Source organism: Battus philenor, unplaced genomic scaffold (genome assembly GCF_028537555.1).
Source record: "Battus philenor isolate CCGP_79_NKW_IND1 unplaced genomic scaffold, ilBatPhil1.0.hap1 SCAF_20, whole genome shotgun sequence".
Lineage (NCBI taxonomy): Eukaryota > Metazoa > Arthropoda > Insecta > Lepidoptera > Papilionidae > Battus > Battus philenor.
In genome coordinates, this window is record NW_027181683.1 from 4,953,149 (window position 1) to 5,228,310 (window position 275,162).

Sequence of the window (275,162 nt, forward strand, 5' to 3'; positions counted from 1 at the left end):
ATATATTATCTGTAATATTTTTGGCGCCGATTATTCAGTATTTAAATTTAAATTATGTAATATTATTCACTACGAATCTATGAATTTCTCTAAACAAGTCTTTGCATACGGTATTACATTTTCCAAATGGCAAGAAAGAAACATCGCAACGGCTGTTCTGTGCCAAACAGTAGCCAAACGTTATGGACATTCACTTAGTGTGACGAGTGTCATAGGTAGTAAAACGCACTTATGGGAGATTTAGTAATTATTATATTAAAAGCATAATAAGGAGAGACTCATTTTCTTACACAAGTTCACTAAACTGTAAACTAAATAACTTATTATTGTCAAAAGTTATTGGTCTGTGGCAGTCGGGTAGAAGATAATAAAGAATATCACTTTTTATATAATTGATGTCTTAATAATAACGATTAAATAAAAACAATAAGGTTTCCCTTCAATACAGTGCACGATTTTAGTAATTATGTGTTTATATTTTCATTGTTATATATGTACACGATTTTTTGATTTGGTTACATACTATCACGCCGTTTCCTAGTGTTTTAATCTGCCATTCGCTATATAAGGGATAATTAAATGGTTGGTTTTACTATTTATATACACTCAATATTTTAAAAGATTACCGAATTTTTCATTTTTACTTATATAGGTAAAATTTAGGCTACATTTTTGATGATCATTAATGTTTACATAATAAGAAAAAACGTTTTGAGTAAACAGAAAACTGGTAACTTCTTTGGAAAGGGCGGAGCTTTTTCATTCTTCATGTAGATTTTACCATTGACACTGGTCATAACCAGTAAAGGAAAATATCTAGGAAACCAGCATATCTATAGACCAAATACCCTGGAGTTATGTGACAATCACAAATGCAAATTTCGTCCCCCTGATTAATTACGCTCCAAACACTCGTGGACATTGTTTTTACATTGACAATTAAAAGTCTGTTTAGTAGTTAAATGGTGCAGAGTTATAATTTTATAAATGGTAGACCTTTATTCACCATCATCTCAGCCCTTTTTTTTTTTTTTTTTTTTGTTTCGGTGGGGGAAATCTTCCGGTGTTCAAGATGCCCTGCCTCTGGGGGAAGTGGTCGCCCTCTGCGCTAAACGGGGGACCGCGGTATCTCCCGGTCAGGGATCGCCACGCGGTCTTCCCTTGCGCCTTGCTATTTTTCGATAGCCCGTCCCGGGGTATGCGTGGATACGCTACCCCCGAAACCCTCGTGGTACTATCACGATGGTTCGGGACCACGTCGAACCATCGTCCGCCTCAGAGTCGCCGAAGCTAATGGGAGTTTAGGGCCCCCACCCTAAACTCCCCCGACTCCGAAGGCCCCGTTCATGGTAGGGGAGCACCATTCCTCGGAGGGCCGTCGCGAGGCACGTCTCTGCGCTGACGGCGTCGTCTCCGAGCGGGATCTGTCCTCTGCCGATCCCGTTCGGCTGCCTCCTTCTGGACCATGACGGTCTCACAAAAAGAGGCCACGGCCCTCCACGCCGATGACCCACTCAGCATCGCCGACACGATTGCTGGCAAGGAAAGGTCCTGTCCGATCTCGTCCGCCAGAATCCGCCGCTCCGACTGCCACGCCGGGCAGACCGCAAACGTGTGCGAGGCGGAATCCTGGGCGGCTCCTCCGCAATGGAAGCAGTTCGCCGTCGCTTCGCGACCAATCCTACACAGGTAATCACCAAAGCATCCATGCCCGGTGATCATCTGCGTAAGCCTGTAGGTGAGCCTTCCGTCTCGTCGCTGCATCCAGGCCTCGAAGACGGGCAGGATCGCTCCAACGACGCGTCTGCGCGCATAGCGCTCTTCCGAGAGCTTAGCGCGCCACGTCGCAAGCGCCCTGCGCCGTTCCTGCCGTCTGACCGCCTCGAGCACACGGTTCGGCTCGCCACCGCCGTCTCGGCGGAGGGTGCGGACTTGGTCGTAGACCCTCGCATCCGACTCCGCTAGAATGTCCAGGGGCGGAAAGCGCGCCAGGACTGTCGCCGCCTCGAACGATATCGTGCGATATCCGCGTACGATCCGTATGGCCATCCTCCGCTGGACGCTGTAGATCTTAGTTCTACAGCGTCGAATCGCCAGCCTTTTTGCCCACACGGGCGCCCCGTACAAGGCTACGGACCGTACGACCCCTGCATAGAGGCGGCGGACTTCCTCCGTGGGTCCCCCGAGATTAGGCAGCAGTCTATGCATGGCACCCGCTATCCTCTCAATCCGGGGGACGAGGCGATCGAAGTGCTCTTCGAAGCCCCAGCGGCTGTCCAAAGTGAGGCCGAGGTACTTCATGTACCGCCCCACCGTGACATCGTGCCCACCGACGCGAACGCGCGAGTCGGGAGGTTCCCTCGTTCGAGGCAACCGGTAGAACCATAGCGCCTCGGTCTTGTTTGGCGCTATTTCCAACCCCAGCCCGCGTATTTTAGCGACGATGACTTCCGTCCCAAGCTCGGCGAGCTCCCTGGTCCTCTCGAAGTTGTCTCCGCTGGCGACTACCAGCGTGTCGTCGGCGTAACAAACGACGCTCACGCCGGCGGGGAGACTGACTTGCAGAACCGCATCGTACGCGAGGTTCCACAAGAGTGGTCCTAGGACCGACCCCTGCGGCACCCCGCGCTTGATCTCCCTCCGGTTACTCCTTCCGTTTTGGTCCATGTACACGATGTACCTGTCTCGCAAGTAATCGCCGATGACGCCTCGCAGGCAGGGAGGGACCTCATGCTGGATCAGTCCCTCCCTTATCGCATCCCAGGGCAGTGAGTTGAAAGCGTTGACGATGTCGAGGCTTATCGCCAACGCTACACCACCCCGCGACACGGCCTGCTCCGACAAGGACCGAACGCGCATGATCGCGTCCACGGTCGAACGCCCTCGACGGAAGCCAAACTGGCTGTCGGCAAGATCGGGGCCGACGCGAGACAGATGCTCGCCGATACGAGCGGCAATTATCCTTTCGAACAGCTTGCCGCACTCGTCCAGCAGGCATATGGGACGGTACGCAGAGGGAGATTCTACGGCCCTGCCTTCTTTCCTCAAGAGGACCAATCGTGCCTCCTTCCAAGGCGTGGGGAACGTTGCTCGGCGGAGACAGCTCGTGAAAAGCTCCGCCAGCTTACCCCCCAAAGACGCCAGACTAAGTACCCAGATCCGACCCGGTATTCCGTCGGGCCCCGGCGCGGTGTTTCGCGCTCTGAGACGGCTCACGGCTCGATCCAGCTCCTGCGCCGTTACCCTCGTCTCATCCGTCCACTCCCACGGCTGTGCCGGGGGGTGCGCGGAGGGACTTGACCGATCTTCCGGAAAAAGAGTATCTACTACCCTCCTCAGAAAGACCGGTTCTAAGGTTTCCGTCGTCGGGGGCATCCATGGCCGGAGTTTTCCCAGCACTATTCGGTATGGACGCCCCCACGGATCCCTGTCGAGTCCCTGCAGGAGCTCGACCCAACACCGAGCCTTGGCGCCAGCTACCGCCTTTTGCAACGCCTTTGTAGCCGCCCGGTACTCCCTGTACAGTCTGGCCATCTCCTCCTCCGGAGCTTGCCTTCGCCTCCTTCGGGCTCGGGTGTACCGGCGGCGGCTCAGCAAGCAGACCTTGCGGAGTTCCGCAATTTCCGCCGACCACCAGTGCACCCCCCTGCGCTTGGGACGACCGGCCCGGGGCATCGACGCGTCGCAAATTTGCGTCAATATCTCCCGGAACCAGTTCGCTCCCCTCTCCGGTTCGGACAGAACCTCTTCGGCGTTCGGCCAATCGGCGACGCAGGCGGCGGCCTCTAGCCGGTCTTTGTCTAGCCGCTTCAAACACCAGCGTCGCGTAGTGCTGCCGTCACGGCCGCCAGAGTCAGCGACGGGCCTGCGGATCGCAACATCGAAAACGATGTGGCGATGGTCAGAAAGAGTGACCACCTCCTCTGCAACCCGCCAGCCCGAAAGCATACGCATTGCAGCGGGAGTCGCCCATGTTAAGTCCACGACCGACTCCCCCTGCCAGCGCACGCATGTGCTGACGGATCCCCTGTTGACAAGTCGGAGATCCAGTCCGGCCGCCCACTCCAAGACGGTGTCTCCCTTCGGATCGTCCCTGGTATTCCCCCACGCCCTGTTGTGGGCGTTAAAGTCTCCAAGGACGATCAACGGACAGGGGAGGCAGGCCGCAGCGCAGTCCGCCACCCTATCCAGGTACTCCTCGTAGTCGGCGCGAGACCTGCTGGGAGACACGTAGCAGCCTATCATGGCCAAGGGACCCCATTTAACGGCGACATAGCCCTGTCCCTTGGATAATAAGGTGCAGGGTGGGGTACCCTCTCCGCCCCTCCAGTAGAAAGCTACGGACCCTGAGTCGTCGCCGAACCAACGAGGATGGTCAGGCACGTTATAGGGCTCCGCTACTACTGACAAGGCAACCCGAAACTCGTCGACGGTCTGCATCAGCAAGTCCTGAGCATTCCGGCAATGGTTCAGGTTACCTTGGAGGACTCTGAAGGGCGGGAATAGAGGTCTAAGCGACCTCCATGTCCGAGCTTACGCCCGGCGCTGCGGTCGGTGCCGCTGCGGCCGCCGTGCTGGTGGTCGCAGGCGGAGTCTTTTTACTCCTCCTGCCTTTACCCGGCGTTGGGCCGCACCTCTTACCCAGCCGGTGGTTGGAGGGCAACCCAAGGTCTGAGCACAGAGGGCATTTGAGTGCGGATGACACGCACTCTCTTGCCTTGTGCCCAGACTCGCCACATGCGAAACACCGCATGCTCCGGTTTACAGAGTTGGGACACCTGGCGCCGACGTGTCCCTTCTCCAGGCACCGGAAGCAGTGCATGGGTCTGGGTTCCAGGGGTGCCACCCTCACCGAACCCCAACCCACACGCACGCGCCCCGCAGTCACCAGAGCATGGGCCACCTTGACCGGGCACCGCAACCAGCAGGTGCCCATGCTCGTGTTTGTTCGGTGGACGTCCCCGACCTTGACGTCGTCCACCGAACAGCCGCCCGCCTCTGCCACTGCTTCCGCGACCTCGCCCGGACTGACGGCGTCGTCGAGGTCCCTCAAGCGGATTTCGCTCGTCTTGACGGGGCGGCTGATCTTAACCGCCACATCGCGAAGGACCTCACGCATCCTCGCCGCGAGGTCGTCTGCCTTTCGGCCACAGTCTTCTCCACTGATCTCCAAGAGGAGCGCTCCAGTCAAGGCACGTTTTTGGCGCAGAGCCTCGATGCCGAGGTCCGCCAGCCGTATTCTTGCCTTCGCCGCCTTTACTACCTCTGCATAGGTGGAGGTGGAGCCTTCCGGCAGCGTAACCGTCACGGCCGCCGTAGTGGGAGCTCGCTTCGCCTTCTTGGTCCCGCGGCTCCTGGGTGCGGCAGGCGGTTTAGCACTCGGACGAGGCACGGGCCGTGGCGCCGACCTGGGTTTTCGGGCAACCTCAGCCCAGGTGTTCCGGGTCGTGATCGCCGACGCTGCCGGAGGCGGTGCTGTCACTGGAGGCAGTTCCGGCACAGGAGGAGGCGCAGTCTTCCTCCTGGGGCGCCTAGACCGCCGCGGTCGCGGCGGCTGCGATGCCGGCGGTGCTTGTGGAGGCTGCGGCGGTGCGATCGGCTCGGAAGGGGCGGTCGACTGAGTCGGACGCGGTCCAGTCCTACTGGCGGCCAACGGCGGCCTTATTGCCCTGTCGGGGAACAGTTTGGCCTCGAAGGCAGCCAGTTTCGATTCGATGAGGGCTCCAATGCGATGCATGAGCCCCTCTTCGGTAGACGCGGACGTCCTTGGCACTGGTGCTGGCCGGGCCCGCGGAGGCGCGGGGGCAGCTGCCTTGGCCTGCTCCGTTGTAGCACTACGGATGCGACGAAGCTCCATCGTGAGGCTTTCCACTTTCGCAGAAAGGCTGGAAAGCTGAGAACGCAATTCTGCGTTTTCTTGCTCTAACTTCTCGACGGTGGAGTCGCCCGCCGTCCTGCGCGACATCTCCTCCAATGCTGCCTTGACGTTCCGCGCAGCGAGCCTCAGGCTACGCACGTACGTGCCCTTGAGGTTGCTGGACCGGTCCGTCACCTTCTCGATAGCCAGGAGGTTGGTCTCTGCATATTGCCGGGGATCAGCACATGCTCGCAATTCGCGAGCCAACTGCTCCTGACTCGGGAGCCCTTTCTTCGACCTAGTGCGCAATGGCTGCACAGAGGGGTCGAAAAGTCCCTCCTCGTCACTGTCGGTTCCGCCGACCGTCTCCGTGCCCTCGGTCTCCTGGGCAGAATAAGCCGCATATTTTGCGGCCACAGCACCAGGGCTCGGAGGCTTGGCCTTTCTCTTACCGGCCCTCGAGAACGCGCCAGGGCCGACCGATGCGCGAGAGGCGTCTGATCCGCCGTCGCTTTCTCCGACCGTACTAATCGCCAAACCGGCGGAGCGCATAGATCGCCCGCGCTTATCACGTACCGAGCCTGATGGACGGCCCGGCACCTCCGGCTCTTTAAAATTTTGGGCCCCGGATGTTAAGGGCCCAGCGGCAGACGCTGAAGCGTTGCCGCGACGCAAGTTTTTGCCCCCCCCAGATACGGCGGGGCTGCCTGGGCAAGGCCCAGGGGTGGATTCTCCAGCATCGCTGGTACCACCCTGGGGAAAATTTGTTTTTTTAACTGCGTCCATTATTTTTTTTTTCCTTTTAAGGGTGAGGTCCCTTCGCGCTTGTGACTGAACTCCCTTCCAGCCATTCATCCCGTCGGCACGGTCCAACCTTGGGATTAGGGTTATTTTTGAAGAGGTTTTCTTCCTCGCAGCTCCGTACAGGTACGGAGCCCCCGGTCCCTACTGGGATTACGGGTTGTCCGGTGTCGGCAGAAGCCGAGTGCACCTGGCACATCACCGCACTGGTCACATCCTCTGTCCCATCTCTTAAAGATGGGTACGGGATGCTACCTCAAGCCTGAGCGGCTCGTCTCTCGGACTGTTCAGTCCTTGGCCGTTTCTCGGTTCTGGGAAGAACCGATGGTACGCCCCTAACCCTGCCAGTTTTGGTCCACGCCGGAACATGCCCAATACCACCCACATCTGGGTGGCGCTCCCCCATCCGCCACCCGGGGGACGCGCCCGATGGAAGGTCTGGCAACTCCACACGGGATCATCTCAGCCCTACCTTAACTGAGTAAATGTAATGCTGTTTAATCCAAGAATATGTTCGTGTACATGTGTTTGTAGAATAAGCATTATTCTCTTGAGTGGAAGATTAGAAAGAAAACATTCTCATTAATATGGCGTATCTTTTATCAACCACCCACTCTGTCTCTTAGTCCGCTTACCTGTTCATGAATGAAAAACATTCTCCACCTTAATCGAAGGACCGTAGTCTATATAAAAGTTAGTAATCCCTCGTTAACAGTAAAAAACCCACACACTTTCCATAACAAGCCGTACAAAATTGCTAAAGAATCCCCTTAGCAAACGTGATTCTTATTCACACATATTTTTTGTAACATTTCCGAACGAAATATCACGGCTGTGAATGCGATTCACTCGCTCCAATGTCAAATATTTTAAAATCGTACAAACTCACGAGGGGCACAAGCAGTAATAATCCTTAAATGATGACTTTAAAAAACTGGATCCATTTAAATAAGTTGGCAATCCCTGACGTAATTTCCTCGTCTTTTGTGGCACACAAAATAACGGAAATGGAATATCGACCTTCACATTAAGTTAATTTGACACATTCGATATGGGTGTGGTCGGGGCGTAACAATAAACCCTCCCAGGTTCATACGATCGCGTATTCATTCCGCTAAATAGACTTCCCTGAGGGCATTGTACGAAACTGCAAACAAAAAACTATAAGAAAGAAAAAACACATCTCGTTTTTAACCTTTGACTTTGACACTTGATAACGACGCCTACTTTTCCCATACATCACGTAATAAATATGATGTGATTACTTAAATCAAGTCGACGTTTGTGAAATTTCAACAATTTGACCTGCGTAAAACCCAGTTCGAGCATAACCCTTTGTTGGGCCGCGTCACCGGTGACGAAACTTTTTTTCGAATGAGGAATGCCTTTTTTTCTATTCGACATTTGACAATAGAGTTTGAATTCGGTTAGTTAAGGCCAGTCACACGCGTTCTTTTTTAATCTTTCTTTTTTTTTGACAATAAGCATTGGTGTACGATGACAGTGATTTTCAAACTTATTTTAAACAAACGAAAGAAAATATTCTAGACATAGCATTCTCGCATTACTCTTGTAAACCTTTAAATGTCTGTTCACAAGGTATAGTACTAGCTGAAAAAACATTATACAGCATATCAGCAGATAGGTGCCCACTGCAAGGCATAAATAGGCCTCCCTCATAGATCATCACGATTGACCGGCCTTGCTGCCTGCATTCAGCGACTTCCCGCAAATTAACTTAATATTATTTTAAGTATACTTAAATATAATTAATATTAAATTACAAAGACAAATCTTTGCTCTGAGATGCGATTTTATTTCGACTTTGATTACCCTGATAACTTTGACAATGATGATGTTCAATGATCACCACGATCACTGGTCTTGCGCTACCGATATCGAGGAACTTCCTGCGATCTATAGGATATGAAAACCTGTAAATCAAATTTATTCCACATATATATTTATTACATATTATGTGTATATATGACGAAAAGTAGGTTCATTAGTGTTCATAAAAAGTGTGCGATGCCATATTTGTCGACATCACTAATATAATTTTGTGATTACGATACAATTCCTCCAGAACACAGTTTCAAAAAATTTTTTTGTGTTGGTTTTATATATTAATGTTGATCAGTTTTGGCTCAATGTAAGTAATTAACTAATTAATTTTATTACGTTATTAAAAGATATTCTAATGAGGATAATGTTTTGCACAAATTTTAAACGTATTCAACTATATAATTTATGCTGAGTTTGGGAAGCAGTGTATGTAGTTATTTTGATCGCTTTGGTACTTCGAAAGAGGGTTGCTTCTTTATAATAAGCATTATTTTTCAATTACACTTAAAAACCTAAAGCCTTAAGTTTTAAAGTTCAATTTACATTAATCGATTTCGCAAGAGTACGGGTTGAAAAGGGTATTGAATTTTTTTCTAAAATATTTATCCAAAGAATTATACAAGACTCGGGTCGATTTAAAGTGTTGTCAAAATCATAACCTCGATTAGTTTAAGTGTAAATAACTTCGAATATTTTGTTCAATGAATGAATTGACTTGATTAAATGAATCCTTCGACACCTTTTTTTGATTTTATTGGCATTTTGAGTGACGAAGGTAGTAATTTTGAAATAATATCAATTTATTATTATAACTTTCAATACTTTAAAAAGTATATAAGGTATTTTCAATAAAACTTTATTTATATTTATATAAGTATATAATATTTATATTTATTTTCTATATTTAATTTAGTTTTTATGATAGGCAAGAATGCACATATGTTCTTCTCTTAACCATGTACTTTATATTTATTCTTCTATATACAACATGAGAATGTTTAAATACATGAATTATAAATAATACACATATTAAAAGAAATATCTGCGTATAAGTATTAGTCTTTTTTTAATCGGAATATAAAAGCATAATAAAATATTTAAATAAATTGATTAATTAAAAAAATTCAAAGAAATTAAATTTGAAACGAAAGGCATAATAAAAAGAATACATAATGTTTCAAAGGCTTTTTTTATTATTTACCTAATATACGTCACTAAATTAACTAACATGAAATGTTTATTTTGACAGCTGAATAAACGGAGAAAATTTATGAATTATTCTCAAGTAGGCAACAAAGGGGAGGCAATTAAATTCCTTACAAAATCAAGTCGCGATTGATACGTCTCGAAATTGTTGTGTTGTTATAACGCCAACCACCTGCCTATTTGAACAATGGTCAAAATCTTTTAATAATAATTTAATAGCAACAAAAGATTGTTATTCTTTAACATTACAAATAAATAAAATGTCCTTTTAGCGATATGAGAGTAAAAAATCTTTACTCTTTCCATCACGTATAAAGACGCTACGGATTGACTTACTGTCCAGAGCAGGGTGAATAGCTCAAGATCAGCCCATGCTCAGCTTTTCATTTGTCGGATAAGATGAGGAGAGTCGCGGAATTAAACCGGAATCTATGAGTGCGAATTGCAATACTATAACAGGAACAAAAAAAAAAGATGTTACACGATGATATAACATATATAAATATTAAATCGTGAACAAAATTTATAGAAATAGTGTAGGTTCACAAAATTTATTATACATTTGCACAAAGCAGTAACTCTTTAATTCTTTTTTCAATGTAAATTGAAATAGAAACTTGAATATCGAACACACTCTTAGATTCAACCTATAGGCGCCCACTGCAAGGCATAGGCCTCTCCAAAAATATCTATGGGAAAATACGACAATCACCACGCTTGGCTTGTTTGGGCAAAGTTTTGGAAACTTGTTTGTAAGCAGTGGCAATCCTATATAATTAATACACAAAGTGTCAATTACATATAAGACTATATCTCTGGAATCGAACCGGCGACCTATGATCGCAAGTTACAGTCCTTACAGCTTGGCTACCACTGCTCAAGTAGTAATAAAGGTGAACACTGATTATCAAGTAGCGATAAATAGTTACCAAATAGATATTTTTTCCGATTTCAAATATTTAATATGTTTTGTAATTGTTATGGTTTGAATTTTTACCAGTTTCATTTTTTTGTGATAAAAATTAATACTTTTTGTTCAATAAATACTAATTTAATATTGGTCTCATGATTAGTTTTTTTCGCGGTTCATGAGAAATTATTTAGACTGCATCTTCACACAATTATTTTAATTATTGAACTTGTCTTTATATTTCCCACTAGTTGTTTCCCACCTGTTTTTTTACACGATTTTTTTCCCTTTTCTAAGAAACGTATCTACTGTCTAAAAATAAAAGGTGTATTTAATGAAGGTTTTAAAAAGTAAACACGGACAATATCTTCAACGAGGAATAGCACAAGTAAGCTTTGTTCCAAGTTACGCTGCAATGGCCCCAGAGGCGCACACGACGACCCGAGAGCGCACCACGCCTACATTCTCATCAGGGTAGATTCGCGTGCATTGGAAACCACGCAAGACTTACCATTCCCAGAAGATAAACGTCACCTTCGAAACGTCTGATTTCTTGCAATCATGTTAAGTCTTGTAATTTTTTTTAAACTAACAATGACATTGTAATTTTTTATAATACGTATCAAGTACGCTGATTGGTGAAATTCTTTAAAAAAATTATACAAACTATTCAATAAAAATAACTAATGATGTTGACCAACTGCAACGCTATTCCAACATATTACAATTATTATTGCTCATCCTTTATTTAGCACGAAGAATTATTAACAGTCTCACAATATTTACGGATGCCATAAACTAGTTATAACGAGATATATACGCTCTAACATGCATGAATAGGGCCGTAACAAACTGTAGCGAAAGGATACATACCCGTATAAAATGTGAGTACGTTTTTATTACTTTCATATTTTTAGATATAAATCATGGAACACATTGTTCGATATCACTTAAACTACAAAGTTCAGCTCGTGTATTTTAATATATAATAATCTATTGACTTTGCGATAGTGTATGTCACCTTTACCGCAAACTTTTGTTTTACCTCTTGTGGTATGAAACGTAAAACGATGTTATACACTACTACTACTGTTACACACCGACCGAACTATGTAGTCCGTCTTCTTGAGTATAAGTCGTTACGCAAATTTTTTATTTGCCGGTCTCGAAACCTAAGGCCCCAGTAAGCAGGCGGTCTGCTCTGTATCATTGCCACTTCCACTAAATATCCGCTGAACTATGTGGGTTTCTTTCGTTCGTCTACGGATCTCCGCATTCCTTAGTCCAAATTGTAGAAAAATCCCTTATCCTCTGCGTGTTTTATATTTAAATGATTTTTTTAAATAAACGGGTTTAATTTTGGTTCTGTAACAGTACGATGAGCGACGTTGAGCTTTCCATTAAGGCCGAATTGAGAGTCATCGCTGGCCTTAAGGGCTATTAGTAGAGAAGATGTCTCGTGCTTAAACTTATTTACTATTAATATGGAACTTTTATACTTAAAATTCGACCAGCAACTTCCTACGTTTAATAATTTATTATATGTTCTTTTATGCTATGTAGTGCCGGAAATCATAATCGTAATGGATAATTAATAATTATTATTATGTATGTAGAAAATAAAATAACTGTCGCACCGATTCGTGGCTTATCTTTATAATTACTATACCCTGATTTCCTTAAAATATATCAATAGTATTTTAATAAAACTAGACGCTATCGACCTTTAAAGTTAACGCAAAAAGAACGCGTCCAATTTATGCACGCCTTTTCATAAATAACTAGAAATAATCTGTATTACCTTGGAAAATATTTCCTATCAGTTAATGACAATTATTTCTTCGTAATTAAAATAATGAAGCACGAAGTATACAAATGCGATCTCATTTTAATGATCCGCGACCAGTTCCGACGCGTGAATTTCTGTTTTAACCGTTGGTACTTACCGTAATTACGGATGACAAAAAGTATTGATAATTAAACACTAAAGAGGGCTTCTTTTCTCGCGGCTGATTTAATTTTTATTGTGCTTGTGCATTATAAATAGTAAGGTTACATGTGAAATTACATGTTTATTAAACGGTGCAATTTTTTTGGGAGTATTTGTGGATCTTTCAGGCTTACTTAACAAGTCATAACTTTATTAACAGTACACCAATTAAAACTTTTTTAATTAACAGAGGAGTTAAGTTAAATTTTAATGCAAATTATGACATGATAGTTTAAAATTAAATGAATTTAGAATTACAGGCAGTATCTTTTAGCTAACTAAAAATTAGCGTCAACCCTTTCGGGAGTGGTAATAATACTCAATAGTAATCGATCAAATCGGCGTTCAGCCCTCTGTGGCAACTTAGAGCTGAAAATACTAATCGTGTAGTGGTAGTCCAAGCCCAGGTACTGGTTAGAACGGCCCTTGCACCTGGTCACTCCTTAGCGTCCACCGCAAGACCTAAAAGCTCGGTGGCCTGTAATGAGGTAATAATATCCACCCAAATTGAGTCGTGTAAGGTAGCCTGCACCTTTATAGCTTAAAACGAGGTTTAGGCTAAGCGTCTTCTGCGTGCAGTGCTCTCATACCATCATAATCTGTAAATGCCAAATAAGTTAGTAACTATTCGTCAAAAAAATCTGATGTTTAACACTGGAATGAGGTGAGCCTTTAGGTGAGGCTTTAGGTGATTTTTACATGAATAAACATATTTTTTTCATCTTCTATTTCTCCCACTAGTAGTTATAATTCTAAATCAAATATACTTTTTTGGACTTTTTGATATAAATGGCATTAAGTTCGACAAATCAAAAGATGCACATTCATTATTATTCGAAATATATATGACATATGTATCACAATGTCACATTTCCGTTCTACTTACTTTCTAAAAAATCACAATACGTTAAGCACAATTGCAAACCATAAATCTTGCGAATCGATATTTCACCAAAATTCAATTACGCTGAGCAAAAAATCGTTCAATGAAAACGTGTCCCCTCGGTATTAGGTTACGGTTATAAATGAAAAACCATTCCACGCCGCACCTTTTACTTCAATAGCTCAAATAAATGCTCTCTATGGATTAACGCAGACAATGCCGATCTATGCGCGACGGAATTCAATTGAAATAACGTAAGTGACGAATGTTCATTCTGTCAGAAAAAGTTTTTTTTCCTTCTTTTTATGTATGGGTTTTGTAATGTTATTACAAAATTTTATCTAAGGTAAGTTTTATAAATGTACATGTAATTTGGATGGAATATTATAATATTATTGAAATTTTCAACGCTGTTAACATCAGGTTCAATAATTGACATTTAATAAATCGAAAGTTTAATTTCCATGCTGGTATTATAAGACTATAATATGAATAGGGCGTTTACACACTAACGTAGAATATTGAACCTAAGAATGCAATAGTTTAAAGTCTATTAGGCTTAATAATTTATTCCATGCCTAAAAATAAGTTTTACAATATATAATTCTTCAGAGTTTTTTGTTTTTTCATGATACTGTTGTATTTGTTGATCTGGTTGTACTTTAGCAAAAACTTCAAAGATCATTATTATTCAACCTTACATAAATAAACCGTTTTATTTCATTTCATTGTAACATCGGACTTAATATATCTTGTGATTACCTTTCTAGTATGTAAGAACCCTAATCTGCCTTCCTCAAACAATGGATGGAATCTTCGAAATCCGAAGTAAGTTCTTAACAAAATGTACCCATTGTCACAGAGCAACATGTTTGATATTTCGAAATTTGAAAGCAAAAGGTGCGTCGTTGATCGGATTTGTTCTGAAGTTGAAATCTTTAGAATCTGGTTTATTGTTATCGTTAATATTTGCTATACCAATGCTACTTATGTAGTATAGCGTAATTTTCAAACATACAAATAATTTTTCGAGTCTCATAATAGTTATATTTTGAATTGTTGTCATGTGTTGTGTTTACTTATTTAAACATTTATTGAAAAAGCTACTGCTGACATATATTTATTATATATATGTATGAGATATCTACCTATATAAAGACTTATCACGTTACCTCTTGAATCATAGAATGGAACTGTATAAATATTCCTTTCGCTTAATAAAGATCAGCCGAGAACTAATTTTACGATATTCCTCCCGCAAGTCGGATTCATGAAGTGTTAATTAAAAAAAAAAACGCAAAGTTCTAAACTTCTTTCTTCCTCTTTCTTTTTCAGCCGATGGAGGCCCACTACAAGGCATAGGCCAATCAGCGACTTCCGGCAACCGTACCTATGTCGTCAGCCCACCTAGTGACTCACCACTTGACACTTATTGTAAATAATAAATATAAATATCTATATTAATTAAAAAAGCTTATTTACAAATAAAAAAAAACTAACATAGTTATTTGCGAGAATAATATTACGTTGGTACATATACGTACTTATTGCCGTGTTACATTATGTTTAGTAATTTGCATGTAACTTGTTAAAATATTGGTGTAAGTTAAATAAATAAATAATTTCTAAATTATGTGTTTCCTATATTTATAAACGTGTAATATATTCATTATTTAGATAAATATCCGAACACTTAAAATTTAATCATTAGGAGATTTACAAAATCATTATTTATTATGGAATGCGAAACACAAAAGCTTTTGTCGTCTTTAAAGGTGAGGCCAGTCTTTCGAAGTGATACATTGAAGCCGCACCTTGTTTTCGGTGTTATGATAGTACTAAAAAATCTACAGCGTTAAATATACGATATATAAACAGTTGACACCAGTTTGAAACAGGTAAAGTGTCAGTCTAGACCGGATGGTATTTGCGGTCTGTATTCCTATGGCTTCGGCATTTTATGCAGTCTTTTTATTTTAAAAATATTCACTTACAATTAACAATCTTCTTATTACATTTTTATCACTACTTATACAATAACCGTAAGTTTGCTGGGAAATATTAAATTTATACTAAATATTAAATATTGAATTTATACAAAGTAAATTCTTTCACAATCGAAATACGTCTGTTTAGTCACGATTGTCATCTCTTAAAAAACATATCGGCATACATTATTCAGTTTATTTACATTAAATTATCTAATAGGTATTAATGTTTATGAAGGATATATGTGTTAATTCTCTTTTATTTAAAACAAAAGAACTACGCTCACAAACCTATTTACGTTCGCTGTTGTTGCCCATCGTCAGTGTATATTTTCCTCTTATCCGGCTTCTACCGCAATCATAGAAGTAGAGAATGGTTAATATTCTATACGGCAGTACCGCCATTTCTTTGGAGTATATGCTTTCGGGTGCAGGCGGTCCTTTTGGAAATCTATGTTAAAGACTGATGTCTAGTAGTCCGTTATATGACTTAATCCTTAAATGCATGGTGATGAAGGTGAAGCCTATGCCTCATTACGTTTTGTCCTGAGTTGTATTTATTTCACTTTTTAAATAAATTTGATATTTACACGTTGATTTATGAACGCAAAAACCAAATATTGACAGGAAGTTTATAAAAAAATTCCCGCGGCTATTACAATCAGTGTTTTTTGCAAAATAGTGTCGGAAGATACAACGAAAAATTTTTTTTAAAAAAGATAAAAGGTAAGTGTAACGTTTTCATGTTATAATTTTTATAATAATTGTGTATTTTGCAAATTACTTGGTGTGTTTAATGTAGATATGCATCAACAATATTTTTTGAAATAAAATATTGTTTATATTTTTATGATTTTTTTCTTTATTTTTCCCATAATCTTTATAAATTTTCCAATTCAATTTAATTTATTTGGAAGTAATAAAAAATTCATGCATTTAAGGGTTAAATTATGAAATACGTGCATCACCTAATTTCAAACTCATACATAAGATATTTATAATCGATTTAATACAAAAATGTCCGGGTTCCGCGTTTTTAAAGACTAAAATTCCTTTAAAAACATGGTACTTAAACTCTTTCAATAATAATTAAGTATGTCTGTTGTAAGTAAACAAGGGTCTTTTATGATGTTTTATCTTGCTTAGAATTAAGTTCGTGTAATAATAACTTGTTCTGTTATTTAGAGAGTGGGTTTGATATTTTTTGTACACTTATGTCTCATAACCTAATTTTTACCAGGACTGTGTACGCTTCGCCTACAATAGACAAACATATTTAATTTTATGTAATATTATATAAAACCTTTGAAAATATATATTATGTTAAACCGTTGTCGTTCTTATATAAAATTATGAACAAAGGTCCTGTATGAATTTTTTTTTTTGTTTTTTTTTTTTGGCGGAGGCAGTGGACGTCCAGCGGCTGAATTCATGATGATAATGATACGTAATGTTTTGATGAGCATATCAATGTAATATTGTATTATTACATATGGTCCGAATTCTAATCCTTTTTGTATTAGATTCAGTGTAAATAAAGTGAATTAGATAAAATTTTACAACAAACAATAAACGAAGTAGTTATAAAAGCTGAATCAACTAAACATAGTTGAGGCAAATTAATAAACGAGAGAATTGATTTAATAAAATGATATATGTAATTTGTTAATGTAAGAAAGGAGTAAGGAGACATCGCTTAGTTATGTCATTTAGGTGCAGTGACCGCATAAATATCAAACCGTGTTTTGTTTTTAATAAAAATTAGAGGCCGTGTGATTTCGTGGACATGTACACTGACTGTTTGCTGACGAATGTCGCACGTCGCGCTGCCCCAGTGTAAACACGTCCTAACGCTATGTACAGGATGATGCACTCCTACCGTAGTTTTGTAAGGTCCTTATTGTTTTTAAAAATGTGCAATAAACTCATTGTCATCATTTTAGGACGTCTAATGTTGAATGTAGGCCACCTTAAAGCTAAAAACGACTTGCATACAGCATCTTCTTAGGACCACAACAGCGTCTTGAAACTAGTAATTATTATTAGATAGTCATTATAAACACATGCATTTTATATAATTATGTATTTCCTTAAAAATAAAAGACCTAAATATATAGTTTCGAAATAAAAACTGTATTGTTTCAAGTAAATTTGTATTTGGATACCAAAATGCCAGATTTATTGATGCCATCATGAATAAAATGCAATCTCAAATGTATGGACCTGATATAACATTTAAACTACATACAGGGTCCACTGAAACGATCTTTCAAGTTCAGCGATCTTCCAATCTGGTAAAATAGTAGTACGTAACCACCCGAGCAGGGGCTCCCCCGGAAGCACTCGAGTCTACTTTAAAAGAGATCTTATGCTAGACGCCCTCCGCACCCTGCTACTTCAAAATCTGTCGGCGGAATCTGCAAATGACATTTAAAAAGCAGGGAGGGTTAGGCTTAAAAAAACATATGCATAGTGTATAAATGTTTCTGAAAAAGCTAAAACATTGTACTGCAATGGTTTTTTAAATCTTTATTACTTTTAAAAAAGGTAACAAATGGAATTTAGCTACGCAACCTTTAGTGGATTATTAAAAATGTTAATGTAAAAGGACTGAATTAATAATTCGACTTTAATCCAAGAGGTTAGCATGACTTCAAAATTTTGAAAACACGTTTAAATTATATTTAACTTAGAAAACTACATCTCCTGTATCACTCGCCACATATCTCGGGTGGTCCGTTTTTTTTTTGTTTTATTGCGACCGTAATCTCATTTGTTACCTTTTTAAATTCACCTTTATAACTATAGACAAGAAAAAAATGCTAACACTTCTTAGTAATTATATAAGAAAAACGCCTTGTCAAATATTCATTGTCTCTGTTTGAAGAGGCCAAAGTTTGTGCAGGCAATTCGAAATGAATAAATGCATCTTATTAAAACGCAGTGACTTGAATATAAAAAATTAAGATTTTTTAGCTAAAATGATTAACAGGTATTAAATGGACTTTATCACTTCTCATTTTCTAAAGAAGTTCATATCGATTTGCAATAAAGATACAAATTATGTATTTTACATGGGTGTAGAAACATTTTTTTTCTTTTTTCACTTGCAAGTTATAATTTTCTGTTGTGTTATAGAGTATTAGTGTAAATATTTCATTTTAAAATCTATTTTATATAAATTCACATCATACATACACCACTTAAATACTATTAAAACTAAAAACAAATGAGTTTTAGCAGTTATGAAGTAAATTTCCAAGTACGAAAGATTTGATCAAGCATACAAAAAAGTTAAAAAAGGTTTTAGTTTTCTATTGCACTCATACCGATGCCCTAAAATCAACAATGTGATCAAAAGCAAGATCATTAATGAAATAAATGTCAAAGATAATTATAGACAGTTAATTTAGTCACTTTTGTTTTCTGTTAATTATACTCTAATTCTCAAAAGTTGTAAGATTTTTCTAAACCCACGATACTGTTTTGTAGATAAAATCGAAGTAAATAATTTATTGCCTTATAAAATTTAAAAATATTTAACAGAATCTTTCAAAATAAAGAGTGAACTATTACAGAAAAATACATATTTTTTTTTTATAATTTTATCATTTTTTTTAAATGACGTAAGTTAATTTTACAACACATCCGAAATTCATTAGGACCACACGTGCCAGAAAAAACCTTGATTATAAATATTATAAACATTTATTGTCAAACTAAGCGTAGATTCGTATAACAGCATAGGTTAGTATAGATGAGGTTAAGCTTCGTGTTCACACAATACGACAGGATGCGGAGGTCGCCACTTCGGGTGTAATAGACAAAGCTTCGCGTCGTTTGCTAAATACCCAACATAAGCATGCTTTTACAATAACATTTTCTTTGCAGTGTTCAAATTTAAATACAAATTATTTTCATCAAAGTAGACATTTAGACGCATTTTTAAATCGCCTATTAATTTTAACATGATAAAAAAGTTAATGTAGTCCTTGAGTAAGCTACCATCAGTTCGGTCATAGCCGCCCAGAAACTCAAAATTTGGTTCAAAGCGCAATATATGATTATACAGTACAATCAAAGTATAAATACATATATATTTGGTAAACTTTTCATAAATTAAACGATATAGTTTGCACAATTCATTAGAATTTTTACTGAGTTTTAAATGAACGACTTATTTGATTTAAAATTCTCATGCAAATGGATTGGTCCATAAAGCGCTACGTAAAATAATATATGCAGATATGTAATTATTAAAAAAATCTATAAAGATGTCTTGGTGTTTTAAATATATTTTAAATAAATGCGCTCATATGAACAGTAACCAATGCCCGAGGGAATGAAGACAAATAGACTTTTTATCATAATCCCGTTAAGTTATGAGGAAGTCACTCTGATAGGTTAATGTTAAGCAATCTCTTAGAAAGCCGTAAGGCGACTTCGGAAGAAACACCCGGGGGCATTATTAATGAAATAGGCAAAATATTTCCCTGTAATTATTAATTGAGATATCAATTTGTTTGGAATGACATTCAAAGTTATTATCACATCATTAGCTTTGGTTTTATTATTTTATTTTTCCTAATCTATATATTAAGTCGAACTCAAAGTCAGAAGTTGCTGGACGCAGGCAATGCAAGACTGATCGTCGGAAATCTTTGGGAGGGACCTGTGCGTTGCAGAGGGCGTCCATAGGCCTATACGTTGATGATAATTATGAATCTATATAAACAAAAGTTTTTAGCAAACTATGTTATGTTTTGCCCAAACTCAGAAATGACTGAATTTTTTGGGCTATTTTAATTAAATTTTCGTTAATATTGGATGAGGGTTCTTATGTATATATACGTAACAAAATGTCCTACGCTCGCTACACCTGACTTTTATGGGTGCTGTTTCAAAAATTAAAACTCGTAGTATTTAAAATGCCAAAAAAATATTGCGGTCATCTTAAATATCTATAAAAGTGATGGTTTGAAAACATGTACTCTTAACGAACATCTTAATTTCGCGTGTAATTTCATAAAATTCTTTCTTAGCTGGCCTTAAATTAAAAAAAAATGAATATTGTTAACAAATTTTTAGTCTCTAAGCCATACGACTCAAGAAACATTGTAATGGACTAGTATATAGTTGATAATTATTATATATATTTGTTAAACCAAAGAATTGCTACATGTTGATGTTATGTTGCGATCATTTTAATTAATTACATATTACTTACTATCTCCTAACACATATAAAAACGTGATAGCTATCATCATTATCATAGTCATAGGAGGTCCACCGCTGGCCATAGACCTCCGCCAAAGATTTCCAAAAACACCGTCTGGAAGCGGTCTCACCCAGCATCTTTCGATAAGTTAATCTGTTCTCCACGTAAATGGACATTCTACGCTACTGAAGCCAGTAGTAGACTACTGTTTACAACATCACAGAATATTATGACCCAAGCGATCATCTGTTCCGTGCGCTACATGAACTGCCCACTGCCATTTCATCTTGCCAATCTGTTCGGTTCGATGAGAGATTATTAGCTGGCCAAGGAGTCCCAAAAGTGAGACCACGTTTTGGTGCTTTAATTCAGCATTGGTAGCACAAATTGGTGCGTTCAAATTTACATAATTTAACTATTTTGAAAAACGAAAAAACTTTTTTGTTCATATCCAATAACACCACCGCCTTATAATGTTGACTTACTCATACGTGACATTGGACTCCTTTATATCTGTAACGAACATCTTTAAGGCCGCTGCGTCAACTTTCATAATTGCCCGCTAGATTTCTCACCTGGTACTTAGTTTTAATAAAACAAATTGTAAATTACTATCGCGTGCTTGAATAAATTAACAATAAATTCTATTTGATATTAGCTAGATAAACATTGACATGATATTAGTTTTATTTGTAACAATTAAATCAATGTATACAATGTATTATAATATATATAGTTTTAATATAACTTTGGAGTATAGTTCACAAACCCTTCCGCTCCGTGAAGTCATATCGGACGAAGCTGTAACAAAGCCTTAGGGATAACAGCAAAAACATCTTCGAAACAGTACAGTACCCGGCGATAAATATTGCACATCGACCTTTGGAAAGAGACAGTCGGCTAATTTCGGCTACGTAAAGCGTTATCTCTGTCGCATGGAATACTACGACTGACAAAAAGTCACATAGGTTGGACAGAGATAGCCCTCAACGAAGCCGAAATTAGCTGACTGTCTCTTTTCAAAGTTTGATGTGTAATATATAAATATTCATTAAATAATAAAATATATTTATTAATAAATTAAATTTTAACTATTGGCGATAACACTGGGTAATGTACAGAACATAACTTTGGATAAAACCTTAAAAAGTGCCTGGCAGAAAAATGGTCTCAAAAATAAATACATTTGCCTTCACGAAATAAAATTTATATATCAAATTCTAATTAAAATTTATAAATAAAAAAAAATTATATATCAATTTAAAAATAATATTATAATTCAGGATACATACACTTAGCTACTAACAAATGCTGTTGCATAGTTCACCAAGAACCGTTTCTATTTATAACTTGATTACGGCATTTAAAGATTAAATTGACTGTTTATAAAATTTTATACTCATAATTGTTCTTTAATAGTCCTCGTAAGGGCAGCCAACAGAAATGGAACCTCTTTATCCGAGTATTTCTATCACACACAATTACTCTAACAATTAAAATGCCAAATATGATGAGCAAAGTCACCGGTGGAACAGATATATGTATTATTATTATTAACCCACATACCAGAGCATTCAGTCGGCGAAGCACAGATGCGGACGAAGTCGGGCTCGCGGGCTATGTCCGCTTGTGTCATGTCAAAGACTAAACATTCAGAGTTTGAATTCAGACTGATCACTATATTTTTATAAATATCTTTGAAATTTTTAAAATAACATTGTTAAATTCAATTTAAAAGAATGTTTAGTAGTTAAGTAGTGAAAATCGTTCATGACTCGAACTATTTATGTAATTATATCTATAAGTTAGCTCACAGTTCTCCTGTACTGTTGTATATTGGGTAATATAATAGCCGCATTTATACTTACGTCGACATATACAAGAAGCACACCAATCCTCGTGTATGAACGGCGTAACTTCCAAAATCACTGCGAATGAGACATAAAATCTTCTCATGTAAGTCGTCTTAGTCACTTCCACATGACTTAGAGTCGTCAGTAAACATCTCTCTGCTTTCATTTTTATCCAGGAATTTCTATTTCGTGAAAGTTGTAAGGAGCCGTTCACAGTGCAAGCTTTTATTACTGCGTCAGCTCAGCGACTAAGTAACCGTCCTCTAACCCTTTTACTCTCTATATTACCGATATGTATAAGTAGGTTTCTGGGTACAATTTTTCGTAATAAAGCAACACATTATTATAAGATGTTATGAGTTATGTGACTTACCAGCATGAAATTTATTGTATGAATCATGTAGGCACTATAAAATTACCTAAGACTTTTATGTATTATGTTAACTAGAATATTACTGCTGTTTGACATGTATATTTTCTATACCATTTCTGTCTATTTTTAATCTATATCAACACAAACACATACACAGACGTAATTAACATTACAGAGTACGCGTGTGTGCTTAATCATGCAATGCGACACATGTTAAACACGCCTTAATACAACTCAAAAGCATTTTATGCATTCGTCCGCGTCTTTCTTTTAATTTTCACTTTTTGCTTTTAATTTTTTTAATTGCGGGCCGCTGTGACATTTTGTAGATGCCAAATCTCATCCTAAATTCGAACACGAACCTTGCCTCTTGCAACCCAAGGTACAAATTGAAATGTATTTATAAAACTGTATTTTAACTACAATATTACAGCGATATGGAGAGACGTTTTTTTGAACGGCCATTTTGGGAAAATTACTGCGTCTTTTCGTTTTCCCGCGTAATTATTATATTCTTAGTATTGATTTTGATTTGCTTTTAATTGTCACTCTGTAACCTTGTGTCTTTCCTTTTAAATAAATTCTTTCGTGATTATATACAAATGTCACTTATTGTTATTTTAATATATAAGATCGTATAAAGAAAACTAAACATAAATGAAGCAATAATTCATAAAAAATCAAGATGACGTTTATTAGCCGCGAAAAGACCTCTCTTAGGGTTGAATTTATTTATATAATCGGTTTAATTTAGTTCATATACGAGGTGCTCATGTGTCATTTAATTGTCTGCAACCAGCAATGGGGACCAGGCCTTAATCACGGTAGTAAATACTAATTAATTGTGTTATTCTGTGCATATCTAGGACTGTCATCAAACAGCTCATTAATTTTAAGTGTCAGCTAAATTATAGCTTACTTTTCCTTCCAGTAACTCATAATTTTCTTCACCCATATACCTTCATCTAATTTTTTGATAATTACAGAACGTCACACAGAAACGACCTTATTAAGATTATTGGAACACGGTAGTATCAGGCCCCTTTAAACCGGTATTTTTGAAATCTATAGGGAACGGCCTATGGCGGATGTAATAATCATGTATTTTGATTACTAAACTTAACTAATTAACTAAAACTATACTGTATTAGGGCATCTGGTTTTCACAATAAAACGTAGCTACAACATCAATACATTTGTACTTAATAATTGTCTTAGCTATATAGGTATTAGATAATAGAAATTGAGCAATGGTAATTCGGCGGTGGAAGGTTGAGATTTGCAATAGTAAGTCGCGGGTTCGATACCCGGAATACAGTTTTATATAATTCACGCTTTGTGCATTAATTGTATGGGATTCCTATGTCCAGCTGTGGGTCCCAGTAAACTGAAACGACGACGATAGGTACCAAAGTTCATTATCGTTTTGGTAGCCTGAATTAAAAATGTGAAGCTAGCTCTATTAGTGTTTGATTTGAAGACCTATTTCCATGAATGTTTACAGGATATTTAAAATCGTAAATCATAAATGATCATTAATACGCGTCATCTTCACCTGCATTTATTGAGGTCTTTATACCAAAAAACTTATATGGTCGAGTAAGGTAAACGAGTCGAAGTGGGAAGCATTCTATGCTCGCCCGCATGACAGCCTACCGGTGGGGTAACAATATCATAATTATGAGGGGACGCAGTCCTAAGCAAATATGCTTGTTTGAACTTCGACACAAGAGTAAAACGGACATATATCGACCAGAAAAAAAAAACATAACGTGTCATTGCATGCGAATTAAAAAAAACGTGTCAACTAATTTAAAACCTAATTTATTTTTTTAACTGTTTTCTTTTAATGTTAAGATTCTGAACAGCTAGTTAAGAAGTTACATTTGATATGTTGATACCAAAAATAAAAAACAACTACAATTTCGACATTTACCACATGTATTGATTTATTCATCTATGTTACTGTTGTGGATTAACTTCACAATTATAATCCGTTTTATTTGATTTAATAATATCAGCGATATTAATTTCTATAGTTCAGTAATATTAATAAATTTAAATAAAATATTTATAGTACTTAAATAAAAACGTAAAAAATAAATTAATTAAAAATGATATCTTTGTCCGTTTCGTTCGTAAGTGACGTGACCGAAGACCAAGTTCCCGCGCAACAATACACCGCAAATGAGGCAGCCATCTTGAAAAACGAATTAAAAAACAAAGCAAAGCAGCGGCTTCAATTAGTCGTACTGTTCTTTACATTACAATTTTGTTGGTCTCATAATGATTAAATTAAAACCTAATTTAATATGTAATAAAAATTAAAAAAATATTTGTTTAATTTACACATCGTAATTATTTTTAAGGTGATTTGCGTAAGATTAGCACAAGGAATAAAGACAGGCTTATTACATCTTTCTCTAGGCGTTGTAAAAAGAATAACTCTTTAGGTCCCTCCTAAAGAGTTACTCTTTGTATGGTGTTACAATGCACATCCATGTAGTCTTTTTAAATGTACATTTAAAGTATCTTGTAATAAATTTAAGAAGTTTTCAAATAAAGATTTGGCCAAAATTCCTTTCAATGTGTAAAGGATTTTGTAAGTTACAAAAAAGCTTGGGAATAGATTGATCTATGTACTATTTGTATAAGATTGGGATTGACTTTAGTGGACTGTATTTGATTAGAAGGCCTTGGTCCAGAGAATGAATTAATTTATTAAGAATTAATTTTACAAGGAAGGGAAAACACGTGTGCTCGGTAGGGCTAGGGAGCAGAGAGAGCACAGATAAAAACATATTTTACCGATTTGCCAAACCATAGATAAAATCTAAACTAAAACATTTTTTGTTGGTACTATTGCCAACACTATTACTCCTGAAAGCGACTCTAAAAAAACACGTCACAGTTTGTTGCGGGCTCTTATCGTTATAGAATGACAACATAGAGCTCAATGATTCTAACTTCTATCAAATTGAACTCTACTTTCATTACTTTCAAGACGTACACAAGTGGTCACTGTTAATTCTAAGTTGACTATAATATACATAAATAAATATTTGCTTATTTTTAAAAACATCGTATCGTTGACCATATATTAGAATGCGTTTACAAACCAAAACCTTAATATACATCGCCTGATTTTTTATTCTTAATGTATACTTTGCAGTGTATTTATATTACTTTTCGAGTCTCTACGTATAAAATAACATTTGCAACTTTTGTATCCTATTGATAAACATAGTTACAAAAGAGTTTTTTGGCGTTCCAGCGATGCCTTTTCATTAGAGCTTATGTGCATAAAAATGTTTAAATAGATATTTTAACATCCGGGTTAATAACCTATGTAATAAATCATTTAATATTATCATCATGTCAGCTGCAGAACGTCGACAGTTCTATAGAAGCCTTACCTTTAGATTTCTAAGGAGATCTGTTTGAAGTGACCTGCATCCAATGTCTTCCGATCACCTAGGTCGTCTATCCACCTTGTGAGTGGATATTCTACACTAAGATTATTGAGCCACGCTCTCCGCTGCAGAATCTTAAGACCACAGTAGCTATCTATTACGCATTATGTAATTTGCCTACTACCACTACAACTTGCTAATCCGCTAGGCCAGGTCATCGTTCATCTATGAATCTCCTCATTCCTAATTCAAACTCGTAGATAAATACCGAGCATAGCCCCTCGCTCGTTGAGCGATGTGAGTTTGCTAGTTAGGCCAAAATGAGCGACCACATTTCACTGTCATCACTGATGATTACGTATGTAACGTAATAACACATTGCCCACATTTAGTTAAGGTTATCGTTCTACAAATTAACTAGAGCTCTGATAATATACAAATACAACTAGGGTATTTAAAATTACTAGTAGGATTACATACCCAGGTCCAAAACTGTCTGTCAGATCTGCATGCTCCTGTAGCTGATAATAAATATTGAAACATTATTGCATGTTTATATTTAAAAGCTTTAACAAATTTACTTTTAACCATTAGCAAGTATACCATATTAAAAATCCAAGACGGTAAACAAGATATTGCTGTTGCAGTAATCGTAAAGCGTAATATATTATTAAGGAGATATTTAAGTTCTCATATGTATCTTCTATGTTTCTTACTTATTTTTTTATAAAGTATTCATTATATTCAGTTATATTTTAAACGTCTTTTTTATCTATGATTACTAAAGTGAACCCAGTCATATAGAAAACTAGATTACCGCGGCAAATATGTTTAACTATTGGTTCTGCGAATGCTGGTTTTTAAAACTTTAACAAAATGTTCTTATTATGAATTTGGATATTGTATGTACTTTAGAAACACTGATATCATAGAATGAAAAATATAAAACTTAATGAAATATATTTATTAACCTAATATGGGATGTATTTACTAACAAATAATGCGTACTATTCTTCCATGGAAGATGTAGGTACTTCAAGGTACAGTAATAGTAAGGATTCGACAATAATCTCAACGCCAATACATCACTCACCTACTTTTCACCAAAGGCAAAATTATCTGTAAATACAAAATAATGTACTGATTTTTAATATATTCTATATACAGTGGATATGCTGCAGCTGAAATCATTATGATGATGATGACGATCATGATTCTTTTTAATTTTTTATTCGGAAGCGTAGTGTCAAAACTATTTTGAAGACACATTAATAGACTGAGGTTAAGGCTTGGCTCCACAAATGCGGTAATACTTTTATGAAAAAATGTTGAAATCTAACTTTATTTGCAATTGTAATGGTAAGCAGTGACGAAGTTAAGTAAAAAATATATTGTTATTCCGCGTTCGTCTATTTGTGAATGCGCGAACTCTTTCATTTGAAGGATAATAGAGAGCGGAACTTTTTCACATAATGGTCACATCGTGTAATGCGCGTACCTGTGATGAATAAGCGCAATTCGGCGAGGTCCTTGCTTTTTTGTGTGTTCATTGATCAAAAAGTCAATGGATTTTGTGTCATTCCGCCGTCCCATTTCACGTCGGAACAGTAGGCCGATGCCCCTTTTAGCTGGCAGATAAATGAAAGAATTCAGCACGGTAAGATTCCACAGATAAATAAATTGTATAATAAATCAACGTCATATGGTTGTAAAGGATACCTTTTGGTTTTTTTTCTTTGATACCTTTTATGCGGCTATATCTATTGTAGCTGATTCATAATCTTCTATATGTAACTGCTACGTACTGTTATGTACTTATTGCCCTGGTAATGCTTTCGGTAAGAGTTTATTAATTTATCTATTTTGGTACTAACTTAAGTCGTAAAGGCCTCATATAATAAATTTAAAAAGTTCAACATAGACTTGCAAAAAATCTGTGTACAAGCTCAAGGTTTTTTGTCAGTAATATCAAGTTTAGACGCGTCATGGATAGGATCCTTACTAAGTGGATCGCTTGATGCGGACAGCGCAAGAATGGTAAATTTGGCGACCGTTGGAGTAGGCCCATGACTTGTAGAGTATGAAAAGAACAAGAAGAACACAGCTTAGAAATAAATATCTCTTATTACAGTATAAAGGACTTTTGCTAATTTGATCTCGAAAACAAATTTGACTAAGTTTATATCTTCTTAGTTAAGTACGCCTTGAAGCTATTGTAACATTATTTAACCAGTACGTCATCACAATGAAGCTAGATTTTGTAATGGAATAAATTAATATATTTATAAATGAGTAGTGATCAATGGTACGCCGGCGGTGGAGAACATAGACTTGCGATCGGAAGTCATGGATTCGATTCTTGAGATACAATCTTATATAATTCAACATGTTAAATTTTAATATTAATAAATATATACTTCAGACTTTTTGCATTAAATATACAGGATTGCCACTGCTCACAAATAGGTTTCCAGAGGATGGGCAGGAACAGTCTCTGCCTGCCATTATACCACAATACGACCGCCAGCCCGCCAGCCATGCGTGGCGATTATGATATTTTCCCCTATAGATATCTTTTTGGGTGACCTATTCTTAGCAGTAATTATGTAAACACTGTTGCATAATATAATAATAAAAAATTGATCATAAATCTACTTTAATTTTTACTACTTGGGTGAGCTGTATCATGATACCAAGTATCAAAGCTTAGAAGCGTGTTTACCTATAGTGTGCCAGATCAAGCTGTGTCATTTCATGGAGCGCCAACCTAAGCGACCTAAGAGCTCAGCGCCTTCCCGATACCGTGAAAAGGCAAAAAATGAGGTAAAATGAGGCCCGAATCGAAGCTCTGCAGGTAACCCACATACACATACATACACTACCTTAAAAGAGATTTTGGAACCTTTTGCGTCCAATGCCCTTATACCCATAGCAAATTGCAAATGTCGCTTGGGAAGCAGTGTGATCCAGTACTAACCTAACTGTAATCAGTGCTTTTATACAGTACACTCGTATTTCATACCAGAGTAATTAATGTTCAATTGATATTTTATTAAAATATTCTAAGTGAGATAGGTGTGACAAATAGACGTTACGCAAATTGGTGCCTATATATAAGAGTAATGCGCAAGCATTACCATTTTCCATAAAGCTATGTAAGGTTATATATAAAATAATGAAGTATTCCACAATGTAACTTTCTATTCTTCATCCGTGTTAATCTTCTACATAAATAAAAATTAATCGCCAGTACATAACGACAGCATTTTCATATTTGTTTAGGCACAAAGGAGATTTTTAAAGAAATTAAAATGGGAATAGCTCAAATTATATATTTCTTTTCTCAGAAAAATCACAGAAAATTTAGTGTTAGTATGTAATAAAACCAAAAATAATAAAATATAAATAATTAATTAAAATATCACAGTGAATATAATATTATCACCTAAATTTTGTCAGTTTAGTAAACAGAAAGAAGATTTTTGTAGGTCAACGTGGTTTTTATCACGCTAAAGAATGTTCATAATTCGAAAGGGAACATGTAAACATCTTTATAAAAAAATTACTTTCAAATGTCGAAATTAAGAAATGACCTTTTTCTACGTGTGTTTGATGAATCAAGGCGATAAGACTAAGACAAGATATATATTAGATTTACTAATTAGATTTGTTTTTTTTCTTTGTTCAAGTATGGCTTGCTTTATAATATATATCGCGTCGTTATCTGTTTGTGACAACTAATATTTTTTTAATAAAAGTATTTGTTTTCTTACGTTTGACTTTTAATTTTGCATTCATTCTCTACTAAAGAATTATAGAAGGCATTTGGTATATTTGTAACACATTTTAATATATTATCTACGTTGTTTTTAACGCTATACTTAGGATTATAAATAGCTTGTACATAGCTATGTGAATAAAGGGACGCTAATTACTACAAAAGAGAAAAAAAAACGTTGCGGTTATGGTTACATTTTTACTGTTTCAAATCAGTAAAAAATGTCTCCAGTGTTTTCACAGTAAAGGCGTAAAATGAGGTAACCTAACGATTTTTTGTATTTGCTGTAGCTGGGATTTCTAAATTAAGCGGTGCATGTTTATAAGGCTGTGAACAATGACGCTCGTATTTGTATATCCAGTTAATCTTCTACAAAACCGACCAATTAGACCTTGTAAATTGAAAGAACGGACAAGCGCAGCGTATGAACTCCACACAAACGACTAAATCAATGACTAGTAGTTAATGTCCTGCGGCTAAAATGATGATAATGATAAAATTAGAAATACCGTACTTTATGAAGGATTAAATGATTTCGGATCGTGGCTAAATGACAATGTAATATAAATTATTAATAACACAGAGCATTTCAGAGCAGATTTAAATATCTATTTTTGACTAAGAAGTGCATACTTGTGAAGTATAATTGTTCGTTATGGAATACTCATCAAATGCAATAATTAGGTAAGCCGACACTGGCTATATACACAACGCTAGCCCGTTCCATTCTTACAGCCGTTTCTTGCAGCTAAGCTTTTATTTCCATGGACACAATGGACGCAGGATCCTAAGCCGCGCGCCATTTCGTCACGGAGATTAGTGATGTGCGGTTTTACTGATTATCGTTTAGAATCTTCCGATGTCTGAATATTTTTTTATAAAAACGTTAATATTGCAACTATTAATTTTTGTACTCCTGATCTATATTTTGGAATCTATATATTATATTATTGTAAAAGACTATAAAATCGAAACTTGATAAGTATTAATTTTAAAATGACTTAACATCATTATTTCAGACGTATGATGTCTATTGGTGCTTATGGGCTTTCTTCATAATCACGATTATTGGTAGAACCGGTGAACAGCGGCCAGCATTTGTCCATGGTAATTTGTCCACCACGCGAGTGGGCGTCCTAACCTGCACTTTCCGGTCTGTGGTCTCTTTTTCAAAACCTTAAGGCCCAAGCCGCTAGCCGCCCTGTTAGACCATGACGAGCACTTTCTTTATTCCACAGATCTCCTGATTCAATATTAAAGAAAAATCTCGTGCTCTATTTCTCGTTAAGCCACTGTGAACTTGCCGGTGAGGCTCGAAGTATAAGACATCGTTTCAGAATTTTTGGTTTGCCTCAGGTACATATAGCTTTTGTTTTTATTGTATATTTTGAAGCCAATATACCATAATCTGTTTCAAAGCTTTCAATTATTTGATAAATTTAATAAAAAAAATATTCGACAAGAATTAACAAATAATACCGGTTTTAGCACATAACTAAGTTCATTTAATGTCCTTCGTTTAATTTCCTTCTCGCGACGTGTGACGAACGAGCCACGAGAAAATCGGAAACAGTCGTCGAGCACAGCCGTTTAATGAATATATTTGACTATAAACGTTAATAGCCTATTTCAAATAGTTCGCTAATAAACCAACGCATTTGTCAGACAAGTACCCAGTATATTCAGTCTCTTTTGTTCACTTGAGATTTGTTTTTGAAATATCTTTAAACATAAACACGTTAATAATGTGATATTATATTTCTTTATTATCAAATAAAAATGATTTTTACAGAGTGATATATCTGTTATTGAACAATACAAAGCATTAATATCATGAAGTACTTAAATATATAAATGATATATATAATATATAATGAATGTATCGACTAGTTTTAATAAAATAATAAAGTCGTCTCTAGAAATAGTAAGTGTTTATTGATTTAATAATTTCTTTATTTAAAGTTCACGATAAAGTTAAGAAAATATAAACTCGTACCTTGTCCTACTCTCACATCCGACTCCTTTTATTCTACCAAAGCGTCTAACTTTAGTATAACCTTCAATACAAGTCATTAAGTCGTTATTTGTTTGAATAGAAGTTTCGAGACTTTTCGGCAAAAAATTTGATGTAAATATCTTGACCCTACATGAATTATAGAACAGAGGTAGCCCAGCGATAGAAGGCTACGAATTGCGATCGTAGGTCGCGGGTTTGATTCTCGGTATACAATCCTATACAAATCACTCTCTGTGTATTCATTTTGTATACATATTGCCAATTGCTCACAAAAAAGTTCCAGAAGATGCGATCGCAAACCCACCTGCCAAGCGTGACGATTACATATCGCGCCATAGATATCTTGAGGTAGGCCTATGCTTTGCAGTTGGCTAACACACCTGAAGTAGTGTAAATATAACAAGTAGGCAAATATATAGATATCATGATACAAACACCAATATAGTACATATGAAATACTATATATTAATAATTACGTATGTATTTTCCAATTACTAATAATCACTTGATATATTTATACTACTCCAGGTTTTCTAATGCCCATAAGGTATAAAGTCCGCCATTACACAAGGTGTATGAAATATAAATAGATAAATAAAATATGAAAATACAATAAAAAATCATAAGCACTATTGGCATTTACATTGCATTCTGCGCTAACTTAAAAACAACCCTTGAATGACTTTTAAAAGTAATGTATTTTATAGCTTTTATTTTAGGGTAGGCACTATAGCTATGTTGTGAAGTTTGTGTAGCAACATTTGTGCTTGTACTATTTATTGCTTATAAATATTTAAGGAAATAAATAGACTTGATATAATTAATGAAAGTAACCGCATATCATTAATTCTTACGTCTATTCAAACGATATGTCACGTCAATCAAACAAGAAAGTGAAAGTAAATTGGAAATCCTTTTGTCTTAGCGTATCGCGGTTATGAAATTTAGGTAAGCGGATCACAGCGTCAAATTGCACAGACACCTATCGTTTAATAATAAAAATGTCGGCAGATCAGTATCTCGTAATGACACAACAGTTCCCAACCACCCGAGCGCTGAGTAAAATTGAAACATTTCAAATTAAATTTATTTAGTTTAATTCGTTTCGTAGGAAGTGCGTCGCGTGTGTCACAGCAAAAACAAACATGTCGGCCGACGGAAGCCAGCGCGGGCTAACCAATGAGAGCCGAGTGCGCGCAAAAACTACGTAATTAAAAATTCGGGAATCAAAATGGCGGATCCCGTTCGTATTACTCCCGAGTAGAAAGGTCTCCTTAATTTTTAAATTTGAGTATTTTTTTCTAATTTTTTGGGTTGTCTGAATAATAGACACCTTGCTGGCCATGATCAACCTCGTTTACGAAAATTAAATCAAAGCCTCTATCGGAAAGATCCCCTTTGGCCGTTATATCTTATGCAATAAGCGATAAGATTGAATTTTTATTAGATTTAAATTTACACACCAACATATCTATAGTATACTGCACCTATACTGCACCATCATCATCTTCACATCAGCCGATAGACGCCCACTGCAAGACATAGGCCTCTCCAAAAATCGCCATGATGACCGGACTTAAAATAAACACTACTATGCTATGTACACTGTAACATTTCGTTCACCGTTGTGGTAAGATTTCATTTCAGAAAGAAATATTTTTTTTTGCAACATACACATATAACATCAACAAAGACATAAAGCATATATAACTATGTTAATCACATAAGACTTTAACTGAAGAAAATCTAAAATATCAATGTTTTTAATTGACTTTCAAAAAGTAAAAACAAACTTTAAAATAAAACGTTATTTACTATAAATTCACAAAATCTCCAAAACGTTAAAAGTGTAATAAATCATAGTCGAGCTTTTCAACTTTGATATATTAATCCTTTGCAACTATAAATTATTTGAACTCTGTATTCAAAACTACGGAAACCTGTTTAAACACAATGGTATAAAAATATACGATTATATTGTACTATAGCATGCATAAGTCGTATCTGTAATTTAGACAGAGAGCTATAATGACTTGCTAAAGCCGTAAATAACTCGTGTTTTATGAGCAGTCTTTGGTTTTATTTGAAACATATATCCTTCTTATACTATAATTGAGTATTTGTAATTTCCGTTTTAACTACGTCAAATAAATCCTAGAAATCTCCGATTGTCAGATTTATTCATGGCGAGTATTTCTTATTTTATGTTTCAGACTAATTTAAAGTTTTCTTTATAGATTGCATGTAACTATTATTTGACCTCTGGGATCTTAAATTTTTGGAGTGGTAACCACGCAAGTCAAGCGCAGTGTATAACGCTAACCCTAAGGTGTATAGTCGCTTAGAGGTGCTGGATCCATATCACTTTCAATCGGTCGTATCGGAAATCTATGGGAGATATCATGTTCAACGGTGGACATCCTACGACTGAATTGAACTATTTATTACTTAATGTAAGTTATCCGTTGGCTAAAAATGATTAGCTTTTTATGGAGCTATAATACATAATACCATTGCATACTTCGAGTATTTGTTGTTAGAGTATATGCACATACCAGACATTTCCACACGAATGTAAAGACAAGTATTGGTAAAAATGGCTTTAATTTTTATTGCAAACATGCCTTATACTTAAGTTTTAAACTTTTTTTTAAATTGGGTTTACTTCTTTCAATTGTTTACTAAACTTATTTGATAATCGATAGTAATAAACATACGCATTTAGACTTCAATAAAAGATAAGGTTCTCTAACAAAAATTAAAAATATTTATGTCCGCTTTGCTCCCGTGGAAATGTTTCTTCTAATTATTATGTACCAACAGAGTCCAGCTCTACTCGTTTTTACCGGCAATTTGCGAGACAACTCGTACACATCTGAAATGTTAGTCGCTAAGCGGCTTTGACAGTTCAAGGATTTGTCTTTGATTTCATTTAAAGGGGACTCTGACGTCACACGATCCTGTTAAAGACTCGTCTAGAGAGAGCAAGGAATAATCCGGCGACCGGTGTAAGAAAAGGATATGTGGTTTAAAAGTGAGATTTTAAATTATTGCCGCAAAACTTAATGGGAAGAATTCGGCTGCAGCATATTGATTCGGCGTCCGACGCTTAACCAGGGTCATGGGAAAATAACTTTGCGCTGACATTTGGGTACGGATTATTGAAAACATCTTTTATTACAATATGATGTTCAAGTGATTATAACGAAGAAAATATTTTTTGGTTTCCTCATTATTATTTAACAGCGATTAACAGTTGAAAATCTTGCCACTTTTGCCAGATTTGACCTGACATGTAATAAGTCATGTTAGTGGCAAATCTGCATTCTATTTTTTGTCTTCACGGTGTACCTACTAAAGAGTTTTATTATTATTTGTTATTATTATTTTTTGGGTCAAACAGATTTGCGACCCACTAGTTGTGTGACTTTTGACGTTTGAATAACGAACGCCAATCTTAGCTGAAGCTTAGGATATTTATGAAGAAAAACAATATTTTAACTATAGATTAAATGATTAAAGACGTCCCCCATAAGGTGGGCAGGCGACCTTGTTAAGGTTGTTGGAAGACGCTAGATGCGGGCCGTTTCTAACCGGTTCTTTTGGTACTCTCTGAAGGAGGTCCATGTCCAGCTGTGGGCGTTCTACAGGTGACAGTAATGATGATATCAAGTTACATCATAATAAGTTAGCGTAATTAAAAACTACCAATATTAATTTAACCATATACGTTTATACACTATAATGTAACGTTTACGTTAGTACGTAATACGTTATTTACGTAAAAAGTATTAAGAATTTTTTTTAAAAACGTTTCCGTTTATGAAATACTATAAAACAAGTACAGTAGTCAGCTGATAGCCGCTCATGCGTTACAAAAATATTATTCGTTTCCTCAAGTATCTCTAACTTAAACTTATTTATATCTTAGTAACGACAAAGAGAAAAACGTTCATCTCTTGTGTTATGGTTGCCTCTAAATAAAACAGTATGATGGCTCTATTTTAAAACTATATGTCTTTGCATTACTTTTGAACATGATTGTATTTTTTTCGATAGTATTAAAATTTCCAACGTACTTTATACTCTGAATTTTGTTTTGTCATTGTAAAAAAAATCTTACGGCGGCGATACGTTATCAACCCGCGCTTGGTTGTTTTGAATGAAGCAACCATAAGAATTAAATTATGGGATATATTTATAAGTTATATCCATAACGGAGTAGGGAACCACTAAGTGTATTTTATCCACTTTATTTTCGCAAACTCGTTTGTTATTATAACGTTTAAATAACCCGTCGCAGTATCATCCCGATGGATCAATAAAGTTGTAACTTTACGGGCCGTTGGTGTATCGTAGGCCACCCCTACGCGTGCGACACTGTGAAATAATGTCATTGATATTTTAGATGCCTTCTATTTAGGTATCTTCACGCCTGTCGTTCGTGATATGATTAATAGAATATTTTATGTTTTTTGCATATTGTTTTATATTTTTTGTATAATGTTAAACTTTATATACATAAAAGGATTTTTTTTATATTGACAACCTATAGGGGTCCTAATAATCAAAAATACAAATTGAATCGGTTACACTTTTGAGATCAATTCAGAGTTATTAATTTAAAAGTCGATTGAGGACAAAAAAAAAACTCTTTTCCGCTTTTATAAATTTAAAAAGAGAATCTACTAACATTTTGACGAAGTGGGTCCTTAATAAATTCGTTGTTTAACGAATAACAAAAACATGAAAAGTCAAATAATATCTAAAATAATTAAATCAAAACATTAATGACTACTCGCATCGTTTTCTTCTTGCTCACGCTCACTCACGTGATTTCTTGAACACGGAGTTATATTTGATTTGATCACGCTGTTCCAATAGTTCCTATCCTTGCCATCGTGGAGCTCAGTACTTTAGTGTTAAGAGTCAAGCAGATTTGGTACGACGTAGTGGGACTACAACTTTTCGGAAGTTTGCTCTGACTTATCCAGCTACCACCAGTTGGTCGAAGTTACGTCAGCTTTAGATGAAAAGTCTGGTTTTGATTTTGAAATTGTGTAGAATGAAGGGTTCGGAATGCAGTCCACAGAATAAAGCGTTTACTTCCTATATCTCAAAAACTTTTTTACAATCTACATCGACTTCTTTAAGCTTAGCTTTTCTGCCCCATACCTGCATACATGTTCGCCTATTGTCCAAGCACAATTTGAGGAGTTCCTAAAGCTTCCTTGAGTTCCTTAACGATTTGGCAAACACAAACAAGTAGGTTTAGGTTTCAAGGCATGCAAGGGCTCTGGATATATTTCTTAACCATTAGTGAATTATATTAATGAATGTTACTTAATAATATGTATTTATAAGTATACCATAACATATATATTTATATATTTACATATGCTATACACATATAATAAAAAATAAAATCCAACTATCGTGATGATTCCATCAGATTGACAAACAACAACTTTCAAACCTTGACTTTAAATGCGCAACGATACCTGATCATTCTAATATCGAAAAGAACAGATTGTATTGCAAAGGAGAAGTGAGTTAAGTCAGTACTGTGGCGATAACATCTAAGTAGATGATTGCTCGAAAAGAGTGTTTTACTGATATACTGTTAATCATTAATATTATATTTCAGCCGTAAGATGTACACTACTGGACATATGACTTCCTATTGATTTCCATAAGAACCGGTTGGAAGCGGCAGGCATTCAGTGTCTTACGAAGCTCTTAATAAGGTCTGTTCAATTTGTGGTGGTACTACTCAGTACCTACGGGTCTGTGGTTTCCAGTCCAGAACTCTAACGATCCTGCAGCCACCTGTTCTGCCTGCTATATGGCTTACTCGTTCGTCTACAGACCTCCTCATCCTTGATTATATCTTGTAGAGAGATCTCGGGCATAGCACTAGACATGCACTTACTATGAATTAATTTATTTATAAAATATTGCGCAATATTAGAATCTCTGAGCAAAAGTTGTCTAACAGAGCTTATGTATATCAGAGAAAAAAAATCTTACTATAACGTGAACATCTTGTTACACGCATTAATGATCTAGAAGGGAACAAAATATACATGAACGTCATAAAGGTTATAACTTTATGACGTTCATGTATATTTTTCTATCAAAACATTCAAAAGAGTTTATCGTTTATATGTACAGTAACTTCGATACATTCTATAACGCTGCAAATGCCGTCTGTATTTTATTTCGTTTCAACTACAGCTCCAGTATGAAAAGATTTACGACGTGCGAAGTTGTTTACTGGACTTATTGACAGGGGATACGTTTTATAGCAATATTAGCTACATGTTTTACGTAACAACCTACAAGGAAAATGGATGACCCAGATAGCCTGGACACAGTACTCGCAATGAATGGCTTGAGACCTGTTGCGGGAACATTAAATATGTATTGCACCCCATCCTTACAAATTGCGTCAGATCCGGGAGTTATTACCATTGCTTCTGTACATAATCTAACCTACCTACCCGATAGACTCCATCAAAACTTATAGTAATCCTGTAAAAATAACTTTATGAAACAAGTAAATTTTCAAAAAAATCTATTTCTTAAACTGCAAGGCTAGTAATGTGGTTATACTTTTATTATAAGACTTTATACGACGACACTTCGTTTTTATTACCTTATGCGCCTTTTTAGGAATTGACTGACGTAAAGTTTTTGACAGGGGCCAAAGCCACAAGAATAAAAAACTTAAAAACTTTTGTGGTTTGTTATAAAAAATATAGGTGTCGTTGCTACATTTCTGCAAAATCTCTTTCTATAAAAACCTTCCTGGTACCATTAAGTAAATATGAAAAAAATACTGCATCAGTAGAGCTGTTTTTGAGTTTAACACCACATTCAGTGGTTTAATTACATCTAACAAGATTTATATTTTTTTTATGGCCCCCGCTATTGGGGGCCTCTCGTACCCCTATCTTTGGTGGGACACGGACTTTACGGGCAATTTATTTTTTCAGATAATTATTTATTATTTCCAAATTCTCCTTTCGTTTTTCACATATTCTTTCAATCTATTCTTTCATGCCAAATTTCTGCTATCTTTCCCTTTTACTCTGTGACCTTTCATTCCTCCCTCATTACATCACACATTTTATCTTTATTTTCTTTACGTTTACATTTTTATCACATTTTATATCACATTTTGAGTTACATTTTATCACATTTTTTCCTATCGTCTATTTAAAATTTTTCTTGTTTTCTTCGATTATTTATATTAGAAGATCCAAAAAAAAGAATCTTTTAATTAAACAACGATAAATAATCTGCAAAAAATAAGCTTTTGTCCAGGAGTCTTACGGCTGAAATGATCAATGATTATCAGCTTTTGTTTTATACGATACATTTTTACCCCTTGCGCACTGTATAATTTTTAGCCATTTTAAATAATTTAAAAAACATATGTATTGTAAGCAGCAGAGGAACGACTTACAGTCGCAAGTCGCGGGTTTGATTGCCAGGATACAACCTTGTATAATTCACACTTTCTTCATTAGTCCCACAAGACAATCAGTGACATCAAAAATTATCAGATGGGCAGCAGCGTTCAGTGTGTACCATACCAAACATCGATCGCTAAGAGTGGTGATTATGGTTTATCCCCATCTTTGAGGAAGGTAAGCATTGCAGGGGGCGTCATGGTCTAAAACGACGACGAAGTACGTCAATATTCTTTGTATAACAATTTATAAAAATAATTCTTAGCAGTTCGGTTAAATAAAAAGACTGATGATTTAAATATTTGTTTCATTACAAAACTAATTTCCAAGACCAAACATTATTGAGTTACTTTGTTTTACAATACATACAATTTACAAAATTTATTTTTTATTTTTATCTCATACCCGACATTATTGAGGAACAGAGGCAAACCGACAGTAATTTGAATAGAATAACCAATGAAACATGTTGATACAGCTACAACGCGGGACTTCAAAAGCAAAATGTTTCTATTTCTCGTACTGATTGATTCTTCGTAGGCTTGTGACATCCATACCGTAGATGGCGAACGAAGCCGGCTCCGTAAAACGTACCTGCGGTAGGACCGTGCTTGTTACTGACGACTCTATTTACTGGATATAGTGAGTTTTATTAACTCATAATATATATGATGCTTTTGTGAGTGGAGATGAATTACCACTCCAGCATGTATCAGTTCCATCTTGATGGCCAGGAAAATGATAGCCAAGATTGATCTAAGTTGCGTATATTACATATATATACAGCGCGCCTTTTTACATTTTCGACGCAATTACAGCGGTTACATCACTGATGGCGTCCCCCGGTCTCGAATTTGAATTGTCTAAATAATAAACTCGGTAGACTTTTATTTTGTAGTCATGTCCTAAAACATTGGTATGAGCAACTTCTGACTAAGCTGAAAAATCATTGGACAATTTTTGACACTATAGTAGGAATCTTTTTAAATTATGTGGTAATTGAATTGCATTACATAAGATATTATTGTTAAAACCTGTAATGTAGCTACTAGTTTTATAGATCCTTGAGGAAGGTGTCAGCTTGTCTTTATCTTGTTTTATTCTCCTTTGATTTTCGTTGAAATTATTATCATTCTTACGCACATACAATCTATGCTTTCATGCATGTAATGATAATTATGTGCTGTCATAACTTTTACTTCACGAAACTTTTACGTAGATTTTTTATCTAAAATAATAAAGTGTTGTGTCCGTGTTGGCTAGCAATATAGACTATGAAGACTAATATGTGTAATGTCAACATCAAGAAAAAGACCGAAGAATCCTATTTGATCTATATTTAGTGTAATTTTTCTATCTCTAAAAGTAGCCTTGCGACTCAGAAATAAAACATTGTAACGCTATTTAAGAAAGGAAACAAAACAGCTTTTTTCTGCCAATGAACTATTACAGATTTAAATATTAACACAAAACTTCTTACCTCCGACTTGTTCTCCGCTGCGGCCAAGTCTTCTTTCTGTTAGGATAAAACAAAATTAAACATCGTATTGATCTCGATAAAATGATAAGCTGCTAGGCTAGTACAGTGCTGGATTCTTTTTGTTCTATAGAACAACTTTATTGTAACTTTCAGATTTGTCCAAAATTATCAAAATTTACAATGTTTACCTCCATTAGTTCAATATCCCTCATTGCCCTGTGACAAAGGTTAGATCAACGGGTGTTACGTGATGGGTGTTACGTCGTTAAAAACTAGTTCCAAAAGACTCATGGATAGACCCCTCTGCAAGGGATTTCTCTACGAAATCGAATCAGAAATAAGGGAGACCCGTAAAGAAAAGAAGGTCATTTACATAGTTCAGCGGATTGGCAAGTTGGAGTAGTATTTAAGCCCAATAGCGTGGTGAGCTATGATGAGCGCCACGAAGTTCTGAAGATCATGGTCCAGCAAGCACAGTGTAGAAAATCTTTCCAGAAAGTGCGGGCTGCTTTTAACTAGTCCTATTGCAATGGCGGAGGACATGAAGCATTTGACATCTACTAGCTGAAATTATGATAATGATTGTGTAACGTTTCTTTAGTGCTATAATTAAAAGTTCTTGGTGTCAATGTTCTGGTTTGTGTATCCCCCCTTATACGCTTTCCATAGAACACGAGAGCGACCGAAAAATCTATGGATTTAAAAATAATAATAGTTCTTGTTCATCATTTGGCTAATGTGATCAAATTATTGATTTGGTTATTAATATAGAGTACTTACTGCAATAGAAACTTTTCTGCCCTCGCTTTTAGTACTTTCATCATCGTTTTTATCCGCCTCTTTGACGACGGGCGGTATATTCGCATGGAGCTTGTTGACCAGTGTCTTGACCTGTAAACACTCATTACTTTAACTACAACATATTATTTTTGGGAATTACGTTTTCTTATGTTGCAGTTTAAATCACTGGATTAAGGAGACTCAATTATGAACCTACATTACTTAATATACATATATATACTATAGTACATATACACATACATACCTATAACGATATTAATAACATTTTTATTTAATAAGCAGTTAAATATGATGACTAGATTTTTTATTATCGTCGCCCTATCTTAAATCAGAGGGACTCCTATTTTAAATTATTTTCTTTATATGCGTTTTTTTTAGGATGATCATTCACAAATTCTTTTGCATCATCTTCTATCATTGTTTACATTTTATGTATACTCTTTTCTTTCATTCACAATCCTTACACACATGCCCTCTTTTCGTTCGGCGGATTCTTTTAGTATCACACTTTAATTCACTGTTTTTTATAATGACTAGATTCGGATTCGGGTTACGTTGAGTAACCGTGGCGCCAATACGTACAGAAATTCCTTTCTAACATTTTGTTTTGAAGGAATCACTTGTGGGAATAACCAAAGGGTGACGAGTGGCCCAGAAAGTTGCCAAAAAAAATTTGTAACGTAATAAAAGCGGAGGCGAGGGCGCCTATAAAACTGTGTTGTTGTACATTATTACGATAGAATGCTTGTAGCGCCAATTAGAGTGTAGTAGTAGTAGTGGAATAAAGTGTCGCGTATATAACGGGACTTGGTCGATTTAAGTTTTTGTATGAAATTTTACAATGGAATGTGCTAATTAACGCTTTTACTGTCTATTTTAATACCTAAAGGGTCTTCAGCCTAAAAACACTTGTTTGACAGCATACACTCAACTCGACACTCCCCTCTAAAAAAAATTCTGTCTTCTTGTCATTGGGACCATCGTTGGTAAGAATCGTGACCGACGTTGTTTAAGATTTCCCAGTTTTATCTCTACTTCGCCGAGGTATTAAGACACCGTATATTCATTTATTCATATTATGATTAGCTATAAACTATTTACGGTGATCACTCGTGTACGTCAAGAGAAGAATGTTAGAAAAATACAAATGTCTAATTTTATATTGACGAATAAATTACGAATTCATAATGGCAACTTTTAACTTAATATACACGCGAAGGTTCCTATAATACGCTTATCTAAATAAAATTGATAATGACAAGAAATAAACATTTTTTACGACCTCTTTAACATATTCAAAGTTTGTTACAAACTGAAAAGCGTTACTAATTAAATCTGTAAATGCTATAATAATATTTGTAAATGACCACACCATGGTGTGACCATGCTCACGTTAGGGTACTGGGAGAAGCAAGCCCTGGCGCGACCGACGCATGGCGGTGCAACAGCGCGCCCATAGCGATCGCGGTCGGCCGGGTCGAACATATAGTAACCTGCATACATAAAGCAGTTTCATATACTGTGTTCACGTTAACACACGCGTCAAAGATTTAGAGTTAAGTCCCATTTGCTACAGACAATCCATATAGTCTACAATCCGTTCATTTCTAAATGTCTTACGCTGGATGCAGATCGCTCCCAGCCGGTGCTACAGGAAATCTGTGAGGGAGGCTAGTATAAGTCCAGCAGTAGAGTAGCCGCTGAAAGGATTACGATGATAATGAACTTCTCAATTACAATGTCAAGCTTCTATTGATCAGTTGAATTGTCAAATGTGTAACAGGGGAATAGCCTCAGAGCTGTATGTTTTAAAAAAGTGTCATGTCAGCTTTTCCAACATCACTAATATTAGTGTATTAAGTATTTTTATATTTTGGCTGATCAAAGAGTTTCGGATAAATCTTTTGATATTGGACTTTTCATCTGATTCGATTTTTCAATTTCGACCCACATCGATCGGCGAAACAACTATCGTCGTCGATGCGACATTATTTAGCAACAAGACGATCTTACCATAAACAATAACGAAATTACGCCACCCTCTATGAATGAATAACACAGCCAACGATGTTTCTTCTTACATGCATTATCGAAACCTAATAAGTGGATGACTTTAATCGAGAATTATCAGTCACCAATAAACGAAGAGAGACTCGTGTTTTATATTTAACTCGTGTTCGTACAACAAACTTTTTTACGCGGTTCCTTACAAAAATGTGAAAAAACCGAGTAAGAAATACTTTCGACATATGATAAATTTGAGTATATCCCGCTATATACCTAAAATCGTGTAATATTAAATAACTAAAAAAAATATTAAAAATCACAAATAACCGTACAAAAGAAGTAATAATTAAATCCATATTATATAAGTATTTAGAAAACAGAAACAATATTTTTTTAACATTAAAAAATGTAAAATCAAAATCCTATCCACAAGTACAAAACATAAAAATAGATATCAATTTTGTAATTTTTCATGGTTTATTTTATTAGCGAAATAATTACCGCGCGGCGTCCTAAATAGCGCGACAGCGAAGTCCCCGTCGCCGGCCACGAACACGCCCGATCGCTCCTCGCGGAAGAACTCCGTCACCTGCACGTTTTACATGTTATATACAAATTCAATCACATTTCCATGAAGACTTTCAATGAAACAGCAGATAACGTATATTGATTATCTTCTATTTCGTCATCATCATCATTGTTGTCGTAAATCATCCAATGTTGGACATAGACCGCACCCAAAGATTTCCCATAAGAAATTTCTGAAACGGCTGGATGCACGCCGTCTTCCGATGTAATTAAAGTCGTATTTTGTTCACCTATTAGGTGGACATCTAATGCTGCTCTGGCCGTTTCGTGGTCACGTTGTTGTAATAGGCCTACGAATTTTGACATGGGCCTAGCAATATCTGCTAAATTTTTTGCTTATCACCATTTTTAAGCTGTATCGGTGTTATAAATTCTTGGAAAGTATGTGCCTGCCAGGAATCGAGCCCGCAACTTGTCAAGTCATCATTAACTACAGGGCTATTTATTGCTAGTCTTTCTGCACATACGTAAATTGGACGGTAATAGCGATGAGACAATTACCAACGCTGGTGTGCCTCATCTATTGTACATACCAAATAATATTTTAAACCTGGTCGCACCGCATTGCTGTCGGTTTATAGAATATGGCAGTTACTAAAAGATGAATCATCGTCATATCTTCTCGTATTATAAAAATCTGATAAAGTTGAAAGAACTTTAACATTAAGAAAATATTACAAATACACTCCTAAATAATAATAACTAAAAAACACATGAATTATAAAAATTTGCATTTTTTTACCTTAAGCCAGTTCGACAGGTTAGCAATAACACACGACCCCAAATTGTATACAATTTGTGTATTGCTGTCAGAAATTTAAACGAATTTGAGGCCGCTCTCAAACTAAACCTCGCAAATACAATCTTTGTGTACTTGAAAATGTAATTAAACATCAACAACTAAGCAAGCTCGTAACATAATTTTAATTACCTGGGTCTCTAAGTCTGTATCAACGGAGCCCTGCTGACGCGCCTTGTATACCACCACGCGGCACACGCAGTTACCCGGCGTGTAGAACTTACGAAGAATCTAAATAGTTATGAGTTTTAACACCAAAGTTAATCTTTACATAACACCAAACCAAACCACAATCAAAGTTAATCTTTAAAATACTTTAAAATTTAGTTTATAAGTGATTACAAATATTTTTATGATTAATCCTTTTTTCTTAAATTAAATTAAATCAGACTTACGTTAAAATGATTGTTTTTTTTTTGAAACATCTTTTAAAAAATATTTTTCGTAATCGTGCAAATCCGAGTCCGCGACAATTATCTATATTCATAATTAAATAATGTTGTTAATATTTAAGTAATAATAACAGAAAACTTTTTGTCATCGTTTACTATGGCATTAAACCAATAAATAAAGTGATGATTCAAAAATACGTTATTTACTGTTGGACTGCGACAGGCCAATATCTTTTTACGGCACGAACGAAATCTAGCGTGGCAGCAAGAATAAAGAAATTATTACAGCTTTCATTTGAAGTACTAATTTGTTTCTTAATTACTTTATTTTCAGCACCCAATACAGTACCCCGATGCAGCCCACCGATTCACCCCAGGGAAGTACATAGATTACTCATTGTAACGTGTTAATAAATAAACGTTCATTAATAATTTGCGAACGCTTTATGCAGAGTTCAAAATTAACAAAGGAGAAACGGGTACCTGTTCGATGGTGAGGAAGCTCTGCTTGGGGTGGTAGTGCAGATAGCTGTCCTGGTAGAGCTGGTCACCGCTCTCCAATACCTGGTCGAGGGTGGAAGTGCACCAGCGACACACGTCTTCCACGCGGGACATCGCCACCGCCATCACCGAGCACGCGAGCGCCTACACAATACATTGGAAACTGTCTAACCCTATCTATCAACAGTTCGATACCCTTCACATAACTCGGGAATTTAAAATATGTTATATGACAATCTAGTAGCTCTAGGTATTAGTAGCAGTAAGTTTTAGGCCATTGCAACTACTGAAAAATACTGATGAAAAGTACAGCTAGAAAACCTCAAATGTAATATTTGTCATACACCAGTAGTAATATATCCAGCTTTAAATGTTACTCACCCTTGTGCATATTTAAGATAACAGACGTACCTGTTTGCCCCGGGAGGCAGCCGAGAACTTCCGACAGGACATGGAGTGCTGCGCTGACAAGAACTGCGTGCCGTCGTTCAGCACTAGCCATCCGTTTGAATTGCGTTGCCCTACGATGGTAACAAATACTCGCATTAGTATTATTTGTATCTTGCCGCAACCAATCAAATCAAGGTTTGGCTTCCTCGGGCAGCAGTGTACCCCGGTAAGCCCGGTTAAAAAATCTGTGTTGCTAGATGCTGTAGGTGGATAGTGGAATAACGCCTGTTAAAAATTTTAGTACATTTGTATGTAAGCATTAATGTGTTGCTATTTAAAAGTGCCCGCAACAAATGTAAATTCCGTACTAATTAGAAAAACCACCGCAAAACTCAAAATGATGACCGTCGATGAGGTGTTTTAAACGATCTTCAGTATCACTTACTTAACAGGGGGGTTTACATAGGTAAACCCAACTAGGGATCCAGGATCACATTAAAGAGTTGAAAAAAAGATAAGGACCTAAAATCGCTGAAACTTTTCTTTGCACTTAACTATTTGGAATAATATTTAATTCCATTCAAAATGGTTTTCGATACATTTTGATACCAGATTTTCGAAATATTTTCAAATAGGTTTCTCTACGAAAACAATTAAATGGACAATTGACCTTTAAGTTTGCCTTCTTCCTTGTCCCTCGTGTCGGCGGCGCGCTGTGCGTCCAGGCAGGTGACGCTGCCCGGAGGATGTTTGCGGTCCTTCTCTGATGCACGACGCGCGCTGCCATCAATACCGACCTATAAAAAATAATAATAATATATATAATGCATCAATGCCATAAAATTTATAAAAAGAGGAAATACAATTAAAAGCGTGCAAATGTAACAGCTAAGCTATACAAGTCTTTTAGATCTTATTTACCTTATGTTATAACACTTTTTTTAACTACATATTCATACGCAGTTCATATTACCATTAGGGCTTTAAGATTTAATAGGAAACAGTAGACCACGGACTAGCAAGCGCATCGTAGGACGTCTTAACAAACTTGTTAAGGTCATCGGAAGACTATGATTGCCTACCGCTCTAATCAGTCCTAAAGAAAATCTATAGGGAGGCCTATTTACAGCAAAGAGCTTCCTCCGGCTGAAGTGACGCTGAGGATGATAATGCTTGTTACATGATTTATACTTCTTCAGTCACTCCTTAAAAAATAAACATCATGACTATGTGATATTTCTTGTACATGTAGTTCCATGTTTCGCGTTCTCGTGCTCTTCGAGTGTATTTCAAAAATAATAACATAGAACTTAGGTCCGTCGACCGCTCCGATCTGCTTCATAATTTTTCCTTGTCTTTTTCCGCATGACCACCACCTCACCCCACTTCAAAAGTAATAATACTTATCTGCCTTACCTTACTAGTTGCGGGTATAAGATTCACGCCTGGCGGTGCTCTGACTAGAGGCGGATCTACGCCTCCCAATTTCTTGATCGGTTGCACAGTTACAGCCATGGCGTACAGCTGGAAATCGTGTTTCGGTCGCTCCACGGTAGGGACGTTTTGAAGGTATCTAATTATAACAAAAACGCCGATTGGATTGATATTATTTAAAGGTAATACTTACCAAATCCATGTATCTAAAGACATGTAGTTTTCCCATAAATCAACGTCACCCTAAAACTAATGACAGGTCTGGTAGTAGTTTACACGAAAAAAAATTAATGTAATATCTAGATCATTCGGAATGCACAAATTTAAATATCCCTTAAAATCGTTAGTCTTAAAAAAGTGATATATTAGGATTTATTATTTTTTTAAATAAACCAACTCTGTGGAGCATAAATATAAACATCTTTATTATAATCAAATAAAAACTAAGAACGTATTCGTCTTACGCAAACGCCATCAGCTTCGGAGATGTAAAAGTCAATACACACGCAGCTCCGTCATCCTAGAACAAAAATACTTATTCATTGCAGGTAAAACATTGTTTACCAATTCATAGAAGCTACAAGCCATTATCGTATAAAAAGATTTTATAAGGTTTATCATTAACATCAATTCAAAGATGTCAAAGTAAATTTTGTTCTAAGTCCTACAGTATAACAAAAGTCGTCAGATTGCTAGAAATGAATGCATAAGCTAATTAACAGATAGCGTAAATTTTCAAACATTTAGTTTCGAGTAAGGTTTATTAAAGATCGTATATATAAACTTCCGACATTTTATCTGAGAATAACAAGTTTTTAACTTTAGGGACATCAGATGAAGATTTAATTGGTTCTAACTTAGCTCCGGAGGAATCGCTGTTTACCTAAATAAGATAGGTATTATAATCCCCCATCCCTAAGTCACGTTTGATCCACCGCGTGTATTACATCCTTTATAATTATCACTGTTTCCAGTATTTGTTTTCACGTAGACTTTTAAGTTCTTGTCAGCACAGATAGTGATGGGAGTCGTTGCGGGGCCGATTCATCCTCTACGAAATCACTTATGTAGATACGTGTAACGATTCCATTAGTACTCTCGACCTCGGGGTATGTTTAGTCATTCCCTTTCTACAAACCTGCGCGTCCACTCTCAGGCCAGTGGCGCCGCAAGCGTGCGGCTCCATCATGTAGAACTGTGGCGCACCCGGGTATCGCCACACCGCCACCGCGTGCGGCATCGACCACAAGATGCCTGTCGTGTGATCTTCGAAGAAACGCTCTAGAGCACATCTACACAGCAATATCAACCAATACAATTTTTATACAAAAAACTCTCAAAGCCGATCCTTTAATGCATTAGTTCAAGTGATTCAGTCGCATGAATGTCTAATGCGAATATATTGTAAGAATTACATATATATACAACATAAGCGTAAAAAACTATTGGCACTAGATCTCGTTGTTATAAAATTAGATAAGGATAAAACCCGATCTAAAATTAAAAATCATTAAAAAAAATCTAACAGTTATATTGCGGATATCTGAACTCGATCCGGAAGGGTTACGGCCCACACCCTCTAGTAAAAGCGCATGTCTATGCTGTACGTACAAGTCTAATAAATCACCTTTTAATATCATAATATAACGATTACATTTAAATACAGTGTACGCTGTTAAATGTTAATAAATAGTTTAAATAGGACGCGTGAAGGATTATGTGCACATTTCCATAATCATATCAATAATTTAACACGAAGATTGTTTTTTGATGCTAAGTGTTCTTTTAGCAATATAATATTAGTAATGATATTTTTTTATTTCTACAGCATTAACATTACAATACAACTCACAGCCTAACAAAACTCTAGCACAACTTTACTTGTACAGTGAATTACGTGAAAGTTAGGCAATACTGTAATTTAGATTACCATTGGTGACAAACACAAATTAATATTTCTACAGTTTTAAAATTACCTTTAAATTTATCTAGCTGACTCGGCGAACATAGTTCCGCTTAACAGACGAATTCGATTTCGGATTTTAAAATTTAGGTAGAATTGTTTAGTTAAGGTTTTGCTCGACTGCTCTATTTTTTTTTATAGATAAATATCCTATTTTAATGTTTATCATCCTATTCCGAATGTTTTAATAAATTATTTAAAATCACAAAAAGGTAAAAATTTACATTTTTGGCAATTATTTAACAATACAAAACTTGTTAAGCTTTCAAGAAAACGAAAATATTTTTCAACATAATACAATTTTCGCATAAACGCAGTTTTTCGTAAAAGAAATAAATGCTTAATTGTCTACCATTGATTTTGGATAGGGTGGTACCATATATAAATTGACAGGAAAAGTAACTATACGTTCACCTTTTTAAAGAGCAAAAATAAAATTACCTGACTGTCATTTCCGTGGCCTCTTTCTGCTCAAGTTTACCCGAGTATACGGATAGTAAGTCGTATCGGACGTAGTTCACTCCCAGTACAAAACGCTTTAATACCTTTGGAGTAATATTGTTACACAATTAAATTTATACATATATACATTGTCTTCTAAACTAGAATAAAGTTATTTTTAAAATATACATTAATAAAAATACAATCAACGGAGAGAACCGGACATTGTACATGCCAATAATTTTAATTACATTTTCATAATTTTGATCTCCCGCAGAGAATAAGCTAACAAAACCCGATGCATTGGGGTACTGAATTTATTGTTATGGTTACTCTTTTTAACCAAATACATTTAATTTACATATATTAATAATTCAAATATAGTTTAACCAGGGAATTGACTAGAAAACAGTGCTGTAAATTTAGCGACAAATAATAAATGTTTCGATTTACGAAATAGTTTGAAGTAAAAAATAAAATAATCGTTAATTTTAACGAGCCTGAATCTTTATGCCTATCCTTTGCCGCAATTTTTTGCACCTAACTTTCACTGCTACTCAAGTACCAATAGCGAAGCTCGACAGCTTTCTGCAGTAGCAGCTACGGCTCAGAAAGATACATAACCCGTACAGTATTTCTACTCAAAGGCGACCAAAAAGCCGAACGTCGACTTTGTCGGCTGACAATGCTTGCCTAACATTAATACCACTTGGCATAACGTGAGCGCGTGGTGACGAAAAGTGACGAAGAAAACTTCGGCAACGCTTCTATCTAAAATGTCGTCATATTTTTGATTTATGAGCCTAGCAGAATTGGTAGACTGCATAGAATACTACGGAGTCTAATCTGTACTACGATAATAAGTGCACTACAGATGGAATTTGACGACTAATGCAAGAGTTGAGCCCGAGAGACCGGTACAATCGTTGTTCCAAAAGTCTGTTTTTAACATATTATACATTACATCTGTTAATGACGTCAAATTAAGTTAGCCATCGTTTCTGATCCTCAAACTTAAGAAAAGGTGTTAGCACCCCCATCCAAGAAACCACCAGGACTATTATATAAACGGACCTGTAAAGGCAGCAAGACGTCCTCGCCAGGGCGGAACTCGTAGCCGAGCGAGGAAAGTGAAGCGGAGAGTAGCTTGCTACCGATCGCCATCACCTCGTCGACAGTGCGACGCGTCCACAGCGGCGGGCGACGGATGTGCGCCATGCACGCGCCTGCGATCGCGCCGCAAGCAGACTGCAGCAATGCGTCTCGTGTGAACCTATAGGAACAAAAAAAGTAATATTGTAACTGAAACTTATGTTTTATAATATGTTACAATAAGTGTACGTATCTTCTTTTCAGCCGTTACACGCCTACTACAAGGCATTAGGTATCCACCAAAGATCGCCACATCCACTAGTGACGTGCCCTGCCCACTGCCATTTCAGACGAGCAATTCTTAGACCTACAACAGTGACCTTAGTTCTTCTACGGTATACTCGGATATACTCTTTTCGAATTTGATCTCGGAGCAAAACTAAGAGCATAGCTCTCTCCGTTTTTCTCTGGTTGATCTGGAGCATTCTTATAAGACTCGCCATAAGCAACCATATGTCAGTAAGTTGTCATAAGCAACACACAATATGTAGTGTATAAATAGTATGTATATGTACATAAGACATGTGTATTATAAGTAATCTGTAAAAAATGTAAACGTCCATTTCCTACTTTAATAGCGTGATGATCGCCCAGTTTTTGCCTTATTGGAGAAGAAAAAAAGTTCATCTAGTGGTTGTCTGAAATAAATTGCAATTTGCGGTAAGTCTGTCCTTTGTACTTAATCTTTTAGCTGTTAGATATGTTAATAACCTGCAGATATATAAAAATAGCAAAAAAGAAATTATTTCAATAAAACGACAACTATTTATAAGAAAGCAAACGCAAACTTGTGTGACTTACTTCACTAAGTCCGGCGGCCGAGTGCCTCTGAGTATAGTCCTGCCTCGTGCCGTCTCCACGTACGCCGTGAGCACTTTCCATTCATAGCCCTCGTCCGGCACGGCGCCTTGTGGACTTACGGGACCCGGCCTCTTGCAGTACTCCCAGAATACCTTCACCGACGATATGGTAAACCTATTTCGAGGATAGACTTAAGACGGGCAATTCTTCAAACTACATCGGTGATCTCTTCTGCGGATCGCATCATGTCTTATTCGATCTTACAGAAACTTCGAGCGTAACTCTCTCCATTAATCCCTGGGTAACCTAAAGCCTTTTAACAAGACCAGTAAGACGTAAGTGAGCGACAAGTAAGCGACCACTTCTCAGATCGACAAATATTTTTGTTAGATGCAATAGCTTTTCATATCGAAAAGAGTTTATTAGACTTTCACGGTTTGTCGACTGATTGTACGTAGACGGAACAAATTTTCTATCAAGTATTCATACTGAATAACTATCATATATTGGTACAGAATCTTTGATTGTTAATTTTAATATATGCAGAAGCACATAGTCGCTGTTAAACCAATATTTGCATTGTGAATTTTCTAGAGAATTAGCCCTACTAATGACGTTTATGTACAAAAAGATTGCTGTATGATTGTAACGCCTACAAATAACAGTGTTCGCTGAATGTGCCTATGTTATGTATAAATGTTAACAGCGTCAGAAATTTTGTACACTTTACAAGAGAACGTATTGATACCAGAAAGATTGCCATGGATTTACAACGATAATAATAAAACAAGACGATGGTAAATTGGTGTACTAATACAACAACAATAATAGTCTCCTCACGCATGTCATCGAATAGCTACTGATGGAGTCAAGTTCGATCATCCTATCACTTCACGTAGCGTTGACCTAAGCAACTTCCAAAATAAATGATTTTCAAATCAAATCTTACTAAGGAGCCATCACGCTTAACTTTTATAATATCTAATATATAAAATTCTCGTGTCACGGTGTTCGAACTTGAACTCCTCTGAAACGGCTTGACTGATTTTTACCAAATTTAATATGCGTATTTAGTAGGTCTGAGAATCGGCTACTATCTATTTTCTATACCACTAAGTGATAAAGGTTGTACACACTTAAATTTTATTTTTTATTTTTAACGAAATTTTTTGTTTTTATTTTTTTATGATACAGTTATACAAGAATACATACAACCATAAATTTTCACCCCTCTACGATCAACCCTTATTTTTTATTTGTAAATTAAAATATCAATTTTTTTTTTTTGCAAAACAACGTTTGCGGGTCAGCTAGTATTATATAAGTCTCTACGGCCCCAAATTCAGCGCAGCTGTACATTTTCCAATGACTAGAAAATCTGCTTAATCTTAAAAAAAAATGCGTATATTACCTGTTACTGCCCGGCCTTGTAAGATTGTCAATATTACTGCTTATTGTCTCGGCCAGTTGGTCGATAGTAGCAAAAAGAACTAATGCAGAGGCCCCCCCGGGAGAGAACCTGCCCGTCGGCCCCACGGCATGTGGCTCCCACAGGCAGTACGCATTGCCCTCAGCCGCCTTCCATACACCCACACAGTAATCCTTTGCGCAAACCACTCCGTAGTTGCTCTAAAAATTAATGACGACAAAATACTATATTAGACTGAATTCTATTTTTAATCGATTTTTTAATTTTCATACGCTATGAAATAAAGCTATTTTACTTTCACATAAATTCCCGTCGAATCTCGTAAAAAAATAATTCTCATTCTGACAATGTTTATAAAAACTTATTAGAAACTATTTCTCATACATTTGTAGTTTTATCTTACACAATTTTTTTTTTAAATTATGTTATATTTTCCCAAATTTACCACATGTCAGATGTAGTTTTACACAAACATTTTATACCTATATGAAGAAATATATATAAAGAGCCTATCTACCGTAAAATGGCTCAGTTATACAAGGAAATGTAAAAGAGTTTGAATGGAATAAATATTTAAGTTTAATTTGGTTTTTATTGCAGTCTGTTAACCAGTACTAAACCTACTTTTCATTCCTTCACCGCAAAGCCTCAAAGGCCTTCACCAAAGATCGCCAAAATGACTGTTCTTGCGCTGCCCGCATTCAGCGACAACCCCGCAACCTTGATTATGCCGTCTGTCCACCTAGTTTTTTTTAGAAGATGGTCCTGCTAATATGCTACTCTATTCATTACTTAATAGGGCCTAGTATAATAAATTACAATCTCATCTATGGAATGACAATAACCGGGTAGGATTGGCAACTTATTAAAAATGCGTCTAATTTATTGTCATATTCGGTTTATATCAACAGAATTAAATCTATCACAATCAAATAGCTTCGAAAATAAGTAAGAGGTTGCAATCTTTCTTGTGTCCGAAGCTCATTTAACAACTAGGTAGCTCATGACTGTCACAGTAGTGACGTACTCTGGGTGTGCATGGTCCGCGGTGTGTTACGGGAAATCATCGTAGTTTATCATTTTAATTTTAGCTTTAGATTGTCTACTGCTGGATATGTAAAGGCCTCTTACACGACTTTAAGGTTCTTGTAATATCTTTAAATAATTAGAGCAGGACAAGATCGGTCATCGTGGCTATCGTTCGAGGAGGCCTAATTCTTCCAGTGATCGTCTATCGACTGAAAACAAGAAGAGAAAGAATGCAATAGTCTACTACTTACAGACTCAAAAAATGTATGCAGTCCCCTCTTTAGGTTCAGGACGGCGCCGCTGTTACCGGCTTTGATATCGCCCTGCACCGCTTCACCTTGTATCTCCAATCGTACCTATTATAAAAAAAAATCCTTATTAATTAGAACAGTACCTTGACAAAAACCAACTCCAACGTTACGTGATAGTCTTGACATTGTGCTAGAAACCGATATAGCCCAAGACAACCTTAACTAGATGTTATCTAATATATATTAAAAAGAAACATGAATTAAAATGTAAACAAGTTAAAAAATAATTGTAAATAATAGTAACATGTACATAAATCTGTAAAATAAAATAAAATATTGTAAAACCTGAGGAACAAAGTGATGGGTGAAGGCATCGAAACAGAGGCAAAATAGAATGAAAAAGTAAGACAGATGAAATGTAAGAAGTAAGGAAAAGAATACGCATGAAAGAAGAGCGCGAAAATAAAATAAAATAATATATGTGAAAAATTAAATAAAATAAAAATAAAAGTCCCTTTCCCAAACTTATTACTGTGTACAAGAGGCCACCAATAGCGGAGGCCATTAACCTAGTTAAGGGCGTCGAAAATTGCTGGATGCAGGCTGTTTCAAACCGAGGCTGCTGGAAATCTAAGCACAGGACATACTAAGGCTTAAATTAAATAATGATGATGATCACATTGTGCCGCTATGCGAGATTATGAAAATAAAACATATTGCACGACTCGTAAGTTCATAAGCATAAAATAAACAAATTTAGGGGAGAATCCGTAAGGACTCTAGCCTGACCTACTTATGGCAAAGATGACTTCTGAACTTTGTGCTATTCAGTCTATTTTGCTTAAGCCTCTTCAAAGCGTAATTCTTATAGAACATTAATTTTGTGTCCACAATATGCGTAACATTTTTCCAAAAAATCAATACGCTATCATTGTCTCTCTCTTTTACCGTTCACGTTTCTGCTCTGTTAAGCATTACTGAAAAAACTAAAGACATTACAGGGCAAGTTCGTTGCTTTCATAATATCACTATCTCTCTTTACCTTATGTAATATTTCAACTCTAGTTTTAGTTATTATTATTTGCTCAGTGTAAATAATAAGTAACAGGAATTATAATGTACACTCTAATCTAGACACATTGGCCCTGTATATGTATTTGCTAAATCCGCTTACTTAGCAACCATTCTGGTCGTAGTAGCGAACTACTATATTTATGTTTACGAATAAACAGAGATTATGTTTTCATTATCATCATATAATATAAATTAAACTTGTTATTAACAAATTAAAATTGTTATTCTTATAATTTTGTATACTTTATAAAAGAACTTATATACTACTACTTATATAATACTTAGAAAAATAGCGATGGATTTAAAACGATAATACTAAAACAAGACGATGCTAAATTGGTGTACTAATAGAACATCAAGAATAAAGTCTCTAAAATTAACAGATGTTTAATTATTAAACATATTTAGCCAAATTTTTTGATAATTATGTTATACCTAAAAAACTAAAAGGCAATAAACAATCTTTACATAATGTAATCATCATTACGTATCTTTTATTGTACTTGTTCCAACTTCATGTGTTAATCTTTGTTAAACATAGCCTAAATAGTTTAATCGCAAAAGTTACGTTTCAACGACTATCGAGAAAAATTTCAATGAAATGTGTAATATTATTCTGAACAATTTCAGAACTTACGTTGAAGCTGGTGACGTGGAACTCTGATTGGACCTCCTCGGGGCGCAGCAGCGGTGGGTTAGAGGCGAGAGGAATGGAAGTGGTATACAGTCGGTCCCCATATTTGAGTATGGCGTCGATGAGGGAAGCCTTCCAATGTATAGATGGTTCTATATGTTCCACCACTATACCCATTACCGCGTTCGCAGCGTCCTGGCAAATTAAAGGATAATTATAATCATCATCTTCATCGTTACAGCCCTAAGACGCCCACTCTGGTATGTCCAGGAGTAGACGTTTTGTCACTTATAGATTTTCAATAGGATCAATTAGAAGTTGTCTGTTTCTCTTGTAGGTCTTATACTGTGCTTGCCAGTCTATACAGAGTGTGGTAATTTTTATATAGGGAAATAAATAGGCCTACGCCCAACGGACTATGATCATTGGACGTCGTACGAAATTATGATATCAAAAAAAATTTACAACAAGGGGACATTAGAAAAATTATGTGCAGATTTTTTAATAACAATGTAATAATACAAGAATGATATTATTTTTTTCTCAAAATAGCGTTAATATTCAACGAAACGGGAAGTAAATAGATAACACTAATGAGAAAACAAAATTGTGGTAAATTATTGATGATATGAAGTTCCCTGACTAATGGTTTCAGAAAAACGGTGCCACCTCATCATCACCGTCATCTCAATGTGAATGAAAACGTAATGAAAAACGAAAGATGCTTACAAGCAAGGATGATTTACAATAATTATATAAAAGTGGTACTACACATCTAACACAATGATTGTTAATGTAATTTAATAAAGAAACCTGTTTTTTAAACATTAGTTTTTATAAGGTAAAATCTAAAAAAAAATAATTGTTGGCTTTTTTGTTTTTAACTGAGATCATAAGTATTTTAGTCATAAATAAAAGCTGTTTCCGTAGGTATTAAAGGCTAGCTTTACACGGATTTGAAGTGGCAGAGAGCGCTAAGAACATTTATTAGTCCAGACTTCATAATAGTAAGGTAAAGGGGTATCTGAGAGACCTTGGCTCTGACAGTCTTCAGAAGTTCATCAGATTTGAAAGATACAGTAAAAACACACACTGTCTAGATTAAATTGGGTAGAGTATTTCGCAAAGTTATGTAACGGTTCGTAACCTGGTGGTCCCTGTTGGGCTGGTCCATAAAGTAGTTCTCGTTCTGCGCCACACGGCCACGCACCGAGGCCACCGCACGTCCGAGCCGCGTGTAGTACTTGCCTAACACCGCATCATCTAGCGGCTCGATCAGCACTTCTTCCTCTTCGACTGCAATTGGAATATTGTTAATAGCTCCTACAATCTAGCAGAGACCTTATATGCGATTATTAGAGTCAAACGCAAGACTGTTTACTATTAGGACCGTTTATTGCCGCCGCCCGAAGAATTAGCACTGAAACGTCAATGTCATATAAAGTCTTATAATTTACATGAATGTTGCAACTGTTTTTAATTTAAACTGTTTTATTATAGTGCTACCAAGACAGCTGTACTACGCCACAGATATGCGCGCGGCGAGACGAGGTATAACATTGACCGTTCGCGTTCCGTAAGTCCGCCGACGCCCTTCAAGACAGAGCGCTTACACTCTTTTCCGCTGGCCCCCACTTTGCTTTGCTTTCCTAAGGCGCGGTACAGGGATTTTTATACGGGAACCTTAGCTTCGTCTTTTACGCTAAATGCGTTCAGCTTTCCTATTTATTGCCGAGACTCCCGATTTACGACTAACTGATAGCTATTATTGGTTTATGGTGCATCATATTAACTAAAGATGATAAAGGCAAACGGTATTGTGCGGGTTGTATGTCAAGAGTATTGCAGTATTTTTTTTCATTTACCAAAAATGCAACATTATTAAAGTTTTCAAATGTATAGTTTATACCTTTATTAATATTATTTAATTAATATATATAAATATTTATAATGTCTATGATCAAGAAATTCCAAGCGAACACTCTCTGTGCAGTGTTTAGGAGCTAGACACCTGAGATGTGTCCAATAACTGGGTACTGGTCTTTTATTCTTAGGCGGAGGCGCTGAAATTCTCTGTGAGAAAGGGTTTGAACATATCAAGATCTTTATCCCCCTCCTTAGGAAAACCTGAAGAAATTCTTAGATTTTCATTCGACCGTCAGGTCCAATTCTTTACCACCAAGCTAGCGCTTCTGAGGGAAAAATAATCAGGCATAAAAACACAAATGTTTACCATCCTCATCTCCGCCTGCGCCTTCATCTTCGCCACCTCTTGCTTCTTTAGGCACCCTCTCCTTGACGACTGACGTTAGCTCATTTATTACTTTCACGGGATACAGCTTATATGGCGCCAGACATTGCTTTCTATCCAATGGACCTTGAAGAGCTGTGGAAGCCGAATTAATAATTAGCCAAAAATAGACTCATAAGTTCTTCTTTGAATCCCTAAATTACTGGTAAATATTGGGCGTGGCAATTGCTAGCGCGACCGACAGCCAAAGGCGCAGCGTGGGTGGGTGGGCGATCCCCTACCAGAGGGACTGACCACAGTCAAGATCCTGCGCAGTCGCTGCTTGTGGACAGCGCAAGACCGGTCAAGTCGATATAAGAACGAGGCCTATACCTTGCAATGAATGTTTTTCGGTTAACATGATGACGATGATTCATAATTGTAAAGATTGTCAAAAATACGCGTCAAGGTTTTATAAACCTTACATGCATCTTTCGTTAAGTCTTTAACAAATCTAAGATAATATATATAATAATAAATACAAAGTTTTACTTACTCAGTTTATCGATAAACTCGCCGGGACTTGCGAACACCATCAAAGCCGGTGTGGACTCAGGCGGAACAAATTGCGGCTCTTCGGGTTTTTCTTCGCCTTCTGCGGTTGTTCACAAAAGAAATACACAAGCTCAGCCAATTAAGAATAAACTGACCGACGAGAAAATTAATATGTTTATTAAGGATAGGCTATTTTGTTTGAAGCCTTTTTTTAATAATTCACTAACACCATCAAATCATGAACCATAAAAAATGTTTGTATACTAAATTTACAAGAAGCTAATACCATTTCGCTGTAATTAACACACTCTGTAGCCAAGAACGAAGAAATTTAATAAGATATCATTTAATAAGATATAAGTTTCCACAGGCAATTCTGAGAAGAGCCAGCAAGAAATTCAACAGTTGCTCTTTACAAATATAGTTTTCTGAAGAGTGCTTGACAATAATTAGAGTCCCGAATTTGACACCATAACAAGAATAAACTGCTAAGATCGGATGAGATTTAGCTCAAATGTCAAGCGAAACAATGTAAAAATGTATGTAAAAAATTTAATTTTACAATGTTTTATATGACTCGCTAAGTCGTATTCATTTGCAATAAGCGTCGTTCGCATATCAAATTGTAATTACAATGTACCCCCCGCACATATACAGCGCGTCATAGTAATACTATTTTGAGCAACGAAGGTTTAGCGAGCGGGAGCAGTGAACCCTCACTATCTCTAAACAGAAAAAAACGTTGAGAGATAGGAAGAAGACCTACAATCAAACATATAATTGAGAAAAAAAATGGAAGAGAAAAAAATTGAACTTTAAAGATGTTTTTCTTATTATATATCATTTAAGGTACTTTTCCAAGACATTTCAAAATTACAAAAGCTATATCACCTGAACCACATTATATTAATATCTTGTGGTATTATTTATCACATCGTTAATCAAAAGCTGAATAACCTACCCGCACCGACTTCTTCTTCCTCGTCTCCGGCTTCCTCGCCGCCTTCTCCAGCCATCTCGTCCTTTATTCTTTGTAGACGAAGTTCATCACCTATCCAGTGTATGCAAAATGTTGATTCGAATGCTTAATTTTAGAGAATTCTAACTAATATAATAAAAAATCATTTATATTCATTCATGTAGTAGGTAAAACATGGTAGACACACATCAAACCTTCTGTGCTAAAATATCAAGTGCCTAGTCAATCGTGCCCTGCTTCGCCCCTCCGCTCACATTCCTCAGGCGGTGACGACTTCCGCGCAACTTTTAATGGCTTCTAATCAGTCTGAAGAACACCGTAGCTTAGTAAAGTTGATGAATTCCCTAGACGCACCTAGACTAATTACAATTTTTTTTCAAGAACTTCTGTTTCTTTATTAAAACGCTAAACTTTTGAATCTTCTAACTCATCATCTACTCGTATAAAAATAACTGTATAACGATTGCAAATGGGATGCAACAAAGAAATCATTTGTTTGTGTTTAATTAAAGTTTTATAAGTAAACTTACCCTTTTTAATTCTCTGCGAAGTGAGCATGCCCTTAACCAATGTGGGCGCCGGATCAAAGGCCACCACCTTACCGCCGGGAGTGAGCCACACTCCCATCTGGTGATAGTCACCCACCAACAGATACACGTAGCTGGGATGCGATGGATCCTCCCACGCTTTGAACAGCGCGTCTTTTATCTCTGTCATAAGAAATTTCAAAGATTTTTTTAGAATTTACTGCAATTTTTTTAGAGATTTCCGCAAGCTTAATGGAGCTGAAGGTGTTTAGCCTAAGCCTTTTTAACGTAAATTAGCACGAAGGCTCGATAAGGTACCTCGGGTAGATACGTTACTTCAAATACACTATTACCGGATCTCAAATAAACCGAGCTCTTAAATCGCTTGGGCGAACGTAAAAGTGTTAAGATAAGTGCCTCCGAGGAGTGACACTCAATACAGGTTCATCATTTCGGCTCAAAAGCGCCCGAGTTAGTTGCTAACATCACTACCACTTTGGAAAGCATTAGCACTGTGAGAAGTAGCGGAAGAAGCTCCAGTTACGCTTCTATCTAGCATGATTGGGTTACTAGGGTTTTAAGGATAATTTTATCCTAAACTAAAAAGAGTGAAATTGAATCAATACATTCATATTCCCATAAACTCGTTTTTAATCGCTGAAATTGTTTTTTTTTTTATTAAATTAAAAAGTGTTACTGGGTGAATACATTATACACAGAGTCAATCTGTGTTTTGCACTAATCGGTGTAACATAACTCCTGAAGATGCCCCGTGAGGGGTGAAACACGTGTTGAGTGATTTAATGGTGGTAGTTGTGTAATTCGCATTGCTTGCTGCATGCGCATTTATCAGCGGGCTGGCGGGCGGTGCACTTTGTTGCACGACTACCACTGCATGTGCGGAAGTGTCTAAATATTGGTCCTTTTCTTACTAAGGATGGACTTCCGCAAGATAACGCCTGATTCCACTAAAAAACTATAGGTCAAGTGTGAGCTGTTATTCTATGTACCAGTAACAGACTATTGTTAACATGAAAATGTATTTTTTTTCGTATAAAATTAAGCACACGTTTTGATTTACTTGCCTATAATAGAAAGCAACAGGTTTTGTAATCAGCATAACTGATTAGATTTGACACAATTTCGCAATAATTATTATATATATTTAATATATATAATTAAATGCAAACAGAACTAACACAATGAGGTAATATAAGATTAAATTTATTAATCATTTTTGAGAAGGCAGTGCCACAACAGTTCATACATCACAGACATTGAGAAAAGATGCTAGAAGCAGGCAGCTTCCAACCGGTCCTATAGCAAAATATATGGGTGAGGTCTACGTCTAGATGTGGGTTGGCTGAAATGATGGTGACACTTTCATCTTCACTTTTCACTAATAAAATAAATATCAATATTTATTAACATATTTTTGAAATCGGTTTATATATATAACACAATAAGATATCATACTACGTATTCCATTACGATATCACCTCTACGATAAAGTTAAATAAAAACTAACGTTTCATTGGTTTTTCCTTCTCTTCCTCTTCTTCCAACTCTTCTCCGGTCTCGTCATTCTCGGCTTCCTCTTCCTCAGCGCCCTCCTAATATGGGTTTATGATAAAATATATACTTTCTAATCATATCCGATATTAAACCTAAACATGTCACAAGCATTGCATGATTCAACATACGGGTTCCGGGGTTCATCGCATTGTAGACCCACTTGGTACAGCCACAATTTAAGTAATTAGTAAGCCTTACGCCAAACTTCTTTACAAATCTAAACAGCCCACAAATATTTCAAATGGTCCCAAATAGGGACCTTGAGCTTTTTTAAGGTGCCAACTTTTCTAAGACATGTCGATATGTGTAGATTCGACTAGTTATCTTCTTTTAATAGTAGTCATATAAATCCAATTAAGTTAATGTAAAACATTAAAGTAACCATTTAATTTTTTCATTGTTCTTCGTTTATGCCAAATCTTATGTCACAAAAGCCATTCGATTGTGAAATGAGTTAAGATAATGGTTAAGAAATATTTACTTAGACATATGATTGTTTATCGGTAATTTTTTTTTTCTTCCTCTGTTTCTTTATTCTCTCTGAGGCTAGTGCGACCCAAATCACTTTGATCTTTCTATTTATTATTGTATTATTTTTATAATATATAATACGTATTAAAAGTATACATACTGTATACATATGTATGTATGTTTATCTTTGTATATATGTATGCTTTGTACACGTTAACTACTATTTCTGTAATATGATTGTCTATAAGAGATTGCGTCGTGTGATAAGATCGCCCATTGTACTTTTCTGTTTATAATTATTAAACTTATTTAAATGTATCCTTGCGTGTACAATAAAGAATATTACAAAACACATTCATCTTGCGTATTATAATGTCATGAAAATTACCCCTTTCGGTTCATCTGGCAGACGCAAGGGCAGTTTAATCGGTTCCCCCAACTCAATGGAGAAGGTGTTGGCTCCCATCTCAAACTTCTCCGTGAGGTCGTCCGGAGTCATTTCTTTGCGACCGGTCTTCTTCACGTGGTTAAGATAATAATCGGCGCCGGCATCTACACAATCGTACAGAGCAAAACTGACAAATCTTTGTCTAAATAAAAATCCTTATGATTTACAATTACTATGTGTGTAAATAATTGACAATCTTTTAACCTGATATTGCATGTTTAGAATTTTTTAATCAAACGATTTGTTGATGCTGTGAGAAACTGCCATTTGTATTATATAAATCTGTATCAAATATTTATTGTTAACTGTTATCGGTCTAGTACCAATTATAGTTGCTTTTGTTTCAAGTTATATTAACATAAATATTCATAATTTACTTTTCACTATTATTACTATTATATTATTACTATTATGAATAAGCATAACATTACAAAAAAGTTTTACTGAAAAGACAAATTTATAAATGAAATATTCTTGTAATTCTTCAGATTTCTGGGATTCGGGTTTTGATCTTAGTCAAGATCAAAATCCTCACCTTCTCTTAAGAACGATGAGCTCTAGATTCTAGTACAAGGGTGATCGTTATAAGTGAGTAATAAATAAAATAAATAATGAGTATTCTTCTTCATTGTTTCCTCATAACTGTAGAACGGAGACAGACGTGTCAGTCTTCACTCGCTTTTTTGTTTAAAAAAAAATTATCCACTCAACTATTTTCATTGTATATATAAATTACATATAGATACATATATACACAACAAAGCCGTAGTAATATTTATATTTTTATTAATTTTGTGTGCTATATTTGCTATTTATCACCATCGCTCAACGAACCATGAAGGGTTATGCTCGGGAATTCTTTATGAAATCTAATCAGGAATGAGGAGATAAGCACCACAAAAATCGCTGACTCCTAGCGGTTCGTAGGATGGAGTATCAACTGGCAGGTGGCAGCGCGCAGAACTGAAGGCCGCTAAGGCCTTAAGGTGTGTGGTGTGTAGACCACACATCTTGAAGCGCTGGATTTGGGCCACTTCAACTGGTCTTTGTGTATTTTATATGCGAGCTATTGGTCCAGCAGTAGTAATCCTTCGGTTAAAATGATGATGTTACACTACAAATTATTATTGTAAAAAATATTTCCTAGTTACATATTATCTTCACTTGCCTAGAAAATTGTACATATGGTCCTGATGCATATGAGGCGGCGGGACGGAGGCTGCGGCAGCAGTGAAAGCAGCAGCGGCTGGCAATGCTATGGTGCGACCGGCCATGTCCTCCTCCTAACAAGTTTAAATCAATACATGAACATAAATCAGGGATACCAGTAGTAAAACATAAATACTAATCTAAGTATCCACAAATTGGTAGAAAAACTTATATTCGATGTACAACACCAACCTGGCCATTAAACATACCTTCCACAGAGAAAACAATATTGGCATAAAATGAAACATTTTACAATAACATCGGTTTTTAAGACCATATCGGAGGTTAACACTCAAAAGACAAACTTTGTTTATACCCACCATTTTGTCCTAAAGAAAATTAAAAAGAAATAATTTTTTTTAATATATACAGTCATATAAAAAGTAAACAGCAAATAAAAACAACAAAAGAAATATCAATTAATTGTGACATTATACACAATAGTTTGTCCTATTGAAATAAAAAAGCAGTCAAATTGGCTACCACGAGCAATCTAGTGTTAAAGACTCACCCATTTAAAGTTCTTAAAGGTTTTGTTTTGTTATTAAATTTGATTTTGCCTAAAAAAGTTGGTCGTGTAAAAATATTCGCCTACCGTAACAAGCGTGACTACTTACTCCTATGCCAGCCTTTTCGGCAGCTTTTCCAATGGCTGTATTCTCTCCGCGTGGTCCCATCATAATAGCTGCAGTTCCTTTCGCAATCCATTCAAACGCTTTGCTCTGTTATAAAATAAAGTATTTAAAAAACTGATTGACAAGATTTTAAGTTCATTTTACATTTAATTTACAATAGACGTCAATTAAACCTCAAGCTTTGTTTCCGGCGCTCCGATCATCTCGTTAAGCCTCGTTGCAGTGATGGCTACAGGAGATATGTTGAAGCTGTCGTCGGAACCGGGAGGTAAGTTGCCCAAGATGACATCCGCCAGAGCGTCAGGCCCGCCTTTCACTCTCACAAGACACGCTGCAGCACGTGGCTCATCAGATGGATATCCTAAAATAAGAATATTGTCATGAGAAATGGTTCTTCGAAATACAACTTTAACGTATATTTTTAGTGATTTTTATTAATAAAAGTAACATGGCCCAGCAAATTAGCAAGTTGAGGTAGCATAAGCAGCCCACGTATCATGCAAATAACCGCTGAGCCATGATAACTTTAAAGTTTTGAAATGAGGACATTGGACCGGCAATCGCATGTATGATATGCTGTTGACTTTGACGGCTTTATTGTGTTCGCGCCGTTTCGAGTGCTTTACAATATCCGTTTTCATTGGTAAAACTAAGGTGTTGCATGTCCATATGTCTGTAATTATTCAGAGATTTCGTTGTTGTCCTAAAATTAATGGTTGAGAGTATTCAATAGAAAACCGCATCTATTCATGCTGAAGGAACATAAAATTTAATGGCTACTTTCAACGATTTGTTTGACACCGGTAGTCGCATAAAATTGAATAGGCAATTTATAGACCGGAATCAAGGAAGACCTGACATGTACGTCACGTGTTTTATACCGGCCTGTCCGTGGTAATATACAACTAGATAATTATAAGGTTGCTTTAAAATTTTATATAACCATTATCATCGCAGCCATGTGGATCAAACATATAGTAGTGGTCATCGTGTTTCCATATGGCGTGGGAGGCTCCCCGGGCCGTCACAACCGCATGCGAATGCTCTCTAAACAATTGCCGCAGCGATTGCTTCAAAGACATCACGTCCGCAGATGGTTCTGGATTTAACTCTCCTGAAAAAACATTAATGTAACAAAACCATATTTTTTTCAGTAATACTGGGTGATGTTACTAGACGTTTTATAATTCATTAATGTTTCCCTTCGTGTTTAATAAACACACGATTTAAACAGAGATTAAATAAGAAAAAAAAAATAATAAAAAGATAATAGGCCAATTAATAAACAAAATCTTTTTAAATCCACCATTTCTTTATTATCATCATTTCATTAATCATTTTTCATCTTTCATTGTTAATTGTCAATATCTTAATCACCATAATTATTTGAGCCGAAACACATAACACCTGACAATAGACTTTCCCCATAGGTTTCCAGTGACACCAGTTGAAAGCGACTTGCATCCAGAGTTACCCAATGTCAAGATTACCTATCCACTTTGTGGGTAAACGTCTTACGGTGCCCTTGCCGCTCGGTGGTCTCCTACCCCGTCTCCAGCGGTTACCCGTTCTGACTGCTAAGTGGCCTACACATTTTTACGTAACCATTATCAACCAATTCAGAATTTAATAACTTTGCACATTTTATGATTAGTTTATTAAATCGTATCTTTTTTCCGCTGATGGTCACCCACTACAAGCACAGGCTCGCCACGATGACCAGTCTTGCGCTGCTTGCAACCAGCGATTTTCCGCGACCCTAACCATGTCGTTGGTCCATCGGTGGAGAATCTGATCTACCCACACCGCGTCTTTTAGGCTCTTAGTCGCCACTCGAGAACCTTTCAACTCCAACAGCCGTCGGTTGATCGAGCGATATACCCCGCCCGTTGCCTCTTCAGATGAACAATTATTCGGTAAGTCGGTGACCTTGGTTATGGCGTGAGATAAACAGATCTTCTCATTTCTGGTTCTATAGCCTATATAGCCTTCTCTACTGCTCTCTGGGTTTCTTCGAGCTATCTTATACCATACTAATATAAAATATAGTATGTGTAATATATTACATGTAACAATATTGACAAATGACAACTTTTACCTGTATATGCACTATCCAGAATATCAGTTTCAATACAATCATAATCGGAAATCCGGAACTTGTCCAATATATCAGCTGCTGCGAGGGTTCCCCCCGGCACCTCCTCTTCCTCCTCATCATCGTCCCCTCCTTCCTCTTTCGGCGGAGGCTCTAAACTAATTCCCATTCGTTCCAGGTTTTCGATTGTGTTTTGATAAAGAACGTCACCACGAACTAGAGACTGTAATATGAAACTATATCAAAATGAAAACAGATGGAAATCTACTAGCAATAAAAATTAGCTGAGAACTCATAGCTTTCGTCAATTATTTCTCTTCTTTCGTTATTCATCATGTAAGGCACAAGGTTTACGTATTTAGGTTTACGTAATACAATAAAATTACAAAAAAAATTCAGACTTGCAACTGGGAAGATTTAAAACCAATATTAAAAGCATATTATTAAAAAAGGTATTATATTATTTTAACCGAGAATACTTATTGTCATGGACTCATTGTAAAATTATATTTGTAAATTTTGCAACTATTAAATTTCTCGCCGGCTCTCCTCAGCTGAACTGCCTTTCCAACCAGTGGTATTTTTCAGTGGGTCTATGCCGGCATTTTATGTTGATGATGATTCGAAAATGCTTGTAACAGATTATTCAATTAAAGAATATTTTGATTTGAAAATTATTGGCTGGTACTTATTGCTGCTTGCAATATAACAGTACGAAAATGACAAAGTCTCACTATATAACATTCCATACGACGCAGAAACGTTGACGAGGACAGAAACAGGTTGGATGATGCCTTGGAAACGAATATTTTGGACTTTGTTATTATTATCATCATCGTCAGTTTACCCGTAGGGCGTCCAATGAGGACATAGACCTGCCTGTCATATATTTCCAACAGGTTGGAAAGCTTCCATAACCCAGTCTGTCCACCTTATGTACGAAAGCATGCTACGATGCACTTGTGACACTATTCTCCAAGCATGACTACATAGAAGAGCATAAGCCTAAGGAGAAGCTGTTGCTGTACTGGAACACTGACCTCGTCGATTTCGTCAGCGGTCCAGTCAGCCGGGTCAACGATGTGTGCCATAGCTATGGCGGCGATCGAGGCGGGTGTAGCTTGACGTCCTCTATGCTCCTCTGGAAATCTCTCATCCGCCTCGTGGAAGTGACCACGAATTACCCAACGATTAGGTGCCACAGCTGCAAAATTCAAATGTCATCTATTAGGAAACTCATTTAACCGATAATCTAATTTCAAAGAATTACAATAATTACAGCGATATCAATATCAGAAGATTAAATAATTCGCCGTCTGTTATGAATATACTAACATATTGTGTTAGTAGTCATATTCACGCTAATGAAAGCCTCCAGACTGAGTGTACAGGTTCTAGGCTTTGTGATGAATATTTGATCATATGATTTTTCCTTCTAACTTCTCGGGATAAGAGCAATGCTATTTTGAAATACTCCCTATGAATCTGGACCTATACTACCGTATCTAATTTCAAAAGCAACATCGATAATTTTCATTACACACAAAAATGTTCAAATAAAATGCTGTAAATAATCTTGGCTCTTCTTTGATATGTTTGCTTGTGTGGTGTATATACACAAATTAATTTTGTTTACTTTGTAAGATTCTCGCTATATGAGTTTTAGTTAATTTATAGTATTTTTTTAATAATTATTAATTAATTTTACAAGTATCACCTTCGTAAACGTTGTGTACTACTTTAAGATTGTACACTAATTTGACTATTAAGTCTTTTACATATATAAACACTATATAATCTGGAGATTTTAGAATTAAGCAATGAATAAATCAGCCTATGAAATACTACCACCTTATTGTTGCTGTATGGATTTTGAAACTGTGAAACATTGATTATTTTAAATATTTGCAACGGCTTGAGTTACGACATTACATACTACACCTTTTTTTATTCATAGTCGCTATGTATCTCTACAATATAACGGTAGAGTACCACTACCGTGTACTACCTCATTTACAGGTTTTATTTCTTAATTCTTCTTTCCTATTTATTATATCAAATTACTCCAGCTTTTATCATTGTTTTACGTGAATCTTAATTTGAATGTGATAATTATGCATACGTGTTATCTATTAATCTAAAAGATGGCATCTAGCGTGATGGTACAACTTGTTTTCTTTTTTTTTTTTGTTTAACAGCTATAGATTATGTAGCTAATTTACTTTTAAATAATTTGTGCCCTATTTTATGAAAAAAAAACAAACATTAGCTTTATTTCTTATAACTATATCTTATATCTATCTTCCAAATTTCTTATCTATTTATGTTGTGCTATTTCCAACTTTTCTATTTATATTATACAAACTTAATCTGCGGCACCTGATTATCTAATAGTGGTAGTAAGACTGTACGTTAATTTTGTAGTACAAATAATTGATTAATATAGATAGCACTTGTTCGGTCATTGAATAATATAATTGTAAAATCGAGTACATGACAAAATCTATACCCACGTTTCAATTTGTTAACCGGTTCAGGCATCTCTCCAAGCTCACGTATGGTGACGTCAGATATGCTGAATGGTTTCCGTTTCAAATCCGATACGCTGTCGATGAAATGTTCGCAGAGGCGCGATATGCTGGTGAAATAGAGAAGGCACGCCTTACCGCCGTCACGGAGACCAACCTTGTGACATTAAATATTACTCGAATTTTTTTGAGAATATACTTAGAACTCTGTTTTCAGGTTTTTATTAAGCAAGAACGATAAGTTAAAAATGTGAAACTCTTTGGATACTTATAGATATTGTTAGTTTCATGAAATATATGTTCAAATACCGCAAGCAATTTGAAAGACATCTTTCAGATCAGATTAAATTGGTGATCGACGCGCTGTTGAATTTATGCTTTTTTTTTACAGAGAGCGTACAGAGAGGTCCGTGAGGACAGTGAATTATATTAAAATATAAACAATCTAAATAAAAATGTAGGTATTTATATACATTTATTAATGTATACTAATGTTGTATTTATAGCTAATATAGGTGGCCCTAATATTCTTACGAATATAATATCTGATTAGGAAAAGTATGCCTCGTATGACGTCTCTATGACGATAACGATTTTTACTTAAATATTTGGTGGTCAATACTTTATTTTTTAAACTGAAGAATGTTGTTGAAAATATCTATTTTAACATGCTTTACAATTTCAAAAAATAAGCTGTGATTTACGATTACACATTAACTTAACTGTGTATGTCGCATAACATAGATAATACTTACCCGGTATCCATATCTATCCGCAGGCCATGGATGATAGACATAATAACGACCACCCTCATTCCAAATCGCCACTTCATACTCTCCTGGAATCTGAACGATTCGGTACATGAAACTCGAATCATATGTCGTAATTTTACATAACATTATACAGGGCGTTCAGTTTCAGGTGTAAAAGCTTTAAAGGGATAAATATATAGCTTATTTACTTTCTTTATGCTTATGTATTATTCAGGGCAATTAATGTTATTGGCATTCATTATCAACTACAAAAACTATGTTTTGAGGTATAGGGGTATTTTCTAATAAATTACAGAACTGTACCTGTAGAACACCTGTATCCGATTCCTTGAAGAAACTCTCTATTCCGCGACACAAATCAAACACCTTCGGATCACTCGATAGCACCTTGCCCCATACAGCTATCCCACGTTCCTATAATAATGCAAATATTTAAGCCTACAACAGGGTTTGGACAACTACGAATCATCTTGTCCTAAAACGCTCAGTGTCTTAAGACGAAGGTTTTAATTAGTTCACGGACCCTTCTGCTCCATCAACTCAGTTCAGATGGAGCTGTAAAACCCTTAGGGCTAACAGCAACTTTTTCTACAGAGAAAATGCAACGAAGGTTTCAACGTTTAATAGGACTAATGTATGTCACCAGTTGTGACATACCGCAATGCAATGTGGTCTCACTTTAGTCCTCATTGGCCCAAGTTAATAGTTGGTCAACGAGACGTAGAGAGGACTATGACATTTCTCTTTGAGATTGAATCAGAGATTAGGAGATCCGTAGGCGAACGAATGTCACTGACATAACCAAGAGGATTAGTAAGTTGAATCAGCAGAAGACAAGCCAGATTGCACATAGAACAGATAGTTTGGGGTAGAGGCCATGGACAGACAAGTTCAGTACGCCAATAAGGTGGACAGACGAGCTTGTTGCAGTTGTCGGAAGACGCTGGATATACGCAGCTTCCAGCCGATTTGAAATGTATAAAAGAGGCCTATATCTAGAAGTGAACATGAAAAGCCCTAGGTCTAAAATGGTAATTAACGTTTATTCAAGAATTAAGAAATATAGTCATAAAAATTGAGAACCATAAAATAGATCTGTGTGACACAGAAGTCGATATCATAATAATTTTCATTACAATCTAAACTTATCAACGTATATTATTTATCCTTCTACTGTTTCAATACTATGATTGTCTAGAAAAAAATCGCCTCGCGTGATAAAACCGCCTATTGTTCTTCTTCTTTAGTATTATGCGCCTATGTATATATTTTTCAGCGTGCACAATAAAGGGTATTGCAATAAAATGATTATTTCCTATGTATACATTGAAACAATAGATTAAATTAATATACATACCTTACGCTTCAACTCCTTATCTCGTACTTTAAAAACCTCCTTCAGTTCCCCGAGTACTAAACGTCTAATAGGTCCGCCCCTCTCCAACAGTGACTCCTGTAAATAAATGTTTACTAATACATTCTCTTCACTTATTGAATAATTGTCGAATTCATGACATAGACATTATTTACCAGCCAACCTATGGTACAAAGACTACAAGCAGGTATGTAGAAGTTACAAATCAATATTTAGGTAAATGTACATTTCGTATTAAAAATTAGCAAGAGCCTTTTTAGTGCCAACTTAATATGGCAATTTTAATAACATTGATTAGTATTATTTTATGAATCCTAACGGCCAGAATATTCTTCTTGTTCTTCTTTTCAGCCAGGTATAGGCCTCCCCCATATGCCACGATGACCGTTCTTGCGCCACCCGCATCCAGTGACTTCCCGGAACCTTGACTATGTCGTTGGTCCACCTAGTCGGGAGCTCCACACATCATCTACCGACTCGTGACCGCCACCCGAGAACCCAATGGCCATCGGTACCAGTGTATCATTAGTTAAAAGAGGTACTCGGTATAAAATATCCTGACAACAGGAAAAATCACTCAGGACTATAAATTCTAAAAGTAAACAATTACTCGATAAAGATTGTAGCCCAGATCCAAGGTCTCGTCAAGGGTGTCTTCATTCCAGGCCCTCGCCCGTAGCCTTCGGAGCATCGCCAACGCCGACACACAGCACGCAATTGCGGTGTATGTTTTAAAAGTTTGGTATCTACAATAAAATTAATGTAAGTAAAGAAGTAAGATAGAACACCATCTATCAGGCATAACCCTAGGATAACACATGGGCCCCTATCTACAAGCACTTAGTTTAAGTCCTTTCACTATAACTTAGAATCTCGTCGTTGTTTAGGCCTTTAATATAATTTTGAAATATGTAGAGATGACGACGTGATGACTAACGTTTTTTGATAGTTTTTGATGTGTGATGTTGATTGATGCTTATTGAAGATATATAAATGAATATATACCAAGTGATTAACGAAAGCTTATTAATAATACAAACAAACAAATTACAATAAAACAATTTTTGACAGTACACTGCTAAAAAACAAAGATTTTCCATTAAAATCCAAAGATATATTTATGAATAAACAACTACCTGTAACTGGCCATATGCCTGGTAGCCTGCAATATCCATTTCCCAACGTCCATCTGATGGTACTGGGAGTGGAAATTTTGGTCCGCTATCTCCACTGGACTGTGCAGTATCGTCTCAGACTTCGGGAGAGGAATAATGTCATCGCTATAAAGTGTATAAGAATTATTGAATATTTTTGCTATAACAATCGATAATAAACACAATGGGTTTCATTATATTTAAATGTTATTTCTGACATGTATATCTAAATCTTACTTTTCAAACTAACCTGTAGGTACTTGTTTTTTTTACCTAGCCATAAATATTTGCAGTTATAATACGTTCACCGTTGTTTACAAATGGTTAAGAAAAATCATTATCAGTATATTATATATAATATAATCTTACACCAAATAAGATTTGACTACAAAGCAGAGAGTATTTAACGTCCACCAATCTACCCTGAGACTATGATGGCTTAGAGCTCATCACCTCTGAAAAGAGGCTAGTGTCCCAACAGTGGCCATTCAAAGCAATCCAGCAATACGAAACTAAACTTAGCAAAAACTTAGTAAAATAGACTGAAACTACATTCTTTCAGGCTTCGTCATCAGACAAAAAACGATAAAGATATAAAAAAGAAGCAAATCTGTTTTACAAGGACATTGCGATTAAATCGCTATATTAGTATATATAGTGCCAAAATAATATGTCTTTTGGTCATGAACCTACCTATAACATTAAGCCAAGTTTCTATATAGCTGGGCCACAAGGCGCTACCTTGTTAAGGTCTTTAGAAGACGCTGAATGCAGACCACTTTTCTTTTGGGAATATCAAGGGAAGGTTTACGTCCCGTAGTGGAAGTCTCATGACTAAAATCATGACGATAAAGTTACATCTTACTTGTATTAGCATCATCTGCAAAAAATCGTACCGTCCGAATGTATGCGCGTCGGCGATTGGAGTGTATAGGAAGAAGTCTTCACCGCGCATCGACATTATTTGGTCATGAGTAAGCGCAGGAGCAGGGGGCCTCTCTGGTGGGATCGGGAGTGTGGGTGAGGGCTGTATATTGAAAGATATTTTAGCAACCAAGAACCCTTAATTAGCACATTTATTTATTAATCAATTATTTTACAGACTAACATAGGTTTACATTTATATATATACATTTGCGCTATAAGTCAAGTAGACGATACATGTTAATTTACATAATCACAACAATCTCTTACAAGCTAATTTGACATCCATAGAATACACATAAAAAGCAAAAATAGTACGACAAAATGTAAATATTAACTAAGTTTAAATGTTAACCATTCTCTTGAAAAACGTTCAAAATAATTTTAAGTAATTTGCCAATACCTTCAAAGGACAATTCTACTACATCGCTAACACTGATTACACGATTTAGAAGTCTGGATATTGATGAATTAGTGCCCAGAACCGATCTTCAAAAAGAAAGACAGAGAGAAGAAATTCTATTTTAAAATCGCGAGAAAGAGCAGTAAACCTTATTTAGTCAGCTCATATAGCTTATATAGAAACTGTATAATAAGTTATGTCGACAGGATAGGCTCTGCATCCCGAACCTGTCAACAAACAGCTTTTGGATGTAAAAAGTTGCTTGCTTTTAACTTTAGAATCACTTCTGGACTCTACTCGCAGCGTCTGTGATGCGAAATGTGGACGCCAAACTATAATACTATATTCCGTGGTACTCTCGCATTAGGCTCTAGTAAAGCAAAATTAATGTGCCGCTCTTTCTGAAGAATTTATATCTTATGAAAAAAAGCATCTTATTTTATTGGCCTTAGTTTGTTTTGCTAAATGTCACTTCTAGGTCACTAAATGTTTCCATCTTTTGTATTTTATTATTTAGCACTTATCCCGAATTCAAACTATTTCCTCCATAACTTTATGCGGTAGCATTTATTCAAATTAATTTTTTTTAACTTCATTCGATTAATCCTACACCACTCAAGTTGATTATATTGAGAGGAATATTTTGCGAGTAGCGTGTATCATTTAATTCCATTTCTAAGTCGTTGGCGTACAAATTAAATATAATAAAGTAAGATAGACATTTACCACGACCACATCCGTTTGTGGGCAAACCCACATAAGTCATCTAAATTTATGAGTACTACGAATGACATGAGAACGTCAACGCGACAACATAATAAGCATCGGTCGAATTAATTGCATTCTGCGAATATTATTAATATTGATTGGAGCACTTCACATATATAATACAAACCTAACCACTTTAGAAGGTGCCAGGCAGTGCCATATGCCGTGATTTTTAATCAGTATTGCATGACATATTCTGTCAAACACTTTACTAAAATCTGTATATATATTATATGCAGATATATCCATATACATCTCCTGAATAAACCCTTGAACGGTCAAAAACGTGTTGGTTCACATTCAAACCATTTTCTGGCTAAATTTTCTTTTGGTATCTAAGTATTTCTTTATTTACATGATAATAACAGTTGACATAGTCTCAATAAATATTTTATAATACAAAATTTGTTTAGTCCTCTTACTTCTGTGCTAAGTCGACCTGTGTTAGAAAATCGTGGGTCCTCAACCGTAAACAGTACTTAAACAAATTTAATTTAGAAATATACCAATATCAGTAGTGTGTAAAAAGCCATGTACGAACTGATTGTGTTTGAATGAGTGGATGCGTGATAATCATACGTGTTGATGCAATACCTCCTTAGGCATCTTCTGATAAAATTCTCTAACTTTTCTTCTAGGCGTCGCTCTGGAAGTCGCTAAGCTCACTGCACTCAGAGAACACAGAGGGTACTGACCCTGTAAGAAATCCAATGGAAATTTACATTCCTGACAATTTATTATATTTAAGTAGAGGAATAATAAAAAAAACATTAAATACCATCATTAAATCATGTAATGCTCAAGATGACGGTTATATTTACAGACATCATATTAGATTAAGGACGCCAATTGCAAGACGCAGGTCACCCCCGCAAGGATCGACTCGATGTCCAGCCATGCCTACTGACTATATTCGAATGTTGATGGGCGCTGTTAGCCCTTTTGGCTTTTACAGCTTCATCGGACTCAGGGCTCGCGGATCCGAAATCCGCGAGCTAATAAACTAAAAAAATCTACGCTGCTCGCATCCTGACCTTGACTATGTGGTGTCACCTAGAGGTGTGGAACGCGGAATCTTTCGACACGTGTACTGTGATATATTTTCAATACCTCAGATTTGTACACGTTATTTTTTTTAAAAAAAAGTAAATTTTAAAACAGTACAATAGATATTTAGTAATGTATTTGAAATTTCCAAACATATTATTCCTGTAAAACTAAGGTTTGCCCATGAAACATCTCCCAAGCTATATCACCTCCGTTGCCTTCTTCTCTATGAGTGCATTGATATGCATGCTCTCCCATTCGCTGCGGCAATGAGTCTTCAACGCTTTCAGGTCTAGTTCATATCTAGGTTCGCGGATCAGGGGTTCAATTTGCACAACCTGCAAATTTAAGAAAAGTTAAAAATTCAACAATCTTTTATTTTTAAAATACTAACTTTTGGTTATTATATGATGCCTGTATAACTGTGTAGCCAGCTTGTAATATACCTTTTTCCTATATATTACATTAAACTGGCAAAAAAGTACATAGCGTATAAATTTTAGAAAAAAAAACCGTTGTGAATGAATTAATCGTTAATCATTTTTCTTGACATTAAAACACAATCTTAAATTGATTATATTTACATACCATTTGCTTGTATATATTTATTATTGCCGCAGTTGTAATAATTTTATCTAAATTTATTACTAATAACAGTTCAACTAAGTCGCGTGACAACATCCGAACCGAACGTCACGCTTTCGAGCGGCTCCGCGTACGAAAAATCGTAGTTGCGAAAAAAAGTGCTCCGATCCCGATGCATTATACATCAAAAGACGCGCAAAAATATTAGCAGTGCCATTGTGAACTAACTATTAAAATCAGTGCATAATTGAACCTGTTATAGTCGAAAAACTGCCTAACACGGACATTGTTTATTTAAACTGAAGTTACAAGTGTTTTGTTATATATTTCGTCGGGACTCTGCGGACGACGGCGCCCGCTTGGCGACAGTGTGGATTGTATTTGTCAAGTGGTTTGCGTCGCGACCCAAAATTTTTTATTATTATTTTTTTTTCCTTTTCTGTAATTGCCTCATCTGTTCAATATGAAAACGTAAGGTAGCTACTATAGCCGAAACCCCGGTGGATATTAAAAATTCACCAGGCCATTTATATAGTGCGACATGAGCCAGGCAAGCCCGGCCGCCGGTGCGCCAGCGGCATCGCCCGCAGAGCGCACCGCTCCGGAGACGTCAACCACTGCGTGTGCGCCTCCAACGGCGCACGTGCTGCAGGCTACAGCGGATCAAGTCTCGGACCTAGCTTCCCTGACCGCGGTAATAAACACGCTGTCTACAACTATCGTAGTAGCCGTCAGCGAGGGAAAACATGTAACCGCAGCGAACAAAAGGCTCATTGTTCGCGCCGCTGAGGAGAGTCGCCGAGCTATGGCCGCCTACGGCCGCGTGGCTGAGGCGTCCGGGAGCCGCGCCGCCTCTGCAGATATGCACTCAGGCAACGGAGGCGATAGTTTGCGCCAGGAGCTTCTCGCCTGCGTGCGGGAAGAAATGGCGAAAATAAAAAAAGACCTTACTCGCGCCGTGCACACAACCTCGACCTCAGCCGCGGTCATTGCCCCGGTTTCTACCGCGCCATCCTACGCGGCAATGGCCAGGCTTCCGGCGAATACAGGTATGACGCCCGCATCCAACAAAACCGCACCTCCACCGACACCGCGCCCAGCCATCATCGTGGCTTCGAAGACGCCAGCCAGCACCAAGCAGGCGGCAGTCGAGGCTTTCCGAAAAAGTATTTCTTTTCGACAATCGAACTATGCTCCTACTAAGGTTGTTCCACTATCGAACAACAAACTGCGTGTAGAGTTCGACACTGCCCGAGACTGCGAAGACGCCTTACAGCGTCTTACAAAATCTGGCGCGTCGCAAGTGACAGCGGAGAAGGCACAGAAACTCAGACCCATGTGCATCCTTAAAGGCATATCTATAGACACTCCAAGTGGTGAATTAACGTCCATATTGTTGCATCAAAACCCAGAAATGAAGGCTTATACGGATGCCGACATTAGTTTTAAATTTAAGCGCAACAACCGTAACTGCAAACTGTATAACGCAGTATTCGTTCTCAGTCCCGGGCTGTGGCGAATTTTTAAGGCAATGGGGAGAGTCCGAGTGGATCACCAGAGGGTCCACTGCGACAACTTCTCTCCATTTATCCAGTGCCACGCGTGCTTACAGTTCGGGCACCTTAAGGCTCAATGTACAGGTGGAGCAAAGCGCTGTGCGCATTGCTCGGACTGCTCGCATATTGAGACAGAGTGTCCGCATAAGGAAAGCGCACCCAAGTGTTACAACTGTGCCGCTCGTAAAATTAAGTTTAACACCGCGGACTGCATTGCACATAAGGCCACTTCCCCATCCTGTCCAATAGTTACTATCGTGAAGAGACGAGTGACTTCCAGGATCGATTATGGATAAACGCACCTCTATCAAAGTAATCCAATGCAACTTAGACCGCTGTAAAGGAGCGCTCCTGGAATTCACTCGCTACTTTGTGGCCGGCGAGTATTCCATTGCTTTAGTGTCCGAGCCATATGTAGGCTCAGCTAACTTTGTTAATAACATTCCAGGCATAAAAATCTTCCAATTCCCTACTCCTACAGGCAGAGTCAAAGCATGCATATTCATAAAGGACGGAACGCGGTGTCCTAATCCTTTAGGACTGACACAGTACTCGACAGGCAACTTAGCGGTCGTGAGACTCGATTGCGGACCAAACAAACTCTACGTCGCGTCAGCTTACGTCGAACCAGGCCAAGACGACTTAGGGACACTGGACCGCTTAGACTTCTTTCTCGGCAGCATCGGAGAATCTCGTTGCGTCATTGGGGGCGACTTTAATGGATGGCATCCCATATGGGGCAGCGCGAGAGCGAACGCTCGCGGACACATGATTACTGACATTGCACACGGACACGACTTCTTCTTTTGCAACGTAAACGATATCCCAACGTTTGAAAGCACCGCTCAAGGACGGCCGCGGTCCTCTATAATCGACTTAACACTGGCTTCGGCATCGACCATAGACGATATTAGTGACTGGAGAGTCAATCTAGAAGCATGCCCAATCTCACAACATAACGCTATAGACTTCTCGATTAGTACACGCCACGACATAACCTCCCAAACGGGAAACATCACGTCCACATTCAAATATAAAAGCGAAAAAGCTAACTGGGCAAGTTTCAAGACTGAACTCCACACTATCATGACGAACTCTAACTTACTAGACACAAAAATAGTCGATTTGAACGCGGGCGACTTAGACGTCTTTATAGACCAAATCACTGACACCATACACGCGGCGTGTAAAGTTTCTATGCCATCCAGGGGTGCTGGGACGCGCTCCAAACCTCCTTGGTGGACAACAGACCTGGAGCGACTTAAATCTGAAGTAGTTCACCTACACCGCCGATTACATGCCGCTAAACGACACCACGCGCCTTCAGACACGATATTCGACCGATTATGCGAAGATCTAATCTTTAAGCGCACTGAATACGCTCGAAAGCTTAGAGAGACTTCGACGGCCGATTTCCGCACATTCTGCAACCGACAAGATAAGGAGAATGTATGGTCAGTGACTAATCGCCTCCTTAAACACTCGACTCGGCGACAACCTCCTACCACTTTAAAGATAGACACAGGGCACACACATGACGCCCAACAAAGCGCTACAGCTCTCTTAAATCATTTCTATCCCGACGATTCTCCAGACTTTTCAGCCCGACACAGGCATCTTCGCCGTCACAGACAGGATACCTCTGAGGCCCCTGACGAACCTCCTTTCGCAGTGGAAGAGGTACTGGAGCTACTAAAACTTATGAATGCAAAAAAGGCACCAGGTATGGATGGCCTCACTTCAGACATATGCACACAATTTACACAGGCTTACCCACAGCTAATAACAGATTTATTAAATAGATGTTTAAAATTGCATCACTTTCCCCGACAGTGGAAGCAGGCATATGTCAAGATCATACCGAAGCCTGGTAAATCTGATTACAGTACCCTCGATTCTCACAGACCAATTGGCCTCATCCCTGTTTTCGGGAAGCTGTTAGAAAAGCTCCTGATCAAAAGGGTGACTTTTGTAGCCACGGTCGCAGGCAAGCTCAACGGTCACCAATTTGGTTTCAAGGAGCAAACCAACACAACCATGGCGATCTCCTCGGCTCTCGATGTCGTTCGCTCGGCCAAACGAGCTAGAGAGGCCGTCATCGCCGTCTCCCTTGACATCAAGGCAGCATTTAACAACGCCTGGTGGCCAGCTCTATTCGAGGGCCTCAGGCGGATCGGTTGCCCTCGAAACATTTTTTCAATTTTTGAAAACTATGTTCAAGACAGAGAAGTGGTTTTAGATTACGCCGGAGAACGAGTCACTAAGAAGCTAACTAAGGGCTGCGTTCAGGGTTCGGCATGTGGCCCAATTATGTGGAACATTATCCTAGACGAGCTTCTCGAAATAGACCTGCCTGATGGGTGCCATTTACAAGCGTTTGCCGACGACGTCTTGCTCATTACACACCACATTCGCGCTGAAGATCTCCAAGATTTAACCAACTCCGCGCTTGGTAAAATTATTGAGTGGGGTGAAAGTGTTAAACTGACCTTCGGCCCCGAAAAAACACAAGTTATTGCATTCACACCCACAGCCAAAAAATGCTCAATAAGAATGGGCCAATACTGCCTTCCGTTTATACACGAGTTCAAACTTCTGGGAGTCATCATTGACGAGAAATTACTCTTTAATAAACATGTTCAGCACACTATCAAAAAAGCCTCGCGCATATTTAATAGACTTAGTCTTTTCTGTAGACCAACATGGGGGGCACATCCCGAAAACATCCGGACAATCTACATCAGTATCGTTGAGCCAATTATGACATATGCTGCTGGTATATGGGGGCAAGCGGCTCTAAAAAAAGGGATAATAAGGCGGTTGTTAAGTATGCAACGAGGCTTTGCCATCAGGATCACACGGGCGTTCAAGACCATATCCACCACAGCCGCTCTAGCACTTGCAGAACTCACCCCACTCGACCTCAAAGTTCGGGAGGTACAGGCACTGGAACTCACAAAACTCACCGGCGCCTCTCATCTTTTACCTTCTGATACAGCTCTAGAACGCCCTACACCACCACACAAATTATTGCACCCCGCTACCAGAGTATCCATTTCTGTCCTTTCCCCCTCTAGAGGTCGTAATTACACAGCACCCTATCCCCATGCTTTGAATATTTACACTGATGGGAGCAAGCTGGAAGACTCCTCCGTAGGAGCGGCATTCGTTGCTTTCATGGAAGGCCGCCAGACTGCATCCAAAAAATACAAACTTCACTCGTTTTGCTCGGTCTTTCAAGCTGAGCTTCTCGCCATTTCGAAAGCCTGCTCGTGGGCCTGTTCAACATACCCGAACACATACACAATTATTCACACGGACTCACAATCTTCCATCGCCGCGCTGCAGAATAGAAGCAACACCCACCCCATCGTCACACAAATTCACAATCAGATACACGCACGCGCGCCAGCTACATTACACTTTACATGGGTCAAAAGCCACACAGGCGTCGTCGGTAACGAGGAAGCCGACCTGGCAGCAAAGAGTGCTGCCGCAATGCACTCTCCACCGGCTTATGTCTACTTCCCAATGAGTTTCGTGAAGAGCGCAATCCGTGCGGAACACAACCGCATTTGGCAGGCTAGATACGAGAGCTCGGCACAGGGTCGACATACCATAGGACTCCTTTCGAAACTCACCGACATAAACAAACTGCGAAAACTCATCAAGACATCCTTTCATCTGACACAACTACTAAGCGGGCACGGGTACTGCAAGCAGTACCTGCACCGTTTTAAAATAATCGATAATGAGACTTGCCCATGTGACGACTCCACAGTACAGACTTTTGATCACTTACTCAGACACTGCTCCCGATTCGCATCCAAAAGACATATCCACGTGACCTTATGTGAAAACCTTAATATATCTCCGTTCAGCTTACCGGACCTTCTCAAGAAAAAATCTACAGCAGAATCTTTTGATGAGTTGGCCCGGCACATTGTCCTAAATCTCAAGGCATTTAACGGTCTGTAGCGCTTGGGCAGCGACTTAAATAAAATAATGTAGCAACTTATATATAATTGTGTATTCCAAATTGTATTGTTAATATGTATAAATTTTAGCTGTATTTACCCATAAGTGAAAATTGTGTAAAAAAAAAAAATTGTAATAATAATATAAAACGCTGTCGTGCCTCGCAGCTGGGAGAAGAAAGATCCGTATCAAATAGCGGCAACCCTCTCCCAACTGTCTGCGTTTAGTTAAAGCGAAAGATAAATACTGTAAAAAAAAAAAAAAAAACACCAGCGATACAAATTAGAATTAATAAAAAAAAAAAAAAAAAAAATAACAGTTCAACTATCGTAGGATTGTAACTTAGAGCGAAAGGCATCAAGTCCACCCTTTGTAATATTGATGTAAACCAAAAATTATTTAAACAAATTAATGTTTCTAATCAATATTTTTATAATAATAGAAAAAAAATTAGGTTATACATCCGTACCTCGATATTTGTTAAAGTTATAGGAGGTTTAGGAGTTCCTTTCTTCGCTGCATTAAGATCTCCATAGTTCGCAAGGAAGTCCAGTACAAAGGACGTGATGCCGGCGTAACGAAGAAATGCCCCTGCCCCATATCTGAGGATATTTTTTGAGATGAGAAAGAATACATATATAGCCTATCAGGAATGAGATCCGTATTATCCCATTGAAGAGATGGGCCACCAAACGAAGGAGGTCTATGCCACAATACTGAGGATGAAGCAATTCCGACAACAACTACCAACTAATTGAAGGGCACAGTAGAGTGTTATGTAGCCTATATAATAGATAATTATAGAGATAAGGAGGATTCAAAAGATCTGTAGACAAACGGATGTATCTACCGTAGCACAGCGGATTGGCACTTTGATATGGCAGTGAGCAGGCGATAATCCGGTAGAATAGATGGCTGGTTTGGCCATAAGGTGATGAAATGGAGACCACGGATCGGTAAGTGTCGACGTCGTAGAACGTGTAACCAAAACGTGGACAGACCACCATGTTGAGGTCGTCGAAAGATGTTGCATGCAGGCCACTTTTTAGTGGTTCTATTGGAATATTTTGAAGTCTTTGTTAGTAGTAGACGTCATACAGTTAAAATTATGATGATATTACCTAATCCCTTTTGATCTAAAATCCAAAAAAGGTTTATTTAATGATGCTGAAGTTGAATAATAGTTATAATAATGTTAATTAATAGATTTATCCAGAGATTGACAATTACATTTTACACTTCGTTAAGAATCAGATTTATGAGTCGCTTATATATATATATATATAAAGGATAAAGATAAAGAAAGGATAAAGATTGATGACAATCGGTTCCGCTGACACCTGCTAATGAGATATTTTTTGTAATAAAGATTTGAGTAATATTCGTGTGCTTTTGAAAAGAGGAAGTATCGAGTTTCTTGTCGCTTCTTCTCGGCGCTTATCTGCATTCCCAACGCGATGATAGAGTACTTCAAAAAAAAATTTTGAATTTTCTAGATTACATTTTAGAGTAAAAATAAACTTACAAAGGATTCGGCTGGCCCTGGTCATTAAGCATATGCGGATCGAATATATAGCATACTGTTTTAACAGTGGTCCCCGCTTCGGGTGGCGGCGGGTGGCCCCATATGAGGAAGTGCTTTTCATCTTGTATACTCAGAATCATCATGTATGTCGATCCGGCATACTTCTCCATAATTCTGAAAATTACGTAGTGTAAAAGTATGTAATATATTATACATATATAGGTACATCTATATTCATCGAAATAATAATTAAGATCAGTCAATCTTGAGATTATGTATAATCTGTAGTGAATATGTGAATATTTCTCTAATCATGGTATCATTTAAGGTTTATCGAGTAAATTTTTTTTAAATTAAAAATTCCCAAGTAACATTAATTCTGTTATTTCCATAGAGATCCCGTAAAGATAAAATTTTGCTAACAATTTGTTAATATTAAAGATGTGAAAGAGCGGACCAAAATGGAATGTTAACACCGATCAAAAGGACTAATAAAAGATAAATCGCAATATTTATACGTTATTTACATGTATTTTCAAAAAAAAATAACATCTTTTTACTTAGTTACAATTCGTATATACACACGAAGCTTTGAAATTTAATAAATACCGTAATTTACTTAGAACACGATTCTGTACAATAAGTGTACACTTACGCCATGAGATCAGGTTCTGCTTGTATATTGTCAGGGTGCTTTGCCAAAAGCCCCTTCTGTGCTTCTGTCATCTTTACTGTATACTTATTATCGTAGAAGTAAAATGACGTGAGTAGTTGGTTCAAATGAAGTTGAGGTTTGCCTAAAATGAAATATAAAAGCTTAAGACTTGGTTCTTAAATTTTTAACTAGACAGATAAGGTATTTCGTTTATCAGAAAGTAGGAGATCCGCAGAAGAAACAAGTCAACGACGCAGCGCGAAGACTTGGTCAATTGAAGTGGTAGAGAGGGCAGCCGTTGTGGTTAAAGGTTTTTGAATGCCAATCACGAGCCAGTGGACGCAGCGTGGGTTGGCCCACCACTAAGTGGACTGACGACTATTCAATGTCGCGGTAAATCGCTGTATGTAGGCAGCGCAACACCGGCCGTTGTGGCGATTTTTGGTAGAGGCCTATAACTTGCAGTAAACGTTCATCGGTTGAAAAGAAGAAGACGTCGTTTATCTTACCTTTATAGCATTTGAGAGCCACCATGCATTGCTTATAATATCTGTCGCCGAACTCTATAGCAACATCCACATCCCTCCTCATCAGCTGTGATGGAGGCTTCTCTTCCAACAGAACTCTACATATAACTGCTATACACCCTGTTTGTGAACCTACGAAATTGATATAATTATGGCATATATCTGTCTTTTACTTTACGTGTACTATCAACATTACATATTCTAAATATAAGGTCAAGGTAGGCGACTACTCAGATCTCTATGATCTAGAATAGAGACAAGCGCATTTGATTGAAAAAAAATATATGCGTTTATATACTAAAAGGTATGAACTTTTTGACAGTTTCAATTGATACACAATTTCAATTGAAATAGTATATTAAATTTAAAATCCTTAAAGTATTCTTGAAATTTGAAGGTTTGTTTCAATCTTTAAATTAATATAGATAAGTTTTTTTATATAACAGTTTAAAAATCAATCATGTTGAAATTCACTGCAAAACCCTGTACCCCAAAGGTACAATATAAAATAATGAAAACTTTCCTGTCCATAAAAATAAAGTCCCTTTACAGAGACTTAGCAAATTACAAATTAATCTTTAGAAAGTAAGACGTTTTGTTTTGATGCGGTAAAGTAGCAAAAGAAAATGGGCAGTTATGGTCAAACATAGAATATGTATAGAAAGCCTACAGTTGAGATATCTCTTTAACAATAATTCTCTGCCATGAACTACATAGTACATCAACTCCAAATCTGAAAATCTTCCGGATAACATTCTGTGAGTAAGAAAAGGACTAATATGGGCTGACGACGGTGCACTTCATTGCACGACTGCTGCTACATAGCGGAAGTAGCTATATATTAGTCCTTTTTTTACTTAGGATGGACTTCCGCAAAGTAACGCAAACATTCTGAGTAAATGTTTGATTCTTTTGCTTTGAAGACTACATTTCTCTCAAATAGAATGTATAGTGAGTGAATACTGTACGTGTGCATTTGCTAAATACACAAACGTAATTTGCAATATAAGAAATTATACAGAATTTTTAATCATACCACAAGATGTCGCGGAATATTTCTTCGAATTACAACCAAGTGAGCCTTGAAGCATCATCTTATTTCTCTCAACTTGACAAAAATTATGCCATATCTATAAGAAACATTTACATGAAATATATGCTCTGTTGGTGAAAATCAAAAAATTTGTGAAATACTTTGTTTCATAATTAGATCAATATATATATATACATAGATCTAATTAATTAGGGACGATACAAAGAAAACTAAACGCTCATTGATAATGATTGGATGAAACAGAGTTTTTAATAAGCAAGCTTAAAAATTTGAATTGACAGTTTAACACATTCCATGCCATATAAGGCATATACAATCCCCGTTGCATTTTCAGTTTAGGCCATATGCAAATATAACAAAAGATTCTTAAAAAATGAATTGTAGAGTCGAAAATAGATAACTTCACATCACGTACGCGCGTACGTAATGCATATTAAAATTTAAAACTTTTTCCCGCTAATTATATCTTTGCACTATATGCACTATATAAAGCATACGTCTCAAACCCCTTTTGGTCCTCACGTTTAGGCAGTTGTCTCTTTCTATGTTCATAACTCAATTTGTCAGCTTCGAGGATTTGATATGGGATCTGTGGTGCAAGCCTGCAGTTACCATATAAACTTACTCTTTTCAGTTTAGCGCATTCATAGAGAGGTTGGGTAACCTCTTCCGCCGGAATGCGCAGTAACTTCGGACGATGTCGCCGACGGCGCAAAAATGGTGGAACCCATTTCTTCGTTTTGATCTCTGGTAAATCTATTATCTGCAAACGATCACGCAAGAAACCTTAATATGACAACAAAAGCTACCCATTCTTCTGTTCTACGAAGTAAAACGAAGTAAATTGATCTCTTAATATCTTACATTCGTCACTCACAGAATAAACCAACTAAAATGTAATTTACCGTGATCTTATACTTGTAAGTGGATTATAAAAAAGTGACAGAATGTTTTTTGCAAAAGACTGCGTCACCATATTTTGCGTATGAAATTGCAATGCTTATTCGGTAAATCACAGTCGAAGGGAACCAATAGTATATATTTAACTATGTGAACGTAGTTTCGGATGAGGAAATAAAACTTTTTCCTGTCAAATTGCAATAATATATCGCAAAGTTAAACAGATTTGCTTATATTAGCCGAAGGCTTCCAGTTTGTGCGGTCCTCTGTTTTTCTCTTCGTACTGCTTCCAATGGCTGTTCCGAAATCGCTAATCAACCTACGATATAGTTTCCCAACCTTTTAAGGACTACTGTTCCTTTTACAAAAGCAGTTTCCAGCGTTTCTTTCTAATATTCACTTACGCCACAATTAACAAGAAACTTTGTTGTGGGCAAGATAAAATATTTCTTCATCAAAATAGATGTAGTCCGTAAAACTCCTCATTTACCACGAAAAGCAGTTACGCACTGGGGAGAGGTAACGTTGCTGCCGAGTGCCTATACTCTAAATTATTTCAGTCTATAGAAACTAGTTCATCTATAGATATTACACCTTTAGCAAAAAAATGCAATAAAATAAATAAAGCGCAACTTACAACAGGTGGTAATCTCTCTGGTGGAGGCGGAGGTTTCCACGGCTTCGTGTGGATCGTAACCTTAGTGACCTCAGGCCAACGTCGCTTAAAGCGACTTTTCCGTAACATTGCCCTATATTCTGCTTCTCTAAAAGTTTAAAAAAATATTACAAATTTGTTGTTAGTTATTCCAGAGAGAAAAATAGTAATGTCTTTACTCTTGTGCAATCTGTGATGGGGTCTTAGGTAACTCTTCGATCACAGCCTCCGAAGGTTCCTCTTTCGCCGACTTTCTTTTCGGTTTCTCATCTTTCTTTTTCTCTGGAGGTGCATCTCCAGCAGCTGTACCTCTACCTGCAGGAATTCCACTTGCAGCTGTAGGCCTATTCGCAACTGTGACTCTAAAAAAATATTTGTAAGTATTTTCACTTTGTTAACTATTACTTTATAAATCAATACAGTTAAATGCAACCTAATTATGGCAACCAAGCCACAGAAGAACTAAATTTGCCGACGTAGGTTGAATAATAGCTCGTCTTTAGTCGCAGTAGGCGTGCAACCAAGCGCTCGTGCAACTGCTGGCCTTTTGGGCCGAAGTTTCACGAATGGTGACCATGAGCCGATTGACACAGCGTGGATAGGCGCCCCTTAGTTGAACCGACGACATGGTTCTAGTCAAACTGAGGCTCAATCTTCTCAGGAACCTTCAAAACGCTTTACGCGTATTTAATTCTCTTAATTGTGCGCGCCGGAAAATATTCATAGTTGCGTAATAGTAAAGAAAAAAGTATAGTATCTTATCACACGGGGCTATTTATTCCAAACAACCATAGCATGGAACCAGTAGAGCGATAAATAAAAACAATCACAGTAAAAACCCGGTGTTCCGGTGTCCAAAATTAATCGCCAAGTGTGTTTAGTGCAAAAAACCAAAAAAACTCATCCAAGCTTTTGTTACTTTGTTCGTAAAAACCTAGTCCACGAGGGTTCTTACGAATATAAAAAGTTCGCGCTATGCGGAGCTATTTTTTTTTTTGAATATTATAATATATACGTATATTAATAATTAAGTCTAAAACTATAAACTATACTATAACTATAATACTGAAGTAATTGAACAAAATATGACTCGTACATTTCTTCATCTAGGCTAAAAAATAAAATAATGTACCAATATCAACTTCACGATAGTGCAGCAGCTTCTTTATGGTAGATCTCTGTTAAATGAACAAAAAATCCAAGAAAGCTTCCAAACTTTACTACTAAGTAACTTCAAATGAAACCCTTGTAATAAAAAAAATGTTTTCACTCAGTCGTACCTTTTTTTGTCAGCCATACTTGGGTATGAATTTTGTACAGTTTATTATTTCACGATAACTTATCATTTACAAAATAAATGTTACTTTTTTTCTGAAACATAAAAAGGAACCATAAATAACAATATATTTAAACGTGTTAAAATCTACAGCTTGTATATTTTCGCAATTGCAACATATGCTAGGAGTAAATTAACGCAGCTATTATTTATGATAATGTTTCAGTTCAGTTGTTACAGTTTCTTCTAAGCTGAGTAAACAGAAAGGAAGGATCCGTAGAGTAACTTAGGAGTAGAGGAAGGTTCCTATTCAAAATGAAATAAAAGATTAATATGTAGTAGACCGCATGACTGTTCGATACGGAACGCCATTATGGAATGCTTGTATTTATTAAAGTTATATGGCAATATACACAATAAAATCGCGCGGTACATAAGTTATCGTTAATATATAAGTCATAATAATAAACTAATATCTAGGTATGTTGGTCAGCAGAAAGAGACATATTAACATTATATGTCCTATCAGGGCGTGTAAACAAAGGGATAAAGCAAAAATTGTCCAAGATCAATTCCATTCTCTAGCAATTCAATTTTTACTAAGCGTTTTCATTATTTCTTTAATACTAAAACGCGTTAAACGAAATCAACAGTGTGCAAATAAACATAAAACTAGTGTATTTATCAGAATTGAAATCGGTGTCCCAGTATAAAAAAATATACCAAGACAGTTATAGTAAATTAATAATTTACAAAATAGTAAATATACAGTACATGTTTAACATCTCTTCTAAAGAAAATATTCACATTACACGCTCTACTATAACTGCGCAAAATGGTTACCTAAATAATATTTTAATTAAATTATATTAACGTACAGATTTTTATGAATTATTTACTTACAATTTAATTTTTTTCACTTTTTTCTTTGATTTTAATATTTTAATTTAAAATTGCCTCTGTTCATAAACCATGTTTATAAATATTCATCATTTTTTGTTTAGAACATTTTTAATTTTTTTAAGTTTAAACGATTTGCTTTTCTTTTCTATGCAAACATCGTTCAAAATCTATGTCATTGTTATTTCATATTAACTATTGGTTTAGAAATCATTAGCTTTGCAACTTTTAACTTTAAATATGTTCAAAAATACATTATTTCTTAATAAGATTTCTGTATATATTTGCTTATTTAACTGTTCAAATAAAAAAAATAATTTTAAGCGATATCATCCAAACGAATAACGTATCATCAACTTGTATATTAAAAATTCTGGTAACACATCTAATAATTTCACAATCACATGATGTATAAATTGAATTACGTAACAAAATTTATAAATAAAGAATATTCTGAAGGATTATCTAACTTTACTAATTTATATATTTTTATCAATCTTAGTTACGTAATGCTAAAAATATTACATCTTGGTCTTTCGTGAAGATATTAATTATTAATATTTTTATCATATTATGTTCTCTTTGGTTTGTAAATGGCATCCCTACTGCAGGTGAATAGAGCTGTCAAAATTGTCATTATATTTAGTTATATATTGAAGATTGTTCTTGATTTTATTCAAATAATACTTATTGCCTTAAAATGTCCGAAAATAAAGATCTTGTTGCAAAGGACACTGATCCAGAACTTGAAGATTTATTAGACAGTAAGTTTAAATTTATGTAAATAAAATATTCTGATGTGCTATTACACAATCTTTAACCTACATTGTGAGGAAATAAATCATTTATCTTTTGCGGTATGTGTTATATTACCTATATTTAATTATTCAAATTACTTTATTCCCCTAGTCTAATAAGTAGATCTAAAAGTTTTATTACAAGAATTTCAACATTGCTCATATCAAGTCCAAGTCAGTTTTTACTTTATGTAGTAAAAAATATGAGAAAAAAGTTTCATGACAGCATTATAATAAATTTGTGATTGTCATCCTTCTTAAGTTAGAGTTTATTTTTTTTTATTTCAGGTGCACTCCAAGACATGACACAAAAACCAGAACAAAAAGAAGAAAATAAAGAAGGCGAAACTCCTAATGTATGGAGTGAAGAGTTTATTAAGGAAGCTGCCGCTCAGTTTGAGAGCAACATGGCTGCTATTCTTGGAAGTTTTAGTGGGGTTCCTGGTAAGATAATTTTACAATAGATACAAAATTAAAGTCAAAAAACATATCAGAAACACTATATATACCTCTCTTATCTTTGCAGATGAACAAATTACACAAGATCAAATAGCGCAAACCTTTTCAAAAATGGCTGGTAAGTATTTTACAGATCAAAACATTATTCAACCTATTTATGTTAATTTTATTTTAAATGATGGTATTTTGCTTTATTTTTAAGTTATCCATCACACCAGTTAAATACACTGAATTAAGAAAAACTAACAACTTACCCTAAATCTAAATTAGTATTCCATGTTTAAATTACATAAAGGTTGTTAAAAAAAATTACATACAACTTTAATTATTTCATGTTGTTTCTTGTTATTTACTTTGTAAAGATTATCAGAAACGGCTGGATGGCGGCAGCTTCCAACTGGCCACATTGAAAATCAGCCTATGACCAGCAGAAGATATCTTACAAATGAAATGATTTTTCTTAACCAAAAACTGTTTTGCTCATTTTTTTCTCATATTATTTATCCTTATTTTTATATTAATTATATTTCATTTTAAAGAAGCTAATTTTATCAAATTTCCAAAAATTAAAGTATTGATTAAAAATTAAAACTTAATTATAATAAGTGACGGGAACAGTCAATCTCTTACATATTTATATCATTTCTCTCTAAGTAAATTTGCTGTCCATCTCCCTGTGAATTTAATCAAAGATGGATATAAATTAGTATGTTCTGACCTAAAACAGAAGCCGCAGCACAAGTGCTCAAACCATCACCTGAAGCACCTGTGCCTGATGTTGCAAATGACAGTGCCACACAAGAAAAAATTAATGAGGTGAATATTTCAATAGTCTAGGTTATAGGCTTCCAGAGCAGTGCTGCAGAGGCAGTAGTACATAAAAGATTGAGAACCAATGGCCTAGTTGGGTAATTAAGAATTTTTAAAATATTTCCACTGTAATATATTTTTAAATTAATTATTGTCACATCTAGATAGACTTATACAATCATTAGAAACAATGTAAGGTAGTTTGTGTTATAATTGAATTTTGGCTAACATTTTCTCCTCATAATAAATTAAATATATGTATTTTGTTCTTTTTATTGCATTTGTAAAGTAAATTTGGCAGTTATAAAAAAACTATATAAGACAGATTTTCACCGCAGAGATAAATAGATAGATTTTTTTAAAAGATTATATAAAATGGTAAGTTTACTCAGTTATTTATTTTAACAATAACATTTTTGAGTTTTGTATAATTTATTTTATTAGCTCTATAAATTCTTTCTTTGTACAGACCTTTTAAATATTCCAGTGAAGTTATATGTTCAGAATGGCCAATTTATTACTGAATTTTGTGAAATTATACATTATACAAAATTTATTTGGCAAGAAATTTTTCCATTCCATGACTGTACATGTCCATCTTGTGTATACCACATGTCAGTGATGAAACCATGTGATGAATGCCATGTAAAACAAGGTTTTGGTTTAATAAAAAAAAAACAATTTAATTTAATATTTTAATACTCCTTCAGGTATCAGAAGCTATTACTCGTACCCTTCAGAACCTCAATACAGATAGTGAAAACCTTCAAACTCCGTTTAGTGAAAATGATCTAGCTAATATGTTCGCCAACTTTAATATGTCAGAAGGTGGCCAGGTAATTAATTTTTTTTAAAGTTCTTTCAATGTTATATAGTTTGTAGTATAAATAATGTGTTATAGCAGTATTGCGAGTTTTTGACATTTAGTTTTTTTTTTTCTTAATATTATTTCATTTATTTACTTTAATGTTTATCACATATTATTTTCTATCCTTAGTAATTACTTAAAAGAAGATACATAATTTAATTTCTGTTTAACAATAACACTTTAATTATTTTCTTATTCAGGATGGAAATATGTTTGTGCCTTTTATGCAAGGTATGATGCAATCATTACTCTCTAAGGAGGTTCTGTATCCATCATTGAAGGACCTTGTAGACAGATATCCCATATGGCTGGCTGAAAATAAAAGCAAGATTGAACAAACGGAATATGAGAGGTAATAATATATTTAAATTTATTACTCCGAAAAAATTTCAAATGTTTAACTATCCGTGATTGGTGATTGATTTTAATAACATTATAATCACAAGGATTATTATGTTGATATTCACATCTATGTTAACTGTAAGTTAGTTTTTAGCTAAATTATTATAGATACTTTAGTAATTTATTAATATAAATAGATTATAAAAGTAATGTCTGTATAACAAACTTGACATAGAAAATGAATAAATATATAAATTGTATAGTACTCATCAAATACTGGATAATCATGCAGAAAAATGTCAAGACAACAATATTATTTTACACATGTGTTAATATTAATATAAAAAGTGACAATGAGTCTCTTCCTGTGCACAAGTGTTACCTACTCATTGATAAGTATTTATCTAAAAGCCTCTACCATTATACCAGCTCATAATTGTTAAGTTATACTGCCTTCATCGTTTCAACTGAAAAATGTCTACTGCTGTACATAAGCTCCTCTAGAGATTTCGGGTTTAAGGCTGTGTGTCCATCCAGCTTATAGGCAGATGATCCACACTGTGCTTGCCAAATCGAGGTCTCCATTCCAGAACTTTAAGTTCCCAGTGGCCATTTGTTCTTTACGACATATGTTCATCTGGGCTGGGCTATGTCAGTTATTTTCTTTTGTGTATAAATCACATCATTCTTGATCTCATAGAGAAATCCAGAGCATAGACTCGTTTATGGGTTGTTGAGCAACTGAGCTTACTACTTCACAATGTGATATTTATAAGAGTTTCAGAAATTTACAGTAAGTCATGATAATATAGTAGGAAAAAGCATTTTCAGAAATCGGATCACCACACATTTTGCTTAATCATTGTTTTTGTCTGTTCCTGCAGACTGTACTGGCAGAAATTATTGGCCTCTTGCATTACAATAGTTATAGATTCTCCCCTTTAAAGACTTATAGCTATTACCAATCAATGTATAAAATATAATTTTGAAGTTTGGATTTTCACAGTATTGAAATCTTATGTTATTTGAGCATTGATTTTTATGTTTATTTTTGGAAACCGTATTTTAATGCTAAGACATAGGCATAGTTGTTACTCTAAGAGTTACAATATTCTTTTATGAACATTTATCATGAGAATATATTTATAAGAAGTTAATCTTATAAAATTTCACTAAGATGTATATTGATTTGAAATGGTGGAACATCAATATTTTCAGGTTCGAAAAGCAACAAAAGCTAATGGAACAGGTGTGTGCAGAACTGGAACCAGAGCAAGAATCTGATCCTGAGGATGTTAAGAGGAAACGTTTTGAAGTTGTATTAAATCTCATGCAGCAGGTAATATATCAGTTACAGACCTTAATACCCCATATATTAGTCTTTTATTTGAAAATCTAACAAAAACACTAGTTTCTATTAAGGAGGAAATAAATATACGAATTTAGAAACTAATAGTTTTCGTCTATCTATATCTCGTTTCTTTGTTGAACATTGAGCATACATATCTAATGGCATGGTCAAAAGGTATTTGCTGGAACTATCGCAAATTTTACGCCTATCGTATAACTATGAGACGCTTTGAAATAAAATACAGTTAATGTTTAATATTCTCTAGAAAATTCTTTATGCAAGTTCCAAGAGTATGGGAATTTGCAAAATTTTGTCCTTGTGCGATTAAACTGATGGTGTGGTCATAAACTAATGGTGCCATTTTTATTTATATATTAGTCTATTCCCCACCCTCCACTGCAAGATCACAGATCCAAAAGAAAATCTCTTTGTTAGTTTACACCTGTACAGGTACTCCTAACTCCAGCTCGGTTTTCTGGAGCGCGCTGTAGGCCAAATCAACGTTCGAGAAAAATATCCCCGTTACCGAAACCGCCACAATTTCTATATACCTCCTGTCGTCCATTCGTCGAGCGTCTCTCGTCTGAGTAGAAACTTGAAAAGCTAAAGGGGACATCTCTTATATTCATATTCATGCGGTATTACCTTATTGGCATAAGTAAATTGCTTCATTGGCAGGAAAGGGAGTGAGGGCTCTCACCGTTTCGACCTCTGCTAAGAGATGCAAGGTCATAAGTAGAGTTGGAGAAGTTGCTGTTGATCACTAACATATTTCAACATGTGTAAACTAAATAAAAGAACCAATTCTGGAACTAGTCCAGAAAAAGGAGAAAACTGGTGCTCATCTACTACTTTAACCTGTCCACCAGGTGTACCCTGTAGATCACCGAGATGTCTTCTCGAAATCGCCGGCAACTTCAAGAGTGTTGAGATTTCTCGATGAGTTGAGTTGGCATGATTAAAGTTCACACCAACTTGGTTTCAGAAATCAGCCCGCAAAGACAAAGCCAAAACCATTTTAACTTTTTTTCATTATTGTTACAGATGCAAGATCTTGGCCAACCTCCAACTGAACTTGTAGGAGATATGGGAAATCCACCTGCTGCCTTCGCCCCCCCGAACGTCCAAGATGCGAGTCAATGTGCAATCATGTAATCTGTTAGTTCATGGCAAAGTATAGAAAGGATATATGGTTAGAATGTCTAGCAGAGCGGATAGCTGGTCAATTGCTTATGTTGAAGACTGGATAAAACAGTAGAATAAGTATTGAGTCTTAATTACATTAGGTTTTGGACCGACGAATATTAAAGAATGGGAAACATTAAAATAATATTCTTTTCATTTATATATCTGAATTGTTATTGGGACACTTCAGTCCTATTTTGCGTTTATATCCTTAAAACTTTTTACTACAAATGTCGTAATAATGAAGTCTTTCAAATAGCAAGTAAAATACAGCAATAAAATGATGGATAAATTAAACAGCCCTTGAAATAGCAGTCTATAACAAATGATTAACTTATAAATACCGTTAATTTACAAAAAAAAGTACACCCATAAAGAAAAAATCACTGTTCTACATACTCTACTTAAATAACCAGATCGGAACCAGTGGCTAACTTAAAATAGATATATGATATAAAATATGTAATATTTATATATATTTAATATACAAAGCGTCCTTAAATCTAATCTTAAGATTCAGTCTAAGTATTTAAAAATATATGGTTAGGTGTCTTGTGCCCGGCCTTCACTCACCAAAACGGCTAGCTGTAAAAATTTTGGCGTAAAAAATGTTTGAACTTGTATTAAATTCATACATACAAACATATCAAACCAACCAGTAAAATTGTATTCATGTCATTAAAAACACTAAAGAGAAATGTTCGACATCTGCATTACTAAATAATTTGTGTTATTTAATTCTGAACCTAAACCATAGTATAATTCAATAAGATATACATAGTTAAAAAGCCTACTTATTCGTAAGTATAGATACTAAGATAAGTCTAGAGCTGTTAAACTATATACGTAACAATGTGTTTAATTAAAAGAAAACAATTTGAAGTTTGCTGATTACTAAAATTGGAAACATATTTTTGTAAAGCTAAATTTAAAATAACCAATTTTGAATATTGATTACTATACATTATATGATTTATTGTTTTAGTTTGTCAGACGTAATTGTCTATGGATCTCTACAATCTTATTGTCTGAGACAAAATAAAATGAGAATATTCAAATTACAATAACACTATATACATGATAATACATGATTTCTTACAAAGTATATGTATTTATATTTTTAATATTTAGAAAATTGGTTCTACTGAATAAATCCAGACTTATGCAAAACTTTTTTTTACAAAATATTGATATTTAAATGCTGTGCTTATTTTAAATATTCATTAAATAAGGATTGGCTTTTTTATATCTAACTTGTAATGAAGAGTAATAAATAATTCATATTCATAAAATAAAATTACTTTTTAAATGGTGGAGGTGAACTGCTTTTAATGCTTTCTTGGTTTATGTTATATAATTTTTGTTAAGATAAATGCAAAAAAAAGGTTTTAAATGGCAAGTGATGACCCAGCATTAAAATTATATTATATTTTAAATTTGTATGCCAAAGACAATTGTATTTATTTAGTTTCTTTTTGATTTAACTTTGTAATATGAAGTTTATATATTTACATCTGTTTCTTGGATTACATTAATTTAAGGCTCTATGATATTGCTAAGCTGAAATTAAATAGGCCGTAATACAATGAAAGATGTTATAACAATTGTTTGTTTATTCTTAATTTCTGTTATGCAAATTTAATTTATGAGGAATATTTAATGTCATTGTTACTGTTGTTTGCTGTTTTCCTATAATATACAAAACAATACATTTAACAATATGTTGATTTCTAAATACAAAATATTTCAGCAATGATAGTTCCTCGCACAAATTATTGGATATATATTGTGGTTCACTAATATATTTATAATTATTATTTAATGAGTATTGCAGTTGCAACTTCTTCATTATTTGGTTATTAATAAATTTGTTTGGTTATTTGCCGTCTTTTACTTTATTTTTCTCAACTGATCGGATACAAAACTGAAAATCCGTGATATTTTTTAAATCCATTATTAATTGGTTTAAAAATTAGGCTGTTTTTTCAATAATTACATTTAATTAGTAGATTGATATTTGTAAGACCAGATTGTTATTAATGTCCTATAATATCAGTGTAATTGTCATTTGAATGACTAAGGCTCTCTCTAACACATTTTGATTACTTTCCTCAAAATAATGACGATTCGAAAATCGACATCAAAAGTATTAAGACAAAGAAATAATGATTTCGTTTGACCAGCCAAAAAAATTATTACATCCAAATTGTATTATGATTAAAGGCTTTGTTTATTAACTAACACAGTACTTACGACGTCATATAAAACATAATTAAATTGAGAGGTCATTTGGTAATACTGATTTAAACTTAATGTAATAAAACCGGACCTAAAACTTGTTACAGAATACCACATTAATTAAAAGTACTAGTTATTACAACAGAATGCACATATTTTGCTAAGGATAAATCGAAATAAAAACCATATGATTCATGATAAAAAGTTTTTATATTCGAATCCTGACAACCATTTGCATTGTCAATTATTCGTGCTAGTTGTGGTACTACTCTATGGCCACCAAATAGTAGTCATTGTGAGTAAGACTGTAATGTTTATAAATTATATCTAGACAGAATCAGAAAATACATTTCTACATTGAAAATGCAGCTCCGAAATTTTACAAAATCTTGTCATTTCATAAAAGAACTGATTTAATGTTGCCTTTTATTATAGAAACTAAACGATGTCATCAAGAGAAAAAATTAAATAAAGCAACACATTGCCTATTTGATATGGACGGTACGCTACTAGGTATGACGCTGTGTATTTTGAAGATAAACGGGATATGAGACTTGTATAACGAAAAATTAACAATTGATAAAATTTCAGTGAAATATATATTAATTATTTGTTGCTTTGAGCGGAAAATTAAATTCTGTTCGCCTAATATTGACTAAATTACGCTAGATTTATAAAAAAAATAAGTAATATTTTGAGATCAATAATCTATAAATAAATAAATATTATATATGTGATATACAGACAAACATATTTTACATTAAAAGTCAAGATTAGCCTGCATACACGTGCCAAAAATATACTTAAATGAACTTATGGAAGAAATAAGTGTGAAAAAGTTTAAAAGTAAAGTAGAATTAGGAACTTTTGTAATCGTTTATTTACTTTTAAATATATACTTAGATTGAACCAGTCGAATCCATACAATTTTAAACTAAAAAATAATATGATATATTATTTTATATTTTCTTCATTGTGGTTTGGATTTTGGTTACAAAATAATCTTTGCGCTTGTTTTATTATGAACTTATTTAAACTTTAAAATGAACTACGAACTTAAGCATTTTTTAAAAATGCTAACGTAATAAATAATTTTAAAATTGCATAATTTACAATAACTCAACTTTTAATGGATTGTATTATGTTATAAATTATATTAATTGAATTTAGAACATATTGTGTTATGTGTAACATGTATATGTTGTATATAATTATGATACAGATTGTTGCATAAACATCTATTAAAAAGTATATATTGCACATAACGTTTTATTACTAAGGACCAAAAAATTAAATGTAGCTTTATAATTTTGGTATTTTATTTTATGTAAATAATTTCAGATTCAGAAATCATATACCACAAAACTATAAAGAAAATATGTGAACGATTTGGACGAATATATCATAAAAAACTACAAAGTCAGGTAATTTATTTGTAAACGTTACATGTGAATAGATTTTTTTATATAAACATTCTTTGTAATTATAGTTGTACGGCGTAACGGATCACCAGATGAGTGTTGCAATTGTTCGTGAACTAAATTTACCGATATCCATCTATGACTTTGAAATGCAGATGACTGACATGGTAAAGAAATATTTACCAAATGCTCCTTTAAAAGACGGTAAGAAAAAAATATTTCGATATTATAATCATAATTTAATACCTCGGCTTAAGCCTGTCTATAATTTTTTTTTGTGTTTTATTTTCTTATTGTTGCGTAAGAATTATACACATTGATTGCCAGTGACAAATTTTAGGATTTCATAATATTATAATCAATAGATGAAACAAACAATGGTTTTAATCTAAGATATAATATATCCATATCTTTGAAGAATCTATGTAAAAATTTCCGAAGAAATGAGTAACTTTGGCAGAATAGATTAATAACAATTACTGAATAGTTTTTAAATGACACAAATAGGGGCGGTAATAACATTCTGCAAATGTAGTAGCTAACAAATGTATTATATTAAGAAACGTGCATAATGGTAACAGAAAATGCAATGTCGTTTTCTTTTTGATGATTTTACTTTTTGATAGCTTGTTATTATTGGATATATAATCTACCTTGAAATGAACGCCTTTTCAATCATTGCCATAAACTTGATATAAAAGTATAACTGGAGTTATATCATTTATTCGCTTAGGGTGGTTTATTTACTTAAAGAGAAGAATAAAATTTAATTTTAGCTAGGTTCTCCACGAAGTAATGTTTCTATGAGTCGACGAGTGTGTTCTAAAAATCTATTACAACGAATATCGAGTGATTCCTAAAGATTGTTTATACACTCGTGATACTTTATTAACAATCAAGTTGCTTGTTTAGTAACACCTATTTACCGGCAGTAATTTTGAATGATTTGACTTAAAATCTGCTGTTCGAAAATCGTCATCATCACGTCATCACGTAGGCCGATACAGCTCACTGCATGGCATAAGCCTCTTCCAAATATTGCTACGATGACGGCTCTTGAGCTACCTGCATACAGTGAATCCCTGGAATTTTGACAACGATTACCTAGTGGGTAGTCTACACGGCATGGGTGTGTTTAACGAAACTAGGCCAACTTTCGGGGCCAACTGCCACTTCAGATGAACAATTTCTCTGGCTACGTCGGTGACCTTATTTCTTCTGCGGATCTCCTCATGTCTGATCCAACCGCTGAGTGAGGCGAACATTATTCTCTGGGTCACCTATAGCCTACTTATGAGGCCTATCGTAAACGACCATGTCTCAAAGCTATAACTTATCACCTGCAACACACTTTGGTCTCCAGACATAGTGGTATTTTTGGCGAGAAAATGTTTCGGAGTTTCCCAAACGCCCCATTATCCGAGTTTGCTTCGGCAAGTTATCTCTTCTCAAAAATAATTGTATCATAGTTATACTTACTGAAAAATGCTGATATTCTGGATCAAAGCTGGAAAAAGGTGGAGGGTATCGAACTTAATTGTCGTTTTTTTACTTTTACCTCGTTTTGTAACATCGATTTTTCCATAAGCTTGCCGAGTTTTTACTTCTCTGGCTGTAGTTGCACTTGAACCTGTACTCAATTGAGTCACGAAAACCCGCAATAATCCTTTCGTTGAAAGACGACGCGTTCCGACTAACGGCTAGTGCAACAGGACAACTCATGCGCTTCGTGGCTAGAAGAAACCTTGTCGCAGATGTATAAATAGCCAAGTAATTTTGACAACATAAGCAAGCCGAAATAGTATTCCGTAAGGAACACTCATACGATTTACTTCTCCCTCTCATATAATGCCATTACTAAGACACAGTTCAAACAAAAAGTGACGGAACAGAGTTCAGTAACGTTCATGTCTATAGATGAAGAAAACCAAGTTCGTGATAGTATCTTGCGTGTTTTCAAACAGACGTGGACTTTTTTTAGCTGCAATTCGTATTGGTCGGCGCCGTTGCTTCGTCTGAAAAGTCGAGAACTTGCCTCGGTATGAGAATGACACGACGTTTTCATTTCTCCGTGGTGATTATTTTGTAGGTGACGGTACCTAAAATTAACGAATTTATACTTCGTTAGAGAGATTAAATGAAAGTTATCAGAATTCGTTATTTTCTATATAACGTAAGTTAGATTAATTTGTGAATTGAACAACTGCCAATATACGAACACTTCCAATATTTTGAATTTCTTTAAGAACGAAACGAAACTTTTAAATTTGTTTAGAGTTACTTGTATTGCATCTGTCGAAGTTGGTGCTATCCCGGAGGCTCCATGCACTTTCATCGATACTTAGTTCGTGGAAACTGAAGAATACGTAAAATTATCTTTAATGTCACGACATATGGAAATAACGTGTTTGCCTAAATGCTATTTCAATGTTTATTTGATATGTAAATTGATATTATTTACAAAAAATAGATAGCTTCTTTCGCCTGCTTTTCTCAGTACTGCGGCATTAATCACCAGAACAGTCGATAGACTAAATTTACCCGAATAGAAAATTTAATCCATCGTAAGTTAAATAAAAAAAATTTAATGTATCTTTTTGCAGGAGCAGAGCGTCTCTTAAGGCATCTCAAAGTTAATAAAGTCCCTTTTGCCTTAGTCACTAATTCTACATCCCATGCTGTTCGAATGCATGCCAGTGCACGTCCTGAAATCTTCAATTTGTTCCAGCATAAGGTACAACTATAGTATTAAAAACAAACAAACAACAATAGTATTTTAGGATGTTTATTTTACATAATTTGATAGTATTTTAGTATGATTCCTTCACAAGATTAGATGACGTGTGGCACTGAAATATGGTTTCTCACTTCGGACTTCATTGGAAAGCTCACAGTCTCTCAAAGATCCGTAGAGAGGGCCATGGTTGGGATATTTTCCTCGAGATTGAATCAGAAATGAGGAGATCTAAAGACTGTAACAAGCATAACTTAGTGTATTGGCAAGTTAAGGCACAGTGGAAAAACAAGATACCGCACGGAACAGACGGCCGTTGAAGTCTTAAGGATCTGGATTTATAGCCGCGTAACAACAAACGCATAAAGTTAACCCATAAAGTGGACAGACGACCTTAATAAGATCGTTTATGCACCTTGTGGGTGGAAGGCGCTGGATGCAATAATTCAATCGAGCCTATTGGAAATCTATCAAGTAGGCTAGTGGACGTCCTTCGTCTAATATTGATAATGACTTCTTTCAACTTAAGATAAGGAAAATATGGGGGTTCCTATAACATGTAAACGAAAAAGTGTATAACAAACTAAACGGGTTTATCTAAATAATTGTTGAGGACGCCTCAATCTATATTACATAGTATTATTAGTGTAAAATAAAGTATGTTTTAAATTATGTTTTCCACTTTGAAAACGATAGTACAAACAGTTATGTAACAGGTGTGCATCACGGACTCTGATGTTCATCATGGAAAGCCTCATCCGGATATTTACTTAACAGCAGCCGCCAGATTTACACCAAAGGCGCTTCCTAGTCAGGTAACGGAATAAACAACATGTAGTTTTTTTAAACCTGTTCAGATACATTTTTTGTAGTCGTAATGTTTCATTTGACCTCTGTTTCGCCTGATGTCAAGTATTGACATGGTCTACAAAGCTACACGCTTGCCAAGAAGTAACCTATTCTCTCTTGATTTGAAGACTCTCAAGTTATAGTTATCTGGAAACAACTGTGTGTAGATGTCGTGAATCAGTGCGTCTTGTTATCCGATGAAAGTAAGCAGATGTTTCAATAGATATTAAATAACATAGACGTTCAAAATTAATACAGGTAAGGTAGGGAACCCTTACAAATTTACGATTTACGTAAGAGTTATTTATATTATTATGCTCTGGCGGTACTGTTCGCAACTGTAATTGAAGGTGAATTGTAAATAAAATACATTAAAACAGTAAATAAAAGACTAAAAAAATAAAGATGTTTGGAAACAATTTTTGCCAATTGACAGAAATTGAACAATTAGTAACATTGAAGTATTTCATACTTTATTAATAAATGATTACTTAGAAAAATTAGTTTGATATGTGATCATTTTCTGTATTTAGTAATTATGTCATTAATAAATACTGCAAGGTCCGGTGAACGCAACCGTCGTTGTTTTCTAAATGACGAAAGTTTTTTAATGCACTCAACATAGAAGCGATAGCCAACTATGAATTATAACTCCTGGTGGCTTTGTTAGGTACCAGGTACAAAGTTTGGCGAGAGATTGTAACTGTCAAAGCTGTTTGACAGCTGCAGAAATATATTTGACATGTTTTAATTTTATAACCTAAGTTAGTAGACAAACGATACCGTCACTGCCCAGCGTATTGGCAAGTTAATATGGCAGCGGGTAAGCTATATAGTGCGAAGAACATGTGGCCGCTGGGGCCTTAAGGTTCTGTAGTGGAGACTGCAGATATGCAAGCACAAACAGAGGCTGGCAGACGACCTAGTTGAGGTCGTCGTTATACGCTGGCTACAGGCCCCTTCCAACCGTACCTATTGGAAATCTAGGGGAAGGGGCATGTCCTGCAGCGGAGAATTCATTAAAGTTGAGGCGTCTCTGTCAAAGGGTTGGAACATACTTTGTACTTGTATGCTTCGAATACATTCGTTAAAAAAACGTTTAGGCTTTTATAAGATTATGAAGATCTAGCGCATACTAGCTCTTGATTATAAAGATAATCCTTTTGCGGTATCCTTTAGTTGAGTAAATAATAGATTGTTACGATTGTACTCACAATTTTCAACATTTGTTTCGAATGTATATTTAAATTTAAACGAAAGAATGGAACTAATTTCAATATAATAAAATTTAAAATTCTATTTACCCTTTTATATTTGTCACAGGGTAAGTGAAAGTTGTTTGATTGTCACAAACAAATTCTGTATTCTAATCCGCTTCTGTTCAAGATAGGCAATCTAATAGAAAACAGAGTCGGAGGTCAAGGCGTTATCGTTTATCTACATATATTAACATATACATATGTGTTTAACGTATGTTTGCTCTTTAGTGTCTTGTATTCGAAGATTCGACAGTAGGAGTCCAGGCAGCAGTTGAAGCTGGTATGCAGGTAAAGTTATGCATTACCACTAAGATACTCAAAATTCGAAACTTGCTAACATAGCATACCATAAAACATCCAAGCTTTATATTATCTTAAGCAGTCTTCCGCTACACTTCTTCCTCCTTCACAGCCGATAGACACCCACTGCAAAACAAGTCTCCCCCAAAAGATATATATTTGAGGATACACCATGATCACCACGCTGCACCAACCTGGGCTACCACTACTCGTCCACTACATTAAGTCTTGTTATTCGGGTGCAGACAAGCACTGTAATAATTAGATGTGATATTAGAATATATGTCAAAATTTTTATTGTATTAAAATTTTAAAATGAAAGGAGGAATGAACTCTCGACTCAATCTTTCACTATTATCTATTTATTCAATACCTTTATTTCAACACTTCTATTAATGATCATCACGGTCTATTTGGTTTATCGGTATCCCATCATCGTCACGAACATAGGACGTCCACTGTTGGACATAGGCCTCCCTTTCCCATAGATATCCACTAGCACCGGTTGGAAGCAACATGTATCTCGTCTTCCTTCGATCTAAACTTGTACGAAATACTACAGGAACAGGAAGATTATTTTTTCAGGTTATAATGATACCAGATCAACGGTTAAAAAGGGATTTTACACGAAATGCCACTTTAGTTTTGAAGTCTTTACTAGACTTCAAACCTGAATTATTTGGATTGCCGGCCTTCACGGATGATCCCGAAAAAATAAAAAGGCAAACAATGAAGAAAAAGTAAATATGTAAAATGAAAACTATCGTGAATTTTGTACAGAAATGTAATTTGAGTGGAGTATTTAATTAAAAATATTTATTTTAGATAAACGAAGGTGGTTTATGTAACAATAAAACACGTTCTTTTTTTCTGATTTTTATTGCGTTTACAACCAAACCCATTGATATTAATCACAATAACTTTTAATTTTTGTAATGCTACAATATTACAATAATTACTTTAATCATATACATTAATTTACAAAAAAACATAAGGGAATATACACGAGCCGTGTTTTAATTCCAAAAATAGGAATAATAAGACTATACATAAAATATAATTTTCCTGAAAAATTAATTATAATAAATGGACAGAAATCATTTTGAAATTTAATTAACCGTTGAAAAAAAAAATTAAAATTCGCAATGAATTTATAATATAGCATTATAATTTTGTTAGCATAAATATATATACGTACTATTGCATCTGTTAAACGTTTCTACACATCGTAACTAAATTTTATTTTACATAAATTTACATACCGTTATGATACACTATGTTACAAGATTAAATTTAAAATTATAGCTATTAAGTGAATAACTTAAGTTGGCGATAGTTTATAAGAAAAGTGAAGAACGAAAATTTGAGCAAGAAAACCCTAACTATTGCCAAATTAAAAAGGTCTCTTAAACAACTCTACGCGCAGAACTATTAATAACGAGCATTACCTTCAAACATGCCTCATGCAATTATCCATTAAAACACGTAATAAAATGCAAACTTGAAATTTTTATTCTAACAAAGTAATTTAAACATGTTGCATCTACATCTTTTGAAAGTAAAACCTGTCTACCAATAACCCTGTATAGACATGCCTATGGTACCTTAGTATGAACGTCTAGAATATTAATTATTTTCAGAAAAATCATGTGTGTTCAACGTACGTTTAGAGACTTTATCATTTTTTCTTTTTTTTTCTTTTTGGGCAACTTAAGTGCCACGTTGCTTATCACAGAATATATTTTAGCAAATAATTTGTAATAAGTAAAATAATTTAATCTTCAACGGATGGATATTTTGATTGTAAAAGCATCATATAGCAATAAGTAACTTTAAGTTATTGTATTTTATTGCAATCGCAATAAATTGTCCAATTTTGATGTCATACTCGATGGACAATACGAGTTTACTGATGTTCGCATCCTCTCACATTCGATTTTTTCTTGTTTTACGGCAAGAAATCTTTTTTCTGATTTTTATTGTCGCGATAATATTTAAACTATTTTGATATTAAATATTCATGGCTCTTAAGATACCATCCTTTGTTTAAAAATCACGTATTCAGTTGATTAAAGAAATAGAGAATCCTGAGACAAGGATGTATGTTTTAGAATTCTGACAATGATTTAAGCAACATATGTGAGCCGTTGCCAGACTCGCTCCATGCACTCAAATTATTATCAGTTGTTTCAAAATTTAAATAATTAATGATAAGGAAAATAAAAGTGATTGCGACAATTGTTCAAGATAAGTTCAGGTTTTTGTTGTTTCATTGCAACCACACCGAGGTAGATATTATTAAAATGTTATTTTTGATTCCAGTTACGAAAAATTGTCTTTGTTAAAATTTTTGTGTGGCTTTTTGTTATATATTCCTCCTTTCCTTTTAATGTAGTCACTCAGATCTTAGTTGTATTGTTTTATTAATACTAGTTGGAGGAAATATACGTTGGCCGATGGAACTGGCTGTATGTTGGCATTCCAGTAAGATTTGCATTTGCAATGAGGCAGACTTCCACAACCTTTGGAGCGATTTAGCACATATTCGTCCACCTCATTTAACGCTATACTTAGATGTTAAATAGATTGTGTATAGATGTTTCGTATAGTCTGTATCTGTAAAGGGGATACGTCAGGATATGTACAATGTTATTCGGCATCGATGTTTACCGAACCATTAAGATATTTTATCACACTTTCCGCCACGGTTCTTGTCATGGCTTCCTATAAGTATATCTGTCGCGTTGACAGCTCTTCAGTCTTTCTTCGCTTCCTGGCGATATTCATACGATGGTGGCAAATGTTATACTTGTTTTTATTAAACGTGGTTGTAGTTTACTTTTAAAGCGTCTCTGAGATCTATTAGTAAGATTTAGTGTGTATAGTTTAAAAACATTTATGTATTGATTACTTAGTTTAGCAATGTTTTTCCATTCGTACTCTATATAGTTATATAACATTCACCCTGCACAATAAATTTCCGAAATCATCGCGCGCTAGTAAATGAACCAGCATCCTAGCAACAAGACGACGAATTAGTATTTTTAGATTCGTATATGACATAACGAAATGTCAAGGTGAAATGTTTAACACGTTATCAAAGTATATTTTAGAGAACAGATAAAAAAAGAGTATTATTAATATTTTTTTATAAATCGTAGATTATTTTTTAAATAAACGATAAGCGAAATTGCTTGAAACACAAATAAGAAAATCTTACGTTACTTATTGCGATTCGAAATCTGATTTTTAATAAATTGTTAGATTTAATTAACACGATGATCCTTACCGCTCGCAAAGATTTCGGAAAATTCCGTTTAATACGAATGGCGAAACATCTGACGGTGTCAAGTGGAAACGTCTATGTCATTTCCGTGAAAAGCAAATTTTAAACCATTCTTTTTATCATCGTTTAGCAAAATTTTGCCTTCCACTGCACACATGTCTGTCTTTACGTTTTTCGTTTTTTTGTTTTGTTTATTTGATTCGTAAAGATTGTTTGCTTTTTTAATTTCTTGAACTTCAATGTCTACGTCAAGTTTCTTTTCGCATTTTTCTTGATCTGAATTATCATTATAAAGATTTGGCTCGGATATTAGTTTGGCGTCATTTGTATCATCTATTTTAATTTCCGCTTTTTTCTCATCTTCTTCTCTTAGTTCCTTCTCTGCTAACTCTATTCTTTTCTGAGCGTTCCACCAAGGCATGAAACGCTGGAACATAATGCGTGCTCTATGCTGGGGCTTGAGAACCCATGATACTGCCATTTCAACATCAGCAATTCTGAAATCGAAAACCTTAACAATTATACTGCTTCAAAAATTAACACTATAATTTTTTTATATTATTGGGTTATTTTCAGTAAGTAATATGTTAGCATTTTTAAGCTATTCTTTTAAATTTTTTACGTAGTAAAAATGTTATAAATATTTTAATCTTGTTTTAAATGTTTTATATTCATAAAGATATAGGATATCATGACCTAGGTGATTTCTACGTGAAACACGTGTGTAGTGCCTGGCATTTATAACATATTTGTATTTGTAGTTTTTAAAATATGAATATTTATGCAAAGTTTCGTAATATATCATAATAAATGAACCAAATGATATAAAAACCTAGCCTCACTGACTGACCTTCGTTTGAACCTTTCGCGATCGAGTGCGTGTCGCTCCCAGTGACCGGCTCTCGCCTGTCTCGCTGCGAATGCCCACACCCTCATGATGTGTACTTTTGGTGGATTTGGAGAAAAACGTACCTGTAATACAAAAAAAATACTAAATATGCAAGAATTTTATCTAAAGGTTATTTATTTTGGATCGGACTCTCCCTGCTCCCAGCTTCCCGAATGACATTTACAGATTTTGTGGTTTCAAGACGGAGGGACGCAGAAGGCGACAAGCCTAAAATATCTTTCAAGGTAGCAATGCCTAAAGCCTACGCAAGATTCCACTATTTCGCCAGATTGGGATGCCTTCGAACTCTTAGATCGCTTCGACGAACGCCTCATGAACTGCAGTCACTCAAAGGTTCCCCGCGCGGGATTGTCACTTGTCGATAGTATTCATTTAGCATTCCGACACAAGGGCACCCCACAGGGCCGAATTTCAACTTGGTATATTAGTTACTAGAGTTCTATAGACCTAAAGTTCGTCACAATGATCGGTCTTTCTCTGTCCGCAACCAACGACTTCCTGCGGCCTTAACTACATCGTCGGTCCACAGGGGGGCTATACTGTCGTACAAACAATATTGGATTTAAATTATGCTCTATCCTTTAACGTAACATTTCTTTTTTTTTAAAAAAAAAATCACTAGTTTAGTTTTGAAGAAAGAATTTGAACAAAGCACTTAAAATAACCTGATATAATTTTAAGTATATACAAATGTGATCTATACAAAGACATTTAACCTATGTGACGAACTTTAATTCAAAACACCGAGATATTTGTATGAAATAAACACATACGATAATAATATTGAACTTGGAAATATTCTTGATCACTATATATATATATATACATATATATTTATATATATACTAGTTAAATATTACTAATACATAATATATGTATATTTACGTTTACATATGTATGTATATGCATATCACATAGATTGATAATGACCTAATACCATTATCACATATTTGAACAAATATTATCTATGTATAACATAGTGCAAAATGCAACATTTATGTTCTAATACGTAGTCGTAGTCCACACAAAGTCTTTATTCGGAATTTTACGTGATAAAGGTAAACATTGATACCATAACATGACGACAAATTGATTATGACGTCGAAGTTTCTTATCTATAATGACCGCGAATTTTTTTTTGTATCGGAGCGTGTATTTTATTAATTGCATAAACTTAAATTTAAAAAATTAAACAAGTAACTTAATTTATTAAGATAATTGTTTATCTTCTTCATTATTCCAGCCGTAGGACGTTTACAGCTGGACATATATAACAAATTCAAAATATCTTAATCCAAATAGGCATTATAACTCACTTTTGAATCGATAATTATTTTAACATAAATAGTAAGCTACCATCGGCTCGAAGTGCTGATCTGCTGCGAAGAGCCGGTCAAAAACTTAACAGTTGCTCTTTTTAAATGAAATTCAAGGAAAAATATGTGCCTAATATTTTTATATCTATTTGGTTATATCTATCACGTTTACACACACACACATATATATACATGTATATATTTAATGTGTGTACAGGTATAAATATATGAAATTGCGGCATTCTTTGTTCTGCAGTATCTATTAGAAATCTTGTAAGATAATGACTAGATATATTTTGTTTACTTAGTCCTCAACGTCATCAAGGTTTTTCACAGTTTACATCAGATTGAACACTCTTGCGCATCACAGTCGAAATTGACTCACAAATGTAATACAATGCCGACTTGTTTACGTGGCAAGTGACTCATCGAGATGACGTCACCCTATAATCATAACAATCATGGTACTACTGAATACGGCAGAGCTTGACACGGAGTAACAGTGTTTATGTTCATTGACCCTTTACAAGACAAGAGCAATGTAAAGATACACTTATAAAAATTGCAATAATATGAATTACGTTTCAAATAAATTAAGGTATTATGATAAACAGAGATAATGCTTTGATATCAGGAAATTGAAAGATATGGACGTATGATTGGAATTGAAATTTGTATTACGCCTTATCATCATACGTACGCTTATATTGAAACGATGCATATAACAGTTTCCTGATGGATTACAGTTTTCGTATCATATTCAAATGAAAAATACCATGAACAGTAACTAGACGTATAGGTACAGTAAGCTGTAGTATGCTATTTCGCAAGTTTCCTTGCGATTAAGGTCAATGCGTAACAGGAAATGTTTTTCTAAACAAGTTGTAAAACAAAGTTACAACAGGCACTATCGATTCCGAAACTTTTACGAATATGGATATATTTTCAATTCGATTTGCTTTCTATACTGTGTAGAAAGAGATAGAGCGAAATCACAAGTTCGCTCTAGATAAAAGTCAGTTTCACGTTTTAGAAGGTAACTTCTAAAACTCACATTCAGATTTCGAATTTAAGAGGTTCCCGTATCTCGTTAAGATTTTCAATAGTTACACGAATATCCATCGCCGTTTCAAATAAATTTCCGTCATTTTAATTAGTTTTGTAGTCTTTCGTGATTGAAATTATTTGTTCACAATAGGTCAATTTGGACTGGCAATCGTTCTAAATCACATTGATGAATAAAAAATCGGAACAATGGACTCCCTATGAGATTAAAAATACTGGGCGTCCTACAGTTTTTAATTGAGAAATTCATGACCACGATCAAAGATTTCTATTAGGGTGTAATGTCACACTAGTCTATTATAGAGACGGGTTTGTGACATTAGCTCTCAAAACCGAATACGGCAAATATCACACATCGCTTGCTCGTAGAATCGCCGCAGTGGTACCTATAAACTGGTCTTACATACTTACAACCAATAAAACGTTTATAGCTATATTATTATATAAACTACTACACCTGTTTAGTTTATTAATTATTTATGACATTGTTATAACGATCGCGGTGCATTAGTGCGCTGTAAACATATAACGTAGCTAAAGGAGAGAAGATGAACTCCGCAGAAATTATTTCTGGTCTTATATTATTTTTACCAGAAGTTTTTAGTAAACATTTACTGTCTTTATTCATTATAATATGATTTATTTAGGACTTCACCAGAGATTTAACGCAACCTTGATTATAACACCGGTACACCCAATAAGGGGCCTAGCCAACACCGCGACTACCCGCTCGTGGTCGACAATCGAGAAGCTTTCGGACCCTTCGGTTGTCACGAACGATGTTCCCCACCCTCTAACATTTCAGACGGGCAATTCTTTGAAATGCATCGATGTTTTATTTACGTATATCTTTTAAACTCGTCATAATGTTTTGTGCTGACTAAAACACGTACGAAAAATTATAATGATAATAAATTTACCATACTAATAAATACTAACTACAACTACATTCATCAATAGATGTCGCTAATATTGGTCTGACTGTACATTGTTATTGATTTGTCTGCAGGACATTTAAAGATAAAAACAATGCTCTGCAATACAAAACAATCAATAATGATAAAAATTTACACAAAATTATTTATCGGTTGACAATAGCATGTTTGGAAATACCAAGGTTAAATAACTATTTAAATTGATGCAAACAAACAAATTTATTGTTTTATGTAAGATTCACAAAGTAATTTAGTTTAAGTATTTAATGATCATTGAACAATATGTACAACTCAAAGTCCAAATATAATTTAAAAAGTTGACCAATCAACATGTGTGTTAATATAGGATTTAGTGGCTAAACGTAAACAGAGTTCATTTATTAAAATAATATAATTGAAACGTAGCCTCCACATATATATGCGTCACTTATATTAACAGTACGGAAAACTGACTAATATATTAGGAAGAGCAACAATTTATTTGCCAAAAAGCCAATAACAGTTCTCAATTAGCGTTTATTAGAGTTATAAAATTTCTCACGAAAACGGGATTTGATTTCCATTTGATGAGCAATACTTAATATTTTGGAAAGAGTTTATCACGAGTAAACGCAATTTTCCAAAATAATTAGATATGGAATTGAGGAAAATCTGTGTAGGATGTAAATCAATATTAATTGTCATCATTTCAGCAGTAGGACGTCAAATGCTGGACACAGGTCTTCCCCGTAACATTCCAATAAGGCGACAAGGCTTCCGATTTCCAACGACCTTAAAAGGTCATCTGTCCACCTTGTGCGCGAACGTTCTACTCTGTGCTTGCCGGTCCGCAATCTCCACATTCGAATTTTAATGCCTCGGCGGCTATACTGCGCGCTATATGACCCCGGGCCACTTCAACTTGCCAGTCCGATGTAGTAGAGATTCAGAGCGTAGCCATCTCCATGACTCTTTGAGGGACATTATGATGACGATTTATTTTCAACAAGTAAACTTAATTCAAAGACACCACACTAAGGTGCAACTTTCAACATATTTACTATAAATTTCTGCATACTAAATACTACACTGCACCGTACACACTCGCACGACCCGCATATAGCGCTGGGTACTTTAGAAACCGCGCAAACGCAAGTCTAGCGTCTAATTTTGCAATGATTCGAAAGCCAGTGAGATTTTATATCGCCATGACCAACGTTTATAACTAGAAAAGTTTTCTAACAAAAAACTATGAATTTTTGGTCGCATTAATGTATTTTGCTGTCTACTTAAAAAAAAACGTAAAATGGAGACACATTTACAATCTGTACTTTGATCTATCGTATCTACCTGGGGAGGGGAAAAACTTCGCCGTCAATGCATGAGTAAGGTCAGTGTTGCCGCATAGAAAGCGGCGTTAAATATGATGAAACTTTAAAATTATACAGGTAATAATGAAGTAATGGTACAGTGACAAGTTATTTAAAAATAAACATTAATTTAAAAATCTTTCAAAGACATTAAGCGTATTTCGTTAGTGAATTACTTATATAAGTGATAAGAGTGGTCAAACTGAATGTAGTCACCCTTGGACGAAACAGTATGATGAAACAGATTGAAATGCAATAAACCAGTGTCGTTTTAAAGTAAATAGCACGCACGATGTATAATAATGAGAATATAACCTAGTAATTTTGTTTATTTTTCTATTGAAGCAATGTTTTATGTGAAGTTATTAATATCTTAATAATCTATAATTGTCAAAGAAATGGTCAATTATGACTCTATAACAAAAGTACTTGAAGAGCCTAAAAGAGTTATTTATGGTTTACCTTGATAAAACCAAAAATATTGCAGATATTTAAAATAAATTTATGATAAGTATTTAATTTGTTTACCTAAACAGTTTAATAAAGTACCTTTAAAGAATAACATTTTTTTGTTTGGAATAATATTGAACACAAGCTTTGTAAATTGTTGTATGTACATTCAAAAATATTAATCAATTAAAAAAATAATAGTAATTACAAATAAGTTTTATAAAATATAACAATAATTTGGATTATGTATTTTTAATATTTTATTTTTTGACATGTAATAGTATATATGTTTATTAAAATACCCCATGGCTTATACTTAAATTGTAATGAGTGGTAGAAAATTACAAGGAAAAAATTGTCTCTGGACAGAAAACAACATTGACTAGCCATGAGCACTATTCACAGAAAAGGACAGCATCTTTGATTTGTTACAACATTTTGTGAATACAACTACGGAGCATTAATATTTATACATTATACAAAATGTAATCCAATAAGAAATATTACAGGAAAATGTTTATTTTGAACAGTAATATTGTTTAGTTTGTTGCAAAGTAGATAAAACTCCAATAGTAATATAATTTTCCTTTTTAGTAAATTAATCAACATGTGCCAAACACAAGAGTAAGCTAATTAAACAATAGAAAAACATTTAAAATTTCCTTGTGTACAATGTAATTTAGGCTCTTTATTCATTGCTATCTTTTATATACATATTTAAACTGTTAATTCAATCTGTATGGTTTTTTTTTAAATATGAGTTAGACCAATTTTTGATTAATTTTTTAGATCCAAGAAGGCAAAAAAAGCCTGCATCTATATGTAATCTAAGTATTTAAAATATAGGATTATTGGATATTGGTGTAAAAGCTTTGTATAACATTTTCTGTCCATCAATGTATGGTACACCTTAACTAAAAATCAATCAATTCAGAAATAATACATAATATGGTAAAAAAGTATTTTCAAAATTCAGGTTGTCCCATATTTCATAGCCAAAAATATTTCAGAGTAATTATTTTATATAAAATGATTAGAGATAGATGTAAAAGCACCACTTTAAAATATATACACATATTCACCACTTTAAAGCTGTTACACCTACAAATTGATTAATCATTCTAATTTTGCTTACATCTATTTTGCTCTCTTATTTTTTCATAACCAAGTCAGCATTGATGGAATTTTTTTATAAAAATATGTAAATAGCTTTGTACAGTTATATATTTTCTATATATATATTTGTAAAAAATTTCAAAAAGCTTTGGTTTATTAAATTATTATTTATCCTAGCAGTAAGTTTTCTGATTTCATACAATAAAGTCTAGGGTATTGCCTATTTAAACATAATAATAATCTAGATTAATTAGGTGGAAATAAAGTTCTTTGTGCCTGATAAAGGGTTAATCCTAATGAAATTATTTGTGCCAATATTCAATACCTTAAATATAAATTAAATAAATTATCCTTCATAGGCCTGAGTGTATGCATATATAATAGGGTTAGCAACATATCATAGACCTAACTTTTCTTAGCATTTAAATAATGTTCAAAGCACACTTTAAGTTTTACTAGATCAAAATCTACAATATAATTTGTATATGAAAGATTGTCAATTTTCATTTCAAAAGAGCATCTGTTGAGTTTTTGGCTGTCTCTTCTCAACAGGTCAGTGCCAATGAGAGCTTACTACCTATAATCTTAAAATAATTGATTCAAGTGTGTATAATTGTCAACCTAAATAAAGATATTTTGAATTTGAATACTTACAGTTTTTCTTGGTAGACATCTCTTCTCAATTTTTCTTTTTTCATCAATAAGTAAACCTTTTTGTTTAGTTTGTGTTTCACTATTATCCTCATTTAATTCATATACATTTGAAATGCTTTCATAAGATTTCTCTTCTACAAACCTTGCAGCACAGTCCACTTCATCTTCATCAACATTATACAATGAATCATCTGTTAAGTCACCAATGGTTCTTGTAAGTGAATGAGAGAGTTTGCAAGTAAGGTTGTAAGTCTCACAACCTGAATCATTTTCACTATCTGAGTCTTCAGAGCCCTCAGAATCTGAACTTTCAATAAAGTCATAGCCTGTAACATTAAGTTCATCCCCAAAAACATCATTAGAGGAATAACAACTATCATCTGGAGAGTCATCAAAGATGATGAAAGAATCCTCCGAGTCACATTCAGATGTAAGCCTTCCTCTACATGATTTAGAGCTGTCATCAAAAACAATTTGAAAAGAATCATCACTATCAGCAGATGTGGAATAGAATCTACCAGTAACTTCATCAAAATAATTACAAGGATCAAGGTATTCTGGTGTAGAATTAGAACATTGACTTTCTGTAAGACTACTCTGATCACTGGTATCACAGTCTTCGGTGGATAAAGCACTTGGAGATATACATTTTTCTAATGAAATAATTTCTGTTATATCACCCAATGATGAATTATTTCTGTTGCTATTTGGTATTAATATTGGTTTACTTTGCTGCTCATTACTATTTAAAACATCATAAGAGGCCAATGAATTTTTATCCTTGTTAATTTTGTTTTTTTCCAAAAGAGCTTTTAGTTTACACATCTTATCTTCGCATGAAGAAACAATGTCAGCCTTACTATCAACTTTGTTATCTGTGTCAGCTTTCATAGGTGTATTTATGTCAGCTACACTGTCTTTTATGATGTCAGGAAATGGGTTAACAATTTCCATATTTTCTGTAAGAGGTATGTACTCATTTTTAATTCTAGGTGCATCAGAGACTAATGTATCTGCCTTCTGATGATTGAAAGGGCCATAGTATTCCAAATAAGATGTGTCAGGTAAACTTTCAAAATCCTCTGATGTGAATGCATCTTCAAAACAGTCATCAGTAGAGTTTTCTTCAACAAATAAGTTTTGTGAACTTTTTGTTTGCATTCTTGTTTGTTGATTAGCAAGAAATAAGCATACCTGATTAATTTTTTCCTCACAATTAGAAGCTGTTCTACACTTTTCGTTCATAGTACAGCCTATAGTTTCATTTGGTTCATTTTTACAGACTGTGATTTGATGAGCCCATCCATTCTTATTTTGATCCTCTATCTTGGCTTGCTGCCAAGCTTGGAGTGAGGGCGCCGATTCATCGAGGTTTTGGTCGAAGCATTCGTAATACTGCGTAGGAGAATTTGTTCGTTTGTGGAACATAGCTCCGGAAACAAAACTGAAGACACCTGAAATAAAATTTGTTATGATACCCAAAGATGGATATGAATCCGTCTGGTGTTCGGCTATAACGTGTTCTTTTGTTGTGGTTGCTTCAGGTTTTACTTGTTCGGTCGCCATGTTTGTTTTTGTTTTAACTTCTTCAGTTATAATAGAATCAGCTAAATTCTTTTTTAAAGGATCCGGAATGAGGTGAAGATTGTTTATGAACAAAGCGTCTCCAAACACATTCTTCATATCTATTTTCATTTTTGTTGAATCAGTCGAGTAATTGGTGACGGAATGAAAAGGAAAAATCCCAGTCCAGTTCAAGAGATTGCGTCTATTGCGCGTATCGCTCAAATTAAAATTATTCATTTTTCAGTTTATACACTACACCAACTTAGTCTTTATTTAGGGCATTTTAAACTCAAACAAAACTTTTCCCATTAAAATGAAACCACTTCACGGAATGTGGCATAGGCTTGTGGACAAGTCTACAACACTTCAGACACTTCAAAGGCCGTAGGGAGTTCCAGTAATTAAAATCGTCGTTTAATGGTGTCACGCTAATGTCAGTACTACACTCTGTATCACCACAAACAGCAATATTAGTAATATCAGGATAACTGGCAATTAACTGATCTTGATAAAATATATTGATAATTTGCTCCATTATGCTGGAATTCTCAATAAACACGTCTTTAAAGCTCGGCCATTTTGAAAAAATTGATACTGTTGCCAGTTTCTAGCTGAGACATCATGTCCGAAGATAATATAAGCACCTCAATTTGTCATAAACAAACATACTAGATACAGATTATATAGAATTTTAAAAATATTAAGAAATAAATTTATTATTGACTAAAAATACAAATAATTATCAAAGTAGCAGCTCATTTTCTAAGTTATCTAATATTAGAGTTTACGTATACATGCACTCTATTAGTATTAATGTAAAAACAGTCGCCCTATCAGAAAAATATCTTATGTGTTCAGAATATCACTCAACAAATTTTCTTATATATATTATAGAATTATAATGTTTTTATTTAAGACTTACGTGTTTTATAATTATATAAAATTTATAAATAAAATTAGATCTAGCATTGGTTAAGCCTTAAAGTATGATATAAATAAAGGGTCTCGGCAAATGAATTTCACCTCATATCGAGTTTCCGTCGGGCGCAATGCACCATACATACATCACACTTGTACTCACGACACCGGCGACCGCGTCCGCCTCGCCCGCTTAGAATCGAGGGTGGTCAGAAGAGGCCCGTGTCGCTTCCGACTGCCGAAGAGTCCTAGCTTTGTATAATTTTGCACTACACTACATTAACAATACTATATATGCACTTACACGGATATAGTCCTTCGTGCTAACGTCAACGTTGTAACTAAGATACAATCTGCCAGAGTAAATTTTTTGGTAGCAATGACAGTTTATATTTCTTTGTACTAAGTATTTTAGTCCTACAAAAGCAAGCGATCGAGCCTCATAGAACTCATCAAACGAAGTTAAAAGCTAAACGGTTTTTCAATCTGGTGAAATATATTTGTAAAAACATGTATCACGGTTTTAATGAAAGCTCTTGGAGTTATAAAATTAGAGGTTTTGTCTAAGCCCTCTACACGTTATGTCACCTTTCCATCACATCCTCTGAAACTATAAATGCCAATAAGGCGCGAGGTCTTCTTTTGTCATCATGAAAAAAACTCTTTATCACGAGCATGTGAAAATTTATTTTTTTGATAAAATTGCCTCCTTTAATCAATGTTTTCAGTGTTATTTATATTTGAATGTTGTTTGCTGCTCCGATTTTTGCAGCAACGAAAGGATGAGGCATTAAAAAAAATATAAAATCGCTGTCATCTATCCACCTTGTGAGAGTACTATCTATAGCCCGGTCTACCGGCTCCTGGTTGCCAGTCAAGAAACTTTTGGCCCGAAGCCCGTTGGTTGGATGAGTGATATGGCCCGTCTACTGTCACTTCACTTTAAATAGTATTTGTTATAAATTGTATACAAACTCTAGTACGATAAAACGATAATCGTAAAAAGTGCATAAGAAATACGGGCACTGGTAATATTTCAATAGAAAAAAGGCCAATGTTGCATGGGCTTACAAGAAATAAACGCGTTCGATGATATACGTGCAAAAGAATTCAACCGCAAGGGCTATTATTAAACCTTAAAAATGCTTGTTTAATCATCTAGAAATTGTGATAGCTAATTAATTAATAATTAACAGATGTTATCCTGTCTTAGCAATGAATAACTGTTTCAAACATTAAATAATAAAACAAGGACTGGCCTTGCGATTTATAATTATTAACTTGCGATATTGCAAATTCAAAGCGTACTTACAATAATTTTTTTTCATAACGATAAATCGTCAAGTTGTTTTTAAGTCATGGTGTGACTTAAGAAAAAAATTTTTTTTTTAAAGGAAATTGGTTTTTTTAAGAAATTTTATATTAATCTATTATATCGCAACCATGTGAAATATATACTCATTTAAACAATTTTGAGACAGCATTCTGTTCGATGTATGTCATTACAACTGCAGAGGAACATTTCATTACTATAATTCAGTTTGCTAGTGTATTTGTCATATATAACATATGACAATTATAAATTATTTTTGGCTGCAGTTAGTTTGTAGTTTTGTTACTGTTTAAGTATAGTTTTTACCTTCGATAACAATTCCTGTACACTTAGTTTAGTTACGCTCATTTATAGTAGTAAGACTAAAACTTATATTGCAATTATTTTAATGAACACGGGCTCAATGTTTACGACTTGACTCTTGCGGTCGTTACATCAAAAAACATTTGGTAAATTTAAATATACCAAAAAATATCCTGGTCAAATTTTCATCACTTATCTAAAGTGATAGTTTGAATATAGTATTTTTAATTAAGTCCTATTAATCCCCTCGCGGGTGTAATTTTATAAAATTCATCTTTAGCTGACCTCTGCTCGGCTGAAATAACATTACTACCAAATTTATTGTGTTTAAGCCTCATTGCTCCACATATATCGCGATAAGTGAGTGAATTAGTGAAAATCTCTAATAAAATATGTTTATATAGATTATTAAAAGATATTGATAATTACATTGGTAATTAACATTGTTTAATTTATTAGTTATTTCAAGAGAGTTTGTTAATTAGATTCTAAATTTTAAATTTCAGGTATCAAGTTATATCGTATCAAGTTATTTCATAGTTAGTCACTGGATATATATGTATAAGTGAATAAAATGAATTAGATGTAATTAAGTAAATAAAAGTGTTTTTATCTTTTGCATTGTAGGTTTTAGAATAATAAATAATAGCAATATTATTAAAAAAACATTTATTAAAATGAAATTCAATCTAAATATCTGGAATATTAAACATTTACCAAAACATCGTAAAATTATTATTAAACAGTTATTATAGCTCGATCGCAGCAGAGGTTGATGCTTTTCCCTCCAGCCAACTCCTAAAAGCGTCGTCAGTAGAACCAATGAAAGAAGCGATGGCAGAAAATCGCGAATACAAGAACCACAGGAAAAGGCCGACGAACAGAATCTTTGTCACAATGTCCACCACGTAGCGACTGCAAAACATATAATACACCTTTATATTTTACTTTACATAAATATACCTTTATATCATACTGTTGAGAATTGCTGAAGGTCAGTTATTAGTGTAAAATTATTTCAGGATAGCAACCCTACAATATTTATTTTTGATACTGCCGATCTTTACTTGTCCATGTACTTGTTCGTCAAACTCTCGACGGCATAGACACACGTAACGGGTAATGAACTAGCGAAATCTCTTAAGAAATGTATTTTTCCTTTTTATTGGTAGTCATAGCAAAAATATTAAAAACAAATATGTGTTAAGATACAACAAATCCAATCAGGAATAAGAAGACACGTATAAAAGTAATGGACAAAACCCAGCGCATTGGCAAATTGAAGTGGCATATACACGCCTTATAGTGCACAAAACGGATGGCTACTAGGACTTTAGAGATGGTCTTCGTAGTCAAAGTCGTCGAAAGACTTTGATCGGAGGTTGCTCACAAACTTATTTGAAATTTTTGAGAAGAGCATATGTCCAGCTCAATAGACGTTCAACAGCTTAAATAATGACGCAATAGATATGTGAAAGGTGTATTTGAATTTAGTTCATTTAGTTCATGTAATGTTTGTGACACTTTTACGTGTGTACTTACATGGTGTTCAATTTCCTTGCACGTGGTAAATTTGCCGGGTCCTCTTTGCAAACAAATTGTCTGGCGCCCAAAACGTAGTCCTTCAAATATTCCTGTCTATCCAAATTGCTCACGTCGGTGTAAAAAATTTTGTTATCTTCTTCACTTATTCTCTTTTGTAAGGAAAGGAAGTTAGTGTTTCGGAAGTGCCATTCCTTTGTCGTGTAGTATTGAAGAACGCTGAGGCCATGGCTGATTCGCTTCTGTGCGTTGATCATGCTATAATTTAGAAAAAACCTTATATTATATATTGATTATATACAAATGCTTAGTTTACAGATATCTATTGACGTTCCACTTTATTTGCATAATTTAAAAAATTATAAAAACAAATATTTTAAACCTGTGTACTAATTAAATAAAATGAGTTAAAAACTTATAAAAAAACTGTGTGTTTTACTAAGACTACGTTTTTCTGTTACACTATATCGAATAATACTGTTACAATATGTCTAATAATACATACATATTTATATTCCTCTTATTATATTTAATTAACTTTTAAATTTAATCTAATCATTTTATCTTGTTATTTATATTCATATGAGAACGAAATACGAATTTTTATAAAGGACATAAATTTGTTAACACTAAATTATTGTATTTCTTGCAACATGCTAAAACTTTTTGCTATATAACGCCTAGATGTAATACTTATAAAGCCAAATAGTTTTAATGTGATATTTTCTTTTGTATAATAAGTTACTTTTTAATAGTAATGTACCAAAAGAAATATTTACAATGTTTTCTTTCCTAGAAGAAACAGTAGGGCATCCACAAAATAGGCAGGAAGCAGATGTGTAAAGATAAGACAAATCTGATGCCACCACCAATAGGACTTTATGGTTCCTCCTGGATACCATAACGCCACTGTAAACGGATAAACGTTGATCCATTTCTTCCCTGAAATCAGGACGTTAAATTAAAATAACGTAAATGAATAATAATCATAACAATATATATTTATCGCACACAATAATACACTAATTTAACTTACGAAAATATAAAAAACAAACACAAAAAAAACGAAAATAAAAACATACTTATAATAAATAGGTACATGAAAACATTTTTTAATTGCTCCAAAACGGAATGTTATCCGTGTATATATTACGCGCTGGTCTTCCACAGGCCCGTGGAGTTAAGTGCGCGCGATAATAAATAAATATTTTTAGCAAGTAGTAATAATTAAAGCCTAGTTCGTAAGCGATGGGCGTTGGGTTGTTTGGCACTCGTTTTTGTTTCGAGTCGCCTTATTGTGCTGCTTCCTGGGCTCTCAGTAATATTCGTTAAAGCCTTGGTCTAGAGTTTTTGACGTTACAATTACGTTATAAACGTCATTATTAATAATAATACTAAATATATACCGACTAACGTAGCAGTAAAGATGCAGTCGTGTTTAATAAAACAAAATATTTAAAAAAGTTGCAAGTTTTTTTAATCATCATCATATTATTATATTATTATTTTAAGAGGATCGGATAAAAGTGCCTTTAGCAACTTCCGACCTTAACAAAGCTTAGTTCATCTTGTGGGTAAACGTCTAAAAGTTTTCTGTCAGCAGCCTCCTGTTGGAAATTTATGTAAGAGGCCTTTGTCCACCCGTGGACATTCTCTACTGAATTAATAAAAATAAACTAATGATTTCGTAATTGTACACACGTTTCCTGCTAACATCAATGTAATGTGCAATTCTACTAACCCAATTCAATGACTTCCCTCCATGTAATTGTTTGCACGCCGGACAATGTGATGTTATATATACGCATTACAGGAGATCTGTCAACAGAGTAAAATGATAAGGTAAATATGGATATTAAAATTATGTTATTAATGTAACATTAACATAGCAACATTGAGGTTTCTAAAATATATTTAGTATATATAACGACTCACAAATAGCTGCAATATTAATTTTGTCACTAAGAAGCTTTGTTAAGCCAACTTTGCAGTCTGTGTTACCTCTTAAGAGCGGTGACATAACCAATCAAGATGCATCCATTGACAACAATATCAACTGGAATTGCATCAGCTTGGTATGAAGCCTCGCAGTGCATTGTTCGGATTACACCTGGGAAAAACAATAAAAGTTAACCTTATACAACTACTGGAACCGCTATTAGCCGCGATAGGTAGTTAGTTGTACCTAACAAGTGATATAGCGGTTCTGGTCAGGCTGTAGTAGATATATTTGCACAAAAATAATCATTATTTTATTAAATAATTTATAAGTAAAGGAGGACTTATAATTTGTTTAATTAATAATTACTTGATCGTACGTTTACGGACCATGACTTTAGTTAGGTAATTAAGTAATCTAAATTCTTAGTGATAATATCAAACTGATGGTAGATAACTTGTTGCACTCGAATATTAGTCCAAGCTAAGGCGCTTTTTTGATGCTCTTGCTCTCTCTTGTCATATAATCATACGACAATTTAAGTGAGAAGTAGAAATGTACGTCGTTACTATAAAAACAATCAAGGATTTTAAGATTCAAGTAATAACTTACCTTTTCCACTACCAATGAGAATTCCAGTGGGACCGTTCATGTTATCTACCCAACCAGGTAAAGGCTCTTTCCACGCTGAAGTCACTACAAAGAAAGAAAATATTATTAGAATAGGAAAATGAAAATACATAAATATTTCATAAAATCACTTTTAAGTTAGTTTTAGATGTAATTATATATGAGATTTTATAAGACTAATGTGAATAAGGTAAAAGTAACTGAAGTAATGGTGATATTGATTTACGCTACTCACCAATAGATGGCCTACCAATAGCAATTGGAAATTTAGTTTGGTACTCTGCCACTAAATTTTCGGTAATTGCTTTCGTGTATGAATAGGTATTAGGTTCTGAAGCAATGAGTCTGTAAATTATAAAATTATGTAAACATTAAAATTGCTTAACAAACAAATGAAGAAAAAATTTTAATTGAAAATTGTGAAATATTTATTTACTTTATTATATATTTATCAAGTCTCTTATTAAAAGAAATATTAAAATAATTTTAATGAAGATTCGTTTTTACTAATAATAAAACATATTGAGCTGAAATTTTAATCTCATTGTTAATATTTCTGCGTATATTATGTGATAATATAATATATTTTAATTTGAAAATAACATCTTCCGTTTCATTTTGATGTGATTTTAGTGATTATTTTTTTAATTTATTGAAAATTTTTATATTTTCCGACGAAAAAATTGTTAAAACCTAAATGTATCAAATTATAAAAATTCACAGTTAAATTAGTTAGTTATTCTTAATTAGTAATAACTAATTATTTACCTCAAAACTTTTTGATTTTTTATAAAATATTGTTATGAATGCCTGTATACGTATTGCAAATAACATATTATTATAGCTCTATGTCAATAGCGTTTTCTTAGCAGTACATAAAGCTGACAATTAGATAATGCTTATAATATTATGTCCATCTATTTAAGTTCGTTTATGAATTAAATAAAACAAGTAAATAACAGTTTTGTCATACATGGGCTCTAAATAGTTGAGAGTTTTGTCATCCATCCATTGTACGATGTCCATTATACGTTCCGGTTTGTGCATGGCGGGGTATAACTTCTCCTCCAGTACATCCAGTTCACAACGGCAATATGCTGTTGAAAGGTGTACGAATGCCTGAAAAGCAAAGTTATTTATTTTATAAAACCAAGGAACCACCAACCAATAAACTGTTTCCCATCCAAACATAAGTAAAAATTCGTATTGAACTTCGAAACAGATTGTTTCAAAAGAATTATTCTTCACCAGTGATATCATAATTTACAACTCACAAAATAACAATTAGTTCAAATTTTTCTGCTATATTCCAATGTGATAGTTTACATTTTAAATATAGCAATTTGAATTTTAAGTGATTATTTCACTGTGAAGAAATTTAGTTAAATATTACCTCTAAATTCTCCATAGTTTCAGCCAACTTTAGCATACGAAGAGTTCCCGTTGTATTCAAATTAACGGCGTCTTTTAATCTTTGATCAAATCTGTAAAAGTATTTTTTTAAAGCACATTGTACATTTCGTGCAACCGACGTCTATGGGTGCGGAAAGGTTCACGAGGGGGCACCAGGAGATGTATCATAGGTATGCCTTCCATAAGGTGTGATGACATGATGTTGATGATGATGACGATAAACATCATCTTTAGCCTTTTTCCGTCCACCACTGGACGTGGAGAGTGCTTCTCTTATGCTTTCCATGGTGACGCATTGATAAGGTTATTCGTTCATATATTATTGAAGCCCAACAAACAACACACTTTATACATTATTATCAAGTATAGTATTATGGCATAATAGCAGTGTTTGTATACTTACAAAACACACGTGCATAACTAACATTATAAACGAGTTAGAATTCAGTTTGTATAACGCTGGTTTGTATTGAAATCAGAGTTATGTAGAGGAACCACGGAAAAATAAAATGATTGTACAAATAGTTGTTATTATTAATTATTCAATGTTAAAATTTAAAGTGAGAGCATCTTGCACATCATTTAAATACACTCTTTCAGTCGATGCATTCGCTGATTCGACAGGTCCCACCGGAGTACTGTCAATTTATTTATTTATTTTAACTAGGCACGCTTACAGTAAAGCGTAATGCAAGTCAATATAGTATATTTCGAACAATATTGTACGAGTGAATGTATTTTTATACCAGGAACGTATTACGTACGGTATCTACGTTCATTTGAATGAATACGTTCGATAGTCTGATACGTTGAGATTGTCTGTAGCTAATCTGAACAATTTGCGACTCTTCTCTCAACTTCAACATCTCGAAGGTTGAGGTTATATCAGTTGTATTTATTACGCGTTATTGATTTTGAACGTGTTAACAACTGTTAGCTGCTGGACTCGCACCGGTACGTGACACAGGGTGTTCGGAGAGAGGCCTGTCACGCGCCGGCGCGAGATACATACCGACCAACTTTTATGAGCTAGTACGGCGCCGGCATCGCGCTGCGCTTGAACGTTCTAACTTTGTTGGCGAACTGTTTTTATTTTTTTATTGCGTCTGCAATATGAGCATGAGAAAGTGCCGCTCTCGCGCCGGTGTGTGATTATTTTGATTTCTGTTTTTTTTTTTATTACCTTATTTAAGCAAATGGTACTTAATATGCATTTGAATCCATTTTAAGCAAATAAACAACAAATATGAAAGTTTGCTTCTGACTAACTTCCATGCTCAAGACACTGGCGGTAAAACGTAAAATTTTATTTCAAGATGCACAAAGTGCAGAAGAAAAAAATTATAATTAGTTTAAGTTATACTGTGGTGACTTTGAAGACTGTTTACTTGTGGTAGGAAATATTCAAAAGCGGGAATAAATCGACCAATTTATTTCACCTCGATCTTCTATTGAAAAATGTAGGATTACTTTTAGTATACATACTTAATCGACTGTTTATTGCTTTTAAAGTTAAGATATATAAAGGTTTTACATGGCAGTGGGAAGTGGGATTTTAATTAAATTTGTAAATAAACGATTAGTTACCTTACACATGCAGCGCTATGGAAAATAATATTACAGTTTTTCTGCAATTCCTGTCTGTCGTCGTCCGACAAACCGAGCTCGTCTATAAGGATGTCTCCAGAAATGAGCCTCAACTTGCTAAATACCGATGGCTGTTTCGCTTTTAGATTTTCGAAACACTATAAAGTACAAAAAAATAAAATTTTGGCGTCTGATGTAAAGATCTTGAGTATAAATTTTTTACACAGTTTCGTAATAAAAAATAGATCACTTACTTTATTATTACACAGTTCCTTTAAACGTTCTTCACTGCTAAGACCCTTCTTTTGTCTCAATAACAAATATATTTTGCTTATTCCGCTACAACTTCTTAGCAACTTTTCTACAAGAACCTAGAGAAAAAAATTCGCCGAATCATAGTCGATCTTACACAAAATTCTGTGAAAAAATTTACTAAAATATTTGATGGCTTGGATTTTTTTATGATCTAAGGTTTCTAGCATTAAACCATCAGCATGTTGGCCGACGCACACTGCAAAGCCTCAAAGGACTCTTTCAAAGATTGCCCATGACCGGTCTTGTGGGGTCCAGCGAGTCTCCACGACCTTGATTATGTCGTCGGACGTTCTGGTATAAAATAAATCTAACAAATTTTAGATTTGGGATACTGTGTAGTTGTTTTTTCTTTTTAAAACATTTATTACAGCAGAATTGCTTATTTTCAAATTAATTTTCTTTCTCTCCTACAGATTTACAATAAGGTCGGTTGAAATCGTCTTGAAGATCTGGATAAATACAGCCTTTTCCGACGACCATTATCTGTTCACCTTATAAGTGGACGTCATATGCTGTCCTCGTCGGTCTATGGGTTCGACTCCTGAACTTTGAGGCCCTAGTGAGCATTTGTTCTGCGCGTTATGTGGCTTACCCACTGCAATTTCAACTTGCCAATTAGGTGGGCTTTGTCGGTCGTGACACTGGCTTTCTATTAAATCAACCGTTTGCTGCTATTAAATATACCGATAATGTTATAACTTATAAATCTAATAGGCATATATATTAAATACTTTCTTGGAGGCTCCGAAAGAATGCCGAAATTGAGACTTTAGTAGCACAGCCAAATATCATTGGCGAATATAAAGCTCAACGAATCCGCTGGCTTGGGCACTTGGAGCGAATGGGATCGGATCGGAGCATGAAGGTAGCGTATCTGGAAAAACCGAGGGGTCGAAGACCAGTGGGTAGACCCAGGTATCGCTGGATCGATCGCATTGAGGCAGACTTGCGCGAATTGAATGTCAACCAATGGCAGACGATGGCGCAAGATAGAGGAAAGTGGAAGTCTCTCGTTTCGGAGGCCAAGGCCGACTTTGGGTCACTGAGCCAGCGGAGTAAGTAAGTATTAAATACTTTACATGAACATTAAAGTGTTATTTTTAAGGTAAACGGCATGGCTTTGCAATTGTTAATTTTTAAGTCATGTATGACTAATAGCCGGTAGACGCAGCGTGGGTAGGCCCTCCACTGGGTGGAACGACGATATAGTCAAGGTCGCGAAAAGTCGCTGGATGCGGCAGCGCAAAACCGATTATAGTGTAGATCTTCGAGAAAGATCTATGTCTAGCAGTGGACATGATGATGTCTATCGGCTGATATGATGATGATATTGGATATGTTCCTACAAAAAGAAAAAAAAATTAGCTCACTTTGCCCAAGAAACCGGTACCTCCCGTTACCAAAATTGATTTGCCAGTGTAAAACTCTGCCACAGAAGGTTCCATTTTGTCCACTTTAATAAAATACACTGTAAATAAAATAAACACTATAAATGTTTTATTGAATGAGAAAAAAAATTACCTAGAACCTAGATGACACATGTATTTAAATAACTTACCTTAACATAAAATAAATATTACAAGTATTTGTTACTTTTTAATATGCAATAAATAACCTAGTAGATATCGTTATTTAGGATATAAATTCAAAAGCACTTCGTTTAATGGACAACGGAGGAGACTGACTGCGGCTCAATGATAATTGATGACCATTGCTCTGGTTGCTTGAAATTGTTAAATGGTTTTAATAAACGAAGGGTAATTATAAATAAACAAACAGATAATAAAAATTTCATATATATACTATATTGCAGATCGACAAAACTAACGAATGTGCAAGTTTAATGAACCATAGTAATTAACTTTATAAATATGTTAAAAGTTCATAAACCTTTTCAACTTAATATATTATGTTGATATGTCTGTATATGTATATAATTGTAATTTATAAAAGTCGTAATTTAAAACGCGAAATTTTACGGGTTTTACCGATGCAATTACCTAATTTAAATATTTTAATTAATGTAAACAGAGCAAATGATTTGCATTTTAATTCCCTATTTTACACCGAAATCACCATGGATATCTTTAATTTTTGTTGAATTTTTTTGAACGAAAATGAATAAAATGCATAAATAAACAGAACATTAGCCTAAAGCACATTATGAGTCTTCATACAAACTATATCTTCAATATTTACTTTTAAATTATTTACTTGGTGGTGTAGAATGTGTTTTAATATCAAAAAGATTTAAAAAGTTTAAAAAATTTTCGTTACATTCGAAATAAAGAAGCTTAAAATAATAAAAAAAACTACAAAATTACTGAATGAAAGCAAAAAGCAAAAAAGAAAAAAAAAGCAAAGCAAAATTTCTAAGTGTTCTTGTACCGTGTATGTCACAATACATTATTTACATACCAAAATCTTTCCGAAGTACCTTAATTAAGAAATGTGTTGTTTTGTGTAGGTTAGAAGGTCGATTTCGGCCAAAATTTGACCTGCTTTCCATTTCAATTGAAGTAATTTGAATATTTGTGTAAAATGCCTCGGTTTATTTGTAAAAATCGGTCTAATACATAAATTGCATAATACACTCACTACTTACAACATATTTTGCAACATTTTTAAGAGTTTATTTATTTATTGCATATCTTTGATCATATTTCAAATATAAATAATAAGTTAGGGCTTAGCTTTTATTTATTACGTACAAACGTAAATAAATATATAATTTTTAGTAATGTCATATGCGTTTGTATATATTATACTACTAGCTGTTCCCCGACCGCTTCGCATAACCAGCATAGCCTTTTGCTAGCTGTTATTTTATGAAATATATTTTTTGATTAAAAATTATAACTTATTGTCAAAATAAACATTTCCATGTGGGTAGAATTTCATAAATTCCCAACAGACCTTTCCAACCTTAGCAGACTTACCAAAAGCAACAGAAATATTTCTTCTAAATTTCAAGTCCTTATAACTTATATTTCCAGAGATATCGTGATGAGTGCGTACTTAGATGGAAATTTCAAATATTTAATCTTGAGACAACATATTAAGTTTACTGTGAAGCACATAAGTATGTTACAGTCATATCAGAAACGCAAAATTAGAGCATTGAAAAAATATTTCCAAATCAAAAATACGACATATGTCCTCATAATATATGCCTGTTAGGACAGCTTCTTGCAATGCTTACCAACATTTGACCTGTAATTGCAGGACGCGGTGTTGTATTTATCAATTCATACAACGCAATTTTGGATGCAACAACTACGATTACCGATTGAACGGATCTGTGAAAGTTTTAAAAAAAACAATCAAAGCGATTACGGCGTGCGTTACGCACTCCCTCACGCGGAACGACCATGTGTGACCAAACAACACGATTGTAATGTTTTTCTTAATAATTAAATGATTTGATTTATTGTAAGTATATATCACAAAGAGCTGGTAGGCGCGGTTTGGGCAGACCCTTAATTGTTGAAACGACGACATAGTTCAGGTCGCGGGTAGTGCAAGACTGGTCATCATGGAATTTTCAGGGAAGTTTAAGCCTTGCAGTGGGCCTCTGTCGGTTGCTATGTAGATAATAATGATATACCTTCATGCAAGAAGGTATGGAGCGGACTTCTTGTCATTGGTATTGCAGCACCTATGAGACTCCGATGTAATCTGTTAAAATTAGTTTTATCTCAATTAACGTGATTTCCACTTCCATCTCAATACGATATCTCTGGAATCTGAGACTTAGAGTTAGAGGTCAACAAGGACCGATTATACTCACCTTTTTATAAAGTTAAAAATAATCGACGATTTAAAAGTGCGGGTAAATGCGTACTTGAATAAAGATACGTTTTGAAATTTTAGCTTAGAGAGTCCTCTCTAAGCTTACGTAATTAGTTAATTAAATTTTAACATATTAAAAGCTGCAATCAATGGCTTTTACGAAATTACATATGATGTTTTACGTATTATGGTTAAAGTTGGACTTATATCTAAATAAAGAAAATAAAGAGGTCGGCGATGAATGACTTACCACATTAATCGGGAAAGGTAAAACGAAAATATTTAAAATTTAAAGTGAACCCAGTTAAATTCAAAAAGATTGCCTTAATTTAGAAACTTTACATACATTGATGTATTAAAAAAATTAACTTTGTACAATCAAAACAACTAGAATTGAGAACCGATGACAGTTTAGCTTGCGGCTACTTCGGTTTCACTTGGGTAAGGTAATGATTTTTGACAGAATATTTTAAAGACCCTCATATTTAGCTAATTAACTTTTTTGAACTCCTCATTATAACTAATTGACAATTACGTGATTCACTCATAAAAACTTAATGTTCGTACATTATAACGTGGAAGCAAAATTTCAATCGTATCGCACTTGATCTAATTATCCATAGAGCGTATAAGGTTTATAAAGATACGTATCATCTAAATTAATTGTTTCTAACAACTGAGCACGTGGTTTGTTGCTAATTCGCTAATTTTCTTGTAACTCCCAGAAATCGGTAGAATATGAAGAAGTACGAGTTACGTCGTTACTATAACATCATCTGAATGCTTTGTTATTTTATATAAAATTTATTACTTCAGAAAAATTAATTTTGATTTTTCTTTTTAGGTGGTAGCGATGAATCATAAGGCAAGCTGTGTTTCATCGTAATTTGGGTCTAGGAAGATATACAAGGTATAGATGAGCGCTTGAAATTTGTATTTTTAGTGCGTGAAGATCATATTAATCTAAAATAGATTTATTAAATGCATTTACCTATATCCGTAGAAGTGATCACGTTTTTCATTCTTTATCATAAATATTCCTTTACAGACCGTATACTGATAAATGTTGTTAAATTATTTACATTGTATTTTCAAGGGATAGGACGTGGATTATAAAATCAGTTCGTGATGTGAAAATTTTATTATGAAGTGTAGGTCTTGGTAATCGGGGAAAGATTTATTGTCTTTAGTGTTGTAATCGGTCGATTGGAAAATAAGAACACATATTATTATGGCCCACTTCCAAAAGTGCAGGTTTTCTAATTGGGTTACAAGGGAACAAGAAGATTTGTATTGAAATTGTTTATGACTATATGTATTTATGACCTTAAATTATGTATAAAAATAAATTAATTTTATTACATTAAAGTGATATATGACTAACAACGTACTGGTCATTAGTGTTGGTTAATGTAAATCTCGTTGTAAAGTCTGAAGTGATAGAAATATAGCAAAATGTACTTTAGGTTTGCCCTCAAAAATAAACGATTCGTTGTCAAAATAAATGTAAATCTAATTATTATAAAATAACTATACGAGTACTATTAAAAAGAGAAAACAAAAAAAAAAAAAGCAGAAATGGATAAAATGAAATGTGATCTATTTACAAGAAAATAAACATTTCGAACTTTGTTGCCCAGTGGAATTGTTTAAAAGACAAAAAAATATTAAATTTTAGACAAATTCAATTAGTATATAAAGATAAATACGATAGCAACAACACATAAAAGTAGCGGAGAGTCATCAAATATAAAAATATTGATGAAATGTAACAGTTAACATTATAATTTTTGATTAAAGTTGAATCGGGATGTTTCAGAATTTTATTTTGAATGTTTTTATTTTTAATTAGGTCAAACTAGTGCTTGTCTTGTCGTTGCCTAAGCTTGAATTTCGTTAAAGGATATTGTTTTAACACAATGAAAATTAAATCAAAGGTCTCGTGAAAATCATGCAATATTTTCATTAATTTCTTTTTATCGAATTTTATGGATATTGCATATCTTCTGTGTTTTAATATACAATATATATTAACTTGTTTTCGCACTTATTTTTATTGTACATTCTATTCCTTCTTCCTTTTCTGCGATTCCAAGTTTCTGTTTCAACTTTTTGTATTTAATATGAAGTTCGATACAACTCGATAATGCTGCTACCGAAATCATAACTATTACTCACTTATTTCAATTCGATGTCAATACGTTTTGAAATTTGTTTTTTCCTGCATATCAACTTTTTCCTTGGTAATTTTACTTATTGGTTAACAAGCTTTTCTTGATGTTCCAATTATCTGAGAGCAGTTCTAAATGGAATCAGTTTCGTAGAAAAAGTATTCAAGTCGAAAAATAGGAGGTAAACAAAAAAATCGTATCGACTACATTTTTGTAAAATAAATGAGACGTAGAAATTACAAGTATACAAGGGATTTAATAAGACGTTTAACAGATAGACTAATCCGGTTGAATATACGATTAACAAAATCACAGACGAATGAAATGGTTCTAAAGAGAAAATACTTTTCTGAATAGGTAAGCATGTTATGAAATTCCCATTTCTTTTTCTATATGACGCGAGTTATTTTATCGAGGTGATACGTAAGTGCGACTCTCCTTGGTCAATTGCAAGTTGGTTTTTAAGACTTATCATGGCAAAAAAGTTTTTCAATCTGATAATTACGTGTACCATTTTTGTTATTGTTATTAAATTTTATATTACGAAGCGCTGTTCGAACCGTTTCTAATAAATATTTAACATTACTCAAAAGGAAATAAAAAACACCATATTCATGATTAGCCAATGAAATGTTACTTTACAAGTATTGCACAATTATATTGAGTATTTAAATGAGAAACTATTACGTTATATTTTTCCATTGTAATATTAAAGTGTGTAAATGTTATACATTTCCATAAACCTTTCACAATGGTTTAAATGAAAATCTTTTTAATATAAACACTTTTCTAGCGCGTAAACAGATTATTTATTTATCCATTCACATTGTTATTCATTTATTTTCATTTATAGTGATCATATGCCTACGCAATGAGAAGAGAACCAGGAGAGTCCAATTCGATGGATTTCTAACCGCCCTGATGTAACAGCCATCGTAACACATAGTAATGGTATTTGCGTAAACGATTTTATGTGGTCATTTTATCACTATCATTAATACGGTAATAGAGCAATTCATTCTGAAACTATGTTACCTTTGATACTGTAATAAGATTTTTTTACAAGTATTTCTTAAATTACTTAAATTTATAACAAAATAATTAAAATACATTAGACAAACCTAGAGAAAGATATAATAAGGATTACGCGCTTCATACAAATTGTTCCAATAAAGAAAGCGTAAATGTTTGTCATTTCAAAGGGCAAAGCATTGATAGATTTGTGTAGAGACATATGTACTATACCGAGTCATAGATTTAAATGGCATGACGCTAGAGGGAGTGACGATTGAGCATAAAAGTTATATTTGATATTTAAATGAAAGTGGGAATAAACTGTTTATTAGTTATAACTATTAATTTATTATTGCATATTCAAGAGAAATCCGGTTAAGATGTCTAAGTTTAAATAATATAGTTTTGCAAATTTGAAATATCATTGTCAGTGTAAATTTGTTCCGGTATATACTAAAATTTTATGTTACACTTTTATATTTAATAAATAGTTGCTCTTGATAATTTATTTATTACCATTGGTGTTTTTGTTAAACCTTTGGAGATTTTAAATAAATATAAAAAAACTTACCTTTTACTGGACTTTGAAAATGTACCGCGTATAATGGCCGAGCACCTACGAATGATTGCTGAAGTGTACGGAATAACGACGTAACTATATTAAATTATTCAGCGCATACTTATAAATCGACCAGGGTTGGTTTACAACTTCAAATTACTTTCACAACTAAAACTATTTTCTTTGCTGTACAAATAATTATTTCTATTCATACCAACGAATCAGTTATTTAAAACTAACGGTATTTTTTATACTATCACAAATTTTGTAAACATGGATTTATTTGCGCAGAACCTCTGGTTAACTAATGTTTTACTTGTTTGGTTACCTATGTAGTATAGAGATTATTTCTTTTTTTTAGATTAAATTTTTTAGATTTTTTTAGATTTTTTTTTATATATTTTTAACGTATTACGTAAGTTCGAAGGCGCAGTGGGTGCCTACCCCAATATCTCTTTCAAGGTAGCGAAGCACAGCAGAATAAGCAGAATCTCATTCTGAGGGAGACTTGACTCTAGCCGTTACATACTACTATTTCACAGGATTGAAGGGACGCTCCAGTGTGAGTAACTAGGTCCAAGGGCCGCCGATCGGGACCTCGGCTAGAGCCATCACTCGTCGATAATACCCGTTTAGTATTCCGATACAGGGGCACCCGAGATGTCCGAACTTCGACTGGATCGGTTGCTATTACCGGGTTAATAAAACTGCCACTTCGGAAAGCATCACCGCTGTGAGAAAAATTGCGGAAGCAACTCCAGCGCTTAAATCGAATATGACCTGGGGATTGTTTTTTTTTAAATATAAAATAATTATACGAAAAATAATAATTAGAATTAGAAAAATGTAATTATTACTTTTAATTAAATTTTGTGATTACTCTTTTTTAATACCTGTTCATCATTATTATGATATAAGCTGAAAGACAATCGTTGCTTGACATAGGCCTCTTCCAAAGATTTACAATTAGATCGTTTGGATGCGGCCTATATTTATCCGTCTTCCGACGAACCTAACATGTTCTTCCGTCTACCTTGTGGGTGGATGCTCTACTCTTCAATTGCCGGTCCGTGGTCTCCTCTCCAGAACCTTAAATCTCCAGGAGGAACCTTTGAACGATAATATTAAATAAGTTTATTTTACGTATAAATTTTAGCGAATCATTTGCAAGGATTATCGAGTTGTTTTTTTATTCAACAATAATTAATTTCTGTGACACCCCTAACTTTAATATATTGGTGGCTAAATGAACCGTCCTACACATTTCATATTGTAATGCAAAGGAATAATTTTTCGTAACCAAATCCCTATCACGTAATGAACTGGTCAAGTTCATAAAGCTATTCTTTTAATGTTGATTAATAAAGTTTAATCAATATATTGAATATATATTTATTTATTATTTAAATAAAAATAATAGTTTTTTTGAGGTTGTTAGGAAATGCACTTTTTAAATTTGTAATACAAATACACTTTAATACACTATCTAATATGCACAAAAGATCGCAAGGGGTCAAAGTGCTGGCGGGAGCATTAACCTCAGCCTACGCGATAATTAATACAATGGTACTAATGTCCCAATGAAATTTTAACTAGCCTGTTTATAAAATAAGCAATCAAGTAATTTTATTTAAATTATTTAATCTAACTTCTTAAATATCCCATTAAAGAAAGTATGGTCTGCCCGAACTGCTAGATAAATGATATTTTTTATTTTTTTATCGCCATTTGTTTGAGCTATGTTACTCTTCACACATTGCAATGTAACAGGGAATTAAACCGATATTTACAATCGTTTGTAAGTAATCAAACTTCCTAATTCAAAAATGCTTGATGTCTATGCATTTTGTTTGTAATTAAGGAAATTTAAATTGGTTCTTTTTTTGCACTAGATTTTGCGGCTTTGAGGTGGCATTGCGTAGACAGAAGAAGAGAAAAGAGAAGCCTCTGTCCGGGTCGCTATACACTGCTATTCACTGGATTGGGAGATTGCCAAGTTTTCTTACTATATGCCAGCTGCGAGTTCCTTAGGCGATCCGGCGGCCCCACCAAAAACACCCAAGCTTACCACTGAAGGGGTTTTAGTAGGTAGGAATCCTACATAACCCTGGTCTTTCCCATGAAAACAAGGTATCCTGTCTATCTTGAAGAGTACCCCCCCCGATACCAAAAAAGGGGCTCAGCTTGGACAGTCAATCTAATCGTTATTTCATAAAAATATTTAAGTATTCAGATAGAATTCTATTAGTTTTGGTTTGACTACATCGCTGATCATGTGTTTGTAATATATTCTTTGACCCAAAAATTATGTTTGAATTCTTTTCTATAAGTTTGTAAGAAATATTTCAATGTTTTATCGTTTTGGTTTTAGAAAATGTTTGTTAAAATAAAAAGCTAATTTTAGAGAACGTATTTATTTGATTTTTTTAAAAATAAAATAAGTAAAAATTAGTAAAGGACTATGGACGATTTTTATAATACACAGATAATACATAAGAGGAGTTCAACACTACACAACCATTGATAATTCATATCAGTTATGTCACAGATAAATAATCGATGTATGGCTATTGTGTTCTCATAACTTCATTTTTTAACAAATTACAAGTATATAAAATATTACAGTTTTTAATTTGCTGTACAACATAGTGCAGTTCGTCTTTAACTATTTTCAAAAACTAACCATTCTATTACAACTTTATTAAGTACAAAACATAACACAAACATAAAAATAATAAAAAGAATTAATTATACTTAAGTACGAGGATTTGCGTTGCAGTTGATGGGTAAATAAAATCCAACACAGCTATGACTAACTCTTACTAAGTGTAATTGCTATTATTTGCTATATCATAAACCTAACTAAATATCCGTATGACGTAGTAGTATATAAAGTATGCCAGTAGGGAGTAGATAATGAATTGCACGGCTTTGTCCAAATAGTAAAGCCTGAAAAAAAAAATTAAAATGTCATTATGCAAACTTTAATAATAAGTATTAAATGTTTATATAGTATAGGACATACAAAATAAATTAGTAGATAATGAGCAATTAATTGCCTATTTTCCTCGGTCAAGTCGTAACGCATGTTTTTAATGTTTAAAACATAAGGCTTAAAAGAGTAATATAAATTAATTGTATATAACAGGTTGGATTTTATAAACTAACTAACACGAATTAGTACCTACTAATTAAAGTTTAGACAAGGTGATTGTAAACGCTTTATAGGTATGAATGTACGTAAACTTGTCAGCAAAAATCTTATTAATTTACCCTCAGTTACAGTCATTAAATACATGACACCCAAACATGTATCATTAATTCTCTAGAGGAACCTCACAGCTTAATAAATTCTAAGGATAGGACAATTAACTTGCTGACAAAATAGATACACATTCACCCGTTCAGAACTTTAGCATTTATAACAAATTTTCATGAAGATTTTATCATTCTTCTTTATTGTAACCCATTTATGTGGCATATAGTTATAGGTTACGTCTGATAGTCTCTGATAAAAAAACATGTTGTAATCTGTGAATAATTAAGCCTATAAGTAATTTTTTTATTAATCTATGATTTTGTTGAAGGGGTGTAATCGTGTACTTACTGTTTCTGCAACTTTCTCGCCTGCGGGAGGGTGGACGGGTCCTCTTTGCAGCAATACTCCCGAGCGCCTTTTATGTAATTTCTAATGTATATACTCCAATTTATTAACTGAAAAATTAATGTTAATATTTTTAAAGGTACATTATCATGATTATCATTTCTGCCTTAGGAAATCTACTACTGGACATTGGTATCCCGCATAGGTTTCTAATAGGACCAGTTAGAAGCCTTTCTAATAGGACCAGTTAGAAGCTAGATCTAGCGTCTCCCGACGACCTTAAAAAGGCGAATTGTCTACCCAGTGGGTGAACGTTCTACGCTCCGTCTGCCGGCGTATATTTCTATGTTATTCCGTGGTCGACTCATTATTAATATTGACCTACACTGTAAAAATAATGATTTCAATCTAATCGATACTTTTATAAAGGATTTTTTGTAATATATAAAAATGATAAATTTATCATTTATTAATATAAACACATTTATCTCACCTTGGCGTCCGTATAAAATGTTTCATTGTCTCGTTTCGAAACTTTAGTTTGTAGAGATAAGTAATAGTCATTTTTGAAGAACCATTCCTTAGTCGTGTAATACTGCAGTACTTCAAGTCCGTAATTCACTCGTTTTTGTATTTTCACCATGCTGTAGTAGAAATAATTGCAATTCATTTCACTGCTCAGTTTTTAGCAACGTAATATTATAAGTAGTAGTATTAAAGTAAGTAATATTACAGTAAAAGTAAAATTATATTTATTCATATTAATATCTGCATAGGATTATTTACATTGAAGAATTTCAGAAAAGTCAATTTTATAGAAACTAGAATCAGATTAAGCTCCCCTGTGACAGCATCCAGCTTAAAGCTATGAGAATTCCATACGCATTTTGTACTCACTTTTATAATATATAGTATAAGCATGATGCCAAAAATTAAAAGAAATCCAAAATTTGTATGCACTCTTCGTAAAAGACAAGAAAAGACAGTGAAAATTATTTTATAGGTTGCTTTTGTCTGCCTTGTATGGTTTGTTATAGATTTAAAAGAGAATAACTCACAAAGTTTTCTTTCCCATTAGGAACATTAGTAGATCAACGAAGTAGGCGGGCAGAACGTGTGTAAAGAAAGCGGCTAGTAGATGCTGGAGGCGCGAATTCTTGGGGGAGCCTCCCGGGTACCACAAACATACGGAGAACGGGAACTCTTGCACATGAACTCGACCTGTTAAATTTATATAAATATAAGTAAATAATATGAGTATATATATATATATATATATATATATATATATATATATATATATATATAAATAAATATATATATATATATATACCTTGATTTTATGAAATTACTCTCACAAAAGGCAGTGCAGGCTACACGAAGCGGGGTGGTGACATCTAGTAGCTATTATTTTTGTATCGTTTTTAATAAATAAATAACAACAAAAATTGTAATTGTTTTACTTATCCAGAAAAAAATCCTACGACATAAATGTTTGATTTAACCGATAAAAAAGTAATTAAAATTCAGCGTACTCATTATGGGCAACTGAAATCGAAAGATGGGACATTTTTTTGGTTTTAATGATTTCTATTCATTGTCCTTTGATTATGTAAGTATAAACAAGCAACCGTTTGATTTACGTAGAAATAAATCATTAATAATTAGCGCTATAACTCGTATTTATTTATATTATTCGGAAATTATTGATCGGTATCGTAAACAATTATAATTAATTAAATTACGAAACTTACTTTACACGAAATAAATGTGATTTATTTCAAAATTATGAAATGTATTTCACGTTATTAAATATATTAATATTTACCCATGTCTAGCGCCTGTCCCCATGTGAGCGGGTTTATTCCTGATTGTGTGATATTGCAAACACGAATTTCCTTTGGTCTGAAAAATAAATTATCTATGTGAAATAAGGACATATATGCTCAATAACTTAGCTAAATATTAAGATCCTTTGTAGGAGACTCGAAAGACCAGCTTTCGGTCGTAGGTTTGTGTGATTTATAAGTTCTTTGCATATATATATATTATTGTATAGCCCAATATCAAAAACTCGTAAAGATACGACAAACAGTGAGAAAATTGTGAGTCAATTTAATAAATATTAATAATAAATAAAAGATTAATATTTTTGCTATTTTTGTGACTAATAGATCAATGTCCTAATAAGATGCTCCGCTCATATGGTTTAGTATGCATGAATGGTTGAGCATCGCATGTGTGGTCACTGTGAAGTGAAATAATATATCTACAGTTCGATTCGTAACGTAACGCGTATAATAAGAAATATGTATAAAGAGAAACCAATAGGCTATATCCAAAAATATATAGGTACAAATCGTGGCACCTGTAATTATTTATCGAGGGAAGGCGAGGTTGAGGAATAAAATGCAAGAATTTGTAACAAACAAAAGAGAAATGAAGAAATGACAATAAGATGGAAGAAAGTAGAGTATGGAAATAAGAAATTTAAGTTAATTATGATTGTAACTGTTATCCCTGTGTACTCAGGACAGAGGAAATACGTTTTAAAAAAAAGTAAGTTAACAAGAGAAATTATTCGATCATAGATGGTATTTATGGTTTCATTACAAACATTACTGGGGTTTTTACGCCACTTTATTTAGCGCTAAGGCTTTCCAAGTTGTAATAATCGTAGCCAGACAATAGTAATTGACCTGACTAAATTCCCCCCCCCCCCCCCGACTAGAGCCGAAATGCTAACCACATTTTTAGTAACAGCCACAGCTTAAGTTCTCTTTCGGGGGCCCTTGCGCAATAACCCCAGAAAGTGGCCGCTAAGCGGTAAGATAAGCTAAGAGAACGGCGGGTTGTCAATGTTGTGATAATGCTAATAATGAGTTACGGTCCTAATCGAGCCAAGGGAGGCCATGAGTATACCTATGTAAGACGAGGTTGAAGGTAAGCGACCTGTGCTGTGCCTTTTTAAATTCGCGGAATCTGTTAAAACGGTAACGAGCTATTATAATTCACTGCATTCATATAAATGCATTCTTAATGGACTGTAATTGTATTTATTGGTCTTAAAAATGGAACTTAGAAATTAATCATCTTCAACATCATTATTTTGATCACCACATTCTAATGAACATGGGTATTATTACATATATTTCTAATAGATCCACGGATAAAATAGGATTAAAAATTAACAAGTTACGCTTTGTAGGTGAACGTTCTGGACTTGCTGGTTCGTGGTCCCAAAGTCGAGCAGAACATCTGTTCTGCGTGCTTCGTGGCCTGTCTACTGCCACTTTAATCGAATTTTTGCAGTTAGCAGAAATAGGCTCCGAAATAGTGCAAGCTTAGTCAAAGTTGAAATTTATTTTACTTACTTTTCAATGGCAGTTGTGTAAGCTAATAAAATACAACCATTGACAGCCATATCTACGGGAACCACGTCGGCTTGGTAAGAATCGTTGCAATGCATTGTACGGATTACACCTGAAAGCAATAAAAACGGGGTGCACTTTTATAAGTCGTCTCCTTTAATGAAAATAGATCAAATTTATAACATTGATAGCGCAGTGAAATACAGTAAAAATTTGTTCGGAGTTTTAAAGGCAACATTATTACTCAATTCCATAGCATTGTCTTTTCTTTTTTACCTTTTATTTAATACAAATAGTTTTTTTTTTTAATACAGAACAAAACAGTTACAGGTCTGTGGTATTTTTATACCTGCATCCTAAACTAAGAAAATTTAAAGAGAACAGATTCTTCCCCTATAAATACAATATTATGTAACCAATAATAAAATCTTGTAAAAATACAGTAAAAAGTACAGAAGAAAGCAAGATATATTACTAAATGTTATATTTTTATGACATTTTTGTAAAGGAATGCATTTATTATACTTTTCACGTAATATTCACCCTTTGATACCCCTCTGTAAAATACCAAATTTTTAACATGTCACCGTAAAGTCGCCTTGTAAGAAATCGTGAAATGCGTTAAAATCTCCATTGTACTGTATTAAAGATTAAATTGTGAGCAGTAGTAGCGCTGCGGTAGACGATCGAGATTTGCTACCGCATGGTCGCATGTTGAAATCCAGGGATACAGTCTTATAATTAATTTATATTTTATTCGTTATTTATATAGAATTGCGACTGCGCACAAATAAATTTCTTTACCTTTTCCCGCACCGACTAGCAAACCCGTAGGTCCGTTCATGTTGTCCACCCATCCGGGCATCGGTTCCTTGTGCGCTGCCGCCACTGGAAAATAAGCCATTTATTCTTAATACGGTGGAAATGGATTTACTTACTTTTTTACCACATTTATATAGTAAATTGCAAATAAATCAGTTATTAGTGCGAAAATATATTAAAACAGCTTTTCTTTTATAATCATTTTAAGGACTTTGTTAACTTTCTAACTATAACAAACAATGATATTGGCGTGATATTTAAATAATAGTGCCCAGGTTCTGTTATTATAAATCCTAGTAACAATGTGTTTACATAAATTGTTATAAGAAAAAGAGATGAGAACTTATTATTAGCGCGATAAGATGGCATTGAATATTGGCAATATTTTTCATCTGTAATTCACTCACATAAGTAATCACTTAAACAATCAACAACGGTTACAACTTTTCACAGGATCATCATTCCCTATTTTAGCTAAATAGACAGATAGCAAGAGGAATATCTTTAATAATGTTGCACAACACTGTAAGAGTTACCACCCTACTTACCTATAGAGGGACGAGCAATAGCAATGGGAAATTTCCCAGCGTGTTGAGACACCAGGTCTTCTGTTAAAGATTTCGTATATGCGTAAGTGTTTGGTTGGGGTTCGATCAATCTGAAAAAATATGAGTAAATTACTAGAACTCTAAAATTAGTGATTAATTTAGAAGTTTTGTAAATAGTTATTTTTACATAATTATGATTAGATTTTCTTTTCAGCTTTTCAGCCGATAGAAGCCCATTGCAAGGTATAGGCCTCTCCAAAGATCGGCACGATTTCCGATCCTGCGCTGCTCGCATCCAGTGACTTTTACATTGTCGGTCAACCTAGTAGGAGTCTACCTACGCAGGGTCTACCGGCTTGTGGTCGCTACTCGAAGAAGTTGCGGCCCCAATGACCATCAATTGCACGAGCAATGTTCACTGCCAATTCAGACGAGCAATTCTTAGTAATTATTACTATTGATTATTCTATTTATTAATAATAAATATTGGATATCATATAACGATTTATATTTATGAAATTATTAATTTATTACAATGATATGTATATCTATACCTTCAAATAGAACAGAAAGAAAGTTCAGTAAAACATGGACTCAGAGTATCACCAATTTGTTACTTGGTATACACTTTTGATTCACGCTATGTGAAAGGAACATGATGGCAGAGACATATTTATTCACCAGGATAAAGCGACAGACTCAAGATCTCGAGAAAGCTCTCCTTTGCGATGGACAGATAAGAACAAGGTTCTCGGGGAACCTAAAACATCTTGCTGTAATATATTCGTGCGAAATGGCAGGCCTCTTGTCCAAGTCTTCTCTGCCTAAAGTACAAGACTAAGAAATACGAAGATATATTCATTTGTATGATTTGCAATAGATAGTTTACTAAGTAAACACTTATTGCTATTATACTGGCTTATTCGTTAAAGATATAAAAGCTTTAAAGGGGAAAATTTATAGCTCATTGCTATCATCAATTAATGTTTGATATTTCATATAAAAAAATCAATAATTTGAGAAACGACAAATAACTTAATACAGAAAATACAATAGGAAAATCGTTTTAAATAATTAGGATCACAACATATTAAAAATAAATTCTTGTTTACTATTTGACCCAGAACACTATGTACTACCAGAAGATGTCGACTGGTACATCCCTATATTGATTATTATTTTTTCAGGGTGATCACTATATTGGTTGATTGGAAATATGTGTAAAAACATTAAAGCTTTTTCATGACAAGTAAACTATTTATTTTTCATTTCAAAACTTTTACATTTATTTTCTAGCACGCTATATAAGTTAGTTAGTTCATAATTTCTTTTGTATTCATATAAAGATAAAACAGGTGAATTATATAAGTACAGATTTGATACAATTAGTAATGACACATACTTTGGTTCGAGATACTTGAGTAAGTCGTCGTCCATCCACTTGACACAGGACATCACGTTTTGCGGCCTATGCGGAGCCGGATACAATCTCTCTTCTAGCAGTGGCAGCTCGCAGCGGCAATACGAGGTAGAAACGTGTAAAAATGCCTTGAAGTTATACAAAAAACATTTAATATTAATCGATTTTGTTCTAGCAATTTCATAATTAAAAATAAAATTTAAAAATTTTAATATATTACATACGTTTTTCTTAACATATATATTAGAGTAACGATGAATTGCACAATGAATATAATAATAAATAATCCGTGAAAACATTGTTACATATTCAATCTTATGATAATCCTTATTGTAACTTGTGTGTACGCTTATTTATTATAAAAATAAAATAAAATGAATACTGTTGAATATTTCTGACACAATTTGAATATTAAGTTGTCTTCAATGCTACTAAATCATTCTGTTTCCTTTTGAAATTAACACCACTTTTTATTACGTTTGTGTTGGCTGGACGAAATGCCCTTATTATAATATTAATGTAAATAAATCCCTTACTGACAACAAACGTATTACTTAGTTGTCCAAAAATTAAGATATCCTTCTTGAGTCTGAGTTTACCCATATAAACTACTCAAAACTAAATAGGGCCCACCGCAACTTTGTCTCTAATCGTGTTTATAAATAACTCATATACTAATCATTGACAAAATGAAGCACTACCACTTCTAGCACACATGTTTATTAGTTCATAATGATAATTAAAAATTTAACTATTTTGTTGATTTCAAGTGGGTAGACAAAAAAGTAAAGTGCTTAAATTTATCCATTTCTTAACTTTTCAATCGTTTGTGTTCTCAGTCGTGCTTTAAGCGCAATACTTTGATCACACTTTGTTTAGCTGTGTTTTTTTCGTTTCGGCATTATTCCCGATTACAATGCCAGGTCCTTGTCGTCATATGGATGTGGAAACTTCGACAAGGGCAGTTCTTTTGCTTCAAGAGGGAGAATCGCAAAGATCGGTTGCATCTCGCCTTGGTGTGTCACGGCGAGCTAATCGAAACGTATGGGAGCGGTTCCAGGAGACAGGTAGTGTGGCTAGAAGACCTGGATCAGGAAGGATTCGAGCCACAACTGCTCAAGAAGACCGGTACATTCGATTGACTGCGTGCCGGGACCGCACGACAACCGCCCGGACCTTGCAATCCCGGCTAAGGCAATCTACTGGCACACGCGTTAGTGGTCAAACCATTCGGAATCTACTCCACGAGGACGGGCAACATTCTAGGATGCGTGTTATTCGTTTTAAATTAACAAGGGCTCACCGGGCATCACGTTTGAGGTTTTCGCGTGAGCATTTGGACTGGACCATGGACAATTGGAGGACAGTACTCTTTTCAGACGAGTGTAAAGTTAAGTTTTTCAGCGATGACAGACGTGTACGTGTGTGGAGAAGAGAAGGAGAACGTTTTACTGAACCATGCATGCACGGTACTGATCGTTTTGGGGGCCCGAGTGTGATGATATGGGGCGGTATAAGCTTGTTAGGCAAAACAGAGCTGGTGATCTTGAACGAAGGGACGGTCACTGCAGCCAGTTACGCCGAGCAAGTAATCCGACCTTATGTCATCCCATATTCACAATGTAGGTGATAATTTTGTGTTTATGCAAGACAACGCTCGTGCGCATACAGCTAGGGTCACTCAGAGGGCACTTTCTGATGCCAATATCTCGGTTTTACCTTGGCCAGCAATGAGTCCCGATCTCAACCCGATTGAGCATTTATGGGATCAATTGAAAAGAAGTTTTAAAGAGACCTATAGCCACGTTAACAGCCAACAGGACCTCATAAACGCGCTGAAACTCTGTTGGGAACGAATACCCGACCAAAACATCACTCATCTGATTGAGAGTGTTCCAGATAGGCTCAGAGAGTGCATACGGAGCAAAAGAGGTCCTACTCGATACTAAAGAAAAGCTCCCGGCAAGTTTATTAAAAACAAACAGTGACTATAAATGTTTTTATTGACAGTCTACTTAGTGCTCATTTTCTCTAAAAATGTGTATTTGAGTGTATTGCGATAAAATTAAACAATTCAAACGTTATTTTGTGTTTACTTAATGTGTAAAACCCTAATTCAACATCAACTAATTGTAAAAATTTAATAATCATGTATGCACATAAATTAAGGGGCAAAATGATGGTGGGCCCTATTTTCTTTTGAGTAGTATATAATAAAGTTTAATAAGATATTTTGGAAATTCCTTTTAAATATTAAAATTAAGAGTTAATTATTAAATAAATCTAATTATAGCATTCAAGAGGTTTGTGGACTCATTTACAGTGTTGGTATTATAATGTGTACATCAATTTTAAATTTAATTTAAAAAGTCCAATTGTCAAGTTTCTGGTAGACTCATTTTAGTAGATCATCATTCCGACCCTATGATAGCTAACTATAAATACTTATATGTATTCAGCGCGCCTTGTGGATCTTAATAAATAAATATTATTATTTTGACAAAAGTTTATTCGTGTGTAGGAAATAAGTTAAAGTCAGGTTAAGTTAAAAAACACATGGCCGCTTGGACCTTAAGGTTCTGGAGTCGAGACCGTTTTCTAAGCACGTCGTTTTACGTACGGACTACATTCGTCCGCCCACAAGTTGGATAAACCTTTTTAAGGTTGTTATTTTTGTTGGATGCAGCCCCCTTCCAACAGGTCCGATTGAATATCTGTGGTGGAGGTCTATGCCCAACAATGGACGTCCTGTGGCTAAGGTAATGATGGAAAAGAAGAAATGCATTTCATGAATACAAACTAGTAATTTAGTTTTTTTAATGTTCGGTTTGCCAAAACCTTAAAAGCGAGACTTAACATAAACATTTTTTACCTCTAGCTTCTTCATTCCTTCAGCTAATTTCAACACTTTCATGGTTCCTACTGTGTTCATATTGATGGCATCACGGATGAACATATCGAACCTGAAAAATGAAAATATACTTTCAAGCAAAATTGACAATCATGTACAATTATATTTACATCACTTTTTTATTATAACTATTAGGGGCACCTGTATTGTCGAGTAACGATGTAAGTCGCTTCCAACCGGTCTTGTTGGAAATCTATGGGGGAGGCGTATCTCCAGCAGTAATGATCGTACATCTGAGATGACGACGAAATAATGTTGAAATATGCTGCGAACGTGGTAGTAAACCAGTTTTTGTATTACAAAGTCCAGTGCAAAACCTATGTTGTAGGCTGTTGTTGATAATCTTTAGATACACAGACAGTGCAAAAACCGTCACCGTGACAATCTTCGGAAGATTCCTGTGTCTTGCAGTAAGCGTTTATCGGCTGGTATGATGAAGATAAGGGCTTGTATTTCCCTCTCGAGGGCCCTCGCAACCAGTGACTTGCTGGAGCGTCCATCTAAGCGAACTTATTGAAGAAATGTCAGCACTGTTGCCTATTGCAGCCATTTGCCAATACCCAAAAAACAATGGCATTAGATGATTTTTTCAGTGAAATTATAAAAGCAAGGCATATGTTTGGAACTAATTAGCACTTTAGTTAGTACTATACGTTGCTAAGAACTTATTTCTATATACGTCTTAAAGACGGTAAAATTAACAATACATTTTCTAATTTCTATATATTTGTCGGATGGAGTCAAAAAAGCGCAATTTCAATCCCACCTTAAAGTGAAACAGATAGATAATTGTTCAAGGCGTCAACAATTGTAAGAAAATGAAGATGCGATTACACTTGGCCACTTTTTTAACAATGCACCAGTATAGCTATTATCTAATGAATATAGCAGAGCGATAAGATTGGGATTAAATAAGTCAATCAGAGTAAGGTAGTGCCGTTAGTGTGATTTGTTTTGGTTTACAACTAATGATTGTAAAGATTTTATATTAAAAACTGTAAAGTACTGACTAATTCATTGGAATGTCAGAGGCTCCGTTTATAAGTAAGATAACTTAAGAGATCGACTATTTTAATTACCTTACACATGCTGCGCAATGGAAGATGAGCTGACACTCTTTTTGAACTTCATCCCAGTCTTCGATGGACATTCCCAATTCGTCTTTCAAAATATCTCCAGGAACCACTCGCAATTTGTTGAACACTTTCGGAGACTGATCTTGTAGTTTATCAAAAACCTGAAAATTATTACATTAAGATTGTTTTGTTACTTAATTTCCATTTATTTTTGTCTTAATCTCGTTGTCAGAATAATATAGGAAGAAATTACAATGATTCTCTGTACTAATCTAGAATACATAGAATCGTTCTAATTTGACTAAATAAGGGTAACGTATTTATAGAATAACACAGGGCGTTAATAAATCGTCATTTTAGCAATGTTCATTTTAATTTTAGGTGTTAATTTTTTTATTTAGAAATAATTGTCAGAGATTTTTACATCTTTAAAATTGTAAAAACCTTAAAACAAATACTGGCGGGATATTAGTTCTATTTTATCTAAATAATTGTGCGGCACATACATTTCGTGCGTTAGAGAAAAGTGAGAAAATTGGTTCTAAAAATTGTTGAATAACTAAGTCACTACTATGTGAATTAATATTGATATGATACAATAGATGGCACTGTACTTACACGGCAGTTCATAAAATCATCCAGGCGCTCTTTCGTCCCTTGGCCCTTTTTCGAACGCATTAGTAAGTATATTGTATTAATTTCTGGACAACACCGTAGTAGTTTTTCTATGAGAACTTTTCCCATAAACCCTGTTGCCCCTGTGATGAAAATTTTCTTCCCGGCGAAGTACTCAGGTACGCCAACAGATGGCGCCATTGTATTCTGAAAAAAATAAATAAAAAAATGTTTAATATTTTGGCACTAGTATAAAGTTCGTTTATTTAATTATTTATGAATTTCTTCACATGCATATTTAATAAAATTTGAAGTAAAATTAAATAAATGTTCCAAATCTTTATTATTATTTCAATCAGCAAAAGAATATTTGATTTATGTCCAGTTGTATAATTTTTTTTTAATATACATTGTAACATCTTTGCCGCCGTATCCTTGTAGTGGATTCTTTCCTAAAAAGCAGTATTTCTTGACCACCAAGCCAATGGTTATGTGACCCCGCAGTATACCGCATGTTGTAACATAGGCCTTGGCATTTTTGTCTTCGCGAAACACTTTTACATTTTATATATTGAATATAAACGACGCAATTAATGCTGGCTCACGGGTGCGCCAAATAATATTTAAGGGACAACACATTACTTGCCACGGACGAGAATGCTAGGCAGTATGCTCATTCTATTAAATTTAAACGTACGTATGGCGTAATATAACGCATGTTATAATTTACAATGTAAACTTTTTGTATAGGAACGGCATAAAATAATAATTACATAATAACTAGTTATTGACTGTGTTTTAATGTGCTCGAAAGTCTCATTATATCTAAAAGTTTATATGTCATTTTTAGCCGGAATATGAAAAGTATATGTATTTTTGACGAACATATGATACTCTTATACATATAAGACATGAACTATCAAAACTGAAAACAAAAATCTAATCACACGGATATTTGACTCAAAAGTTTATTTAGAATTCTTTGCCATAAATACAGTTAAAATAAAAAAAAAATTGTTATTTTCATTGTCTTATGAATATTTGTCGCATTTTTTCATTTTCGCGCTGAGTTAAAATTGCACTTGACTATGAAATATTTTTGTGTGTGTAAAGATACTGTTTTTGATAAATTGGTTAAGACTCTTAACAACACTGTTTCACAAACAACAATGTTGCTATCAGTACGATTCAGAATCGGCTCATAAAATCCGATTCACTTATACATGGTTGAAAACACCATGGCTGAAGACATGCCGTCATATATTTTCGATCTTAAACCGCTGGATTTTCATTTATGGCAACACGACAATTGAAGTCTGTACATGTAATCAATTACATGTTCAGTGAACAATTTTCCCATGAAGAGAGTTCGGGTCCCTATTGATAACTGGCCTAAAGGACTAGTTTAAAGGACTATATCTATTAATTATTTTGAATGAGTTTCATATAATTGTAATGTAATAATATTAATGTATAAACTAACAGACATTAGAGTAATATTATGATTTATGTATTAACTAAAGGATTATTCCTTGTAACAATAGTTATAGCTAGAGTAAGTATATGTTAACAAACTTAATAATACTTGATATGTGCCTTTGAGTAGCAGTCGTTTAGGTATGAATATCTACGAGTTAGGTTTTTGCCATTGATAATTTATGTTCGTTTGTTGAAAATATTTATAGCTTGAGGTGAGTAGCTCACTCGAGCCGCTTAGCACTCGAACTTCTAAACTATAATGCTACCGAACCGATGTACTGCACCTGTGAAACGAGGTGACGAAGGTCCAAGGGCAGACTGACGGAATGATACCACCAATACTTTCCCCTGTGATACCACGCGTAAGTTGCAGTACAGCTTTTACGGTAAAACCATAACAATAAGAAATATATTTATCAAAGTACAGAAATGCAAACTAGAAACATATAAAAACTAGATGTGCTATTGATATTGAAAAGAGAATAAACAATTATTAAGAAGGAAGATAGTCCAAATATTAAGAACTTAAAATATTAAATAAATATGAATTGTTGAGAAGGAGTCCGAAGCTCAGTTAAAACTCAGGGAGCTGTTTCGCGATATATTCAATTATTAATTGATTTTAGACGGTATATTTTAAATAATGAAGTAATGCTAATATTGATTAGTGATAATATGTAAAATAATTATCTACAATAATAAAACTAACCTTAATTTACGAGTAGTATGTGGTTATGAATTATATTTAAAACTGATGCGTTATTTTACTAAATACTAAATTTTGGTAGTATGCTGCGTCATCGTTCAGAAGTCATCCACTGCTAGGTGTAGTCCTCTTCTATATATTAACAATAGGACCGGTTGGAAGCGGCCTGCATATGGCGTCTTCCGAATAATAACAATGTTTAAGCAATAATATTATAGAATTTTGAATAATAAACCATATATATTGAGAATTACGTAGAAATATATCGCTATATCATAAAAACACACACTGTTTATTACCTCGTTTACAGAAGCGTCGATTACATATTTACACGTACGAGACAATCAACACGGCGAAAGACGATTTACCTTAAAGTTCTATATTACGCGTATTTTATGATATTATTCTTACGTAATGTTATGATCTGTCGTATGTTTTGTGTAAATCTTAATACGCAAATATGATTATATAATGTTTATATTTGCTTATTGTAAGCAAGAGACCATCTTGGATGGAATGAATGATTTACAGTGCGAATGCCGAATGCATCACGTTTTAGGGAGAGGGGCAGGTTACGGTGCTCGGGGATGATGCCCTGTATCAGGTTAACACGTTCACTGCGGGCCCAATTTTGAAGAACTTTCAGCTGGTGCGGCTGAGGTCGAATCAGCCTCAAGCTGAATTTCCTAGTAGTGCGGTTGAGGCCTTTTCTGCCTCATGTTCATCAATATTTTTTTACAATATTGAGTCAATGCTTCGCAGACATAAAGAAAGCTATATTTGTTTTTGTCATACCTCATACGGTTGAGTGTAAACAGCCGCCGCACTAGAGAGAAAACACGAGTTTTACGCGCCGCACCAGTGCAAAGTTTACCATGAGGCTGAATCGACCTCAAGCCGCAGTGAACGTGTTAAAGAAAGCCTCGATATCGTACTTCAAATTCACTGACTACGCTACAAACTTTATCTAACTACAGTTATGCTAATCGACGCTACATTGTTTCTATTTGAAAGACTTGTCCATGCCGTCTCCATGTATAATATAAAAACGGTTACCGATTTTATATGTTACAAGTTTGGAGTCTACACGAATTTATAGATAGTTGATGATTTACGTCACTGAAACGTAATCTCTCACTATAGACTTCATTGGTGATAGTTTAAGCTTACAATTGGCTATGCTACGAGATCAAATTAGGAATGAGGAGATCCGTAGACATAAAAGTAACCATCATAGTACAATGAATTGGCTAGTCCACAATGGGCAGTTCACATAGAGTGCAGATAGCTGATGAAGCCTTAAGGTTCTGAAGTCGAGATTAGAAATCGATCAATTCGTCCATCCAAAAGATGGATAAACGATATTAAGATCGTAAGAAAAAGGTTGAATGTAGGCCGCTTCCGGTTGAAAGACTTTCCCCAAGAGGCTGGTTGGTTTTTGAAAATCAATTGGCGAGGTCTATGTCTAACCATAGACCTGCCCAATTGATTTTATATTATATTGGACGTCCAATAGCTGAAATTAAAAACTAAAAACTATAGAAAATTAAAAACTATATTTTTATCTAACTATACATTTATTATAAACGGGCAGGGGAAAACCATAAAGATTAGGGAACTATGATGTACGAAATATGCGTAAGTACATAAATATCGTATATGCGCAGTTATTGAATTTGTTAAATTTATACAGATTAAAAAACTTTTAAAAATAAAATTAAAAAGAATGAATTGTGTACGTACGCAATGATTCTGATATTGCGAATTCGATATAAATGGATTAGCATGTTTGAACAAGCCGTTATAAATTTGCATAACATAATGCAGAGGTGCGTTCACCGTTGTTAGTTATGCTGCGGATCCACATTATCTCATAGTGTTAACAGATTTATGCTATTTCATTTATTTCTCGGTGATACATCTACATTTTATATAGACACAATTAAATTGATGCTCAATTTACATAAAAGAGCGCATAAAATGAAGAACAGACATAGGTGACAGTAGAAAATTTTAGCAAATGACATCGGCAATTTACTATAGATTTAATAAAATAACTGTGAAAGGCGTTGACCTTTTGAAAGAAACATGTAATGTCATTTGTGACTAGTAACAAAAACAAAAAAGAAGTTTACTTTGAATAACAAACGTGTTATTTGAAGGCGACTTTTAGTTCAATTTCGAATACTTGATTGTGTAAATTAATAATTGAAGAGAAAAAAAATGTAATATTTAACTTAAAATGTTGTTAATCTATGTTATTTGTTAAACAGAATTGAGCCTTCCTTTTTTCTTTGTGAGATAAATAATTAATAACGTTGTTATTTTAGACCTAGTTGACATTCACTAAATTGCGCTTTAATGCTATTGATGAAGACGGTTATAAAAACTATAATTTCATACGCTTTTGCACCAAACCACTGTTATGACTTACCTCACGGGATTTCCCCGAGTTGCTATTATATGAGTTTTAACGAGAATTAAATGCTTAATTCGTTCAATTCTGACTACAAATCCATTTGATCATGCGTCAATAGGATCTTAGATAATTGACATTCATTATTGGTACACAATTGATTGTTTTTGGAGGTAGTTTTTTTCTGATTACCACAATACACGTTTATTAAATCCGGACTTCCCCTAAAGATCTTTATAAAAAACTTAGAGGTATTTTATAGATTTGCGGTTACATCGGACAATGGTAAGATGAAACAAATGTTATTATACGTATAACCAAGCACTTAATTATATTTGATTTTATAAAATAACATCTTCGATGTAGTTATATACCGGACGTAAATGAGGATTTCGGGAAGAGGAATTTAGTATTGTTCGAAGGCTAACAGAAATAAAAAAAATGTTAGAAATTAAACTTATTCGGGTTTATGGCTGGTGTAATGTCCATTTTGTTAGCAAAAGTTTAGATGTATATTTATAACCTAGTATGCACATAACTGCTGTTCACCGCCTGGGGCATGTGAGCGGTGAGACGGTGGATTATGGATATGGCGCAATTGACAAAACGCACACGAGATATTTGAAAACAGACGGATTGACGTTTGTTTATTTCCCTCGTACTGCCTCTTAAACTTGCGCGCTTAGTGTACAACTAAAGCTTTTACGTTTGTTTGTGTTAACCTGTGCTTTGGTTTGCAAACGTTGAATATTGGAATTTATTAAAGTAACGGGTATATACGTACTAAGGTAATGTGTACATCATTTCGAACGCTAGGACGTTAAGTTAGATTATTCACACGTTTTCGTTTCTCAGCTAACGTAAGAAATTCAAAAGTAAATTTTGAATTTTTATTTTAAAAATAGTATAACATCAATGTCCTGTAGAATTGTTGGGTCATCCTTACAGTTCTTCTGGTTTAACAGGATACAAGGATGCATACATTGTCAAGTGGACTATCTTGAAAAAGTATAGATAGTTTAAAAGTTGATAGTATAAAGTTTTGTATTTTGAAAGATTTCTTAATCGTACACATTTAAATTTAAAGGGAAAAATCCCTTTTATAGTAGTACGTAAGTATCTATAATAATAGCAACAGATAATAGATCTATAGCAATAGATCAGAAGTTTAGTAATCTTTCGCCTTCACAACAACTAAAGCAGTCTTTTCTCTTATTAGGTATATCTTAGAATAATTACGAAATATAATTAACATAATTAAAATTATTTCATTACGAATTTATGCTAACAGTGTAAAATGTCTACGTCCTTATATAACTTAATGATATTTCCACCTATGTACTGACTCATCACGATATATCTAGAACCTTGAGGCTTAGCCTTAGAGGGATATCTTGACTCTAAGTTTGACTTAAACTTTTGTAGATATTTTGTAGATATATGATATACTTATTTTGCCGAGAGGTCAACTAAGAATAAATTTTATAAAACTCCACCCGCAAGGAACGTTGAGAGGCGTTCATTAAAATTCCTATTTTCAATATATACTTAACATAACAAATATGGCCTTTTAAAGAACAGATTTTATGATATTGCATCAACAAAAGATCGCGAGGGTCATACGAAGCGGGCGAGGTAAAGCTAGTATGTCCAGCTAGCATATACGATATATATAGACATACAAATATACATAGATAGTCTAATACATATCAAAATGCATTTATTGTGTTTTCAAAAAACTGCGTACAGTCACCAAAATATTATTCCGCATAACATCATATGCTATTTGCGGACGTGGAATCTAAGACGATATTCAAACGTTGAAGTCATAGTGTCCATATATATACTGCGATTATGTTAATTACCCGGTACATAGGTCGGTGAATATGAAACAGGCAAACGTAGGATAAAGCCTATTGTGTATTTAAGACACGAGTGCCGACGCTAAAGGCCCTAGACCTTGAATGTACTGCGTGCGTGTATTCGTGCGTACATTGTTATAGTTGTTCTTCTCTACGTTGTATCTAGTAAGAATCTTAATATCGGGCAGAGCATTCACATCGTTTTAAAACGCGAATTCCACTTTTTTCCGGGAATTTTTAAACGTGACTGTTAAGTAAAAACATCATAAAAATTACATGTTACTAGGATACACATAATCACAGATTATGATTATATACGGCCCTTAACAACACCATCCGGCAAGCTCACAGTTGCTCATCGAGCCATGGAGAGGTCTAATCTAGGAATTTCCCTACGAGATAGAATCATGAATGAGTACATCCGTAGACATACGAATGTAATTGATGTAGCGTAGCGGAATATCAAGTTAAAGTGACAATGCAGATTTAAGTCCAGCTGTGAACGTCCTATGACTGAATAGGACAATAACTTTTATTCGCAGAACTTCTGCAGGGACGTATTGTAAACAATAATTAATTTTAATATATTATGATCTGTATTTTGAAAACGCTGTTTTTTAATATATTATCAATGCATAATAAATTATTTCTGTAACAATTTTCTTTGAACTATACATTGGATGATAGTCAATAATTTACATCCCTTTAAAGCACCTGGTATATAGGGTCATAAGTTATCACAGGTGTAAAAACACCTGTAATAACCAATGACCCCGTATAACCACTATTTACAATACATAATAATTGTTAATTATATTTTACTACACGCATTCAGATAAGAACTTTTTATAACTAAATGCACTTCGTTATTTATGCAATAACAAGCTATAATTTAAAAATATTAATGTATTTATTTTGTAAATCATAAAGGAAACAATGTACGATCTGTTTATTGGTCAGCGGTCAATGTAACTACGATTGCAGCGTAAAACATGTGACGAATATTATCGGTGTTAAATGTTTCTTGGAGGTCAACTGTAGCTATATATATTACTATCATGATATATAGTACTTATTAAATTATTTATTTTTATTTAGCACCTCAACACATGTTTACACGTTTTTTTTTCGTTATTTAGTATTCAAATGCATATGTTTGTCTACTGTACACATAGCCAAACAAATAAACATAGTCAAGGTTTCGGGAAGTCCCTGTATGCAGGTAGTACGAGACCGGTTTTTGTGGCGATCTTTGGGGGAGGCCTTCCAGTGGGTATCAATCAGCTGATATGATGATGATGAGTGTAGGCGTACATAACCAAAGACATATCTATGCCTGATTTTATCGTTAATAAAGTAAGAAAAAATAAAAAAGGCTCTGTAAATAATAATAACACAAGCTACAAATAATAAATGTTAAATTCATTATTTACAAAGTTTTGAAAGGTAATCTATTAACAACACTTTATGCTTTGTGCAGTTAAAACAGCGAAGGTAGCCCAGAAGTACAAGACTGGGACTTGAGATCCTACCTCGCGGCTTCGATTTTCGGGATACAATCGTATGTAATTCATCCATAGATGGGAGGCGTAGCCTTGCATATTTATAAGTAGTGGGTGTCTATGGGCTGAAAAAATGACGTAGATGCTTTGTGAAATTTTAAATAACTATTATTTAATTTACAAATATATCTCTTGTATTTTATATCAGTAATATATCTTTGCATACTTGCCAGATGGGGGCAGATTAATCCAACATAACTACTTATTATGTATAAATCATAGTATACTTTATTTCTAATTACATTCTTTTATAATTATAATTTAATTTATACATGCTACTATTAGATTTACAATGTCGAACACTATTTGCCCTATACTCGTTTTATGTGCTCTGTTTAATTACAGCAAAAATACTAAAATTACACATTACATGTAAAATGTGATATGTCATTACTAGCAAATTACATTGCAAGCAGCGGATACATAATATCCATGTGGCAATGTATGGAGTATGCGTTGAAACAACTTTATTCAAACTGTATGTGACAAGTAAGGCAATAACCTGAGTTCAATCGAAACCTCTAACTTTGGTACCTAAATTACACATTAGTGTAATCATCATGATGATTTGAGTACGACGTTCACTGTTGGACTCCTCCAATTAGGATTTCCAATGGACCAGTGTCATCCAAAGTATATTTGAGTTTTGTCTAAAAAATGGCTTTCAATGATTTTATGTGAACTGTTTATGGTAGGTGGACACTGGTGTGTTTAAATTCCGGAGTGGAGATCACGAATTGAGAAGAACATCATGCACCATGGTCATCCGCCCACATAGTGGAGAGATGACCTTCTTAAGGTCGTTGGAAAATGTTAGGTGCAGGTCACTTTAAGCCGTTCCAATTGGAAATCTTCGGGAAGTGTTGATATCCAACATTAGGCGTCCTACAACTGAAATGATAATGAAGATGATGCACAGTATATTGCAAATATATTTATGTGTTCGTAAATATTGATCTATTCTAAGCTCTACGCGGTAACTATTCAAACAATCGAGTGTGATTGGAAGTGCATGAATTAAAACATCACGCAACCAAACCAAACGACCGACTTGTTTGTTAGCTCCCACGACATGATGTTTTCCATGTGATTATTACAGTTACAAAGTTAAATTACTTACACAGAACAATCAAGATTAACGGGGCATGTGAATTACATTTTCTATATTCTAATTATAATACTATTGTTTATAGATTTTACAATCTTTTCGCGGTTTTACAAGGTAGGCTTGTTGCAAAAGGAGACTTCTAATAATTTTAGCAAAATGACTTCTTTAATTAATATCTATTACACTTACTAAGTTATTGTAACGCATACGGATTAATTTGAAAATTTGATTTTTTTAAAAAGGGCAAAATAAACCAATTTACTACCAATATTTTTTTATTTTCGAAGTCGTTAGCGGCTGTACTAAAGATTTGTAACAGTCGATAGCGTCTTTTCTCCTAAGCAAATCGTAATTAAATGATACATTTAACTGCTAAACCATCAAGATATAATAAGTGAGGTGTAATATATATATATATATATATATATATATATATATATATATATATATATATATATATATATATACATCTACACAAGTTTTTATAAAAGGATTAATTCATGTGATGTTTTTATTTATAACGGATCAATAGTTTTTGTACTATAGTACAGACAAGCCTATAGAGGCTTTTATTTATTTATTCTTAGTTCAGTGTAATTATTCTTAACTGTAATTACATTTAATAAAAAATAAATATTATTTTTTGTAGCTTATTCAAAGGTAATAATATCAATATTATAATTAACTTACAAGTTACGTTTAAAAGTGCAATTTTATAATTACTTCTAAATAAAATAATAAATAACACTTAACGAAATTCAAATTTAAATATGTTTAATTACTTATTGAATAATGGTCGTCATCGTCGTTTTAGCCCATAGACGCTAACTGCAAAGCATAGGCGACATATCGCTTCAAAGATATATGTGGATGAGGTCTATGTGCCTGTATGCCTATATGCTTATGGTATGCAATAATTGCAACGTTTTGCAGGCAGGTTAGCGATTGCAGTGTGGTATTATGATACGCAGAGAATGCTGCTGCCCATCCTATAAAAACTTGTTTTTAGAGAGTGACAATACTACATAAATAATGCACAAATTGTGACATATGTGAGATTCTATTCCGGAGTTACCGCTAGGCTATTACTGCTCAATTAATAAAGGTAAATATTATTATTACGCTATTATAACGGAAAATACGTTTGAAGTGGAAATCGATAATTCCAACAAAAAACAGAAAATCTACGGCGACAATGTTTTTATGGTTTGTACGTTACATTGAAATATGTATAATATACAATGTAATGTAAATGTGACTTTACTGGGATCAAGGCAGTTCAGTAGAACTATAAAACCTTTTCTTTATATATTATATACATATTTACATATTTTTGAGTTATGCATATAATTAGCTATCTGAAACATTGTGTATTTATGAGGTAAACAGGGTAAGGGCAAAATTTTAAGGTTATGATGTGATATGGGTAATTTTATCAGTATATGTTGTAATAAACTTCAAAAAATCCAAAGTACTGATTACGGTGTAATTAAAAAGAGATTTTACATTAATATGTAGAGTATTTATCAATTTAACTCTTTATTGCAATATAGTTTTGATAAATATTGTCAAATAATGAAGCGATTTCGCAATGTAAATTTCTTTTTATAGAGCGACGATGTTAATTTTCACTTTAATGGGCACGTCAACAACAAAACTTATGCTTCTAGTCTCCAAGAACTCGCAATCATCGACTGAAACATCGAAAATCATTACATTATTTCAGAGTAACTGTTTGGCGTGCCTTGCCCACGATTGGAATAATTGCACTTTTTTTTTTTCGAAAATGTTCGAAGTCAGGCGACGATTGTCAATAGTGAGAATTATCGATGTATGTTCACGGATTTTTTTTTTGCTGAACTTGCGAGCTAATCCATCGTACTCATCTGGTGGCAGAAGGTGCAACTTTACTTATAAATAACTTCGATGAATATGCTTCGGGAAGCTTTTCCCTAATAAACTGATCGGTCGCTTTGTATACCGTGTATCCCGTGGACGTCACTCGAATTAACTCCATTGTTTAATTTAATGGCGCTACCTCAAAGAAAAAGTGTACAATAAGTAATGCCCGAGATCTTGTGAATTTAAAAGAAAATACTTCTCGAGAAATTAGCTCAATTGTAACAAGTTTACTGCAGCGTGTGGCACAGAACGTAAGGTTCCTGGCTGAACAGTGCGTGCAGCTCGACGGAAGATGATATATTCTTTAAAACTATGTGTCAAGTATAATATTTTTATTTAAGTTTGAAAACATAAATCTGCCGCCAGACCTCCTGTGTATATTAAAATATGTACAAAAAGAAGTACATACGGCTGTTGGATAGACTTACCTAGGAAAAACAGGGCTTGTTTTGTCTTTTTTTCATAGTTAATATGTGAACAAATGGCTTTAAATTAATAAAGAATTTAAATTCTTGTACTCCACAACAGTGGCACGATTGCTTGGCTATTTATTGTTTTTGTAATCAAGTATACGGAACCTAAATATTGATGCAGCGTAATGAGTCATTAGCGAGGGGAAATTCCATAACGATAATATCGGAAAACACATTATGTACTAACATCAGAAATTATTAATTCGATCCGATTATAATTGGAAAATGACTAGATCTTAATAACATGGTTATAATTTTTTTTATTCAAATAGTATGGAAATTACTGAATGATTTGCTGGCAGTTTTGCGTGCAATCTTTTCATCTTTTTTGCTAGACATTTTGAGCATTCATCGAATAAAAAGTTAAAATTAGTCAATAGAAAAATGTTAAGGTCTTCTTTGATGTGCTTTAATCGGAAAATATTACGTACAATAGATTGTTTTTACAGAAGTTTTTTTACTCTTACACATTGGTAGCCACGTAAAATGTTATTACATAAGAGATTATATTTGTTAATAAATTAGGATTCTTCCAGTTGTCGCGAATTGGCAAATACTTGTCCTCTGATTTACGTTATAACGACATGTACACAAATAGCTTCTAATAGTAAATGTAATTCTAGGAAACATCTCGTTTCATATTTTTTAGTGACATATGATATAATGTGTGACCGAAACGACTGCGTGTTACTAGTGATGACTTACAACCTTGAAACAGATGAATTTTCAGTGCCGTAAGTCATCTCACTCTGGACCTGTCAAACGGCAACCTTTCAGTTGCACAAAGTGTAATGAAGAAATCTTTCTCGAGAAATCCAGAGCATAACTCTCTCTCTCTCTTCTCAGATGAGATCCAATCAAGGATATATGTAGATGAACTAAAGTGACCGACATGTTTCAATGGAATGGTAAATTGAAATGTCATTAGGTAGGCCTCATACCGCACGTTAAGCTGATGGCTGCTTGGGTCCTAAGGCTCTGGAGGGGATATTATGGCATGATTAGTGAGCACAGTATCAGACGTCCGCCACAAAGTAGACAAATGACCTTGTTAAAATCGTCAAAAGACCAATCCTATTGGAAATCTATTGTTGAAATGATGACGACGATGAATTAGAAATGAAATACGTTAAAAAGTTTTGATTTTTTTTGCTTGTAAATATAAATTCCCTACAAACATTCTCTGGTCTTACCTTGGGGTAAGCATGTAAAAGGATAATATTTTTTTTCTAACCGTTGCTGATAAATGCTTTAAATTAAAACATATAACCTGTAAATATATAAAAAACTGATGTTTCGTGTATCGAAGTATTAACACTGTAAATATTATTTTTCGAAAGGATTTAAGAATAAACCAAACATTTGTCAAGATTGTAAATTTAAACAGAAAATACACATCCATTAGTGGATTTACGCATAATATCTTCGATTTAACACTCAACAGTTTTGTAAATAAATGAAATAAAACAGAATTTATTTGCAGTTCACATGTACATATGATTTTCGCTGGAGTACTTACTTTTGATTATAATGTAACCGTGTAATGTAACTATACGTTGATTACGTCGCTGTGGGTTATCCGGAGTTGCGGACATAATGTTTGTTGATTCAGAATCTGTTTACAATTAATTATCATGCAATTGCCAAATACGTATCTAGTAGATTTTTGTTTGACCTTTTAATAATTTTTCTGGTTTTTCTGACAAGGGTAAAGTTATTAAAGATTAACGTTAGATGTGTTTCCTTTCATGCTACCAGAATGTGTAAACTGGAGAGCAAAAAAAGTTATTATAAATTGATTTATACAGAATTGGATGTGATTGAAACTGTTATTTAAACTCGACAAGACTCACATCCATTAAACCATAAATTTCTTACGGATAGATTGGCTGTACATTTTCAGTACCAAAGGTAAGTATTAAATTATTTTTATGTAGCTAAGTTGAAGACAGAGAGAGCCAAAGGAATTTAAAGCAATTTTAAAACTCCTTGATGTTGTAAAATGAATTAATCCCGTAATTTTGCAAATAAAAGTGCAACTGAATTTAGAGTTGAGTCCAGTGTTTGAGGCATGCCACTTCCGATTTTATTGGAAATTTATGGGGAGGCCAAAGTCCAGTAGTGTTATGGCTAAAATAAGGATGATGACGAAAAAGTTGAATGATTTTTAACAAAAACCTGTAGTCGAACAGTCTATACGGTTTGCAATAAAACCTTTTCTTTTAATTTAAATAGGAAATATTATAAAATAGAACACGTAAAGAGTCGTAGCAAGATATGGAGGAATAAAAAGCTATCCACGCATGATTTTTGACTGCCCCTCGACACATAGAACTTTATACACATTTAAAGAAATCACGTACGATTCGATTTAAAATTTTGTCTTCATCTCATTTTCAGTACATATGTTCGGTTTTGTTAATAGAACATAGGTATCTATTTTAACATCAATAGATTTGACTACTATTGGTATTGGACGCTATTAGCCGTTCTGGCTTTTATAGCTTTTTACAGCAGGATTCGAAATCCGAGAGCAAAAAAATATATATGTAAATATATATATATATATATATACACGTCAGATGCGTCGCCTGACGTATTGCATTGACTAATTTTTATCTACTCGGTTTTAGGAGAAAAGCGTGATCCTTTTCTCCAAAGACATTTTAGCTGAATCAATATAGGAGTTGGAAGAGGGTAGATTTGAGTAGCCGGTAATAGATTTGAACAATCACGAGCCGGCAGACAAGGCGTGGGTAGGCCGCCCACTTGGTAAACCGACGCCATAATTATGGGCGCGGGTAGCGCTAGACGCTGATCGTGAACTTTGGGGGAGACTTATGCTTTGCTGCAGGCGTCTATCTGATGATAATAATAATGAAAATTGTAGTAACTTGACTCAATCTGAAATAAAGAAATAAAAATAATTCATGTTATTTTATATCCTACTAGATACGCTTTTGAGAATCAATAAAACATGGACATTTTAGTAACGTACGAGTATCTACACATTTGTTTGAAAATTATAATGGCAAAGAAAATAAAGGGAATTAAGAATATTATTTAGTAACGACCCGGATTTCCGCATTTTTTTAATCAATGAACAACGTTAATCTTTTATTTCTATAGCTCTTCGAAGACCTTGTTAGTTTTAAATTTGAATGCATCACTAACTTTATTTATTTAAATTTTATTTTGTAGACGTTTTTTTATTTCGCTTTTTTTATATACGTTTTTATTAATTTCATCATGTATGTGTACATTGCAATAACTGACATTAAAGTGAATGAATGGATGATATTTTAACCACTCAGTTGTATTTATGTTTAAAGTTCATTGTATATATTCAATAATTAATATAGTCGACATGTCATCATTATCAGCATATGTTTAGCATTCGGAACACGTCCTGCTAGACATAGCCCTCTCCCACTTATTTCCAATAGGACTGGTAGTAAACGGCCTGCATCCAGTATCTTCCAAAAGATTTTCAAGTAGACAAATATAAAACAAAATTGCACTTACATTCAGAACAAAGCGGTACGTATTATATTAACATTGGGACCTTGGCGGTCGACCTCCCAAATTCCTTTACAGTCGATGGTAACTATTTTCAATCAAATTCAATGATTTATCACAATGGTTTGTTTTTCAATATCAATTTATTGTTTATTATATTTTTATGATCTATTAAAACAAATTCATCATTCATTAAAACATCAAGAAATAATACAAGTATGTACTTAAATATTATGGCGTTCATTGAGCTCCTTCACTCAATCAAAACAAAATTAATTTTTAATATGTTGTACATTTGTTAGCCAATTGATATTTTCAGGGATCTGTATTCTAGTAGTATTTAAGATTGGTTAGAAGTTATTAAGGTGTTAATATTTAACTTTGCAAAAAAATCATCTCAACGCAATTCGTATAATATTTATTGATTTGAGATGAATAAATTTTATACAACATTAATTAACTATAGTTACATGATATAGAAGGCCTAGTGTACAGCTATATCGTGGCAGAAAATAACAAACAAAGATCTAGGAGGTAAATTGTATCATTAAGTTTTCTGAAAGAAACAGATAGTTTGGAAAAAAAAATCGTAAATTATTAAAGATCAGCTGTAACATTAAATTGCTGATCATCTTTAGGAGTGAAATGGATCCGGACCTCTGGGCGATATTTGATCGATTGGTCGTTTTAAATCCTGCAAACTGGGTATCCCAGAGTTACATTCCAAGAAGAAACATATACAATCGGAATACAATCTTATATAATTGATACTTTGCATATTAATTACATAGGATTGGCATTGCTCACAAATAAGGTTACAGAAGATGGACAGCAGCGTACTATGACACCACAAAGCGATCGCCAACTCGTCCGATTATGATATATCCCCCATAAATATCATTGAGGGAGGTAAGTGATACTACATTAAAATTTTTCTGTAGAATTGTTTGCATCGATTTAAATCGAAAGGACCGTATGGGTAGTAATGATCTCGCATTATTAATATGATAAACAATAAATATATACCTCCTAAGATATGTATATTAATTAATGGTTTTTTTATTCTTATTGTACTTTATTGGAAATTAGGAGAAACAAAAGGCAGTAAGAAATTGCATACTTAGATATATAAAATTAGTTATAAATATTACTTTAAAACTATCTGACTAAGAACATTTAATGAATCAAAGTCACAGCAAGCCGTTGTATTCTAATGAGGTTTAAAATGTACTGTGTATATCCAATAATTTCGATATATATATATATATATATATATATATATATATATATATATATATATATACATATATATATTAATATTTATACAATCATTTTGCCGTTACAATAAAAAATTTAATTACAATAAAAAGAGTAAATAAATCCTATATGACATATTACACCATAATCTTGAGCGTTGCCTATTAGATATGGACAAAATATTGTTACCTCCCATTTAATTGCGGCAAATTATTTACAGGATAATAAGTTTCTAAGACCAGTCTTAGTACATATATATAACTTATCGATACATATGAAAAATAACTAAAAAAACATAGCCAAAATTTCTCAAAATTATTATAACCTTTTTTAATATCAAATGTTGTGTCTACTAGTTCTTACGGTTCGTTTATTTTTATTACTGTCACCATATTAAAACCTCTGTAGAGGTTGAAACTATTCGTGTGCGAATTCGTGACGTGTCCAAATATAATACATTTAATGACACTTTCTATGTTAGTTAACACATATTAATACAGTGAAGATTAATAATGATTGACCTATTAATTAATATGCCGATAGTATTAATCAATGACATTAAAATGGTTTATTATGTATTTAGGGTAAGTCGATTTGTGAATTTTGCATAATATAGTTTTAGTTTCAGAAGTCCAATTTACGTCACAATTTGCTCTATTAATTGTTTTTTTTTATTACTAAAATTATTATGTACATTCTCATTATATAATAATAAATACGTTAATAGTTTTGTGCTCCCTGAGATTCGGAATAAATAATTTAAAATAGTTCAGGTTATTGTATATCCTCTTGAACGTTTTCATTGAATCTATATTCAAAAATTAGTAAGTTATTACTGTTTTAGTTATTATGTTTTATATTAACTGTTAATATTATTTACAACATCATATGAACTTCTTTAAAAATTACAATGAATGTACCGCTAATAATCGGACATTAAAATTGTGCTTATAGAAAATTATATTCAAACTAAAGGCATTGTATTGACGAAACACTTTCTCTGTAAGACAAATCATCAGCAAAAAAAGATAAAGGCGATTGCGTGATGTGTCATTTGCGTTTTCTTTGTAGTGGAGACATGGAATTATTTGAGTGCAAGGTTGTACAAATGTTGACCTCTTTAAGGTTCAGTTTTTTTGTAGTGTCAATATATATAGTCACAAATACGGACAACATACGCACGTTTCAAATGCTTACAGTATTTTGATTTTGAATTAAAATTTAAATTATTTTGTTTAACAACAAATTATAATCATTATTCATTAAGTTTTCTTATTATAGCTGATCATCATCATTTTAGATGAAGGTGGTCTAATGTCGGACATAAGTCTTCCCCGTAGATTAGAATAGGATCTGTCGGAAGCGGCCTGTAATCTGCGCTTTCGTATCTACTGCTATTTATGTTTAACTGCAGTTACGTCATATATTTTTTTAACAGTCAATTACATTTAACCACCAACTCACCTGTAGGAAAGCGAAAATGTGGTCAAAGATGAAGCTCACAGAATAAGTAGATGTCTATTCTCTCTGACCCTGGCAAAACCTGCATTATAACCCTCGAGAAACAAGGAAGCAGACAGATCGTTCCATACTCGGGCTAAGCGGATCAGAAACGTTGAATCGAAACGCTTGGTATGCCTCCGAGGAAACTAAATAGTGTAAGGGTGGTAGTGGGCCGACTTTCTACTCTTCCCATAGAGAGACGGGGATGGTGGGTTAGGATTGCGTAGTTCTGTAACGTATTCACCAAAATGATTTCTGTAAAAGATTGATAGCTTCGCTACTCGCCAGCGACGTTCAAGGCTGAGAAGTTTCTTAGAAACTACTCATTATCATTTTTAAGTCGGACATCGCTGTTCTGCAGAGTCAAGAGTTTCGAGCCACACATGACCGGATCTGTGCTTTATACGTTAAGCAACTGTCGCAGTGCGAAATACCGCCTGACCTTATTCAAGTCTTTTATCACTTAATTTAGCCTTAAACTCAAGGTTGTTTCCGTATTTGAGCGTCAGGGTAAGCGTGAACCCCAGGAGCAAATAGTGGTTTGCCAAAGGTACTGGAAAATACAACTTTCGAAAAGCTAATTAAAAATTATGTCACCTCGTGTTGTTGATGATAATAAAAAAAATATTTAGTTAATTAAAATCGTATTCGACAGTACTCTTAGCTGAGCTTAAAACGATTATATTTATAATTAAAATGTTGTTAATAATACTATTTATAGATTGTATATTATACGTGAGTTTCTTTGTACGTTATCAAAATTCTAAATTTTATTTTTTTAAGTTGCTGTATATATAGCTTGTATTTTCGAAAGCTTAAGTAAATTATTTCCATACTTGTGAACATTTGAGGGTTCTCGTAAAACTTTTTCTAGATCATACAAGCGGTTGAATTAAGTATTGTGCTATCTATTTAAAGTTGTATATTATGTTTTGTGTCTCACATGGTAAATTGTATCGATTCTAATAATTATTAGACATAAAACCAAATCAAATCAATATTTACTAGTAAAAATTTTAATGATATATTTATGATATTATGACATATTATACGGACTGTTAGAACCATTGTGGTGATATAGACATATAAAATACTGCGCTTATAGCAAGTACGAGTACGTCAATATTATAATATATTTGTTACATTTCAATTTTCTAGTAATTTTAACAGCTTCGATGCCCTTAAACGTGGTATTGCTTGCTTCATCTGATAGCCAATACTTCGAATTTCCATCAAAACTGATGTACTAGTAAAAAAGTTTACCTTTTCGTAAGTTTGGTTTAAGACAGCACAGCTCTTAGTGAAGTTTCAAATCAATTCACATGATTTTCTAGTCACTGCAAAAATATTTTGACAGTCAATTGACACTAGCCCTTAACTGTAATCTGAGGACGATCACATGTTGAGCAAGGGCCGAAACATAAATTTATATAAACACATGATTAATTTCCAGGCTTCGTAAGTTGACGGTGAACGACAGTAGTGTGTTGGTTATTGCGTTTTTCGGTCGAGAGTTCGATTCTCAGACGATGGTTATATAATATCCCACTGCTTATAGACATTCAAGAAATACGTTAATAAAAAATTTTAAAATATTGGTAATGGTGGATACATTAATTAACGTTCGTACCATCCGCTAAGACATTTGTGTTCCAACCGTGGAATAATTACAAGGCCTTGTGTTATAATGTCATTATAATATTAATATATTAATTTGTGTTACTAATTTTATTAATTTATAAAACATATGAGTTAATACGTTTTTAGCATTCAACGTGTTAAAACAAATTAATCACTTATACCAAAACTTACAAAACTAGAATTAGCAAACAATTGCTAAATAATTTAGAAGAATAATTAAAATACTTTAGTTACGCGTACACGATGTGTGTAACATACACTTTACGGACTTTGTTTTACATTAATTAGTAGAAAACGATTGTTTGTACGTAATTTAACAAAACTTTCCCTCATTTTTTAACTAATTATTATGGACATATGTTATTTCAGTTTTGAAGTAAATACCATAACGAGATAGTTTTTTTTTATCATGGAGATATGCTGTTTTTCTATTGGTAGCTTCCCTAGATTTGAGATGACAGGGGTTTGAAGGTGCCTAGTTTCTTTACAGAAACTAAATATTCTCTCAGGTATCTTGGCGGGAGCCGTTCATCATTATCATTATTATTTCACCTGTTAGAAGTACACTATTGGACATAGGCCTCCTCCGTAGACTGCGAAAACGATCGGTTTGAAACGATTTGTATTCAGCGTCCTTCGACGACTTTAAGAAGACCATCCACCAAGGAAAAACGTCCTTTGATGCGCTTGCCGGTCCGACTTCAATCTAGAAATTTAACGCCCCAGCGACCATCTGTTCTGCGCGCTATGTGATCTACCTATTGCCACTTCAACGTGCCAACCCGCTATATTTGTTACTTTAATTTTATAGATTGGGAACGTGTTAATATTTAAAGATGAATTAAAGGTAAGGGTACTGTCATATAAGATATGTATAAAAATAATTTGTTAAGAACCAAATGTCATTTTTTCATAATTTTTTTGAAAAGATTTACGTTGAAATTAAATTATTGCTTAAAATAAAATTGAGTTTATCAAAAATTCGCATATCGCAACGTAACGTACAGAGAACCACTCGGTTGTGCAACACTTGCCATTCAAGACCATGTCGCCTTGAAATAAGAGCTATAATTATATGAACAGTTACGCAATTCATCTTAATTATTCCAATGCACACAAATAAGCATGTGTTTTGTACATAATTAAAACAATACGGTTCTTCTTTTGCAATGTTTCATAATTAGAAAAGATGTGTTCAATTTACGATGTACAAAAATTAGATATAGATATACACAAAAAAGTATATACAGTATTGTTGTACATATAGTATTATTTTGGGGGTAGGACTAAAAATTTATTTTTAATATTGTAATATAAATAAAATATTATTATAGAGAATTTATACATGTCGTATATCGTAATAGTTATAGATGGTTTAGTAAATACAATGCTTAAAAATTTTTGAAAAGGAAATTATAATTAAATTTAAAAAAAAAAATACACTGTCTTCATATATAAAATAAAAATTGAAAATTGTAGTATTGTCAATGTATAAAATAAATAAAAAAAACTTACTGTTTTTAAAAAAATCACAAAATAATAACACACAGAAAATTGTTTTTAAACAACACTACACGAAAAACGAAATTATTTTTCAAAATTCATATCATAAATTTACGAGTTGTACCGCGGTCCCCGACGTTCCATCAGAGAATGGCGAACGATCTCGCTGCGATATAAGAGTTGATATTGAAGGACTCCGCGTCTTACGTCGGTGACGCCGGTGCGGTCTTATCGGCCTGATGGATGCGTCAGAGAACTAAACGTAATTACCCCATTAGGCATCTAATAAAACTGCCTTTGTTGCAACGACAACAAAATAATATTGGTGACATTTCCAATTTGATGAAATTACTATTAATTCATCAGATATAAAAACAATGTTTGCGTATGTAAGTTTTATGAAACATAATTTTGATGTGACCTTCTCTGATGTTGTGTAATATGAATTTATCATTGTCCTATTCATCGGAATTTTGAAAACTCGTGGTATCTGTTGGCGCAATAATTTTATTTATTATTTAAAAAGTATAAAATACGTATGAAGATTACGTAAAAGTAAAAAAAAAAGATTCTTAACGTGAATTGAATTTATCATTACGTAATTTTTCTCGTGTTGTGCCTTGTATTGCAATATACATTGGTTGTGACGTTGTGGGAAAATTCTTTTTACTGTGTCTAGTGATAAAAGCTAAAAGGTTTTTGTAGTACAAATGGCGTAAATACGTACAAAGTTTAAACTATATTGCAGTTAACGATAGAATTAAAGAAAACTGTTTTACATAAATCCTGTAATACACTGTTATGAATAACATATATTATTCATAACAGTGTATTACATTATATTTGTGTCAATCTTTACGTAAAGAAATTAACTTAGTTATGATGTTTTTATAAACAATTGAAGTCAAGGCTGCTTTGACAGATGTTTAGAAAAATTATTGACTTTTTAAAAATAAATATATAATGCTTAATTCAGAGTCGTCAGTAGGTTGCTTAAATATTTCAATAATAACGATTTAATACAACAACAATTATATATTTTGTAAAGTATAAAGACTTTAATAATAATGGGATTTTTGGCACTAAAGTGAATTCTTTTGTTTGTTTTTTTTTCGTAGCTTTTTTATTTTGTCACGCCCGCTTCTACGAGAATTTCATGTTTCACGAAACATACAAAACAAAATTTAACCGAATCCGTTAGGCCACTTTTGAGTTTTGGCTTAGTACGAGAATAATATATAAATTGATTTAATTTTAATTCACATACGAGGTATGATCAAAAAATAATACAGTGACCAATTTAATTGTGAAATTTGCAAAAAAATTAAATCAATCTCCTTCAAAGTACTCCCCTTGACTAACGATGCGCGTATCCCAATGTTGATACCACGATTGTAAGCACTTCAAAAAATGTTTCTTTCGGAAGGCCCTCTTTCAATGTTCAATTGTTTCAAAGTAGCTCTATCAATGTTGGAATTTGTGTCGAAATGGTTTCCTCTTAGCACGGTGTTTATTTTTGGGAAGGGCCAGAAAGTCGCAACTTGGTCTTAATGAATAAAACTATCGAACGTCTTCATTCAAATGGTCGTAGATACAGTAGTTCCTGATATCAAAATTCATTCACCATATTTTTATTATATTTCGTATATAATTAAAAATATTTGACTAAATATATTATTATTTAAATAAAAAAATCAATAATTTAACTTAATAAATAAAAATACAATTTCAAAGACAATGAATGAATCATTGTTCGTAATTAACAACGTAATTTTAATATCATTAGAATAATCTAGGGAACGTAATTAATTAACGAATAAATGAAAATCAAATGAAAGCACATTAAAATCTATTGATGTTTAAAAGAAATTTTGCAAATTTTGTGAATCTAGACGTAAGAACGTCTAACGTTTAGTGTTAATGAAATAGTTCATTATATTGTATTAATCGTAGTCGTCAGTATTTTTAGTCACAGCTAACTATCAAAAAACTTTGAGGAGTGGTTGCTGAGGATAGGTATTTGCAATCGTAGGTCGCGGGTTCGATTCAATTCGGATACAATCGTATATATTTCACACTCTGTATGTAATAAATCTCCAGACGACGGGCTGCAGAGTTCTCTACGTACCATGGTACCACCCTGTGATGGCTTAACCGCCTGTCAAGCGTGACGATTAGGTTATATCCCCCCTAAATATCTTTGGGGAAGGCCTATGCCTTGCAACGGGCGTTTATGGGCTAAAAGGACAACACCAACTCAAAAAATAAGGCCTATCGAATACATGATTTAATACGTGGCTTAATTACATCAATCTATTTAAAAAAAAAAAGAAAGTTTATTAACATTCTAGGTAAATGCCATGAATAGTAGTAAATGCCAAATGTCAGCTACCACACAGTATGTACTATAATAAAAGGAAATCGTCAAATATCAGATAGCAAAAATTCAACAGATTTTTATTACAAATATCTCAACCATAATAGTAATAGTGATTCCAACTCAATTCTCAATTGCACTGGTTGGTGTGATGTATTAAGACCTGCTCTTTGTGTAAGGAGAATTCACCAAGTAGTGTACATATTATAGAACTTATCCAATGCAATAAAAAAAATTATCCTTTTTTCAGAAAATCTTCTAGTATCTTTAACTAAGTAGTAGTTTGCAACTATTAATATCTCTTAATACATAAAGAGGAAATAACCAGTATAAATTTTAAAGTGGTGCCAGTTCTGGTCTATTAGTAGCAGCGTGCACTAAATATTTAGTAAATTAGGTACAATACATCCAATAACAAAACGAGCGTCCACAGTACTATGAAAGGGTAAAAAAGAATCAAAAGAAACTAAAAACACTGTTGTGTTAAAACTAAAAGCTTTTAAAACTAAAAGCACGGTTGTGCTTAAGTGATGAAATAAAAATGCAATGAAATTACAATACACAGGAAACCATAGCTACAATGTAGTGTATCATCGTGTACCACGAAGGATTGTATTTTTTTTAAATTATTGACAGCTTATTTTCTTGTATTTACTACTTTGCATGCAGAACCGTCAACTTGATTCATCATAATTATAATAAACAAATTAAAAATTGTCCGAACAGATTGATGACATATATCAAATGTTACTTAACTGATGTTTACTAGATCCATATATGCATAAGTAAATTATGGAAGAGTTGAGACATAAAGAATTAATTTAAAAAAATCGATAAGCAATTAGATACAGAAAATGAATATTCCATAAGCGTTCTTCATTTATTGAAGTTAAGGCAGGTTTTGGATTAAAGATTATTTTTCTCATAAAACTTTCATAACGTTATTTACACTGTTTTTCTTAAGTTAAAGGTACAAGTTACATAAAGTTAAAAAAGTTAAAGTAGTACATAAAGATTTACATGTCAATCTCGTGTTTTTCAAACACTGCAAATAATAAATACTAGCTGTTTCCCGCTTCGCGTGGCTCGCATCGATTTTTATAGGAGCCATTATTTTATTTTTCTTTTCTTTGAATTTTTCTAAAATAAAAGAGAACTTAGTTACTCATTACATCAGCTATCTGCCAGTGTAATTCCCGTCGAAATAGTTTAACAAACAAACAGACAGACAGAGAAAAATATAAAATTGGTGTATGTAACGTATTTATATGCATGTAGTAAAATGCGGTTATTTTTATATTACAAAGGGAAACTTCAATTTTCTTTATTTGTAAAGATCAAAACTTAATGCAAATTACCTGTCAATGTAAGTTTTCCATAAAAGCGAAACCATTTATAATAAATAACCAAATTATCTATGTGAAATTATCATAAATTTTTATTTTATTTTAGTAATAATCTATAAGTGGTCATAGTTATATTTAGCAGAGTGTTTGTTTGTCCAATATTCATTATAGAAGGCGTGTTAAACTAAAAATGAAATCTCGTCTACTTTAAAACCTTATTTTTATATGTCAGGTCAGTTCAAACATCGTGTTCATTTAAAGAGACTAAATGTAAGAGAACGGAGACAACGATGTACTTTGTATATACAAATTATTCATGCGAACAATTTTCAGTGCCAAAAAACCCTAAATCATTTGGAAATTCCGTTCGGAATTTATATAATTTTCTAGTAAAAACTTTGCACGTACCAAATAAGTTATAAATAATCACTGGGGGCAATATCCGAGGAGTAAGAAGGATGTGGCAAAAGCTCCCAATTATATTCGCTAACTTTTTGCATCATTTTTCAATCCCTCCATGATCTAGCGCTCTCATGATGAAACAACAATTTTTTTGATGTTGTTGATTCATTAATGGATTGCATTTTTTATTTAATTTTAAGTTTAAACGACAAAGGCGTTTCTCGTAAACAACTGCTTATGCGGTAGAATCCTGTGCGGTTGAGTATCATCATTTGAAATAAAGCTAAGCTTGTTAGATAAATTTAAATTTTGAAACAAATGTAGTTTTATTTTGACAAAACTTAGGTTTTATAATACTAGTAACTTTTTTGGAAATGAATTGCTCTACTATTGTATCCGGACTTTTCTAAGATCACGGCGCTTTAGTAATTCCACGAATTGAAGGATGCCATCCATCATTGGACTCCTCTGAAATTATTTTCTTGACGTACACAAGTGGCCTATAGAACGCTACTATAGAGACAGCTAGCCGATGTTGTCGGAAGGAGTAAAAGAGACTAAAAGAGAGAATAATTTAAGTTAAACCCCTGCATGACGTTAATGTTTATAAAGTTATGAACCGATATAATACTTAATTTTGTTCGAAAACCAACCAGCTTAGTAGGAATCGCGTTTGGCTCGTGTATCACAGGGCTTGCAATCCTCCGATTGTTCTAGATTGCTGGAATTTCTTCTACCACTTTTTCTCTACTTTACGCTTTCCCAAGTAGTAGTAATGTTGGTCAAGTAATAGCAGCCGATCAAGTAGAGGTTTGACCCTTTCCGGTGCCTTTGAGTTGGAATGCTAAACGGGTATTATCAACGACTTATAGCTCAAACTGAGGACCACTCGGAGGGCCTTTCGCTTAGCCGTTCTATGAAGTGTTAAAAGCTTTGTGGTTCCTCTATCAGGTGAACTATGTAATATGTAGGAACCCGATGCTGCCAAGAGAACCTTCGAGCATTACTACCTTCATATAGGCTAAAAGCCATCTGCGTCCTGTCCCCTCGAACATGCGGAATATGCAAATGCTATTTGTAACCGGGTCAAAAACAGTACGTAAGTACTTTTTTTAAGAAAAATAAACATTCGCACGAGATACAAGAGTGTAATTATAAGGAAAAAGTTATAATACAAAACAATGAATTAATACGACTTGTTACGTATGTCGTATGGTCGACGTAACAATGTAGTATTTAAAAAAGAATACATTTTAATGGCAGTCTTCGTAATGATCTCTTTGTGATTTTTTGTAACAGGTTATAAAGGTTTCACGGTCTAGTGCAACATTTTAATTTAATATATATATATATATATATATATATATATGTATGTATATAAAGATTTAAAACTTATGAGCGGAAAAACATATGCAATCGATTTGGAAATAGTTTCTAATTCTTTTCCTTTTTTACTTATGCATGTCGTGTCTCCCAAGACTTAAAATGCATATTGTTTTGAACTGTATTTTCAATGATGCTTGTTGTTATTTTAGTGTAATATTACAAGAAGAACTTTGAAATTAAAAAAAAAACATGCAGTTATGAAAAAATCTGCTTTAAAATTGAAATTACCAATGTTAGGAAGACTACAAGTAATTTTTGTCTTGTTATTATATATACAAAGGAAAAAAAAATAGAGTTCGCTTTCGCGCGAGAAACATCATCGAAAAATTAACTCGGTCAAGTTTACAGATTTGTCTATGAGTCAAGGCCGTATTATCGATCGCAAGCATGTGATGATACTTTTGCACCTTTTAAGATATACTGAATTTATCATATGCTTTTGTACAAAATATGCATATAACGTCCAATATATATAACAGATTTTTTTATATTTATTGATACTTATGTCATGGAATGGGTTGCAGTTGTATTGTAGCGTATCTTAATGATGTTAAAATAATGCCGATGTTGTTTCAAATTACACGTTCGAATTATTATCGTTAGTGAGATCGTAATCGTTTATTGTTAGGATCATAAAACCTCTGCACCAATCGTGCAGACGAAAGTTCAGTTACTTTACGTTCACTTAAGGCTAAAAGTTCTTCACCCATCAAATCTGCAGTCATCAATGTTTTAATAGGCATTGACTTTAATGACATTAAATAAGAAAATGTCTAAATAACTTTGCAATAAATTTTAAACTTATAAGTGTTGTTGCAGAATGTAACGTGATACCGGTTTGGGCTACAGACAACAGGTTATATTTCATCACAGAGCGCTGATTATGGGGCCAATACCATGTTGCATCGAATAGCCTTCGGCCATTGTATCTATAGCTTGACCTAGTTAATGACCCTGTAAAATATGATTAAAAAACAACTTCGAAATTAATATGAATATATTTATTGTATGTCTTTTTCATTTAATTATGTTCTAGAAATCTAGGTTTGAGTAAATAGGAAAAGATATACAATATTTATTTTCGTTTTTGAATGCGTACAAATATATTTTTATTATTATTTTTCTACAGTGGATTTTGTCAACAATTCTGACATTAAAACGTGTTGTAGCCAGACCTGCCGCCTTTGAATATTTTTCTTGTCAGCCTATTAATTCAATTTAATAATACGGGAAATAGTAATGGAAAGTTTTTTTGTAAAATTCCGTATAACACCACAACAGTTGTATATATTTTTGCTGCCAATCAGTAAAGTGATATATCACATTAAGATGGGGATTAATGCAACGTAAGCAAAAGTTTTAGTAGTATAAATGTCTCAAAGTCACTTATAATTAGATGTAGGAAAAAATATTACATTGAAAAAAACTATTTGCAGTTCAATGAAAAATAGTTTTTACTGGAGAGTCTTATGAGAAAACTACACCATTACTAAAATAAAATCATAAGAAAATTAAAAAAAGCCTAAAAGCTCTCCGATGTCATATGCATTGTTTATTTATAAATTAATGTTATATCCTAAATCAAGAAAACTTTACAACATCATTCCAGCTTCAAGTAGAAGCTCCCCAGAATACCTCTCTATCGCTTAACGAGCCATGGAGAAATATTCTCGGGATTTTCCTACGAGATCGAACCAGTAATGAGGACAAAGAGATACATATAATAGATCAAAGAAAGTGTCCGAAAAGTCCAGCAGAGGCAGGTCAGAGGGTAGGCCACAAAGTGTGAAACGAATGCCTGCTGGGGCGTCAAGGTTAAGGAGTGGGGACCACTGACCGGTGGACAGGTTATCTCGTTAAGGACGTTACAAGACACTGGATGCAGGTTGAATCCAACTAGCTCTAATGGAAGAAAATAGGGCCAATGGTAATTATGTTTGTGAGTGTGAAACCAAAAACATGATTTAAATTATTTGTATTTAATAATGCTTAACAAGTAATAGTTGGCAAAATAGATTTAACTACGAGTATTATATCTCCTCCTCCTATATTTTATATATCCTCTTATACACACGTTTAAAAGTTAAGTTTGCGACCACCAGTATAATGTCACATTTAAGATCGACTTCTGTGCGCAAGTGACATATGGACTCAGGTTAAAAATAATTTCTGGGGTTTCCGTCATTGATATCTATCAAGATGGTCAAAAATGTTAGTTAATGCTTCTTGAAATTATTCTACAATGACTTATAGATATAAACGTACTCGTGCGTGTTATAAACATTTATTCTGTTTCTATAACTATGTATAGTTTACCCTGGTATTCTATTACATGTTCTAAAACAAGGTACAATTTTAATTGCCTAAATGACACCTGCCACGAATCAAATGTTACAAATAATTCGAGATATTTATTTTCTACCACACGAGAGTACGTATAAGTAAAGTTTATCTATGACTGACTTAAGTAGGTTGCACCTGCACTGAATAGGTTCTATTCAATCTTAGTACCAGGTCAATTTGTTGTTTAAATTCAGTACAGTCCTGCACAAACCGTTTTAAAATTGTCAGCGCTATCGGAGGTCAAAAGCGGCGTTAATCTACAGTCGCTTAAAGAACAAAATTCTACGATTAACATATAGTGATCAGTGATCGTGACATATCAACGTTTGAAATCTATATAATGAGCCTTAAAGAATTTCTCGTGTTCAAAATATTCGGTACCTTCGGTTTTTTATGAACTATTCAGAAATTTGGCTTTAATTTGTTACAGGCGTTGCCAGACGTTCGTTCGATAGAAACGCGTACTTGTAATAAATGGCACTAAAGTTTTTTTATTAAAATTATTAGTTCCACAATTATATAATGAATTGTGAACAAAATAGTCTTATTAATGTTTTTTAACTTTCGAAAGCCAAATGTTGTAACTCAACCTAATTACACATGTAATTCGTATATGCTAATAATACCCAAATTTCAAAGAAAATTTTGGAGATCTTACAAATATTACTACCGAGAAAAGAGAACGTAATATTAGTAGTAAAATTAGTATGCACTAGCATGAGCCTAGGCTCCTGAGGAAGCTCTCAAGCTTTGTCACCTAAACGAGGTTTTCGATCTAATGGTTCTCTTTTAAGAAAGTTTAAAATGTAAAGAAACATCGAGACTAAGCGCCATATGCGCCCTTCCTACTTTAACTTGCAGAATTTAAAAATGCCAAGGCAACAATGACCGTCTATCGAAAAAAAATAACATTGTACAGGGCGTCTTAACTATAATTGCACAATCACAAATGTTCAATCACAACAGATTGTAACATATAAAGGTAATCTTTGCGAAAGTGCACCAAGTTGCAAGAATGTATTATTATTGGCTAGTACAACCTATAATTATTTTTAAACGAATAGTCTCTCGTTTTAGATTAGCAACGCTTTATCCTTACACTATGTTTATACAGTATTATTAGTTATAGGTATAAAATCTGTGAAGGGGAGAATGTATAGCTTATTTGTACAATTAACGTGATCATTCTGTTACATTGATTTATTTTTCCTTTGCCATACTACAGGCTAACAACTTTCGGTGGTACAAACTCTGAAGGGAGAGATAGTAAACAATAATTAATTTTAATATGTAGTGATCTAAATTTAAAACTATCTTTCTCAATAAATTTTAATGCGTTATTCGTTATTACCAAAAACATTAAATTTTTGGATAGAGTGTATCATACGTTAAATGACAGCAAATGAGCATAAATTCACTCTTTTAAACCTTTTACACCTAATCAATAACTTCGTCAAACAGTATAGTGATAACTAGGGCTTCAAATATAATGTAATGATACATCGAGTTATTATTTCTTTTCAGAGTGTAATAAAAAAGTTTCTAATAATTTGTGAGACCTTTGGTGTAAGATTAGGGTATTCAAATCGTCAATTTTAATCAGTCTTGGATATTCTTCAACATATTTTTACTAATGGATGTTTAATTTATATAAAATCTTCTAGGCTATAATATCAATTTGATGTTACATTTGAAAGCAGTGCTCATTTTGGTCGTCGAGTGGATGCGACGTATATCATTAGGCTGTAGAATTTTTATTTATTTTTATCTTATGCTTTACAAACAGAACCACTCTAAAAATATGTATAAGTATAATATTTTGTACATTTACAATGATGGTAATAAATTCGGAAAAATAGGGAACATCCGTAGTGTATTTACAAGACACCATGAGAAACTGGCTGTACCAAAGTTTCGACTGTAAAAAGTCTCTAAATCATTTGTAATAAACGGAATCAAATTTTTAATGCAATGCCGCAAAACATTAACGGATTACCGCTAGCAAAATTCAAAACGCATATAAAATAAATTGACGGAAAAAGCTTATTATTCAATAAACGAATATTTAAATGACAAGAATCCTTGATGGCAGTGATGTCGCCTGATTTTTTTTAATTTCATTTAGGCTGTATCTGATTAAGTTTACATGTTTAAGTTACCTGTGTTAACTGAATATAAAATTAAATGTTTTAAGAAATTTCTTTCTGCTTCTTTTCCACAACTTTAACAACTTGCAAAGCAAAGTAGAGACAACAATAAAATAGACTAAAAATATATAGATAATAAGCTGACGATCAATAACAATTCTGTTAAAAGTTCCTATGTTGAATAAAGGTATTTTATTTTATCTTTATCTGATATGTTTATGTTTTCTATCAACATTTCCTTTAAGGATAATATAAAGGTCTAATGATTATACATAATAACGACCGAAGAAACTAAAAATAGTAACCAATGAAGATGTAATATTTCACTCGAGCCGAATGTCGTAAGCGGCATTATCTGTAATAACCATGTTTTATAAAGGAATGTTACCCACGTGTAATGATTTTTTTTAGTTACAGCACTTGTAGTCATAAATTTTAATAGTAGCAATAAACGTTACTTTTAAAAATCTTAAAATCATTGAATATTTATAGTAATGCCTTCATTGATCAACGTTATTTAACACAAAAAAGATCTCGGATTGTAATAATGTTGCAAAAACAACCTAGATAAGAGTGTCAGATACTGACTTTTCTCGTTTTGATTAAACGATTATAAAAATAAGTGATATGTATCGAAAGCATTTTGAGCTATTTTTTAATTTTCTCTTCTTTCTGTCAAACAGTGAATCTAATCAGAAATTCGATGCATTTCCATTTTTTTCTGCTAAAAATCAAATAGTGTAAGCAGTAGAAGAAATTGTGACAGTTAGTTAATTCTTATTTGTATCGTTAAGGTGTTTCGTTTATATTTTTTTCCATTTGCTAAGCGCAGACAATTGCGAGTAGGGATTGTCGCTATTTGATACGAATCATTTTTCTACCAGCTACAAATCATGACAGCGTTTTATTATTATTTATAATATTTTTTATAAGTAAATACAGGTAAAATTTATACATATAAAAAAAATATTTTAAAATTTTCAGTGGCGTAGCTGAGGTATTTCGGGCCCGGGGCAGATTGGGGCTTGGTGCCCCCCCCCCCCCCCACCACCAAAGAGTCTAAATAATTTTAAAATTCAGAACAGAATGTAGGTAATATATAATTTTTTTGGTTCAAAATAATAATATATATTTATAAAATAGCATAAGATCTTAATAAAATTTATTGGGAAAATTTAAAAACGAACATTCCTCGCTTTTTGGCCTGCAAAGTCATTAATCACATTTTCAAAATCAATAGTGTCGACTAGTTTGAAACACAGATATGTCTTTTTGTGATTTAGGGCCCTTTTAAAAACACTTTATGTGTTTTGCGAATGAAATGCTTAAACACTGTGTATATTATAATTTGTAACCGTTTCCTTTTTTTTAATGTTCATATTATTTAACAACTTTTTTAGCACAAAAATAGTAAGATTCGATATTCTTTTTCTTTTATGTTATTTATTTTAATTTATGGTTTTCATTTTTCTTTTAACATTTCATTATTCATCATTCAAAAAAAAATAAAAAAAAATTATTTTCAACTTTGGTGCCCCCCCTGCTTGTGATGCCTGGTGCGGCCGCCCCGCTCGCCACCCCCTAGCTACGCCACTGAAAATTTTGCACAATTTTACATTAACGCTTGGGCAGCAAATGGAAAAAAAAATCAAGCGCTACAGAGCAGGAATTGTAACGTTTAATGTCCTAGTGCATTTGCGAGATGAGAATTTTTATGACAAAATGCGTCACGCTCTAGTAGCCCAATTATAGTCAAAAGGAAGCCATTTTTGAAAAGTAAATTAAGTTCGGTGTAACAATGATATAACTGAAGAATTAAAAATTTGCAAAAAAGAACTGTTTTGACGCTTTAGAATAAAGTTGGGTGTTCAAAAAGTATTAATATTTGGGTACTACACGAGCTCACCACTGAAAGAAATCTGAAATCGCGTATTCATTTGTGATTCTTTATTGACATGGTAATTTAATTAAATTTACTCAATCGCAATTAGGTGGTTCTGTATGTATAGTAGGATTAGAAGGGCATTGTTTACCTTAGCTTAGCTTTTACCTTCGCGCGGATCTCTACAACGAAAAATTAATGAGAATTAAAAATCGAGAAGTTGAGAGAAAATGGCCGCAGTTAGGAACATTTTCCCTGCCAATATTTATTTTAACGTGTAAAAACAAAACGGCAAAATTTTGCATAAAGTGCTAAGTGTACTAATAAACTTTACTCATATCTTAAGACCATTTTCGCTATAACATAAGCTGTTTTTGATAATCTTAAAAGAACTTAAGTTTTAATTGAATGTTTGCTTTATTAAGCGTATGTTTACATTTATTCTTCGTTCTAAATTTTTTTTAATAATAATTATTAAAAGTATTTTGTCAAATTTATCGATCGTATAAATAGTTGTCATTGCATTTTGTTTCTTAAAAGTAGTACATGAAAACTAAATCTACATAAAATCTTCAAACATACAGCAAATTAACACACTAATGAAACTGTTTAACACATTGCACAACATAATAGGCCGTTGTCGAAATGGCTTGAATGTTCGATTAGGACAACTTCTATGATTAGTTCGCCTGTTGATTCGGTGTCGCAAGTTTAAATAATTTTTTGCGACTTTGACAGGAATTAGCGAGTAGCTTGCGTAAAAGTACTAAAGTTAATTTTATTTGCGTCATACATTATTAATAACTATGACATCCATTTATAAAAACTAATTTTGTAAGTATGTACAACTTTATGCTTAATAAAAAAATATTTATACTTGAGGATATATGTTTACATTTTCTATATATAGTAAATGCTAAAAGTTAATAAATAAATATTAAATTTATAAAGGTTTACAATAATTATTGCAAAAAAAAAGCTTAATACAGCTAATATATATCAGAACAGTGTATTCCAACGTGCGGACCACGCCCTACAGAAGGCCAATTTGATTGTTAAAGAGGGCAATTCGAAAATAGACACGACACGAGTTTAACGCTTTTGCTTTAATATAATAACAAAATTTGTTACATAGGGAGCATAAGGATTTTAAGGTGGAGCATGACACCAAAAAGTTTCGGAAACACTGTGTTACAGAATTTTAATTTTCATATGACATTAGATGCATTTGTATATTGTTTATATATTTTATGTCGTATTCGCTGCAATACATATAAACTACAACAGTTTATGTGTGAAATAACAAATAACAAAATTCGTGTATGACAGTTTTTATTTTTATTTTCAATCCTTTTCTCTTGTCTTGTTGAATGTGTTTTTGGTTATTTAAATTGGATTATATAGTAATATAATATATGAAATTGTATGATTAATATTTAAGCAATACAAATTGATTGCACTGTGTGCTTGCAATACTTTCAAATCTTTATTTGTTATATTGTTGCTAGAAATCGGTGTATTTAGTTTTTATGTACGTATCATAATAATCATTCCTTAGTGACTTTTCAAAGCCAATACAATAAGAGTGGTAATATTATTAAACACCTTCATTATCCACTACGCTATTATTTTTTTGGCTGTTAGGAATATGAACCACAGTCCACATGTTTGTGGTCTCTAATCTCTAAGCCAGTAATGTACGTTGGTTATGAATGTAGGCCTTTACATATGAGAGCCTTTACATAATAGATTTATAGTAATGAGACTTCTTATCGTTTGAAATCAAATCTATGGAATCATAGAATTCAAATTTTGTAGGAATATTCTTACCAAGGAACGGATAGCTTTAGTTTAAAAATGGATTTTTAAGCTTAACTGTTATGTAAAAGGCTATAAGGTTATAAAACTTGTACAGAATATTTTATTTCCATATGAAAATTGACCATTTGCATATGAATGGATTTTATGAAATCACAACCATTAAAAGCGGGCACCCGGCGAGGGACAGCTAGTAAATGAAATATTTTTCAATCTATTTATCATTTTTATAAAATTACTAAACTACGTCTCACATAGTAGGCGAAAAAAAAAACACAAACAAAACAATGACACGATCTTAGTTAAATTATCTATCGATGCAGATTGCATACACTGATTAATAAAAATGTACGTGCTCGTAAAAAACAAGACCTAGGGAAGCATTATAAAATGTCTGAAATGGTGATAGTTTTAAATGTGAAGAGAGCATTATTTTAATCAAGATTTAGCCTCTGTTCTTCTATTCTATTCTTTTGAAGTTTTTGTTGCATTCAGACGGGTTTCTGAGGAGTAAACTTTTAATTATTTTGAGTATATAAAATTATACATTAAAGTGTATCGAACACAAATCTATATCATGGAAGCACTATCAAAATCAAGTTAAAGACAAATTAAATAACTAACAAAAATTATGTATAATAATAATTATAAATTAAACGTACATTTCTAGTCCTAATTTTTAAATAAAACTAGATGAATTATGCCGTATAGTTTTAATTCCTGCTATCTAATGAAATAAGAAACTATTTCTCTTTTCATTTAAAGTTTTACTGCATACGAATTTATTTTATATGATACACTCAAGAAAATTAATCACATTGATTGCTTTAATGTAAGCCGATGTCACGTCACCTTACAGGAACGGTGTTCTGTTCAAGTAATCGTCATCCGACACGCTTTTACTCTCACGTATACACGTGCCCAGTTACGAAAACAATAATAATTAAAATTTCGCAAGCTTGGTCTTCGACGTTGGTTAATAGTGTCAGTTTTGGCAATCAATTTTTTTACTAGTTTCAAGTACTTGCTAACAGATGGCAGCTTCCAGAATGGAAAACATATCAACAACAATCATGCCGTAAATTAGACTTATTTTCATAGATGGCGCTTTCGACACAATTTTTCAGTTAGGTCGTTTAAAAATGTATGTTTCGTTTTATACGAACTCGTGGGGACATAGCTGTGTAAATTTTAGAACAATTCCCTAATCCTTAACAAGTCTTACAAGAGCAATTAGATAAAAAAATAAAAATAATGAAATCGTTTTTATGTCTAACCAAGCAGTATAATATTGTGGAAAACAAACAGAACCAAATCTGAACTAACTATTTACAGAATAACTTTTATTTTTATATGGTTATAATTAATATTACTTTTTTTGCAAAACACTCTCTTATATAGGGCTACCGGGTCATCAGGAGGAGTCTGCAATGTAGTAACAAGCGCTACTCTGATTCCTTTACAGTTCTACCTGTATCAAATTCAAAGGGATTTTCTTTTCCGCGATAATGGCGTCAAATAAATGCCGCTGTAGGGTCATCTATGGCAGTATAGCCTCGGTGTCTTTTTTTCGCCTAGCAAGTAAATTAAATTCTAGGTAAAAGGATAACTTGGCTAAAACTAATAAAAACAAGAATTACAAGCTATTAACTATTAGCTAGTACGTTTCGTGACCTTGACGTTGCAAATAGAGTGATGGCCGTGGTAATTTTCTCAAGAAATATCATGGGCTGGGTTCAAGCCCTTTTCCTTATGTTAGACATTTAAAAAGGTCATATTTTTTAAATGTATTTAATCAGCTAGTAGCGTCAGACTTTTGAAATAATTAGGACAATACAGACTGGTATCCTTTTAACTACTTTTTCTCTAAAATTTTTTCATTTGATTTCATTCTGACGGTTTATTCACCTTGTCACATAGGGTATTGATTTTTGTTTTCAGGGCATCTCAAGAATCACCTATAAACGTTACCTGGAGGTGATCAACTATCACCGTGAACGTATTTGCTCCTCGAAATCATCCCGAACACAATGACGACAGTAACATTACTGACTGTGTCCGAATTCAAATCCACCTTGGAATTCGAATTTGAACGCGCAAGATTTATACAAAACAATCTGGCTGTAATAGTATTTTTGAATTGGCTTTCGATTTTCGCTTCAGTAATAGAGTTAATGTTAAATTAACAGAAGGATTCATTTACAACTTTGTCTTTGTCTTTATCAACTATCACGAATTAACGTAAATAAAACATTATAAAAAATTAGGCTCCTATACAATTATATTAGCAAATATTTCTAAAACGATTACTGTTGTGAATTATATAAATATATGTTTATACATTTATGATATATATATTAAATTGCCACTTTGAACTTACGATTAAGAGAAATATAAATAATAGTTAATAAATTGTGAGTTTTATATCTTAAATAAATAAAAGAATGTGATATAAACCGTATGGTCATTCTATAATGAACTTCATTACGAAATGCTTGTAGTAACTTTTTTTATTATATTTTCATTGCTGCCCCAATGGAATTTGCAGATTCCACGGGTTCGAAGCGCGTAGATGGCGCCTAGCCTAAGACATCTTTAAAGGTAGCGAAGCATGAGGGCTTCTGGTGGAGCCACGACTCGGGCCGCTACAAACTACTATTTCACCGAATTTGGACGCCGCCATGCTCTTGAATCGCTTTGGCTGACGCACAAAGGAATAACTAGGTTCAAGGTCCCCAAGGAGGGGATCTTGGCTTAGACTGTCCGTCGTTGATAATAATCGTTTAGCATTCCGACACAAAGGCGCTATATAGGGCCGAACCTCGATTTGGTCGGTTGCTATTGCCTGGCTGATATCATCACTACCGCTTCGGAAAGCGTTAACGCTGGGAGAAGTGGCAGAAGAAACTCCAGTAACGATTCTATCTAGTTTAATCAGGGATATATTGACAAAGTTACATGGCTATTTATAAGCCTGCGGTAATGTTATCAAGTCAAATTTTGACAGTCGCGCGGCGAATAAGTGGGTCGTTGAGGCGACGTCTGTTAACGCCGTGTCCTGTTGCAATTCAGGCTATACTTGAAGTCCGTCGCCTATCAACAAGATAATTATCTTCTTTGCTTGAACCATGGCATTGGGCAATAACATTCTTCTTAGTTTTAAGTGTTGCAACTGCAATGTTATTTCTACAAAGCGTTTTAAAGGCTAACAAATTGAGACCTATATGTACATATATTACTATGGAAACTTGTTGTAGTACAATAGCTAAATAAAAAGAACATTTTTCAGAGTCCTCACTTTTTTAATTGATTTAATGTCCTTATACCGATTAATTATAAAAATAAGATTTCAATTTAATTCATTACGAGACTTTAGCAATGATTTCATATAATACTTTCATTGTTATTCCTTATGGTACACGATGTTTTTAGTTTCTATACATTCTTTTACGACATTTATTTAATAAATGAAATATTCAACAGAATAATGTCTTTATTATTATGCAACTGTGACATGTTTTCGAATAAAACTACTTTAATGAATTGCCGAATAGGATCTATAATTTATAATAAATACCTAATTAATGCTTATGATTTTGCAGCCGAAAGCTTGAATGGTCAAACGGTCGCGATGGCACGGATTTTAAATGACGTAATCTTACCTACATATTCGTTCATAACTGAAGACCGGTATTTTTAAAGTGATACCCATTATATTTATCGATAAAGAATAATTATTCATAAACAATACATTTATATAAAAGATTTCATAACTATAACTGTAGGTTAAATGATTGCTGATTGAATTTTTAGTTTGTCGTGACCGACCGAGCAGTGATAGCCCAGCGGTGGCGGACTGAGACTTGCAATCACAGATCGCGAGTTCGATTCCTGGAATACTAATACTAATACCTGTCATAATTCACAATTTGTGAATTAATTAAGTAATGTCACTACCACTGCCCATAAACAAGCTGTCAGAGGATGGGTAGTAGCGACCTCTGCGTATCAAACTGTGATCGCCAGCTCGCCTGCCAAGCGTGGCGTTTATGATATATTCCCCTACAGATATTTTTGGGAGAGACCGATGTCTTGTAATAGGCGTATAAGGGTTGAAACGATGAACACTTTTTTATAACATCATCACAAACAGAGAAACTGCGAAGTTCACATTAATGATTACACAACTTTTTGTGTTTTCTCACCAACCTTTTATAATGCGTAAACTGATTGCGATAATTAGATATTAATTTTAGGATCTAGAACATGACGGTAAATAATAATGCATCTGCAATTTTTATCAACCTTTATTTTTTCTTGTTTTTCTTTCAATTAAAATATGAAAAAAGACAGGCATATATAAAAAGGATAATAGCATTTTATCTTAAAACTGTGTGACTTACGTTCATCGCACCCGGTCCACCGGCCACAATCACAAAAAGCTATCACTGGCATGCTTACTGTAGTTTCATACAGAATCTAGGATGATTAGAAATAGATGTAAAAGGGAATGTTAGTGAGGAGAATCTATGTATTATTATTGATAAATAATCAGAAACAAATTAGACAAATGAGAGAATTCATTCACATAAAATGATCACAATGAAATGTGTTACGCATTTTTTTTATTTAAGTGCCACAGGTCAAAAACATTTGACATTACTGAGTCTTTACTGTATTACTATTACATTATTTTTTTTTAAATCCATTGTTTATGGATTGGGTATACCATATATTATTGACATTAAATAAGCTCATAAAGGGGTGAAAAACCTTTAAACCATTTAAACTTTTTACATCTTTTTCCAATCATCCTTCACACAACTAAATGTTTGTTATTTATACACAATGTGACCTATTTATATCAAATTTGCAAACATATTGGTTTTCTATCTTGCCTCTTGTAAATTGCCTAATAATCAGTTTGACTTTATTAAACATCTTATGTCAAATATAACAACGAAAAAATTGTACACATTTTGTGTTTTAAATTGAAAGTCAGTTTTTGGGTAAAGTTGCTTGTAGTTATTTTTATCGATATCGACACTTTTCTTTCGCACCAGCATCACTATCACAGCGTAATGAAGCAAAACCACTTTCACTGCCCTGCGCTAGCGTGTTTCCTACTTTGCTATAATATTAGTAAAGTAGGTAATTGTTTACACAAACCACGTTGTGCTATTGAATTAATCATAAATTAGCTAAATCATATTTACAAAGGAGGAAAAAAGTTAAATTAAAATCTCTCAAATAGAAAGTCCTCGTGACGGAACAGTTTATCGAAACACTAAACAGAATCGCAGTATGAATGAATCAGTTTTGCGGGAAAAACCACACCTTTGTAGTGATAGGTATATTGCGTATCAAGATTGAGCAACTTTTCTTACGAAGATCCATATCCGGCCATGTTGAGAAGTTAATATTTAGTTTTTGTATTTGAAATTAAAATTTACTTTACGGATCTTGTTAAACTATTCTTTTTTGTTATTAGATGGATTATTAATTAATATATTATTGAGAAAAGGATGAAATAAATTATATTTCTTTTGATTAATTAGTTTAAAGATGAACAAACGCAAAGTGAAACTAAAAAACGCTATTTCACTAAAAGCATTTAGCTTCAACCTGTTTGTAGCTTGAAAACTATTTATTTCACCGGATCGAGGGGCCACTCAGCTCTCAGGTAGCTGGACGTAAGAGACTTTGAGATCAAACCTCGGCTCGGGATATCGCTCGAACCACCTTTAGCATTATCGGAATATTCCTTAAATTTTCGCGGGAAAGATGTAGCCCAACACACACGTAGGTTTCTTCATGACGTTTTCTTTGTGTTCGCCGAAACAATATCAAATTCGATTGACGCTAAATCTGTGGTTTTTTTTTGGCAAGCTCACAGGCACTCAAAAAGCTATAGAGAGGGATTTCTTTCAGGATTCTTTTACGAGGTCTGTCTATAGATTGAAGAGATTCGTAGACAAACGAAAGTAATCGGCGGATTGGCAAGTTGAAACGGTCTAAACTTTAGCGTAAGGATCACAGATCGCCAAACGCACAATGTGGACAAACAAGGTTGTCAAATGATGTTGGATGCAGACCGCTTCCAAATGATCCTAATGGCGACGACAAGAGAGGCTCATGTGCTGGACATTCTACGGCAGATATGAAAATAATATTATTAATATAAGCATTTGTTTAAACGTTATAAAATTAATGAAAAATTTTATAAAATTAAACTAAATAAATTATGGCAGAATTAATATTTCTCTTCTCTCCACAAACTATTTTAATGGGCGTTGTTACTAGGCGACAGCAGTAGATATGGTATATATTATGACACTGCTTTTTGTAAAAAAAATTACCTTACTATTTTTTTATCTTTTGCAAAAATTAATTGGAATAATAACAAGAAGTAAAACAAGAAAATTGTTTCTGCAAGACACACACACACACACACACACACATGATTGAAGATGCAGAGCATGTCTTTTTCGTCTGCCCCCGATTTAACGAAGCCAGGAGGTCTTGGGAAGAAGGTGTAGGATGCAAAATCTATCCTGAAACTCTGATAGCTACAATGCTATCCTCGCCTTCGGCCTGGGAACTTACGAGCGCGTACTGTACGACGGTGCTAAAGGAGTTGCGAAAATTAGAGCAGGAGCGGAGGAAGTTGGCCTGAACAGCCACTTTATCAGAGAAAGCTGCAGCTAAATCCCCCCCGCGAAGTAATGCCTAACGGCCATGCCGTGGGGACCAGGGATACCGAAGAGAGAGGATTGTTTTTAGTCGGTATTGATGTCTAGATCGAGTCCGACATACGGGGCACCAACATCAGGCCCTATGATACGTAAAAGTATTTTTAAACCTCTATAAAACAAAAAAAAAACACACACACACACACATATTTATAAATATATTGTATACGTACAACGCGATCTTTCATGTAAATATAGTAAAACAATTAATAACAATTGAGTAAAAACTTTAGCACTTTAGTTTAGTGCAATGTTGATAAACGGCCATGACTTTAATTTTAAACTGCTGTTTTATTTTGATTAGATAAATCTTTAATTGTGTGATACTTTAAAATAAAAAGTGAATTAAGTATAATTTATTAATTCAGAAGGTACTTTAATTATCATTAACGAAATGAAGATGTTGGCGGCAAGAAATAGACAACTTGCGGAATTATTCCAATGGCTGAAACGCGAGAGATATGGCCGAAATATCAATGAATAGGTCGAAGACCAAAGTAATTTGTATCGATATATCAATTTCTAATAGACCGATAGTGTAAGTAAGCTAAGTAAGGGCTTTCCTGTGTATCTGGAGTCAATGATCAGCGACCAGGAAGGGTGCGTCAAGGAGAATAAAAGATGAACACAAAGGGCGATAATGCAATAAGTAAGTTGGCCAGAATATGGCAGAACAAAATTGTCTCCAAAACCATAAAAATAAGATTACTATGAACTCTGATATTCTCTTAATCTTCTTATACATATCTAAATCCTGGAGAGTCGACACAGCAGACCGAAGGAAAATCGACATTTTGAAATATTTTCCTGGCGTATAATGCTATGCATACCGTGGACTATCAGGAGAACCAAAAGATCTCTTCTTGATCAACTTCCAGTAAAGTCCAGGCTCTTAACCATCAGCTACAAGTGGATTTTGGGTCACTACAACCACATATCTCAGAGACAACCACAGAGTCTCGATAAGCAGTTTACCATAGAAAAGTAGAGGGAAAGTGAACGCCAATCCATTGAGAGGATGTACTAAACGGCTGCTGACGGGCCTCACAGTAACGAAGCACTCAGAAAAGCAAGTCATAGAGATCTGTGGAGCTAACTCGTCGAAGTCACGGCAGAGACTTTCCAGGAAGGGCTTCAACAATGAAGATAAATGGCCGAAAAAAAAGAAGAATTATTATTTACATTAAAATTATCAGCAATTGTGTACTTACTATTTACTCTCTAAACTAACAATTATATTTCTATCAGAAATGAACAACATTTAATATAAATCTATTTAACATAAAATATCTGATAATAATCACTGAGGCCATGAAAGTAAAATGATGAACAAACTGAAGTACTAACAAACAAACATTTTGAATGTTGAGATTTGACATAATGACAAGCGTGAACAATAAAGAATTATATAACAATTATTAATAAAGTTAATACACTAACTATTATTGCAAGTATGACAAGACTATATAAATAATAATTACAATTAAAAAATGTGAAATGATTAGTTTGTCAACAACATGACTGCAGAAAAAGGTCAAAACGAACTATTTAAGTTCGAATCGCCATCAATATCGAGAAAGAAGATTCAAAAATATAAATGTAATAAAAACCTTATTCTATCCTGAAAGCAACTCCGGATTGGACATCTATGAGAAAATGTAGATGACAAATTAAGAATCCTTGATATTATGATATGTCAGTGATGTCTTCTAGACCGGATATTGAAACAAATATTAATAGAATTTACTGTTTTTTATTAAACAAAATATCTTAAGCTCACACGGCTCGGCATATATAAATATTATAAGTACTTTAAAAATTTGTTATAAAAAGGCGATTTTACCTTCGGTCTTCATTGGCAAGCTTGGCAACAGTCGCTCAATGAAAAAGAGGATTACGCTCGGAATTTTTCTATGAGATCAAATCTGGAATGAATAAGGAGATCAGTAGTAGAACGAAAGTAACTTAGTCCAGTTTATTGGTAAGAAGAAGAAGCAGCATGAATAACAGCTACTGGCTGAGACCTTATGTTTCTGGAGTAAGATCATGGACTGACAAGCGCAGCGTAAGACGTTAAAATACAAGGTTGGAAGACACTGGATGCAGGCTGCTTTCTAACGGTCCTTGGGTAAATCAGGGGGCAATGACTATGTCCAACTGAGGACGTCACACAAACAACTAAAAATGTTTATTTTGTGTTTAGCTAATAATTAAAACACAAAGACTTCGTTCAGTGCTCAATTTCTTGTGACAATTACAAAGAAATTTGCACCAATCATTGTGACATGTTTGGGTGAGACCGAAGTCTTGTAGTGAGCGTTTAACGGCTGATATAATGATGATAAAGCGTCTATCAAGAACCGAAACTACCAACAATGGTCTTGTTACATACATTATTCACTACTAATCACGCAATGCAGAATGTAAAATTATAGTGTATTTATGTGGTTTTTTGCCAATTATTTACTCTCGAATACTCGACCATATTATTATGAAAATATTACATAAACATAAAATGATCCTACCACAATATTTTCTAATATTCTGAGTTTTGAGGAAAATGGATATTATTATAATAATAAAATCATCTTTCCACGACTAAGGAGATATTATAATGGGTATAATCTAGATTTTTTTATATAAACGATTTAAGAATAGCAACTCGTTGCACGGGAATATACAACAGTGAAAATATCATAATTATTTAGACTATCATATATCACTGGACGATGTTTGTCGGTGACCGCAAAACCAATTTAATTCAGGTGATATTATATACGGTAACCAGAATTCTAATAACTGAGACTTGGATAATGGATCTATTTTTTTAGTGAATAGTTTTATTATGAACTTAATGAACATCGAGATATATGGGTGGATATTATTTACTTTCTTTACGTATAAAAATCGTTGATCGTCGTTCTTTTAGCCATAGATTCTAACTGCAAAGCTTAGGCCTTCCCCAAAGATATCTATGAGCGAGATATAACATAATCGCCACGCTTGGCAGGTGGGTTGGCGATCGCAATGTGGTATTATGGTGTGCAGAGGACACTGCTGCCCATTTTTTCAAAACTCGCCTGTGAGCAGCGGCATTCCCATATATTCAAAGCACAATGTGTGAAATATAAGACTGTATTCCTGAAATCCAACCTGCCACCTACGATAGCAAGTCTCGGTCGTCTACCGCTGGGCTTCTATCACTCGTTGATGGAGTATTAAATTAATACTAATAAAAATTATCCGAATATTATAGTTATTATGCGCAAAATTTTAAAACAGCTCTTTCGAGTTCAGTAAACTTTATTTTTATTTTTCCCTAGTGAAATTTTCCTATTGCGTTGGGAGTGTTAAAAACAAAGATTTTTTTCTCTATGCAAACCCTAAAGTAAATTAAAACCTCTTGCACCTCTCCCGAGCTACCAAACATTTAACCACAATCAAAACCCAAAAATAAAAACGATTTATATATAAAAAGATATGTGTATAACACAAGAATATTGCACTACAGAGAAAAACATTTTTTGTTAGTAGTCGTTGTTTTTGATTAAATCAGTAAATAAAGTCATCATCTGAAACAAATTTTATTTTTTCGATTGTACTACGACTGACCCATATCTTTTGACAGTATCGATCAGTTTGGGTCTTTGCCCGATATAAAGTAAGTTAAAAACAAACATCAAATCATCATTAACTACGTTAGTGATTAAAAAAATCAAATTTTAAATTAAGAATACGATGAGTTCATTCTTATCTGTATTTGATTTCCATTACGTTTATAATTTGAAATTACGTAATTAATAGTACGTTGCGTTGTAAAATTGCATAATACAGTTATTAATCATCTTAAATATGCGTCAAAAATTAGCCATTGGCCGCAAATTTGAATGTGTTTCAACTTTGACTCTATTTTAAAGATAATAACAGTACTATTATAAAAGGGTGTTTATTACACGCAGGTTTAATAACGTTAAACATAAGTTGTCTAACATTATCATCTAACGCAGACTATACCGGGTGATTTGTTATTGCGGTAAAAGCTTTAAAGGGTTGATGGTGTAGCTCATTTCTCAACAATAACTTTGAAGAGTTTACACATACTTCCAAACACCCTGTATAAAGTGATCACTCTGAAATATGGTACATTAATTTAACCTTTCTTTTGTAAGACGACAAGCCAATAATTTCTGTAAGAAGAAAGTCTGCTGAAAAAGATAGTAGGTCATAATTGATTTTAATATAAATTCGAATTACGAAAACGCTTTTTCTTTCTATATTATCTTTACACCATTTATAATTTTTGGATACGGTGTACCTTACGTTAATTGACAGAAAATGAGTTATATATTCACTCCTCTAAAGCTTTTACATATATAAACAAAAACTATGTATAAAAAAGAGACAAAGCCAAAAAACGATAAAGTTATATGTGTCGATTTTCAATAATTCAAAACCTTCAATACTAAGTTGTCATAACGAATACAATAAAAACGTGAAAAACTTCCAAAATTTGGTGTAGTGTTAGAAAATGCTACGGCTATTATTAAATACACACGTTTATACGAACGGCGCGTTACGCAACTTGTATTTAGATTATGCCTAAGCGGTGACCGACATTACAACTTTCCTATTTCTGTTTGCATTATTTCGTTGTGTTATGACATAAGTTGCTACGTATACAACCGCCCTACAGCATCCGCATTGTGCAGGTGTGAAGCTGATAAATACATAAATTATGAAGAGGAACACCGTGTTAAAATATAAACCTAATAAATATACAGTGTGAATGACTAGACTCACTAAAAAATTGTCCATCCATCTATGAAACGTTTAATTAACTTCGTTTATTTTTGTATTGTGAGAAGTTGACGATTTTCCAAACGAACATTGTAACATTGTCCTATTATAAAAGCACGCAATTATCAATTAATATCTCTATAAGAGGTGATCTCAATGTTATACCTGTTTTTTTTAATATTAATAGCAAATTTTTCAAATATTAAATAATTTGTCGTCTAATGGTTAGCGACATCATTTTACGCTGATAAAATAAATTTAAATATTTAAACTAAAAAAATAAAAATAATAACCGTGTATTCATTTTTATAATCTACCTAGTATAGCCATAAATTCTGTTACTGGCTGTTTATACAAACTTAATTTTTTTTTTATTTCGATCATTAGCTTCTACTATAAAAAATAGACTTCCTTACCATATAGTAGAAGAACAAACGCTAAAATAATAAACAAAGAAAACACCGATTCCAATAAAAATAAAAAGCAAAGAAAAGTAAATAAGTAAAGTAAACATTTTGTAATGATATGGCCGTGCTGAACGCTTATCGCTCCGAAGACCACTTTGTTACACTTCAGTAAGATCCAATAAAACACATGTAAGTACAGTACATTGGCCAGTAAATAAAAAAGCGGCTTGTCAATATAACGACAGCAAAACTAATATTAATCTAACAATTTTCATATAAAAAATTAGTTTGAAGAACATTTTTTAATTATAGTATTGAGTATTGTAATGTATTGTAATATATAGTATTGAGACTGGCACATAAATACTTTTTACTAGATCTTAAACGTTGATTATGAAAACATGCAGGGTTGTAGAAGTTTATTACCTAAGTTCGTTCAAAGACACAATAAGAAATAATAGTGAATAAGGGCAACATGAAGAAAGAAATAAAGCCTTCATGCCTACGTCTCCCTGGATTATATCGCCCGTTTAGATACGTTTGTGGCCCATTGAGTTACGTCATCTTAGGGTGCTGTGGTATCGAACATGGTTCACACATGATTGAACAGTGTATTGGGCGGCCACCGTCTATTTACCTTTCTAGTGATCAAAAGTTTTTCTATATCATCACCGCTTTTTCTTCATAAACCCATGAAGGTAGCGCATATTCCAAGTAATCTTTTACATATCTACATATCAACCGCAGTTCCAAAGTATGAAATAAGTATGAATATACTATAGTGGGAACCCGTTCTTATGGATTATGATAAAAGAAACCTACTGAAACATTTCTTCGAAGATAAATACTAGATCATAGAAGATAAGAATCAGAAGAATTGCAATTGAATATAAATGGTAATAGACCGGTAAGACAATCGCAACGGATCTATTTTTGAACAAAATAAATAAGTGAAGTATGCATGGTCCGATAGAAAATTGTGTTCCTAGAATACCACGCTATCGTCGTCTGTAAAATGGATCCAGAGCTGTTAATATTTAATATAAAGTAATTGGGTCGAATATTCCACCCCATATAACGAAATAAAAATTAGAATACGAATATTTCTTTGTTTGGAAATGTGACCCACAATATATTCGTTTGAATCTAATCAAATATTTTTCTATGGAGTAGTGTAGTCCGTCCAAATTACTGTGTAAGACTAATTATCTAGTTTTATTACCACAAGGGATTATTGACAAATTTTAATTTAATTGTATCGAAGAGCGGTTGTTCATCCTCTGGAAACTTATTTATGAGCAATAGCAATCGTATATAATTAATGCACAAAGTATTAAAAATGTGATATTTAATCCCGGGAATCGAATCCGCGACCTACGATCGCAAGTCTTAGTCCTCCACCGCAAGGCTACAACTGCTTATTAATCATACTACATATATGTTATAATTTAAACGTGTATACCACATTTAAGATTTTTCTTATTATTTTAGTCAAAAACTACTAACGACTCTCATAAAATTTTTGGCGGGAAATGACATGGTATAGCCCTGTAAGTATTTTTTTTATAATTTTACCAACGTCTGTTACTATGAGTTCCACTTATAATTTTAGAACATACTTAATAAAAGAAATTTACAAACTAAAACGATACAACGAATTACCGTCGATTCAACTCGATAATCATAATACTAAAGCACTGTTGTTACTCCAGTTTTGAGATTTACTTAAGTTAAAAAAACAATGAATCCAATTAAAATAAAAAATAATGAAAAGAAAATTTTCTAATGACATGGTCATCGATAGACCTCTCCATTATTTTACAGAAACATTTGAGTGCACTGCATAGTCCCCGTGAATAAAAAATAACATGTTAGTCTAACACGTTTCATTAAAATGTAGCTTTACCGAACTTTTACTGAACCTTTTTTATTGTTTGTTAAATGCTGATTCTTTTTTTTTATCACTGAATGAATGAGGGTTGTGAACCCTTATTCCTCCCTAAGTATCCCTAGTGACACAATAGTACTAGCACGTCTAGTGAATCCATTAACTTCACACAAAACATCGTGTCTTAATGTTTTACCACGGTCCAAATTGATACTCTAACTTTTAAGATTTTTATTTAAGATGTATGCCGCCAAAGAAGATCGAGTTAAAAGAACGATCGCGATGACGGTCTTCCGGAGAGGCCTATACCTCGCCGTAGGCATCTATCGGCTGATATGAATAATGAATACACGTATCAAACGTAGGTATAAAATCACTGCAATACCACATTTTCTTTTGCAAACTAAACTATGTTATCTTATAAATAAATGAATAATCATAACATTCAACAATGGTTTTTTTTTCATTATATTTATATTTTCATTATTTTTAATTACTATTAAAAATAACGACGTCGTACACAAAGTACTATTTATTATTTATTATAATATAGTGTATTATAAGACATTATAATAAACTAGTTATTATACAATACAAATGAATATTTATTAATATGACGAAATAACTGTTTTTGAAGATAATCATCTTTTTCACTCACTGTAAACACCAACCATTCGTCGTCCACAAACCATTTAAATAATTGAGATTTTAATATTATAAACATGAAACGTTCACGTTAATAATATGCATTCGTGAATCGTAAATAAAAAGAGTAATCTCAAAAAATATAATTTTAAGTTAGTTTCTAATGTAATACGTAACGTTAATATGATGGACCACGTGTTACGAAAGACAGTTTGACATAAAAACCATTTCGTCTTATTCATGAATGGAACTTTGAATCGATATATCAAAATGGCGTGACTGAACCAACGGTGCCAGGCTTTCTTACTTCCATGACATTGCCGTAAAGATTTACATATGACCGATTAGTTAATGGATATAATTTTCACAACAGTTAAACAGTAATTGCAGAAATTGAAAGCCCTTTTGCGGTATACTCATGCGTGGTAACGGATGGCTAATCACTTTGTTATGCATAAGTTACAAGAACGTACGTTATCATAATATGCAGATAAACGGTTATACTTGCTAACGAAAGTTGAGTTCTATTCACATAAAAAATTATATTCACATGCGATTTTTTTCCGTTAGTGTGATTATTAATCTTCATTATTTTAATTTTTTTAATGGCCTATGATTTTGATTAAAGGCATTAATTACTGCGAAACCATGTACATAACTAACTGTAACAATCCGTGTTGTAAAAACAATAGACAGAAATCTCTTAGTAGTAACCCGAAAAGCAGGTTCGGTTTGTAATAGGTTTGTGGAACACTATATATATATATTTATATATTTATATAATTATCATTTATTTATTAGGTCTTTACAATATTAAAATATAAAATACTGTGTTTTAATTTTTCTGAATAATAAGTAACGTCATCCTATTTTAATATATTAGTATTAAAAGTATTAGTATTAAATATATTAGTGTTAAATAATATATCGTTATTTAGTTACTAAATCTATATATTTTATACATTTATGATTTATATCGAAATATTTTTTTACTATGGTTATTAAACAGACTAGCAGATATATTATCAGATATTTTACGAAATACCGACTTTAAATCATCGTAAAAAGAAACTAAATATGATAAATAAATATTATGGTAAATAGCATGTGAACACTTTTTTACGTTTATAATGGCGTGCGTGTGTAAATTAAAGAGCCATATGTTTTCAACGTATTACAGTGGCTATTACGTGACCAGTAAGCAGCAGTGAAAGCCAGGCCGCGTCGCGAGGCGGTAAACTCGCAGACAGTTCGGCTAGGATAAAAAAATGATATAATTTTTTTTATTCCGTTCAGAGTCCAGTGTTTCCCAATATTGACGGTGAGTGATACTTTTTCTAGTGATATTGTCGTATTTTGTGTATTTAAAAATGTGACTAATTATTGGTATATAGTAAGTCAAAGTAATATAATACATTACTTAATATATTTACTAGAAAGTTAGTTAAAACAAAAATTACACATAAATAAAAAAATAAATTATATTTTTAAAAATTATTTTGATCATCGGCTATTTTACCACTGTAATAACTAATACATTGCACTATTTTTGTTAAAAGTATACATCTTTTTAAAAATGTACAACTAATAAAAAAAACGAAAAATAATATATGGCGCCTTCTTCGGTTTTTTTTCATAGAACAAGTATTTTTATATCTAAACATTTCATGAAATGTCCAGAGAGATAAGTACTTAAACTTTGAAACTGCAATTCTAATTAATTTTTTAATAATGTACATTTTTATTTTGTAACAAATTATACAGTAGAACACACTTAATATTTTAATATAATATAACATAACAACATTTAATATAGTGTAGTAATACAACTCATAATTTTTCTGATTATATTATCATATCAATAAAATCCGGCGAAATAAATTACCAATTTTTAATTGTAACTGTTAATATGACCCTAACTTTTAAGAATATTATCTTATTTAGATCATAACATAGAAATTACTTTAAAAAAGTTTTCAGTTTACTATTCGTCATATAGGTTTTTCCGAAATGATCATTACCGATAAATAGTAAAAATTAAGTAATCCTAAACGATAATTTAAATTTAAATGTACCAGAAAAATTTTGAGATACCATTGTTCTTTAAATTTTATGGATGGGCATTTTTTATAACTTTCTTTCTTATATATTCGATATTTAATTTCTTTCTTTTATATATATTCAAGCTGTCTTAAAGAAATTTTAACTACCAGGAGTCATTGGCCTGTCGCATTTCAATGCAAAAAATAATTAAAGTTACCTTTTTAATATTACATTTTATTTATTGAGTACATAAAAAATAAACAAATTTACTTTTGTATCTATAAATAATGGCCGGTGCTGTACAAGGCGCAAAGTTCAAAGCGAACCGTCGAACTTGTAATAGTAAAAAGTTATATAGACAAAGATATAAAAGTCATTATATTTTGTGCGTTTTTTTTTTGACATTAGTACCTTTAACAAAGTATTAGGAAACTAAAACCAAAAATAAGACTAATGAAAACTGTAAAACCGGTCTCAAGTTATTATGTTACAAAGAGAATAGGTAGTTATTTTAATATATATGTGTATATTACGTACTAGAAAATGATACATGTATATTGCATGTTTCCGACTCTTAGCGAATACTAAGTAATTGTCTAAATGTTTTAAAACATAAATGTGTTGCAACTATTACGAGTTATATCATAGAATTAACGTTAAGTGATTAGGATGTTTAGGCTGAAACCCTCTTCTTTTTTAAGATTTACTCTATCTAAACTTCGCCATTCATAATATCAAGATCTTGACCATATTATAATAGTTTAAGTACAATTTTTTCTTTACTAAAACATCTAAAAAAACATTGATTTGTGTGATTTTAAACGTTCACTATTAAGATCATAGACTTATAAAACGAAAGTCTGTTTATGACTATTCGTCATTGTTTAGACATAGACGCCAACTATATAAGCCTTCTCCAAAGATTATATACGGGGGAAAAGCCATAATCGCCACACTTGGCAAGCAGGTTGGTGATCGCAGTGTGTTATTAAGGTACGCAGAGGACACTGTTGCTCATCCTCTGGAAATTTGTGAACATTAGCAAACATATACAATAAACGCACATAATGTAAATTCCGTATAAGACTGTATCTCGGGAATTGAACCTGCGACCTACGATCGCAAGTCTCAGTCCTCTTCCTCTGGGCCACCACTGCTCAATATTATGACTAATTATCACGAAATATTGTTTTTCTGTATACATTTTTGTGACAAGTAAAAATTGAATTTCCTATCGGGTGCCGTGTTATTGTAATGCACACGAATATACTGAGGCATTAGTATATGTCAAACGTTTTAGACCTGAGGTTCCCACGAGAGCCTCCATCCGAGCTTGATCTTTCTACATAACAATTTACTCGCTTCAAATCTTATTTCAGATGCATATCAATCTAATTGATTTACGTTTTTGTAAATACTTAAAAACAAGGTAATCAAGGAAATTGAAATATTGAATACCGTTAGTGTTAACACCGTTAATGTTAATGACACAGAACATTTTCTGATGTACAGGAATATATGATACGCTACGACACGTCTTTTTGTAGTTTATACCGTTTAGACGAATTGGGTTATATTGTTTCATGAATATGTAAACTTAAAATTAAAGTTATTTTTTGGAATATACGAGTATATAATTTTAAAAAGATACGTAAGTTGTGTTTTTAAGTTAATTTGAACATATTTCGAACATCGAACCGGATCGTTAAATATGTCAAATACTCGTAATATAAAGTAAACCTATCGACTGAACGATATCAAAACACAAATTGTACATTACATCATTTCTGTGGCGAAATTTCTTATTTTACTTTTACAATCTCGCCGTTTACAATATCGTCTGATCGCAGCTGTTTTACCTTGACATGAAAATAAAGTAGTGCGTGTAAAATCGATTTCAGTGCAATATCCCTCAGGAACGCGTTGATGTCTAATCAATCAGATTAGGGTTTGTATAAATTTTGTATCAAGAGTTAATACTATTGTACAATATAAGAATTTTTATTGATTTATATTATTAGATATACTTATAATAATATAAACAGAGAAATGTGAGTTTAATTGTATTATTAGTAACAATAAGAGAATTTGAAAGCGTAGTCTTAAATGCGTGGTGTATTTTTAATTACTAAAAATTGAAAAGGTATTGTATTGTTTCTGAAAATGTTAATACTGTTAGCCCTAAGGCTTTTACAGCTTCATCGGTACTGAGTTCACGGAGCGGAAGGATCCGTGAACTAGATATTGAAAAGGTATGAAGGGTTTTAACAGTATGATAACTGATACCTATCAGTTATTGCTGCACAGAATTTTTGTAATAAAAATCGTACGCAACGCTAAATTTGCGCTTGCCTCCTTGAGACATGGATCCTATTAGTTCAATGATTGTAAGACAGCGTCCTCAATGCGATAGCATTGAGTATACGGTATTACAATACATGCAATATTTCCTTCAATATCACATAACAAATTTATGAAGTTTATTAAACAAAAAGTTATTCAAACTCTTATTATATCGCGAAGGATTTTTAAGTAATAAAATAGCTTTATAATGAATTACTGTGCTACTGTGTATCAAGAACATTGTAAAAATGATGACAATAAACCGTCTGAATAGTTGACACTTCTTCGACCATGCGCCTTTGGAGCCTTCGTTGCTTTAAGTTTAAGGATGGATTAGATCCATTATAGAAGAGCTCAATTCTATAATATATTTCTTATAGTTTATATTAGTTGGGTTCTTCACACATTCTTCTTATGACGTATACAAGTAAATAATCCTTAGTGGGATTCTCTTAAAAAATTAAAATTGTGATAAGTTAGTTTTAAGTATTATTATATTAAGTTAGATGTAATCAGAATAACAGTTTCCAGTAATAGAACTATTTAACCGAAGTATATCAAGAGTTTGCATTGAAATACTTGACCGGAATTTGACATCCTTTTTTTCATATTTTTTATTTTTTTCATGATCGTCGCCAAGAAGGTTTACAAAATAGCTCCTTTACTTTATTTAATGTGCTCAAAATATAACAATAACAGTACATATTATATTTCAGTTATAATATTGGGGAAGCAGTTGCGCTGTGACCTACAAAAATACACGAAAAGGTTAAAAAAATTAAAATGGATATTTACCAGTAAGTATCTTCAAAAATTAAGAAATCCGTAAATTCAAAATTTTTAATATTTGCCTTCACTGTTTTTATCGTAAAAAATAATTTATTCGAACATTTGCTTCAGTAATCAAAATTTCATACATAAACTTTTATTTATTAAGGGTTGAAAGTGATATGCTCACCCAATGATAAATGATACAACCTTCATTTAAAAATTGTAATGCTATTCAGAATAATAAAACCGAGTTTGTACTTTGTCTGTATGTGTATTACGTGTTTTTCTTTCCTCAAATAATATTTTTAAAGTATTAATTAGGATAAAATAAAAAAAAGATCGTTTTTAGAGAGGTTTTTCTTTTATCTCGGACAGAGTCAATAATGCGCTTCAAACACTTTTGAATTAAAATTTGAACGGGCGCTCTTTCAACTACGCTTGCAAATAAAAGGGAAAATAGAGATTATTGGATGAATTATAAAAATAAAGATGTAATGCGAAAATCAATGCAATTACACACCGAATTATAGGAAAAGCAAAAAAACGTGTCTGCACTGTATAAAAGATAGGTATATGTGAATGGTATACATACATGTAAACGCATCTTTACCATTTTCATTCGTTATCTATAATGATCTTATAACTTTGCATTTATTTATTTTTTATTTTTTGGTGACTCTTTCTGACGAAGAGAGTATACTATATAATGGTTGGAAAAGTAATTGTAATATCTGTTTAAAAACGTCTCACTATAGTGAGTTCGTGAGAATAATGCAAACAGGAAGAAAATTTAAAAAGTAATTTCTTATACAGAAAAAACATGGAGTGCCTCAATGGGAACGACCCTTTCACCCCAAATTTAAATCAGGAATACAATATAGGAAATAACAGATTCAAAGATGCCATAGGGGACTATTATGAAGGAGCTGTCATCTTAGTAACCGGAGGAACAGGTTTTGTTGGCAAAGCCCTCCTGGAGAAACTTTTGCGAAGTTGTGCAGGCATTGAAATCATTTACGTGCTTATGAGACCAAAACGTGGGCTTTCTGTGGAACAAAGGTATAAGGAACTGCTGAAAAATCAGGTATGATCTTCTATTTACCGGTAAACAGGTATGTATGCTTTTAAATAGAAACGCTTTTGCTTGCCATATAAAAGTTTTTTAAGCCTTTTTATGTCTTATAAAAAGTAAAATTTTAAATGAATTAGATTATATTGACCATAATTTATTTATAAATACTACAAAAAATCAGTGAAAATATTGTCAAAGTAAGAGCAAATACAGAAAAATAGCACACATCCGTAAATTCTCTTCTAAGGCTGCAGTTGCTTATAGAAGTGTCACACTAAGTATAAAGGTGGCCTACAAAGCCTCTTGGCGCCTCTGCTCTAAAGAATAGACGTTATTGACTTAAAACAGTGTAACAGTGTTTTAGTCTTAAATCCCTTTACGCCCGATACCTAGACTGATAAAGCCTTCTGGAATTTTTTTCACGTTTAAGTATTATTTTATATTTAATAATGTATTATCACTACTTAAATTTTATTACTTAAGCTAAATTGATGTGATTTTTTTTTAAAAAGGGCGTTTGTTCAAAATTCATTGCCAGACAAATAAGTCAAGTATAAATATTAGAGATTTCCGCATAAAACTGAATAATAACGATATCTTTGGAAATATAGGGTTGAGAGGCTTAAAGTTTGGTGTAAATATTTTATTATTTACCTAGTAGAGGTCAGCTAAGAATGAAGTGTACGTTATTCTTACTGCAAAAGAGGTTGAGAGGTCCTTCATTAAGTTCGCGAACAGCTAGTAAGAATATAAAATTCTTTTATATTTACAGGTATATTAGATAAAACTTTGCTACTTTATTTCATAGGTGTTTGAAAAATTAATAAGCAACAGTATTTAACAGGTTTTCGATCGTATACGAGCGCGATGGCCTGAACGGCTTAGCAAACTGTTTCCGATAACCGGAGATGTTTCGGCGCCCAACTTGGGCGTGAGTCCGGAGCAGCGCGAACTGCTCAGCACGGTGACGACTGTATTCCATTCAGCTGCAACCGTAAAGTTCACTGAGCCCCTGCAAGCTGCAACTGCGCTCAATGTTCAGGGCACCGCATATCTACTTAAACTAGCTTCTGATATGCCTCTGTTAAAGGTAAACCATTCTGAATATTATATTATATTATATTATATTATATTATATTATATTAGATTATATTATATTATATTATATTATATTATATTATATTATATTATATTATATTATATTATATTATATTATATTATATTATATTATATTACATAAACAACAAACGTAAATTTAATTATAATGGATGATTCCTTTAGAAAAATAAAATATGCATAATTATAAACAATATTATAAACAATAATAACCACAGTAAAATTTTAAGGAATTTGATTACAGTTTTAACAAATTATAAAAATACGTCACTGATTCAGATAAGGAAAATAATGTTACGTTAAGTTTAATAAAGAAAGTAATCGACGAACGGAATGTACTCAACTTGTAAAGTTATTGTTGTGCTTTAGATTATATAAGAAATATTGGGTGCTGCAATACAGTATAATAAAATAAATCTGGCTGGAATTTCCGTCCTGATAGGTCACAGCCTTATTCCGGGAAGAGATAAATCTCTTTATCGCCTCTTTAGTTAAAGAGTGTCGTAGTTTTTATTAACGTAACCTGTTTCACCTTGCATGTTTTGGAGGGATATGCGTCCAGCATCTTCCAAAGTCTTTAACGAGGTTCTGTCCGTCTATTTAATCTCGTGTCAGACATCCTGTGCAAGGCTTGTCAGAACATGATATTCACTCTTAAACCCAATGCCCTGTCTATTCTGGTCGCCATGTGATCGGAGCACTGCCACTACAACTTGCCAATGCTCGAGGCAGTTACTTTCGTTTGTCAATAAATCTCCTATTTCTTGTTTCAATCTCCTAGAGAAATACCGATCATAAGGAGAGGATTATATTCTTAAAAGTTTGATAATCAGAGACAACGTTGAAATGTTGTTATTGCTAAAATAAATTAAAACCTCGGTGTTTTTGATTATATTTTAATTTATTTTTTAGGCTCTAGTCCATGTGTCAACGGCGTATAGTAACGCCCCTAGAAGCTATATCGAAGAGCGTGTGTACCCACCGCCTTATGATCCCGACAGCATTGTAAGGTGCACTAAAATGCTGCCAGCAGACACTGTTGATGTTATAGCCGACACCCTGCAGGTAATGTAAATATTGTACTCACTATTTCCTTTCTAAATTTTGCACTATTCGTAAGTTGTTCAAAATTCAAAGACTACAAATCATTATATAACAATATTTATAAGATTAAAACAAATTACTAAGGATATTATATCGAGGTACGTTTATTTAGTGAACAAGTAAAGTTAAATACAAGTAGAATACATGATCGAAGAGCCTACAGGGTAACTCAAAAATTAGGAAAAAAAATTGTTATTTTCAGTTTTAATATATGCTACTCTCAAAATATGACTATAATAAAGATTCTAAACAAATAAATCACTATATAATGGACTAAAATTATTTGATTGTTTTTAATTCAAACGTTAATTTAATATTATATAATAATTATATAATACGAGTATATATTGTATAATATTATGTAATAAAACAGCCTTTGTAGAAATCTACTATACTGTAATTTTTAGCTTCGTTAGTTATTTTTTAGTTAAATTATTCATGTAACAGATCCAATTAATAAAGCATCAACGAATTTAGCGTCGATTTTTTTTTCCACCACTCTACAGTACTAATCATATCTCTTATTTATGTTTCAGGGAGAACACCCTAATCCATATACTCTTACCAAAGCGTTGGCGGAATCGATCGTGTTCAGCCATTCTAACTTACCAGTTTGTATTATACGACCGTCTATAGGTGAGTTTTAAGCCGCGCTGTGAATTTTTAACCATCGTTCGTCTGTTCATTGCCGTAATTTGTTAAAGTATAGAGAATTTTTTCTTGCTTTTTTAAAATATTATTTGTCAATGTACATTCGCGCTATATAGCAATAGCAATTATTCCAGGCGTGAAACTTTGAGAAATCATATTATCTTCTTTAGCAACTTGTATATAAACAAATTTTAAACATACTTTTATTAGCAAACTTACGAACGAATGAGAGAGATAACTCAGAGGTCATACATTTATTGCAATATTGAAGTCGTCTAAATAAAAAGTAAACTTAAAATGAACGTCGTTATTGTGAAACGTAGTTGCGGTCATGAAGGCATTGTGCGAAGCTTGCAACGATGTCAATTAAACATTTCGCAAACAAGTGACAATAATAATAATTAATTAAGATATACTACACTTATATTCTAACAAGATAGTTTTGTTTAATACGACAATATTTTATTTCATTATTATCAAACTTCAACTTGCCGTGATTGCGTAATTACGTAAAATTTCACTACAGTGTTTTTACATATATAAAATAAACATATACAATATGGGTACATTATGTATGCAAAAACATAAATGCCCCTAACCATATAGCAGTGACGTCTCCTTGAACGGATTTTTTCGCATTTTAAATTATATTGAACAGGTGTAATATATCTTACTGTTCTTTTGGAAATAAACATATTGCATATAGCGGTATTGGTAGGATCATTTAAAATTTAGTTGGGGAGAGAAAGGGGTCTAGTCGCTAAATAATACATTTCAAAAATTTTAATAACATATCATAAGAAGGCCTACAAGAGGAAGAACCCTTGCGTTGAATCAATGGAACGCTTATAAGTTATCTCGTCTTCGTATTATACATAATGATTATAAGACCAAAACATATTGAGTACATATAGTTATGACATTTTGAATTGTAAGAATTATAATACACGAACTGTAATTAAAAAATAAATTACGGTATTCAACTCGTCATTGCATATATTATATTGTAATAAAATTATAATAAATAACAATTATACATATAGTATAGATATGTAAGGGATCTTAACACCGTCAGACGACCGAACATCGATTGACTTGAAAGTTATTAAAGTTATTTTCACGGCGGCCGTGTCTTTCTCATGGCATTAATAAAACAGTCATTAGTTTCACATCGATCGTGTGCCATATGCCAAGTCTCACGAAGGAGCCGTAATTTCATATACAGATATATATTTTTACCTATATGTATAAAAATAACTTTACATGGAAATCGATTACTTGTTTTACTGATTGTGCTTCGATTAGAAACATAATAAAAACATCACTAATAAAAAAATCAGGAATGAATTATTTTTTTCATTGAAAAACCTATTGGCACTAATTAAGTTAAAATATCACATCTCGTACTTTTTATTGTCGTTTCAGCCCACTATAAAGCCTAGGCCTCCCCCAGAGACACTTATAGGGGGATATACCGCAACCATCACGCTTGTCAGGCGGTCAGACAATCGCAGTGTAGTATTATGATGATGGAAAACTACTGCCTATACACTAACATAAAATGTGAATTACGAGATTATATCCCGGATATCGAACCCGCGACCTACGATATCAAGTTTCAGTCTTCCGCTGGGCCACAGCTGCTCACAATATACAATGCTTTTTTATGTGGATTAAAACCAGATGCACGGCTAATAAACTTAACACATTCCTGATAATACATAAAAAATTTTAACATTGCATTGGCTTATACGTTAATTAAATAGGCAGGCCTAATAGTGAGCAGAACTATAGGTCGCAGGTACCTGTAGATTCTGGTGAGAAAACTAGCAAAACCGCAAAGCGTAGTATAGAATGCATAAGGATTACAGACCACCTTGTCAAGGTCGTCGGACACAGCATGTTTAACAGTGGACGTCGTACTGCTGAAACGATGATGTTATCTATAAAAATACTCGGTTTAAGTGTATCAAGTGTACATTTTATTTTCTAGTTACTGCCGCGTTTCAAGAACCATTCCCTGGATGGATTGACAATATTTATGGAGTTACGGGTAAGCACGTTCGTTTTTTCTTTTGAAAGTTATTTTTTTTATAGATATTACATTGAATGTGGACAAAGCCAACCATATCTATAGAAAAGAATCTATCTCCTGATATCAAACTGTTTTAAAATAATATGAAACAATCTAGCTGTCAACTATTTGTATATATTTAACATAGACTTACTGAATAGAATGACCCTCTGCCAATTATTTAAATATTTACACTTACAGTAATAATAATAAAACATAGTAATAATAATGTAACAAAAAAATAAAATAAACATTTTTGGTATGAAAGTCTAAATCTTTAACCCTAATGGGTCTGTCCGATTTTGTGAGCCAACACTAAATTTATCGGCTCATAGATATCCACCATTATGGAATAAAAAGTTATTTCAATGGTTATATTATATATGTTTAAGAAATAATTCGTAATATAATTTAAAACCTTCGTAGAAACTGCAAATTTTGTCATAATTAATCGTAATATGAACGAAGTAGATTTATAGTATTAAATACAGATTTCCAATTTGCTGTCAATCGTAATAATACACTAAAGAGATAATCAGCAAAGGCTGACTTCATGGAGCACCGTTTAGGTTATATGGGAAAGATGGTTTTTATACAGTGTTCGGCTTACAAGGGTTATCTACATGGGACCATTTATTGTGACGGCTTGTAACCGTCATAAAAGAATGCTGAAAGAGCCCAATTTAAAACTTAATTTTACGAAAGTTTCAAACCCATTATTATCTGAAAAGATCCTACAGCAAGCTGATTCGATATTTTTATTTTGGCACTAGAGCTTAATTCCCAGGTATTAAAGTACTTAATTTTTTTAAAAATTAGTTCTGAAATTACTTATTACGCGGTAATTCAGATACATTACCTAGGACTGTATTGTAATATAGCCACAGTAGTCCACGAAAGAATTAATTTAAAACAAGTGTCATCACAAGTAAATGACTTATATATCTCCTTAATTTTTATTATAAAATAACCTTTATGATTCTTTTATCTTTGCAGGTATAATCATGGAAATATCGCGCGGTACCTACCGCTCCGGTTATTGTAAAGAGCGCTATGTTGTCGACCTGGTGCCGGTCGATTTCGTTGTCAATAGCTGTATACTAGCGGCTTGGCGACAAGGTTCCAAAAAGTGAGAATTTTTATATATCCATTTTGTTATTTATACGTTAGGAAATTATTTTATTATAACAAAAGTAAAAAAAAAATCTACAACCATTCTATACATAAAAAACAAGGTCGTGTTAGTTACATCAATTATAATGGCTTATATCAAGAACGGCTAGACGAATTTTGTTAATTTTATTGTTTTTGGATTTCTTGTCGTCTTAAATAAGATAATAAATAAAATATGTTATTCATCAATTAAAAACATCAGCCGACACATCAATATAAAATATTTAACATAATTTTGTTCATAATTGAAAATCGGAAATCTGCTTGCTCATTCATTGACTTTCAGGCAGATCGGAATTTGGCAGATCAATTAATGTACAATAGAGATAAATAAATGTTATGTGACTATCACAAAAATTAATATATTTTAGTAATTACTAGTTCTCTTAGTATCTAATTATAATACTAATGTCGGACGCAACTTGTCCGGCTCTCTTCCCCCTTTAGCTTTTGGCATAATCCGTTTGACTTGAATAGTTTCGCTCTACCTCCTTAAGTTAACAATATCTTAAGCTATAGAGTATCTATAAACGTTCAAGGGAATTTAACCCATAAAAGAAGACACAGTTCAATAAATATTGACTTGTGTTTTAGGTATAAATCGAAAGAAACAGATTCAATCAAAAATATTATATCAAAAATTATTAAAAATAATTTAGGTAATACTAATGACACTCTACTTTTTTGACATTCCAGACCGGGTCGCTGTCCTGTTTACAACATAACATCAGGCTCCATAAACCCCATACAATGGGGTAACTTCACTAAGCTTTGCCTTAAGTGGGCAAGGGAAAATCCTACGAAGTACGTACATATTATTTATAGCTTGCTTTCAAATATACATATACGTAACAGTGCTAGAACTTATGTATAAACAATGCAACATAATAATTTGTGACGCATAATAGAATAGACTTGTAATCTTTTTTTACAACTTATTGTAAAAATTGCATCTTAACGCACAAGTCTAAGACAATTAGAATTGAATCATTTGTAATAACTTTACTAAAATTACTCCTTTTTCACTTTTTGAAATACATAAACACAGGAGAATAAAAATAAATTATAAATAATAAAAATAATTAAAAAACAAAAGATGTAATTACAAACAACCATTGTTTTGACTCGATTACTAAGCAATTATAATTTCCTTTCTAGTCTTCGATCAAGGTATCAAATTATTGAAATCTCCGTCAAAAACTGGTGTTTGGCCGTGCATCATTAAAACATTGTGCCGTTACTGATAAATCATAGAAAAGTAGTGGTAGCCCAGCAGTAAAGACTGAGACTTGCGGTCATAAGTCTCGGGTTCGATTACCGAGATACATATAGATCATAATTCACACTTTGTGCGTTATGTAGGATGTTGCCACAGCTCGCTAACAAATTTCCAGTAATTAACTTTTGTCATACTAGCTGCCCTAAACGAATAAGTAACGTCTAAATATTTAAGCTAGTCGCAGTACAATATAAAAAAGTTTTTCAGAATGATCACTTTATTATTTGATTTAAAGTATATTTAAATGTCGCTTAAAAATTATTTTTCTTTTTAGTATAATGTTTTTTTTTGTATTTATATATATGTAAACATTTTTTCGTTTGTACATAACACGACTTTTTTGAATTTTGATTGACGTCAATTGCTGACAGCTCGCAAGAGGTGTTTTAACTAACTTTATGATGTATCGTGGGGGAAAACTTTATTTTTTTTGATTTCACGCAATGAGGTACATAATTTAGAGAAAATCTGAAAGCAAAATTTATCAGATTTGATAAAGCCGTTTTAGTTTATTATATATATTGTTTTTTAAATAAATATAATACTCCACCAACGGGCAATGGTAACCCACACGGCACACATGGTATTCACACTTTTTGCATTAATTACATGTGGTTGCCGCTGCTTACAAACAAATTTCTAGAGGATTGGCAGCAGCGTCCTCTGCATACCATAATACCATCACACCACCACATGGCGATCGCCAAAAAGGCGTGGGGTTTATGGTATAGCCCCCCAAAATATATCTCCGGGCGAGGCCTATGGTTTGGTTTGAACGTTTAAGTTTATGCTAAAACAACGTTTATTTGCCTCAAAAAATATATAATTTGTGGAATGTTATTGTTGTTCGTCGAACGGACTCAAAATATGCTGCAGTCACAGAAAATGAACGTATTTTATAAATTATTTTTTTTCATGTTGTAAGGATAAATATATAGTACAGGAACGGTTATCAATTAAAATGGTCACTTATACTTTATTACAGCACTAATAAAATCAATTTAAGTGATGCAATGTTTGTTTGCAGGTACGTGATGTGGTACCCTAACTTCTCCTTTACTGAATCACGTTTCATCAACACGTTTTGGGAAATATGTTGCCATTTCTTGCCTGCCTTCCTCTACGACATGCTGCTTCGTGCACGGGGAAGGAAAGCTATGTAAGTATAATGGTTCATAACTATATTTATCTCTTCTTATAGATAATATATAAAAAATTTCACTGGCAGATAAAAAAAAACTTTATTTTAAAAAAAGTTAAGAATGCATAATAGATAAGTCTATTAGTTGCTATCGTATATATTTTTTGCTAAACAATACATTTTATAGCAGCGGAAAAATGTCCGCGATATGAAAACCTTAAAAAAAACATTTCAGGCGGTTTTCGTTTTAAAAAAGATTAATTATTACAGCCTCTTAATTAAGCCCTGTTTCTAAATAAATAAATTACTTTCAGTATGATGAAACTAGCTCGACGATTCAAAATGGCAGCAGCTACTGGCGAATATTTTGCAAATCATGAATGGCAATTTGGAATATCGGAACTCACAGCTCTTACTGAAGAAGCCAATAGTACAAGCGATTCCAGTTCTTTCCCCTACTGGCCAGTGCAGTTCAATTGGGATACGTACATTGGAGCGTACATGCTTGGCATTAGACGGTTCATTTTAAAAGATAGCGTTGATTCGCTGCCGATTGCCAGGACTAAGTTAAATAGGTAAATATATACATTTAAAGACCAATCAAAGATTTATTTTCATAATTAACAAAAATGTTTAGTTTATTTCGTTACGTATTTATATCCACTTTTAACATCTGCTTATTACTTGACGAACACGCTCTCTATTTAGCTATATTAACCAAGCCCAAGCAATGGTAATCTGGAAGAAATTACCGTGTACGAAAAGTCCACCTTTGAACTTTATCTCTTGCCTTATTCGTCTGATTTCTTCTCATACCCTGTGTTTATGAATAATTAAAATTAAATAGATACATATTAAAAGATTCATATACAAAAGTTGTGACTTAAATCAACCAAGTAATTCTCTTTGTAAAAGAGATCAATTTTACTGCGATCTTACGTACTAGATTCGTAGACTAACAAAAGTTATCGATATAACCCAGCGGATTTGCAAGTTGAAGTGGATAGCTCATATAGCGCAGAGCTGAAGCTTGATGGATCCTTAAAGTTCTATAGTTCACTACTGTGGTATACAGACCTCGGCTCAGCAAGCGCAGAACATTCACCCATAAGGTGGAATGACTCTGAATGCTGACCACTTTCAACAGTTCTTACTGGAAAAGTATATTCGCGACACATGTGTAGCGGTGGACGTCTCACGGCTATAATAATGACGATTATGATTCATTTTTCCTACCTTCCCTCCTAGATTATTCATTGAATATTACATTATTATGTAATTTTAGTGAATGCGATTTATTATAATATAATAAAAGTAATAATAATTTATTATACAAATGATGAGATTTGATACCTGTGCATCATGGGTATCAATAAAACACATTTTTTATTTTTTTTTCCAGATTATACTGGGTGCATAAGCTATTCCAAGTTGCTACGGGATATTGCCTCTTCCGATTTTTAGTTGGCCGTTTACGATAAACGATGGCTGATTGTAATAACGGTTTTCATTCACTTGCATTGATCTGATATGATGAAAATTTTTATTATTATGAGCAACTTAGATTTTAAATGACCAAACGTTTTTAGGACTTACATTTGTAAATACACTTAGACAAATTTTTGCGAGTAAAATTTTTGCATGTAATTTTTGCAAAATCTAAAACAATATTTACGAAGCTAAAGATATTTCATCAATATTTACGCATATAAAAATGAATCTTTATAAAATTCCCAGAGAATATTGTTTTCATTTTTTAATCTGATTTGATTTTTACGTATATACAATTTCAGTTAAAATAATTTCAAACCAACACAGCAAACAATATTTGAAAGGGATAAACATGATGAAAAATATTTGACAAACACTTTGGTCTTTTGCTTCAACAGACAAGATGTCTTTGTCTTAAAAGACAAACAACTATTGAAATTAAAATTATTAGAAAATTTAAAAACTGATCTGAAGTATTTTCATTTTATTTATTTTTTGAAGCCAAAATTGTAATAGTTAAAATTCCTTTGAATATTTTTTCAAAGCCATGCAATAACTCGTCTTATTTTCAGTTTATATAATTATTAAAATTACATTACATACCTCACCGTTGTACCTAACGGCATACACAATAGCTATCCGCCCTTAATTTAATGACAATTAATTAAACTTATTTAAACCTATTTTTATTTCTCAAAGCGCAAGTCAGGAACATAAAAATATTAAAAGTACATACCGTACATATTTAACTATAAACTAAGCAAAAACGCGACAAAAAAGAAATGTCGTATGCGTTTTATAATTCCAAACCAAGCACGTATTTTAGATCACACTTCAAAATTATTGGCACTTGTTTATATTTTTATGTTCTTTAACGCAGTTTGAACGTATCGATACGAAATATTTGTAACGAAATAGTATAAATAACATAACATAAGCTCTAAAATAAATCTGTATATAAAAAAATTGAATGTCTTTTTTATGTACCCCAAACCTAATCCGTATATTCCAATTTGTTTAGGGAACTATGTAGAATTAAAGTTGAATACACAGATTTATTTTATAAGGCATGTGTAGTAAATTTTACACATATAGAAACGAATTCTCTCACAAGTGTTATTTTATTTTTGAAAAAAGATTGTGTAACTTGAATCAGCTACCAAATTTGGTACTCGTAAACACACGAGAGTATTTTTTATTTGTGGTTTTGATGTAGGGGAAATACCATCGTCCTTTGAGGGTAAGGATTAGTAATGTCATATATACGCCGACTAAACGCCCATGGTGTACCTACATCGTCTATATATGACAGGGTCGCAGAAACACTTTTACACAGCCCATCAATACATACAACCCTGTCACGAGAGATATTATCACTCTTTCCCCTCGCAAGAAAGCGCACTGACATCTTCCACAATTTACTTATCGGCCTTTCCATCTATCACGTATTGCGGACGTCTAAAACATAGGGAACCAAGAAAAAGAGTACTATTAATTATAGGCACTTCCCAGCCTGGAGGATGATTAACCCTCAAAACCACATCGTCATCGCATCCGCAGTGCAACTCAGCTTATCTGCGGTGGGCAAGAGTGCTAAGCAATTCTCACCTCTAGGTGTAGGTTCTTCATAGCTACCTTTTCTTGTATTCAATTATCTTTTTATATATGTACATTGCTAGCCGTTCCCCGTCCGCTTCGCCTAGTCTGTACTACCTCTTAGGGATGTCATTTCGTAAAATCTTCTCTTTGTACCATCGTTGCGTTAAAAATACAATTGCCAAGTTTTGTATTATTTTTTGTACATGAATTTCTTTCCTCCTTGCGAGTATAATTCTGTAAAACCTAGTTGGCCTTAAATTGGTGAAAGGAATATCCGTAGCAAATTTCAAGTGTAAGAGCCTTATGGTAGAAATCTTTTACGTGTATTACAAGAGATAGCTTTACCTGTTTTATAAAAGATTTGGTAAGTTTTATCTTTTATTATGCGTATTTACAATCAATGATAAACAAAATAAAAATAAATTCTTTACAATGAATACAAAGCATTTATTGTTATAATTCATACTTTCCCGTATTTAAACTTACACTTTTTCTATCAGTCTTAAGTATAAAGAATTCATATATTTATCTTAGATACTTGAATACATGTAAGTAACTAAAATATTATTAACTTTATTATTTCATAACCTTTTTCCCTAAACTAATTTACAACATAATTTTGTAAGTATATGTTACAAGAATATTAGAACCATTTTAAACTCAAATTCTTTAAACAAATATAAATCGATGGATTATGCAGAGATAAAAAAACTGGTAATTTTTTTAAATATAAACGAAACGTGGAAAATTTCATTTTAAAGGACATCAAATTACTTCTCGTTTAAACAGCGTCACCTTTATTTAAATGATACCTTATTGAAAAGGTCTTTTCTTGGTATTTAAGTTTGCAAATTTAAACTAATAACAAATGTTAGCCTACATAATATGCAATGAATGTTTCATGAATATTTACAACACCATCTATTAACAAAAATATGTCGCAGTTATGATAAGTGTTCGAAAGCGATTATAGATTTACACATTAGTAATCACAACTCCCGGAGTGTCTTTATAGCTGACAGCAGCAGTATACAGCGAAGATACGCATCCACTCAGCCAGTAAAGTATCAGTCCCCAGAACAAACATCGAACAACAAGGTCCACGAACCACATGCTAGAATAATAAAAAAAAAAACATTAGTTATGTTTACCAATTTACAATTATAGCTGATTCTACAAATGAAATAAAAATCTTAACAATTGATTTTCTAAAACTATTCAATGATACTCCATGAGAAGTTCAAAAATGCAGCTAAAAGCACGGCGAAAGTTTTTTGTTCTTCTTTCTGGCCGGCAAATGTTCATTTCTATAGGGTTGCTTAACTAAGCTATATAACTGTATAAAAATGAAAAAGCCTATATAGCTTCATAGTTATAAATGTATAACTTATTTATCTGCAAAAAACTGTCAAGCTTTTACACCTATTTCTGATCATCCGTATAAAGTGTCACTGAAAAATATTACCTTAATTTATTTATTCTTTTATTTTTTCTATTGGTAATGTTTTAATTATGGAGTTATCCGAATTTGGAAAACGCTTTTCCTTACAATATTATTATTACATTATTTATCATTCTTTAAACCATTAACTTTTGCACAGAGTATATCATATATTCGTTGACATATGTGCTATATATTTTCTCCTTTGAAGCTTATGCATCAACCAATAATCCTGTATAGTCTTTTTCAACCATAGCATTAAATAAAAGGGGAAAAAATACTCACACTTTCATGTGTCTTCTAGCTGCAGGTAAAGTATCGTCGTACTCTTTGAGGATGTATTTGCGTGCAGCCCTTATACAGTCTTCAAAATATTGTGATATATCAAGACCTGCAGCGGAAATAACATTGTTTCGTGTAATAATTGTTGTGACCTGGCCGGAAAAATACCAACATATTCCTTTCGTGAAGGTATTATCTTACTTAACTAAGACGTTATTTTTTAAATAAAATGTCTGTACACGTTTCATATAACATAATAATAATTGAAATAATGGTTGAAGATTTTGCTTATAGCATTCAACTTTTGCTCAAATCAGAAAAATAGACGAAGTATGCACTCTCTTTGTAACATTGATGTCAAACCCAGTTTTCCACGATTATTCAATTTGTTACACTACTTCGAAAATAGTACTAAAGCAATTGATGAAGTGGACAATATCGTCATAACTCTATTAGAAACAAGATATAGACACATTTATTTGCTTACTAGATATTATTTGTACGTAACGTACAATAATATCTAGTAAGCAAAAATTCTAACTAAAATTTTTTTGATTTAATTTTGTCTTTTTACAAACGCCTTTTCCGACGAACTTTGAAGGAAAAGCCGTGGGACAATGTAATATAATAATATAGTTCTAAATTAATTTAATATTTATGTATATTCTTACCAATGGCGTCGACTTTGTAGTCCCGTCTTTCTCTAGTATTAAGTCTTTGTCGCACAGTTTGAGCGATATCAGACTTAAAATCCCATTGGTTGTTTGTATAATATTCGAACACATCGAAACCCTTACTGATACGGCGGTGGACACGCATTAAGCTGAAATAGACAAATTCTTATTTACTCAAATCTATCATCCGCATCTGATTTGGCTAGGTAGCGTTCGGGAAACTATACAAGATAAAGTTCTCTTACTAATGTGTTACCACTGAAGACCTTCGATACTGAAACTTCATCTCTCACTTTAGGCCTTTCGCAGTCGCTTGATGAGCTATGTGGAGGTTTAAGCTAGGTCTTTCTTTTCAAATCAGGAACGAGAAGATCCGTAGACGAAAAAAGTAACAGATATGTCGCAGCTGATTGCAGCAGTCCGACCACAGAGCAGAATAGACAGCTGCTGAGGTCTTAGGGTTCTGAAGTGCGCATCATCGTGGAAACCTTGTTAAGGTTGACGCTGAGTGCAAGACGCTTTCAACTAGTGTTATTAGATTTCTACGTGGAAGCCCATGTCTAGCGGTGGGCATTCTACGGTTGAGATGATGATGAGAGTGATGATAAATCAAAATCCATAGACATCTTCTTTGAAAGTGACTTGAATTCCAGCAGTGACAACATTGTATTCAAAATAATTCATAGAGGTTTAAATATAAATGAATCGTTAGTTTTATGAATTTTCATTAGATAAAATACAAAAACTTTTAATTGATTTACTCACATGGGTTTGTAGCCAAGGCAAAATAATAGTGCATCGATTATAATAGCCGGAATCCAGTGGAAGAACAAAACACAGATATTATGATAAAGCCGAGAATGCTTCATCGAGCCGCCTGGGTACCTGAATATAGATAAACATTATTAATATTAGTACTGCGTGAATTGTTATAGGTGTTAAAACTGTAAAGGCGTGACTGTTTAGCTTATTTGTCAGCAAAGTCTGTAATTTCCAATCCTCTGGTTAAATTGATCACTATGAAATACATAATTTATTTATTGGAAAGCGACAAGCGAATACCTTCTTGCAGTACGAGTTTGTAAGGACAGATAGCAAACATATATATATTAAACAAATACAGTATATAACATGTACTATATTGCAGTAATCCGAATTTAGATAAACTAACTTCTTATTATGTTATCTCACGATATTTATTATTTCTGGGACCATAAGTTTTTTTAAGGCGCTTACGTCGATTGACGGCAAATGTGCTGCACATTTATCACTTTAAAGCTTAAAAACAACAATCACCCGGTATATGCCAAAATGTTCCTAAGAGTATATGTCTATCTCCTTATGATGTTATCCAATAATAATTAAAAAAAATCCAAAATAGTGTTCACACTTTCCCATTATATATCCCATGAGCATGTACTAACGTTATTTTACTAACTATACGTTATTTTTTAAAGAGAACGACAAAAATTTGTGTTTGCAGATAAAAGACTACGTAGAAAAAACAATCTATTAGGTTCATAAAATACACGTTTTAAAATACTTAGAAAACAAACAAGTATTTTGGATCTCAATGTAAATCTTTTGCTAGTGTTTTCATACTGTTTTAGAGTTTATATTTTGGACGCAGACTTGAAGGAGCAAAGGGTGGAATGTGCTTAAGCTATGCCTGGTTTACATAACTAAGTTCGAGGTGAACCCCACGAGCCTAGCCTCGGGCCGTTACATCACTTGCATTATCACTGGATGGAATATTTTGAATTAGTTAGTTTGTTCTAAATAGTCTTACGTCAATGTTTTCTTGTGGGTAATTTCGGTTTAAAAATGTATATTTTGAGCTTTTTCAGATCTTTCACCATCATCTAGCAGATCCTTTTACATGTCCTTACCATACAACACCGTTCAATGGCACTCTGTTCATAATGATCTCCCGCCCGGCGTCGATCATCTCTAGCCACGTCACTTTGATCTCAGCTGATGATGTAAAGTTAATTACATTTGAAGTTTTATCTCTGAAATTGATTAACATTGGTCAAAATTTATATTATATGAGGTTAGCGAATCTTACATTTAATGTTCCGACTAAAATTTAAATTACAAATAGTTTTATGAAATGTTTTACTTACTCTAAAAAATATGATTTTTCATTAAAAACTTACAGTGTATTTTTAAACCATTTATAATAACTATAAATAAGTTAAATACTATTCAATATTGAACATATTTAAATAGCATATTATGTTTATTTATTTATTTAGACTTTATTGTACACCGAAGATAGTAAAAAAAGAAAATATTTAGAGGTACAAGAGGTGGTCTTATCGCTGGAGGCGAATTCTACCAGATATGATATGTGTTATATAAAATTTAGACTATTTACCCGTATTTAAGATAGTTCCACGCCATTATCATGATACCGTTTATGAACACGTCCACGGGCAGATAGTCAGCGTAGCTGTTGCTCTTGCAATACATCGATCGTATTACACCTTTGCCAGCGCCTTAAAACATAATTTATTAAAATTTTTATTTAATTATCTTTCATAATTGAGTAAAACAATCGGAGAAAAACTTTGGTGTCGCAAGCACTATTGAAACTTTAATACATTGATATTATGTACATTTAAATATATATTTATACATAGTATAACTCGTTGCAAATTTCTAAATATATTACTGCTAGGTTCAGAACGTTGATTCCATCGAGAAAAACCTACCACCTGAACAGTTATACTTTTAAGGCCAATTTGTAATTTTCTTATATAATAAATCGATTTGATTGACAACAAAAATGCTTGGGATAAGTATATCCCAAGCATTTTTGTTATGTATATAATACAACGAAATGCTTGATTGAACAATTTTTCCTTAACATCAGCTTTGACTTTTTTCGCGGTTTAAATGTAGAGTTGCTTTATGGATTGCATTTTAGAAGCTTATACCATCTATAAAGGATGAATCAAAGTTTCTGATCATAAAAAATAATATTGGAAATTCGTACAAGAACAATAATATCAACAATTTGTTTACCGCATATAAACTGTATACTTGAGGCTCAGTTAAAATAAAACTTTTAAAACACTTAAAAGTAAATAGTTTCCACATAATTTAACCTTACATTAACATTAAAACAAGTGGTAAATGAAAATCTTGCATAATCATTGTATTATTGGCATAGTCACTATAACAAGAATCCAGTTTACATAAACAAATATTTCATAACACCATGTTTACGCCAGATACCTTTTAACCTAAAAATTACACTTTTGAGTATCGAAAGAATTTTCTGTCTAGACTACACTCTTTTATATCTCATTTCAAGACTAAGAAGGCTGTCAGAGCTAGCCCACCACATAATATTTGGCGCTAAACAACGATACCGTTTAAAAGATCATAATCATCATCATTTTAGTCATAAGAAATCCACAGATGGACATAGGCCTCCCCAAAAGATTTAAGATCGTTGCGGTGAAAATTATAATGCAGGCAAAAAGTACTAATTTGTTTATTGAAGCTTATGATATCTTATTGATTATGATTTTATTTTAATATTTATTTCTGACAGAATTTTTCTAATAAGATATACTTTATCGTGAGATGCGAGAAGAATGTCAGAAGAGACTAATTTTATTAAAATTAGTATTAAATTAAGCTTTCCTCTTATCGCATCCGTCAGCTTAAAACTGAAAAGGTTCCAAAGTACCCTGATCAGTAAAGAGCCCACAAAAAACTCAGGCGAGTTTTTTAAATTCTGTAATGACCATAATACAGTACCAATGAAATCCCAAACTTTATTACCACTTAAAAAATTCTTCACAATCTATTAGGATTTATTTTATAAGTTTTTTTTGAATGACCTTGAATTTATTATAAGATAATTTAGAAACATTACATGTAAGTGCGTTGTAATACTCACACAATTGTAGACAAAGATACTAATTTTATGAAACCTAGGGAAAGGTATAACAAGCTTATTTTTATTTCTAATCCTTACATATTTTTATTAAATTTATTAATATTCCTATGAACATTATCACATGACGAGGAATGCCATATATATGTTGATGACGTACAGTCGTAATATTTTCTTGAAGAAACTTTCCTCTTTAAGATTAATAAAAAATTAAAAAGCAGTGTTTCGAAAGCTGATTGCTAAAGGCATCAGGAGGAGCTATCGGAGCAATAGAACCGGTCATAGCGTGTGTACTTTTATATAATTAGAAAAATATTTTCTCAGACATTCCTTTTATCATTACTTAATTTTACCAGACCTGGATGTCAGTCATAATATTATGAATAAAGTGTTTGTGTTATAAGACGTAAATTATGACGTTATAGCCTGACTACTCCTTCTTGTATTTTTTTTTTTATTATCATCATTATTTTTTCAGCCTACGAATGTCCACTGATGTATTTAGGCCTCCGTCATAGATTTACAATAAGACCAGTTAGAAGGAGCCTGCTTCCAGTGTTTACCGACAATTTTAACAACGTCTGTCCATCTTGTGAATGTACGTCCTGGGGTTCGATTGCCATATCGTGGCCACCATTCCAGAACTTTAAAGCCCCAGCGGCAATCTCTTCATTAATTAAGGAAAATATAATTCATCATATGATTCTAAAAACAAAAGGTCTTTAAAAATGTTTGATACCAACAACATCTATGGTTTATTATTTTAAGACCTCATTTACTTTTATGAATAATTAGTATAAAGTGTCAAGACATATTTCCTTCATCTGTACAATCTCTGGCTTCTGTAACACTGGTCTGCACCTAGCACAGATAATGGAAACAAAGTAAATTTTGTAAAAGAAATATTTAATGAAACATTATGTAAACTATGTAAAATTATATAAGAGTAAACTTTTAACTCTTATATAATTACTATCTTAACATAACGAGATTTAGTCAATGTTAAAAACGTGACTATTTCTTAATAAAACATTATGCTTCTTACAATATAGGTTAAGTAAATCAGTATATAACAAAAGAAATCAAAAATCTTATTATAATTGAATGCATTAACTTGTAAAAAGCCAGGTATTTAATAAAATAGATTTAACTACTGCTACTTATATTAATGTATTTATTTTAATGTCTTTATTTTATTTATTATAATTATCGCGTTTTGTACGAACAAATGCTTTCGTAATGCTTTCGTTTCGTACTCCTATTCGACACCTATGTGGGAAATACTTGCTGTAAATTAAAATTAATGGAACATAAAGCGAGAGCAAGATAAAAAATGTGATTACCAATGAGAAGACCGGTAGGTCCGTTGATGTTGTCAGTCCATCCTGGAACAGGTTCTTGCCATATTGGTATCACTGTAAAAAATCAATGATATCAGAAATGAAAGAGCTGGTATTTTTTTTAATAACGGAGTTACTTCGAATAAAAAATAGTATCATTAAATTATATGGTGGAAACTAAGTAAAGCGTGCGTGCGTGGGTACGTAGCAAGCTTTTTTGAATAATAGAAGGTGCGAGGGCAGAATGGGAAAACTTGTACTAAAACCAACGTATTTTTGCGAGAAAGTTGAGGGGCAAACTGACGTGCGCTCCGCGTCACAATCGTACCGGGACTGGATTCCGCGCCGGCGCAGCCGCTGCACTGCGTGAGCGGGGGTTGCGCGGGCGCGGCGGGCCGTGACCTACATAGCCGGCCGGCAAGCAAATGTCGCAGCTAGACTGCTAAAATAAATGTTGCGTACAATGTCAGTTTGACCCTAGAATATTTATTTATTGAATACATATAAACAATTACAAGTAGATATAATTTAAATTAATTTAGGTGTTTAGGTTATGTAAATAAAATCTTTTTTATTAAAATAAATGTAAATAAAAATTTTGACAAATAACAATTTAAATAAAGTGACTAGTGTTAGTGAGATCACTACATCAGCCCCCCCTTGAGACCGTCAAGGGCGATAATAGTTAGGAAACCTTACTTTTCGTCCAGATCGCGTAGTGTGAGTATTTTTCTCAGGATCTGGTGAGCTCTGGTTTCCTGAGCGTGTCACATGTGTTTTTGTATCGTGTTTGCGTATGTCATGTGATTGTGTCTGTGTTGTAAGAGTGGAATTAGTTGAATGTGTTGCTGTGTGTGTTGTGTGTTTAGTAGGTGTGCATGGAGTGGTGTCTGTGTCACGTAGTATGTAAGCGGGCTTAACTCGGTCTACCGATACTGTGACTTTTTTACCATTGACCAGGATAGCGAAAACTTTATCGTCACGCTGAAGCACCTCGTACGGTCCGGTATACGCGGGTTTTAAGGTACCGCCGACAGTACAGTCACGCAAGAATACGTGACTGCAAGTGGCTAACTCCTTAAAAACGAACGTCGGACGCGTACCACTATGGCGAGCTGCAGGTGAAGGCTTCAAGCTCTGAATTATACTCCGTAGTCTTGACGTAAACTCCATCAAGTCTAGGGTATAGTCTGCCTTTGAGTCAAAAAATTCACCTGGCAGGCGTAGTGGTTCGCCATATACTAGCTCGGCTGAGGTAGCGTGCAGGTCTTCCTTGTAGGCACTTCGAACACCCAACAAAACAAGCGGGAGAGATTCTACCCAATTCCCATCACCGTGACAGACTATGGCAGACTTCAACTGTCGATGGAATCTTTCCACGAGACCATTGCAGGCCGGATGATAGGCTGTGGTTCGGCGGTGGTGGAATCCAGAAATGCGTGAAAGATTCTTAAATAACGCGGATTCAAACTGCCTGCCACGATCGGTAACTATGTCAGCAGGACAACCAAATCGGGATATCCAGCCACTGAGTAGGGCTCGTGCCACTGTCTCGGCTGAAATATCTGCCAAAGGAATTGCCTCAGGCCAACGCGTAAAGCGGTCGATGGCGGTGAGACAATACCTAAAACCTTGTGACAGAGGCAATGGTCCTACCAGGTCGATATGGACGAACTTGAAACGAGCTGCAGGAAATTTGAAGGTGCCAACGGGAGCGCTTGTGTGGCGTGTAATTTTCGAACGCTGACACGCTAAACACGTTCGCACCCAGCTCCTGCAATCTTTTTTTACCTCTGGCCACACGTAACGCTCGGAGACTAGTTTGGCTGTTGCATTAGCCCCGGGGTGACTGAGAGAATGAAGGCTCTCAAATACCCGTCTCCGTAGCATCTTGGGGACGAAGGGCCGTACCACGTTGGTACTGACGTCGCAGAACAGTTCCGTGTGACAGCCTGGAACCTTAAGTTTTTTCAGGCACAGTGACGTGGAGCCTTCTGCGAGTTGAGTGAGCTCTGGATCGGAGTGCTGAGCGACTGCCAGCTGCTCCGGATCTACTGGCTGGGAAATTTCTGCAACTCGCGAGAGGGTATCGGCCACCACATTGTCTTTACCGGATATGTGCTGTATATCGGTGGTAAACTGCGCGATCAGATCCAGGTGCCGGAACTGTCTGGGCGAGCAGTTTTCTTTCCTATTGTGAAAAGCGTAAATCAGCGGCTTATGGTCTGTATAGACCGTGAAGACTCGGGCCTCGAGCATGTGGCGAAAGTATTTTATACTTTCATATACGGCGAGCAGCTCTCGGTCGTAGGGCGAGTATTTTTGCTGAGAAGAACTCAGCCCACGAGAGAAAAATGCTAGTGGCTCCCACGACCTATCGTTCCTCGACTGCTGCTGCAAGACGGCGCCAATAGCCTTATCGGACGCGTCGGTGACAAGCGCTAATCTAGCGTCACAGCTGGGATGAGCCAGCAAGGCGGCCTGACATAGGCCTTCTTTACATGTCTCAAAAGCCTCGAGCGACTGTCCAGTGATATCAACAGGATGTGAGCCTTTCACTGATCCTGTGAGAAGCGCGTTGAGAGGAGCTTGTTGTGAAGCTGCACTTGGGATGAACATTCTGTAAAAGTTTACCATCCCGAGGAACCTACGAAGTTCTTTCACTGTTTTAGGGACAGGGAAAACCTTGATCGCCTCAACCTTCGCCGGCAGCGGTGTGGTACCTTTACCTGAAATGCGATAGCCCAAAAAAGTGACTTCTGGCGCGCCAAACACACATTTGGCCGTATTGACGACCATGCCGTACTGCTTCAGCCTAGCGAAAAGTTGTCGCAAGTGATCTTCGTGCGTCTTCTGGTCCCTAGAAAAGACAAGAAAATCGTCTAGGTAAGCGTAGGTGAAATCCAGGCCCCGTAGCATCTCATCGACGAAGCGCTGAAACGTCTGTCCGGCATTACGAAGTCCGAACGTCATATAAGGAAATTCGTACAGACCGAACGGCGTCGTGATGGCTGTCTTCGCGATGTCATCCGGATGCACGGGGATCTGGTTGTAGGCTTTTACCAGGTCAATGGTAGAAAAGATTGTGCAACCTGACAAACAATGGGAAAAGTCGTGTATGTGTTTGATAGGGTACCTGTCGGGTACAGTTCGGGCATTCAGCATGCGGTAATCCCCACAAGGACGCCACCCGTTGTCCTTCTTGGGGGCTAGGTGGAGGGGTGAAGCCCATGCAGACTTCGAAGGACGGCAGGTACCGTTCTGCAACATCGCCTCAAACTCCGACTTGGCAATCTTAAGTTTATCAGGCGCAAGCCTGCGTGGTGTGCAAGAGACCGGTGGCCCAGGTGTAGTGCGGATGTGGTGAACTGTGTTGTGAGTCAGTGTGCGATGAACGCCGTGTGGGCGAGTGACTTCAGGGAATTTGGCAAGTATGTCGTGATACACCGAGTGACCAGATATCACCTTCACCGAAGAAATACTCTCGTTAGTATTCGCGAGTGACGCTACAGTCGCGAGCGTTGTGACGCCGTCGATGAGTCGCTGGTTTCGTACATCTACCATAATATTGTAGTGTGAAAGGAAATCAACGCCTATTATCGCCCTCGTAACGTCAGCTACAATAAAATTCCACGGAAAGTCACGGCGCAAGCCTAGATTAAGCACTAAGTTGTAAAAACCGTAAGTGTGAATAATTGAGCCATTCGCTGCACACAACTCGAAATTTGTTTTTGAGCGATATTGTTTTAAATATTTACGGGGAAACACACACAAGTCACTTCCTGTATCGAGTAATAACTGTAGTTTAGTTCGTTTATCCGTGACGAATAGGCGACCGGTAGTCGGGCAGTCGTCGGTCGCCATCACCGACTGCCTTTTGCGTTTCCCGTAAAATCGCAGGGCTTGACACACTTATTTGCTGAGTCCGCGAACTTGCTATGGTACCAACAGATTGGGAACTTTCTATAGTTTGAGTGAGACCTATTAGATGATGATAATGAACGACCTCGACGTTTTGAGAAATTCCGATTTTTTGACTTTGACCGCGACATACGGTCGACTTTTTCCGTCAATGCTTGTACTTGTCGGGTCAATGCGGCTATCTCACTAGATCCACCTGAAGACGTACCCGAAATTCCTGCGACCTGAGAGGTCGGTGACACCGCATCTAGTACCTGATCTGCGAGCTCGGCGACTTCATCCAGCGTCATTTTGGCCTGAGACGCGATGATGGGCTGCACGCTGCTAGGCAGACGACTGGCCCAGAGGGTTCTGAGCAGATCATCCGGTACACCAGAACCGGCCAGGCTCTTTAACCGACGCAGGAACTGTGATGGCTTGCTGTCACCTAGCTCTTCATGGTGAAGCAATTGCTGTACCTGTCGCTCCCGAGACGCAGACAACCGCTTGATTAGTTCATTTTTCAGGGTTTCGTATTTGTTCGTCGCGGCCGGGCCCTCAACAATATCTTCGACGATTTCCGCATACTGCGGTTCCAGCTGTGAGACTGCATGATGATACTTTGTTGCATCGGACGTTATATTGGCTAAAACAAACTGGCTCTCCAACGTCGCAAACCACAGTTTTGGCTTTGCCGCGTAGAACGGCGGTACCTTTACCGCGACGCGATTCAGCACTGGTTCATCCGATCCTTTGTTCTTGTTCTTCTCATTCGCCATTTTGTTCCAAAGGTGGTCACCACTAAAGCATGCGTGGGTGAGTACTTAGCAAGCTTTTTTGAATAATAGAAGGTGCGAGGGCAGAATGGGAAAACTTATACTAAAACCAACGTATTTGTGCGAGAAAGTTGAGGGGCAAACTGACATGCGCTCCGCGTCAAAATCGTACCGGGACTGGATTCCGCGCCGGCGCAGCCGCTGCACTGCGTGAGCGGGGGTTGCGCGGGCGCGGCGGGCCGTGACCTACATAGCCGGCCGGCAAGCAAATGTCGCAGCTAGACTGCTAAAATAAATGTTGCGTACAATGTCAGTTTGACCCTAGAATATTTATTTATTGAATACATATAAACAATTACAAGTAGATATAATTTAAATTAATTTAGGTGTTTAGGTTATGTAAATAAAATCTTTTTTATTAAAATAAATGTAAATAAAAATTTTGACAAATAACAATTTAAATAAAGTGACTAGTGTTAGTGAGATCACTACATAAGCATCCGAATTTCCTAATATTGCGTCGACCTACGTATGAATACGTTAAAGCAGTACTTAGCCGTATTAGTTAACGTACGTCTTATGTATTAAAAATACTAAGAGGAGTTTAACATATTTCTAAAATTATTTTCATTTATACCACTTGAATCTTCTATTTTTAAATTCGGAAATCACATTGCGATGGTTCTGTGTGTAAGTTCTATATCTTTTTATTTTATATATTGAAATTACGTTGTGCGTATTGTTACATGATATATCCTCTAGTTTCGACTTTAGAAACTACACTGTTATGGTTTCATTTGTATATACATCCCGAATGTTCTAATTTAAAATTTTGGATTCGCATTGTTACGATTTTGTCTGTATATACAGATGATGTATATACATTCTGTATTATCTACTTTCGAATTTCAAAATTACTTTAGAGACGGTTTTGTATCGCATTTTAATAAATATGCCTATTATGTATTACTGAGTGTTATATATTATTGTGTATGATATATAATAGTATTTAATGAAAAAAAAAACTTTAATTTCCTTATATAATGATAACATGTCGTATAAAAAATATTTTCATTTACCAATAGAGGGACGTAATATGATGATGGGTATATGCTCCATAGCCTCGACTGCAAGAGCTTCTCCTAGTGCTTTAGTAAAAGCGTACGAGTTAGGCAGCTTACTGAGTAACCTGGAAATGAAAAAATAGGACTTTAAGGTTGATTACGCCAAGAAACTATTGCATTAATATTTTTTAACGAAAAATAAATCTTTCTGTCCCAGATATACTTTACACAGAGCTTAGAAAATATTATTGTCTTGTATAAATAGCAATAATAGCATTAAGCCTGTTTTAAGTACAATGTAAAAACAAGCCACATTAATAAACTATATGTATTCGTACTTATTTATATCAGGTATGTATAACACGAAGTCACTGTTTAATCAATGTTTATTTATATTATATTTTTGTCAAAAAAATAACGTATTAGAAAACTTAAACCGTTAAATTTCTAATAACAATATTCTTTTTTGTTGTTCTTACTTTGGAGTTAATAAGGCTATTGACTCATCGTCCATCCACTCAGCGATTTTTATAATTTTGTGGGGGTCGGCCGGCGGAGAATAAGGTTTCTCTTCCAGAAGTTTTTCATGTAGATGACAGTATGCCGTTGAAACGTGAAAGAAAAGCTGTCAAAAAAACATTTTTATTACTACAGATTTACAAAAAATACATTTATCAATTAACTTAATATATAACAATAATGTGCACAGATATTACCGTGTTTATTGCGGCTACTGAAAGTGTTAGGAAGTAATATTTAAAGTATTTGTGGATGTATGGCTGTACTGTGTATCATCAAATCAAGTCACTAACGGGCAGACAGCTCAACAACAATTCTCATCACGGCGTGTCAAGACAGACACGATTTTCATAAAAGATGAAATGACTGATAACTCTGGATAGGTGTTAAACTTTATGTGTCTTCAAACATATAACCACATATTGCGTATAAGAAACTAATGGAATTTACAATACTTATCTAGGTAAGTATTTCCTTTGCGTGCATTTACGCAGCGGTGAATATGATACGATACTAACCATCTAGAATAAATATTATGTTCTAATGTGGATGTTAAACAGACAAGCAAGACTCAAAATTTGGCAAACATATAATTTGTCATTAGTTTAAATTATCGTCTTATCGGCTGATAAACACTCACTGCAAGGTATAGGCTTCTCCAAAAGATAACTATGTGGGAATATACCATAATCGCAACGATTGGCAGACGGGTTGGCGATCGCAGTGTGGTATTATGGTACGCAGAGAACGCTGATGCCCAACCTCTGTATGCTTGTTGGTAAGCAAAGTCAATCCTATATAATTAATGTATAGTCTGTGAGTAATAAAATTGTATCCCTGGAATCAAATCCACGATCTACGGCCGAAAGTCCCAGTCCTCCACCGCTGAACTACCTTGGCTCTTTGATATATAAATAATTAAATTGTGTTTACCTTCAAATTCTTACATTCTTTTGCTAATTCCAAAACCAGTTTTGTTCCTCGAACGTTAAGTAATACCGCTTTCTTTAATTCTTCGTCGAACCTAGAAACAGATTTTTTGTAAAATTAGTTACCATCACAAAATAGAAAAAAGGTACGTGTGTCGTAGCTTTATGTTTATGTTACGATTCTTATTATATTCTTTTATTTGCTACAGTCACACTTAAAAGTATAATTATTATAATTCCAGATGCGTTATGGGGTGGTTTATGTAAATAAATAATAATAAAGCATCGTAATAATTGTTGCTGATATAATTTACATATAATAAGACTATCGTTTCTTGCAATTGAAATCACGATTTTATTTACCTAATCGTTGCTGCAGCATGAATGATGAAATTCACTTCCTGGGTTATCATAAATCTATCAGCCTCGCTTAGAGCTAGGTCAGGTTCGCTGACGTCACCCGTTACAATGTGCAACTTGGCGAGGAGAGGCTCTACACCACCACGAAGATCACGAACCTTTGCGAACAACTGTGAAAAGATTTTTATCATTAACATCAAATAAATTAAAAAAAATAGTAAATTCGTTCATGCATAAAACTACTTAATACTTTAATATTCCTCAATACCTTCAGACGAGGGTCTACGACCCTTTGGCAAATTCCTAGTGGCCCATCGAGTCATAAAGAAACCTATATTTAGGATTTTTCTATGAGATCGTTTCAGGAATGAGAAAATTACATAAATAAAAATGACCGACGTAGCTTAGGGGATTGGCAAATTGATTGGCCGCAGCAATTCTGCTTCTGGACATTAACTAATAAAGCGGGTAGACTTTATAAAGGTCGTCGAAAAACATTTGGTGCAGACCACTACTATCCGATCCTATTTAAAATCTGTGTGAGTGGACTATATCCAGTTGAGAACGGAACACAGCAACAAAATTTTTTAACATTTTAATTGATTAAATCATGTAAATATTAATGCATATGTACATAAATTATAATTTATGTATTATTATAAAAATACTAAGGCGAAAATTCGAACATATGCCGGATGTATACAAATGAATAAATATACAATATTACTTGAATATTAAGAGACAGATAAAATATTTTATGCTTGACAAGTCAAAGTCAACCTTAAAGATTTCTCTGCTCTGCAGACGAAGTAATTCATAGATATTTAATTTGGTACATTTACAAAAAATCATCTGATTGTTATAATTCATTCGGCTTGAAATTGCAAAGAATCAATTTTTTCATTGCCCCTGCTATTGGAGGCCTCTTCTGCTTCCCCTGTCCTGGGCACACTAGGATAACAGTTACAGTCTGTCAGTCATACTCTTCTTCCTTTTATTTTATGTCATCTATTCATTCCTTTTTTATTCGTCACATATTCTTGCATTCCATATCATTCTTTTTATTCCTTAAATACCTCGCCTCATTCACGTCCGATTCCCTCAACGAATAACTACAGATCGCACATTTTGTTCATTTAGTTCATTTCTTTGCTTTATACATTTTAAATTTCGTTTATATTCTTCTTACTTTTTATTTTCTTAAAACTATATCGCTTATCACATGTTTTCTAATGAATCACAATTCGTTCCCATATATTTTTTATTATACTCAGCCTATTTGTTTCTCTTTATACTTACGTATGTCGTCTATGTATCATCTATCAATTAAATCATTATTGTCTGCCGAGTTAACTTCTTTGGAAATAATTGAACTAACAATGGCTAAAGAAAAATTCAAGATCACAGTGACCAGTGGATGACATAAGGATATACATGCGTCTACAGGAGTTTAGCGTGTGGAGGTGCGTTACCAGCCAGGCACGTATCTGTTATTAATTATTGGCGTATGTTTACATGTACACATAATATACGAAACGCGAACGCTATAGTAGCGACCACATCGCTCGGCTCTGAACTCAAATCGACGTTCTAATTTGATTTCGAGCCTAAAAGAATAATTTATTGCAAAAAGTGTAGTGGTAGCAACAATACGAAGCGTGAACGATACATGTTATTTAAAAAAGTAATAATTTTTTAAAGGAAGAAATAAAATAAGGCTTTTATTTTTATAGAAATCCGCTAGAAAAATAAAAGGCTAGTAGCGGCTAGTACTAATGGCGTTGAAATTCCTTCACATCCGTGCTATGGCAAACTCTTAATTTTTGCAATACGAACGTGTTGGCTCTAAAAAAATGTTAAGTCACTGTGCATACGTAACGCTTAATATGACTAACGAAAAAAATATTTCGCAATTTTAAGTTGAAGAAATGCTACTATTACGTAATAAAAGAATAAATACCTTAACCACGTCATAGAACTCGTCGAATAAAATTTATTTCATAATACATTATATGGGAATAAAATATAATAAAATGACTTCATTATGGACAGATAAAGCATTAATAATTCTATTAAACTTAATCGTCAAAGTTCAGTGATTACACCTTTACCTTGCGGTGTAACTTATAACTGTTTGCATTATTAACGTATGCGGACTAAAAGATAGCACACATTGCTAAATCGTATCACACAGCTGTCATATTAACAAACCTGCAGTCCCACCTGTACGTCATATATTTCGTTATATGCGAGTACGGTACACAAAACAAGACATTGCCTAACTGCACTTTGCCTTGCGACATATGTAGTTTCGCATTGCAAACATTTCTTATTGCGACGCATACATTAGTGAGTAAGCGTATACATTAAATTTGAATCAATGTATTTTTAATCATTATCTGTGTATTTAATCTTTTCATTTATCAAAATTCGAACACTTAATAGATTTACATATGTTTTAGCCAAAGTCATAAATAAACTTCACCTATGGTACAGAAACATGGCCTCTCACTTATGGCCTCAAGGCAAGCACACAGTTGCTTAACGAGCCATGGAAAAGGTTGTGCTCGAGATTTCTGTAAGAGATAGATTTAGAAAAGAGAACGTTCGTAGATGAACAAACGCAACCGATATAGTCCAGAGGATTAGCAAGTTGATATGGTACCGGGCCGGCTATATAGCGCACAGAATAGATGCCTGCTGAAGTGTTAAGTTTCTGAAATGGAGACCAAGGAACAACAGGCGCAGCGTAAAACGTACACAAACAAGGTGTCCACATAGCCCAATAAAGGTCGTCAGAAAAGGCTGTGTGTAGATCGCTTGCAACTTATCTTATTGTATATTTTGAGAAGAAAATGTACTCGTATGAATAATAAAAATGGAAAAATTAAGGGAAAGAAAAATGAAAATAGTCAACTGGAAACTAATTAAAATTTCAAGAAATGTGTCGAGGAATGGGTGGCGCTGCGTGATTGTTATGTAAATAAATGCTCTGGGAATGATATAAATTGTGAAGGATGAAAGAGAGAAGACAGAGAAATTGTAAAGAATGAGAGAGAAAAAAATATTAAGATTTATATCTCTGTCCCAATAATAGGATAGGGGAATGAGAGAACAGGTGCCATTTAAAAAAATAAAGCAGTGTTATGGGAAGGCCTAGGGGGTCTTACAGTTAAAATGGAGAAATAAGCTTCAAGGTCTATGTAGTTTATTAGAAATAGCGAAAGTTGTATTACAACAAGAAGTTAAACCCACTTTTTATCTACTACTTCAAAACGAAAACCGGTCAATGAAACAAAATTGATTCAGATAAAATAAGACGAAATGTAATCAGGCGAGGAAACATGTAGACGGATTATTTATTCGTTTTTGAGACTGGCTTCTTAACTATTATGTAAAAGCAGAGATTATAATATATTTACTTAACATAATTAAAAAAATCAAATAATGTACGAGTTACCAAATAGTTTCAAGAATTGCAGATTGACAGGGGTCATTCATAATTCCGTAAATGTTTATACTAATTTACAGTACATAAGTTGGACGTCTAAAAGACTCAAAATGACGAGTACAAAGTCAGTATTTAGATTTTTTTGCAAAACCAATAATCGCTATTTATACATCTGTATGTATATAGCAGAGGAGACCAACGAGTGGCTCAAGGCCTACATTCGGCTTTTTAAACTATTATTCGTGGCTATCCATAAATGTACCCGAGTTTCCTTTTCATTTTTGCAACATCGATCAGTTAATAGTGATCGGTGTTGCGAAGTTAGTTAATACTAACCAGCGTCTAAAAAATTAACGTTATCACCATTATATTAAATTATAAAGTATTACCTACAGAAGTAAAATAAGCGTATTCAATTGTTAATATTAAAATTCAATACATAAATTGAATATTTTTATTTTTATCTTTTCATTTATACAGTATCTATATTTTTAAACCCTATAAATTGAACCTGCCCTTTCAAAGCGAAGGTTTGGAATCTGTGATTGATAAACTGATGGAATAATGTCAGTGAAAAAAAAAATAGATGAGTGATGATTTGTAGTTGAAGTAATATAAAGAATATTACAGAGGGCATACTTTCATTTCATTAGAAATAATGAACGAAAAACTTGTCACAGATTTTTTGATTAACTTTAGGGGGCCTGCTTACCATCTACTACTTGTCTATCAGCCATATATACAATGACCTTGTGAAGGTCATTAGATGACGTTAACAAAGTTATTGAAAGACGCAGGGTGCTGGTATTATTGGAAATCTATGAAGATAGTCTATGTCCAGCTGTGGTCGTCCTACGGCTGAAAAGATAATGATTATCATAAGAATGAAATCACATATCACATTTTTCCTTTCAGAAACATAAAATATTTTCACATCATCAGATATAGTAGATCTATAAAAGCACAGGCAATAATAATATTTTAATAATGTTACCAACAAAGAGAGAATGCAGTATAAACCTTAATAGAGAAAGGAACATTTAAATGTTAGCAAATAGTAAGGACAGGCGTTGTTTTGTTTCACCACAAATACTTAACATAGCCTTATCTTAAATAACTTAGTTTTACCTTAAACATTGTAACAAAAGAACATCTGTTTTTGTTGTACGTATCATTTATTATTATTACTATGTGATAGTTTACATTAATATAAAACAATTAAACATATATAAAGCTTATTTGAAGTGGTTTCCATTCGCTGCAATACAGTCCTATAAATGTCAACGCCTGTTATCAATAACAGCACGCTTTCTTTTTATGGGCAAAATTTCATTATCTATAGTAGGGATTGTTTTAGAGAATCTAAATTATCATGGTGTTTAAAGCAAGCCTTACTCTCTAAAACAAACCATAAAACATAATCCAATGGATTAAGATCAAGACTAGATCACGGTCAGCCTTCAGCTCTGATGAAGTCCAGACGTTCGTTTCAAACCAAGATTGGGTGGATCCAGTTTTAGGAACCGGCGCTGAGTTTTGATGAAAGGATCACTTTTGGTTATTGGACATAGTGTTGTCAACTAAGTAGGTACAGACTTAACTACCTTCTCAAGAATGGTGTTTTGATGCACACGTGCCGACATTTTGATATATTTAAAAAAAAGGATCAGTCACTCCTTCATAGGTAACACCTTACCAAAACAATCACTAAAATCGGATAATACGCACGTTGTACGCTGTTGACTAATTGGGATGCTTCTTTAGAGCTATAACTCAACTGTAAAAAATTTTTCATCCGTAAACAAAACTTTTCTGTGACCTCCCTTTGCTTACCGCTTAAGTAATTGTTTTGATTTTACCAGCTTTTTCTTTTTATAATTGTCTGTCAAGAAATTACCAGTGCGTTTCTTATAAGCTGCAAGTACTAAGTCGTCTGTAAATATTGCGACAAGGGTGTAGATGTTATCTTAATCATCATTCAAGATAAAATCATTTGCTTTCGGGCAGGATTTCTTCGAATTCTTTACCCAACTATACTGATCGCCTTTTTTGTGCGTATACTTTATGGACTGCCAAACATTTTTCTGTTCCAAACAGAGGACGTCCCACTGTACCCATTTATAGCCCAGCACACAAATTTTTTACTTATACCAAGCGTAAGAAGATTTTGAACAATTCTATTTAGCCATACTTGCTTTATGTAACGCAAGCACAGTTATTCGGTTCTCTTTATCACCCCATTCCATTTTGATAACAAAAAATTTTTTACAATATTTTGGCGTGAAAATTAGAAAACACAATAAACAATCATGTAAAAATGACAGATTACAAATTCAAAAGTAATATTTTTATTACATCAGCATTGATGGCCATACTAAGTATATACAAAGATATTTGTCGTTGCGAAACTGAAAGTCATTGAACTCTGCAGTCATGAGTTGGAACGTTTGTTCCATTTCACAAAAATTTAAGCGCTTTTACAATGTTGACGTAAATTAAAAGTCCTAAATAAAAAGATACCTTTTGCCTTTTAGATATTGGGATTAACTGCAAACGGCTTGCCGTTTAGGTTAATCTCAAAAGTTATCGAAAATTAAAGGTAACAATTTTTATCGGTTCAATTTCAAATGTCTTAATCTATTTTAGTAAATATATGAATGATAGGATGATACCATACATCTATCAATGTATGGTACACCTGATCCAAAAATCAATGGTTTGAGAAATAACGTAATGCTAATATATAGTAAGGTAAGAGTTATCAAAATTCTGCTTACTCTATATTAAAATGAATGATCTTACGATCTATCTCTACCGACTTTAGCCAGAAGTTATTAACGGATATTAAATAAAAATGTATTGAAAAGAATGATAATCTTAATTTCAGGATAATCACTTTATACATGATGGTTTTACATAGATGCAAAAGCTGTAAAGATTTTTGCTGACAAATGTGCTATACAATCAGCTTCTTAAAGTTTTTACTCGTAAAATTACCAATACTTATACTGGTATAATTAAAAATGCTGAAGAAAATGGAAAGCTAAAAAAGGACAGCAGAATTTTTTGCCTTAGTATTTCTTTCAGAAATAATACCATGAAAAACCTAAGTATTACAATTGCGGTACGCTCCAATTCACAATTAAAAACGTTTCGAATAAATCGTCTCGCAATTGCGTACACGTGTCTTCACATCGCTTTGCACGTCATATTGCACCAGTTTAGTAATAGGGAATTACTCGGACGTTAGTTTCTAAATCTTGTTTTATATTGCAAAACAAAATTTGAGTCATGTAGTAATCACATAAATAGGGCAGCAGTAAACAAGTTAATTTGAGTACGAGGTTGCAATGCAGACGACAATGATCGGGTTTTTCTCTACGAGAATGAATCAGGATTAAAAAGATTCGTAGACGTAAAATAGGAAAGAAGCCCTGTAAATAGTAAGAGGAAGTGGCAGTAGGTAGGTCACATCAGACAGATCGCACACCAGAACAGATGGCCGCTGGTGCCTTAAGGTTTTATAGAGGTAACCACGCACTAGCAAGCGCACTGTTTTTTTTTTTAATACAGGAAATTGGATCTTTATTAAAGCGATATGATTCCTAATACTATCAATATTCTATTATGATTAAATTATCTTAAAATTTTTATAATTTTGTAATAATATAACATTTTACTTATGAAATAACATCATGTCTCGATGACAATTACAAATTATATAAAACAGACGAAAATTTGGAAAATTTGTAATTCACACAACGAATTAATGTATAAGTTAAAACATTTTGATAGCGACATAATTTTTATATTAAATTGTACTAATACCTTCAATGATACTGCCAAAGTAAGAATTTTATATTAAGATATTTTTGAGCACATACTACTCCCACTACATCCACTGCTGGACAAAGGCTCCCTTATAGTTTTCAATAGGACCGGTTGAAAGCGGTCTGCATATTACATACAACTTCCTTAACCAGGCCGTCTGTCCAGTTTATGGGCGGAAGGCTGCGTTCTCCAATCCGTGGTCTCCTAGACGTAGCTCCTAGATATCTATTCTGCGGTGCTACGTGACCTTCCTACTGCTTATTCAACTTGCCAATCAGCCAATATATTTATATGTGGTTCGACCTCTTAGAGAAATCTAAATAATCTTCTACATATTACACTATTGATCATGCTTGCTAATGAGGAACAGAGTGAGAGATAACGTGTCTGTGATGATGTGCATTATATTACTGCTAACACACCTGGGTCGTAGACTTTCATCTTCAAGCACTGAGCATTATTGGTTATTGAGAAGATATTACGTAGTTTTCGGAACGCTGTCCTGTCGAGTTGGACGTTCGTCGATTGACCTTCTCACTAGTTCATATATTTTGTATAATTTTTCTATAATTCTTTTATTTGTTTTTCAATAATCTTGTTTTTAGCACAAAATAATGATTCAATAACAACAAGACTAAATAATAGGCTACAACAATAGTCAATTTTTTTCTTTTCCTTACAACATAATTAGCTTTTTTAGCATTTCATTACTTCTGTACGTCCGGTATTCGTTTTGTAATAATAGCTATTGCAAACACAAATGTAAAGAGAATGGTTATACGAGTTTGATTCTTCTGTATATATACAAACACATATATATATATATATATATATATATATATACATGTGTGTACATGTATATATATATATATATATATATATATATATCTTTTACAATGTACGCGCAATATATGGTACACTGAAATTATACAGTGTGCTGTAAAGCTAGTGGGGCCTTCAATTCCTATAGTCCTTCTATTTTTAAATAAAGCAACTTCTAGATCTTCGTAGTTCTTTAACTAATTTTTTTTAATTTATTTGTAGAATAAAGGAGAGTCATGTGCGTGTACTTACTTCGTCCGTTAGCATCTCCTCAAGCCGTTGTTTAGGGTTCTTTCCTTTCTTCACTCGCACCAGCAGGATGATTTTTCCGATATCGCTACACTTTCTGAAATGATTTCATATTTTACATAGATATTAATACAGAATATATAATATAGTTAAGACAATTTATTTTTATTTGGTGAAGAGAAAAACAGTTTTCGTATTTTTAAAATAACAGATTACAGTAATATCTTTATAGTAATGTTTGTAACTGGTAAGTTTTGAGAAAATTTAATATGTCGGTTATTTTCTGTGCTATAATTTTTTCTCGCCTTGTTAAAAAATAATTTCTTTTTGTCAAAATGATTGATTTCAACTGAAAAGAAGCGACGGTACAATATCAATCACTCAAAATGTCCGCCTGTTAGGAGTCGATCGCAAGTCGCGATCCTTAAACAAGAAGTTACCACTGCATATTTAATTCGAAATAAATATAGATTATTTAAAAGCTACTATAATTAAATAATCCGGCCTTGGAAATTGGCATTGGCAAGTTTAGAGTCATTAATGTAATGCAAATAATGCTCAAGATTTGTTTTACGAGATAACCGAATGTAACTGACATAGTCATAGATTGGAAACTCAAAGTTGCAGTGCAGGCTACATTGCCCCCCGGACAAATGGTCGATGTGTTCTTAGGGTTCTATAGTAGACACTAGCAAGCGCACCGTGTTACGTGCACCTATAATGTCTATAGATAACCTTGTAAAGGTCATCGGAAGACGCTGGATGCAGGCCGTTTCCAATAATCCTTTGTATTATTAAAAATCTAGGGGGGAGGCGTATATCCAGCAGTAGATGTACTACAGCTGAAATTATGCGCAGAGCTTAATAATGTACAACTGTTAACATATTTGTCTCTTCTCTAAGAGAGAATACGAGCTGTAATCCATCACCTATTCACCTATACATGGTATAAACTTATGAAAATTATGTTTATATCGAAAATTCTGTCAGCTTACCTGAGCAGCTTCTCTACGAGGACTTTCCCCATGAAGCCGGTGCCGCCAGTGATAAAGACGTTCATGCCACTGAACGTCTCAGCGATGCGATCCGGCATGGCGTCCACTTCGTTCTCCGTAAAGCCCTCTGACGACATGATGGAGGCTGCAAATTCAACGATAATTTAAAAATTAAATGATTTTTTTTATTTATTACAAGCTGCCATGAAAAAACGTACTCTCAAAAGTTATTGGCCTGTCGCAATCCAACAAAATAAATAAATAAATTAAGTTCCATAATGATCACCTTATTTAATTATTTATTTAACTTTATTACAATTTGTGTTACCACGGAGTTAATGCCTGTAGGCATTCTCTACCATTTAACCTAAGGTGCGCAGAGATAATTAGTTAAAGTAGATTTCTAAATATTGTGCAAAAGTTAATAAGTTATATAAAAGTACTATACATACAGATAAAATATTATACTTAGGTATGATTGTACTAATGTATAAGTAGAAGACTGAGATTCGCGATCGTAGGACGCGGGTTCGATTGCGGGCATACAGTCTTATACTATAATTCACACTGAGCATTAATAATATGGAATTACCCCTACACAAATAAGGTTCCAAAGAATAGGTAGCAGGGTCCTCTGCTTACCATAATACCACTGCGATTGCTAACTCGCCTGCCAAGCGTGGCGATTATGGTATATCGCCCCGTAGATATATATATATCTTTGGAAGAGGCCTATGCTTTGCAGTAGGTGTCTATGGACTATAACGACAACACTGCATAATTTTGGTGCCTTTTTTTATAACATTTTTACGTGCCTTATAATATAATCAATACCAAAGTATTGGTTGGTATCAAAAAGGACAAGTTTTATAATTGTCGAAGTGCATGATATGGGAAGAGAAAATTAATATTTTAATAATTGACCTTGCAATTTTTCATCTTTTTCTCTCCATAAGAATGGAAATATGTTTGGGCCTTTCTCGAGTTTAATTCTTAACACCGCATTTTATTTACTTCTATTTTATAATTATCATCATTTATGCCGATATCCACTGTAGGACATGTGCCTGGCCTATATTTAACATTTTTCGACTATCTTAACAAATTCAACCTCCTTGTGAGCGGTAGTGTATGTATATAGAAATAAAATGATGATGATTTTTAAGAGATAGATAATGCCTCTGATGTGAGCCTTCGACTAAAATTACCTATTATGTATAAAGCTCCTTAAATAACTTAACACTATAATTTTATTAATACAATAGTTCATATTCGTAATATTTATGACACATAAAATACTTAAGAATATTTTCATTAATATTCGCAATCATTAAAATATTTTAGAAAAATTACCAGAAATATTTCTAACTATGTATACCCAAATAATGATACATATGCCACTGGAACTTCCAACCGACGAGTAACGTTCAACCAAAAACTGCAGGTAATTTTAATCAAGGTCACATAATGTGGCAACTAATGACTGTTTTGATGTTTTTTATACATGCGGCAATAGGATAAAGACTAAATCGTCGCAATCGCGGTCAAAGTTTTGAAAATACAAATTCAAAGTTAATGTTTTGCTAATTATTCAAGCAAAATATGTTAGAATAAATTAATTAACATAGTTATGTATTATGTTATGTATTCGTTTCAATAGATACACCAAAAAGTATAAAAGGCGAATATATTAAATGATGTATAATACATTTCTCGCACACATTTAATAGGCATTTGATTTTATAATATTATTAGCAAAATTGTACAGACTGATAGATTATAGGTTTCAAAGCTTTTAAGGAGGCTTTATATATTCATCTACAGCTTCTTTGTTGCCAATTTATACATGGTACAAACTATCCAAAAATTCAGAAACTTATTAATAACGTAATGTTAATAAAGAATGAAAAAGCTTTTACAAAATTCGGATTCTAGTTGTGAATGAATTATTGTTTACTGTCTGTCCCTGCATGTTTTGTATTGTCAGAAGTTATTGGCAAGCCGCATTTCAATAGAAAAAAATAATGAATGTAATATATTTCAGAGTGACCACTTTATACAAGATCATTGGAAATATATAAAACTAAACTTTGTTTAAAAAAAACTTCTATTCGTACAACTAATCATCCTGTATAACAGAGAATTACAATGAAAGTTGTTCTTGACAATTAAAATATTTATTAAGATGATTCACATTAATCATTCATCAGGGAATAAAGGTTGTTATATAATGATTTGGTTGTAATTTCTTAACAGTCCTAATGAGAAATAATTAATTATAATGTACTCTTTATGTAAAATAATATTGCGCATTAAACCTTTACAATGTATTCTAATATTATGTGAATTGAAAAATTAAATCTCTATGTGTGGTCACAATTTCGAAGACATCGGCCTTAAGTTTGAAGCTGAATTGATATTCGTATAAATGAAAGATATTTTAATTTTCAGATATCACCGAGTCATGCGTGAAGGTATTAAAATAAATATTAAATAAACTGTTTTTTTTATTTACAAAACTAAGACTTGATGTTATTTTGCAGCACATGCTACAAATATTTGTAACATCTAAAAACGTTTTCATAAACGCATTGTTTAAATATTTGTACATTTTATGTTTTCTTTGTTTTTTTATATGTAATAAAAATATAATATATTTCGAAACAAATGTTACAGTAAAGTGGAAAATCATTGCTTGTAATTATACTTAAGTAAGCAAGATAGTCAACAAAATACATAAAAACTAAAGGGAATTTAAACCAACATTGAGAATTTAAATGGTATTATATAATTAACGTCAACGTTTAGCGACATGGATCAAGGATATTTTTTCTTAATATAACACTGACAAGACTATGTTTTAGAAGACTGTGTTTTTGTTTGAAGACTTATTGAGAATAGACATAACAATGGTTTTTCAAATATAGATTTAGTATTAAAGGTAAATAATTTGCGTCAGCGAATTCTTAATTATACAGGATGGTTGGTTATCGGTGCAAAAGCTATAAAGGAGTGTAAAAGGTAAAAAAGCTATAAAAGGGTGTAAAAGGTAAAAATTCGTCATCTTTTCAGCTCATAGACGCCCACTGCTAGTCATAGACCTACTACAATCGCCACGCTTGGCAGGCTGGTTGGCGATCGCAGTGTGATAGTATGATACGCAGAGGAAGCTATTGCCCATTCTCTGGAAACTTGTTCATGAGCAGCGGCAATCATATATAATTAATGCACAAAGTGTGATTATATAAGATTGTATTCCGGAAATCGAACCCGCGACCTATGATTGCAAGGCTCAGTCCTCTATTGTTGTGCTACCACTGCTCTATAACAATTATCATATTAAAAATAATAATCCGCATTGTCATGTATGTTCTCCATGACGTCACAAGCTATTATTTTTGAATGGAATATTTTGCATAAATTGATGACGGTGCTACCAATAAACTTTGTAACTTTTATTTATGTTTAGATATTGTGTTTCTCTTACATAAACATTTCCAAAATATTATAGAATGAAATTCTTAAGTTATATTATACTTTATAAGACTATATACAGGGAAACAAGGAAAAGGTAGTTAATTAACTAAAATGGAACGTTTTGTTTGGACGAATGCAAGTCAGTGAACACAAAATTTAGAATTCGAAAGTGCCAATAAACTACGTTGAAATATCATGACGCAATTCCGTTCTAGAAAATAAGGGAATAAGATTAGCTAAGTCTTAAAACACGTAACGTACGCGTACAATTTTTTATCTCGAGGACAACGTACACATTGAAAAAATAGATGAACTACAAATACAATTTTGGACGTTAATGTTACGTTTTTTAACTTAGTCTTTTTCAAGACATTAATATAAAATATTTGGAATATGTAACTACTTATCCCCGGAAGAATATAGTAAGAACTTAAAAGTGTGTTGTATAGTGTCATAATTTAGCTATAAATGTTTTGTTTACGAAAGTATTAATGAATTATTTATAATTTTCGCAACTAAACAGTCGTCTTTCTCAATATGTTTGATTCGTGTTGCAACTCGAAACCAGCTATAACAGAAACGGTCAGACTACTCGACGGATTTGTATACACATTTTATTTCATATATATTTTGTATTTGTATGTTAGATATCCAAAAATTAATGATTGCTCACTCAAAGTCGTTTTTGGTATTGCGTATAGAATTTTCCTATGAATAATTAATTATAGGTTTATCCAAAGAATAAAGCTCGAGCGGATATTTCCTTAGCAAAGACACCGATTTATCACACTGCTCAAACGTTGCCGAATTATTGCCGAAACTAAAAGTTGATTATTACGTCAATGCTTATACTATAAAGTAAGTGGACCGAATCTTTTACAGCTGCTCCGATATAATGAACAGAAAATAGAAGAAGTATGAAACTATTCTAATAGAAATTGATTGCCAATATTACGCCGAAAAAAGAATAAAATCAAGACAAGAATATAATCTTTAAAATGATTTTAAAGGAGTTAATTTTATAATACATTATTTAATTAACTTTAATTTTAAAACAAAAGTGCACCTGTTTAAAAATGTTTTGGCTTCTTAATTTTTATGACCTATTTTTATTTTTTTATGATAAAAAGGAAAATATTGATAAATATATCTAGTAGGTTAGGTAGACGAATAAGGCAATTGTGTACAAGATTCGAGGTATAGATGCACGTGTAATTAAAAAATATTATAGTGTGTCTGTATTACGCCACCAATTATTTTTTTGTTTATTATTATTAAATAATTTGATCATATTAAAACCTGTTTTATATCAAGATGTCATATATGTTCTTCGCCGTAAATCTCTCTACAGACAGGGAAAGCTTTTTAACCAGGGAGAATTTTTATTCGCGGTTCTTACTCATTGAATTAAATTCTGGTTTACTTTTATTTCACAGTAGTCACAAAAATTTGGTATCCTTAATCATTTAATATTCTTTACTCTGGATTTAATTATTCACGTATAATTTATTAAAACATTACTTCACCATTGACGACCACAATGATAACATTTGATATTTTAATCACATTTTTCCTGAATTAGGAATATTATGTTTATGTATATCAAATAATGTAAATGGGTCTCGAATTAAATTCTTCCGAGATGTGATGAAAATGTAATTAAGACTTCATAGTTATGACTGAAAACTTTATTGATAACGGATTGCCTCTATTTGTTTTGTATAATAATAATTAGTTTTATCTTAATATTGAGAGTACCAGCGCGAATTTTCCCTAGCACTAAATAAATAAATATTATAATTTTGTGATAAAACCTTAGAAATTAACTCAGTGTTATTCATAGACCATGCAGTACAAACTAACTAATATGTTATTAACGACTCTACCTTTAAATCTATCTAGAGGAAGAAAAGTCTGAAAATCGCTATCTTTACAGTTTGTTTTAAGTGAGTTAATGTTGTTACTTTGTAAACTCGTCACGAATCTTTTAAACAATAAGTTATCCGTTCACAACCATAATGAGACTTCCTTAACCTTGGCGCCAAGTTTGACATAAATACACCGGCTGGTTCCAGTGTCAATATTCAACAAAAAAATAAAAAATATTTTTTATAATTTTCTAGGAAAAATAAGTTACATAAAAAGTATTCATAATAATACATATAAAATAACTATAAATCTGCAATTTTAAAATATGAAAAAATATGATAGAGCGATAACTATAAATGAGTAAAGATTTGTATGGTGCCAAATACGAAAAAAAAAATAATCATCAAAATATAAACTCGATGCTCACCGCTAAAACTGGACGAATATCTATCGGCACGTTTAACTAGGCTGCAAAGAAAATCTTAACTGAGCGCAGCTTGGAGTGTCTCTTGCAAAACCACGCTTGCAAGGTGACGACTTAAATCTATTCGCTTACTCGCCGCTGGAGTAACCAGAATAGCAATAGCAGATTTTATCTTCTTTTAAGACAGATGTACTTACATTAAGATTCTAGGTTAAGGTATTTACCTTTTACGAAAATATGTTTAAACATATTACTCGTGCGTTATATGTAAAAACAAATGAAGACGCATCTATAAGCTTAATGACCAAAACCCTGATAATTTTTATGTTATTAACTTAATCCTTAATAATACGAAGAAAAACTAATTGAAGAAATTATTTTTTTTAAAAGAAGGGATCTTAATCAAATCAAACAAAACTACCTACTGTATCACTAATAAGAAATTTTTTTGGACACGTATTATAATACATGAGTCTAAAAACCATATTTTAGATATAAAATACAAGAAAAAGATTGTTATTAACTTAAATGAAAATATATAAATACAGTGAACTCCATAAAATGCATAAAGTCAAGAGCCAGCGAAAAAGGGACATTTCAAAAGCGCTTCTTGGAAAACGACGCAAAACGAAACAATCGATTATGTTAGCTCGACAACGTTCGCAAATTGCATATTGTAGTGACGCAAACAGTATTCGCAAGGAAAATAAATTCCATTGTTGTTTGTAGTATTTTTTATCATAATTACATTAAATCTGTTTTGTCCTTTGGCTTGACTGGACTTTTTTATTTCTCCTTGGTTTAGGAATAATGAACACGAAATATAAAACCTCAGTTTAATTTGTAAATTAATCGCTTTAAGTATAATCCTTATCATAAACTATCGTCCAACGTGCACACGAGGGGTGTCTATAATAAAGACCAGTCCTCAATGCCTTCCTTTGCATTTACCCTTCTTATTAAAGACGCTGTTTAATAACCAACCATTGCTACACCTCGAACTGGTTCTACTCCTGTCGATTCGGAGGAGTACAGTAAACATAACCTATCTATGTTACGTCGTCTGTACTCATGGCTGTGAACTGTTGGAGAGAAATTTCTATTGTTTGGATTTCGAATGAGACGAATCACATCACAAATTCGGGTTCGTCCGTTTGGTTACCAATGACTAATTAATATCTATGTGGACTGGAGAGTGGACTCGAGAGTCCGTTTTAATAATGCAGTTAAGAGGTCCATTACTAAACATTATGTTGTATTGTAGCATAAAATGTGTCAAAACTTGCGAGTCACGTTAATCAAAAAACAAACCTTACAACCCAAGTACACGAAACACTGGCGGGTAATTAGAACCTAATTGGAATCCTCAAAATTCGTATTTAATGTCAGGTAAATCTCTCTAGTGGGTAAACCCCCCCACTAGGTAAACCGACAATATAGTTAAAGTCAAGAGTGTCGCTGGATGCAGGCAGCGCCAATACCTTTCAATGAGCGTCTATCGGTTGAAAAGAAGAAAATATCTCTCTCCCCGGGCGTTGCAACCATTTTAACCAACGGTTTCGTCTAAATCGAGTATTCTGTACCACGCCTGAGAGCCGCCGCCGTGAGAATTGACGGCGGAATGATGGAGCGGCCTATCAACGCCTCGCCCCTTCTTTCAACAACTATAATAACTTCTTAACGCATATACGATTATGTGTTCTCTAAATTTTATAGATATCTTCCTTTAGCGAAATTAGAATTTTAATCGCAGACTATTAGACAATGCGTAGTGAATGATATTTGTAATTGTTTGATTATTAATATTAAATTCATAGTAAAACATATGTAAAATATAATCAAAAAATAAAAAATGTAATCATAGAAAAAAATATTGAATGCTCTGGTTATCTATAATTATATTTAATTCATTATTTATATTGTATTTGATTGTGTACAATACGTTGATGATCCTTGTAAAACAAATAGGTGTTTTCTATTCTTACCTCTTTCGTTATTCTTGCGTAGCAACACGTTATAGTAAACAGTTTAACCACATGTGGTTATTGTTTGCTATGAAATATTCAAAGTGAACAAATAAAACTACGAATTGCAAATAAACATATATTTAATATTGAAATTATGATGAGATCTTCCCGAAGCGGGACACAAAGCAGATAGTTTTTAGTACAACAGCGGAAATTTTACAAATTGACACATATTTCACATGACAAATATTTTACTAACTATACACAAGAAAAACCTTAGCATAAACATATTTTTACATTTTTCCAGAAATTATTAAAAAAGTTCTCTTTCTCTTCATTTGACGCGTTTATCATTCTATTGATTCAAAACTATATTTATACTATTACTTAGTTTTATACCTTTTATAAGGAAACATTTATATTCAAGATAATCGCTGTTACAATACATCAAGAAGAAAAATATTTTAGACAAAGATCACACATTAAATTGATGAATTTTTTGTTAATTAAACATGTGTTGTCAAAATTTATTTCGTGGTTAGATTTTCCAGGAAATAAGTAAATGTTAATGTTGGTCTTGCTTAGTTTTTCTTTGTATTCACTTAACTATTCATAAATATATTATGAACTACGTTGATCGTTCAAAACAAGAGGTTCGAGCCGCTTGTTTTCAGGTAGCAAAAGGTTCAATTCTTCTATGTCTTGTAAAGTCTGTAAATAAAATATTTACTTATATACACGGAGAATATATAAATGAGCCAATTGTAACACATCCCAAATATTATAATTAGCATTAATAATAAAAAATTAAATATATCTCTTTCACTGTAAAAAAAGAAACAAAAATATTAAATAATTTATCACTGGTCTCAGTAAATAATAGTAACAGCGCGCTGTTTTACCATTTAGGCGTACAAATATAATATTTAAAAATTCTTTTTTTTTAATATTGCGTATGTTAGCTTTAACTTTTAAAATGGTTATTCTAACATTTAATAAATAGAAACAAGAAAATCTAGGGACTAGAATTGCAATACTTTTAAGCAGAAAAATTAAAAACAGAATTGTGTACAAAATTTTAGTATTGGTGTAGATTATAAGTTCCCAACCTTTTGCGAACTATGGCCCTCGTACAAGAAATAATAATTTTAATTTCTCATCGCCATCATCATTTCAGCCGTAATACGTCCACCGCTAAACATATGCCTCTATTTTAAACGGCTCAATAAAACAAAATTCATACCGGCCCCCATTTGGACCCGCTACTGTCCCATCAAAATCTCGAACACCCACTAGGGGGCAGAGCTGCCACAATTGGGAAACCTATTGTTTAGATTCCATTGTCAAATCTATTTTGTAGATAAAACATATATATAAAAATATTTTCGCTCAGAAATCATAGAGACGGTTTTAATAATTTAGTAATAGACGAATTGACAAAACACGCTCATTTGAAAGAATCTACAAGTTAATATTATTGTCGCACTCGCACAGGTAGGTTTAGCTATTTGTCTCACTTATTTGCGATCCCGGAATTGTGTCGATACATGGGCTAACACTTCAACATTAGGAAAAATATGTAATCTCTGATACCTACATAAAGGTATATATCAATATAAAGGAGTTAATGTATAGCTCATAAGTCAGAAAAAAGCTTTAGAACTATTACACTTATTTCCAATCCTGTACAGATCATTTTGAATATACATTATTATTTTTTTTTCTATTGGAATGCGACATGCCAATAACATCTGCCAATAAAAAGTCTGCAGGGATAAATAATAAAAAATAAATATTTTTAATATGTTACTAACCTGGTTTTTTTCACTACATTAACATAACACTAATTTTTGGATCGCTCATTTGCTGTAAATTTAAGTCCTCCTTGGCATAACTAACAGCAAATTGGCTACACATTCACCCTTTTATAGATTTTACGTCGTCTATAACCAATTCCTATGTATATTTTAGAAGTTATAATAACCTTACCTGATTGAGCAAAGAGTTGCACCTGGAGAGTTGATGGGCGACTTCCCGGACTCTGGACAATCGTTCCGCATGCCGAGCATTCGCTCTCTGTTTTTCAACTGTTTGCGCATAGAGACGGGAGATCTCTGCGTCGGCCTGTTCAGAATATATTTTAGATAACAATTAATTTGAAATGGCATTTTAGCAAATTTTTAAACTTCTAGTAGCTAGGTAGAAATGAATTAAATAAATATTAATAAATTTTGCATGACTACATTCATAATTTTACTATAACAAATTTAAAAAAAAATATTTAAATAACCATCCAATAATTTCCAATAAAAGTGTATTAGCCCTGTATAATATAAAATACTACTAAAGGCCGAAATCCGGTGAAGGAGCTTAACCCAGTTTTTTTTTAAATATCCACGTTACGTATTTTTAAAGTTGGATGTAATAATAGTTATCGAGTACACAAGTATAATCATAGAAAGAACATTAAGTTTGATGATAATAATTTTAATATTTTCATTTTAGATGTACGTATTAGGGGAACCGCAAAGTAATGTAGTTTCTGTCGACATATTAGAAAAACCAATTGATTTCTATCGCTCCGGCATTGAAAATTTGTATACTATATGGCAAAAGGTTTGTAACGAAGATGAATATATTGTTGATTAGAAATAAGAACTTGCTAAAAATGTAGTCGTATGAATTTAACTTAGGGAAGCGACATTACTTTCCGATCCCCCTGCTATAACTTCAACTTTGCAATGGCTCATCTCATTAGTCCTAAGACAGTAGTAACATACTTAAAGTTGTAAATTATATGTTGTATATTATTTATATTAAAACCTAGATTTCAGATATTGAATTTAACATAAATGTTTAGTATTTTTTTTTTTTGAGTTTCAGTTGTGAGTTGCATATAGTTTACTTTTGTTTATAATAGACGAATTCAAAAAATAGGTATCGAAAATTTTAACTTCCACTGTTCTAAAAAGCACAAAATTTGTTAGATGTTTTTACCTCTTTAACTTTAGCAACAAGATTCATTTCATCCGCTGCTAAAGGTTGAGCGCATGCCGATAGATGTGCCTGCAATCGAGTTGTCATACGAACCCATGGTCTGTAGTCTAAGCCTGCATTAATAGAAGTGTTCATGTTACTTTTTTATTAATACATAGTTCAGGAACCTGTGACTATTATTGGGCCAGACAATTATTATTTTATAAAAGGTCAAAGTTAAAAGCGATGGGCGACTATAAAGTGTGACTAAAGGTGGCAAGTACCAAAGTTAAAAATAACAACTTCATCATCATTTCAACTGTAGAATGACCACTGCTAGACCTTCATAGATATGTAAAAACCCAAATTAAAGAGTAATTTTTGATATTTTCTACAGAGTGATGTCAGAAATCACATCCAGCCAATCACTTGCCAGACATCCCTAAATTTTATTGACCTTCAACTTTACTTACATGTTAGCATAATCAGAAAGTTCTAACAGTTATTACTCCTAGTCAAACCTTTGGTACCTATTACCTGCCAAAGACGCTACATGTCTTCTTTATAGCCACCCATCGCTTGAACCTGTAAGGTCTGAAGGACCAGACCATAACAAATTTCAAGATTTTTCTATAAAATAAAGAAGGTCTAGAATTTGTGGGCAAGAGCGCATTGTTTAGCCCATAGTAGTTGTTAAATGCAAATTTAAGTTCAAATATGTGAATGGCCACCAATACCTTTGTCAATATTTTTTTTTACCTGCTATTACTTCTGGATCTCGAGCACCAGGTAAGCCAAGTGTGCCTCTCATAATAGGCAAAAATGTTGGTATTTCCTGTTAAACAAATAATAAAAATTCATCATCATTTCAATCATATGCCATTCACTGCTTCACATGAGCCTCCTCTATAGATCTGCATCCAAAGTGATCCTATAACTTCAGCTTAAAAAAAATCGTTAAAAAAGATACCTCTAAAGTAAAATTCTTTGAGCATGAAACATACCTGCAGCCTTTGTATATCTTCATCTAACTGAGTATCTGATGCAGGCTTAACCACAACAATATCTCTTGCACGTTTGTTCTTCCTCGCCTGCAAACTCAATTGACGTCGCTGTAGAATTGACTTTTTACTATCCGTCACTCTTTGATTCTTTGTGGATGTTTTTGGTGAATCTAATTAAAAATGTTTATATTCCTTAATAAGACGATTGTATTATACCTAAATTATGTAGACAATCAAACAATATAATACATGTAATTATATTATCTTTTTACATACATGGGTATTAGTTATATGTCTGGAAGCTTAAAAGAGCTTTAAAGACTACAGTTTCAGAAATAATAAATAACAATGATGATATAGTTGAAGAAGCTTTTCCATAATTTGGATTATTAAATATGCAGATTTGTACTGCTTCTAGAAGTTATGTGGTCTGTAGCATTCCAATAAAAAAATTAATGTAACAATTTACTCAGAGATTACTTTATACAAAAAGATGGCTCTACATTCACCCCTTTGAGGCTTTTACTATCAATATCTAAACTACCCTGTGTAAGTATTTTTATCAAAACATACAAACAAAATGGTTTTTTTACTCAAAAGACAGTTTCCTAAAATTATAGTATTAGTGAAACGGTTATACCATGCCTTAGGAAAAGGTGGCGAGGTGGAGGCCAAGAAAAAAGGTCATGAGGCGTGAAAGTTGATGGTGGATAGCAGAACAGTGCGGCCGATACACTGCCTACATAAGGCGCGGTACAATTGTTTCGATCCCACTATATCAAGATTACCTCTTACAATATATCTATATGAGTAAATAACTTGAACATTTCTTACATATTTATCTAAGAAGAGAGATATAATTAAAACCCTGAAATTGCCTTAGTATCTATTGGCTGAAGATTGTAGTTTTGATTTATGTCTGCCTCTCAATTTGACTTAATTACATAACATCACCCCAGTCACAAAAGCTTCAACAAAACTTCAAATGATATGTCCACTAGTGGTTCAAGGCTCTTTTTATTTCTCCAGACTACTATAGGCCATAGAAATACCCCAATTTTTTAGGACATTTTAGAATAATAAGATTAAATAAAATTATTCTTCTTTGCATAATATTTGTAACATATTTATAAAGGATTATGTTTCATAAAAATGTACCTCCAATTGGTCTATCAACAGTATATGATATGTAAGGTAATTCTGAATCAGAACAAATACTAGCCCCTGGTGAATTATTCCCACTTGTTGTAGCATCATTACTTCTGTATGAATCTGGAAGAGAATTTATATGTGTTTTATTAGATGTTATACATGCTTACAATAAATATAATGTTTTTGAATTATCATCCAAAAAATGAAATAAATGTTCCAAACAAAATTTACAAAAGCTTATAAGATAATACATACTACAGAATTAAATATAACTAATAGATACTACAGAATAGACCTGACTAATGTATTTAGAATTTTATGAGAGAGATATCAAAAAAATCCCAACCCAGTTTGTTGTAGACTGTACATATCAGTGTTTATTTCAACCCACATATTTTTAAAATATGGAGTCTCGATTTAGTTTCATAATTTTCTATCAAATTGGGTTCTAAGGGATTCTTTTCTAGACATACACAAGAGATCATTAAGAATCATCCACAGTGGACAATAATATGAATTAAGGTTTGCCTTCTATTACTTATTTTTAACACTACATCAAATAGTCTTCAAAATTACCATCAGTTTTATTTAAAGAAAAGACTAATGACTTATGTAACAAAGTAACTGAGACATATTTAATAAAAAAAAACTTAGCAGTTAATTTTATCTTCCAAATGGTATTACAGTTTTGTTGTCTTTGCAAATAAATGTGACTATTAAGTGCCATAAGAAAATTATTGAAATGCATAACATCAATCAAGAGTTATCCAAATATGTAATAATTGTACCAGGGAGACTAGAACCAGCTATTGTGTGCCCCCGTCGAACCGGCGGAGCCCTCTGTGGTTGTTTGTTGGGCATAGATTGCTCGGAGCCCATTTTTCATTAACTGAAAGCAAGTTGAGGCTCTTTGTTATATCTTAACATTAAATCATGTAGAAAAAAAAACATTATTACACATAATATTGTCGCATGATAGTAATAGCAAAGATGGTGTCATTTTTCAATCTTTCGTAAAGAATACTAGGAATTTAACATTTAAACTTATTAAATAATAACTCTTTTAATTTTGACTGTCATGACCTTTCAATTAAAATAACTTTATCGTTTTTATCATTTATACTAATTATTTTTTATGTATCGAAATTGAACCGATGTTATTGATAATACTTTAAATAATGGAAACAAATTACAACTTAAAATTATAATTATGGTTTTAAAATGTACTTTACGTTTATTTTAACTGATTAGTTACGTTTAGTTCTCTTTGTACTGGTTGTACCTATATATAGTGCATTTTGAAATATACAATACCTAAGATTATAACACAACTATAACACCAGACTAAATACTTTTTCTCGTAATTGCAAAATGGTTAAAAAGACATCAACAATCATTAACAAATGTCAAAATACATCTATCAAATATTTCCTTCATTGTCATTGACTTCATAAACTTTCGCCATAAAAAAATACGTACATAGTATTTTTTTACTACTATGCAATTTTGTATATATTTTCTAGACTGTACAATAAAGAATATTAAAATAAATTGTATACATTAAACACTTTTGCTAGTTTTACAAAAAAAACATATTTATTGTACCCAAAAAATAGCATGATCTAGATATGTTTTTAATCAGTATAGTTTGAACAGTTTCATATAAATGTTTATTTATGAAAAATTTGGAGATCAGGAACGTGGTTTAATCGTACCAGCTGCGAATGGTAACTTTGACATTTACTTGTATACGTACACAATCGTGTTCTTAAATCAGCGTTAAATAAAAATTATGTTTTAACATTTTGCGGACTTAAACAGAATGGTTGACGAGAGTACAAGGAAAACTCTTAGCAGTATACCGTTACTGCAAACTAAAGCAGGTCCCAGAGATAAGGAATTATGGGTCAACAGGTTAAAGGAAGAATATCAAGCTCTTATAAAGGTATTTACTTTAATTTGTCTTATTGATTAACGACCAAAAGATAAAAAAAGATGATGTTATATTCGTCAGTTATAATTTCCTTTCAAAAAAATGTTAAAACTATATATGGATAATTTTTCTTTTTAACCTTATGTTAAATTTTATCAATGATACTAATAAAAAATATTTCTGGTGTTCAATAAACGCAGTAATTAATAGAAAGTCCTCAATTTACTTTTATTTCAGTACGTTCAGAATAATAAAGCAGCTGACAATGACTGGTTTAGATTGGAGTCAGATAAAACTGGAACGAGATGGTTTGGAAAATGTTGGTACGTCCATAACCTGCTGAAATATGAATTTGATTTGGAATTTGATGTAAGTAGATAAAATTCAAGCTTTACAAGAAATGTTCAAGAACATATTAGAAAGTTTCTAAATGCTGATGGCAAAGGGAAATGTTCTTGCTTGGTCTATTGGTATCAGCTTTCACTCAAGTAATTTAATAAGAATATTATTGTATCATTGCTAAACCTATATCTTCTTAGTGTAAAAAATACAACTTTATTGTATTTAGTAAAAAGCTCCTAATGCACATAAAATGGATTTTATAATTGAACCCTTATAATGTGCAGATATTAAGCAGAATTTTTATTCGAAAATTTGGTTGAAATTAGTTCATTTTATGTTAGAAAATGAGTCAATATGTTGGAATTCCAAAAACTGCACATATATGATAGTTGCTTGATTATTATTTTAATATAACTGAATATAAACAGTTCCGTTTGGTTATGGCTATTATTTAGTTAAATATCTGTATATTTTAAATGTTAATACATCTAAACTCCAGATATATGTTAACATTTAATAATTATCAAATAGAAAGCCAACACTAACTGTTAATAAGATTTTAACTGAACTGCAACAATATATAGTTATGTGTATTGATTATAGTATAATTTTTTAATAGATTCCTGTAACTTATCCCACAACTGCACCCGAGCTAGCACTTCCAGGTCTTGATGGAAAGACAGCTAAAATGTACAGGGGTGGCAAAATTTGTCTAACGGATCACTTCAAGCCATTGTGGGCAAGAAATGTTCCAAAATTTGGCATTGCACATGCTATGGCTCTTGGGGTAAGTTATTTTTATTTTACAAATATTTTATCTCCAAAAAATATCGTAATAATTTAATGTACATTGAAGGTTATATTTTTGTATGTAAATTTTTTATTAAGAAAATTTTACTACATATACAAAAGTCTGGTGTTAATTTGATATTAGTGGTTTACTAAGTTTAAACAGCAATATAAAGAAGACAATCAGAAATGAGGTTGCATTTTTAACTACAGATGATGTAGTCCTTTATTATGGAAAGAATTTTTGAATTTGAACAATTCGTGGATGTGAATGAGAGATTAATTAGGATGATGATCCTTGCTTTTGTTCAAGTAAAATATGAAAATAGATTCAAATTGTTATTTTTACTAGTAGTAACTTATTGAAAATCTCCAAATATTAAAAGAAATAACATCTTGCTAATATACATCTAGTCAGAAAAGTCATATAAGAAATGATCCATAAGCTACAAATATCTGTGGGAGTGGACCTCTGATTGAATCCTGAAAATTATAAAAGGATTCAATTGAATATCATCACACAAAATTTATGTAATAAAAAAAGTATACTCATTCTACAAGTTATATTTCTGCTTGCTTATAATTTATAGACATATGTGAGCCTAGAATTCTTTGCCTTATGTAATATATCAAACTCTTCTTTAACAACCTTTTTAAATAACTTATAAATAAATAAAAAATTATACACAATTTTTTGTTCTATCATGAACTTCCAAAGAATGATTCATAATTTTATGTAGTGTTCAGTATTTTATGTTATGAATTTAATGTATCTCATTTCAAAAATTAAATAAGAAACTTTGGAAGTAAAAAAAAAGAACCATTAATTAGACTTAACAATAAATAAACATACACCAGCTGTTCAAAGTGTTCTTCAAACCTAACAGTTGTGTCACAAATCTGATGTATCTACTGATGATGGCAGTTTTAGTTTAGTTGATAGTGTTGTAATTTGGCAATGGTGAAATTTTGCCCGTATAATATTTTACTGCATCTTATATATACCACTGATGGTTGTTGACATCATTTTCTATTCCTTAACTAACCATAACTCCTGAATTTTGTTTCCAGCTGGGTCCTTGGCTTGCAGTTGAAATTCCAGACCTTATAGAAAAGGGTGTAATAACATACCAAGAGAAATCTGAAGAAGCTAAGTGACATCAGATGTTATGAAGAACTTTGTACAGATGTAATATTATGATAATAAATGTACGCAGAATTTTTACAATTGTTTTTTATTAAACACCTATTGAACTGCAATACCTCCACTGTTAAACACAGGCTCCTCCTTTGATTTCCAATAAGATTTATCGGAAGCAAGCTACATCCAGCGTCTTCCAACGACCTTAACGTGGTCCTCTATAGATCTTGTAGGTGGACGTCCAATCTGCACATGCCGGTCCGTGGTTTTCACTATAAAACATTTATCCTTCGTGTGCTGCATCTTGGCGCCTGTAATTGCCAGGAAAGAATTTTTTTTTACTATAAATGAAATATTATTTATGATCCTGTGGTCTGTTGTACACCAATAGCAAGCGATTATAAACTGTATTTTCAGGGTGAATCGATATGATGTAGCTTACTTTATTATGAGCATATCTGACCTGTACATACCTGGGGAGTTTGGATAAAAATGTCTATAGGCTTTCGACAAGTTAAAGCCCCAACAGCTATCTGTTTTACGTACTACATGACGTGCATATTGCCGACTCAGTTTTTCGTGTCGCTGGGTTATTTATTTATTTTATTATCTTCTGAAAATTTACAGTTAGGATAAATAACAAAATAGTATAAATTTAATTTTTTTATTCCATCTCATAGAAAATTGTTAAGCATAGGCATCTACATGGATTGTTTAGCGATTGTGACTTTCATATTTTATCGGCTACTTGGTAGCCAGGCTAAACAGACTGGCACTAAAATAATTGTCTTGATTTCGGGTCGAACAATGGCTGAACTGCAATAGGACGATAATCTATGTGTCGCACAACTGTGGGAAATTTCCGTTAGAAGCAACGCCGAACATTAAATCACGTCGGGCTCACTAAAGTAGGGTATGAGAGTTCTGTGTTCACTAGGTCTATACGACCATGGGAGTAGGAATGATTTTTTTTGGAAACAGTTTAAATTATACACCATACGACCCGCTGAGTAATTACAGCGTAGAACGTTGACATCGATCTCTCATAACTGATTTAACTGCACGAATTATGTCAACGAGCATTTGGATCAAAGAGATACCCATAACAATGTTGGGACTGTCACCCGTAACGCGCTTTAATTACAAAATGCTGCTCAATTTTCCTTCAACAGCTGTACAAAAAATACAACCTGCAATTTCTTTGAATAGTCACAGTTAAGCTCACACCTCAAATACAACTACGTCGAAAAACTGCGCAAAAGTTATAGCATCGTTGACACCAGTAACATTACCAAAAGTAATCTTGTTCATAGACGTCGAGGAATGGCTGAAGTGCAATAGGACAATAAGTCGCCTGACTATGGGAACCTTTCATTTCCCGCAATTGTATAAATAGCTATGTAACTTTGACATACTCAAACACTCTGCTTAGGTTCGCTCTTCGGTTTACTTAGCACAACTGTTGTTTATTGCAATTAGGATAGAGAATATCTAAACTATTAAGTTTCTCTACACATGAAAAATCAAATAAACTCGATTCAGTATTTATAAATTAAAAATGGGCATCACATGGGATCCAAGTGTCACGAGGTAAGTCCAGCTGATCTATCGGCCACAGGTGAGAGCAATGAGAGAATCTAATCATAAGTTACATCTTTGTTAAAAGTGTCAATAAGCTAAGTTAATTAATTTATCTGAAGAGAGCCCCTAGCCTTCAATCAATAACAGAATTTGATAATTCTGAATTGTGGTTCAAGTCTAATTATATCAATTGAGTTGAGATTTTAATTGAAGTCTTAATTCATTAATATTTAATTAACTTGTAATTTAACAGAAACACATCGATTTAAACTTTTAGTGCAACCTTGGGTAAGGAGTAATAAATTTATTTTTTATAGACGCAAAAGATATAAATTCTACAAAACCAATGCCTTGTTTTTATTTCATTTTTAAAACTGAGTTTATTCCGCCCCTATTTCTGTATACTGCAAAATTCTAAATTGAAAACGATAAAAAGTGATAAATAAACGTGTCGATAAGATTGTAACTTATTATTTATAACACTTGGGTGTTAGGCAAAGAACAATAAAATATTCACGTGAGTAAAACTTATGTAAAAATGAATTTTACGCCAACACCAATCGCATTAATGGGTGGTCTATTTTACTTGCGACTTGTGTAGGTGCAATATAAGCAACCATAAATCTCATTTACAAGATTACGTACTATGTACGCTTTCTGGGGTTCCAATTCAATGGCATTGTATTATGAATGTAGGACGTATGAAAAATACATATGTACATAGAGTACTTAAAATCGATTGTTCATAATAGAATAATATGTCAAATCAAATGCGAGCTACTTTAGCTTGTATGATCTAAAAGCTATAGTGATGGCCTTTCTTAAATATGAAAGGTGATGAACAAAACTATTGTAAAAATTGTTTAATGTACATAAAACAAAGTATATATTTTACTAAACAAAATAGCTGTTTAAGTTTTATAGCGGGTCCGTTTTTCGTTACAGAAAAAAAGATTTATGTGAAATAAAGTTTGTTCTTAACTATGTGGTATTTCCATTGGTTTTTAAAATAATTACACAGCCTAAATTTATCACAAATGCTAAAAGGGCTGTATATGACCAAGTATATTCAGCTTCAATATTCTAATAGTCGAAAAAATAACGTTTGCATTCTTTGTGGCAGCAAATACATGGTAAATCAAAAGACAGTTTATATTTAACGAAGGTTAAAAAGTTCACGGAAAACGCGGTAATTGGTTTTATGGTTTTATTACTTGTTCATGAAAAAATTGATATTTAGAAATTTTATTATAACGAACTGTAAAGTTTCTTATCTGGATGCTATAGGTGAAGAATATACTTGGTCGGGTTATAAATATAATAATAATCAAAAATCAACAAAATGTAACTTTTGAATTTGGAACCTGTAAATTTTATATAATTATTCCTCGTGTTTTATTCTTTTCGCGCCTGTATATTGTATAATATTTTGTCATGGTGAAATTGAGTGGAAATGTAAATTTTCTCCTGCGAAATATTAGGTATTTAATTTTAATCAAAACTTTCACTTTCAGAATGTGGACAAAACGAAGCTACATTTACCTGTTTTGTCTTTGTGCAATAATCAATGCCAATCCTATAGTAAGTAATATTTAAGTCCAAAATTAACAATAAAAAATAAGAGTAAAAATCAAGACGAAAAGTAAAACGGTACGAAAAACTTTAAGAATCTAAATGTGCGAATAATTGTTCTAATTTTCGTGTACTCTTCATTAACATAGAAATTCCTTTAGTAAAATGGTCTCAAATCTACATTGCTGTTGGCTAGTCATTACTGTATACAATTAATAAAAAAACTAAGAAACTATTCTTGTTTATATCTTCTAATATATAAAATTCTCGTGTCACGGTGTTCGAACTTGAACTCCTCCGAAACGGCTTGACCGATTTTTACCAAATTTTACATGCGTATTCAGTATGTCTGAGAATCGGCTACTATCTATTTTCCATACCCCTAAGTGATAAGGGTGGGCCACCCCTAAATTTTATTTTCAATTTTTTTAGACAAATTTTTTGGTTTTTATTTTATTATGATACAGCATACAAAAATACATACAAACCTAAATTTTCACCCCTCTACGATCAACCCTTATCTTACATTTGTTAATTAAAAACTTTAATTTTTTTTGCAAAACAACGTTTGCGGGATCAGCTAGTATTTTATATAAATGATCTGAAACGTCTTATTCTAAAGGCATGCACATCCAAATACATTTTTAATTGTGAAAGTATGAAATACAGATATTGAACCGTTCTCTCAAAATCACCAAATTTGTAAATTTGCAATAGATCCCAGCTGAACGCCACTAAAAAACTAGTAACTACCATCACCGCTATCAAATTATGATGGTATCATGAAAATCTTTAGTACCATTCTTCGCTAGATAATCCGTGAAACATCATTTTTTCCTCAAGGAGAAATATATATAAGCTTCTTAAAATATACTAATAAATACAACTATTTTCAGCCGGTAAGTTACTTTAATTTTTAATATTATTTATTAATTCAGGACAAGTCAAAAATTATTTCATTTGGTTTTTATTCTCCGAAATAACTTATAAATAAAAATAATGCTCGTGTATATTAAAATAGAGGTTTTGGATTTGATAAGGTTATTGTTAAATTTGAAAAAATTAAAGTTAATATTTTCAATAGAGGTTTTCATGCATTTCAATAAGGTTTTAATGAGAAACATGCAACGAGATACATTCATTATAAATAAACGATTTAATTGCTACAACTTTTACAATAAATATAACAAAACTACTGTTTTTGTTTAACAAATAGCAATTGCAGATCACTAAAATTTGAGCAAGTATTTCGTGACATTTTCTTTTTTAATTAAAATTAATAAATTTAAACGATATTTAAAATTTACAGGATGACGTAAGTATAAAAGCTGTTTATAGAAATTGAAAAGCTTTTCTTATTAAAGTTATTATACATCGGCATTCATAAGATTGTAGTGACGTTTTATCCCAGAAATCATTTGCCAAAAATGATTTACTTTTTCGGTAAATGAGAGATGTATAAAAATATAATAGTATATTATTTAATTTTTGAAATAAAGAGCGTAGTTGCGCATAGTAAGTCTTAGTGTATGTACTTGTAATTTTTTAACGTGTTTTTAAAATATCGAAATGTAGATTTTGAAATTTTGATTAATAATAAACGTAAAAATTAAAATTAAACTTCTTATTAAATTTGAACACAAAAACATTAATAAGAGAAATAAACATAATATTTTAGGAAACGCCGGCTCCGGCGAGTGTAAGTATATTTGCAAATAATAAAATTACAAATTTCTGATGACTCCGTAATCATTACGCACAATAAACGAATAATTTTACTTTATAATTAAATATAATACTACCATATAAATAGTTTCCATAATTACATTCTGAATACATGTAGGGATTTGCTAGTTTAAGTTACTAAAATCATACTTAATTTTATATTATCGAACAGGATCAAACTACAGCGGCACAAGTAAGTTTTTTTATAAAAAAATAGTTTTTTTTTTCATTTTTGATGTCTGAACCTAGACCTAGATATTTCTGTATCATCATCATATCAGCCGATAGACGCCTGTAGCAAAGCATATGTCTTCCACAAGCTTCGTCACCATGACAAATTTGTTGCCTGCATGCAGCGACTTCCTCGACCGTTACTATGACGTCGTTCAACTAGTGAGCCCCTTAATAGTTATAGACCTACGACACAGGCACTCACGCCGCGTCTTCCGGCTAGTAGTGGAACTTTTCGGCCCCTACTTTCGTCGGTTGCTCAAGGGATGTGCCCCGCCCCCTTGCACTTGAGATGAGCAATTTATATTTTAAATAGATGATCCTAAACAACTTCAGCCACATAATTTAACTTAATTAAACGGCTGTCATCACCAAGAATTCAAAATTGTTCGTCTTAATCAGGATTTAAATGTAATTTTTAATTTCTATAATGGCTTCTTTTGGGTATTTCCAGACAGAAACCACTACTGTTGCGGTGAGAATTCAAAATATTTTTTTTATTAATTTTTTTCAATATTAATTCCCCTCAAGGGCCCCTGAGAGCGTCCGAGTACCTTGTTGTATACACAAACTTTCATAACTGTTTTAAATTTTTATATCTAATTGAAAACTATTTATATCTAGTTACTACTATTTTATATCTAGTTAAAAAATAATACTTTGATAATTATCCTAAGCATTGACATATATAATATATGTTACAACTTGCGTTAAATTAATTTTAAGTTCGATTAAAATTTCAACAATAAGAAATAAATTTTATGTGTTTAATTATAGCCAGGGGAAACCACTACTGTAGTAAGTATTTTTGAACATGTTTATGTCTCTGGACCGAAAAAAATAATTTATTACAACGAATGACAATTTTCAGGCCAGTAGCAGTGCAGTGGTAAAATATTTTTATTTTCAATGTAGACTATAAGATTAATTTTACTGTATTGACAGTTGACGTATTGACGTTCACATATAAAATTATTAACCATACAAATAGTTTATAGATAAATTAAGCGTCAGAAACCGTGTCACTTTAATATTAGGTAAAGTACCAGATGAGTAGAGTAGACAGATGATATTGTTGCGGTCAATGGAACTCGCTAGATGTAAACCACTTCCAACGGGTCCTTTTACTAATCTATGGAGGAGGCCTATGTCCAGTGGTTGATTTCCTGTGGCCGAAAAGTTGATGATAATGATAGTAGAAACAAGAGTGTAGCTTACCAAAAAATCGATTGAGTGTGGTTTTGTAAGTGTCGTCTTTATTGCACTGTTCTCATAGATAGACAAAGAAAATAACAAAACTGAGCCTAGGTGAAAATTAATGGTTTCCAAAGTGCCAAATTAAATACTTGCTACTACAATATTTTATTTTGTTTACACTTCGCGAATTTCTAGAATATACGGTGTGTCAGGGAGTGCGTTAAAGTTGCCTAGTTATACCGTATATAAATTCTTATGCAGCAGAACAAAACCAATATACTTGTACATGAACTTAGTCATTAGTAATGCTAGTATCTAAATAAAAAGCTTGATTTTGAAACTTTATTTCGTTGTTTCCAACATTTTATTCGTATCGGATGGAACTCATTTTTACCTCAACAGTGACATAAGTATGCAAAACTGCCTCCGTCTTTCCATATAAACGACCCATTTCGACTAAATTCCGTCTAAGGCTAAGATCCGTCTCCCATACCTTTTGGTTCCCTCCGATTAGTCTTGCAATAGAAATTATTTTAAATACTCTCTCTACTCTCATAATGTGTTAAAAGTCTTTATATTAATTTAGTAATATTTAGTTTTAAAGCTTTTTTTGTCTTTTGTTAATTAATATTAATATTTATTACAGACGGAAGCAGCAAATACTTCATCTGTAAGTTTTATTTTTAATATTTAAAAAAAATTGGTCTAAACCTTCGGTCTTGCATTATTGGAATTGACAAATTCCACTAGTGTAAGGGAGCAGAGCGAGAACATTTAACCTTTATGTATACCTCGTTTATGTAATTTAGCTCAAAAGTTCCTTTCGTAACCTCGGCCTGGGCCGTTCCACAATATTGAATTTTTGGATTTAGTTTTTGGTCTTGTCTTGTCTTCTCGACCGCAAAACGTAGGCCACCCCCAAAATCGCCACGATGACTTGTTTTGCGCGGGATGCTGTCCAGCGACTACCCGTGACCTTAACTCGTTCCATTATTGTACTTAATGTAATAAAAGTATATTTTTCAAAGTACATTAATTTCAAGTACATTAATCAAAGTATTATTTTCAGGCCAGTACTGTAGTGGTGAGTTTAGTTTTGTATATCATATCATAACATTGCTTCGCGTAAGTAAACTCAGTCAATATAATTTTATTTTTTCAATAATTCTGAAGGTTATACTTTATTTTATAGCTAACTGTGAGTATACATCATATTAATTACTTCAGCCAAAGGATATCAACTGCTACACATGGCCCTTTCAATAGACTTTCATAAGGACCAGTTGGGAGTGTACAACATTGAGCATCTTTCAACGTCGTCACTAGTTGGTATGTCCAACTTGGGCTGGGGGTTTTACAAAGAAGTGGTGCATCAGACTATCAATAGGAATAAGGGTTTAAACTATAAGAACACAAAATAATATAAAAGATCAATGTAAACTATCCATATAATTAAAAAAATAAATAAAAGTAAAGATACAAATAAAAATTGTAATTAAAAATCGTCAATAAAAAAAAAACAAAATTAAAAGATGCTGTAATAAAAACCAAATGTGACTAGGAATGTAGATGAGGAAAAAAAGAAATAAATTTTGAAGAATTTAAGGAAAGTGAAAAAAAAAAGTGCAGAAAGATAGGAGAAAGATTAATAAAAGTATATAAATTGAAAAAAATATTTTACTCTAAAATGTAACGTATTTGTTCCAAACAAATCAGGGACAATGAGAAGCCCCCTACAACAGGAACCATAAAAAATAAAAATAAAAATAAAAACTTGTGGGCGGATGTCCTATGCTGCGGTTGCCAGTCCAGAAACCTAAGGTCTGAGGACGTCTGTTTTGCCGTCTGCCCATTGCAACTTGCCCATCTGCTGTGCTATAGTCGGGTATTATCTTCCGCCGACGGATCCTCTCTAAATTTTGATTTGATCTCGAAAAAAAAAGAAAAATATCGACCTTCTAGATCAGTATAATTATAATATTATTAAAAAAATATACTTACGAAATATAATTAATTTCCAGTTACCGGTAAGTAAGTTTCTTTTGCAACAATTTTTTTTATATTACACATTAATTTCACAATTTTTAATGGTTTTATTTTAGCTTGATTTCGTAAGTTTTCCAAACGTTTTTTTCTTAATAAATTTGTTTTTAACTGCATATGCACTAATTATTATCCTTATTCTTACATTTTAGACGACGGTTAGTTGTAAAATCGTTTATTCTTTAATATTTAAATAATTTTTGTCCTTAAAAAACTTTAAAATAAATTATCATTATAGCCAAAGGTTTGTAAATATACGTAATTATTTATTATTTTGTAAGCTACGTAATATTCCCGTATTAATATTTGATTTATTACTTTTAATTTTTAGAACGTGGTATGTATTCCAAAGCATTCATTATAAAACCAATAATTTAATTATGCTATTGTTTTTTACTGACCTTCAGTTGTATAACAAGGAGTAATTTCAAATGCATTTGGTTTTTTATTTCAGTTTACGGTATGTTACTTAGGTTAATTATGAAAAGTACAATGTTTAGTACATATTTCTATTTCATTCGATTCGCGCAAAGGGACGAAATACAAATTGTGGTGTGTATGCTTCCGAACTATTAATTCGTAGTTGGAACATCTGCTTCATTTTGGACGACTTTTGGGAATATGGTAGAAATGTTACTGCAGGGGTCCATCGGAACGAGCTAAATTTTGAAAGTGGTTTATGAAAAAAATTTGGAGACCTCTTACCTCTCATTACCATAACATAAAAGTTAAAATTATTTAGAAAAGAATAACTTAATTTTATTTTTATAGCACATAAAATAAAAATTAAATCTTTTTATTAAACTATTGCAGGATCGATACGTAAGTTTTGACTGTAACAAATAACATGTTTAATGAATTATAATTAAATCTATATTAATAAGCCTATATTTTTAAATTTATTTTTACGTTTCCTTTCCATGCCTCGTGTTTTCAAACGGTGAGTTATATAATCATTTTTTAATTATTTTTTTTTGAAAACAAGAACTAAAAAGTGTCCTTTATTGTTTACAGGCGTAGGGTGTGAGTAGAAATATTGTATATCATTATTCATAGGACATTTGCCTACACATACTTTGAATATACACGTTTAAAACAATTACAAAAGACACACCGGATGGAGACTGTCGACATACATAATAAAGATTAAACGTATTCAATGCTTTTTGATAGAAACCAACGATAATAAGAATGACAATATAAATACATATTGAATTTATCGTAAGTTCATTCGTCACCATTCCTATGTCAGCCGATTGCCACCCATTATAAAACATTAGCCTACCCCAAAGATTGCTATGATGACTGTGCTGTCCGTATCCAGAGACTTCCTGCAACTTTGCTTCTATCTTACGTTCACCTAGTCTAGCCTAATCACACCGCGTCTACCGGCTTGTGATCGCTGCTTGAGGACGTTTCGACTCCAACGCCCGTCAGGTACACGAGCGATGTGCTTCGTCAGACTAGCAATTCTACGAGTTTTAAGTCCATTATAATTATCTAAATGGTTCCACACAGAAGAAATAGCATTTTTAAGTACAAATCTTATATTACCTATATTTATTAAAAATTCACATAGTTATTTATCAGCAAATTAATTTTTGCAGCAACCGGTAAGTAAGAAATAATAAAATGAGCTATATAGATTTTTCATTTGAAACGTTTCCAATATAAATCTGTATGTGTAAATATTTTTATGTTTTTAAATATATTACACAGTTTAGAATATGTTTACATACGGTTAGATATATATAGGTTGATTTGTTATTTATCTAATTCATAGATAAAAACATTGACAGTCGAAAACTGTGAATATTTCAATTGAAAATTATTATTATGAAATTAATAATTATTTATAATTGTGATCATTAACAGAACTTATTCCTAAATAAAGGGTTTAGTTATTTGGAACGACATACATATCTGATTGTATGAAACTAAGACATGACAAATAAAGTATAAATTTACCTATTCAAAATTTTACTGCTCATTGCTCGGCTCTGGTTCATAATATCGAATTTATGAATAATTGTAGTTAAAGGTTTTGTGTTATAGATTTCTAAAAATTAAACGTCTTTATTTATTTACAGGTAAAGGTGAGTTAAGCTTATAAGAAGTTATAAAAAAAAAACATTTGTTTGTAAATTATTATCGTCGCAATTATTTAAATTTGTAAGATTGTGTATATTTTGAACCATTTTGAACAATTTACAAACGACATTTGCCAAGTTTTAAAACACTTCGCGTCCTACAAATTATTTTTTGTAACTTTTTATATTTTGTTTTGTTACATTTTCATCTGCAATCAGTGGCTAAACTATAATCAGATTTGTTAATACATTGGCGTCGTTTAGCGATCCATGAGCGTGCGTATTGTGATGATGTGTAAAACGTTTGATACGTTGTTTTTTTATATATCTCGATATCCTCGGCCGCTGGTGCTGCGTTCATCGTTCCTTGTATAGATTATGACGCGATTGCAATACTCCGTAGGATAATATTTTGAACCCTATGCAAGCACGCAATAGGGTAAAACAGGGTAATGGGGGTCACTTAAGCGAGAAATCAAATAAAAATTAATTATAAAACAAAATATTTATTGCAACCGCATTTAAATATAATATAACTAATATACTATCAATTGAGATCAGTTTCAATCACTTTGGCAATCAACTTTGAAAATTATTCAAGTTTAAAAAAAAAACAGATTTGACTCCCATTGCACCGATATGAGGGTAATGGTGGTCACCCTGGGGGCAATCAGAGTCAATGAAAATCTAGCACATATCACAGACATAACCTTGAGCTGAGTCCCACCCAGTGCATTCCGAGTGAGCCCATAGACCACATGAGGTACATCTGAACCATATCTCATTGTTTCTGGCGAAATCGTTGCATACTGGGCACTTGTTTCCTACATCTTTTAGGTCATCATCCTCATCATGCTGGCACAAATCGTTAGTACCAACATCAGATACAGAGGTTTTATTCGATTCTTGAAGTATTTGACGCTTTACCTTTTCAGGAGTCTTCTTCACTACTTTACTTTTTTTCCCTGACCTTTACCTTTCCATTTCTTATTTTCTTTCTGTGTTTCTCCTTTTTTCTTTTCTTTCTTATTTTCTTTTTCTACAAGGTTTTCTTTCAATGGCGTTGAAGTTAAAAGTGTTGCATGTTTTTTTTTTCGGCATTGTCTTGTATTAATAATACGTGTCTTCTCTGGTAACTTGATTAAATCATGTAATGTAATTTGACTTGAAGTGCTAGGATCTGATGAGTTAATCGCAGACACTGACTGTTTTGGTGTGCTCGGTACTATGGGATGAAATTCTTTTGATGTGCTCGGAACTGGTGATTATGATTCTTTCGATACATGATCATTCGTGGGAAATGGGAGTCACCCGACTCTCATTACTTACTTCTACACAAATTAGAAAAAAAATGAATGAAAATAAAACTGTAACATATTAACACGCTAAGAACTGCACATCACAATTTTGAATGTCTAACTAAGCACGTGTGAATGTCTTAATCGTATACTGCAATTTATTCGACACTTACCTTTTAATTTACATTGACGCAAAATTAGATCAGCGGAGCGAAAAAACAAAATACAGCCGTATCTCAGAAGTGCGGGCGCCAACTGGTGCGAGACTTTCGAGGCAACGCCTGGGGGCCAGGGCAGGGTAGAGGGCCTCATTTACGAGTCGCTCTCGTGTACTGTTTTGTGGATGTGTGGGTGATTCTCATTACCCACTGACTCTCATTACCCTACTCTCCCCTACTTTTGCTGCATAATAAAACCGGGTAGCAGGATATGCGACGAGGGATGGGAGGCGATGCGTTGATGTAATGTAGGTGAATGCTGTATGTCGAATTTATGCTGAATTATGAAAAATATGAAGGATGAAAGAGGAAAAGAGAAAGTAGGAGAGTGCATATCCCTGTCCCGAAGACAAGATGGGGAAAGAGTATTTAAAAAAATACTATTGCTGGTGACTCATAAAATCTTGATGATGGAAAAACGTCCATATCGGCTTCAAAAGGGTAAGATATACTAGGAGCTCTTTGTCTACAAAAGGCAATGGAACCATTCTGCCAAGTCTTGTTAAATATTAATATTTCGATATTGCTCTTTATAGTTTTATGTAAAAAGAATTCTTTTAACTTATTTTATTGTAAACTAATTTCATGTTTCTGTTTTAGGATAACGTAAGTAATGCATATCTTTATGTTTTATCCCGTGTGCCTTCTTCTGATGGATATAGGCCTCTCTACAGATTTCCAATAAGATCGATTGAAAGTAACACATTCAGCGTTTTTTAACCACTGAAAAACGTCAACATTTCACTGTTCTCATTATGGGTAGACGTCCAACACTGTGCTTGCTTCACATGAGCTAAAAGGATTCAACGATCACAAGTTCTACTGTCACTACAGTTTGCCTATTACATGGGCCATGTCGATTATTTCATATTCGTCTTCATAGCTCCTCATTGCTCATTCGATCTCGTAGAGAAATACCGAGCGTAGGTCTCTCCTTAGCTCGTTCACCAACTGTAAGCTTGCCAATAAGACCGGAAAAATTATTATTGGTAATTGACCCTCGTCTACATTAACAATACAAGTGTTTAAGATAATTATTTTATTATGCTCTTGGTATTAATGGCAGCATTCGTTTTTGTAGCTAATAGTAAGTACATCTTTTTAAGCATTTATTGGCGTAATAAGTGATACAAGAGTGCTGTTCAAAATCTTAGGCTATTTATTTAATATATCATTACCCCTTCTTACAAATGGTTTATTACCCACGGCTTGCGAGATGGTAAGAGTCATGTAAAACAGTATCGAGCTTCATCGAATGTCAGCTGACAAAGAGAGAAGAAACATTGTAGTGATACCGGAATATCCTTGCCCCAAAAATCTGAAGTAATTTATTCACTAAAATTTCGAAATATGGAATCAAACATAAAATCTTGATACTAAAATATAATTACATTTCTTTAGTCACGTAACTTGAAAAAAACTTTGTTCATCTTTTTCCATTAAATTTTGAATACCTATAAGAAGTTACTTATGAAAAAAGAATATTGAAAATTTAGAAAATGTAACTAATAATTCAGAAACCATTAAAAATGTTTGTGCTTTCAATAGAACTGCGTTTAGAAGTTCAAGGACCTAAGATTTTTATTATATGCCGTATACTATATATAATACAGATCAGACAGTATCTATCGTTCACAAAATTACAATATTATTTTTTTAAGTAATAATAATTTATAATTTCTGGCAGTATAATATGTCAATAACTTAATATTTAATAGACTCAATAGTAGTACTACTGGTAACTGTCAATGTTATTATTTTTTTATTTGTTACAACTACACGACTAAGAGCACATGATATTTACAAAGCTCATCCTATTCAAATTTTATTTGGCCATAGGTTCTTTGTTAACATTAACAAAAAAAATTTTCATGAATAAACTATAACATTTAATTGAATTTTTGTAGATGAACGTAAGTTTTTTTTTTCTCTAATATGTTATAAATTTTTAATTACTTGACTTTAATTATTTGACAAAGGTCTGAAATTTCTTTTGCTTAGTAGTTCTCAAAAATATAAGATTTGTTTAAACTTTAAAATCTTTTAGTGCTTTTTTATTACATAATTGACGTGAAACCTAAATCTCTTATCCATATAAATGCTCCGTTGTTAAAATAAGTGACATCTTTAACTAAAGGCACAACAAAAGATAGTAAAGAGCGTCAAGGGCCCTTTTTCCTCACTATGTACAAAACTTATTTATGCTTATGTTTCGTTCTAGGTAACGGCAAGTATTGATTTTTTTTAATTATTGCGATAGAAACAGCACAACATTTACTAATTTATTAAATTTATTAATTTAGCTCAAGGTACGTTGAAACGAATTTTTTTTTTTAAAACTTAATGTCAACTTTCAATCTGTTATTTTTCAAAATTATTAGTTAAACATGTCCGTGAATCCTATTACAGGACTTTTTTACCACTAATTTTTGAAGGCTAGGTTCCAAAAAAAATATGCTTTCTCGGAATCCACATCGACAAATCCAATTAGATTTATTATGAACATATTTTAACATAAATGCAATGAGAATTTATAGGAGCTAACTAAAACTTATATTCTCTGCAAATTATTAAATTTTTTTAAAGTTGATTCAAATAATATTTTTAACTTTAAATGAAAATAATATTAAACCATTTTGGTAAATAGATAACAATTACTGTTCTATGATTTATTTAGAAATCTCTAAGAAACAAATTATTTTAACTAGCAGGAGCATTGAATTCACAGCAATCGCTGACTGAACCCGGTCGTAAACAAAATTTCAAATTTCAATTTTATTCGTAACACATACTTGCTAAATTATATGTGAATGTAGAGCCAGTACATTCTTATACAGTTTTTCATTTGTACGAAGGAGTAAGAAGGTCCTGTTGTCCAGCAATGGAACGCATTAACTGACTAAAAGATAATAAAATATTATTACACAACCCTCTAAACAATAAACACGGAACCCTAGGATCAAGAATTGCCGTAACCACACGTGACCTTGAAGTTATTTATAGATTTTTGTGTATGGTTCTCGGAAATTCTAACCGAGTACTATCGTGGACTTCTAGAACCTTCTCCGTTGTATAATTAGGTGTACTCCCCATGTCGACAGTTCAGTGTTATTTTTTTTAGTTAAAAGAATAAGATCTACAATTAGTGATATACTCGTAAAGTGACTATTTGGTAAGTTATTTGAACAGTGATTTCTTAAGCGATTTGGAAGCGTAGTTTGGTCTAAGTAACTAATAGCCATCTGATTTGTGAATAAAAGACTCCTTGAACCAGTTGTGTTTCATTCCGAGTCAGAATCCACTTGTTTTGATATCTTATACGAACATTAATCAGTAATTTTTTTATTATTTATTTCGTTCCAGGGTGGAGGTGTAAGTATCGTTTACCGTAAATTTCTTATTAAATTTGTAATTTATGAATTCTGTATATCGCGAGTTTCATAGTTCACACGTTAAAAAATTATATTAACGTTTAATACCGATGCCAGTTGCATCGATATTAAACGTCTGTTAATTATAGTTAATTATTTAACAAGTAATCAATAAACAAAGGTCGCTGTCACATACAATACGTTAATTAAAATTTTTCTGTTGGAATGTGAATTGAATAAAAATATGAAAAACAATGTTCGTAAGATCACCTTTTTTATACATATTTACTAATTTTTCAGATTCTGGTAAGTTTTTAATTCTAAAGAGTACACTAAAAATTGATCTGAATATTAAGTGTTTTTATTTTTACACATTTTTATATTATTTTTGCCTTATTCTCTCATTAATATAATCTATTTTCTTTCCAATTATAACAGCAAATTTATGTAAGTGCCTAAACATTTTGTGTTTATTTTTATAACGAATGCTGTAAATTTTAATTGAATTTATAATTCTTTGCAGACCGAGGTAATGTAATTGTTTTAATCAATTGTTCTTAAGATTTTTTTGATTATCACCTATTTAATAATTTCAATATTTTTCGCTTTCAGAGATGGGTAGAGTATATTTGATTTTTTATTGACAAAAGCGTTAAAACTTATAAAACATCATTCAACGATTTATAATATTAAATAGGAATAAGTAAAGGTGTTATTAATTAATTATTTACCGTTATATTTTTTTCAGATGACGGTGAGCATCATTTTGGTTTATAATATCCAATACAAACGAGATCTCAGTTCTAAAAAACTTTTTTTTATAAAATAATGATCAAAACTAATCCGAGTTGTACTTTTCACGCGGGAAAGATAATATAAGCGAATGATTTTTTGTTTCATATACAGTACAAATATATGATTTTAAAATTTTAATCATCTTTCGTTTTTTTATGTCCTTTACAAGATATTTGTAGTTCTAATAAAATTTGTTTAATTCCAGTATTATGTGAGTATATTTTAAGAATAAATACTTAAGTATTAACAAGAAAGCAAAACAGATCTCACCTTATACATTTCTCAACCTACGCAAATTTCAAATAATCCTTCCTTAAATGACTTTTCAAATTAGCTTTAGAAATTCGTTCCAGAAATGAGAGGAAGTTCCCTCTTGACAGGCTAAAATCACTCAGCAGGCTATAAAGTTGTATCACTGTTATGCCTCAATCATAATTGCATAGATGTTTAATTTATTACAAGCTTTTTCCCCGATCATACCGCTACTTCTCCCAGCGCTATGCCCGAAGTATTAGAAGTAATATTAGCCAGGCAAAAACAACCGAGCAAACCGAGGTTTGACTTTCTGGGCGCCCGTGAGTCGGAAGGCTAAGTGGGTATTGTCGACGAGTGACAGACCCTGCCGTGGTCCCCTCGTGGGGACCCTTGAGCTTTGTCAATCCATGAAGCATCTACCGAAGCGCTCTAAGAATCCGGTGCCTTCTAATTTTGTAAAGTAGTAGAATGTAACGGCCAAGGCTCCCTCGAATGCCCTCGAGTTTCCTAGGCGTCCTCTGCGCTCTGCTCCTCAAACCCCCGGAATTCCTTAATGCCATTTGGACAGTAGTGATAGTCCGGATCAAAATAACCCTAGTTATTTCGTTGACTAGATCGTAGATCTTGTTCAAAATAACTGTGTAATCTTTAGAAATATTAGTTTCCAAAGGATAACAAATTCTATTACTGATACACGTTTTAATATCCTTGACCATAACAAATAGTCGGGTTTAGAAGACGTCACCGTTATATACATAGACATTTCATCCCGTTGTTCCATACGTATGTATCATAAGAGGCAAGTCAAGAGCTGCTTCAATAAAAGAATAAGGCTTTTTTTGAAGTTTTATTTTCCAGCGTTCTTTCACAAAACTAATAACACTTGTTAGAGAGGAGTATTATGTGCTTTTGCTACTATCAGACCAACTGTTTCACATGTAATATACAAAGCTCTATTGTGA

At 33.6% G+C, this 275,162-nt stretch overlaps 11 protein-coding genes and 1 long non-coding RNA gene across 13 annotated transcripts; 5 read left to right on the top strand and 7 right to left on the bottom strand.

Moving 5' to 3' along the window:
• Nucleotides 1-4,510: 4,510 nt before the first annotated feature.
• Nucleotides 4,511-7,045, bottom strand: LOC137922957 (uncharacterized). The gene is made up of 3 exons (XM_068766072.1): nucleotides 6,914-7,045; nucleotides 6,690-6,848; nucleotides 4,511-6,610 (listed from the first exon to the last, which is right to left on the bottom strand). Exons 1-3 carry the CDS (start codon nucleotides 7,043-7,045, stop codon nucleotides 4,511-4,513), a joined length of 2,391 nt encoding a protein of 796 aa, XP_068622173.1.
• A 32,920-nt stretch (nucleotides 7,046-39,965) lies between these two features.
• Nucleotides 39,966-89,278, bottom strand: LOC137922722 (uncharacterized). The gene is made up of 49 exons (XM_068765767.1): nucleotides 89,188-89,278; nucleotides 88,087-88,269; nucleotides 87,890-88,016; nucleotides 86,978-87,115; nucleotides 86,335-86,428; nucleotides 85,281-85,430; nucleotides 84,772-84,913; nucleotides 84,117-84,290; nucleotides 83,061-83,193; nucleotides 76,682-76,810; nucleotides 76,020-76,121; nucleotides 74,227-74,357; nucleotides 73,313-73,456; nucleotides 72,787-72,922; nucleotides 72,159-72,254; nucleotides 71,105-71,215; nucleotides 70,784-70,873; nucleotides 70,014-70,185; nucleotides 68,541-68,704; nucleotides 67,504-67,723; nucleotides 66,349-66,519; nucleotides 65,579-65,766; nucleotides 65,388-65,492; nucleotides 64,730-64,844; nucleotides 63,502-63,665; nucleotides 62,596-62,680; nucleotides 61,071-61,250; nucleotides 60,523-60,612; nucleotides 59,563-59,661; nucleotides 59,010-59,162; nucleotides 57,924-58,066; nucleotides 56,780-56,971; nucleotides 55,069-55,173; nucleotides 53,771-53,988; nucleotides 52,360-52,533; nucleotides 51,481-51,679; nucleotides 50,407-50,510; nucleotides 49,141-49,294; nucleotides 48,467-48,522; nucleotides 47,985-48,141; nucleotides 47,239-47,365; nucleotides 46,590-46,699; nucleotides 46,161-46,322; nucleotides 45,418-45,516; nucleotides 44,400-44,487; nucleotides 43,284-43,384; nucleotides 41,883-41,981; nucleotides 41,091-41,126; nucleotides 39,966-40,204 (listed from the first exon to the last, which is right to left on the bottom strand). The coding sequence occupies exons 1-49, from the start codon at nucleotides 89,202-89,204 to the stop codon at nucleotides 40,121-40,123; spliced, it is 6,411 nt and encodes a 2,136-aa protein (XP_068621868.1). The 5' UTR covers nucleotides 89,205-89,278; the 3' UTR covers nucleotides 39,966-40,120.
• A 1,424-nt stretch (nucleotides 89,279-90,702) lies between these two features.
• Pex19 (peroxin 19) lies at nucleotides 90,703-96,167 on the top strand. The gene is made up of 8 exons (XM_068765775.1): nucleotides 90,703-90,847; nucleotides 91,169-91,324; nucleotides 91,407-91,457; nucleotides 92,067-92,155; nucleotides 92,860-92,985; nucleotides 93,218-93,369; nucleotides 94,578-94,698; nucleotides 95,755-96,167. The coding sequence occupies exons 1-8, from the start codon at nucleotides 90,784-90,786 to the stop codon at nucleotides 95,863-95,865; spliced, it is 870 nt and encodes a 289-aa protein (XP_068621876.1). The 5' UTR covers nucleotides 90,703-90,783; the 3' UTR covers nucleotides 95,866-96,167.
• Nucleotides 96,168-98,627: 2,460 nt separating this feature from the next.
• On the top strand, nucleotides 98,628-105,489 carry LOC137922958 (probable pseudouridine-5'-phosphatase). Its single transcript, XM_068766073.1, has 7 exons — nucleotides 98,628-98,634; nucleotides 99,475-99,557; nucleotides 99,623-99,758; nucleotides 102,158-102,288; nucleotides 103,005-103,103; nucleotides 104,625-104,684; nucleotides 105,282-105,489. The coding sequence occupies exons 1-7, from the start codon at nucleotides 98,628-98,630 to the stop codon at nucleotides 105,438-105,440; spliced, it is 675 nt and encodes a 224-aa protein (XP_068622174.1). The 3' UTR covers nucleotides 105,441-105,489.
• Nucleotides 105,490-106,452: 963 nt separating this feature from the next.
• On the bottom strand, nucleotides 106,453-117,921 carry PPP1R15 (Protein phosphatase 1 regulatory subunit 15). The gene is made up of 3 exons (XM_068765773.1): nucleotides 115,778-117,921; nucleotides 108,833-108,954; nucleotides 106,453-108,479 (listed from the first exon to the last, which is right to left on the bottom strand). The coding sequence occupies exons 1-3, from the start codon at nucleotides 117,578-117,580 to the stop codon at nucleotides 108,044-108,046; spliced, it is 2,361 nt and encodes a 786-aa protein (XP_068621874.1). The 5' UTR covers nucleotides 117,581-117,921; the 3' UTR covers nucleotides 106,453-108,043.
• A 2,648-nt stretch (nucleotides 117,922-120,569) lies between these two features.
• LOC137922848 (putative fatty acyl-CoA reductase CG5065) lies at nucleotides 120,570-128,777 on the bottom strand. The gene is made up of 12 exons (XM_068765939.1): nucleotides 128,694-128,777; nucleotides 127,263-127,379; nucleotides 127,009-127,166; nucleotides 125,402-125,492; nucleotides 124,982-125,127; nucleotides 124,244-124,353; nucleotides 123,991-124,074; nucleotides 123,441-123,549; nucleotides 123,181-123,257; nucleotides 122,219-122,381; nucleotides 121,440-121,697; nucleotides 120,570-120,812 (listed from the first exon to the last, which is right to left on the bottom strand). Exons 1-12 carry the CDS (start codon nucleotides 128,766-128,768, stop codon nucleotides 120,647-120,649), a joined length of 1,554 nt encoding a protein of 517 aa, XP_068622040.1. The 5' UTR covers nucleotides 128,769-128,777; the 3' UTR covers nucleotides 120,570-120,646.
• Nucleotides 128,778-137,321: 8,544 nt separating this feature from the next.
• On the bottom strand, nucleotides 137,322-170,307 carry LOC137922849 (putative fatty acyl-CoA reductase CG5065). Its single transcript, XM_068765940.1, has 13 exons — nucleotides 170,170-170,307; nucleotides 149,230-149,433; nucleotides 148,615-148,772; nucleotides 147,497-147,587; nucleotides 144,607-144,752; nucleotides 143,205-143,314; nucleotides 142,639-142,722; nucleotides 141,838-141,946; nucleotides 140,292-140,368; nucleotides 139,522-139,684; nucleotides 138,957-139,107; nucleotides 138,467-138,573; nucleotides 137,322-137,808 (listed from the first exon to the last, which is right to left on the bottom strand). Exons 2-13 carry the CDS (start codon nucleotides 149,425-149,427, stop codon nucleotides 137,718-137,720), a joined length of 1,485 nt encoding a protein of 494 aa, XP_068622041.1. The 5' UTR covers nucleotides 149,428-149,433; nucleotides 170,170-170,307; the 3' UTR covers nucleotides 137,322-137,717.
• Nucleotides 170,308-203,516: 33,209 nt separating this feature from the next.
• On the top strand, nucleotides 203,517-214,595 carry LOC137922850 (putative fatty acyl-CoA reductase CG5065). The gene is made up of 11 exons (XM_068765941.1): nucleotides 203,517-203,530; nucleotides 204,318-204,588; nucleotides 205,421-205,666; nucleotides 206,605-206,757; nucleotides 207,333-207,432; nucleotides 209,441-209,500; nucleotides 210,518-210,650; nucleotides 211,391-211,498; nucleotides 213,001-213,132; nucleotides 213,429-213,689; nucleotides 214,517-214,595. Exons 1-11 carry the CDS (start codon nucleotides 203,517-203,519, stop codon nucleotides 214,593-214,595), a joined length of 1,557 nt encoding a protein of 518 aa, XP_068622042.1.
• A 2,445-nt stretch (nucleotides 214,596-217,040) lies between these two features.
• Nucleotides 217,041-246,559, bottom strand: LOC137922851 (fatty acyl-CoA reductase 1). The gene is made up of 14 exons (XM_068765942.1): nucleotides 246,524-246,559; nucleotides 240,751-240,895; nucleotides 239,759-239,852; nucleotides 231,406-231,572; nucleotides 231,047-231,137; nucleotides 230,074-230,219; nucleotides 229,610-229,719; nucleotides 223,858-223,929; nucleotides 220,982-221,102; nucleotides 220,491-220,613; nucleotides 219,367-219,486; nucleotides 218,599-218,750; nucleotides 217,931-218,036; nucleotides 217,041-217,318 (listed from the first exon to the last, which is right to left on the bottom strand). The coding sequence occupies exons 2-14, from the start codon at nucleotides 240,885-240,887 to the stop codon at nucleotides 217,180-217,182; spliced, it is 1,578 nt and encodes a 525-aa protein (XP_068622043.1). The 5' UTR covers nucleotides 240,888-240,895; nucleotides 246,524-246,559; the 3' UTR covers nucleotides 217,041-217,179.
• A 2,101-nt stretch (nucleotides 246,560-248,660) lies between these two features.
• Nucleotides 248,661-255,014, bottom strand: BORCS5 (BLOC-1 related complex subunit 5). 2 transcript variants are annotated; one of them, XM_068765955.1, is made up of 8 exons: nucleotides 254,934-255,014; nucleotides 254,408-254,508; nucleotides 253,626-253,739; nucleotides 252,468-252,637; nucleotides 252,223-252,298; nucleotides 251,485-251,597; nucleotides 250,477-250,611; nucleotides 248,661-249,198 (listed from the first exon to the last, which is right to left on the bottom strand). In XM_068765955.1, the coding sequence occupies exons 2-8, from the start codon at nucleotides 254,496-254,498 to the stop codon at nucleotides 249,109-249,111; spliced, it is 789 nt and encodes a 262-aa protein (XP_068622056.1). In that variant the 5' UTR covers nucleotides 254,499-254,508; nucleotides 254,934-255,014; the 3' UTR covers nucleotides 248,661-249,108. The 2 variants fall into 2 exon arrangements, with proteins under 2 accessions (XP_068622056.1, XP_068622057.1); XM_068765956.1 differs by lacking the exon at nucleotides 254,934-255,014 and adding an exon at nucleotides 254,852-254,909.
• Nucleotides 255,015-255,341: 327 nt separating this feature from the next.
• On the top strand, nucleotides 255,342-257,890 carry Ufc1 (Ubiquitin-fold modifier conjugating enzyme 1). Its single transcript, XM_068765964.1, has 4 exons — nucleotides 255,342-255,564; nucleotides 255,790-255,921; nucleotides 256,514-256,681; nucleotides 257,755-257,890. Exons 1-4 carry the CDS (start codon nucleotides 255,442-255,444, stop codon nucleotides 257,839-257,841), a joined length of 510 nt encoding a protein of 169 aa, XP_068622065.1. The 5' UTR covers nucleotides 255,342-255,441; the 3' UTR covers nucleotides 257,842-257,890.
• A 5,821-nt stretch (nucleotides 257,891-263,711) lies between these two features.
• Nucleotides 263,712-265,223, top strand: LOC137922671 (uncharacterized). Its single transcript, XR_011107539.1, has 4 exons — nucleotides 263,712-263,731; nucleotides 263,805-263,822; nucleotides 264,777-264,800; nucleotides 265,200-265,223. It is a non-coding gene; the product is annotated as an uncharacterized lncRNA (long non-coding RNA).
• The last annotated feature ends 9,939 nt before the right edge of the window (nucleotides 265,224-275,162 follow it).

Coding starts and splice junctions, on each gene's coding strand:
- LOC137922957 (XM_068766072.1), bottom strand. CDS start 7,045: ATGTGGGTGGTATTGGGCATGTTCCGGCGTGGACCAAAACTGGCAGGG. Junction 6,849..6,913: donor ACGAGCCGCTCAGGCTTGAG/GTAGCATCCCGT, acceptor GTGATGTGCCAG/GTGCACTCGGCTTCTGCCGA. Junction 6,611..6,689: donor AATGGCTGGAAGGGAGTTCA/GTCACAAGCGCG, acceptor AATTTTCCCCAG/GGTGGTACCAGCGATGCTGG.
- LOC137922722 (XM_068765767.1), bottom strand. Junction 67,724..68,540: donor CCGCTGACGAAATCGACGAG/GTCAGTGTTCCA, acceptor TTCATATTACAG/TCTCTAGTTCGTGGTGACGT. Junction 43,385..44,399: donor GCTATTTAGGACGCCGCGCG/GTAATTATTTCG, acceptor TTATGTATGCAG/GTTACTATATGTTCGACCCG.
- Pex19 (XM_068765775.1), top strand. CDS start 90,784: ATGTCCGAAAATAAAGATCTTGTTGCAAAGGACACTGATCCAGAACTT. Junction 92,986..93,217: donor ATATGTCAGAAGGTGGCCAG/GTAATTAATTTT, acceptor TTTCTTATTCAG/GATGGAAATATGTTTGTGCC. Junction 93,370..94,577: donor GAACAAACGGAATATGAGAG/GTAATAATATAT, acceptor CAATATTTTCAG/GTTCGAAAAGCAACAAAAGC.
- LOC137922958 (XM_068766073.1), top strand. Junction 99,759..102,157: donor AAATGCTCCTTTAAAAGACG/GTAAGAAAAAAA, acceptor ATCTTTTTGCAG/GAGCAGAGCGTCTCTTAAGG. Junction 104,685..105,281: donor CAGTTGAAGCTGGTATGCAG/GTAAAGTTATGC, acceptor TTATTTTTTCAG/GTTATAATGATACCAGATCA.
- PPP1R15 (XM_068765773.1), bottom strand. CDS start 117,580: ATGAATAATTTTAATTTGAGCGATACGCGCAATAGACGCAATCTCTTG. Junction 108,955..115,777: donor GATGTCTACCAAGAAAAACT/GTAAGTATTCAA, acceptor TTTGTATTACAG/GTACGTTTTTCTCCAAATCC. Junction 108,480..108,832: donor CGCGAAAGGTTCAAACGAAG/GTCAGTCAGTGA, acceptor TTTCGATTTCAG/AATTGCTGATGTTGAAATGG.
- LOC137922848 (XM_068765939.1), bottom strand. CDS start 128,768: ATGGAACCTTCTGTGGCAGAGTTTTACACTGGCAAATCAATTTTGGTA. Junction 124,354..124,981: donor CTCAACTATTTAGAGCCCAT/GTATGACAAAAC, acceptor TATAATTTACAG/ACTCATTGCTTCAGAACCTA. Junction 123,258..123,440: donor TATGTCACCGCTCTTAAGAG/GTAACACAGACT, acceptor CTCTGTTGACAG/ATCTCCTGTAATGCGTATAT.
- LOC137922849 (XM_068765940.1), bottom strand. CDS start 149,427: ATGGCGCCATCTGTTGGCGTACCTGAGTACTTCGCCGGGAAGAAAATT. Junction 147,588..148,614: donor CATTGCGCAGCATGTGTAAG/GTAATTAAAATA, acceptor TTCATTTTTCAG/GTTCGATATGTTCATCCGTG. Junction 139,108..139,521: donor CTAATGGGAAAGAAAACTTT/GTGAGTTATTCT, acceptor TTTCTACTACAG/CATGGTGAAAATACAAAAAC.
- LOC137922850 (XM_068765941.1), top strand. Junction 204,589..205,420: donor AGGAACTGCTGAAAAATCAG/GTATGATCTTCT, acceptor AGTATTTAACAG/GTTTTCGATCGTATACGAGC. Junction 209,501..210,517: donor CAATATTTATGGAGTTACGG/GTAAGCACGTTC, acceptor TTATCTTTGCAG/GTATAATCATGGAAATATCG.
- LOC137922851 (XM_068765942.1), bottom strand. CDS start 240,887: ATGTCGTCAGAGGGCTTTACGGAGAACGAAGTGGACGCCATGCCGGAT. Junction 230,220..231,046: donor AAGAATGTAAGAATTTGAAG/GTAAACACAATT, acceptor TTTTTTTGACAG/CTTTTCTTTCACGTTTCAAC. Junction 218,751..219,366: donor TGCCTTGGCTACAAACCCAT/GTGAGTAAATCA, acceptor TGTCTATTTCAG/CTTAATGCGTGTCCACCGCC.
- BORCS5 (XM_068765955.1), bottom strand. CDS start 254,498: ATGGGCTCCGAGCAATCTATGCCCAACAAACAACCACAGAGGGCTCCG. Junction 252,299..252,467: donor AAGATATACAAAGGCTGCAG/GTATGTTTCATG, acceptor TTTGTTTAACAG/GAAATACCAACATTTTTGCC. Junction 251,598..252,222: donor AGATCCAGAAGTAATAGCAG/GTAAAAAAAAAT, acceptor CTATTAATGCAG/GCTTAGACTACAGACCATGG.
- Ufc1 (XM_068765964.1), top strand. CDS start 255,442: ATGGTTGACGAGAGTACAAGGAAAACTCTTAGCAGTATACCGTTACTG. Junction 255,922..256,513: donor AATTTGATTTGGAATTTGAT/GTAAGTAGATAA, acceptor ATTTTTTAATAG/ATTCCTGTAACTTATCCCAC. Junction 256,682..257,754: donor CACATGCTATGGCTCTTGGG/GTAAGTTATTTT, acceptor TTTTGTTTCCAG/CTGGGTCCTTGGCTTGCAGT.